The 288,358-nt window shown below is 37.9% G+C and overlaps 3 protein-coding genes across 3 annotated transcripts; all 3 read right to left on the bottom strand.

The window, feature by feature from the left end:
• Positions 1-54,668: 54,668 nt before the first annotated feature.
• LOC309588022 (potassium channel subfamily K member 17-like) lies at positions 54,669-80,811 on the bottom strand (the record flags this gene model as incomplete). The annotated part of the gene is made up of 5 exons (XM_082306732.1): positions 54,669-55,352; positions 58,348-58,516; positions 59,086-59,252; positions 68,569-68,683; positions 80,599-80,811. The coding sequence occupies 5 exons, from the start codon at positions 80,809-80,811 to the stop codon at positions 55,057-55,059; spliced, it is 960 nt and encodes a 319-aa protein (XP_082162858.1). The 3' UTR covers positions 54,669-55,056.
• A 4,763-nt stretch (positions 80,812-85,574) lies between these two features.
• On the bottom strand, positions 85,575-94,737 carry LOC309587340 (potassium channel, subfamily K, member 16-like; the record flags this gene model as incomplete). Its single annotated transcript, XM_082305458.1, has 5 exons — positions 85,575-85,798; positions 87,133-87,298; positions 89,715-89,881; positions 90,420-90,534; positions 94,525-94,737. 5 exons carry the CDS (start codon positions 94,735-94,737, stop codon positions 85,575-85,577), a joined length of 885 nt encoding a protein of 294 aa, XP_082161584.1.
• An 8,237-nt stretch (positions 94,738-102,974) lies between these two features.
• KIF6 (kinesin family member 6) lies at positions 102,975-273,093 on the bottom strand (the record flags this gene model as incomplete). The annotated part of the gene is made up of 22 exons (XM_082306226.1): positions 102,975-103,047; positions 106,188-106,294; positions 108,223-108,339; positions 115,952-116,040; positions 117,660-117,795; positions 118,786-118,870; positions 133,305-133,355; positions 153,121-153,176; positions 158,823-158,952; positions 195,526-195,738; positions 197,866-198,007; positions 198,878-198,983; positions 215,653-215,756; positions 219,775-219,861; positions 223,137-223,280; positions 228,989-229,195; positions 238,722-238,851; positions 248,297-248,406; positions 253,075-253,222; positions 269,223-269,297; positions 271,977-272,086; positions 273,028-273,093. 22 exons carry the CDS (start codon positions 273,091-273,093, stop codon positions 103,031-103,033), a joined length of 2,430 nt encoding a protein of 809 aa, XP_082162352.1. The 3' UTR covers positions 102,975-103,030.
• Positions 273,094-288,358: the final 15,265 nt, after the last annotated feature.

The raw sequence follows: 288,358 nt of genomic DNA, 5'->3' as shown, positions 1-288,358 counted from the left end.
TGCTCTCCAGTTATCTGCTGATGCACTTCCACTTTGGATAAACATTTGCAGCTCCAGCCTTCCAGGGAGTTTATCACACATCAGGTGGAGGCGCATTCCTGGACACTTCTCTGTGGTCTTTCTTTTGTAATAGATAAATGTTTTATGCAGAGTGGAGTTGTGGTGCTAACCCATGGTTTCTCACAGCCCAGGTAAGCACTCTACTCCCAGGCTGTCAGGTAAATCCAGTATCTGTCACATCCTCCGTTATCTTTGTGGTAAAAGAGGAGGAGGAACAGGTTCTAGCCAAAGCTATCTGTTGGATTCAAACTGAATTTTTAAATAACATCGGGATAAATAATCCAAATACACTTTGCTAAAAGTTTGTCTAGAGGATCAGAGATGGACTGTGGTCAAAAAGTTTTAGTTCTAACTGCATTGAATGTATACAGTATATAATAGTCTGCATGACTATATGAGAGTTACATGAATGAGATATAAAATACAGTCCTGGGCTGGGCTGGGCAAGACAAATTGAATGTAAAATTAAACATCTTTACATTTCAGTTGTAGAGAGTCATATCTCCTGAAAAATATATTCATGCAAATTCATTGGGAATATAGTGATCCTAGCCTCTAAAATATGACATCTCTGTACTCCTTAGCAAAATGGTTGTCAGTTAGCTACATTTACATTCAAGAAGCTGCGTAGAGAAGACAAATAGAGGACATTTTTAAGGAGTCACTTGAAAGAGATCTAAGAAGGCATGCTGTCTCATGTGTTGCTGCTGATGCACAAAAAAACTGCCTGGAAGAAGCCAAGACAGCGTCAAGAATGCTGGCATAAGTAGATGAATGACCAGTGCCTTTGGGGCACTGATGTTTCATTACATAGACAAAAATAGACAAGACCATCACATGCATTCACATGTAGTGGGAATGAGGAAAAATTCTAATACTTTCCTAATGTCAAGAATCTAAGCCAGGAGACTTTTTGAAATATGCTGATAGATCACAAGATGAGGAGGAAAAAGGAGGGCACACAGTGGCTTTCATCTTCTTTTTCACTCTTGCAAAAATCAATCAGTCAGTAAAAATAAGTCATATTTTAGACTACACCAGAAATGACTGCAGTCTACTGCCACCATCCTTAGACAAGGCTGAAACACAAACTCTAGTCAAAAGTGATATCAACACCTTTCTACGACTTGCAACAACTTTATAACCGGAGCACAACTTAGTGCTGTATATTCCAGGTGATTTGTGGTGGCAGGAAGAAAAAAAAAAACAAACAACCAAACCAGCTTCTGCTTTGTGTAAAATTCCAGGCTGCTAACATTGTACTTAGGACAAAACACCAGTGGCCAAGTTTCCAGCAAATGGTAACAACCCAGTCCATTTGCCAGCCAAAATACCTGCTCAGCTACAAGCAGGGACGCCAAGGAAGTTGGCCGGTTCCCTAAGAAGCTAGCCAGATTGTGAGCCCATCAGGCAGTCACACCTTTAGCCAGGCAGCCAACTTGCCTGACTTCTGCCAAAAGCTTTCAAAGTGCCATTATGTCTCCAGGAAAAAAAAAAAAAAAAAAGTTAAAAAGGTACCAGTGAAAAAGAGTTATTTTCTGGAAAATGTGTTTTGGTGGAAAAATTGTGACCAGGTCAAGAGGCAATTCTGTCTGTGGTGCTTAAACAGTCTCTGTTGCCTGAGGCCTGGAATCATTACAAAATATTGCTGATGCCAAAAGGGAGGTACACACTGGAAATACGGTACGTGATGTTGAGGGACTAACTGGTGAGGTAGAGGGTAGTAGGACTCAAAAGGCTTGCCACAGACAATGCACAGAAGCCTACCCTGCTAACGGCACTCCACTGAATAAGGAATTACTGTTCTTCATATTCTCATTACTAGCTGTTTTACCCATGAGACTAGAGCACTTGAGAAATTTTGCCTCGAAATTTGCATTCTTGCAAATACAGGGAAAGAAAAGCATTTGCTAATATTTACAAACTTCATACAGGGTATGTTTAATATGTAACAGGAATACACCAAGAATCACATATGTCTGAGGTATAGCTGACTCCAGCCACAGTCCAAAAGTTGGACATTTTATTTTTGTAAAACAACCCCTTTATTATTACTTACACTTGGCTTGTGCACTTCTGTATCCTAGGTTGACCCTCTACTTGGAGTGAGTATTGAGTAGAAATCTCTTCTCATTTGCTTCACTGGGTCTCTTCCTAAATGTTCCTTTTATGATGCTTCCATAGCATAAAGACTTAATGGCTTTCACTAGAACTTTATGGGACTCGACAGTCAGAAATAAAAGGGGCCATTGAACTGTGATGGACCACTTACAGGCCCTTGAGTACCTTGGTGTACTTTCCACTGACAGAAGCCAGCAGCAGTAGATAGCAGAGATGAGGCACATTCTTTTCAGCGCAAAACACACAACCGTGACAAGTTAGACAGTAAAGTGCTCCATGTCACCAAGAAACACCAACTTTACCTTTAAAGAAAATCTTCACTAGTGCTAAATATTATTCCTGCCCTTATCAGAATTCACAAATACTGCCACATATCCAAAGACCAGACAGTTTTCAGTCTCAGAGGGACCGCAGCTGGTATTGGAGCCTTTGATTTAGCCAGGGCAGACCTTGACATTATCCCCATTTTCGTATTTATGTAATAGAAATACTTTGCATTCCTCTAGCACCTTTTATCAGAGGATTGATCTCCTTTACAGACAGTAATGAATTAATGCTCACAGTGCCAATGTAAATTGGGATTTGTTTTCCTTGTTCTGCAGATGGGAAAGAATGAAGCACAAAGATGATGCAACTCATTTAAGGAAGGCTCGGCAGAGCCAGGCACAGAATCCAGATGTCCTGATACTTGAGCCAGTGCCTTCACCTCACTATCATTGTCCTTTCACCTGCACGCTGTGCAACAGGCATTCAAGCTGGACATAAGTACAAAGAAAAGCTTCACCTGCTTTTAAAAATGGATGCCTAAACTCATGGGTTCATAGCTAGTGGTTTAAATGTCCAGGACATCTGCAGGCATGAGATTTCACTAGCTCTGCAAAGCAGAACTTAGTGACTAAATAAATATTAAGAACCCCAATTGCATCCATGCACTTTTTAAGAAAAATCTTTCCCTTTTTCTAATAAGCGCTTCTAAGTGGCTGTGCTGAGTGTGAAAGTATCACAGAAAAGAAAAAGATATTGTAAAAAGAACATAAATCTGCTTTTGTTTCCCTGGTGTCTGTATGTCTATCTGAGATGTCATTATAACCAAAGGTGATTTTATTTGTAAACATTTGGCAAAGTTTTCAGGAAATACGTGATTTTGAACATAGGAGCCCAATTTTTTTCATAGGTTGACTAACTATCAATAGAGCATCCTGTACCATGTGATCACCTTTTTTACCCTGCCTAATGACAATATCTCATTTCCCACTTATATCAACTTATATTCACATATCAGCCATAACTGACATCATGTAACGCTCAAAAGACTGGGACTTGGGTATATTCCTGATGCAAGGAACACGTGCAAAGCACTATTCCAGTGGAAATAAACAAAAGCAGGTATAACCTCAAATGCGTCCCCATGCCTGCCCCTCCAGTAATTCTGTGTTCCTGAGCACTCTCTTTTCTTTCATAACATGTTTGCGGGTGTTTCTGTTGCAGTCTGCCTGTTCTTGTTTCTCCTCACAAACAGGGAGATGACACCTGCATGAATCCACTGATTTGAGGGGTATCCGTTCAGATCGAACCTATAATGTGAACCACTTTTGGGCTGAAAGTTATTGCTTTTCAGCTCCTGTTGTTTCCTAAAATCATGCTCAGAAGAGTTCTTGAAACTCCTACTAGTTTCATCCAGAGCCACAACTGTCTACAGTTTAAAAAAAAAAAAAAATGGCAAGGATTTAAAACTTTCTAGCTTAAAAACAAGATAACTGGGAATAATAGACCATCTTACAACACAGGGAGCTTTCTTTTGCTCTTATAGACATCATTTGAGAGGTTAGCATGGGTTCCCCCATGACAACACTAAAGAAAAAAGTCTGAATGCCACTATTGAGCCCTTCTTTTTTTAAAAAACACTGTTTGCTTCATCTTTGTCATAGCTACTGCTCTGTTCTGCAGTAACTTCAAGCCATGTGAAGAGTACCTACAGAACAAATCCACCCCCTGTCAGGTATGGCTGTTTACTGAGACCTGAGGGAGAGAAAAAACCCTAACTGTATTAAAATACACTATGAAGGCAATTCACTCTAGATTGAAGGTCTTGTCCTTATTCTATAGAATCTGCTGTTTTTACATTAACAATTCCTTTACTTTCCTTTCTGAATGGGCTTTTTGAAATTAATATTACATTGTATTTCTAGTAAAAATCCAGTCTCTCCAAGAACCGTTTTTTTCTGATGTTATCTCTGACAAAAATTGTTGTCAGTCAATACACCAATAGATTACCATCCCTAACGTAACTCTACTGTGAGATTCAGGTGTTGGGGTTGGTGGGTGCACCGCTGTGCTATACATGCATACATGCACACAGTCCAGTCTGAAAGCTGTTCAGGCATCCAGACCAAATTCACAAATTCAGAGCTTCCAGGACCAAGAAAGCAAGTTGTCTGCAGTTAGGTGTTTGACTTTGATGCACGAATACTTGATTTATATCTGTACTGGTGTTTATTAGTTGCACTAAGTAGGCACGAAATTGTATATAGCCATTGATTCCTTGTCTTATTTTGGAAATCACTCTGCTCCTAACATGTGCTCTGATCCTGGCTCTTCCTGCCTTGGTCTTCATGTTTTCATTAATAAGAACAGTATTGCACCATGTATTGTACAGCGCATGACCACCACAGCCACTCTATTCTTTACAGTCTGTTTCCAAGTCAGATTTCTGCTTTAGCCCACCCTGGACCCCTCAGTTCATTTTGCACAAAGGATCTGAGATTTTTCAAGCTATAACTGTTGCTCAGGCCACAGACATCCCCCACTACCCTCAGTTTTGTACTTGGTCCTTTTCCACAGATATTCTTGCCACTTGTTTCCCCATTCCTCTCCTCTCTCACTCATAAAAGCAGTCCATTAACCTTTGCAACAACCGGCCTCAAAACCACCCCCAGGAACAAGGCAGAAGTGAAAGCCTCACAGCACGCTTCTCCAGAAAGAGGTAATAACCAGCAATCACAACACAGTTTTTCCATGGACCCAGACTCAGGCTGGCTACCACATTACATTGCATGAAGAACCTCTATTATAACATGGATTTAGACTAGGCGGCGCAAAGCCCTTCCTTCAAGCAGAGATGTTTTTCCAGTCTTTTGATTGTCCTAACCTGCCACTGATCCCTGTTTTCCTCCTATTCACGGTGTCACCAGCTTTCAAGCAAACCTAAAATGAGACAAAACCTGGACTAAACCCTGGACTTAATTCAGTAGCTTTAATTTACACAAAGCCAAGGATGCCTCAGCTACTCTTTGCCATGGAGAGCTTTCTGAAAGGCACGCCTCCCACAGAAATGTCTCTCTACAGAGAGCACCTGTGTACGTAGCAGAGCTCAGGCAGCAAAAAAAGCCCATCTTTGGGACAGTGAGGTCAGGAAGGCAGGTCAACATTAGCTTGTGTAACCTAGGGCAGGGACAGAGGCGTCTCTTTTTGGCTTGCAGAGCACCACACACACTATTGATGCAGTTCCTGGGCAGAAGAAAGCAACAGGGAAAAATAAGCACATATTTTTCTTTGGATGCTTGAGTTTATGGAGTACTCCAGTTCAGAATTTGGTTTTCCATCTTTCCTCATCTCTGTTCTTTCTTACAGGTCTCGCTGTTTAGCGTTGAGGAAAATATTTCCTAAATAGTCACTATTCAGCTCATTCTTATTAATCAGTACTTTCAGGTGCTTTTGATTTTAAATCCTGAAGTATCTCCCCTAATAGTATGTTTAAAGTTCATAGTCATAACATAGAAATATTTTCAGACACTGATGAAGACAATATATATGCCTGGTTTTAACCCTGTTACAGTGCAGCCATTTTTCTTCCATGCTAACAGTCTGAAATGCAGTTGCCGTTAAAGGCCCAGAAAAATATAGGTGCATTTTGGAAGACGAACTCCAGAACAGGACATTCAGTGCAGCTGGGCAATGAGGGTGCGTAATTAGTTAATGCCATTCCAGCCTCACCATTCCTAATGTCCAAAGGGGCAAGTAGAAATTTATCATCCCATTAGTCAATTGTGTTAGCTAATCACGATCCTGGGTTATGTATATAGCAAAGGTATTTTCTTACCTCATACAGAGGGTTTGAGGCTTGATGTTTTGAGTTCTTTTTGTGGAAAGTCACTGATGCATTAATTCAGTGTGGTGGCTAAAGATCCCTAGCCGTTGAAAATCAATGAGTGGAGGGTGGTGATAGTGACAAAATATATTGTTTCTATCTTGCAAGGCAAGGTTGTGGGGTTTCTCAGGGACTTAAGCAGTATAGATAGTACTGATCAGGAATATGCCATTTCTAATATGCAATTAGGAGCTACAACTGTTATCAGTCTTTATACAAATCTGGACCTGTGCAGAATACCTCCAGATTTTCCACTTCCCATTTTTGCATTTCTCAGTGAAATGCACTTCATAAAGACTGGATTTCTTCTAGCCAAAGTATACGGTAATACTGAGCAAAGACATTCTCAGATAGATACCTGTGAATACACTTGTCTCATCAGAATGACTATGATGTCTGGGCTTTTGGTTCTGCAAGACATATTTTAATTTCACTTATCCTAGGGCACGTGTACACTAAATAATGGAAAGCAGCACAGAGATTCCTAATTTAGCATCTCCAGATGGCTCTGTGTGGAGGATAAATGCTCAAGACACTTGCTGAGGTCCAGAAGCAATATAGGCGCATGACATACAGGCTGGTAAGCTCTGCCACTCCACAAGGTTTACTACCACCTTTTGGGATAGTCTGGATTTTAATAACCCTGTCAAGAGTGCATCAGACATTGCTTGTGAACAATGATATGTTTGCAGATAACATCCCTGGGAGCTGGGCCCTGACCTGGAATGAAGCAAGATGCCACAAATCAGCTGTCCCACGCTGCTGAGCACTGTGCAGTCAGGCAGCCGCTCCCGGGATTGCTCCACTGCAATCAGTGCAGCTGCAGGAGCAAGGCAGCAGCAGAGCCGGGCTGGGAGGCTGGGGCGACTGGACTGAGGAGCTGAAATTGGGAAGGTGGAGGAGTTGGAGCCTGGCTGTGGAAGCGGAAGAACCGTAGGCATATCAGAGACACATGGTGATATGGTGGAAGAGGTTGCTGAGGACTCAGACTGAGGTCTGAGGTAAACACAGTGTAAGGAGGGATAATTCCCTGTGTGTCCAGACTTTCAGCAGCTGCAAGTGCCTGTCTTGGCTGAATGAATTCCAGCAACAGCCTGGAGCAACAACAGCTCTGGTCCCTTTCACAGCTTCTGCCGTGTGCCACAGACACCATACCAGGATAACGGCACTAAAACCAGTGGTCTTAACTTCAGACACCTGAGGCAAAATTTAATCCTGTGTGTTCAATTCACAGCCCATGTTTTTCATTTGTCCGCAGCCCTTCTGCACGCAGGTGGGTATGTCCTGGGTACATGCTGTTTACCTACAAAGAATCCGAAGCATTTAGTGGCATGCCAGCATCAGGGCAATTACTGCTGTGCTGGAGCTGCTCCCTGGCTCTGATGTGATATCCTGTCTGAACAGTTGCCAGTGCTCTGGTCTTCCCATCCTCTTTGATCCATCTGAATTCGTAATATTTATTTGAGGGTGAGTTGAGGCCACATCATTTTGTGTCTATTTGAAAAGGCTGTGTGCATCCTATGCACTATGGGATTCTCTTAGCTTCATCCACCAAATAGCAATGGCTTTTATGTGACAGCAAAAGGATGGCCTGAGAAAGTCATCCTAATTTAACTTGAGAAGTGAATTTATATCAATATGGGGAAACTGATATGGACACTGCCATCACAGCTTTGACAGATGGCCACCAACAAAACTCAGTGCTGTAGTTCAAGACCATGATGGGGGATTATTTTACTCCCCCCCCCAAAAAAAAGGGATATAATCCCCATTCAGGCAGTTATTTTGATGTATAATTTTTTTCTCTCCAGTTTAGCTTTGGGTGCTTTGAATAATTCAACTTACTCTAAACTGAAGAGACACTTTTCTTCTATAAAGTAAGGTGTATGGGCGGTATATACTCTAGTTTAAGTATGGCTCCCTTTTTTCTTTATGGGAGTTCCCTAACAGAAATGTTTGTGTCATGAAGTGCATGAGCATCCAATGCAGTAAAGCTCACGGGACTAACTACACAAACCCTGGAGATTTGATCTATACAAAACTGGTAGAAACGTCTTTGGCTTTTCTTCTTGTCAGACAGTCCAGGCAGAGCTGTACTACTGCAGTAACTGGGCATCTGGATACAACCTCTGGGCAGAAAGAAAGGACATACCTGGGAAGACGTGGAAATATGGAACTCCTAAAACACAGATATCTAAGTCAGATGTATACACACGTGTTGTTAGGAAGCCTCCAGAGCATATTTGAGTGTGCCAATATTACTTCCCCGCATTGGTTGCATAATTGCCTACCTCTGTACTCCCTCTGGGTGCCTACGTGAGGGAACTGTACCAAGTTTTTCATTAGCTAACTATATGAAGATAATGAGAAAAATATCTACAATGTAGGCAAGCACTTCGGCAAATCCTAATCTACACTTAAATTAGCCACTAATATTCTGAAATAGGAGTATCTACATGACCTTTTATGTTGGTTTAAAATCTCTTCAAGTTACACGAGAGTAGCCTTCCCTTGCAGAGAAACCATGAGTTTCATGTTGCAGTGTAGATGAGTTGCTTTGCGCAACCTTTATTGTCCCTGGTTTGACATTTTTTCCTTTTCCAGGCCCTGAAAGCTGCTTGTATTTCCTGATTTAGCTTTTAAGCTCTTTGGGGCAGAAATCATTTTTGTGTGTGTTTGTACAGCAGAAGCAGGTCTTGCTGTATGACTGTGGTTTGTAAACATTACCACAATATAAATAGTACATTAATCATTAATTGTATTGTCGATACATTGTGATGTCTTAAGCAGTGGCACTGTCTATGACTCTTTGGTTCCTCACAGAGACAAGGTCAAGACATTTCCATAATCAAAATAGTTGTCTGAAGTCATGGTTGGCCCAGATCTTCCTGGAAGAGATTCAGAAATGGAGATCGACATTGTATTGTGAACTTTAGTTGCCTAAGGTAGCATCCATATCACAGGTTGGCAGATTTTGTGAAAGTTCAGAAGATTAAAAATTATTAGCTAAGGTATGTGCATTGTCATGTGCATCTATACACAATTTGATGCATCTGAGAATCTCAAACTGCTTTGCAAACATTATTTGGCTTTCTATAATGTACAAAAATGTTATAATCTCAATTTAACTCCAGGATAAACTAGCATGTTTGGTCAGCACATTCACGAAATGTAAGAAAGTGGGTATACTTGTTTGCTTGTGCTGGACTCCACAAATTAGGTGCAGATATATTCCAATTTCTTGTGATAGTCAATGTCTAAAACATTGAGTTCACTGTTATTTGACCTGAACTGATTTGATTGCCAAGGTCACGCTGGAAATCTGTAGCAAAGCAAAAAAAAAGAAACCAGATTCCTAACTCTCACTAAATTACAGTTTCTGAATTACAGCAACTGATGGTGCGATCCATAACAGCATTTAACTACATAAAGAGCAATTTAAAACAATTTCCCAACTGCTTGAGGCAAATAACTCAAATGTCATCTAAACTGCCTAGGGACACATAGCTCGGACCGAGAAGCAGAGTTTCACTCTTCTACCCGTAGAACAGATCAGCAATACAAAATACCCAACCAGCCATGGCCCAGGAGACACAGGTCCTCCCCTCCTTCCTGAGTCCCCAGACACTGTGGTGCACACTGTGAGTCCCTCTTGCCCTGTCGCTCCTTGCCACGTGAGTTTTGTAGACCTGGCCCCTTATCCTCAAAAGGAGAGTAGGAGGTGTCCACCAGGAATGGCCAATGCCTGATGACTGGCTGTCCTGCAGAAAGGGAGCCCTGGGTTCAACGCCCCTGAGGCTGAGGAGGGACAGAAAGTGACCTGGAATGGGCTGTTCTTCCACCTCATTTCTCTGCGTTCAAGTGCATGACTGAGATGTCAAAGCTCAAGAGCTGGTTTGGGGTTCTGCCTCGCAAAAGCACCTAACTCCATAACGGAGTTAAACTACTAAACGGGGGCAAGAGAGGGAACTTCAGACACATCCCTTTCTTCAGCATTTCCTGCTGCCTGGCTCAGTGCTCTAAATACCGGGATGCCTGTTGTCAACCTCAACGTTAAACATCTGCCCCTGCTTGCTTGTTGTGTGGGACACCTCATGCAGCACCAGGGGTGCCCTTCCTGGAGGCAGGCACACACAATTTAGGTACTGAGTATCACAGCTCTCTAAACCTTTTTAGGGAGGGTCTTCTGAGATTCCTCAGTAACTAGGCACTGTATTTCAGGTGCCCACAATCCTGCTTTGATATAAGCCATCTAGGAAGGACTTTAATACACAGACAAGATGCAGCACTTACTTAATCATCAGGGGAAGCAGGAAGTCACTGTGGAAGAAATGGCTGGACTAGTGATCAGGGACTTAGAAAACCTTGATTCATGTTATTACTTCTTGCACAGTAAAGCTATGTGCAAATGACGTCTCAGTGCCTCAGTTCATCCTCTGCAAAAGTAAGAAGAGTTCTGGTGTGTCCTACACGAGTGCTGTGAGGATAAACTGAAGTGTGGAGACAGGATGGGAACAAAGGTCAAAGGCAGAAGTAATAGTCTGAGTGATTATAAGTCAAGTTACAAGAACTACTCACATGCATAGGGAGAAATTACTGTGAACAAGCCCCACCTTGGATGAGGCTTTTTAATTTGTCCAGGCGTTGCCACGTTGCAGCAGATTATCTGCTTCTGGGGACACACTTAGCAAAATCATGAGTAAATAATTTAAGCTTTACAGGGAATAAGAATCCCCGCTCTCGAGCTGTGGCTGCCTGAGCCTTTCCTTTCTGACTGTCATGATCATCTGCTAGTATTTGAGTCCCAGTAATCCTACATGTCTTCATATGTAAACTATGGTTCTGACCCACATCACCCTCAGGTTGCCTCTATGTCAGGTGTCTCTAGAGCAGAGAGGTCCAGGCTTTGTCAGGTATAGCCATTTCGCAGGCAATGTCAAAATGCTGATCAGCAGAACATTAGGATCTGTATGAGCGCTTATTTTCTTTTCCACCCTTATCAGGCGCATGTTACCAAGTCTCTTGAAATCAAGGTGTAAGAGCAATTTCATTGTTTGCTCATTATTAGAAATAACACTCATTCAGTAGATGTGTTGATGTTTCTCAGAAGAGATCAAGTGCGGCCATGTGTCTGGAAGGGATATGCCTAAATGTTAGACATCAGATAACCAGTGAAAGCAACAAAGTAAATGGAGGGAAGGGAAAGGTAGGACAAAGGTGACATTTTTCAGCTGGACAGCTAGAGAAAGTGAATACCAAAGTACTTTTCCACCACTTTAAAAGTTTGCATTTGGTAGATAATGTTACAGAAACAAGGTTCTGGGAGAGGTCTGGAAGGAGAGACAACAGTCTTAGTAAGCAGAGAGAAGGGGAGGTGTTTCATGGTGGAAAAGAAAACAGAAAGGTGAGATCAGCAGAGACTTTTCACCAGGGAGACTTCATTCACAGCATGCAGACTACTGGCCTGCTCTTGCTGTTCATTTAAAGGAAACCACTGAACTTTTCTTTAATAGCAGTCATACATTTTATAGGGGTGTCTTAAATTCACATGCTTATCATATTCTACAAATGTACTAGAAGATAATTAACCAACTCTAATGAACCTTGGCACAGTCAAGTATTTTCTTTCAAGATTCAGCTGGGTAAAGGTCACCAATTCTGAAAAATTAACAGCTTGATTTCATAAGTCCCTGCATCACCTCTCATTCTGAAGTTGAACTTAAGTGATCCTCGGATATTTTTTACCCGTCATTTATGTAAGATCAATTCTATCCTGTTGTTTCTAGTGCCCTACTTCAGTTAAGCTATTTTGCAGCATAATTTTCTACACAGTATTCACCTTATTCCTCCACATAAGTCTTAAAAATATTCTCTCTTTCTGCCACCATAAAATTGGAACATTTAAGATGATTGAAGTTCTGGAAGAATAAGAAGGTGCTCATTCTTGTTATTATTGGAAATCACAGTGACATTACAGTAGCAGTAGAGCAGCAGCAGCATGCTGGGTGCCCAAGAGAAAATTCCTATTGCTGTGGAGGCTGGAATACACCCAAAAGCAGTGTGCTACACTGTGCAATCCGATTTCACATGCAGTCTAACTCTCTAGCCAGTACAGAGAGATAGGATCAAAAGGGAAAAGTCTATGGTCTTAGGGCACTTGAAAGAAAGAGAGGATTTAAGCATAGTTGGGATGAAGGGGATGAAGCATGTGATTAGTACATTAATTGGAAGAAACTGGAAGACCAGAATAGCACAAGCACAAATGAAGTGCATGAAGAGAGAGAAGACTAGGATTAGGTGTATCAGAATATCGTGGGTTAGCCTGTTTTAAAGATGTTCAAATTTTAATTCTTCATCTGAGCTACTGGTGTACAGTCCAGGGTTGTTTGATACGTACCCAGATGGAAACCCTGATTAGTTCTGCCTGTCCCTGACAGGAGCCCTGAAACCCAGACATACACAGCAGATCTGGGAGGCCCACAATCACTGGTGTAATCCTATTTGAACTAGAGGCGCACCTGCATGAGCTGTTGCAGGGTGTAGCTCAAAGTTTTCAACTGATACTATAGTTATCGCAGCTAGCGCATATCACTGTCCCTTTAAGGGAGCCAACATCAGCAACCCCAAATATTTCAGCCCCCACTCCTATAAATAACAGACGAATCACTTGGAGATCACATAGCTTCCTTTATATTTAACTAGTTGCCATAGCGTCTCTACTGTAAAACCGTGCTAGCTATGGCTACCTAAAGAATGTCTAACCTTTGTCAATTGTGTTTCTCTCTCTGCTTAGAGAAAAGAAATAAGGATAGCAAATAAAGCTTCAAATCATTTTCTTGAAGCATAGCTAAGACTATCTGATGAGGTCCTGTGCCTTTTTAGAAAGTATCAAGTCAGGAAAATTCAAGTTTATGAACACTAGGAATGAAGAATTAAAGTACGTGTTCAGGCAACATTTACCCTGCCTCGCTTGTGCAGCCCCTGCTCCGGGAATAGCTCCCATACCGGAGGGTGTCTTTGAACTGTGCGGGGGGGGGGGGGGGGGGGGGGGGGTGGTGGTGGTGGCTACACTCGCCCTGCAGCCAAATTCCTGGCGCACCTCACCCCCAGAACACCAGATCTCTCACATTTGATAAGCCCTTTGCTTCTTTGTTATAGTGCCTTCGCCTTCCTGCACTTGGCGCAATCTAACCCTACACTCACCTGTCATTAAACTTGTCATGCACATACAGCTACATGCCAGCTGCTGACATCCTTATTTATAGGACCAATTCAATGCAGTGCTTAAGTGAGGTGTGTAGGACCTCTTGAAGATACAGGAAGCCCTCCTTTGTTCAAATGAGGGTCCTGTCAGCGAATTTGCTCTCCTATTCACAGATGGGAATGGTCCATCCAGATCACCTTTTAATGCGAATCACAGCTCTGTTGAACTGCTGTGACTAATCCTTCTGGCTAATCACACCTAGTACAGGCAAGGTAGATAGACAGATAGATGATTTGCACATAATTCCAGTGCTATTGACAGGGAAGGGCGACTGTCAATGTTTCGCAGATATGTCCTTTAATCTTTTATTTCCCTTTTTTGTCAGATGTGGGAGTTAGTTAGACCGCAAAAATGCTTGAAGTGCATGACATGCCAGCGGACAGCTTTAACTCTGCATTAATGATACTTTCTCCTAGTGAATATAAGATCTGTCAATGAATTTATGAACCTCCCTGATGTGGGAGCTGGCCAAGGATCATGTCTCCCACTCTAAAAGTACTAAAATGAAGCAGAAAGCTCAGCTGGGAGATGCTAAATCATCAAAGCTTCATCCTTGTGATGCAAGGATTAGAAGACCAGGGAAACTCAGAACGCCCTTTGGACTAGATGTATACAGGAATTCGAAATAACATGGTCTGAGGTCAGAAAGATTCTTTTTCTGCCATTTTTTTTTAATGAAAAGATTTAATCCCCAATAAGTCTATGGCAAACCATTTCTCAGCACTATTGTCTGGAAAGGAGTGTTCAACCATTTGTCTCTTAAAAGTATGCATAAGTTTTTATCTAAAAATGAACCTTTGGATGTGTTTAATGATTTAAAAGAGGATGAAATACAAAAGAGGATGAAATGTTCCTCTGCTTATGACAGTCCTTCACTATTTTAGAGTTCACTCTGCTTTATAAGAAATTGCTTTTAAACCATATGAATGGTAGTTTGGGTTTCCTCTGTAGTACATCAGCGAGCACTTTGGAAGCTCTGTGGGCTAAAGAAATTATAAGTGAAACCAACTGTTCAGAACAATAAAAATAGCCTCTTGCTCTGCTGTGTTTCCATCACCTGGCTGCTTGCTGTAGGCCTCTTTCTTATGAGTCACTGTGAGCAGGACAGTTTGCTTCGCTGAATTACCTGCCAGAGCTCAGGCTGTGTTGTGAGCAACATCTGTTACAAATGTGTGTTACAGGCAAGGTGATGCAACCAAATATTTGCATACCACTGAGGTATGTGATCTATAAATACATAAAAGCAAACAGACATGATGTTTTTCCTGTGGTCACATTCGTTATTTACTATAGCAGGTGTCAGCCTCTTGAACAATTAAGATACCAGCTAAGTTTAGAAATGGCTTGTATTTATTTATGTCTGTCAGGTATGTATGTGGGTAATATTGAGAAGTACCTACCATTAAAGGGCATTAACCAGCATCATCTTTTCCAAGCTAAGTCTGCTATATGGCAGCAATACCCCTCCTGAGCTGTTTTCCTGATATTTTGGTTTTTTCATTAGCATATAAGAGAACATTCAGGTGCTGTTATTTGTTTCCCAGCTTTTGTGGGCATATAACGAAAAGCGAGAGGAAAACTAAGATTATCATGTGGAAATTGCTAGTGAAGTAATATGAACACCTTCTCAGTAAATATATAAGTTCAAGGGTAGAGCAAAAAAACCAAGAGCCAGGCCTCCTGGGCTTTGTTCTCAAGTCTGCTGCTAATGCCGAGCATCCTTGGACAAACGCCTTGCCAAGCTCCTAGGGTGAGCTCCTGAAAGCACAGTCCTGCATTTACATCCTCCTCTCTTCTGCCACTGAGGGTGCATCTCAGAGACACGGAATAGATTAGTCTTGGTATAGTACTATGAGAGTATCTGAAGAAAAGGACCGCACAAATGCAGTGTAGTGTTAGAAAAGACATATGCGCATATGCTCACGACTTTGCTTCTTTGCCCACTCCCCCTCCAACACAATACAGAAGCAACAAACACAATAGAACGCTACAGACACTAAAATCACCCGAGGCAACTCTGAACACACTACAGGGTTATCAGCATTCACAGTTTCTTTCCTATTTATCACCGTTCAAAGTAGAATCACATTTTAAAGCACTGCATGGAGTTGGTCAATGGCTGAAGTACTTCAAATGATTAAGTTCTAATTGCATATTAACTATCTAAAACACATTTTAATATCATAAAGGCTGATTATGGACTTCATTTTAAGGACCCTCCAGCTAGTATCAGAACAGAAAGTACAGCTGTTTTCCCAGCTCTCTCCCATGGTAAGTCGAGGACAGTAAGAGCCCGTTTAACTGCTGTAAACTGTTCATCTGAGACTTTGGAGTGTATCTGGATGCCAGGCAATCCAAAACTTTTTTCAAAGCTGGATTGGTCCAACTTCTGTTCAGTCAAACTGGGAAAAAAAAAAAAAAAAGGAAGAAAGTGAAAAAAAAAAATCGGTTGGTTTGGCTGTTTTGAATTATAATAAATACCTGTTTTCCTCTTCGCTCCCCAGCTAAGCTGCAGAGTTAATGTCCTGCAGAAATAATTCACTACCTGGTAAAGATTTAAACTTCTCTTTTCAGAAGGATGTGTGCCAGCACCTTGTATTATTACAGTATAGAAAGAGCTCCATAGGCTTAAGCAGGAGATAAATTGGTTGCGCTAAGATGAAATTCTTCAGCTGGATTTTACAGAAATTGAGCAAGGGAATTGTTACAATCTCTTCTGCCATCATTATCTATTTCTTTATAAATGTGGATTCCTCAAAACATTTTATCTAACACTTTCCAGCAGCAAATGTTTAAATCCAAGGGAAGATGAAGCCTTTTGTGAGAAAAGTGGGCAAAGAGAAATTCAGGCAGCAAAAGGTCCACAGAAATAACTTTGCAATGCATTAGCTGGACCACAAAACCTTCATGAGTGAGTCAAAAGGGAATAAATGTGGGCTTTCTAACATCTCACGGTCGCACCCCTTCACAAGCTCTGCTGTGGCCGACATCTGTCCCTCTTCCCTCAGGTTTCCTCCTGTACTACTTCAGTAGGCCATACACTGATTTCCAAGCTATGATCTACCACTCATGGTGCTATGATCTACCACTCATGGTACTTTGATCAACACTTGGATTATCAGATGTAACTTCAATGATATATAAATTAATTATATCTATTTTGTGTGTTCAGTAAAGGGGCATACCTGAAACAAGAAAGACCATCAGTGCCCTTTCCATTAATAGCACATGTTTGATCAAAGATCACAAAGCCTACAGGACAGAGTAAGTTTGGTCTCTATTCATTCCCAGTGAGCTGAAGTTCAGTCCATCGAGAGCAATAAAGTTTGCAAGGTTGCTTTGGGTTCTGAGTCAGTGGCTTCACCTCTGACTATGGCTTCACTTGCAAACAAATTTTAACTTTTCTCACAAAGCACAGTGGTTTCCTAATCACAGTGTAAATTGCATGTGGCAGTTTTAGAAAGCTTTACGGAGTAGGTTTCACTTTTAGATATCTTTCAGATCCTCCTTGCCTTCCAAAACAGAGGAAAGGGGACAATTATCTTCTTTCATTAGCAGCAAGACAGAGCCTGTGATTAAACTAGGCATGCTCTGGTAGATGGAAAGAGTTAACAAAGCGGGTCCTCATTTCCTACCAAGGTTAACGATGATACCTGGATGTGCAGTTTCCAGATGTGAATGCCATCCATATCTGAATGTCAGTATATTGCCTGCATTTCTGTTTCAAAAGATTTTAAAAGTTTTTTTCCTTCCGTTTCAAAAATACCTATAAAACTTCCCTCAGCTCCTCTATGTCTGGGTTGGGCTGGAGCAATATGCTCCTATCCCCGCAGCCCAGAGCTGTGGCTCTGCCCGAGATAGGGCTGGAGCTGCCAGACCTACTTCAGAGCTCCGGGATCGGGAGCCAGCAGAGAAGTGTCTGGCAGTGACAGCGCAGCATTCAGCTGTGCAACACTCCTATCCTCCTAATGCATTTCACACTCAGCAGATTGAATTGCTTCGGTCTTCTCGTTTATTTTTCTTCCAGCAAACAAAACAACTTTTTCCCTCCTTTTCCTTGACAAAGAGTTTTGCCATATGCTCCAAATCAATTGCAACCTTTTTGATGCTTTGTTACCGCCCACATCTTGGGCCGCATTCAAAAAAAATGGCAGCTTAAGCATTTCTGTTTCTGCTCCAACCAAACCCAAATTGAAACATTCTGTTCATTAATTCAAGGGTTAATGCGTCTTATCACTCCTCTCTTACTCAGTGTATGAGCAACTTCTTAACTAGAACTGAAGCAATTCCTCACTGTAACTAATGTATCTATCATCTGACACATTTTTGTCTTTCTGCATGGATAGTTGTCATGAATAGAAAGGAATTTGCTCATATTCATTCACCGATCAACATTATTTATTGACTTAAGATACACTTCACCAATTATCTTGATTTGATTTAATGCTGCATTTCATGCAGTTCTGTCCCTCCCTATGTGCTGCCATTAGTCCTTTTGCACCCACACAGTCACCTGGGCCAGGGGGCTGATCTAGAAAGAAACAAAACTCTTTCTTTTATTGGTAAAACTCATGTGGAGCAGGGGGAGCTGCCCTGTCTGCCTAGTGAGCATTGCTGTGGCCCAAAGGATGGGCAGAGGTAGGGGTGCCCTCTGCTTTCAGCGGCAGTGGGCTCTTAGATGAGCTTCAGCTTCTGCCTGATTCTGGTGGGCTATGTTATTCTAGAAGTTACCTAGGGCATAAGGCATCTATATACCATACTAACTCCTAGCGAGGACATATTTATAGCAGTAGAACGGTCCTACATTCAGATGTGGTGAACTACCTATTAACTAACTGCACTGACAAAAGCACTTCTTTTGGGGAATAACTGGGTCAACTCTAGGGTATCTGCTGGCACAGCACATACTGGTGAGGAATCATGCCCCTTTCATCCCCCCAGCTGATAAAAGTAAACCCATAGAAGTCTGTTGAGTACTTCAGGATGTGATTTATTTAGAGGGATAGGAATAAGGCGGCAAATATTGAGAGCATGAAAACTTCATTGCTTAGGTTTGACCCAAGATTTGTATCATCTCCACTACCCTGCTTCATTCCTTCCCCCTCTTCTTCCAAGGATACAGGCCACTGGGGAGGTCACTCTGTACCCAGGATGGGAAGAAGTGATGCCAGTGCAGTCGCCCACGCTGTGTGTCCAGCCTCGGTGTACCATACGTATTGCTTTGTGTTGCCTGGCTGAAATGTGTTTTACAGGTACCTGGCTACTACTTTTCAAACTGATTTCATTGAAACCTTCCACTTAAATTTGATATGTTTGGGTTTTTTCAGTCCCTGTGTCCCAGTCATTGTTCTGGGAATGGAGAGTTGCATTTTCAAGTTCTATATTAATTTTTTATTTACCTGATATTTGCTGAAAATTGACTTTATTTCTATTAAACCACTTGAATTTGCTGGTGAGAATTTTCATGGAAAGCAAAAGAGAAGGGATGCAAGCCCAGAAGAAAGAATGAGAGATAAAATCACACCTCTACTGATCTAGATGCAGTTAAAACAAAATTAAAAAAACCAAACAAACAAGGGGAAAAAAAAGAAAATTAATCCTTTAGGTCATCTAGTTTATTTAATTCAGCTAATCAGTTTACACCCGTAAGGTATGTCTCCATTACGAAGATTGTCAGTATAGCTATCCTGGTATAATTATACTCATGGACAAAATCAATTTAAATGTTGAAATGAAAAGCCAAAGAACATTTTTCCTCTACTATTCCAGGTCTGCTTTTGTGTTATAAGAGCATAAGCAGCCAAAGTAACTTAGTTCAATTTACATCATGTGATAGAAAAGTGTTTCTGTCACCTTTTAAATCATCGAAGTTTTTTAATAGCCTTAGTAGTTGCCTTAGGTAAAGTACATTAAATACTTTCCTTATGTTAGTCCTCGAAGACACCATAGGAATGTTATACGACTGCAAATAGAAGAAAGCAGTTCTTCTGAAAGGAAGGAAAAAGTGAGCCGTTCACTGGAAAATTTGAGAACAGCTGAATATGATAACACTTCAGGAGGAGATGCGAATTCTCCCCACCTCTTCTCTTCAGCTCAACACTCATCTTAGCCCAGTTGATCCCGTGGAGCTAAAGCTTACGAAACAGACTCTGATTATCTTTCCCTTGCTATCTGGAGTGTTAGGAGTTAAGTTATTGATGTTTGTATAGGAAGTTGGCTTCTGGAGACACAGGCCCCATAGAAGTATTACCACTTCAAAGAGATCAGCAGCTCAAAAAAGGATGAGCTGAAATGACACGAGGCAGTGGGGTGAATCTGCACTCATCTGCATGAGCAAAGGCAGAGATTATTTGGATTCACTTCAGATTTTTACATTTATAAGGAAGCATTTATAAGGAAGGAAAGCCTTGAGTAGCCATACTCATTCATTTCAGTTCAGTGCTTGTTTCCAATGGGTGTTTCCATAAATTTGCAATTTACAGAAGGTAAGGACTAAATATTCAACCCGATTACGTGGCTTGAGGTTTAAACTCAGTCCTGGAGCTCAGTCTCCTAAGGGCTTTGTTCCACAAATGGCTTGAGAATTCACTATGTCCTTAAGGCAATTTGCACATTGTAACTACAGATGCACTGCACAAGTGTAAAGAGGGAGCTACACCAGTGTCGATCATGCTAGCAACTTTCTAGATTCAAATTTAAAAATTTTGGTCTACCCTAGACAGGTTATAAATACATTGATCAGAGGTGCAAGATCTTGGTTTTTACCAGACAAATGCTTATGCCATTAGAAGCCCTAGATAAAGTTGCCTGACACTAACATAAACTATCATCTTGCTGCTTAAGCCAAAATTAACTGTGCAGCACTTTCAGTTGATATCTTTATATTTGTGATAAAGTGTGGGGAAAGGTTCCTTGCTTTGACTACACAAATACAGTAAAAGCTGCGAAACATCCTAGCACTAAGAAGCCTTTGCTCATTGAACCTCCTTTTCCTCAATGCAATGCTTGTTATTCTACTGAGAGTTTTTTTCTTCAGCATAGATAGCCTTTTATCATCCTTCTCTTGAGTGCCAAATGGAGGGGCAATTGCAATTAACCCTTTGTTGGCTGAAGGCAGCTGCAGGGTGCGTCCCTACAATTTCCAATTTTTCATGAGCATCAAAGCTGGAGAAGGAAATGGGTCTCTGCCTGCTCTGTAAGCAATAACAAACATGGAAGAGGAATGCTGTTTATTTGGTGCAGCTGGAAAGAATGAAGATGATCTTCTTCCTTTATCCCTTTCAGGAATTCAGACCGCTGTTAGATAACACGAATACTATGCTAATAATTTTCCACCTAAGTAAGCAAGCATTTCACCACTGATGCTACAACTGACTTCTCTACTGCTGCCAAGTTGCACAGGTAATGGATGAAGCTCCTATAGTGATCCCAGATCCACAGAGAAACTTTTCTGCCTAACTTCACTATAGAGAGTACAGCATTTGAAGATGCCGAGTAGAGGAATAGTCAATTCTCTTTTTTTTTCTTTTTTTTAACAGGGCTAACATAATTTAAGTGTCTAGCTTTAGGACAAGAGCCATTGATGGACTGTATTCCTTCCCTTGCTTAGACTACATTCCTTTTTACACCATTAGATGTAAAACTTGGGTTTCTCCTCTTCAGGATGTGATTCTCAGAAGTAATGTTTTTAGGTTCTTTACACAATTCTCCGGTTGCATTGGACTTGGGGACTTGGGGCTGGCTGTTGCTCTCAGTGTCAGGACAGCTGGACGTTAGAGTCTGCAGTATGAAGTAGCATTCTGCTTTGTAGATTTAGCCCTTGCCTGCTAGTAATGATGAAGGTGTCTCTAGACAGATGGGTGCAGATGGTCCCAGGGCTGGTCTGCTTGCTCCCCAAGCTGCCTGGACATGAGCCAGTTCTGATACAGAAGGAATGGCCTTAGCATGGCACTTCCATCTGAGCTCAGATCCTCTGCCTCTCAGCAAGGCTCAGGGGCAGGACCATGGTAACATGACTGCATGGTTTTTGGTTTGGATCTGGCAGCCAGGAGAAACCATGGGGATAGCAGATGTGTGGATGTGTGGACTGAAGCTGTGCTGCAGTTTCATCACTAATATTGAAGGATTCTGTTTCAGAGAGACCTGGGAAGACTGACAGAGATATTTTCGTTTTGGGCAGATAGAGAGTGTTTTACTGCAAACCACAATGTGAAGACCATGACTATGAAAAGCGGTGGTGTGGGGTAATGCACTCAGTAGACCAACCCACGAGCTAGTCATGTGGGCACCACTATCAGAAGACTGAGGCATGGAAGGGAGAGTCTAATAGTGAGTTATGTGAGTGCCAGTGGAATTTCCAAGGGGATTTTAATGGAGGTCCTGAAGGAAAGGTTCATTGTAGGCAGGAAAGCTTCTTTGTCACTCCAGAAGATAAAACAGCAATAAAGTTTCAGGAACCTGAGATATTCCTTATAGCTGTGTTGTGAAAGGTTAAGGATGGAAGAGAGAAGCTGCAAAGGGAAATGTTGAAGGGCTCTGTCATTCCCTTTAACATGCAAAAAAAGCCGGTTAGTTAGTGCAACACAATTCTGTATCACAGTACAGCCCTTAAAACACAAGTCATGTTTTCCCCTCGGGACCTTTGCCTGATAGACGGTCTCACTATCACAGGAGTAGCCCACATCTTTTCCTTTTCTCTCCTGAGTCAGCATGGCCAGACAGTAATTCAGCACTGACCCGCCAGACCTCACCTTCAGCTGAGACTGGGTGTTGGTTCACTGGCACTGTCTGCCCGGGCTGCACTGCCACGATATGGGGATTTCAGCAATGAACCCATTTTGGGAGCTCCTGCCCCCATCCATCCCATCCACCTCCAGGTGCTCATTCATACCAGCCTCACCACTGCCTCAACACAACCCTTCGTGCGGCTGTGCTGGGAACCACAGCACTGAAATGAACCTCAGTAAAAACAGCTCTTTGGCGGAAGGGAGAGATGCACCTATTTGCAACTCATCTCCATTCAGTGGTCTAGCTGATGGCATGGCCCCGTGAATAGTTATGTCAGCACACATAACTCTGAGGAGGTGTGAGGATGGTGCTCCCCAAACCACGACAGGACAGGGCCACCTTCACCTGGCACTCTTGCCACAGTGCTTACACTGCTGTACGATGGCCTCTGTGCTCCCGTTTCTTCCAAATACTAGAGGAAGAAGAGGAAGGAAATTGCTAATGGTCATCTTGTCAGCATGTGCAAATTTGTAAGAAAGAGGCAAAGACTTACCAAGGAACTCTTACGTACTGTTAATTACTTCTTTTTGACTGACTATAAATAGCCTAAACTCCCATTACCAGGTTGAGAATAATCTTGCATTTTGTTATAAGAGGAACGACTTTGCTCATATTTTTATGTGGAGGGTTTCATTAAACATGGGCTGAAGTAGAATGCAAGAAAAATTAATTAAGAATATCTGGGTGAGAGTGGGAAGGGAATAGCAAGCTCTAAACAGGAAGGTGTATCAGTTTAACAAAACGTATGATGCTGCACAGATTTAGTGAAACAGTGCGATTCTGCATAAGGACATTCTGATATTGGCTGATATCTTGTTTTCACTGGATGTATGCCACAGAAGACAGATATAAACTAAAACTACGTGTGCCAGTACTGGGGGCTGGAATGATCTAAGACACAAAACCATCATAACTTCAATTTAAATATAGCAAAGCCTTTGAAAGATACATGCTTTAATTCTCATGCATATCATGGAACTGTATCTTCTTGTGGGATCTGATTAGTTCTTCATATGGCTAGGACATAGCTTGATCTTGCACTAAATACTTTTAAAGTAGTACATTTTAAGCAGGTACTTGTATCTTAGTGCAGCCATTGTATAATCTACATCTATAGAAGTTTGGGAACTTAACTAAAATAAATCTGCAATCTGATTTGTGCTATAACCATGTTTGGTGCAGTGTGTGTGAACTGAAGTGCATGCCTGTCAGCTGAAAAATGCCAAAAAATAGACCTACAGTATGGTAGATTTCTTGGTCTGTAATTCACAGGGAGAATGGGCAAGGCAAAGCAAGACCGAAAGTCACAGCATGCTATTCAGTGCTCAATTAACAAACAAAATCGTTTTGTTTGGTTGATGGCTGCTGACAAGTGTGTGGTTGCAGTAGCTGGGTGGTCCTTTTACAGCTTATATAAATAAACACTGCAAATTCTGATATGGCTGGACCAGAGTGTCTGTGAATATAAATCCCATCCTCACAAGAGAAAATACAGGACGCTTGCTTTGCTGGCAGACATTTCTGGGCTTCCCTGAGACAGTAATTCCACTTTCAGGGTAGATAGTCATGGATCAAAATCATTGTAGTCTCAGGATGTGAGGCGCTGAACTAATACTCTCTTTGCTGGCTCAGAGATGTTCACAATGTTTTGAAGGAGTAGCTCAGCAGGTAAGATCTGCTCTCCTGCTACTAATATGCCCAAAATAGCATCCTGACCTCGTGACTTGTCCATATCAAATGTGCACTGCCACATGATCCCATAGAGCACAGAAACTGGTATTGATGGACAGGGAACTGCAGCCTCCTTGTTCCAGCTCAGCTAGAAGATGGTATAGTGCAGAGTTTCCCCTCCTTTTTAGCCCAGACCCCATTTAAATTAATGAAGGAGCATTTTGCAGCACAATTCAGGGCAGAGTGGGAGCTGAGTAAGCGACCTATTGCTTGTAGCACCTCGGAGATAAATGTGGCTCACAGACTAAGAAAAGCTTACAGAAAGGAAGAAAAATAAAAGTCAATGCAGACTTTAAAAGACTGCCTGCAGTAGGTAGGTATGGGGATAGGCCCCTATCTTAAACATTGTATGATTTCTGAAAATAAAAAAACACCTGGAGATGAGGACTGTCAGGGCTGGTGGTTGTAGTTAGGATTCAGATTCCTAATGTTGGCTGATCAGAATTACAAAATAGTTTTACACTCAGAAGCATGGCTCTGCTATTTTGGCAGGCTCTTGGCACAAGAATGAAAGTTATTTCCTTAATATGAAGACAGCATGAGGACAAATGCCTGAGACGGTGGAGGTTTGGCTTCACTGCTTGATTTTGGCGTTATTTGTATCATGTAACATTAAGCACTTCACTGTCTGGGGTCCCTCTATAATCAATGAAGAGAGATAAGGACTCCTGCTCTCCATCACTCTGAAAGAGCTTATCTCTCCCTAGTGACCACAGAGAAAGCCCAAGAAGATGAGCTAACTGGCTTCGGCTGTAGTTTTACATGACAAAGGGTTTCACAGCTATTCTGGTTTAAAGTATCGTCTCCTTCCTCTCCTTACAGACCCCTCCCCAGAGATGCCTGCTCTCATTTACACCCCATCCAGTGGCACGCTATCCCTTGCTTGTGCAGCTGTGCTGTAAACAGCCTTGCGCAACTACTCCAGTGAGAAAATAACAAAAAGGAAATTATTTTTCGGATGGAGTCTTCCAATCTGGTTCAGACAGTGACCACACAAGCAGCTCTATCAGCACAACTGGTGCACCCTTGTCAGGGGCAGGATAAAGCAGCGGAGGGAAGAAGAAACAGTGCTGGTTTAGGGTAGTCATAATCTCCCAGAGCACCCTAATCTGCCTCTGCGCTTCTGGAAAACACATTCATATTCCTGGGGCTGGGACATGTCCCAGCTATGTCTAAAGCCCTTAACAGGGTAAAGCTTGAGCACGCACCAGGCTCTCTCCTCTGTCTTTCTCTTCCCGTTGTCCCTGTGTTCATGGGAAAGAAACCCAGAAGCACGGGTGAGACCGGAGCAGGGGTGTGCTCCTGCGCAATGGTGCCGGAGCAAGATCCTCTGGCACCAGTTGTTGAATCTACAGGTATCCACTGTGAGCCAAGTCAAGTGCCTAAAAATTAAGTTGAGCAATTTCAGTCCCTGCACTGGTCTGTCACCTTGGGTAGGCATTTGTTTGAGAACCTTCTTTTCCCATATCAAATTGGAACAATACCACTTTTCCAACTTTCCAGCTCATAGCAAGAGCTGCTATGAGGACAGAGGCCACCAGATCAGTGAGGTTCAGGCAAGCTCAGAAAATCTAGAATTCTGTAGTTCCTTTGATGCCAAATTTGTTAAGAGAATTCAGTGTAAGTGGGAGCCAAATTCTGCTGGCTGCCTATTAAAGTTGGCCTCATGACAGAGCTTTCTTGTGATGTGACTTTACTCTGTAACTGCTGATTGTCAGCCTCTATTGTAACATCATTCTGCCATAAGGCATCCACGCCTTGCGGGCAAAAGAAAATGGATGCTTTATACCAGTAATGCAAGTGCCATCGATTTTGCTGAGAGTTGGTATTACAATTATAAAAAGGTCCTTTCAGACTTGCATGCTGACACATGAGGCAGCGAAAATCAAAATCACCCTCTCAACTGCAAACAAGCAGTGTGTTGGAAAGAGGAGCAGAGTAGTGGGAGTCAACTAAAACAACGATGCAGTCATATTCTGAGATATTGCCAGAAGCAAAGTTTACAGGGGCTTTCAGAGAAAGAAAGGGAGTGATGGCCTGAGTTTGATGGTAGGCTGAAAATGTATCAAAACAATAGCATCAACTTATACCAGAATTTTTAACTCCCTCAATGGAAAGGAGCACGAAGAGTATGCAGAGACAAAGTTTTAAATAACAACAACAACGAAGCCCCTTGCCTTCAAATCAGCCTGCAATTCAACAGCCAGCAAATGCGGATGTGGAGTTCTACGATGGGTGGGAAAATCTGGCAGCAGATCTTCAGAATGGACGCTATAATGTGCACCTTCTCTGCTGCTTAAAACAGTCACAGGATAAACAGGCATGTAGCAGGTGCCAGTTCTCACCTCACGACAGCTTATGAAGATGTGATAAAAAGCATGTGGAGAGCGGGGGAAAAGGGTGAGTGAGCTGCAGTTACCTTTGTGTCTCTGTGTCACTTGACTGGGAACTTGCACACCAGACTGGACTATGCTTGTGGAGAGAGTACGCATCTGCACCCTGCTACAGCTGAACAACTCCTCTCCACCAGCGGACATAAAAGAAGAGCAAACCACTTAAAGTGGTCTCTATTCAATAGCTGGATTTCTATTTTCTCAGGCTGAAGGGTGAGCTAGCACAAATGCATCAAGCACCACTGGTATGGCAAACAATTTGACAGAGAGCATATCCTCTGTGAACATTGGTTTAGACTCAGAAGAAGCCATTCACAATTTGCAGGAATCCTTGGTGCAGCAATGCAGAATTGTCCCCTGGCATTGGTTAGTCTTTTTTTTTTTTTTTTTGTATGAGTGGGAAGCAAAAGGCAGATCTAGTCATAGAAGCATCAGCATTTAAACAACTCCCACGGATTGCTTCTTTTTATTTAGTTCAGAAATGCACCCAGATTTACCCCAGGAAGGCAAGTCATTGCCACACTGCTGTGCAGAGCTGTGCAGACATGCGTTGCCTACCTGGAATTGACCACCTGAGTGTAGAGGACTGGAAAAGTTATTACATCCCCGCTGATTTATCTTTTTTTCCAACTGAACTTCTACTTGTGATGTCCAGCTGCCATTTTAACCTTATTTAATCTTAACTAATATATTGGATCTTTTGCCTTAATTTCTTATGATGCCATTTTCTCTTATAGACCTGTAATCTGGACATCATATTCAATTTGATTGTTTATCTCCTTAGGCTGGTTGAGTCTACATCTTGCAGCTTCTCACAAATATCTCCGCTTATACAGCTGAAGTTCTCTAGTAGGCTATTGTCCTCTCACGCCTTGATCACTATCATTTCCTCTTTTCCTTCCTCCTTTACTCTAAAAGCAATTTTTATTGAGCCTGCTTAATTCCACACCACTGGCTTTATCCCTATGTAACGCTATAAGGGTTTCCTGGCTTCCTACAGCATGATGCCTCATCAGGAATATATCTTAGGGTGGAAGTCCTCAAAGGACCCATCTCTTACTAGCACTCCAATCCCGAGAGATGAGTTTTGCATATTATGTTTGCATCCATCCAAGCCTTTGGACTCTACCTGATTAGAGGGCTTGCTGCCAGTGTTAAGAGTGCAGAATCAGTGCTTGAGAAGAGACTGTTACAAAGAGTATCCACAGCGGTATCAAGGACTGAAAATAATGATAAGAAAATAGGGGAGTTTGGAAGGATGATGCGTAAGATCTGATGCTTTTGCTTCTTTCAGGATATAAAAGCTCACTGTGAGCTCACAGGTTTACACAAGGAATACAGGCACATGCTGTCCAGCACAGCTCCCTTTGCTTATGGCCTTGTTACAGCACAAGAATCTCCACACAGAACACTAGCAGAGTTACTGCAGTTGTGTAAGTACGTTGATAAGCAAATAGCAGTATATTTTTGCATAGACAGCTCCTACAGTAATCAAATAACAAATGTTCAATCTGGAAAGAACCCCAGAGTGTGAATGTCATTGAACACAAGAAATTGCCGCATATATTGTTGCTTCAGCTTCTTGAAACATGTATGTTTGGCTTTAATATTGCTTTCTACATCTGTGTCCTCGACTATGTAAGCTGATGTTTTACCTTTTTTTATTGAACTCTGTACAGCAGTGTAGAAGAGAGAATCAGTCAGTCCTTTGGTCAAGAAAGAAGTGCAAGGCTGGAGAGGCTGTCCATGTGTAATGCACAGCAGGCTGGCAGCTGGAACACTAACAGGGGTGGGACCTGCACTCACACTCATGAGTAACGAAGCTGTTATCTAGTTATGCAGAGGCTGATAAGGGTTTGAAATTGGTAAATGCCAAGAAGTAGCATGAGGCGTTAAAGGTATGTGGGGGAGGAGGAAGAAGAAGAGGTAAGACATTATATTTTCTATAAATCAGAGGCCGAAAAAAAAAAAAAAAGCTTGCAAACAATCGGAACTTTTAAGCTACAGAACATGCAGTATCAAGGCAACCATCAGAGATGCTGAGGATATTGCAAGTGAACAGATAGCTCTTGTTTGTAGCATAAAGTTAATTACAGGAGGGACCCTCTGCCCTAAAACTGATGAAACTGTCCTGTTGGGAGATGCACCCATATGCAAGTATCCCCCTTGAACAGCTTTCTTTTCAGTGCCGCAGGGCATCCCCAGATGAGGTGCATGGCAATGATGTCACTAAAACTTTGATGACCCAATCGGAGCCAAAGCAGAGATCTTGCTGCCATGTGGGAACTTGCACGTTCAAGGGTCTCTGTAATCGAAGCTGTGCTGCAGCCAGGAGGGGAGGAAACTGGGCTCCGCTCTAGCATTGCTCTGCCAGCCAGCTAAGGACAAAGTCCTAAGCAGCTGCTCTTGTGTAAGACGTCTGGGTTTTGGCAGCTTTATATGCAAAAAAATGTTTGTAGCTCATTTCTGGGCCAAGAGATAAGATGAACAAGAAAATACAGAGTTAACCTTTTATTAGAGAGACGAATCATTACTAGTCCGTGAGGCTGCTAAAGGGGCCTTTCTGGAGTCAAAGTCTGGGTACTAATATAAGGTGGAGTACATAGCATCATATCATCAGGCATGCTAGCTAAGCAGGATGAATTGAAGCACGAGTTAGGGTGTTTGTAAGGCTCTCAAGGGAGGCGCATGGGAGTGGCTCCTTACATGACAGAAAAGAATGCCAACATTTTGGGAGCAGATTTTTTCATGGGAAGACGTGGGAGCTGAGGCTGCTCAGTGAGGACCGCATTTGGATTCAACCAACAGGAGGAAGTGTGGAGTTGGGAAAAATCAGCCTTGCAAGCAGGACGGTGTTCAGACACCATGGAGGAACTGAGGTGAGCTGGCTGCTGCAAGGACTCTGTGTGTGGCACTGCTCCACAGGAGGTGCAGAAGACAGACCTGGCCTGGGACATCACACAGATCTGCCCAGTCATACACGAGTGTCCTAAGGCCCTTATTGTGCTGTGCAGAACACTAGCTGGGAGTGACACAGGGCATTCAAAACCCTCAGGAATATGCCTGTTGCACATTCAGTTCACTATTTCCTCCAAGTCTGGAAGATGAGCCGAAACACAGGCAAAACTCGCTGAGACACATGAAGGAGTTTGGCCCCATTTCACATTCAGAAGAAAACGGATAGTTAGCTTTACCCTCAGATACTCAGGCTGTTTCTAGAGAGGTGACTTCTCACTTTCGCACTAGCACTGGTACAAATGTCAGCTGAGGGAATACCTGTGTGGCAACACTTGTGCTGCCACTGTGTTAACCAGGGTGGTCATCTTAGCTGGAAAACCTGCGACTGTAAGTATGAGACCAAACAGCATATGGATAACAACCATTAATGGACTATTTTACACTGCGCATGTGTATGCATGTGTTTGTGTGGGTGGTGAATGCATACAAGATGTTCCTACAGATTCTTGTAGAACGGAAATTTGAAAGTGGAATTGAAAGTGGTGAAATTACTGTGTGCTGCATGAAAGTAATAGAAAAGTTGTGCAACCAGATGGTTTTTCCATAAGTCTTTGCTATAGACTGGTATTTGCCTCACTATATTAGTAAGAGTATGCTTGCTGGTAAATGTCCATACCAAACTGATGATGCATTAAGGAGCAGTGTTTTTAATCAATAAGTGTTTGTCTGTCTATCATGTTGATATTATACTCCCTGGCATATTCACTTTCATAGTGGGAAGATCCTAAGATGAATGAGCTCCAGCATCAAAAGATGTCAGAAGAATCTTCAGAGGTTAGCATCTTTTATGTGGATTTGGAGTTTTAGACACTTGTTAAATTTAGGAGTTAAAAGAGAACAGTTTTGACTGATGATGCAATGCAATGTTGGGATTGCAGGAAAAGACGATCCCAGCAGAAGGCCAGCGCACAGATGTGTCAGATGATACTGCATTCCACACACTAGAAGTCACGATCTCCTCACTGAGCCATCAGCAGCATCGCTTCAGACTTCCTTACATTTGAAAGCATTCAGACACACTGGAAGAAATTCCAGTCATTGCAAATAAATTTAGCCTACTGCTAAAAAAGCCAGAAAGTGCCTTGCAAAACATTCTCACTTTTATAGTAAGTGATAGTACCTATGTTCTTCACCTGGAATCATAACCCTCCAAGCAACAGTAAGCTACAAACAGAGTTAACTGGTCCATTTAAGTATTTTACTTTCCTTGTTTGTTCTAATGGGGTAAGGGAATTATTTTGTGACTTAACAGTTACGTATACTTTCCTGACTGTCTTGTTCTCTTTTGCTCTTTGGGAATACACACAGGAAAGAGAGCCCATGAAAGACTCTCCAGCCCCAACACTTAAGAGTCGCAGAGCCACAGACTAATTCAGGCTGGAAGGCAGCCCTGAGGCCATCTGACCAGACTACCTGCTTATCGCAGGGCTAACTTCAAAGCTAGGTGAGATTGCTCAAGGCCTTGACCAGCTGAGTTTTGAAAATCTCCCAGGACTGACACTCCACAGCCTCTCTGGGCACCTGTTCCAGTGCATAGTCACTTTCAGGATGAAATTTTCTTTCCTTATATTCAGTCAGAGTTTGCCTTAGTGCAAACTGCATACATTGCCTTCCGGGCAATACTGACATGCATACTGACCTTTCCTGGTCATCTCTGAGAAGAATCTGGCTCTGTCTCCTCTGTAGCCCCCGCTCTGGGTAGTGTAAGATGGCAATTAGCTTTCCATTCCCCTTCTCTTTTTGAGGCTGAACAAACTTCGTTGTCTCAGTGTCTCCTCCCATGTCATGTGCCCCCAGTCATCCTTGTGGTCCTCTCCTGGACTCCCTCCTATAGGCTGGACACAAAATGCAGCCTCATGAATACCAAATTGAGGTAACTATCCTGCTGGCAAGGTTCTTGCTAAGAAGGATCCTCCTTCTTGCCTTTCTTGGAGGTCGGTGTGACATTTGCCTTTCTTCTTGACATCAGGGACCTCATCCAATTACCATAATCTTTCAAATATGATAGAGCGTGGCCTTGCAATGACACCAGCCAGCTCCCTCGTAACCCTTGGATCCATGCCATCCCATCCCAAGGACTTGTACATGTCCCCATGCTTACGCTGTTGCATTTGTTTACGCAGTCTCTGACTTAATCTTCCCCTACCATTAGCAATATTTGTCTCCTTCAAAGTCTGCCACAAGGCACGCAGCCCTGGGAGGCTTAAGGCAGACTTTGACAGCGAAGAATGAGGAAAAGAAGGAAAGGAGATCTTCAGCCTTTTCTAGCTCCCCCATTACCAGGTGTCCTGTTCTATTAGGGATTGTTCTGAGCTGGCAATGCTTTCTCCAGTGGAGGTTTGGATGTCCAAGTTCTATAAAAAAATTTCACTTTTGAAAATCTGTTTCTGGCATAATTTCAATAAAAAAGTTTTGTGAGAGAAAAGAAAGCAGAAAGCTGTGAATGTGAACGTTTGCAGAAAAAGAGAGCTATGGACCCAAGCAGACAGTCTCTTGCTGGGCTGTTACTGGTCAGATTATTCCTCACATAATGGCAAATATTTCCCATTTTTTAAATTCAGTTCATAAAAAAAATCATTATACAGGGGGAAAAAAATACAAACGCAACAACTCTTAATTCATTCCCCAGACTGTAGCTCAACACAAAAAGAAAACACAGATGTTTCATAACACAGCTGTAGAATGAGCTTTTCCAGGTTTGTGAATTTGGCACCCTCCTGCCTCTTTGGAACCCAAATTAATGGCTCAAGGCAGATGGCCCCACTCTGGATGTGACAAGCAGGTTTCTCAGTGCAGCCCTGACTGTGCTGCTGCAATAGGGAAATAGGGATCAGGAGGTAAGCACAAGCTCCACCAACACAAGCTCTTAGGATTCAATGGAGATTGAACCTGAGATAATTTGTGCCACAGGTTTCAATGTTTAGGTTATCCCACAAAATCATAAGCCATTTGCAACTACATAAGCAATAGACCCTGGCTTCACAGCCCTATGCAGACTACCAGATTAGAAATACGACACAGGGGAATTTGTAGGGTTTTTCACCAGTTTAAGCCATTTCTAGAATATATATGGTAGAGAATGGGTGTAGCTTTTCCTCAATCCTTTGTGCATTAGTTGGAGTTGTAATCCAGTTGCCTGAGGGCTGCAGTGACTGTTGTTGGTATAGCTGTAAATTATTACTTGCTTCAAGTGAAGAGAGGGCAGAAAGGCTGCTATTGTCCAAAAGGGTGTTCCTGAGGGGAACTGCCTTGAGTGTTCCCGTTAACAGTGATGATAACAGTGCTGTAAACATATATTCCTTGCTGGAGGCAGGTATACCTAGTCACAGCGTGGCTACCCAACACAGGGTTGCTTCCTACACGCATTCAGTGACTAGACTGAGAATCTCACTGCTTTATAAAGCATTACTTTCCAATTCTCTGCCATTCCACAACTGCATCATGTAACCTCCTTCATTTCCCTGTTCCTGCAGCCAGTTCCTTCTGGACGCAAAGCCCGCAGTCCCCCTTCCCACCTCTCCCAAACCACATACAGAATCAAACACCTCACTTCAAATTCACCTGCATTTCAATACACTTTTTTCATAGCTAAAAAGACTAGAATTCTATGGCTAATAAAAACAAAACAAAACAAACAAAAACTTGACGCTGAGGGGACAAATTGTAATTGTTGGAATGAATTCTCTGCAGTCTGATCCTGCAAAGTAATCAGGACTATCAGTTCCCATTGCCCCCAGTGAGAGTGAAGGATCATCAGTGTTTCATGGGTTCAGCTGTACTACATTACAGAACTGAAGTACTAACAGGATTGCTTGCTTGCTGGACTACCGAACAAAGATTTCCTCTGTGAAGAATTAAGATGAATAAGATTAATAATTTGTAGAAAGGGAGAAACTCTGGGTACCAGGCAGATCCCCTGTTCTGTTGTCACTACAGTTTATGCAATGCACTAAGCTTTCTCCCTTTGGGACCACGGAAATGGATCAGTCTTATCTTTTTGATGTGCTTTATCCAGATTTGTTTGGCACAGCAGCAAGCGGACACTTATTGATTTCTTCTGAGCTTACAGTTCTGTCATAATAGGGTCAGATTTTTCACAAGGGATTACTTAGCCTCGAGGGACAGAAGGGGACAGGAAAACAACACAACACAATTTTTAGAATTAGACATTGCTTTTCTGCTAACAGAGTGCACAATGAAAGCATGTTTGATTTGCTTCTAGAAAACAGATGAAGAAAAAAAGATTTGGATCAAGCAGAAAAGTATGGGATTTGTTGGTAGCAAATAGACAGTGTTTTTCACCTCCTGAAATACCTAGCATGCTGTTTGAAGTAGATATGATAATTATGAGCACTATGTCAGTGCTTATAGAGATAGGAGAAAGGAGTCATACTGTCTCTCACTGGATAATTAAACTTCCATTACCATCCAAGAGGGTGGGATGACGTAAGCTGTGTATGTGGCAGGTGGGAGGAGCAGAGCAAAGCAAAGAGGATGAGAGATGTGTGAAGGCAAGAAGCTAACCAGTACGCACAAATGAGAAAGAAGGCTCCAGTAAAAAGAAATGCTTCAACTCACTGCCTCCTCTTTTCCCTAAGGCAAGAGACACAACATCAGAAACTAGGATGTTGTCAGCTCCCTCAGCTCTACTTAACCTTTTTCAGCAATGCTCATGCTTCAGACCTCTTTATTTCCTAGCAAAATCTTATCATCGTCCCCAAAGAAATGGGCAGTTACAGGGTAACAGAGGCCAAAGATGTAAATGTATTCAGCTACAGAAATCTACCTTCTAGGATTTTGCAAAGCATTAAGTCACCTGACTGTTGTTTGATTCAATAGAAGTTAGGTATGAAAGGACTCCTGAAACATCCACTAACCACTTACCTGCCTTTTTAGGCACATATGTACCTTTAGAAATGAGACACAAGTGATTCCTTTCTAAAAGTGATATAGAAGCTTAAGGCTATGCCTTATGGTAGGTCTCCAGGGAGAAAGGTCAGAGGAGTTAGGCTTTAAGCATCCCTAGGTATCCAGGTCTTTGCAAACCCTTTGTGGGTCCTGACTTTCAGCTTGCCTGGTAGGTCAAGCTAGTTGCTCAGCAAGAAACCTGAACTTGACTGTTCATAGATGGAAAGAAAAAATGTCTGGCTGGTATAAAGATGACTGCATAACATCCTCAACTCAGGGCGCCTGCTTTGTCTAGAGAACAGCTATGCCACCTCTGACATGGGATGTGCTACCTTCTCAAACTCCTTAAAGGTTTGCTAAGTGAAGGACCAAATGTCGTTACAAGGCCCGGTTTATAAATAGGAGATGCTACACGCAGGAGGGCTGATTCATTTTGTCTGGCCAACTCTGTGGACCAAGGAGGGAGGCCTTTCACAAGGACTCACTTGGCTTGGCCTCGTGTCTTCAGTTTCCCAAGTCTGCTTCATAACAATAAATTCAGGGTCTATAAAATAACTCTGGTGCATTCAATATATTAATCTTGTTGAAAGCACAGATGTCCATTTCTTCAATGGAATAATAATAATAATAATAGCTTGTCTTCCTTAGAGACTGGAGTGGTGTGAATAAAAGAGCTCTGCTAGACAGCAAAGTATGCCAAATGGGCATATTTCACTAGATGAGAAAAACAGCTTGTCACTTCTAATTGTTCAAATTATGTGTGATTCAGTTCTTCCTGCAGTTATTTTTAAAATGCTGTTAAAAGGGTATAATGTGCAGCTAAGAATAAAAAGGGTGTGAAATTGTTAGCTCCCCTGGTAGGTAGGTGGTAATAATGAACATTTCATAAAGTTCTTGTTAACAGGCAAATCTCTCTAGTGCTCAGGAAGTCTCTCATAGCGTTAACAGTCTCTCACTAAAGTAATGGTTCTTAAGGAATATACATGGCTTTTGATCTGCTGCTTCTCTTTTTTTTCCTCTTCTTTTCTTAATTATGACTTGCAGAAATGAGCTAAAATCAGAGTGAGGGGTCAGAACTCCAGGAGAGCAAGCATTATGTTGGTGTCCCAAAATGGCATCCGAAACTGCTGACTGGGACCCCAGTGCATGGTCTGCAGCTGGCTCACAAGTCGTGTAGCGTGCTCGGCACTGTGCCCGTCTCTCTCCTCGAGCACAGCTGCAGCAGACACTTCTCTGCTTGCATCGCAGACCTTGTAACAGGTCTCACTTTCACAGCATGGCCCACAAGTCTGGCATTTGGGAACTACTGGCTTAAGACTTTTTCTGGCCTGTTAACTACTCTTGTCCTTATGTGGGTATATCAAAGGCCTACCAAAGTAGCTAGATTTCTCTAGAATATCAGAGGAACTCAGCTCACACTGGTAATGAAGACACTGGGCAAGATTATTTAGGTTACTGAACCACTACAGTTAACAGCCAGATCTCAGCCCTACACCTCTGCCTAGTGTGGCAGGGCTGGGAGAGCAGTGGTCCCTGAACCAGATGGCCATGCCAGCAGAAGTCTCTTGTGCTGATGCAGTTTTAGCAGCAGAGCTGTGCTTCACCAGTAGAGCTTGGCTCGTCCCTGTGACTTCACCTGCTGCTGTTTCGCCAAGCCATGGCTGTGCTTACAACACCTGCAAACCTATGGGCAGCAACCTCCGCGCATGCCTGAGCTGTAGTCACTGAAACTCATGCAGCAGTGCTTGAACTAACTTCAGACTTGTTAACGTGGGTGCAGGCAGATGTTGACTTGGATGCCGGCAGTGTAGTTGTGGCATGAGAGAGCTCAGCAGGAGCTAGCTGCCCTAGCACCTCTCTAGCCTCACAACAAGTGTTACAGCCATTGATGTCTGCAGGGCTATGGTGACTACAAATGCAGGCTTTCTGTTCTCCAGGGAGAAAGTCCAGGAGCCTCCTTTCAGATAAAATATTTGCTACTCATCTGTTCCTTCTGGGATGCAGAAATCACTTTACGGAGCAGAGAATGAAACCTGGGATATGGAGGGGATGGAAAGATGGAAATGGCAGTCTGGAGTGCAAGAATCAATGGGAACGTCAAATCCCATTCAGGCTGTCCCAGTGCCCTTGGAATAAGACTAACTCATAGTGCGGACAGGGAGCAAAAACCGCCACTGCTATGAGGAACATCACATCTTCGCACATGCAAGTGCTCACAGGGCTTTCCTGCCTGCACCTCTGACATGGAGGCATTTACAGGCTGGGTGTATCAGTCTTGTAAACATGCCCTAGTCTGACTGACTAAAGGGCTTTTTTTGCTAGGCTCCTGCATGGCCTTATCCTGCTGACCTTTGTTCTTGTTCAGTTAACCAACCTGGTGGATAACCAGAGCCCCTTCAGCCTATGCCATACCTTGCTTTTGTGGCAAGGATCTTGCAAATCTTGTTATTGGCATTTTAAGTGCAAGCTTCCTGCAGGCACTACAGCTTCTGACTGTGGGTCTTGCAAGTGGCAACTTCTCCAGAATCCTGCAAACGTAATTTCTTTACTGACTGTGGGCTCTGGCACTACAGAGTTCACTTCCCAAGGTGACCTCCGCATTTGTACTCACCTTTTGTGTGGGATCTCATCCTCTGGGGGAGCTTATCTCATCAACTTTAGATGTTTATAATGTGAATGTCTACTTGAGGTAGTCATGCTAAGCTCACTTTATAGCTAATGGAAATAGATACTTTCATAGTGAGATTTATCTGCTGCCTTTTCACCAGCAACTTAGGAATGAAATGAATCATGTCCTAGCCATATCTTTTGTGTCTCCATTACTTATCAGAGGCACTTAGTACCTCATTCAGGTGTGACTGTCTACATTGGGTGAATCTCACCCCATGCGAGTCCCTCTGCCAGGTGTTGGTAACATCACCTGATTGTAATTTAGTTTTCATTGACATAACTGTAACTAAAAATCACATCAGTTAGGTCTAGTTTGAGGTTAATGAGTGATTTCTGTTCCCACAACCAACTTGTCTGGGTACTGGAACTGATCTGACCTACAAAGCAGAATGAAAAGGGTTCTCAAGGCATGGCAGCAGGCTAATGTTTTTTAAAAAGATGTCATGACATATCTCTTCAAAGAGATCTGGATCACATGTATTTGAAAAACACATTGCTGAGTAAGCAGTATTTTAAGACTGGAAGAAGCATCATAGAGACAGGACTTCTGAGTCTTACTCCTACCCATAACATTGACTTGGTGGCCTTCAGGTCACTTACAGCCAGCCAGTATCCTAGGAGATAATGTGGACTTGCAGCAGAGACAATAAAGAAATAAAATGAATTCTCAGTATCTTGAAAATTAGTTTAACAAAAGTCTCGGACTCAGTGCATAATTGTGATGAAAAACAATTCAGAGAACTGATCTGAGGCTTAATTATCACAGCCATAAAAGGCTCTGTGACCTAGAAAAAGAAAAGAAATAGCAACCTTAGTCCTAATCCCACTGATGTCAACAGAATTACAGCTAGTATGATCTGAGTTTCCAGACTTTGTTTTTAACCACTAGTTATTCCAAGCACCCACAAAATGCAAGGCACCTGATATACAGCTCAATAGATATGTTCCTTTCTTGGAAGAACTTAGCGGCCCAATCCATGTGGAATTTGCCATGCTCTGCCAATGCACCATTCAGGAGCCACTTACCTCTAAGGTAAAGGATTTTGGTTCTCCACCCTTTTCTGTAGAAGCAGTCCATCTTGGATGCTCTAATTTTTAATGATGTTAGTAGTACCACACAAACTCTGGTTGGGAGCAGGAAAGGGAGAGGGGTTTATGAGAACACAAGCTGAACAAAAGCGACAATACCAATTTTCTGCACAACAGTTTGGGAGGAATGAGGAAACAACACTTAATTTCCTTGACTGTCTGGTCATTGTTCAGGTTCCTGGTTCACATTCCAGATAAGGGTTAAATTATAATCCAATGGGCAAATAACTTTGAAAAGAGTGATTTATTTACTATGGTGAATAACAGATATTTGTTTTATGGACAGAACACATCACTGGTCAGATTTGTATCTTGAATTATTGAGGCCCCTACTTAGCGGTGTCAGGAAACAGCAACATTTGTGGACAGATAAATGGATTGAGGTGGGTATTCCTACACTTCAACTCATCAGCAAAATTGTCATCAACAATCACAGCTCTGGAGCAGGCAAAGTGAGTAACCTCACACACTGGCTGAGAAATTAGGGACAGCAAAAATATTAATTTTCAGACATGAAATACTTGATATTTGCCAGCAATAATTATCGACAAAAACTGCATAGTAGTGAGAGCGATGAATCTTAATCTCTTAAATATTATTGGAGTGTTATGAAATTTATGGAAGAACAGCAACTCCTGTCCTGCCTTGCCAAGAAAAGAGACTCAAACCAGGACTAGTCATGGATTAGACAGGGTGTGAAACACTTAACTTTCGCAACACTCGGCTATCCCAAAGTTTGAGAGATAAAAGGCCTTTTCGAACCAGTAGATTTCTTTGCTAATGGTTGAAGCAATTCATATTACATAATGATAATACCCTGGCGCAGCACCTCCACTGTTCCTGCAAGTGAGAGAGGGCAGGAGAAAGGGAGACAGCTTGGAAATTCCCGGAGCCAGTCACACCGGGACTCCACTTTGGTACATGAGTGAGGTACACTGGCCAATAACTGGATGACGAAGGTTGTATGGCTTGCAGGGAAATGGGAGATTGCTATGTATTTTACATATAATTTTGGTGCCTGCTGTGCTTACCTGGCTCCTGCTTGAAAGCAAACAGCAGCGACTGTGTTCTCCTGCGTGGCAGGGATGGTGGTGGTGGTGGGATACAGCTCTGGGATACAAATGGTTTTAGTCAACAGTCCTTGTCAACCCAAGAACACGTAAGAAAAGGCATTCTCAGGAATCCACTGATTAGCAGCTGGGAATAGCTTGAGCTTTATCACTTAATCCAAGCCACACAAGCAAGATTTTTGTGCAGACACAGTAGTGGGTTTAGGCAAATGCACAGGCAGGAGCACAGTTTAAGACTACAACGCAGACATACCCTGAAACCCTGATTCCCTTGACTTAAGTACTTACGTCCAGTACAGACTATGAGTGAAACCTATCAATCTGAATAGACAAGATGAACAAAGAGAGGTCCCAGGGTCAAGCAGCAGGTCAAAATGAAAACAGAGAACAGAACCCAGACCTCTAAACTACCAGCTAACCACCCAGTTCACTGGTTTGCACTCATCTTCCTACAGCTCACCTCTGACGTTAACATGAGACATGTTCTGCCTCGAGTAATGCAGGCAAAGAAAAAGCTGAGATTTAGTGTATGAATGCAGATCTTTCTGGAGTAGGTTTACATATAGGCATGCATGGTTTTATAACAGAAAGTATGATCCAAATTGATATCTGGCTTGCCTGTGCGAGTGTGCATAAAACTAACCCATGCATAATTTGGTGTTTGCAAACAACAGTACAATACAAAATGTCACACAGGCCAGTTCTTGTGGGCGGCTCTGCAATAAAGAAAGAGCAGGCATAGCCCAGCATTCACAAATCACCTTATGGTAATAAACCCAAATACCTAGTACATATGACTTTCCTAACAACAGCAAGCCAGCTTGTACAGCTCCTGACTCTCAGAAGTGCCCCTCTCAGCCCAGAGTATCAAGAAATTCCCACCAGAGACGGGGAAAAGCCCAGATCAGGAAACCTTTCTGGTGCAAGGCTGAGAAAGATTATATATGAGAGGTGAAAGTGATATTGGAGGTAATGGAAAATGCTTTCCCAGATGCCTGCTCGAATGATTGTCCTTGTTTCAGAGCTGCTGTGACCAGTAACAATAAGCAGTGGGATAACAGCAGGCCTGAGCCTGGCAGCAATAAACGGAGTAGTGGGGAAAGAGAGGCATGTTTATGGTTGTTGTACGGAAGCCATTCAAAGGAAAATGAAGGATTTTACAGCCTGGATAACCTACATCATTTAAAGCTGGACAACGCTGCTGCACACCCTCACTTCATACCACTTGTAAACTCTGCCAGAAGACAGGGTGAATTACATGTCACCACTGCCTCATCAACTTCAATGCAGTTTGCCACTGGTGTTACTTTGCCTTGCCTCTGACTAGCTGCTCTGCCATTACCAGACTCCCGTTGCAGAAAGCATCCTTGGCATGGCCTTTAGGACGTCAACTGCTGTATGGCTCTGTAGCACCTGGGCTGCCCTGAGGAAAAGGTCTTCCCCCGCAAAGCAGAGCATGTGTCAAGTGAGGGAGCTCTCAGCATTTCCCATAGCTGAAATCTCAGGAGAGGGACAGGGACCTATCTCAGGCCCCAGGGACATCTCTTATCTTTCGGTGGGCTGATCAAGAGAAGAGGGATGGCTCTAAAAACACCACTGCCCATTGTGGTTTAACTGGCATCCCGGCATCCAGCAGCTTGCTCCTTTCGTGCTCTCTTCTGTTCAGGTAACCACGACTTCTGCGCTATGCTCACGTCTCACCTGCTAACCTGCTCATTCATCTAGCTGTCTGCTTCCCAATCTATCCACCTTAAAAATCACTTAGAAACTGGCACAACAGCATCCACTCAGACACTGATGTTAATTTAAATGAATCAATCTGGATCATCCCCTTGGGTCTGATTCTCATTTATATTTAAAATCACATTTCACAGATCCAGGAAATGGAAAATTAGATATTTCCAATTAAATTGGCAGTTTCCATTAATGCCAGAGGTCTGCTGTTTGGTGCGGCGGTGATCAAACCAGCCCAACGTGTTGATTTCTACATTCTCCAACACCGTGAAGAAAATGATCTTTAAAGAAAAAGACTGAAAACATTTTAGCTGAAGAAATAGAAGAGGCTAAACCATTTAATGCATCTATTTTAAAAAAATTAGTTCCCACAGATGACATTATTTGCTTTTGGTGTCTGATGGTGTTATCTTTGAGCTGATTCTTTCTTACCTGCTTTCTTCATCTCCGGTGGCACTAGAATTGCTATGTCTTTCTCATCTGGAGACATCCAGCAGGCCTTATTCTCCTCAGTCTTGATTATCCTATGCAGGAGAAGTCCATGCTCAAAAGATAAGGGGTAGTAAAACCTTTCAACAGTCTCTATATGGAACACAGAAAACTAAGAAAGAATCAGAACAGATATATTCCTGTAACGCGTATCTCTGCCCTCAGAGAGACTGGAGAAACAACATTACAAGTCAGGTTTGTCCAGCTTCTTAACAGCTGGGTACTGAATTATATCGTCAGATAAATACATAATTTAAAACAATTTGATTAAAAAAGAGAAAGTGCTGAGGGCACAGATGGACTCATCAATGGGCTGGAAGTAGCTCCTGGGCTGCCTACAAGCACCCCTATATTTAGGTTATACTGTGCAAATAAGAATGTGCACATCCCACATGAAACATTCCTTGAACAACAGCAGCATAGACTGACCAAACTATTTCAAACAGGTAAGTGGTCTTGTCCAGATCCAGTGCTTACTTTGTGTCACAGGGAGCCTCTTTTCCTTCAAGGGATGTACCAGCTGCTATGTCCACAAAGGAGAAGGAAAAGCGGGAGTGGAAGTCAGAGGTGTCTCTCCTGCACCAGGAACGTGTTAAGACGCCACTATTCTTGACTTGGGGCTTAGTGGAAGGAGCCCAGAGCTCCTACCTGGCCTCCAGTACGAGAAAGACTGGACAACCCTGACTGACCTGCTATCTAAATCTCTTACATTTATCAGTTAACTTTCAATTCCAGCTGAAAATGTGACTGTGGGTCTACATTCTTGGCTGAGATAAGTTTGTACAAATCTATATTGTCTGAAGATATGATCCACTGCCTTTAATCACAGTATGCTCATTTATCCCATCAAGTATCTGGCGTATATTTAGTGTTCTTCCATTATCTTGATCTCTAGACTTTTATGAGGGGGAGGAAGCATGCAGATTGGATATGCAGTTTAAGTGAGAACTTCTCAGTGGGAAAATGGCTGAAGTGAGCTTGGCTTTTATAAACAATTTACAGTCAGTGCTGGCTTTAAACACTCCCTATGATTCCTCTTTGGAGGCTCCTAAGAACATATTAAGGCTCCCAAGAACAGCACTCTCCATTGCATGGTAATGAAGCGGGGGTGACAGCAGTGTTAAGTAATGGCTGCTGCTGTGTCTACATCACACAGCAGAGCATGGCCGCAGAGACACCTAGTCCCACAGCATTGCAGCCAGCAGCACAAGCATGATAGACGCAGGGTAGCACAGCACTTGAGAGGTAAAGTCTTTCCAAGGAGCCTACTGCTTTTAAACCAAAGCTAGTTTCTCCAAAGACAGCTGCTGTGCATCATTCAGGTGTACCAGCTTCGGCAGGAATAGGTCAGCGTTACTCCATGTGCCTGTGTTGCATGGGGTAGACATGTCCATGCCTTTTCCAGCTCCCCAAATGACTGGGCTGTTAAAGAAGAGTTTTGGAAAAACTTCTGCCTCCATCAAAACCAAGCACAGAACCACACAAAAATCCTGTGAATCCACACCTTGTGTGGTGAAGTGTGGAAAGAGGAAATCTTTAAACATATGAAGGTTATAGGAATAAGTAGTTTGAGCCTGGAGCTTACATTTTGGTATAGAAAACCAGAAAACTGTTTTACAAAATGTGAGAGTAAAGAAAAATGTTTGAGTTTTTATCTCTTTGTAAAGAAAATAATTGGCTTGGATTAAGCCCTTCCCCGGGAGTGTTTGCAAACCAAACATTACACAGCTGCCAAGTGCCTGAAAACCAAAATGTGAAACTGACCTAAAAAAAAAGCAAAAGTGATTGCTTTATTTCCATCAACACAGAAGACGACTGATCAGAGGCCTAGAGGCAGGGCAAGTAAAGACCTCTAGGACGTGATTCATCCGACATCTTCATGTGCACAGTGCCAAGGCCTCCCATACAAGCAACCGAAAGACATACACACTGTTCAGGGTAAATCCATCTTATCCTAAAAGTGGGTCAGAGAAATCATATCCTTGAAGTGCCTTTGATATTATTCTTTGCCTAATCTTTAACAGAAATCAATCTGCAACATTACAGTGCCCTTGTCAGTCAAACTAAGCATTTTAAAGAACAGTAGAAGCAGAAACAAGAACAAGATTGTAGAGATGGATGAGTTAAGGGAAGGCTAGAACTGCCCTGTGATATCTGGGCAGTGCCAGCAATTCGCCAGGTTTCTTGCACACCAAAAGATTTTACCAAAGCTGCCTTTCACTTGCCATTTGGGACTGCACACCTACAGCCGCATGCCCCAGCTACAGCGTAGCATGATGTGCCTCATGAAGCTTCAGGTACGCTCAGACATTTTTTTCCCACAGAAATGGGAACTAGATTACCTCGGAGAAACGGGCAGCCATGCAGACCACATCTCATATTCCTCAACAGCTGTGTGGATGCTGCCGCCAGCTAGAGATGACAGCTAGTTTAAGGGGCTGTGTGGGTGCTCACAGCATGCTAACGGCACTCTGCTGCATTACTGGAGTGCATTAGAGATCTTAGTTTTGAAAATATTGTACAAATCTTAAGTAGTGACTTCTCTCAGTATTTCTGGGAGCTACAGAGTAAGGAACATTAATTCCATTTTATGACTGGCAAAGTTGAATTACATAGAAGTGAAAGGCTAAAGAGAGGTCTTATTCCTCCTTCCAAGATTTGCCAGCCTAACTGTGCTGGTCCAGAGAGTGAATGCAGAAGTTATTCAACAAGATAAGCCTTTATTTCCTTGGGGAAAGTAATATGAGCTTTATGCTTATTAGGAGGGTTTCCTGGTATAGCAATACCAATTGAAGTTAACTGGCAAATACTTCCTTGGCCGGATAAGGTTTGAATTACTCCAGAAACACACGCTTCTACAACATGATCCTGTATTTCCCTGCTACTATACTTCACCATTTCTCATATATATAACCAATTGCATTCATCCTACCTTATTGTGTACCACTGTGCGTGTCTGTGCATGTTTCAGCATCACTTATGTCTCAGGTTCGAAATGCCCTGACCCACAGCAACTTGCTGAACTGTACAGTGAGTTAACAGACATCTAAACCAAGACCTAAAGTAACCCTCCTGTGCCCGTCTGAGTGAAGGTATCTAGGGCTGCAAACTTGAAAGTTAGTACCTGTGTTTGTTCGTAAGAGTGAATCAACAGTTTGCTGTGCAGGTCTCAAACCAGATGTAAGGTCAGTCACACCAGACCCTGCTTAATCAGCTGGCTTTGCTTGGAAATACGATAAGGGAGGGCAAGGCTGGGAGACGTAGCTCCTATTGGCAGTCTCTGACAGCTCCCTTTTATTGCAAAGCAAATGGTGTGGAAGATTATAGGTGAGAAACTTGCTCACCCTCCCACAGTTTGACTTTCTTTCTGCAAGTCATTTATTTGTGTAACGGCATTGCACAGTTGTTCCAGCTGTACGTACAGCTACATCCTTTAAAACAGATCATTTGGGTCTGATGTAACTTAACTGAGTTCAGCAGAGCTTAACCATGCTCTGCAGTTCTGCATCATAGCTGCCATCCTCAGGGCTCTCCAGTGGCAATTGCTCTGTAGGTGCTTCAGCCCCCCTATTTAGGGGCTGGTGACCTTCTCAAAATTGCTACTAGCTACTCAGCAGGTGCTCACTTGGGATTTGGGGCCAGGATTTGAAGCCTCTGCCCCTCCTGAACTGGAGCTGCTAGGTACCTTGGGTTGAGTCTTTTTCAGTCTCTGCAGGTACACTTCTGCCACTCAATGTAACTACTTAACATTCACGGGAATGGGTGCTAAATGTCACATTTTCACCCCCCCCCCCATACCTTCACAAGTGAGCTATAGAGTCAACCACCATCCCTCTCCTTTCTATTCCTGCAACAAATATTTAGCTCAGGAGGCTGAGAAAGACTAACTTTTGTTTGGCCTCGAGCCTTTGCTGTGATACAGATTTAAATCCCTTGATTTTAATCACACAGAAATATGAACCTGCATTGCTTTGACCTAAATGACTTCCCTAACCATTTGGCTGCTGGGTGTTTTGAGGTGTCTCTGTTGAGTTTCCACAAGCAGAAAAGTTACGTATAGGTGCCTGTCTCTGATGAAGGAATCGCGGCCAAGTGCTGTGTGGAAACATGTGCCTGTCTGAGTCAGTCAGACATTCCTGCATCTATCCTTTCCTCTTTTCATTTCTGTTTGTTTTTGCATGGACAATTCCTTGCTAAAGAACAAGGGAGGTCTCCCAGTTATGTATCTAAGCATTCCCATACATTATATGGGGAACATGCTTATCTTTCTTAGGGCTAAGGGCTCCGCTATGGGCTAAGTCCATCTAATATCAAGATGTTACAGTGCCTGAGAACCACCAAGCATCTAGACCCATGAGAGCTAATTTGATGACATCTGTGACAGCAATTCTTCACACTGCTGGCTACTGGTATCCAAGCACTGGACTATTCTTTCTCTTCCTATTATAGTCATTGCTTAAAGACTAAATCCACATAAAGATTTACACAGGTAGTGATTCATCAAGCAATAGAGAGGGTAGTTAATAGTTCCTCACCTCACACAAAAGTTAGTAATTTATGAAGAGTGAAACAGCTTCAAGAGTGGCTGAGATGAAGGCCCATGAACCTTAGGTAGATGGCATTCTTGTCATACTGCTGGCCTGCCCTACCCGAGTCAGAGTGGAGACTTGAAAACGGGTCCCTCCTTCCCAGATATGAGCCCCAAGCACTTTATTTAATTTTTTCAAGACAAAGCACTAGCTTTATATCTAACATCTGGACATAGTCCAGACAAAGGCACTTCACTATGCTTGAGTAAGACTGGGGTCCTGTCCACCTGTTTGGCTTTTTTTTTTTTTACTGGCTTAGTTAGCTCCTTTCATTATTTTCTGGATTCAATGAATCCCACTGTTAGCTACTCCATGCACGGCAGGGAATATTGTACTGTTACCCTGAGAATTAGAGGTTATATAGGGGGTCATGCAGATAAAGTGGTAAAAATCCTTATTTGTGAAGTCATGCAGAAATTCTGTGACTGGTCCCAAACTTTCCAAAGTTTTAGTCCAGTATCGTAACAAGAACACTATACAATACATTCTTTTGTGGCTACTAGTTGTCAACATTATATTTTATGTCACATCAAAAGATATCCTCATATTCAATCCTTATGCCTTCAACTCATTGCCCAGCTGAAACATTCTGTTCTGAGCTCAAAAGGTGACAGTATCATGGAACAAATAGCAATAGCATCCAGGGTTGCTGGATCTCAAGAGAGATCCCTGGGGAATACTATTCCCTGCTCAGTTCCCTAGGTCACGCATTGCAGCCTGGTGCTTCCTGGATTACTGCAGCTAATGCTGTCTCAAAAGGAAGACAAACTTGTGTGAAGCTATCACCACCTTCCTTCAGGCTTTTCCTGAAGATCTTAAGTGTTGCCAATTCCTTCAAATTCTCCACAAGCCAAATGAGTTTGGAGCATGGCTGAGGCTAACACCAAAAGCTTCAGCTTTCCAGTGAATTACAACCAACCTGAAAGCAAGCCATCTGAGACTGTCTGGACCCTCTTGCTCCCCTCATGGAGAAGACCAGCAGATCAGAACTGGTACAAATATTGGGGAGATCTCAACCCTCTCCAAAGTTGGGATCTTGAAGTTGACATCATTAAGAGAAGAGAGTGGGAGTAGGAAAAGCAGTCCCTACAAATCCTCTGCTCCTCCCCCTTCTCTTTGCTCTCTATACAATGCTGGCTCCAGCACAGCAGAGGACTCTGCTGTACACACTTCTTCCTAGCACAGCAGAAGGGTTTGAGCACACAGAGGAAACGCAAGAGGAGCAGAGCTGATTTTGACCTGGGAGTGGTGAGGGAAATCATGCGGCAGCAAGACTGATTAGGCAGAAGCAAGACCAGAAGAAAGGATGAGAAAGAAATGTTTTATGAAGAAGAAATCATGAGAGGTTGTTTTATTTGCTGGGAAAGGGGTTGGATCCATGTGGGGAATGTGCTGTAGGAATTAACGTGACCTTAATATACTTGGGAACACTGGCAGCCACTATTTCTTTCTCTTTCTGTCACACAAACACAGAGACACAATCTGTTGCTGCGCATGAAATAACAGTTCAAAATTCAAAGGGCAGACATTGAAAATATGACTCAGGCTTTTTGGATCTCTGGGCTTGATAGTGCTGTAAGACTTCAAAAGTCCTCTCATCCAAATGGTGACAATGCTTGAGGAAGATCTTAGATGAGGCATTATTTTGGGTGCACCCAAAGTAGTTATATTCCATTACAGTCTTGACTTACATTCATTGCTTATTAAGGAGCAATTCTCCCTTATTTTGAAGCCCATAACTAATTAAGCTCCTCACTGTGCTTTGTTGACAGCAAAACCACGTAGACCAAGCTGCCAGGCACCGTCTATGATAGTTCCAGTACATCAAGCAGTCATTCATCCCATTTGCCTTCTAGGACTATATTTTTCTGTGCTATACCTCACAGAATTAGCGTTTTAACATTTTAAGCCAAATCTTACTGATTTAAACTTGTATTTAGAAGGCACCATGTTTATCTATTTGAGGTGCAGGGGATCTTCAATACCAGTTCTAACTGGGAGGATCCAAGAGAGTAGTGGGAAAAGGGATTAACCACAGCATTATCTGGAGGAGAACTGAAATGCTTTAAAAACATTATCTTGCAACTCCAACCTGTAATAGAATTACATCTACAGTAACAGCAATTATGGTACAATCATGCCCTTTTGATCAGTAGTTATCCAAATGAGGATAATCCTAATTCTTCATTATTATATTGAAAGCTCCCTCAATTATCCATTCTTTATTTATCATAGCCAGCTGGGCAAATGTTGCCTCACTGGATTTCTGCTTGCTTCAACTCATCCTTTCTTTTTCACCTTGTCTTTACTGTGTGCCTCCCTGTTCCATTTCTGCATCTGTCTTCTTCAGTTTTGGCTCTGGTGGCAGATTTGTACAACCCTGACTTTATGCACTGGTCCTGAGTGAATACACTCAGATACATGGCTGGCTGAAGCCTTTCCATAATCACTGACTAAATACAGACCGATTCATTTATTTAACAGATGGTTTTTAAAGGCATTACAAAAAAAATTGTATGAACCTAATCAAGTTTGATAAGCAGGTTCACTAGGAATGAGTAACAAACTCCACAGGCTTCTCTCCTTCTCCACATTTTCTTCCCTATTGGTTCCCCTCCCTTTCTGTTTTCATCTGTTATAGCATGCTTTGGTAAGCATACTCGTGTTTTCATTTAGAGATTTTGCAAACTTGTGTTAATCAAGAACTAAATCTTATGTTCCAGTGAGCTTAAGTCAGTAGCGGGGAACATGGAAGAAACAGGTTACATATTACCATAAAAATTAAAACAGTTTCAAAGCCTCTCTGACTTACACTGCATTGCTTCTGCCCCAAGAGGTATCTCCAGCACCAAGACTCAAGCACTATGGATCTATCAATTTTTTACTGGGAATGTCTTCTTGTACAACTTCCCTTAGAAATAAAGGTACCTTAGCTCAAAACTTGAAAAGGAATAAAAAGTTTTAGAGACCATATCTGCACGTATATTAACAGCAACAGCTTTAGAATACAGTAATCCTTTGAAACCTTGTTCAGCATTAAAAATCTTAAAATAGTTTTCATGTGTTTTCTTGAAGTTCATTTTGTCCTATCCCAGTATGCATAGTTTCTGGATGCCACATTGCTGATCTCCTCCAACAACAGTGACAGCTTTTCAGCAGCTCTTGCTGCAACATGCATTGACCTCAGAGGCACCAGAGATCCTCTCTACCTGCTTAGTGCTAGCTTAAAACGTGTATCAGTTTATCTCTGTTCTGGTTTAACCCGGCAGGCAGCTAAACACCACACAGCCGTTTGCTCACCCTCTCCCTGACCCCAGTGGGATGGAGGAATCAGAAAAAGAAAAGAGAGAAAAAAAAGTAGAATTCGTGGGTTGAGATAAAGACAGCTTAATAGGACAGAAAAGGAAGGGAAATAATAATAATAATAATAATAATAACAACAACAACAACAACAACATCATCATCATCAACAACAACAACGACGATGACGATGATGATAAAAGAATATACAAAATAAGCGATGCACAATGCAATTGCTCACCACCCGCTGACTGATGCCCAACCATCTCCCGAGCAGCAATTGTTGCCCCCTGGCCAACTCCCCCCAGTTATATACTGAGCACGACGTCGCATGGCATGGCATAGCCCTTTGGCCAGTCTGGGTCAGCTGTCCTGGCTGTGCCCCCTCCCAGCTTCTTGTGCACCTGGCAGAGCACGGGAGGGTGAAAAGTCCTTGACCAGTGTAAGCACTACTTAGCAACAACTAAAACATCAGTGTGTTATCAACATTATTCTCATCCTAAATCCAAAAGACAGCACTATACCAGCTACTAGGAAGAAAATTAACTCTATCCAGGCCGAAAACAGAACAATCTTTGAAAAAAACCCAAAACAGCTGTTTGAGTCTCCGTCCTGAGAGATGAGAACTTTTAAGGCACAGATATAGTTCCATTGTAATCAATCATCTTTCTGAGAAACCTTTGAATCTTTGCCCAGAACTGCACAGCATGACAGATAGCTCCTAGATGTTCAGACTCAACTCCATTTCAACTGTAAGTTTCCGCATACTTATATGAGAGATAAAAAAAAAAAAAGAAAAAAGAAATCTTCTAAAACCAAGAAGGTACTCAACAGCAATCGTAAAAATGATCTGCCCTGATGCTACCTTGCACGCAGCCAGGACTACTGGGAGGGGAGACTCTACCAAGCACATGGTTCCCTGAGCCATAGCATAACAGCACTGAAAAATACCAGGTTTTTTATTGCATCCTCCTCTTCCATTAGCCAGAATATTTATTTACAGAGATACCAAGTACCAGCCTCATATTATAAGACCTAATTACATTAAAATTTTTCCCTGATTCAACTGGTAAGTAGCCACTTAATACCAATGTAAGCCTCTAATTTAGAAAGGGTAAACTAAAGTGAGGTATGATTTGCCTTACCTGAAGTGTGTCAGCGACGAAGCGTTGAATTCTTTTGCTGGAACTTGTAGGCACCTATATAATAATGACAAGAGGCTACATCAAGCTGAACATTATTGCACATTTTTTGGAACAGCACAATGCACTCTAAACATCTGGAGGAGACACCCCACCCCGCAACTAACTGTATCTCGCTGTACCATCCTATGTATAAAGCTGTTCTCTGCAAGATCTCTGAAAAAGAGTTAGTGTCTACAAATTACCCAGTGCAATGGGACCTAAATCTTGGTTGATATCGGCATAGACAAAGGAAAATTCTGTATTTTTTTTATTAAAAACATACATAAATAGACCACATCATTGAACTCACTCAGACTGGAAAGATCCATTTCTTCTCTGGGAAGAATCATGGCTACCAGGCCTGCTGTGAGTACAACCTGAACGTTTATGGAGATAGTTTGGAGACAGTGGCAGACTGTGGACTATGGACCACGAAGAAGAGGATGGCTTGACCTTGAAATGCAGAATCACAGAACAGTTGAGGTTGGGAGGGACCTCTGGAGGTTATCTGCTCAAGCAGGGTCACCTAGAGATGACCCTGGATCTAGAGCCTAGGGCCATGTCCAGATGGCTCTTGAATATCTCCAAGGATAGAGGCTCCACCACCTCTCTGGGCAACCCATGCCAGTGCTTGGTCATCCTCATAGTGAAAAAGCATTTCCTGGTGTTTAGGAGGACCCTCCTGTGTTTCAGTTTGTGCCCAGTGCCTCTTGTCCTGTCACAGGGCACCACTGAAAAGAGACTGGCTCTGCCCTCTTTACACCGTCCCTGCAGGTATTTATATACATTGATGAGATCCCCCTGAGCTTTCTCTTCTCCAGGCTAAACAGTCCCAGCTCTAAACTGAGCTGGGATATCAGTTGTAAGATAAGATCTCATCAGCCCACCACTTCGAGAAAAATGACATCCTGGATTTTTTTGACTCGGAGACCATTACAGAAAAAGGGCTTTTTTGTTCTAGTCTAGGGATCTTAAAATGCTGTAGTCAACTAGACTATTAAAAACTGTGCAGTTCTGAGCAGTCTGTACTGTGTTGCTGTAACATCGTATTACATATTTCTGGACATCTCTCTCCCCAAGGGGTAAACATCTCTTTTGGAGTAGCTGAAAGAGCCAGCCTGAGAAACACTGAGGCTGAAGCCAGGACTTGTCCTTGGAGTAGGGGAGCTAGAGAGAGGCCTATTTTCTTGCTTTAAGGGATTGATTTCCTGGGAAACTGTATAAAGGTCAGAAGCACATTATGCTCTATGCGATTGTGAAAAAGCCTCTGGACACTGATGTTACATAAATATTTACAATTACCGTTACTAACCAAACCTGCTCCCAGCCCCTGCTCCTCCCAAGGAAGAAAACAGGGTGATAGGGAAGAATTGACTTCTGAGGAATAATAGCAGTGACAGTCTAACCCAAAATCACTAATGGAAACTGCACACTTATCTGAACAGGAAGAGACACTATTAAAAAAAGAAAAAATCAAGAAGCATCTGTAATTTTCCAATGCAGATTACAGAAGAGTGCAAGTCAGCTGTGACAAGAACGATAACAGCACGATGCTTTTGTTTTCTTTATTTTACCCTTGAGCAGATAACCTTTCATATTTTGGTAGAGTAGACACATCGGTGATGATGTTTTTGTGATGTTGCAAAACTCCACTTTCTTCTCATCCCTCTGGGAACAAATTCATTCATGTCATTTAACCACAGCACAGCTTTATAAAGAACAGAAAAACTAGAGGCACAGCAGTTTGTGGGGAGATGACAATATCTATTGTCCATATCAAAAGCTAGCTGAGGAACTGTCAATAAAAGGATATTCATAAGTGACAACATGCTAATTTGGTGTCAGAGAACCCAGGCAAAGATGGTATTTGACTCACTTATTTCATATTTTTTCAGGTGATCCAGGACACAAGCAGGCAACTTGCAGCTCTGGAGTTACGTGTGGCTTGCAAGCAGTTCAGATGTGCCTCCTGTAAGTATGCTGTATCAGTTAGTAGCAGGACTACGCTGGTGGTGAGCAGCTGGGTAATACAAGAGCACAGCTGCAGAAGGAAGTGAATAAGCAAGGATTCCTGGGGCAGAGATTGAGTCACCTTGAGACTCAGCCACATGCTTAGGTTTGTGGCTGAACCCCGGCCTACAGTGGAAGCACTGAGATCTATAAAGAATTACTGTTTTTTCCTTTTTTCAGGACTACTCCTAGAGTTCCTCTTCCTTTCAGCTCTCAGAAGTGCATATTAGCTGTCCCAAGGCATGCAACTCTGTTTTCACTTCAGTGGGACCAGGATGCTCCAACCTCTAAGGCACTTTTGAAAACCTCATCCACAAACTACAAATACATGGGAATATGAACTAGATGTAATTGATATCATAGACATTCAAACTGAAAAGAAGAAACTCTTCTCAAGCTAAGACTTCTCATCGAAGAGCAGAGCTGGTAGAAATCCCCAGAGCCTGTGACATTTCAAGTTAACATTGAAGTAGATTTAGCATAGTCATTCCTATCCTTTGACAGTAGAAACTCCTACTACCTTCTGGGCATCCAGATTTTACGATACAGTTATATTTACTAAGTTTTGCACCTGAAAGAAGGTGCAACGGGTATGCATAAAATGGTATAACTTTTTATGCTGTGGAATTGTGATTCGCTTAGGTTTAAAGAAATACGCTTTGGTCTTATGGTAGGCAAGCCCATTATGAACATCAGTAAAACCTACATTGTGTATCCATCAGTGAAAATAAGTAAGACGAAACATAGAAGAAACAGAAAAGTTTACGCTAAAGGCTGTTAAAGAAATTACCCAATGTTCAAAAAAATTTAAATGTATTTATTTTGCATCAGTTTCTCAACTGTGATCTGAAATTTCTACTACCTCCCTTTCTTATCTCTGCTGCCCATTGAAACAGTATTTGAGAGAACATTTATTACTATGGAATCAGCAAAAGGCCCATGAAAAAAAGGCTGACAAAAAGTTGACAGACTAAATTTCATCCAGCAGATTCCTTTCCTGCATTTTCTCCTGTAATCAGTTCCAGTACATATCAACACTCAGAGTGGTCTACTCTGGAAATACTTTTTTCATGATACATGTTCCAGAACTTGTGTTCCTGGAGACTGTAAACTTTTAACTCCCTGCATTTCTGTGAATCCAGCTCTGGATATTTCTAATTCCTGAGCCCTGTACTCCCACAGACTGTGTTTTCAGTCTTTTCTCCATTGTCCATGTGGAATCTTGGTCCAATGCAGAAGCTGAAGGCTCACCCAAATGCTTCATTCTGGTTTACTGCTATGGTCAAGTTTTCAAAGTTAATGCTCTAGGATGCAAGTAGCACAACAGGAATAAGAAAATGAGAAGATTAGATATGGGTGTATAAATGGCAGCAGGAGTTAGACTCCGTTTGGCCTTTATAAATAGCATAATTTATCAAAAGATTTCTGAGAATTTAATGGAATGAAAAAAACCCACAGTTCTGTTTCATGATTGACACAAAGGCCAAATAAGCAGGTCTGCCGTTCCACAGATCAAAAGATAGTTGTGCTTATATAAAAGGTGTTAGCTAGAACAGATACACTATTCATTTATGACATGAGAAGTGAATCAGAATAGCACCTCTTAATCACAGTTTAAGATACTTCAGTCTGTTTCTAGATTAAAGTAGCCCTTGTTAACATCGGCCATGAGATAATATTGGAACCACTGGCACTTAAAATCGCCTTTAGTCTTCCTTTTCTGGCTTCTAAGATGTGGCAAAATAAAAATCTGTCTAAATGAACTGTCACATTTAGCTGATGACCTTTGGTCTACATAGTACTTTACAAAAGCTGATCCTACTTAAGTTCTGGAGTAAGGAATAGCCTACCTACCTAGTCTCTTTTTAATATTAGTGGACCTCTGATGTAGAAATTTCTTTTAAAAAATTGAATGATCTGTTTCCATTAGGCACCTCTACAAGCTCTGCCTCATTGCCATCCATGTACTAATAATCAGAGAGCAAAAGCACGTTACCATCTTTGGCAAGCACAAGCATACAGGTGATGAAGCACACTTGGAGTGACTGCCAAGTGGCTTTAAACAGTGCTTTTCATTATGTCTTTTAGCAACATGCAATTTGTTTCCTGCATTAAATGGCACTTGCTTTTCTAGTTGTCGTGTTTGCAAAACGCCATACGTACAATTAGAGGCTACAAGAACTTCGCACACAAAGAAAAGGACAACAGCTAGTGTTGCGTACGGATGTCAAAGTTTACCTCATATATTGAGGTGGGAGGGTAGGTAATATCTCTGTAAATCTACTTTTGGCTAAGAGTCCCGTCGGTAATTCTTCATGGTGCTGCAAATGAAACATTTTGTTGTCATTGCTCAATTCAGAATAGAAGCATTTCAAGCTCAATAAGCAAGATTTCACCCCATGTGAACGTCAGTGCAGCTCCATTACCACATTTCTAAGTGGTGCATCTCTGGTGACCTAAAACCTAAGAGACACCAAGGGTGTGTTTCTTCCCTAGAGTGCTTCTGTAGGAGCTGTGTAGGTGTGAGATTCATCCGGTCCTTTTGGTTTTGTGTCTTTGTCATTGCAGATCTCCACATCGTGAAGTCCCGTCATACTATTTTTGTTGTCATCCATTAAGTCTTCTGCCATCTCTGTACTGCTCTTGTTGCACTGACAGAAGTCACTGGAGCTCTCTAGAAAGTTGATGCAAAATTTGATAACCAGTGCTAGCCAGGCCATCCCAAAGAGGATCCACAGAGAGATTACATTCTTGTACCAGCCTGGATAGGTGCGGTCTGGGTTCATCCCTACAAGAGAATCACCCAAAACATTTCTAGATTGGATCAAGAGTGCCTCGAAGGAGACATGACATGTAAAGCAAAGACAGTGGAAATATGACCTAATGTTAGTGATTTCTATATAAAACAGGAGTATGCCATCTACTTAGCATGTGAACAGATGTTTCTGCAAGTATGTTTCATGATGCGTCAGCAACAGCCTAGAACTCCCTGGGAATTATAAAGATTACCCATAAGAAAGAAAAATAAATCCCAAATTACATCTCTGTCAAAGTGGAATTATTCACATTTAAGCACACACTTTCATTTCTCTACTTATCACTCAACATCACAATATTGTATTTAGTATGTAACAGGGGTCCCCTGCAGGCAGAGAGGTAAGTGGGTTTTATGTACCGGTGTATGTATCTTGTTAAGCCAGATATAAGTGAGCAAGTGAGTCTCTAAGAGCGGGAGGCAAGGCGCCTGAGCAGTCCTAAAATCTCTAAAAACAACCAGGCCTTGGAAGACAGCTTGAAATTATGCTACTTCTGCCTGGTTGCTCAGCTAGGTGATTTGTGATCCCTTTGGAGCAAAGTCATATTTTTGGTCATGTTGCCACAATGTTTAGTTCAAAGAGGCGTTAGTAGTAATATTAATAACAACACAGGCAAAGCGAAGGAATGAGCTTACCCCTATGAATGAAGTGACTGGACTGTACCTGTAAAGCAGGCTGGGGTACCCTTACAAACACAAAGGATACAAATCAGTGGCAGCAAAGTCTTTGCATGAGCCTTTTCTCTACTGCTTCTCAAGTCTCATTATTTAGTTTCCTTACCCTAGGAAGGTTTGTCACTTTATAACTGAATGTCTACAGCGCAGCAGATGCTTTTGGGACAAAGTGTGAGGAGTTAACATGTATGAGGTGGTACCTCCATGAACCTGGAGGCCACTCTCCATACCATATTCCAGTGAAAAGTACACATAGGGCTGGGCTGAAATGGGACATCCGCAAAGGCAGCTGTTTAGGTATTTATCATCTGTGACTGGTTGTACATAGGAATACTGTCCTGTCTGTACCTACACAGACTAGCAGTTCCCAAATCGTGGTGCATGAACTGTTACTGTCTACAAGATTGTGATTAGTAGTAACTGGTCAATGGAGACATATTAAACAGCCGATCCTTTACATCCATTTACTTGGTATTATTATACATTATATAATACACATTGTATGTGTTTTCAATATAATAGGACCACAAGACATTTTGAGGTTGTCACTAAGCCACTGGTAAATGTTTGGGAGATACCAACCACTTCTGTGGTAACTACTCTTTGGGCTGGCTTTCTACATCAAGGTGAACTTCAACTAGGAAGAGTATTATATTCATCCTTTAGACAGGCACCTTTCACTGATGCCAAATTCAAAGGTTTAAAAATTGTTTGTTTCTTAATAATAAATGAAAACAAGAGAGAAGAGCTATTTGAGGTTTCCAAGGAGAATGCTTTATCCACAGAGACCATCTGATAGGTGCAGTCTTGGGGATGAGAAGATCAGAAGCGGTTTAGGACCTACACGGCACCCCGTGGCTAATAGAAGGGCTTACCAAGTGTGTACCTTAACAGATTTCAGGGCCAGTAAGAGAAGCTACATCAATATTAATAAACAAAACAGGCTAGGGACCACTCTATGACTTCAAATCCAAGTGCCATAGCCTGGCTTATATTTCCCCCAAAACAGAGCAGCTATGTCCACAGTGAACATCGGACATCAGTCCTGGCATGTGATAACCCCCAGAATTTACCTGGTCCAGGACAGTGCCAGAGATCACACTAGTGGGGAAATAGCATGACAGTCACAAAATAGTGACAGTCACTTGAACCCATGCCCTGGCCCTCCTTATTTTTAAGTTGAGACATAAACCACAAACACAGGATTGTATGGCCAAAAAGGTTTGGCATCTACATACTACAGATCACTGACATATACAGTTATTCCCATAATGAACCTAGAGTATCTATGCTGGTATGCCAGTTACAAAGGTACCACACAGGTGAAGTTACACCTGGAAGTGGGAGGTATACTAGTGAAGAGCTTCAAAGTTAGTTATCAGGAACCAAGAGAAGTAAAGCTGCTGCAGCACAGAGTTCAGCACCATCCATAAAATCAGCGTCGGAATATGCTGAACTGGCTAGCTTTTGTTAAGTTCCATCTGGCTACCCTTACCCAAGATAACTTGATTCCAGCTCATTTAAGTGTGCCCACACAAGCTCTAGTCATAACTTTGATGCATTATAGACAAGTCCTAAGGTAACTGCCACTGAGTTGTCTAAGCATCAAGCAAGCGCTACGAAGAAAAGAAAATAATCCATAATAAGATGTTTTAGCCTTTCTGTCTCCCAGGGATTCAAGGGTGCATATGTTTCCATAATCAATTTGTTTTTATGAGAAAGTCTTTATCAAAAAGGTGTGTCCTGTGTTTCAGCAAATGCATTGGGCATGGGTCCAAACCCATTTCCTCTGGCAAAGGGTTTTGGCATCCAAAACTAGGCTGTGCCTGGTGCCTGACAGTCTCCACCTAAGTGACTTAAGCTGCCTTTTAGAAAGCAGTTATCTGGGGTTTTGACAGAGGAAATGGTCACTGCCTGTTAATGGTGATGCAGAGTAGCATCTGCTTAAAACTAATTGCTGCCAACGCACTGGAGAGCACCAAGTGCACCATCAGTGACTGCTGTCATTGAAAATGTGGCACCCCAGTCTGGTGGTATAGTCATTCAAGGGACATATCACCTGAATGCTGGAAGATCACTCATTGACTGGAAACGATTTCTTTGTTCTTCCACAGGTAGCATTGCTATCTCAGAAATCATGTCTTCTCCAACCCATCAAATGCCTACCACAACATATTTATCATCAGGTCTGTGGATTGCTGGTGGAGTAAAACTGCCAAGTTGGGAGCTTCATAGGCCACACGTTTGGCTTTGATGTTTAGTAGGTGAAAGCAAAGAAATGTGAACTACTCACCAATCACATAATCTCCAAACCCTATAGTGCTGAGGGTAATGAAGGAATAGTAGAAGCCTTCTTCATAAGACCAGCCTTCCTTGTCAGAAAACAAAAAGGGAGGTAGCAGGAGGAACAATAACAAGCCAGTTACCAGCGCACAGGTCTTAATCAGGAGAGAAGCTTTTTTCTAGTAAAACAGAAAAAAAAAAAAGAAGAGACTGTCACAAGAAGGGTAGCAGGGAAAGTGAAGCTCAGTTTCTGGTTGAAGTTGATGCTGGACTCCATAAAACCAAACAAACATTCAGGACATTCCACTAGAATAAATGGTGTGGCTCTCCCAGTCAACACAAACTGGGCATCACCTTCATGAGTCCTAACTTCACACCAGTTTAAAGCCTATTGCACAAATGTTCCCATGTAACTTACATGTGCAATTCTAACTATGACTGATGATAAACAGATCGGATATTCTAGGACTGTGCATGGCTCTGAGGCTCCGGCACTTCTGTTGCTGTAGTGGAAGCCATTCATCACAGAAGTTCCCTCAATTAATAAACAACCTTATCTGACACCTCATAGGGCTGTCATAAACTAAATTTATTTGCTTCCAGTTATTCCTGAGTATTATTGCCTTTTTGGCCAAATAGGTAGGCAGGCTGTCCTTGTTAGTCAGAGGATCCCAAATACCAGACAATGCCCTTTCTGTCTTTTCTTTCCTGAACTTGAGGGTGAGGCATACCTGTCCACATTGCTTACCTGCCAGTGAAACACCTCCTCTAGGTGATGGGCGCAATGCTGAACCCCCAACAGCATCAGCTGCCCAATTTCATTCAGGAGTACAAGGTTCAAGGGGATCCCAAAGAGTGCAAACAAGATGCAGAAGATTCGACCAGCTGCAGTGCTGGGGCTCAGGTTCCCATAGCCTAGGCAGGGAAGGAATGAGGTGTTAAATCTAAAATATTCTCTGCTTGCCCTCCTCCCCTGGAGGGGTGAACCTCCATCTTCTACAAAAGTTAGATGAGAAGGTCACTGCTCCAAAAGGACCTTTTTTATAAATAACTGTAAATTACATCCATTGTTTGTCATATCCTATTGTAGGCTGAAAAACAACATTTCTTTCCCTGCCAATTTTGTTTAGTTCATTTTCCATTTACCAGTGAATTTCCTCTCCCCTACCCACTGTCCTGGCTGGGATCTGACGTAAATGCAAAACTTCCGTTTAGTTCAGTTTTTGTAAGCATTGTTGGCATGAGGTTTGCTGGTAAATGATCCTGCATGGCTGTCAGATGGTCTCTGAATCACAACAATAGTGTTTTAATTATAACAACAACCTTTTTCTACCTTTGTCCCACAGGACTAGTGAACTTAACACTGCCTCCTTGCTTATACTCCTCTTTTGCGCCACAAGTACCAAATACATCTTAAGCTTAAATTGTCAAAATGTTTGCCTAGAGTCAGTAAACCCAGAGAAATTATATTTAACCCGAGTAAAATACTTCAATTTCAGACCCAAGAAAAGTGTTTGAAATTTTGTCTTTTTCTTCTAATCATTTGAACTGGTCTAATAAAAGGTACTGCCCCGCAAGCACAGACTTGCTCATATCCTTAGACCATCATGGCTTCAACATCACTGCTGCAATATTTATTTCCCACATTTTCTTTTTAAAATACACTGTAAATTTGCAGGCTTCTACTTCTGTAACTTCAAATGTTTTATGCCACAGGAAAGTCAGATTTAACTTTGGTTTATTTCACAGGATGCTTTTTAAGACAGGGGAAGGACTAGCACATGACAAACATTTCAACAGTGACTTAGCCAGTCAGAGACCTGTGGCCTTGACTACATTTCAAAATCACCTCCACTCATTAGAGATTTGTGTACGTCCACGTACAAGATTGGCATAACCCAGCAAAGCTTATCTTTTCACCACAAATAATGCTATCGCCTCCCAGCGACACCCAGCTGTTGGCACAGTGCTAGCACAGAGGTGCTCCCACCACTGATGCCTTGCTACCATACTTGTAGGTGGTGTAGCCCCAGGGCAACTGAGCAGCCCCCAGGAGAGAGGTCCAAAGGCTGGGCTCAGTACATGAGATAGTGAGAGCACAAACATTGGGTGAGGGATGGTATTTAGTACATTGTCACAGATGATTCCTGCTGGGAAAAAAACAACAGCCAGTTCAGGGCTATGAAGTCCTGGCAGTGTAGAGCTTTGGGCCAGCAAACGTTTCTGTAAGACTTTGACCCTCTGTAGTGCTGCCCAGCATGTGGTGGAGCTCCTGAGAAATGGCCAAGCTTCTGCCCATTGCTGGCTGAAGATCCATTGGGAAATCAAGTTAAAGCAACTTGATGTCTGAAAGCAGCTAAAACATGGAAAACCAGCCTACAGCCACTTTCACATTTGAATCCTCTGTGAACCTCAGGTTTGTGTAGGGGACTTCTCTGCTGAAGAGCCCCACGCCTTTGATACGTTGACCTTTCCCCTGCCCCGTGGCAGCTGGCAGAGCTGCTAAACAGGCTTGGCCAAGTGGGACGTTGCACAAGGGTCTGTGGGAGGTCACTGGTGGATGTGGGGTTAGCAGTCACAGCAACATCCTCTGCACTGTCTCCTGAGCACTGGCAAATTTGGTCTGCTTTCCTGACTGCGTGCCATCTCATCCTGTTGAGACTAAGCCCACTATACAGCTTCCAGTATATACACAGTACAAATATAACAAAGAGAAGACGACTGCAGTACTCATCCCAAGCATTTTTCTGGCCTTTCACTCACTGAAGGAGCGTGCAACAAAATTCTGCTGGCGCCTAGACCTTCATAGGGCTAAAACTGTTGAATAACTCTCTTCAAATGTGTTTTTCAGCCTACCAGCCTTAGTTATTGGTCTCTACTTCATCACAGAACCAGCTAAAATGAATAGTAGATAGGCACCTCCCACATGCACCCTGGTTCAACCTGCCAGGGCCCCAATGAACCTCTCCATATAAGACAGTTCCTGAGATTCTGCCACCAAATTGTTTGATTTGTTCTGTTCATAAAACTGAGGTGCCAATGCAAGTACTAGGGCTGCTAGTCCTGGTTCTGTCTCTACCACAATTGGGAGGCCTTAGCAAAGCCATCCTCCATGGACAGATAAATTGGACATAACTGTGACTTCCCATGTCAGGTGCTCTGAGCTCAGTGGCTGTGTCCAGCTGACAAGCATTCCTGCACTTAGAGCAGACTTGGTGGGTATAATGTGAAATATCACAAGAACAAACATATCTTAAGGCTGTGTGAGTAATTGATACATTGGTTTGGTTTTTGTTGTTTGGTGTTTTTTTTTTTCCACTCTGTCTGCTGACTTATAAAGACAACATGTTTTCCATCTAAACTGAATTAGAATATTTTTGTTTTTTCTCAATGTAACATTTATCATGAACAAAACCTTTCATTTAGCCCAGATTAAAACATTCAGGTTACTTCTAAGGAGCGCAAGGGAAAGAAAAGTTTAGATCTTCTGAAAAGTGAGGGGAGGAGCTGGTGGTGGGAGCAGCTCAGTGGTTTGAGCACTCCCTGAGATGTAGGAGACCAGTGTGCAATTTCCTTCTCTGCCTGGGAGAACAGGCTTGTGGCTCACTGGAGATCACCCCAACTGCCAAGTGGAGCCCCTTTCTCCGAGTATTTAAATGTGTAAAATAAAGTAATTCTAGCACTGGCACCCCTCACTGAACTGCCCAGTGGCCCTATGGATCAGACACTCGTGTTGGGCAAGACCTCCAGCTCCTAAGCTTTGCTGACTGTCTGGGTGTTCAAAACAAATACTGTCAACAAGAACATTCTGTAAATTTGGGATTAGGTCATTTCTGTGGAAAGTGATGGCTTATACCCACTCAGGTAGGAGAAAGAATTAAACCAAATCTCCCCCCAAAAAATGTGTTTGAATGCTCAAGCCACTGATAAAGTTACTCATTAGAGAAGCAACTCTTCCTCCAGCTTTTTTTTTTTTAAATCTAATTCTGTTTTCCCACAGCTGAAATTATTTGGTGAATTTGCAGATTTTTTTTCAGCCTACGAAAGACATTTTTTCATTCTAAGCACTTTTTGCTTAAAATACTTTTACGCCCAGGCAGTGAGAACAGGAGCCAAACAAACCTCCCATTGTGGGCAGCAGGAAGTTGCAGTTGCCTCACCTGAACCAGGGGCGCTGCAAGTAGGACACCATCTTGCACATGAAGAGATCTCTTACTAATAATCTGTTAATCACACATCATTCTCCTCCTCTTAGCAAGTCTGCAGAGCCTCTGAATCCCTTATGTACAGGAATGTAACGGACAAGCAGGAAAACAAAACTGAATTTACTTAATATATGTAGCAGAAGCACATGAGTTAAAGCACGTGGATATGAACATTTAGAAATAAAACCACTCTTATTTTGCTTCTTAATATTCTGAATATTAAGTTACATTGCACTTTATTTCAAAACAAGAGAAGCTATACAAGCATTTAATCCAGCTGCTTCAGTGAAAACACTTACACTTTGAACTCTGTGCAATTTTTCATGAGCATCCCTTGGTGTCTCTTGGCACAGGCATGCCCCAGGTGACATCCCAGTAGCAGGCTCATGAGGGATGTGACACAGCTGCCAGTGTAGTTTTAGTCTTTGAACTTGGTTCAGATCTTCTAATGTATAGCCCACAATGGTATAAGATGCCAATTACCCTCATTCCATTTACTGAAGAGGGTAAGTCCCATTTACTGATTCCTGCTTGAGTTTTATAACAATTGAGGTTTATATACAACTAGGCTGGCATCTATTTGTCTAGTCTAAAGACAAGGATGGGTCATCAGCCAGGCGTAAATTGCTAGATTATGCAAAATGGCCAAAGTCTCCTATGCTGTTTGATCAAACTTTGTATCCTGTATAAAAAGCTAATAGGACATGGCTTTTTGGCACATTTACAGCAACTGCTCACCAAGTCTTCAGGAAATTGTCTTGAGCTGCTGAGCCCAAGGGAAAAGGAAGCCAGATAAGTCATATGCAAAGCAGATCTGGTGTTGGGTATCCTGGGCTTACTGTACACATTGGTCCTTCTTACATCATTGAATTTGCTGCTCAAAATTAAATGTAATGTACAGCTTAACCTTAGATGCTCTCCAGTCAGCGCTATGTAGGGTCCTCAAAATCCTGAAGGCTGCTGTGCTTCACACAGTGACCTGAGATCATGGACCTTTCTCTCTTATCTGATGTTTTTCTCCAGAGACTGGATAACCTGGAAAGCTACAGTAAAAAGAACTGCCCAAGCCATTACACAGTCTTTTTAAACTTGATATAGAAGGGGAAGAAGGAAAAATCCCCAAAAGACCTTGGGAATGGCTGGCCATAAATGTATGTGACTCATGTTCAGACTCCAGCCTTACAGTAAATGCCCTCCAGTTTCTCCTGGGTCCAGACCAGCCTGCAAAACACCCTAATTCCATAAAAGGGAAAACCTGAAACCAATCCACTGAAATGTGGCACAGCCAGCGTGAAACAGATCACACCAGGCATATACCCCTTAAATTCACTTAGATGGGATCATCTACCAGATGTACTTGCCTGCACATCTCATTTATCACACCTGTTAGTCTAGGAATGGTGAAAGCTGGCAGAAGTCAGCAATTACACATGGGGGAAAAGTGCATAAACATTGCAGATCTGCTTGTAAACAAAGAACATAGCACTGGAATTAAGGCTGCTGTAGTCTTAATTCAGCCCCTTTGTTTGACTGTATTTCAAAACCACCTCTAGCTACATAACAGCAGCCCATTCTTTCTGGGGGATGCTCTGCCCCCTCCCAGGGACAGGCTGCTGGGGCCATCGCTTTGGAGGGATAGTCTGTATTACCACATATATTAAACCGAGGGACTCACAAATCATTCAAGCCTAAAATTATTGGAGGGAAAGTCCTCCAGATAGTAAAATTTTGAATTTGTGGGGGTAGGAATGAGGGGAAAAGACAGCCTGTATGCATACTCTGAAATAGTTTGCTGCCAGACCTGTTTCTGGGGGTAGTTTGCGGGCGCATGTGCACAATTAACTGTTTGCAGAGTTGTCCACAGAGAGATTTTGTCAGCACAAAACATGTAGATATCCCAAGCCTGCTCCTTGCCTCTTTGCTACCACCAGTCCTTTGGGGGATTGTTGTTAGGAGCTATCATACTGTGTTAACCAGAGAAGGTAAGGACAGGAGGAAGGTCTTCCTTTCCTTTCTTCACTGTGAGATGGTTTAGTTGCCCTATTTTATGTTTAAAAAGGGCCTTTGAAATTCATACAAATGAGTACTTAGCTTTGCCACCAGCAAATGGTAAGGCAGCACTAGGTAATGGTATCCACCCACCACAGACAAAGGGGGATGTTTAGGCTAGAGAGGACAATACTCTTCCTTCTACTCTTATGCTAGCAGACAACCTCAGTCTCATCACAAATCCTTTCCCTAGCACCTTCTCTGAAATTACACCACCCTGTGATCGTTTGACTTTAGGTACTTTCATCTTGCACCCCACTCTGAGCTTGCTTTGACCTCTGCCCTGTTAGTCCAAACTAACTAGGAGGAGAGTAAACACAGAAAGGAGAGACTTTGTGTCAGCAAAGGATAAAGATGTCAGAGAGAAAACCAGCAGCAAGTTACCTTCTCTCTCTTTAATCACATTTAGTACTACAGCTCTAAAGAAACTCTGAAGATGATTCTTCAAGGCATTGAAGAGAGAGGGTTCCTATGGAAACATCTGCAGAAAATGAGGTAACATACAAGATCTGGGATGACATGACATGTAAAAGACAAAGAATAAAGCACAGGGCTGCCCATCCCACATAAAAGTTATAAATGCAGTTCCATTCAAATTATGAGATTGGGCAAAAACTACATAGGCTTTGGGGCACTTCTTTAAACAACAGATTTTTGGTTCATACACATCTGTTCTTTAAACCTTTGGGATTAGGGTACCAAGTTTGTCCAGCCTGCAGGTTAGAACTTTGCTTTTTAAGCAAAATTTGCATACTGCTTTTAGTCACTAGTGGAAATAGATGAGACTGATTTAAATGGAAGAAGGATACAGCACAGAAGATGCTGCAAGAAGAGACATGGGGATCCAGACTCTGCCAGTGGGGAAAGAAGCTAATGTCCCTTCCCGTATCCCAGTGAGAGTGTTCTGGTAAGGACTTGAGAAACACACTAAGCCTTCTGAAGGGGGTTAAAGCACCTAAAGCAGAAAACAGAAGCTAACAGAGTAGAAAGAGCATCTCAAAGGAAAGTAATGAATGTAAGTGATAATGGCTTTGGCAGTGCTGTTTGAGAAGACCAAGGGAAAAATAGCTGATGCAAAAGCCACAAAGACATTACGTCACGTAAGAGGCCAGCAAGGCATGAACAGCATTAGTTTCAAAGAAAGGACATGAAAGAGACTTAGAGGACAAAGAAGGACTTGCAGCAGCCTGAACACATGGAGTAGAGTCCACCCAGATTCTTCATCAAAACCTTTATGTAGTACTCCTAAATTCCTGAGAATCTCTCTTCTCCATTACCATTTTAACTCTATGCTTTCTGAGCTCATTTTGCCAGAATACCTTGGTTTTTAACTCCTATACGTTAATCTTGTGAAGCTGGACCTGCCTTCAATGGTTCCACACTCACAGCCTGGGATAAGCTCTTCCTTCCCACATAAGGACACAAACCTCAAACCTTCTCAAAAAAACCTTCTCAATTGTGTCATTTACCCCATAGCCATGCCTTGTACATGAAGCTTCCTAATGTAAATCACTCCTCTGAACTTCATTGAGTTCTTTGGCAAGGACCTTGTCTCTTTACTTAACATCAATTATCCTTCTCAGTCATGCAATGATGTCTAGGTCAACAAGGCTGCACCAGCCACTATCTCAAGAACTTGCATAAAGAAAGAGGATGGGTAACAGACTGAAGGTGAGGCCATCTGTTTTCCCCTTCTATAACATACTGTTATCAACAGGGCATTACGACACTAACCTGTATGCAATTAACAATTTAACTTGAAAAAGGAAAATCAAGGGCCCATTTGTCTGGAGTTCTCTTAGATGTGACTTGTACAGCATTCTCAACTCTGCAATTGAAAAATCATGAAAAAGTCCCTAGAGTCACAGCATCAGCTTTAAAACAATGAGAGAGAGAGGTATAATATTTGGTTCTTTTTATTTGCCCCCCTGCTATCAGGTCATGTGCCCCCCGCCTCTCCCCAGCCATCAGGACAAGGAGTTTACTTAAAGAAAAAAGGAGAAAGAGTAGCTTAGGCTTTCATAGAGTAACAGCCAGAAATGTTTAGTCTACATCTCTGCCAACATCACAAAACCCCCTTATATTTTAACATGACAAATGTGATTCTTCCTGAATGTCATTAACTTAAATTGGTTGTGGTAAAACAGAGTCACTCTGACAGCTTAGAGACTGATCAGGATTAACTACTGAGGCAAGCAAAGCAGCTCTGAGCAGATGCTGCTTTGTACCAAAGGCTGGAAGGAACCGCCCAGGCTCTACAATGGAAACCCACGGCCTGTGTAGCCCTGTCTCATGAGCCTCCACTGCCATCATCTGGTACAACCCGCACCTGGTAGTACAACACACCAAACGCCGTTCCCAACCACAATTCCCGCGCAAAAGAGCAAGGCAGAAAGACGTACGGAGTCACAGGAAGGCGAGATCACCCCCCTCAAAGCAAAACACCCCCCCCACCCCGAGCTCTTGTTTTGGGGCTTAATGTTCTGAAGTCAATGTATCTTCAATAACCATCAGAGAATGCTCTACCTGGGTGCACAAAGTAAAATCTCAATCTAAAAACAAACTTGAAATTAAGGACAGCTGACAGATTCAACACAAATCAGGAAGCCTGTGAGGGTTTTTGATATTCAACAACCATCTCTCCACATACTCTCCCCCCATGATTTTTATAATACTGGGTCACACAGTGAGAATAAGATATCAGAGCAGTTATTAATAGGTTTGGGAACAGGGGACATGCACTGGCAGTAATTAATAGCATCTACCTTAAGTAACACTGTACCTAAATACATTTTATTGTTTCCATTCTTCCCCTGCTGCTTATTTCCATCATTCCTTTATGGCTTTTGTGCTGGTTTTGGCTGGGATAATTTTCTTCATGGGAGCTAGTACGGGGCTATGTTTTGGATTTGTGCTAGAAACAGTGTTGATAACACAAAGATGTTTTCATTACTGCTGAGCAGTGCCTACACAGAGTCAAGGCCTTTTCTGCTTCTCACCCTACCAGCAAGCAGGCTGGGGATGCACAAGAAGCTGGGAGGGGACACAGCTGGGACAGCTGACCCCAACTGACCAAAGGGCTATTCCACACCATATGACATCATGCTCAGTATATAAAGCTGTGGGAAGAAAAAGGAAGCGGGGACATTCAGAGTTATGGCATTTTGTCTTCCCAAGTAACCAGTACACATGATGGAGCCCTGCTTTCCTGGATATGGCTGAACACCTGCCTGCCGATGGGAAGCAGTGAAGGAATTCTTGTTTTGCTTTGCTTGCGTGCATGTCTTTTGCTTTACCTATTAAATGGTCTTTATCTCAACCCACAAGTTTTCTCATTTTTACCCTTCTGATTCTCTCCTCCATCCCACCCGGGTGGAGGGCAATGAGCAAGCGAGCAAGCTGCGTGGTGCTCGGTTGCTGGCTGGGGTTAAACCACAACAGCTTTGCATTACTCATTTGCTGAACCCTGACTCAACTGAAGTGTTTCATTTATCCAGCTATTTGACTTTCACCTAAACAAGCAGGTCCTCATCCAATACAGGCAGTAATAAGAAGGAATAATTCATAAATATAGCCTCCGAAGCTTCAGTCGCCAATATTAAGAGTTTTTCAAAATCATTCCCTCTCCTCGTGACAGGAAAAGCTCATTTCAAGGCACAATTCACCTCAGACTTCTCAGAGCAGTAGACTTGGGAAAGTACAGGTATTGCAGCACTATGAAGTTCAGGCTCCAAAAGCTGTGTGACTTAGTAGGGATATGTACTGAGCTAACTATCCCTGTATCTAACTAGAGATCATTACTGTGCTGCCACCAACAAAGCATTTCTAGGGCTAGGTTCATGGGTGCTTACCTATGGCATGATATAGACAAGCTACACGAAGCCCCCTAGGCCTGGAGAAGCATCTGATACAGTACAGGTCCTCACTCCCGCTCCTTTCCCCCCTATAAGGCAGACCTACGAGCAGGTAACTCTTACCAATGGTTGTTATTGCAGAGATGGAGAAGAAGAAAGACCCACTGAAGTCCCACCTGCCCAGGCTAGTGGTGTTTCCCTGGAGGGTTATGCCACTCTTGTAGGCTTGGATGATACCCTGCAAAGAGACAACAACGTGAGATCCCACAAACCCCCTTATGGCAAGTTCATGTGACTGGCATTTCCAATGCTAGCTAGTAAAGTCACAAATTACAACTACTTCCGACTCTGCTGTTTCCCTTTGAATAGAGGATATCCTGTGCCTTAGGGACCAAAGAGCTGAGAGGTCAGAAAAAGCCAAAAGCCAGCATACTGGTTCTACAGAAAGGGCATCTACAGAGTAAAAGAAAATTGCACATGCACATAGTAGATAATACAGGCAAACGTGGAAGACACTGGAGGGCAAGAACTACCTAGAAAAAGCCTAGCCAGATAGTTATTAAGACTGCATTATGACATATTCATAAGGAAAAGAAAGTGTTTCCAGATGGGATGTTCTGATGGCAGAGGTCCCAGAGCAGCAAATATACATGCACATGTAAATGATACAGATCCCTTGCCTATACTAGGGAGGAATGTATACACTGTGATGTAGGAGATGGAGACTACACAGGATGGCCAGTTTTGGGCAATATGTCCCTACATCCAGACTATAAATATGAACAAATGGATTAGATTAGCATGATGCCCAATACTGTTCAATCCACCTGGGAAAGACTCAGAGGTCACTATACTGAAGTGTGCAGAGTTACAGCAAAATAAGATATCAGATGTCTTAGCACTGCCCACATCTGACTGTACCTTCTCATGCCAATAAAGTTAATGACATTGAACCGAGTTGTGTCCAAAACAACATTAATCACAGAATGTACACTAAACATTTCACACCCGCTGACCAAGAATCCTTGAATGCAAAGTGTAGCCAAGAATACACAAAATTCATTACCTCTGAGAAAGACACGCAGATACCAAATAATACTATTCCTATCCTAACAATAAGGCTGCTGACAAAGCTTTCACCATTGATAATAAAAGCAATCACTCTCCAGTTAGATTTGCAGCAGTTGTGGGTTTTACAAAGAGATTGTAATTTATACATCCATCAAGCAAAACCAACACTTCAAGCCTGCAAAGCAAGGAAGCTTTGTCCCATTTTACTGACGGAACATGCTGTAAGCAATTTATATAATACTGTACAGGGCTGTGAATTAAAAACTGTTTCCAGAGACCCAAGCAGCAGCTTAACTACAAGGACCATTATCTCTTTTCTCTAGAGCTACTAGTTCTCACACTAAGAACAAGGAGCAGCTCAGAGATCAACACATTTTTCCAAGTAAGAAACACTGATAGTCACATTCCCAGAAATATCTTCGTTTACTCATAACTCAAGGCAATTTAAAGCACTCAGGGTCACATTCTAATCTATTAGAAGTCTGACAGCATACTCTTCTCTGCACAAGACAGAGCAGAGCACTCTTGCTCTGAAAAGGGCTAAGGACCAGATGCTATATTACATTATGCTTCCTTCTGTGAATTGTTGCCATAACTTGAGTGGGGCAGCTCACAAAAATAATTAGTATGCAGCATAAGTGACATGAAAGAATTGAGCCCCTCCTTCCCCCCCCCAAAAAAAAAAAAGAGAAAGAAAAGGTTGTATCAGGAAGCCTGTTGCAGGATTTGTTTCGAATTGTGTGTAATTTCCCCCCCACTCTTCTTCCAGGGCTAGTAGCTACACTGGGGTTTGTCAGGTTGTACAAGATGCACGCTCTGACCTTTCTCTGTTCTCCTTGATCTCTGACAATACTTGATCTCAGGTTTAAGAAGTGTAAGAAGTTCTGCGGACAATGCCCTAGTCAGGAATCACTGTCCCCATGAACATAAAATAACTCCCAAACTAAACCATATGGCAAGGGAGACGTTGGAAATTTATACAGATAACCTGTATTTTTTCCCCTCCAGAAACTAGTGGTTAAATTTGAAAATAAAAAGCTTGTTATTCTCTCAGACTTTCCTTCAATAGCCTGCAATCTCTGCAGTTCTAAGTAGGTAGTCTTGAACACACATACACCTGCTGGAATGGCAGCAATCCAGCTCTCAGATGAATTTATTATCAGCTTGATCAGATAGACTAAGAAAACATACACATGCAGCACATTTGTTGTCCGTTCTCCTGCCCGATGTCCTGCTGATGCAAGCTCAGCAGTTGACAACATTACACAGGACATCAAGGTTTTAAAGCCAGAAACACTTAAGAACCAGACAGGATTGTAAGAAACTGTGGCTGAATTGGCCCAAAGAAATGGAAATTTCTTCATGCAGAAAGGGGAATATAAGCAGCCTGCACAAGACACCATGTGAGAAGCAAGCAGCAGTAACCAAGTCATTAAATGTTTAATTTCACATCATTGCACCACTTCTGTTCTGCATGGTTTAGGACCAAGAGACTGAGCAGTTGTGAGCACCCATGCTAGCTTTGCAGTGATTCACAACAGTGCAGCATCTCAGAGTCGTCATCTTAACCTTCCCTGAGGTGCTGCTACTGCCAGGAAATACAGTGTTTGTCTTAAGAGTCTGCAGATAAGCTAAAGTATTTGCACTAAACAGCATGATGATCCTGCACTCAACAGGAAGGAAGATACCACGTAACTATTACTCATTGGCAAAAAGCAAGCACTGAGCTTGCAACGTGCCAGCTGTTTTCTGTTTCTGGGATCGAGCATATTTGTGGTAGGTCTTCAAGAGCCTTCAGCAGTAAGCCTCTGACTAAGCATTTCCTTGTTAAATCTTATTATCAAACATCCAGATAACATCATTAACCATTAGACCCACTGTGACTGTCACAGCCTGATATGGGGACCACTGAATACTCACGCAAATCAAAGCCACTTGAATAAATGGACACTCCCAGGGGAAATGTCAAGTTCATTACTGTTAGGAAGAAAGAGATACTGATGCCATCCTTAAAGGGGAGTATTTGCAGAGGGTGGAGGTAATGATACCAGCTTTTTTTTTTTTTTTTAAGTAAAAATGTTTTATTATAATATCTAGAATCAACCTTTGACACACAGCAACAATAATGACAGAAAATTAAAGATCGATTCTTCTGAGAACCGTAGAACTAATGGAGCTTGCCTTCCTACAGATGCACCCATAGAGGCAGATTCATGAAAGAGAAATCCATAGCTAGCTATTAATACACAGAAATTACTTCTGGCACAGGAAGTCATTGGATTGCAAACTGCTTCAAACAGAGAGCGTTCAGGAAGATAGCAGTGTATACTTGCCCCAATTTAATATGTTCCTCTGAAGTTCTGCTTTTGGCTAGTGCTGTTTTTCATAGAAAAATTATAAAGGGGTTTATAATTTTTGTTAGAACACAGGAAAAACCAAGCTAATAAATACTCTAATAGAACAGCTGAATTCTCCCTGCTTTTCCCATTGAAGATGCAGTGATATGTCTCTGCTGCTGATTTTCAAAAAAAACCTGAAGTATATTTTGGCCTGTGGGTTTAAGATTTAATAAAGAGGAACTGAATCATACATGTTGGGTCATATCTGCTTGGTTCCCTTTCTGAGAACCAGAGACATTTTTTGTTTTGCTTTGCACTAATTTTGAGGTAAAATCCTAGGGGTTTTCCTTCTTCTCTTAATTAGCTAGCAATTTCTATGGCATCTGCTCCCAAACCCGATACATTAAAAAGGCACCTGGTAGAAGTAGCATCTCAAATCCAGTGTGCAAAAGCAGGTTATCTACCTGATCCAAGACCCCAGTCAATACCACCAACTGCTCAAACACAACAGATCTTGAAATTGCAGAGCTTGGGCTTGATATTTTGGGAACATGAAAGGTCATGTGTGCAACTCAAAGAAGAATAGGAAGGAAACAGGTGGGTGGTTAAAACAATCAGAAAGAAACAGAACTCAGTTCCACTTTGGTTTCTACTGACAGACAAGCTACACAACATAATTTCACTTCTCTGCACTTCTCCTAAAATGATAGTAATTTGCAGTTCACAGCAACTACCAAGTCTTTAGGTGACAATGCTTATAGCATTTTAACTGCAGATGAAAGTTTCTATGGAAACTACTGTAACTGCTATAGGATTTATAAATTAAGATTCTTTTAGATTCTTAGGCCTTCATGAGTGAATGAAACTTCATTTGCAGGCTGCCACACTTCCTCATCAAGTAGGCTGTTCTGTTTCTTGATAGCACCATGCAAAGCTTCCTTGCGTGGTCAAATATTGTCATAGCTAGTGATTAAAAAAAACAGCATGACTTCTATTCAAAGTACTCTGTTGAAATGTAGATGTTTGTCCCATCACCTTTGTGAAAAAACATGCCTCAGAACAGCCAAATTTGGCCTCCAGCTCCATTTTGCTCAACCATAAACTCTGAAGTTTCAGTTAGGACCATCATCAACTAATGCTTGCAAATGCACACTGTATGTTAGATCATTATATCCCAGTACAAATCAAAGCCTAGTTTTGTGCATCCTTCTGCAGGGAATTCTCTCCTTTAATTCAAGCTCACTGGTAACTCCATGAGGAAGCTGTGGATTTCTGCTGACTCCCTTATCTAAAATATCTCTGATAGCTAAGATATCAAACTTATTTTAGGGCAGCAATACCCCTTCTTTCTTTCTTTTCTACTACAATTAGCATAATCATCAAGGGTTCTTCCCACAGGAGCATCCAAACACAACATTGTCCCAGTCTCCTTATTGGAATAAAAAAAATAAAATCACTGCTTCAGTCTGACTGCCTTAGTCTTTCACAGCTCTGGGGCTGTACTTCAACAAATGACTGATAATGAGTGCCTCATCTATCCTGGAAAAGTCTCACCAATCTACACAGCTCTGCACCAACAAACCCAATGTAGTTACAGTCATACTACCAAAAAATAAATCACACTCAAAATATCTCTTTTGTTGATATTGTCTAGCTTAAAAAAACCACACAGCATAAGGAAAAAAAAAAAAAGAGTGAGGTTACTGGTTCTAACAGACACCCACTTAAGTATCCAGAAGCTTAATGCAAACTCAGCCTACAGAGTTCAGTTCCCTCTTGACATTTGAGAGTTACATCCTTCTCTTCCCTGCAAAATGTAGGTTTATTCTTTCCTGTTTGCTGTGGAGTTGCTCTATCCTTCAGCCTTACCAGTAAGCCTTTCTCATTTACCATGTGTGCTGTGTTATCAGTTCTGGGCAACTCTCGGCTTCCTCACTTCCTCCCTTCCAAGACCTTCTTATCATATTTGGGCCCTTCCACCACCAGCTTGTGGCTGCAGGACAGCTGCTCATCACTGAGTGCTGCAAAAGGTGACTGTTTACTCTGACCTCCTTAACACCAACTAAAAATTTAGTCTTTCACCTCTGTGCTGAGTCACAACTGCATGTGACTAGGGTACAGCTTTCAAAAAATGGCATTTAAGATCAGCAATAAGGAACAAAGACATGTATATGTAAACTGAGACACTACTTTCCTTGCAATCTCTACTATCTTCAGAACATTGTGCTTTTCTTTCCTTCTATAATCGTTACAACAAAACCCCAAAGCTTTATATAAATGATTAATCAGACCAATTCTAATCTATCTGCCCCTCCCACAACAACAGCAAGATATAAAGTAAAGAGGGGAAAGTGAAGCCCTGGAAGATTATGACCCTACCAAGGATCTCCATAAGAATTCCTGACTCTCAAGCTCAAAATTTCTTATTCCTGTGGGGGGAGAGATGAACCACTTTTTTCTGAAGGAAAGTATCATGCAAGGAGTCATACAAATGACCCTTTTATAAACCACAGCTCCAGTCGCTGCCATTGCCCTGTGCTTCTGAACTATGGCATTTTGGCCAGAGTTCACAGTAATCTTGAGATACGTTCGCAGGCAAAAGCAGTATTTCCTAACTGTATTTGAAAACGGTTGTCAAGGAAGGCTAAAAAGCATGTGAATGGACTGGGGTAAGAAACTTCATTCCCAAGTTTAGTGAAGTTTACATGTTAATACACACACACACACAAAAAAATCAACTCTTCTGGGAAGTACATGCCCTCCTGAAAACTGTTTGCCTCATCTCAGACACTTCCTCTCTTCACCTTCTCAATCTATCAATGAGGGAAAGGAGGTGTTCCCAAGGCACCAAATTACCATTTAGAGTAATGAGAAAATATAAACTCACATAAACTTTGTGCTCTGGAAAGTGTGCAATGTTGGTATATAAACATTCATTTACGTCTCACAGAATACCAGCTGTAAATCAGAAGTAAACAGTTAACATTAACCTTGGTCTCAGACTGCAAGGACAAAAGTCAATTAACTTGAAAATAATTAAAAAATAGATTATGAATCACACCTTTCCCAGCCATGAGCTCTCACTCCCTGTCCTTGCCTGGACTGGAAACTTATCTGAATTGTGACCAAAAGAAGAGCAGGCACAAGGTGCATTACAAATTCAATTGAATCCATCTGTTTTCTTAACTTCACATCACTTGAATAACCTGAGCCCTGATCAAATAACTGCCCCCCCCTTCCCCAACCATGTTTGCCAATATAATTGGTACTAGTTCCTCTAAACTAAATGAGCCCTACCAGCAAAAGCACTTTTACTTTGCAGCTAGGTCTGCACTACAGTTTCTAGAATTCATCTAGACTTACTCTGCAACAGAAAAGGAGCAAGAGATGTAGTACAGTAATGATGCAACCAATGCTATCCTAAGCCACTAGTACTTTTTCTGAAAATTAAGCTTTCATATCAAGGAAGAATCTGTGGCATGATTCATGGGACAAAGCACTGCTGAATTCCAATCACTTCCCAAATCCCAATGATACAAGTAACTCGAGAGCTGGGCTGCAACAGAAATAAGTAGGGCTTGTTGAAAGGAACTGTCTATATAACCTACAGAACAGAGCACAGAAGGTTGCATTGCATCATCCTTGTGAAATCGAGAAGTTCTTTCTCTAGTAGTTATTTTTCTTTTAGTTCCATTTAAACAGGGCACAGTATGATGAACAAGTACCTCTAAGAGTAACCCACATCTTCAAACAACTGACAAGAATTATCATTTCTCTTTTTAGAAGGTACCCCCTGCCAAGTCTTAGATATCCACTGCTAGTAGTATGTCTCAAGCCTGCCTGGTTGGACAGGTTATTGAGACAGTTATTGGTTAATTCCAGCTTACTACACTTCCTTACTCATTACTTCCCACTAAGCCTGACCAGCTGTAACTACAAATTTGGTAATATCAAAGAACATCTCTCTTTAGGCAGAGACATAGAATAGGTTCCTGTGCTTTTTTCTCCCCCTTCTCTTTTTAAACACAGATACTAGACACTACATCATTGACCAGAAGACCCAGGAGTGAGTTAACTAACCAGGTTCATCAGTAGGTCTTCTCCTCGCCTTCCAAAAAGTCCAACAATATAGTGCTAGCCTATTGCCTTACAGAATACTATATGCCTACTGCCTTACAGAATAAAGATTTTTCTCTTTAACAACTTCTGTCAAAGGTATATTATAATAGGATATTATAAGCACCAAATGCACACTCTTGGTAAGGTACCCATAGTTCTTTTTAATTAATAGGTCCAGATAAGAATGAACTGGCTATAACTTAACCAAAGTAGTACTACATTTTGATAAGAAGGAAACTGGAAAGAACAATTACAGGGGACCAACCCTATTTCATCTGTGACAAGCCAACGGATATTTGACTGAAGTGGGTTCTATACAGATGTCACTGCTCCACAATACCAAGAGCCAATGCTGTTCCTTAAATTCTGTTATCACCAACAGGTGATCTCTGATGCTCACTCCTTAATAGTCACTCACTGCTGCATCATCTGTGGGCAAGATGATTTTAATAAACTGTGTTTGCAGGGTTGTATTTCCTGACAGCTGGCACAAATCTCTGCTGGTTCAATGTCAGTGCAAGCCAAGGTATTGATGAGGATCTTTCAGTCACATGGGATCTCATTGCTCTTGTAAACATGAGCTCTAGCTGTTGACTCTGGAGATAACAGTATCTAGATCCACCTGCAGGCTTTTAGTTTATGGCCTGCCTTTTAGAGTCAGGTCTTTTCCACTACACCTTAAATATTTTTTTTTTTTTTTGTCTAACAAGATTTATTTCATTTAGCTCAGCTTTCATTTTCTCCTTCCCATTTTATGCAAGTAACTGGGTTTAAGTAGCATTATGCATCTACAATAAAGTGGGTAGAACAATATAATAAATACAGAAAACAGCTGTATTAGGGAAAGATGTATATAACAACAAAGTTTATAGCAAATAAGGAAGGGTAGCATGAAAAGGATGTCACAGTAACAGTCTAACACAGAAAATGCACTGTCCCAAGTCTGGCCATAAAAACAATCATGTGACACTGAAAAGTACAGCAGCTATAGCTATGCTGGTGTCTGTAGCCACTAAAATGGTGGAGGAAGAGGAGTGAGTTTGGAAGACAGCTCAGCTGGAGCAGAGCTATATATACTCACCCTAGGCAGTAAAACTGAGATACGTGCTACAAGTGCATCACACTGGGTAGTGTGTCTAGGCATCCCCTGCCCCCAAAAGGTCAGAGAGGGTCTTGGCTCTAAGAGATACACCAGTACAGAAAGTGCCCTCTGTGTGCAGCCTCACTCCCTGGACACTTCTCAAATCTGGAAGCAAGATAATTTTTGCCTGGACAGAGACTCTTACATACTTTTGTCCCCCAGCTCAGTCCAGCTGCTGTTCTTCACTGTACTAAGGGTATATCACCCCAAACCTGCCTTATCATCACATCTGTTTCCATCTTCTGTGAGCCTTAACATTGAGAGCTTCCTTTGATGTGACCTCATGGCAAGTTATTCTGGCATGTGAAGACCACCACCATATTTATAATAAAAAGCCAGATATTGACCTCTTATGTTGCCTAGTGGCTCTTGAGGAACTGTTTGCTCTTGATCTTGTTCCTCGTGAGCACATGCTCATGTCACAGACCGGATGCAATGTCAGAAAAATAGCCTAGGGTTAGATGGGTCAACAAAACCAAACTCATTTTTTCCTTGAGTAGATATTACTGGATGCACAGTAGAGGGACATGTGGCCAGAGTCCCTGTGTTGTCCCCCACGCCGTCCTTGTTCTAAGCATAAGTAACAAAAGCCAAGAATGCAAATCAGTCTTCTCCATATACATACACACATGTATGTATGTGTAATACACAAGTATGCATTTTTTTGTTTGTTTGCTTATATATAAAGCATTTGCACATGCTACCCTCAACTATTTAGGAAATGTGGAACTGTTCTGCATCCCACAGGGGAAAAGCCAGCCAGTCCCTCCAGGCAAAAAAACAGCTGTGGGAAGCAGGGACCCACCACTACAGATGTCACACACCTTCTCCTCTGCCATTCAGTTTTTGTTGTTGGTCTGCTATTTCCACCTCTTTCTGTCTTTTTGTTTGTTAACTAGAAAATTACTTTTTCCCAGGAAAGGATCTGAGCCATCGAAATTACTGAATGAGAATTCACTGGTCTAGCTACCACAGCACAGTCCGTTTGCATTTCCTCCTGCCCATCCTCGTGCCATGCTCTCCTGCCAGCTCCTCAAAGCAGGAGCTCTATTGCGCTCCATCTGTGCAAGGCCTGCAACAAGGATTTCCACTCCCAGTTGGTAACCAGGAACTAAGCAACAAACAGGTTGTAAAATGATGTTTGTACATTGCTTAGCAAATGGGGATTTTATTCCATATTGGCCCCTATACACTTAAAATAAACAGAGTTTAAATTTATCTAGGATGAAAGAGCTGTAAGAAAACAATGAGGAATTGCCAGTAGTGTCAAAGCAATTAAAATTCACACACTGCTTTATGTTTTCACAAACACTTTTTATAGGTCTTTCTTAATTAGCAAATAATCAGCTGTGTATCTAGAATACAAGTTTGTTATCTAAAGAGGGCCAGTGATGACACTGCCTGGTAAACTGTGTGCAATTTACTTCACAGAAAAACATCTCATTTTTTGAGAATGCTTCCAGTATCCAAGCAATTGCCCCACAGGAAATTAGAAAAGAGTGTAGGAAAGAAGCAATCCTGTGGATTATCTGTTCAAGATTAATTTCTCACTGTGAAAGTTATTAAAAATAACACACAAAGCCATTCAAACTCAGATTATGGTTTCTCAAAGCATGAAGGCATGCACAGACACCCCGTAAAATGAAACGAAACTTCTTTGTACCTTCCTCATCTAGGGCTTGCTCAGGTCACAACTAAGTACTTGCACGGCACATTATCAGAGTGTCAGGTCTAAAGGGATTTGGGTGGCTGTCCTATTCCCTTGACTACCAGACAGTAGCAAGAATTAGTAGAGATCACCCTACAGTAAAAAAAAAAAAAAAAAAACAAAACACCAAACAAAAACCCAAAACAAACAACAAAAAAACCCCAAACCACTGTCAGAACAACATTAGAAAAACCTTCCTACCTACTCAGTTGCGACCATCTTCTTTCCGCTGCCATCACCTCGCTACCGTCATTCATGAAGTGAAGCCCTTCCAGCCCCAGGGCAAGAGCCATGCCTAGCGCTCACTGCTCAATGGACCAGTGCTGAACGAAGCTCAGCTCAGACCTGCCTTTATGAAGAGCCAGACTGCTCTTCTCTGATGTATCTCACTTCTCTCTATTCCTATTCCACAGCTAGCGCAGCACACAGTATAAATAATAAGAGCAGATACCACAATAGCTTTCAAGGGACCAAATTTATATCATATCTTCAATGTACTACCGACTGCCACAGAGAATTTACCATCTAGAAAGTCAAGGGATGAGAGCCTGACATAGGTTATCAGCATAATTTTGTCTGCCAGGGCCTTGCTGAAACTCCTGAGAAGATTGTCTATTTGATGGTTCCTGTGTTTTTCTCTCTGCCAGGAAAAAAAGAAAAACCAAAACTGGAAACAGTTTGCCAAGTCCCTTTTAGGTCCTTTGAAATCTGGTGGCCAGCTACCACGGTTTCAGCCACCACCAAGCACTCATTTTACAAAAAAACAAAAACAAAAAAACCCAAACCAACAAGGTTTTGTTTGTTTGTTTGGCAACACCTATTTGAGGCAGACAGACAAAAGCAAGCAGTAGATATTCAACTACCAGCACCTACTGAACTAGAATGGTTTGAGTAAATATTCAAGTCACTTCAATATTGCAGGTTTTTCTTTTTCAGACAAAAATTGAGCAAGGACAGAGCACATTTATCCCACTTTGCTCGTATCTGTATCATAAAATGCATCCACTTCTGCTTTAATAAGATTGCATGTGGTCCTGCTTTACATTTTGCAGCCATCGTGCAAATATCCTCAGAAACATTTTTCAGGATACATCCAAGTTGCGTTACCAGGATTTTTTCCATTTCCCTTTAAATAACAAGTAGAAAGCTGAAAAAGTTGACGCTAATATAAAAGCCAATTAAACTTACTAAGACAAAGCCTTTTTGTTCGAATTTACCACTTGTAAGATGCCACAGGCTCGAACTCCCTCTTGGCAAGCTCGACAGCGAAGCAAAGCCACCCGCAGCGACCCGCAGGCGGTTACCGCCCAGCGGGGCCCGCCGCCCCCGCCGCCCCCCGGGCGGGACGCGCCGCTCGCGACCTCGCCGAACGCCGCAGCCCGGGGGAGGACAGCGGGGAACCAGAGAAACTCTTTACCAGCAGAAAGAAATCAAGGCCCGAAATAGCCGGCGATAAGCTCAGGAAAGCCCAGCTTGCCCGGAGGCAGAGAGCAACGCGGCGCTACACGCTCCTGCTCCGAGGAACCTGCCCACGGAGCGGAAAACTTTTTCCACGCCGTGAGCAGCTTCTTGGGGCAGGACGATGTGTGCGCATAGATCCAGAGAGCGAAAGAGTTGGTTGGTTTTCTTTCTTTCTTTTTTAAGTTACTGGCATGCAGGAGGCCAGGTTGCTGCTGTTACCGCCCGCCCCGGGACGAAGGCAGCTCGCAGCCGGGCGGGAGCTTCGCCCCGGCGCTGCCGTGCCGGCGGAGGGGCCGGCAGACCCGCGGGCTCACCTCGATGAGCCGCTGCAGGGCGGGCCCCTGCAGGCAGGTGTGGTTGGCGAGCAGCTCCCAGTGCTGCTGGAGGAGGTGTTGAGCCGCCTGCACCTCGGCCGGCCGCTCCAGCGCCTGCAGCACGCCGGCGCCCAGCCCCACATAGCCCACGTAAGCCACCAGCAGCACCGGCACCCCCCAGCGCCGCCGCTGCTGCCGCCGCGCCGCCACCATCGGCCCCGCTGCCGCCGCCGCCGCCCCCGGGGCTGAGGAAGCTGCCGCGCCGGGGGCGGGAGCGGGGCCGCCCGCGGGAGGAGGGCTGCGCTGGGCCGGGCCGGGCCGGGCCGCGCCAGGCAAGGTAGGGCGCCAGGCAGGGTAGGGCGCCCGGCCGGCCCCCGGCACCTCCCCCGGGCCTGCCCCCGCCGCTGGCCCCTTCCCACCCCCCGCGGCGCCGAGGGAAGCCCAGCGGCGCGCTGTGCCGGGCCGGGCAGCCGGTTCTGCCCCTTCCCCCGCGGCGGCTCAGCCGCCTCGCCGCCCTCGCCTTCCTCCCCCGCTCCCCACCTGTCTTCTCCGGAGCGCAAAACTGCCCTAGGGCTCCCTTCTCCGTGCAAGGACGGGCACCGAGTCACGCTGGCCCCTCGGAGGGATGCTACCCAACTCCCTTCCCAGCAAACCGAGTTGCTTACCTAACCAGCTGGTACCAGTTACAGATCATTATAGCAGCAGCTTGTGCAAATCTAGTTTCCTCCTTCACTCAGCTGCTAAGCTAATTTAAAAGGCAGTAAACAGGTGTTTCTGATAATGACTCTTCCATATACACAGTTGTAAAGGTAGCAAAAAGGTGAGACTCTTTTATCATTTGTGGTTTTCCTACGAAAGATGGGAGTGCTTTCTCCACATAAGTAGTTCCTCAGACTGATTAATGATTTTCTTGTATAGCACTGCATCAAATGTTCCCTGCTGTTCTCTCACCAGTTAGAAAAAGCAAGCAAATCACTTTCGGTGTATAAAAAGTTTGTAATTTACCTATTTTGTTGTGGAATGTAAGATAAAGGGGAATAAACCCACTAAATTTATGAACAGGATGCCTTCGTACACTCTCAGATGGTAATGTCTTCTTGCACTGCCCTGTGATTTTTTTTGCCAGGGGAGTGTTTGTACTATTCCAGATAAGGCAGCCTTCAAACAGGTATTGCGCCCCTGGAACAGTTCTGGTAATGTGCTAATTTATGTTTTTCTGGGAGGTGCTTTAAACTGACTAGCATAAACTCATGGTTTTACTGGCAAGCTGCAAAACTTAATATGCAAAGGACAGATCAATTCCAGTTTAAAGATATCATCCTGAACACAATCTTAAAAAAACCCTTATACTGCTTATTGCTCAGTCTTAACTCTGCCGTTTCAATGTATTCATTACTGAATGATGTTTAAAATGGAAAAGAAAAAAGCCTTCTATAAAAATATATACGAGAAAGAAAAGATACAAAGCTGCTAAGAAGTATATATACGCAAGTTTCCCCTTTCATTTAAGATCAGGAAATAGACACATCTGAGCTACATTTTGACATTTTAACTGCATTAAATCAGATAGTTTATACAAAGCACCCTAAGTATAACCATGCTAAACATTACAGACTAAACATATAGCCTTTAATGTTTATACTAAAGATATACTACAGAAAACAAATTACAGGTGAGACTCAGGGTTTGTAACTACAAGCAACATTGTGAAAACTCAGGACATCAAGCACGTGCTTGCTAGACGAAATTTGGGAGGAAGAGAGGAGATCAAGATTTGTAACAAATCTTTACAGAACCATATCATATTTTAATGGCTGATTTTCTTGAGTATTCTCAGAAATGTCACTTGTGTGTCAGCCTTCTCTTCGTATTTCCAGGGAGAACGGCTCAGAGATTTGCAGATGATATTTTGGTGTTGTCTGGAAGGTACCAATATATCTGAGGGTGAGGAAAGGTTTGCTGAGTAGACTTAAAAGGTGAGTGTAAGCCTGGAAGGATGTTTGCTTCTTGTCCTGCGCTGGACTGCAAGTGGTAGCTGCTCAGGACAACGTGCTACTTTTCCACATGACAGACGAACACTGCCTGGGCCATCGCTTCTGCCATGGGCTGCAGAGCTACCTTCAGAGGCTTCAGAAGTGCTGTTTTCCATGCGTCTGAGCTGAGCATCTGGTAGCAGGTTGTGTGACCTCCATTCTGTGCAGGACTGCACCACTAGTAAAATGGGTTATTAAAAGCGCAGAAGAGTCCCTTTTGTGCACTCTTCCGCCTCCTAGTAAGCCCTTGTCACTGCACAGTTGTTCCACATTATTTTTCTTAGCTGGTCAGCTGATACTTGTTGATTACTTTTTTGTTAGAGGAAGGGTATTAGAAAGCATTTGCTCCATTCATGCTCAAGAACTGGGCCAGTGTTCCCAGTATGTACCTCAAAGTAATTCTGTTTACAGATGTGCATGACCTTTAGGATCTTTACAGGATCTTGAAAAATTGACAAAGTGAGCACGAAATTTCTATCGCTTGTGTAACACAGGAGAGGTCATCAGTATCTTTCTCTTTTCCGTTCCAACATGGCCATATGCTTGATTTAAGGTATCTTTTTGAGTCTTCTGGCAGGCAGCTTGAGAACTGCTACAGCTACTTTCAGCCTTACTAACAGCAGCAGTAGCAAAATAATTCAGAAGATAGTCTCACCATGCTGCTACTTTGCAAAATCAAATACAGGAGCAATATTCTGGACTGCAGTAAAAGCAATCCAAGCTCCCTGCTGTCGTATGTCAAGTAAGAATGATTTTAACAAACACTTTGCCAGTAAGTGGTGCATGCGTGCTTTCTATCCCTGATAAACCTCATTATAATTTTTTATGGCATGCAGCATGGTGTAAAACACTGTACAGGATCACCTTTAGACTAGTGCATGTTTTGTGGCTGGCTGTGGCTAGATAAAGTAAGGAAGGCATGGAAAAAGGCAACATGAAGGGAACGGGTCAGATAGAGAAGTCAGTAAAACTTTAGTTTTGTCTTTCACACAAATAGGCCTAAAATGTCTTGTAGCATTGGCACAAGGCAGGTAGAGAGTACAGTGATGGTGATCATGTTAAGAAGTGCATATGCAAACGTTATGTCTGAAGAACAGCGAATACTGAGAGAGAAAGTTTCCTGTGAGATCTGCAAAGATACAAAAAGCCAGACAGGAGAGAGTTGGCTGCTCTCAGTGAAAGAGGCTACAAAGAAAGCCGTTGCACAAATTTATAGGAATAGCTGAGGGCGTAGAGAAAGATCAGTACAAAAACAGGAGATAAAATCTGTGAGGTAGGTAGTGGTAAGACATGAGGGAAATCTTAGATGGGATAAGCATTTGAAAACTCAGTTTTGAAATGAGTTGAATAAAGCCTAGCTGGCATTCTTACATGCCAGCATTTCAGATTTGAGCAGCCATACTGCGCTATGCAGGAGTCAGCAACTGGCAAAGAAAACAAGCACCAAGTCAGATGTAAGAACAAGCGTCTGTTGTGACCCTCCTCAGAAGTAAAAATCTAGCACAGAAAGTATGCGGGAAGAGATTTGTGACCTACGCACGTCTCTACATGTTTTATGGACACTTCCCCCAAATGAAATATCAAAGCAGCTGCTGACAGGCTGACATTTGATGTTGCTGTAGCCTGTCAGCCATAGGCTAGCTTGAGGCTAGTCTACATGCCCAGTCATATTTCACTCACACTTTACATTAAAGTTCCATTTATAAATGAGTTTAAAAGGATTAATTGGTGGTTAGTATGAGTTATAAACATACTGAATAAATAGCAGTATGTACATAATTACAAGCATACCCATGCAATGTGTTAGTGATTGTTATAAACAATCTAGTATGGTACTTAATGAATGGATAATTGTTTTATCAAGTTTCTATAGTTTATAATAGAGTATCACTACAGTTTTATACCTCAGTGACTAGCCTGTTATAAGGTGCTTATATGTCCTTCTTTGGCTTTTCTGTTTCTTTGGAGGTGGCTGCTGCTATTTTTGACTTAGAATAACTGTGATAAAATCAAACTCCCTGTTTCTCACGGGTGACCCTATGCGCTTGACTGAGGATCAGATTTAACACAAGAGCCTATCATCAGCCTTATTTAGAGGCAAATGGACAGCATCAGCTCTGTATGGAGAATGATAGTTCTTCAATGAACAGGCCCAAAGCAAATGCCAGACTTTAATAATATTTGTGATCTGGCTGGAAATACGGAAGTCTGCTTGCATTTAGATTTAGTTTAAAGTGCTGTTTTCAAGTGGCTGTGAAATGAACTGCGATAAGGATAAGGACCTGCTTTGAGCCGTCAGTTTGCTCTGAAATGAATTGTAACAGTCCAGGCAGTGCTGGATAGACACATAATTTCTGCACAATTTGAGAGACAAGCATTTTAGCCCAGGAACTAAAGAAATGGTATCATGTTATATGAAAGCTGTTAATTTCAGACAATATCAAATGAATCTTAATTGGATGGATGTCATTAAGGGGGTGGTCATTACTGTTGATATTCCTTTGTGGTTTTGTTTGTTTTCTGATTGGATATGAAGAAAGATTTCTGTACCTGACTTTTTCCAATTGAGACTCTTGGTGACATGACTTCTCATTGGAGGTGGGAGGCAGCCACTCTGGATTTTTTGAAAACGAGTGACCATAAGAACTGAATTCCACTGGAGAAAGAGAAAGGATAATAATTGATTACTTTAAGGGAAGTTGCCTTTGTTGAGTGAGAAGTGTAAAATGAATCCTGGGACAGTTGTTTTACCATGCGTGCTACTTCTTTGGAGGTTTAATTGGCTGATGCCTACACCGTGTGTGGAAATTTCAATGCATCTGAAACATTTCCTCCTTAGGAAACAGTCCACAACCTGTGGTTTAGTCCTTTAACCACAGAGCTTGCTTAGTGTGAGGTATAGATGAAAGATGTGCTTTCAAGACCGCTTTCTGTGTACCTTGCTCAGCTAGGGATGTGGATTCTAGGCTGCTCAGGTTCATCTTCCAATTTGGTGGTGGCTCCTTCTGCCAAGCTTAAGTCAGGCTTGTGCCACTTTAGCTGAAGGAATTTTTCCATCAAGTCAGCTCCCACGTTGAAGACCAGAGCCAGCCAGGCCAAGCCAAAAACAATCCAAATCGCAGTTAGGCTCCTGTACACTGGGATATAGTGCTTGTTGGGGTTTGTGCCTGAAAAATCCAGGAAACTCTGCATATTAATCTTGACAGCTTCGGTCTGCCAGGCAGCATACATACTCATACACCCTCTCCACCCCCGCAAAAGTGTATGTTTAACAAGTTTGTGTGATCTATGAACATTCTTTTTTTTTTTTTTTTTTTCCCCCTTTTTTCTTTTTGTGTTCCAACTCTCAGGTTAAGCTTAGCACAGCTGGTATCAAATCTCTGAAGCTGAGGCTATATCATAAAAATAGCCATATCTAATGTTAATTAGGGATGCACAAAATCAAGTGTTCCTAGTCACTGACAAAGAGAAAAATCATCTTGGAAACCGAGTGTTGAATCCATATTAGCCATATTTTAATCAAGAGACACACGGGATCTCAGATGATTTAGAAAGATACAGTTTACTACCTCAGTGATATAGTGATTGCTTTTTGTAGGGTGATATACCTCAGTAACCAGGATTCAAAATCACCTGGAGAATATTATATGGGAAATGCAGCTATTTTAAGTAAGTGGTTATGGGAATCTTAATGCCTAGTTTGATATTTCCACAGCATGGACAATCGGTGCAGCTGATACGGGCACAGGACAGCACTGCAGCCATCCACCTCGTCTCTGTTACCCAGATCATCATGAAACTCCACAGTGCCCAGATTCAGCATGGGATGGGTTTTCATCTCCTTTGGGAACACAGTTACGACCTCTAGGAGAGGAGAGCTACTACTCGTGAGGTAACAGACCCTAGTGTTTTTAACAAATAAACACACTATACATAATCTGTTAAGAGCATTTCTTCAAATAAGTGGGTGGAAAAATAGCCCCTCACGTGTCTCTATTGCTATGTCTCAGCCTAGATCTCTAGACTCTGTAATCTCACTGGGTTTGTTTTCTTTCACAGGCATCCTGGGGTTGTCAGTAATATTCTCCCCACTGTAAGTACTGATGATTTCATATTTGACATGATTTCTTATTGGGAATGGTAGGCACTTGCTAAAACAAATCACTGTTAGGATAGTATGGTTCACAGGCTTAATATTGCCAAAGAGATTTCATTTATATTCCACCTGTCACTCATGGATCACATTTGTACCAGCTTGGACATAGTCACTGTTGAATGGGTGTTCAGTGGCATATGTGAAATGAGTTTGGTGACTCTCAGCTTAGCTGTCAAGAGAAAAATGCCCATGTCGTATAATACATTAGCTCATTATTACCAGTCTGGCTCAGCTTGCTCTTGTACCAGATTTATATTGGAATGGATATCTATGCTCTCTGTATTTAGCTTTATACTAGAGTAACTAATCTCAACAAAGCTCAATCCAGTTCACCTTCTTTATTACCTACTACATAGTCCCCAAATCCAATGGTGCTCAGGGTGATGAAGGTGAAGTAAAAGCCTTCTCCGTAGCTCCAGCCTTCTACGTAACTGAAGACCAGTGGTGGGAACACTAGAAAAAGCAAGGTCCCAGTGGTCAGGAAGATGGCCACTGCCAGTGTTTGAACCACCTGAAAGATAAAAGGAAAATGGCAGCTAAACAGCACTTAGCAGTTGCCTACTGGAAACTGCTGGGTCTGTTTTGCTCTTGAATCACAAACCCACTCCAGCTGTAAGCAATGTTCAAAAAAAAGGATAAACCAATGCTTCCATGCACTGCAGGCTGACCTTGCTGTTTACCCTGCACATAGATATTGTACCTAATCATGAATCCAAAAAATCTTAAAATTAGGAAAAAAAGGAGGATATTTTTAAAGTTTTTTGCAATGAGTTTTTAAGTATGCTCAAGTCATTTTCAAACTTATTATGGCAACCATAGGAAAGAAATACTCACTTTACAGTTTCAACTCAAGTGGAGATGCTCTCGTAATCAATTGGCTCCTGTCTTTGAGGAAAATCACCAAGTATTGCATAACTCATGATACAAAGATTGGCAAGAACAAATTAGGGTTCTCTACACCATGACTGCTTCCAAAGATTTATAAAGTGGCTTGCAAGAGCTCAGCCAAAAATATGTTTGGATGAAATCTAAGTGAAGTCAGTTTGCCTGCTTTTATTTTTAACTTAGAAGCATTCAGAGCCGAACTGTTTTCTGTCAGCACAGAGCAGATCTGTGTCTCAGTACAAACATCTGCCTTCTGGGAGATAAGTTACAGCGTATGTAGCTGCAATAGATAGGTACACAGAATGGTCAGTGGATGGGTCATGACAGGGGATTTTAGGAGTTTGGGACTGAGGATCAGGAACTCATGGGTTTCCAGGGAACACACTCTGGTGAACTTTTGACTAGGGATGTGTAGGCTGATGCAAACTCATTACAATTGTTTAAAAATGCCCTCAAGGACATTCAAACCAGAGTACGATTTTCAATGCATGTGCCTATTGTGACTGGATAAAAAGCCAAATCACTGTTTATAAAGTAGAAGGTCCAGGTATCATGTTTTTCTTTCTCTCTCTGTATTATCTCACATATAAAATAGTCCACTGAGCTTGACAAACTTGGTCTGAGCCTACTGGGTGACTTTGACAAATCATTTCTATATTATGTACCATGTCTCTCCAGCTGTATAATAATACTTACCTCATTTGCAAAGCACTTTGAGAATTATTGACCAACAGGGTGATAGTTGATATCTGTTCTCATTTAGTTCATTCCAGAAGTGTAATAGCATTTAATTAGATAATAAAGTTTGCATAAAATTTTATACTGAAATGCACAATATTACTTTTACCCTGGATTTTAAGAACTTTCTGGTACAAACTTATAACATAGGGGACAGTAAGTCAGGAATGAAGAAGAACTGATTGTAATTAATTTCCCAAAGCATGACTAAATTGTGTTTAAAAGGAGATGAACCAACTCCCTGGAAGAGGCTTTTCAGAGTGAACGAGCAGATACAGCTCCAAAGCTTTGTCTGATCATAGGAGTTCTGCCAAAAATGAGGTGTTAATTCAGGAGTGAAAAGAAAAAAAAAAATCACATCCCTCAGGTGCTATTAGAAATCTGAGGAAAGATGCAGCTATACTAGCATGAAAATCCTTCTGGTGGTAGAGCTGCATGTATTTGGGGAACAGCCATAGGTTATGCAGCTAAAGAACTTCTTGTTCATATAAAGCAATTCTACATTTGACAGTACCTTTATAGCTTTCCCAGTGTAGGTAAAGAATGCAGTGACTCAGAGATTTTACAAATGAAAAAGAGCAAAAAACTTGTGCCAGAACTCTGAAATGTTTCAACATACCTAACATATCTAATCTCCCTTTTCCCTAACGAAAGGGGTCAATTCATTGAACCTTTACTCAGAAACATGCACTAATTTTGTTATAAATGACCTTCATGTATTTTCTATTATCAGTGCTTCCTTTATTCCAATACATCTGGACAAGTTCAATGACTCCCCAATAAACTATAACTAAGAAGAAGAAGTATTTATTTACATTTCAAGAAAATAAAAGGAAGTGCTAAATTGGTGGCACAATCAGGGAAGGTAATTGAAGCTGATTGGCAGACCAATAAAAATAAGTTGTCTTTGCACAGTGTAGAGCTACATTCTGAATAGATGCTAGCATAGGCTAGATAATAAGAGCTTGCTTCAGCAATGTGTGTATGTGCATGTATTCTGCTAAGGTCACTAGAGCTTAAGCACCCTGCTCAAAACTGAGGCCATGCTTGCTTAGCAGTTTTGCTGAGTCAGGTTTTAAAAAGGCAAATCTAGAGTCCGTCAAGCAAAAGCAAATTGCTTTAAAGCTATCGTAGATAAATACAGTATATCAATTTTCTGATACAGAGGGCCACGTAATTGCTGTAGTTCAGAAAAATGTAGGCACACACAAGGAAACCCAATCTAGCAGCAGCTGTACCTATCTGAGAAGAGAGCTTTAATTAGTTTTAAAATAGTGGAAATAAATGATAGATTGACACTGTACCTGGGCACGGCCTGGCTTTTGCACCCATCTTTCCAGGGTAATCAGATGAGCATTGAGGCCTTTCCCCAACTGATTAAGGAAGGCCAGGTTGAGGGGCACTCCGAATAAGGCATAAAACACACAGAAGATCTGCCCTGCCACTGTGCTGGGGGACAGGTTACCATAACCTGGAAAAAAGAAAAAAGCAGCTGCATTAAAAGGCTTTACAGTCAGGCTGCAGGCCATCATGAGAAGTTCCTAGGCCTGGAAACTCAGCTACGTTAAGCTTCAGGAACCTGTGGACCTATGATTTTCTGCAATTAAATCTGCCTACAAATTGCTATAGCTTATGAAGGAGCACTGTGCATTTACTGCTACTAACAGAATATCTAACACAAAAAATATTACTCTTAAAGAGTATTGTAATTTTCTATAGGTCTCTGATTTTGTGGTGAGTGCAACCGAGTGCTTCAAAGCAACCTCGAGATGTGCTGTGCATGCACAAAATGATATTGCACGTACCAAGTAGGCACTCAGCTGTTTTTGCAGGTGTAATATGCTGGATACACAAGAATAACAGGTATCTTTGGAAACCAATAGAAAACTGTAACCCACAGTAGTCAAGATTGTCTCGCAGGTGTATTCATTCCACCAGTTGCACATTTCTGGGGGCTTTACAGGACAGCTGGAGGAAACCCCAATTTATAAGGAAAGAGAGTACCTCACCTATAGTGGTGACAACAGTTCCTGCAAAAAAGAAGGAGTTGCTGAAGTCCCAGTTACTGGGATTTGTAGAGTTTCCTTCTGGGTTGACCCCTTTTTCCCATGCTTCCATGAGGACCTGAGGCAGAAGAGGTCAAAGGAGCAAAGATGAGCAACCCATTAGACCAAATCAGGAAGAATTTCAGAAAAAAAGAGAGAAGTAAATATTGTATTCCATCTTGAGCAAGCAGAGCAATAAACAGTGTTGATAATAAGGTAGAGTTTGACTAAAATGGCCTTGTGCTGACATGGCAAAACTTGGAAATAGAGCTGGCCAGGAACTTGAACTCTTGTCACTGGAGAACTGACCATTGAAGTAGGATAGGTTTCATAACTAGTTGAAAGCTAAGGGGAAGGGAGTGGAGGGATTCCCCAAAATGATCAAACTGGAAAAAGAAAGTGAAGTTAGGCCATAAAAAATAAAGGCAGTTCCTCTTCTCTCCTTCCCTAGTCTAGTCATCTCATTCCAGTTTTTAATTTGGGCCTGTGTAAATGTATGGTTGTGTCTGTGGGGAGGGGCATGGGGAACATGCTCATTTCTGTTTCCTCCACGTAATTACTAGTGAGGATGAATTTCCATTTTTGGCTAGGTCTTCCCAATAATTTTCAATGAATATTAGGCTTCTCCTAGTCTGAAAAATTAGCTAATGAAATATTCTCTTCTATTCCAGATAGCTCTTACCAGATGACCAAAACTACTATGTGCAAAAGAAATGCTGCTCCTATTTATGCATCAAGTATCTTGTTAGCTGCCTTAGTGAAGATTGTGTTCCTTTGCTCTCCCTGAGGATTTCTCTGAAGGAGACTGGTTACCCTCTGCTCAGTGGCTGGGGTTTCAAGAATCCCCTTGTTTGTTACATACCAATTTTGAGGTCTAGCTCACAGCCTTCATCATTTTGCCAAATGCCTGAAGGAATTACTTGTTCATCTCTTCTAGAGACTTTTGTATGATGCAAGACATGAGCAGGATAGAACAGCAACCCCAGCTTTAGTTGGTTCCAGGAGTATGAGACCAAAGAAGGTACTCTTTCTTGATTCAAATGTTGATCATTGCCAGAAGGATTGCTTATCTGGTGAACATACCCACTACAAGGTATCTGATTTTGCATAGGTTCTGCAATATTAGCTGATCTGTGCTAGTGGATTAAGTATCCTAAGTTTAATAGCTAATGTTATTCCTTTGGTAAAAAATCCTACAGCATTGGTCAAGTCCATCAGATAGGGCTGCTAGGCATAGTCACATGTGATCTCCTGACTGAAGTGTCAACAGAGTTTCTTTTCACTATGACAAAGAACTTCACATTATCCATTAAAAGCCTGTTCTTAGAATGAGAAGAATTTGACATGTCAAATTATCTAGAGTTGACTATTTTATTTGCTGGTTAGAAGGAACACACAGAAGCTACTGAGGTGTGAGTCTTTTGAAATGTCTAAAATAATCACAGGTTTAATTCATCCCTGTAAGGAATACTTGTCAGTTCTATCCATTTCAATGCACAAGAGTTCAGAGGAGCTATATTCACAGCATGAAAACCAACATGGAAGAGTAAGGCAATGTTGAATGTTGAACACTTGGATGTAGTCTGACAAGGCCAGATTTCTTGGTATGATTGTTGCTTTTAAGTACAACCCCATGAAAGAAATGGCATCCTTGTGCCCAGGGAAATCGTTCCTAAACAAACAGGTTCATGTGGGACAGTTATAATGACTCCTAGCTCCTTGCCCTCTACAGCTCAGGTAATGGTTATGGCTGGAGTGCCAACAGAGCAGCTGTTGAATGGTTGGTGAACATGAGCTTTTGCCTTTGGGAGCAGAAGTAGCCAGTAAGTAAAAGCAATGTGCTATAATTTACAGTAAGAGTATAAAGCCTACATAAAGCTATAGAAGGATGTGGAGAGAACAAAAACTGCCTGCCATTTCTGTTTCTGTCCCCCTGCCAATGCACATTGCAGCCAGTTGTGGTCATAGACCAGGATTTGGTCCTCTTGGTCTATATTTATATCCGTTCCTTTGAGGCTGAAAAAGTATGGACATAATCAAAACAGGGACTTAAAAAGGTACCTCTTTACTCAATGAATCTGCTTCTCAGTTATGCTGTCAGAATGCCATAATTTCCTGACCAAAGCATGTTTACCAGAGATACATTAGATCGCAGAGTTTGGATCTGCACTTTTCCAAAGCTCCAGGCTGTTCAGCTCAGGAGCTGCAGCTGGGGGCCACCTCTCAGCTAGGCAGTTTTAGCCAAGCAGAGCCAATGCAGTTTATGAGCATGGAATCCCAAGAATTTGCTTCATGTACAATCAAGCCAAAGTGGTAACTCTATTATTAGTGATAATGTATATGCAAAAAGAAACCTGGGTTGATTCTCAGATTCCAGGATTAAGGTTTAAAGAACTGGCCATAAGACAAGACACCTTATACTTGTCAGCTGAGCAGACTGAATCTAGCGGCTGTGTCTCACCACAGCCTGAATACTGTGACTTTTCAGACTGGAACTTCTGACAGAATGAACAGGCCTCCTTAACCATACAGTTAAAACGTACAGAGAGATGATTGCTTCCCTGCAGTAGTTTTAGACTTAGAGATTTAATATGGAAAGACTTCTATTCTCTACTCTTAGCAAGAGTTAGACAAATTTCTTAAGAGGTTTTATAAATGACAGGTGAGTCAGAGGACACCTGCACTTAATCAAGTCTAAGTACTTTGAAGCTTGGTGCATTGTAGGTGATAATTTGGTGCCCTCAGCCGGTTTTGTCTGGAATAGCTTACAAGTGAAATGTATCTAATTCGGCAGAGATGCGGCAAAATGTGATTCTCCGAGTGGCACAGCAGTGCTAAGGAGGCTCCACTGGAGCCAGAGAGAGGAGAATCTGGACATGTGTGAACCCTCCCTAAGATTTCTAGGGTACCAGAGATTTAACTAAAACTTTCAATCCTATGAAGTATCCCAACTTGGATTAAAATGAGAATCAGGGTTTTCTCCTCTACAATCGTTATCACAGAGATAAGGGAAAGACAGGTAATATCACCAACAGGTGAAACTGAAAAAAACAGACATGTTTTTAGGCATGTAAGTTCTTGAAAACTCTAGTCATTTTCTGGCCAATGCCAAATGTTCCACAAGAAATATATCACAGTATTAGTAATCAGAACATTGTCCTTGTAGACAGAGGTTCAGGCACCTTCCCTTCCCTTTCTAATCTGGACTTCACTGTTTGCTTAAATCCATTCACAGAATCTGGGCCTTTTGTTGCTACCTTCATGGAAGTCCTCTGACTCGGACAGTGCAAACTTGCAGCATGTTTAGAGTTTCTATCAGGTTTAATGACGTGGTAGAAAGAGTTCAACCTGTTTAAGCACCCAGCTCTGCAACTGGATAAATTTTGAGCACAAAGAAAGTGGTAGTTCAAGGATTTCTATCCAGTTCTTGCAATACTAGAGTGAGAATATGTCTATAATAATACCAAGAAAGGTCTAGTAATTTATCTCCAGCCAGTTTTGAGGAATAGATTAAAATGTAATTGAAGATGTCATTAATTGACAACCCATATTGACCAAGAGCCCTTTATCTCTTATTATAAGTGACAGATAACAGTTCATGATGGTTGACTTATCTTTTCTTTAGAGGCCTGGAAGTGCAGGACCACCTTCAAAGGCAGTAGACAATTTCTAGTACAAAAGAAGGGCAGAATTTGCACAGGTGTGGAAACCTTGGAAGGGAAACCTACTACTTCTGGGTTTGATTCTTGTTTTTTGTCCCCATGCATAATTCCCATGTAACAACTAATGAGAGAGCTGAAAACCATGAAGTTGAAATTATTGCAAGGTAGCACGAAGGTGCATCAGCAGATTTGCATATTTTGGGAGTTCATGACTGGGAAAATAAAGAAGTGCAATAGATCAAGAGGTAAGTGAATGGGCTTGAGAAACCTCTGCCTTTCTCTTGTACAGTTAGTCCTTTAATGTCATGGACAGCAGATCAATTTATGACATGCTTGGCCACAACAGTATAATTTCTTCTAACCAAAATAATGCTTGAGCCAAAATAATGGGAGCCTGTTCCTCTTACCTGTACAAACTGCTCCAGGGCTTGCCTGTCCAAGCATGTGTAGTTCTGCAGGAACTTGAGCTTCTCCAGCTGGAACTGGTCCCGAAAGTGGGTCTCTGCCTGTTTCTCCAGCAGCTGGAACACCATAGCGCCCAGGAGGAGGTAAAAGAGATACCCCAGTACCAGCAGCGGAGTCCAGCTGATCTGCCGGTTGTGTATGGTGAGGAGGGGCATGCTGCTGCTCTGCTGCTGCCAGTCCCTGCTCAGTACTTAAGAGGTTACTGTCCCAAGATGTGTGCTACCCAGAACACCCAGGAATCACACACCCATGTTCCCAGCTACTCCCCTGGAGAATTTTTTAACAGAACATACAGGTATCAGGCCTACACAAAATGAGACTAAAACAGGCAAATTTTCTCCTTCCACATCTTTTCTCTGTCCAAAATAAAGGGAGAGCATTTATGGCTTAATAAGAATGTGAATCATAGTGTTTTTCTCCTATTAAAACAACTTTTATCCAAAGATCTCAATCAAATGAATGAAGCCTGACACAAGCCCTCTGAGATTGGTATTGTTTTCCAGGCTGGAAGCTCAAGTAAAACTGTGGTTGAATGACTTACCCAGGGTCATACGAATATAGAGTTACAAATAGACTCTTAAAGTCTTGACAAGTAAAGTCTTACTCTAAACACTAGACTTCTGTACAAAAAAACACTATAAACTCTCTAATTACAGCAGACTTCCCAGAACAAAGAAGAGTATGGAGCTGAATAAATGGAAAAGTCAATAGCTGCCTTCTGTACCATACAAACATTGCTGGCACCAGTGAAAGCAGCATGATGAAGCTCATGAACATCCTGAATTCGGCCTGGTCACAAGACAGACCTTCCCTTTCTTTTCTAACCCTAATAATATCGGTCCCCTCACTGCCTGGCCTGCTGCTCCTGAATTCTTTGTCAGATGACTCCACCCTTTAGTCCATAGAGTTAGAGAATGAACCACTCATGCCTACTGCTTTCAGTCTCCGTATTGCCCTTTTAATCCAAATGCATAAAGGGGAAGGAGGGCTTAAGGTTAATCGTTAGCTAAAAAAGTATCAGAGGTTCACCCATGGGAGCCTTAATGATTATCATGCACTGGAAATGAGCTGGGCTTGCATATTATTCTGTAGTAAGAGCTTTATGGCTAGTGTCATCTATGCCACACTGCTTCTGAAAGAAAACACGCAGAGCAAGAAGGTCATGTGGCCAGGGCTGCAATTTTGTTATTAAGCTCCCTTCCCACTAAAATGTTCTGGGTACAGATATTGCTCCTTCACTTAGTATTCAGATTGGTTTTCACCTACCTTCAAACAAGAGGTAGTGCTCAGAGAAAAAGACGGAAAAAATGGTTTCATTCATATCCATGTCTGGGAAAAGCCCTGTGCTGGCCATTTGAACTGCACTCCTAGCCTAGGGCCAGCCATCTCCACCCAGAAGAGGAACACTGACTGGCAGCAGAAGGCCACTTGTCACTCTGAAAAGTGAAAAGTATTGTGGAGAACTCCCAGAAGAACATCCTGGTCTTTGTCTGGGACCACTTTGTTGCTGTGGCCGGGGGACAGAAAGATTTCAGTAGAGAAGTGCAACGTGCAAGGACTCAGAGCCTTGGTGCTCTGGTGTTTCTTTTCAGCTGAAGTGAAACATTTGGGAGATGACAGAAGCTATAGCAGCAGTGATATTACCGAGCACTGCAATAACATTATGAAGCAAACTGATCTGAAGCAACTGAGATGTCCAACTTATCATTGATGGAAGGCCTTCTCTTGGTCTGTGCTAAGGATGACAATTACTTTCAGAGTATTTAACAAGAACTTCTCTCTTGCGCCTGTTTTCCATAATTAAAAGGTACAGCTTGTTGTTCCATACCTTGTGAAATGTTACGGGTAGACAAGCCTGGGATGTTGCACAACTGCCTGTTACACTAGCAGGGCTGTCTCTGGTGACAGATCCAGATGTTTGTCATGTTGTAGTTTATAGGACCTATGTCTACCAGTTCAAGAGAATGCTAGCCTACTGGTTTTCTGGAATGGATGCAAACACGTGCATAGCTGGGCTGACGCAAATTCCCACAGTTGAAGTAGGTTTCACAATTAAGGGTATGAAACTATTAATTAAGTAATAAATGAATAAATATGGCACTGAACCTCTTTTATGTGCCCTTCTGTTCTGTTCAGTTCAACAAAGCATTCCAGCTGCCAAACTTGGCAGTCTAAATTATGCCTTAAGAAAAAATGTCTGCTTAGGCTTACTTTTAGGGTCTTAATTTTTTGAGGGGTTTGTGAATTGAGTCACTAAAATTGTCAAGGTGTGTTTACTTCTATACTTTAGATATTCCTGCTTAAAGTACTTCAACATTAATGGTGTATCCTATTTGGTTGGCCAAGTGAAATGATTTCTAATCAACTTTCAGAGGAGGTGTTATCATCTTTACCATGACTATTATTTGAAAAGCATTTAAAAAAAAGGAAAAAAAAAATCAATTAATGGCTAATACAACAAACAGCTGGAGAGAACTTCGAGAGACACATGGGATATGTGATAAGATGTGTCCTGGGGCTGATGTAGAAAGCAGTGTTTCTGCAGAAAGATGCAAAAATAAAAAAAATCGATTGTATGTGCACAAGAAACTGCAGAGTAGCTATGCAGTTAGAGCTGAACCACTTTATAGCTGAATGACCTTACAGATAAATGCAAGGGCAAACCAATGAAGCACACGTTTAAGCAAGTATTTTCATAAACATGCACAGTTGCATACAGATGAGCAGAGCAGTGTGCTCTGAAAATGTGAAAGACAACAGTCAGTAAGTAGCTGATGCTGCCATATTTACTCGCATGGAAAAGCTACAGAAATATGTACCTATAGATTTCAAGTTATAGAAATCATCAATATTCTGTTTGCAAAGGTTTTTTTTTTTTTCCCTAGTGTCGGGTTGCAACATAGGAATAAACCAAAACAAGATTCTGTGCGGTAGCCCAGAAGTTATGTCTTGCCACAGGAAAAAAGAAACTCGAATATATACATTTGGAAGTAAACTGAAGAATTCTGATTTCTGAGCAGGTTCTGAATCTGGAAGAGTGAGCTCAGCATGGCTTACCCCATTGGAAATGAAATTTGGCTTCCAGGTAAAAAGGTGTAATATACAATATGCCGACATAACAATACTAGCAGATCCCTTTTGATGATGGGATGAGAAAGCACGCTGTCTAACTTCTTTTGTTGCTCTTTTAATGTTCTTCTGATTAAAAAATAAACAAAACCTGAGTTCACAAACATTAGAAATAAAAAATGCTGAAAGCAAAAACTTCTTGAGAGTAGCTGAACTTGGAAGTTGACTGTTAGTTAGAGGTCCTTCTGTTCCAGTGCTCCCTGCCAATGTTAAACATAAGAGTGCATTTGGTCTCAAAGCTAAGGAATGAATTCTCACAAAACATATTTTGAATCCAGAACTGAACATGACCTCCTTGATTACTTCTTCACTTATCATATCTTCCTCCCTCAATGCTGTTGTAATATGTGACTGACCCAGCAGGATCCAGCTTTTCCCAGAGAAAATCTGAGCTGTTCTGGAAAGGACAGATACCAAAATGACATCCTGGTCTACAATCAAGATAATTAATCACTTTACATGTATTACCTGGAGCAAATCAAAGGATTCAGGGTTCTCCAATTGTTTACAGTCCCTAACAATTCCTAAACATGGACAGATGCTAAATAAAAGATAGGCCAAAAATAACTGACATGGTTTCCTCACTCTGTATTTCAAAAGCCAGAAAAAATACCATTGTGATCAGCAGGAGTATAATTTACACAAACACAAATAAGCTGTTTCTAAAATAAGTAATTAAATGGTTAGATACCTTGGCTGATCCTGTCATCCTCAAACTTCTGATGAAGAGTGGATTTTTGGACTAGTTTTTCTGGAAGAAATGTCTCTGTACAGAACCAGATGACAAACTGGATGCAAAGATCCAGGAACCCATTCTTTCACAGGGTATGCATTTCAGCCTGAACAGTTTGTACACAGAAATACTGAATTGTTTTGAATTTGCTTTGCTCCTTGGATGACTTTTAAACCCTGCACTTCAGAGAAGAGTTAAGGAAATTATTTTAGAATCATGTTAAATATAAATAACAGTAACATTGCATTTGTTCAGGCACGACACTGCCATCTGGCAATTTTCTACTTCTGATTTTGTTCTCACTCCAAATTTAAACCCATCATTCTGACTTCCTGATTTACACTCACAAAGGTGAAAACATGAAGCATTTTCGGATAAAAGTTATAAAGAGTTCCAAGATTTCAATAGTATTTTTCTCAGACAGATTCCATGAAAATAAAAAAGTTTCCTTGAATTCTGTAGTTATTGTATTGGAAGTAGACCTTGTTGTTTCTGTTCTTTATCTGTATAAATGCATTTGGGTAAACCCACTGTTGACCCACAAATACAAGTATTTATTTAGTTCACTGTTTGTGTCAAATGAAGCACCTCAGCTGCCCCAAAAAAATGAACAGAAGATAATCTTTAGAAAATCTCAGGTGCAGCCCCTGAGATTTCCCTCAAGGGAAAGGGAAAACAAAGTTTTAGTCAAAAGTCTTCAATTTCATTGTGGTGGTGTCAAATCAAGGTATGGATAGTAACTATTAGAAATAACGAGTTTACATTGCTTGCCTTATTGGTGAGGTTTCAAAGCAAACATTGTAGGAAGTGAGACAGAAAAGAATATTAGAAAAAGATCATTTAACATTGATTTAAACAACAATAAAAGTGATTCATATGAAATAATCTAAAACCAGAAGTTTGATTCTTGTGGTTATTAAAAATGGACTTTGAAAAGACAAACAAATTCTATATAGAGCTACCAAACATGCTATATGTAACTAGGCATTTCCAGATTTTCATCTTGTTGGCATCCATATTCACCAGCTAGATATCTGGTACAGGCAACATTTACAAGATCTTAACATTTTATTATGTTGAAGTGCTCTCAGTTTATATTATTGACATAAAACACTTGCATCCTATGATTGATTAAACCAGGTAAGAACAATAAAATCTTTTGTTGGGAAGATATTACAATAAATACTTACACTGTTACATGTGTGAACCTCATTAGTGCAATTCAAAGCCTCTTTCATAAAAAACGCAGGAGTGAAAAAGGGAGATTGAATTAGGCATTGTCCATCTTCCAGGCAATGGAAACTCAACATAAGGTTATGTCATTTTCTCCTTGGAGCTCTCTGGAAAGCTGCAGTGGCCAGGAAGTGATGAAAACGGAGACAAATGCCCAAGCCAAAAGCTGGTGAGCTCAAGGGTTTCACTAGGGTGGTTCCAGACTGTGTGTAGATCCCTGGCAGATTCAGCATAAATGAGAACAGACCCTTTGGCCTTTATTGTAAGTCTGGGTCATATCCTGACCCTCCCAGAAGCTGTGTTGCTGTAGGAGACCAGCGAATGTCTATCTCCTCCTGAAATAAACTATATAGAAGGATTGGAAATGCCTTGAAATAAGAGATGAGTTGATCCACAATGTCTGGCATAAATTAATCCTGGAAATATCTGTATGATATCTAGCACTGTAGAGCTACTTCCTCAAGAAATCTCCACAAAAAAAGATATTTTAATTTATTCTGGGTGGAGATAATAAATAAATTGTATTTACCATAAAAACATTTAACCAATCAGCAGCCAGATATCACAGTGAATAGATAGGAGTCAGGTATGCATGAGAATATGCTTAGCTATACTGTTTTACAGGTGGCTTAGGCAGGAATCAAATGTGGGCCTCTGATTGATTGTTTCTTCACTGCAGTAAATGCTTGGGTTATTTCAAATTAATCTAGAAATTACATGAAGATAAATTATTAAAACAAGTAACTTTGTTCATCTGTGGCCAACCAAACTTTCTTGAAGCAATAAATGATTTCATGAAGACAAGAGAGGAAACCCAGTAACCTTCCAACACCTGTGAGAAGGCCATCAAGAAGATGGAGCCAGGCTTTTGACAGTGTGGCTTGGGAGAGGAAGGGAGACAACGGACAAAAAAGAAAAGTTCAGGCTGGACATAAGGAAAAACTTTTTCATGATGAGGGACAGTCAAGCATTGGAACAGATGATTGCTTAGAAAGGTTATGCAGTTTCCATCTTTGGAGGTTTTCAAGACCAGACTAAACAAAGCCCTCAGCAGCTTGGTTTGATCTCATAGCTGATGCTGTTTTGAGCAAGAGGTGGGATTAAAGACCTGTTGAGGTCCTTTCCACCCTGAATTTTCGTATGAACCCAAGAGGCAATCTTTGAAGAGCAGAGGCAGTTTTTAAAAAAGTGTATGCTTTACTTCTTAAGACTACTATGTACTGAATGAGCAATCTTTTCTGTCCACGTTATTATGAAAATTTCCAAAAGAAGCAAGAAAGGCTTTATATTTATTTATATGGTTTTATATATTTATATGGTTTTCTATTATTGGATGCACTTTTGTCCAAGCTCTTCTTTTGTGTTTGGTATAATCTTAATCTCAGACCATTCTGCCAATCAGATATTACTTTGCTGATAGTGATTGAATTTCACATCAATTTTACAACATTGTAAAAAAAACCTAGAGAATTTTGAAACAGGAGAGCAAGCAATCTTTTCTCTCTGTGAGTTAGATGTGTGGCAAACTGAGAACAAAACACTGAATATGTAGTCATCAAGTAGTAGCAGTGTCACATAGATCATACCAGGGTAATGCTGAGATCCTCTCTTAACCAGTTACTGAAAGCTATTGGAAGTGCTTCAATGTCAAAAGAAATGAGCTGTTGTACCAGTAATTCTCTTTTGGCCACCTTCAAATAAATTCATCCTAATGGGGATTTTACTGAAAACTGAAAAAGACAGCTGCTTCTCCCAGCAACGGTTTGGAACCTCTGGTTCTTCTTCAGCTAGCTGGGTTGGATGGAGGCAGGATGGTGGCCCTGTTCTCCTCAATGAAGCTGTATGAACATTAATTCAGTGTATATTTAATGCAGTGTTCATATATATGAGAGTAAGAAGAAGAAAAATAAAGACAGACAGATAAAGATTCTGGCAGAAGGAGGATATTTTAATATAATCGCCATCAAAGCAGACATACGAAAGGGGGAAGACTTGTGGATTTTCCCACCACTGACCAAATCCTTGAACTCTCTCTTCCCAAAGCGACAGTAGATCTGACTTTTATCTCACCTTATACATCCTAAATTCTGCATGAAGCTTACCAATTTATGTGGTAGCTGTGCTGACTTTTATAGAAAATTAAAATGCAGAAAAATGTATAACTTTAATATTTCTTGATTGATTGCATCTTAGTTGTTAATTTGATAAACATCTATCTTCTGTAGGTTTGAAAATACCAATTCACCATGTACTTCTGAATAATTATTTGCCACAGAATTAAGTATCAACAACTTAAGGAGATATACATCCTTGAAAATGATATGTGGCTTCTGCCAATATATTGCTGTATTTTTATGTGAACAACCCAAACCCTTCCAAATGCATGACTATAAGCTTATCACTAGCATGAAAAATGATGGCTTCAATCTGGAAGTATGTATATCTCAGAGAAACAGACTGTATTTTGTATTGCATTTTTTTATTTGTTTTAGTCTGATGTGTAAAATAAGTTGTTGCATAACCAGATATTATGCAATAAAGTAGTACTAAGTCAATAATGAACTTACATTGTATATAAGATACAACTGCATTTAAATTTTCACATCTCATTTGTGTTTTACAAGTATTTTCCTTGTTTTACTTTAAGCCTATTAAGTGTCATTGTTTCTTTTGAAAGTATATTCGGGGAGGGTGTATATTTTGCACAACATTTAATGTGTTCAAATGAAAAAAAACAGTTGAGAAATTTTGAACTCTAGAATTAGTTTCTGATAAAAAATTATGTTCATATTGCAATGCAATCTCAGTATTCTAATCATCTGATATGAAAACTACTATTCCTTGGGGAAAAAAATAAAAATCAGCAATATGTCTCAAATGAAATTTTATAGAATTTTGTAACCCAGGTAACTACTAGTTTTGCACAGACATCTCTGGATGCCAACTAGATTAATAAAGCCTTACGCAAATCAAAGCAAACAAAACTACCATCAGTAGTAATAAGTGTTTCCTAGATTAAAGATGCGGAAGAGCATTAATACATTAGATAATTTTAACATTTAGAAAACATACAATGAATTCTCAATAAACAAACATATTTGGCAAACTCCTGACTGGTTGTTTTAGTTTTGCTTAATCTTAATGCAAGCTGAAGATACTGAGAGCAAATATTCAAATATCATTCCCCAGAGAAATGGATTTTGCTGTCAAAGACAAACCATTTCTATACCTTTACCAATTAAACCTGTACATCTAAAGTACTTATTCGTACCTGTTTCTAAACAGAAGAGGAAGGGAAAGAATAAAGGTCTTTAACTGTTTCTGAAAGGAAATAGTGGACTGCAACAAGATTTTCATTTGTTCCCCAAGCCTGAAAGAAGATAAACAATACATGTCAGTTTTAAAACGAACTTCAGAAACACAAAACAAAAGAAAGGAAAAAAAATCTTTTAATTGAAAGATTTTAAGACAATAAGTCATTCATCTACTCTTCTGCATTTTCATTTCTCTACCTCAAGACTGAACAAGGTAACCAAAGCACGTCTGCAGAGTAGTCCTTTTTACAAAGCTTTCCAATGTAGTTATTACAATGCTTTAACAATCCCAGCAAGCCCCTGTGAATGTACCTGCTTTAATTCCACTCTGTTTAGAAAGCTAAGCAGGTAAGGACCTACAAACCCTGAGGTAATCTTCACTGAGACCTCTCATTCCCTCCCCTGCTTTACTGTCACTAAGGATACTGAGCATTCCCATGCTTTCTGTTTATGAAACTTATTTTCCACTCCACTGGCTTCTGCACACATTTATCCTTCCCCTTTGCCCCAGCTAATGTAAAGTGGGGCCCTCAGTTTGCTTCTAAGATACTGATATAACAGTTTGAAAGGGTCAGGATCAATAAAGGAAAGAGCAGTATGTATGTTGACATTTTTTAGGCCTAGCAGACTTGGTTTGGCTGAACCTGTGCTTTCTCATGTTGTTTCCTGCAGGGCACTCTGTGTGTAATGATCATGCAGGGAGTGAGTACATTTGTGTGCAGATGCAGAAATGCTTATTGAACATCTCAGTTGAAGAGAGTTTGGGAAGGAGACAACAGAGCACTGGTCTGGGACTCAGCACGCTTAGCTTCTCTATGAAGCTGTCTGACCCAGCTTAGTGGCCCTGGGCAAATAATTTCTCTCTGGTTTATTTTGTATACGTTTGAAATTTATTGAGGAAAAGTTCTGTGTGAGACTGATAACATATAACTTTTTCCCCAAAAGTATTCCGTCAGAATACATTCCTTCTTCTTCTACTCTTCCTCTCTGCTTAACTCGACTTTACTTCTGATAGTTTTTCTTTATAAACAAAACCAAGTCTCCATCCACACCCTCAGAAAGAAAACCCTCCAGTTCTTTGCTTTGGATGCAACTGTTATCAGAAACTCCATATAGCCCACGATGCTCAAACACTACAGCAGTTACTGTGCTTCTCATCTCCTTTTAGTCTAGAAACAAGTCAGGTAAGAGTGAAGTGATGTCTCACAGGAAAAGGGAACACATAATGCTATCACAGATATGGGAATAGTGGAGTCTCTCAGCCCATTTTCTTCTCCCAGTTAGAAAGGCTGCCACTGCACCTCATAAATGTCCTCAGGTTTCACTATGGTGCTGAAGCACGAAGTACTTCCTTAGTAGTACTAACCTGTAGATTTTACCCTCCTTCATCTTGCTAAATTAGAATTTACAAACTTCTTTTCATCAATGGTTCCTGCTATCAGTGACTCCATCCTTCAAATCTGGGAGGTTTTCCCTTTCCTCACAAGCAGTCAAGGAAGAAAAGCCACCTTTTATCTGCCAGGTTGACTCCAAATCCTTCTCAGAACTTGCTGCTGAGCTGTCTCTTATTTATCTATCTTATCCATGGCACATCAGGTCCCTACATGTTTGTAATATGCCGGTTGTACTTACGAAGCCTCTTTTCTTTTTGTTCCCCTGCCTATGCTTAGTGGTTGGTTGAGTCATCCAGTGCTGCACTGCCAGGATGACCAAATGCTACTCCATTCCTTTTCAGCTGCCTAGGGCAACACGGAGCTCATCTTGTCTAACTGAAATTCAGAACAATTTTAAAAGTGTTGACTGTCCTTTGTTCTGCAAGAATACCTTTTATAACTTGGGGTCTAATAGTTGTCAATGCTGATAATGCCTAGTCCCTTCTGAAACTGATGGACAATGCTAGGTAATAGCCTGTGGCTGGAAACCAATCAGGCTGGAAAAGGCATTTGAGAGAGACATTCCTGATATGGTATGATTTAGGAGATGATCACAGGACAAGCTGTGCTCTTGTTAGTTAGATTACCATACTTCACAGAATGAGTCAGATTTGGACCTTCTAAAGGCCTGAAAGGTTTGTTGTAAGACACTTTTATCTCTAACCTTCTTCTGGTGAGCTGCCTATAAATTCAACTTAATTTCATTTGCAGAAGAAACCTGACAACAGCTTTTCTAAATAAAGACAAAAGGGATCCCAAAGCCTAAGTGTGTTAAGTGTTTGCTTTGGATGAGTGTAGGGAAGCATTTTTTTCAGCCACTGTGTGTTTACCTGACAGTTTTCTGATAAGCAGTGTGATACTGAAACCCCACTTTGTGACAGTGCTAACACCATCTGCCAGGTGCTGATAGCTTGCTGAATAATGCTGTCATCAGCACTCAAGTGCTGATGGAAAGTTATTGCTTCAGTAACCACTACCGCTTTCATCTTCCATCTGGTTGCTGCCACTAAAAACTATTATTAAAAAAAAAAACCCAAGAAAATCATGGGTCATTTTTCTTTATCATGATGAATTACTTTTAGGCTACCTTGCAGTGCCACCATTGTGTATTTATTGCTTTCTGCTTCCTGCCAATTATCTACTTATCTACACTGTAAAGTGAACTTTATTGCCTACCTGTGATTGCTCTCAGTACCTGATTTGGTGACAAATACCCATAGAAAGTTTCACTAGACCTTGATATAGTGAAATACCTGTTAAAGGCATACTCTGCTAGACACAGTGGGCCAGTCTGCCTCATGAGACAGGGTACAGTGCAATCATTTGTGTAATCTTTATTTGATGTCAATTGTTACAGCTAAATTTGTACCAGCTGAAAACCAGGCCAGATAGTTTAAAGAAAATCTATACAGAAAATTTTGGAAATATTTTAATCATCAAGAAACCACATTCAAATGCATATACTTAAGTGTAAAGAAATACACTGTGCAGGCTGCACAGACATGCATGCCCCAGAAAGTTCACCAATGGTGGCTGAGAAAAACAGACAGCCTTCATAGTTTTACACTGCAGCGTTGAGCTACTAAAATAAATACATGTGAAGAACCTCAAGTGTTTAGAATGGCTGAGAACATAATGTAATATAACTTAAGCCAGAATCAGTTCTCACTTGCGTCAGTATAAATGTGGACTAAAGCTATTTTGGCTTTAAAATGCTGTACTGGAGATTTTGGTTTGGCTTCCTATTTTTTGGCAGGATTTACCTTTCTTTTGCAGGATGTTCTGTCTTGCTTTAATGAAAGCTAGGATGTCAGCATCAGCCTGGCTGTCTCCAGTCAGAGGAATGGATGTACTTGAAGTTGGTGGGGCCCTGGAATAAGAAAGTATACTTGTGGACCCAACTGAGTAAGAAGGTTATTTTTCTATTGCATTATCTCCTCTCTTTTTTCAGCACAGAGGACTTTGTTCTCCAGATACATTGTTAGAGATGGCACAGTTGAGAGGAGAATCAAGCTCAGGACTTCTTAATGCTCTTATGTAGATTCTTAAGATTAGCCAATATCTTTTTAGTTTGGTAGGGCAACATGCTTATCAGCTATAAAACCTCTCACAAAGGGTTAAAAATATTTTACTGCTGAGTCAAAGACTTATTGCCAAGCAGAAAAGCCTAATGTAGTGAGTTTACCAAAGAAATGAAGGATGTGACTATGCCATGTGTTTGTTTGCTTCAGGAAAAAATGTTGTTATTTATTTGAACAGTATTTTTGCCTACTGTAAGGGAATGAAGTTTTCATACATACATAGAAGTAAACAATCACATGACATTCACGACATTTGCTGACAGATGCAACTCCTTTGTGCTGCTGAGTCTCCAGTCCCAGCTGAGACCTTGTATCTATGCAGTTAAATCATTGACTTACTTACCTCTGCTTTTGATAGACCCTCTGGTGGTACAAGATGATGTAGTACAATGAAGCTATTCTAATCAGCTAAGAAAGCTAAGAATTTGGCCCTGTGTCTTTAGCCTTGTTTAACGATTAAGCACTAAAGGTGAAATGAGAAATAAGTGATAAAAATTACAATATGGAAGGATAAGTGGAACTGAAGGGAGAAACTTTTTTTTTATATATACTACCTTTGTAATTATAGTTATTTCCACTGTTCCTTACTGACTATTGCAGTAGAATGTAATTGTGCCTGACATATAAACAGAAATCTGATATCCTTGTCTTTGTGCTACTAATTAAGTCCTCAGTTGCTGAATTAGTGAACCAAAATAGAAAAAAATACAGAAATGGCTATGAACTTAATAAAATATCTCTTTTTATGTAATTTACAAGGTGATCTCAGAACACCAGTAAAGGACTATTCTCTTATTGATTTCCATTTGATTAGCAGTAATACAAAAAATAAAAAATACACAATATATTTGAGAAGGTACTGTCTAAATTCCATTTAAGCTTCTCTTTTTCTTCTGTTTTTCTTAAACACAAATGCAATTTAAAACATTAGGTTTTGGGGGATGAAATTTTCCATGATTTTTTGCTGTTCTAGAAATGGACTGTTTTGGAAGATGAAAGAAAAAAAAAACTCTTGTGATTTGTTCTTACTAATGCATTAGGAAAAATAGTAACTTAACCATATTTTCCTAAGGACCTTAATAGCCAGAACTGTTGAGCACAATAAGAATGTAACTTCTGGAAGTATACTGACTTGGCATGATGTTTTGGTGGGAGAAAAGAACATGGAAATGAGCATGCTGAAAAAAATAGAGAAGCTGTCAAAAAAAAAAAAAAAGTAGTTTCTGTTAACCTCCTAAGCTAGTTTTCACAAAGCAGTACCTCTTTTGAGACAACATGACACGTAACCTTTGCCAAGCCTGATACACCCAGGCTGCTGGTGTCATTTTATTTTACTAGAATAATTTGTAGGAGGGAGATTCAAATCATTTTAAGGACAAAAGCACAAGAATGAAAAAATCTCTGTGTAGTTCCTGCATTCTGCGATACTTATGTACTCTGATCTCTCTTCCTTTCAAATGTTTTTATTTACTCTTTCAGAGTCCCTTTCTCACCGTCATGAGGATTCATAATCTCATGGGGAAAAAAGTCTCAAGCCAAACAAGAAACCACCTCTTTAATGCTGGTAATGCAGCTGCTTGGTGTAAAGCTATGGGACAGCTTCGGTGGTGTTTTGGAAGTTGGAGGAAAATCTGCAATTTCAGTTTTATTTGTGTTTTTCAAGGAGACTGTTGTTGAAGAGACTGATAATGGGTTATCTAGGCATTATATTACTTACTGGTTTGCTTTTTCCTCTGAACAGCCCAAGTACGTTTCTTCCCTTGTTTTTGAAGTGATTGAATTGGTTTTCCCAGCTGGATCTTCATTAGGGCTAACTCTTGTGGTCTCTGAAAAACTGGAATAGGAACAGAAATGAAGGAAAGAATATAGCCCTTGTGGAGGGAATATTAATACATGCTAAGTAACTACAAAGAAGCTGTTTTTCAGGACTTTTTTATCTATATAAAGCGCTTGTTGTTTACTGGAAGAGGATTTTCAGTTGAATCCATGTGATGATTAGGTTTATGTCGAGAACATGGCTATGAAAGAATGACAAATAAGCTCATAAAGATTATACTTTTAGTATTTGCCTTCTAAGCAGGGCTTGTAAAGCACTTTGATGTATCTGATGTACAGTTTGTAACGGTATATTTAGTTCCCAAACTGACTATTAGCCAAGTGAGGCCTTAGCTCATTTTCCGTTCTTTCTTTAGTCAGGCAAAATTATTACCGAAATCAGTGGGAGACTGGATAAAAACTCAGTGAGGGCTTTGGGATGTGGTTTGTTGATGATAGCTAAATATATCGCAAACAGCTGTTGTGCATTCCTGTCCCTGCAGATATCGTTATCAAGGAACCTCTCCACTAGGAAGGCAGATTTCTGCCTCGGGATATCAAGGGACTCCCTCCTTTCCCCGGGGGTTGCGTATGCTGCCGGATCTGGTGCCAATCTTAGAGACAGTGGAAACACTGAATTACTCAGTTTTAGGATTTTTCCAGTAGATGGCAGGATTGGCAAGTTCTTGCTTTTCTAACTCTGCAGTAGTTTGTTCATTGTTGGCTGACGAATTGATATTTCTGGCAGAGAACTTGAAAAAGGAAAGAAATTTATTACTAAAATTTTACTGTATTACACTGTGCCAGGTTCAGTTTTGCAGAAGATATTGTGCCCAAGAGTATAAGTCATTTTCAAATGAACAGCTCCAGTTTACTGAATGTTTCTCTTTAACTCCTTGAGTCCCATACCATTCGCACCTGCCTAAATGGATTAAAATAACCTCAAGACTCAGCCTAATTCAACTAAAGCAATATCATATTTAACGTTAATAATATTCCATACTTTATTACGCATACATATTACAAGAGCTAGAAAGGATGTGTGATGTTATTACCTACTATGTGGTTTAACAATATCTGGGAACCTCACATCATAGTTCTGCTTTAGGATTTCCTGAACATTTTTTCCATTGATTTGGCAGTTCTTAAAAATTAAGTGATTTAGGGTCTAAATTCAATTTTCTAAAAGGACTCCGTGTCTGTGCCCTGAGATACCTAGGCATCCCAGTCATACAGCCATGGTTTAATAAATCACTACACAGCAACTGAACCATAGCAACCGTCCATGACTCTGTTCTTAACCTGCAACACATGTAAGGTAATGTGACTTAATGTGATCCTTTTTCATTGCTTTCTTTTAATTGAAATAAGCTTCTTTGCTTTTTATTTGCCATGAACAGAATGTATAATTTTATAAATACTGTGAGTCAGCTGAAGTAATTTATTTTTAAGCTGCAGTAGTTTATATGTTTGAACTAATTTTTTCCATTGAATTTAAATGAAAATTATTCTCCAGGATTGTTAAATCCACATTTTAAAGGGGACTTAGATCCAGATCTATTAAAAAAACTAGACACGACAGGTGTGGCAGGGTTTGGCCTCTAGAGATCTCACTTTCAAGTGGATTCCTGGACCCAGGACAATATGCCAAAACTTGCCTTAGAGTGCTCTGGGAGAACTGGGCACCTGAGGAAGGTGATATTAAAAAAAACCCTTATACTGAGTGAGGTGATGCCCCGAATCAGGAAATCAACATTACTGTGCTCAGAGATGGACCTTAAACTCCTACCCTCTGCCTGTGCGGTTACAGCCAGCCATTTTTGTCTGTGGGATGCAAACTCTTCTGCAAGTTAAGGGAATTTGTAAGGAAGCTTATAACTATTTTTTGTAATGACTTAAAGTGTTGCTTCCATACAAAAGGTTAACAATTAAAGTACTAATCTAACAAATGAGTCCCTCAGCTTGGCAGAACTCAAATCCATGATTTATGTATCCCAGTGATTTCTCTAATCCGTAGGCTAGAGGGATGACCTGTATGGGGATAATCTATATCCTTCATACTGAAGCTCTGATAATGTTTCTATGGCATTGCAAGATACATTGAATCATAAGGGGACGAAAGAGTGTAATTTTGCTGTGCAGGGGTTTGTATGCTCAGATGCAACTTGCTCCTAGCCTGTTCTCAGAAGCCAGGACTCTCCACCTTCATCTGAGTGTTAGATGCTGTTCCAGTGATCAGAATTTTTGCTAATACTGCTCTAAATGTAATGGAAAGTCATTATGACAGCATGGGGTGGGGGTAACGATACCCCTCTCTGTGTGTTAAGCCTGAAGGACTGGACATTTCAGGATGCCTGACAAAGCCAGACAAAACCATAGCTGACCTGATTTAGTGTGATGATAGTTCTTCTTCAAGCAAGAGGTTGGTCTAGAGATCTCTAGAGGTGCCTTCCAACCAACATTTCTGTAATGTGTAAATAGGCACTCCTGGATCACAGTTTTGGATCTGGATGGACAAACAAGGTGTACAAGTCCTGTCTCTTTGTCTGGCTCCTGAGCTCTAACATTATTCAGGTTCTTTTGACAATGTATAATTCCCATTTTTATTCCGAAAATCTGAATCTATCTGATTTTTCCTTGAGTTGAATTTAAGAAATCTTAAAGTACTGTTTCCTGACAGCTTCAGTAAAATTCCTGCTTTTTCTGGAGATTAAAGATGGTCTGTCAGCTTCATATGTCTCCGTTCTTTTTTCAACCTAGTACTTGAAGTTTCACCCAGTGGGCAACTTGCTTTTTTGGGGGTGTCATCTGTTGGGGCTATATGTCTCAGTCAGGCATGGGGCAGCAGCTAGAGAGATGTGCACAGTGTTGTGGCAGTATCTCCCTTGCTGCGGGAACCCAAGGGCCGGAGACAACTGTCCCATGGACTGACCAGCTCCATCAAGCACATAGGGTAGAGGAGCTGGAGAGATGATGGGTGTCACAGTATGAATGCTTGATTCACCAGATGAAAAAAAGTGGAAAATCAGGTAGATTAAAAAGGAAAGTGTAAAATTTGAAGGTGTGCAACCTCTGCAATGTTAAAAAAACCTCAGCTGCAGTTCTCCAGTCATCTGAGCCTTGGACATGAGGGGAACAAATGTTCTATGTAAAGGCAGGCAAGATTTAAGCTGCTTAAAATCTGATCATTTTAGTATTTGGTTACAAAATCAAATTTGGCCTAACTAACTTGTAAATTCATAGATAAATTGTTCAAGTTAAATTGTTACCAACAGAATGTGAAAACCTTTGAAATGTCATTAATCAATGATGTTATTCACAGATTATATTTTATCATCATGTAACACTGCAGAAAATTCACAGGAATGAAAAATGATTACACAGAAAATGCTGCAAAATATGTAAACATTTCCCTTGTTTTGCATAGCATTAATATAGGGAGTAAATTTTGCAATCCAGGACAATACATGTTAAAAAATCTGATGCTCCAAGTCATCAGAGAACATGAAGAGTTATCTCAAAATATCTCCAAGGGAATCTAAAATGACAGGGAGATTTTGAAGAAGACGATGGAGAGCCAAGGAGTCTGAGATTGAACATACTGTGGGGCTTGCTGGAATAGGACAAAGGAGATTCAGTAAAAGAGAATGAGTGAGGTTAAGAAAGATCTGACTGAATTAAAAAGGAATGCATTCCTTCTGAGAGAAGGAAAAAAATCCAAAATTTTTTAGAAGATTTGAATACCTATCCAACATTTGCTTGGTTCAAGGGGAATACAAGAACATTTCAACACTAGTGAAATTAAATATTCAGTGAGAGAAGTAACTTAAACAGACAAGGATCTGATAAATTTCTTAAATGAAAGCCAATGTGGGAGAAGACTACATGAGGATGAACACCACATTGTGCTTGAATTCTGAAGTGGAGCAGACAGGGAGTGCTGAGCCCGACATGCATTTTAAAACTTTTTGCAGACTTGACAGGAACTCATTATGAGACATAAATGTACATGCAGTGCAAGTTGCAGTTAGTACCACAGCTTTACGGTAGAGACAATATGGGCAAGTAGGGTATTCTCTTTCAAGTTTGAGGGATTTTATTAGGTATTCCTTTTGAATAAAATAACTTCTTGATGATTATTTTAAGTTCCTCTTCCTTTCTCTTTGTACTGTGACTCTGGGATTGCTGATTAGACCCTTTTCTGTCTGAAATATATAGATGAGTCATTCTTTCTCCACTTTGCACAGTTGTTCTTCATTTTAAGTAATATGTTCAGATCAGATGAGATTTAATATTTCTGCAACCTTCATATGAAAGACACATGCAAAGATAAATATAGTCTGGAAACCTTCTGTATCTACTCAACAGGTTAATGAGCATGAGTCTGTAAGCCTCTACAATATACAGACTACTGGTTTCAGCTATTTTAAGTATATCAGGTTTGGTAATGTGATTAACCTGCTCAAGAAATTACCTTTCTTATGCAGAAATGTTTTTTCTCATGCCAAACCCACTGATAACCCTTATGTCACCATTTTCCCCACTTCAGCTCTGTAGTCACTGAAATCAATGTTTTGCTTCTTACTCTAGTGGGAGTAAGATCAAGCCAATGGCTTTCAAACCTTACTGACTAAGGCAGAAATGCTCACTGTTCAACTCTTTTATTAACACAGACTCATTTTGACACTTAACGCTTCAGCCATTTTTTTGAGTTGAAAAACAGACATATTTGGCCATGCATCAAGTGCCTTTACATGTGTGTAGCCGTCTTAAGCCTCAAAAGGATTACCAGCTTCCCTTCTCTGTTGTTTTAGTTATAAATTGATTTAATATAAAATACAATTTGAGGCTATCACATTCCCTTCCCAAGGCTTAATTTTCTCCAGTAACATGACTAAGGTGTGTCAAACAATAACAACCCACATGAATCATGCACTAGAAGGTCATCAAAAGCTTTGTTCAAACACATATATAAATCTCAACAAAGATTACAGAATATACCTGTATCCTTTATCCACTGAGATAGATAATTTATTACTTCTAATCCTGAAGATCGTATTTATATCCGTTCACACTCAGGAGTTTGTCTGAATGGTTTTACTGCATACTTACTCTGTCAACAGCAGTCTTAGATTTCTGACATGCGGCCCACTAAGTTTTAGATCTTATGTCTATTGAACATACCTGTGAACTGAATTCCATCTTGGAAATAGGTTTTATTTGCACCACATTATATCAAATATAATTTGTGTCAGTTTCTGCTTTTGTGACCGGTTATTCTGCTGGGTGAAGATAGCAATATCATTTCAGAGAAAGAGACTGTTGATTTCTAGGTGAGTTAGAAACAAAGAGCCATTTGTGTCTCAGGACTATGTAACTGAGAGGTGCAATTGTAGCCTGGACTCATCCTACACAATCATGGGAACTGGTAAGTAAAGTACCTGTGTCAACTGGGGTCAAGGAAATCCTTGGGAAATAAATATTCTACCGTTTTATACTCTTAAAGCCTGTGAAATTGGAAACATTTACTCTAAAATGTTATTGCCTCAAGTAGGGGGAAAAGTAAATTTTCATGCACAGTGGGATGTTAAGCCTGCAGCTCCCACCTCACATAAAGCAGAAATAGTGTTTCTACTTCCATATACATCACACTGGAAATGTACCTATGTAAAATGCATTTAAACAGCCTAACACAAAATAAGATCAACTTTCTGGAACTATAAGGAGGAAAGAGTAGTTAACTTCAAAAGATCATTGCAAGAATATTGATAGAGACGGGAAAACAAAACTATATTCATCCTGACTCACTCTACAATTTAAGTTCAAGAAGATGAATGTTCTGGGTCTGTGATATGTATGCAAGGATCATTCAGTCAATCTCAGTCAACGTGTCCATTACTTAGACACAGAGAAACTGTTCATTATAAAGAACAGGTGGGGCAGTACAGGACTCTGAAGTAAGCTTGGCAGCTGAAAGCAGCCAGGCACCTTCCCCCGTTCTAGTCAAAATGCTAGACACACTTTTCTGAGACCTGTCCTCCAGTAATAAACACAAACAGTAAAGGCATTTGAAAGAAAAGTTTAAAAGAAAATTATAAAGAAATCAGTTACGCAATTTTGCTTCTGAGCTAGGGTGGGGGAGGGAGAAATCACCACTCCTGGAGGCCAGTCTCCCATTGCACTGGAAAGTGCCTGGGCATTATCATATGTTATTTTTAATTCTAGCTTAGACTGCAAAAGATATCACTCTCCTGAGCAGTGCATCAGCACACCAACTGGAAATTGTTGTTCCCAAGAACAATGGGGCAGAGAGGTTGTGCAAGAGGTCCTTAGTTCAGTTCAGTACAAAGTGAAAGAGAGTGACAGTCATGGATTGCTTGAGCTAATTTGGCTGACTGTGTGCTAAGCTACACCAAAAATGCTCTGACGTTCTGTTCCATCAGCTTTTCTGTGGGACAAGTAACCTTCAACCTAAAACCAGAAAAGAACAGCTCAAATTAGGCCTAAAACCTGCCAGCCATTTGCAAAGCAAATAGTGCCTAAGTCTTGAGAGAACACAGAACAAGAATTGAAGCAAAGTAGAGAAGACTAGAGTCGGTTTTCATCAGTTTGAGACATCTGAAAATGCCTTCTCAGACAACTTTAGAGGATCATGTGTTTCATTCTCTGTACTGATTATGGAGCATTTACTATAGATACACAAAAGTCTACAATAAAAATTAGAATATATTTTACAGTTTTAAGAAAATCCAGTATTCATTATTTAATGGTATGTAGGATATATTATGTTTGCTGCAAAGCAGGAAACATCATTTATGCAGAGTATTGTTATAAAATTGTAGGTAAAGACACTCATCAGAGAAAGATTAACTGTATAATGAGAAGGAGCGGGGGAGAGAGAGAGGGGGAGAAAATGAGAGCAAGAGAGAGGTGGGGAGGGAGAGAGGAAGAGGGAAGGAGAGAGAACACCTCCATTTATTGTCTATGAATATGGAAACCTGCACATTCAGGTATGTGTTTTCCTGCACTCTACTTTGCTTGAAGCCTATGAAAGATGTATTACTGCAAATTTAAATTAGAGGTTTTGAAATCAGAAGTGACTGATGATGAAACAACCAAGATGATTACATTTTTCTACTTCAGAGGATGCACCAGTGTTTTACAATATCAAATGCAATATCATTGTGGAATAATATGCTGCATAAATGTAGCACCAGAGCATTTTTCAACAGCAAATCTATCTAGGCTATATATTAAATCATTTTTTAATCTTTTTTTGGTTTGCAGCCCCCTGAATACATTCCAAAGGAGATATAGTTTCCTCATATAGCAAAATTGGCTGATAACAGGCTTGCTTTTCTTAGCTATCTATCATGAGGTCTCTAGTGACAGGTTTCCAGGGTCCCAAGACCAACAAGTTACAATACAGAACTGAGTTACAATAAGCTACTTTCAATATTATTGCAAAATAACTGAATGATAAAAATGCATTTTCTACATAGTCATTTCTCTTGTAACTGGAAATGCAGTGTTTGAGTGTGATATTTGCAAAAGCATTCTGGTGAACTGCACTTCTACGAAAACTGCATTTTCTTACAAGTAAGGAAGGAAGAGAAAAATGACCAATTTACCTGTTACTTGATAGATGTTGCGAGGATTTGACAAACTGGGGATAAACAGTCGCAGTATTTGGTGAGCTAACCATCTCTGGCTTTTCCTTCTGGGTTCAGATTGAAAAACAAAGTTATATAGGATAGGATTTTTTTAAGAGTGCTTAATATTGGCCTACAGGTCTCAGCAATAACAAGGTAGGCAATGACTCATTCAGAAAACACAAGAGTCTGAATCACACAGTATTTTCTTCACTTGGACAAACACTTCTGAACAAAGAGAAAAGCGTTTAGGATTGGTTCAAGTATTTTTAAGCTCAAGTTACAGGTTTTTAATATGTAACAGCATGTGTTTGCCAATTTGAGTTTCTTAAGGAGCTCAGATGTATAGGTAGGTCAAGATCCAAGAAATCAATCCCAATTATTTTTTCCAGTTTTCTAATCTTCTACTGGTGAACCATGAGAGGCTGAATCCCTGACCTCTCCTGTTAAGGGACAGAGAAAAATGTGCTCCAGTAGATTAAAGAATATTACTTGCATTGCTTTGAAAAGCCTAAATATTTAGATAGGAGAGTGACTAAAACATTATCCTCCTTCACTAATATGATTAGGGATTTTAACCTGAGAAGTATTTTGCAACGATAACTTGCAGTTAAGCTAGTTAGGTGGCACTTTATGGATAATGAATTTCCTGATGTTAAGCTCTGTATTTACTTTAGGCTGTTTTCTTAAAAATACAGTTTAAATTCATACTCATAAGAATTAAACAAAATACTGGCTAAACAATTATTTGTTTATAACAACTTTTTCCCAAGGAGTAAATCTTCTCTTCCAGTTAATAATAAATGATATGGGATGGACTGCATTCAGCACTCTTTTTCATTAGGCTGATGTGAATTTCATGGCAGTGCTTTGCTGTGAGATGCCATGTGACTACTTGGAAGACACTAAAAAAGTGTCAGAAGGGGAGCATAAGAAAGCTATGTTGTTGCTTCAGTTGATCACCCTCCGGACCCTCTTGTACTGCGTTTGTGAAACTGTATAGCTTTCAGACTGACTCTGTTATGAACTTCTAATACACTGTTTAAAATGACATCTCTTTAGTTCGTTTTTATACAAGTCATCAAATTAGAGCACTCTGTTTCTGATGGGTTCTTAAGCAAGCAATGATGGCAGTGGTGGGCCTCAGCTAGAGAGTGAAGGGACACAAGCTCTGTGTGGAGAGCTGCTGACCCTCTGGGAGTTTAGGAAAGCTGAAAGGTTACTGGAGTCTTTGCAAACAAAGGAAGCTAAAAGCCAATTATGTTTGCTGGGATTTGTCCATATTACAGCCGTGACTGCCATCTTCTAATACACACGTCATAAACGTGATGAAATCATAGTTTTGCTACCAGTAAAAAAGATTATTTTTTCCAATCATCTCCTCTATTTGTTTTATGTTCCTTCAGAGTTTTCAGCATTTTAGGACCATTCTTGGCTTTCAATCAAGTTATTTGGGGAATGTCAAAACAGAAAATAGAGGAGAAAGCAAAGGGTTTGCTTCGCTTGTGTTAGCTTCATACAAGCGTAATTCACATTAGCTTTGCCTGATTTACACTGGCATAAGCACAGGTGAATCAGGCCCCAAATCCCATCCTTCGTACTCTTTTCTATCTAGTCAACTAACTACTTTAAAAATGATTGAAGATGGTACATTTACATGAAAAGGGAAGAAATACTAAGTTCATACCTGTAGATGTATTGCCTTTTCAGACCACCAGACTTCAAAGTCTTTTTGCAGCTTCATCTTGACTTTTTCCATAAGAAGCTGCAGGTGCTCAATCTCTACCTTCAGCCCTTTCAAGCGATTGAACATTGTCTTATAACTAATATGAGAAGAAGAAAGTGTATTACAGATCTTTCAACACATATCTGAACAAAACTTTATCCTACCTAGAACAGTAACAGATTTAAACTACAAAAGAATATATAATAATCAGAGATGCGGGGGTGGGGTGGTGGTAGGGACATCTCATATTTTATAAGAGCTTCACTGGACAGTACGCACAAGAAACTTATCCCACAAAGCTTTTATTTCACTAGAGAAGTTAGTGAAATTCAAATGGGATCAATATTGATTAACAATCAAAATACAGGTTCAATCAAATATGTCAATTATTTCTTTTGATTTCTCAGCATGTTACCATTAATGAATAACCGGTCATCGGAGCCTGGATTCAGGTAGGAGCTGAGACTGATTCCCCTTTCAGATGGAAGCTTCATTAATGAGGCCTCGTGGCTAACATATAGTTGGAGATTTACCAGTAGTATGAAATAGCCAGAAGTTTCCTCACAGATTGCACATAACGTAAATGCTAGCAAATTACTTAGAACTGATATCCTTGCATCTATTTTCTTTTATCCTCCTGGCTACAGTGACATTAGAGCAAGGATTGGTTAACCAATGTGTATTCTGCATATTATTCACACTTAGTCAATCCTGTATAGCTTAAAGGTTTTCCTTAGGTCAAGGAAGGCAGGGTATTTCTGAATCCACCAAAAAGGTTCACAATACATTTGGATTCAAACAGCAAGTTTCTAACACTAATCCTCAGGGAGAACATTAAGCTATTTTTATTTATTTTTAGCCATTAGCCCAAGCATAAATTTTCCCCAGTCATGTACTGTGGCATCTTACAGACAAACCAACAGCATATACACAAATTCAAAAACTATTAGTGAACCACAAAGCTGACATTTTTAAAATGTCAGAGAAAACCCTGAGGGTAGCTGTGTGTGCAGAATTGTAATTGGAATATACTATCAGCATAATTTATCTTCTGAAGGATGGCAGAAGTTTGAGGCAGAAGTAATACCTTTTTTTTTCTTCTTCAATTTGTGTTCGAAGTTTCTCTTCTACTGGATCAAGTGTATTTAGGTTTTCAGAAGGACTGGAAACAGCTATAAGAGAAATGATCATATGTAAGCAATGACTATATGATGTCAAAAGAAGCAACTTTTAATTAGAATACAAACTATTTTTAAAGAGGTAGGTAATGAAATGGAACCATTTCTCTCTTCTGGAAATGTTTCTTCGAATTCCTTATTTAGGCCTTAGTATAAGAGACAATTGATAACTAGTGATTTGCATTAAGTTGCTTTTAATTTTTTTTTTTCAGTAAAGACTGGAATATTCATTTTATATATGAATAAAAGTGAGTTTGCCACTCCATTTTGAAAGTTCATCTTTGGCATAAAACCCTACCAAATGCATGCAACCTGACAGTTTTGACTACAAAAAAAAGACCAGAACAGCAAAGTTGCTGTGAAGATACAACAGTAGCTGTGCTGGTGCCTGCAAATAGAGTAACAGAAAGAAGAGTAAAAGACAAATCCTGAAGGAGAAATTTATTTTGGTAAGCAATAAATTCAGCCAATTAGTATAAATAAGGAAAATGTCCTGAAACTATGGGAGAAATTTTTCAAGGTAAAGAAGAACTGAGGAAATACCTAAAGAGTAGCCTGAGTTAACCTAAGAAAGCAGCTTAGGATTTCCCTATCCTATAACAGAGCTAGTTAGCATGCAATATGCTTATTCTGAGAGATGGCAAAACAGTCTTTCCATCATGGGTTATATGTTCGGCAGTGAAACGAAATGTGAAGTTACCTACGAGTATTACAACAGTTTCTACTTCTAGGATGAATGAGAATAGTTTAAGGTTCCCAGGAAAACATGTTTAACCATTTTAACTGAAGAAAAATGAAAGAAATGAAAGATTTGCTGTACAATACGTGCAAGTTTCCATCTTGACTATTATTTCTGCCAAGAAAATAAATTCTATGTCAACCTGTCATGAGGCCTGAGGAGTGCACCCACTCTTCAAGGCGAGGAATTCTGTCTGGAACAAGAGGGCAGTAATGACCCCTCTTCGCCTGTCAGCGCGCCAGCTGACCATTAATCTTTTGTTGTAGCACCCTTTATCTTAATACAGATGAAGCTGAAAAGCATTTTATTTCATTTAGAGTACTTGAGTCCAGATTTATCTGGACACCTAGTACTTGGAAAAATATTTTTGCACGAGCTCTGAAACGGAAGCCAAACTTAGGGAGAATTTTGTCACTCATCTATAAAAACACCAAAAAAAATGTTTTTCTGCTGCTGATTACATGCTGTAGAAGGGATTATTTGGTTGCAAGTTACCTTCAGAAATAATAATAAAGCCTTTTATATGAGACGAATACCTCTATCACACACAGGCTGCAGCATCCTCAACCCTGAATACAGCTACTCCCATTATCTGTAGTAATATGCTGGTGATGAAAGCAAGAAACACAGCTGTGGGCAAGGTGAGCAGCACAAAGTTTTGTATATGTACAGAATGGAAAGAGATGAGTACACTGCAAGTGGATGGGGCCCCAGCAACAAAAATAGCATTGGATATTTCATAAAGTAAATGGCTAAAACTTAAGACATCCATCACTGTGTTCCAGTCAGTAAAGCAGAAGAGATCTGATCACAGTGTCAGGTGAAGTCCAGTGGTAAGTCAAGCCCAGGAGAAGCCTACTTGGACACTGCTTTGTAAGTTCTCTGGTGTCTTTTCCCATGCTGTTGCAGTCTCCATTTCAGCTTTTTGTCATGCCTGCTCATTGCAATAACCTGCTTGTGAACTGAATAGCATTCTGCTCTAAAGACTAGACCTTTTTGAATCTGCCTACTGTAATATATACAGATGAACACATGGCTTTTTCCTGATGTTCCAAGCAAAAGAGATCTATGGTCTGGTGAAGTGTATTTCAACCCTATTGTTTGCTGCTGCTTCTCCCTTCTCTTCATTCCCTGCTACTTCTTTTCTCCCTTCTCCCCTTTACCTTTCCTGAATCCCTGCAATGGCCTCTTTCTGCCCCGGGGCCCCTGCTGCTGCTGCCTCACACCCCTCTCCTCCCACCAGCCCAGGCAATTTCAGCTACAGCTGAAGCTAAGAAGCTAAGGCAGAGGTTACTGTCTCGTATCTCATGTCGCATGATAGCATTCTTCAGTATGCAGGATCAGTTATTTTAAAACATGAGGGGGACAACTGAGTGAATAGACAGTAAAACATAGAAAGTATATTTACTCAAAAATTTAAGATAGATACCTAAGAAGAAATACTTTCTTTTTGCTATAGGTTTTTATTGCTCTAAAGAGTTTCTTTTTATTGTATATATCTGCCTGCCCATGCAGAGACAGAAAATGTTTATTAAAGCATCAAATCTATGTATTAACCGCATATATACATGTAAACTACAAAAACCTGAAAATTCACGAGACCAACTCTTGCCCATATACATTAAAAAATTTGCAATACGTTAAAAAGTGCAGAGGTGCTACTGCTGAAATATTAACTACCAGATAGCACTTCTGCAACTGCACAGAACACGAAGTGGTATCTGCTTTGTTCACTCAGGGCTGACTTTTAATTCATTGATTGACAGTTTGTCATATGAAACTTGATTGTACAGTCTAGCTCTATGCTTTTAGTGCATCAACTGAGATGAGCCATTCAGCTGATGTGCAATATCACGTGCACTTTTAGTGCCCCAGTGACTTCTCCTGGGAAACAAATGCAGTTGGTGCAATTTGATCCTGGATAATGCAGACCCAGGTTTCAGGGGTGCAGGGGACGTATGACGTACATGTTTAGGAAAACATTGCCTCTCTGTATACTAGGAGTTTCCATTGGCATACCTCCATCCAATTCTATACAACAGAGTTTTAGCAGAAGTCAGCAATGTGCTCATAAGGAGTATTAGTTCCTTTACATTAGCGTAACATACAGCCAAGCGGCAAAACTTATGAATCCTACGTTGTGAAGTCTTTTGTTAAGAGTACTGAGTCACATGATGTAAAGAAGAGATTTTGACAGAGCTACATTGGGTAGTGAAATAGCTAGCGACTTTTATGTTTATCTTCAGCCTAGATGTTTTTTTGTCATCTTCAGATACAACCCATTTGGTGAAGTGAGGCACAGGATACAATTAATACCAGCTGCCTGCTTAGAGAGGAAGGTGAGCTCTGCATGAGTTGATACTCAGTTCATATCATAAGGTTTGGTTGGTTGGTTTTTTTTCATAAAGAAGCTTGTAAGAGGCATTTTAAGATACAATGATTTTATTCTAATGAAAGGGCCAATTTTGGAGCACAGGAAGCAGTAAATTTTGCAACACATCACCAAATCACAAAGTACCAGGAAGGAATGACAGCACCTGCTAACTGGATCACTATTTCAAAGCAATATGGCAAGCATGGATGAAAAACACTATTTCCAGCATGAGACACCAAGTGTTATCACCATAGTTTACTGCAAGCTGGCAACAACTTGAAATACTCTGGCAGATTCTTGTCTACAGTCAGAAAATTTTGCAAGAAACTCTCTGTGACCCTGAACTTTATACTCTCTGGGGTGCTCATATATTTCTCGACCTGAGTGTATCCTAGAAGTCAAACTCCTAGGGATTTATTGTCTTCTGCCTCAAATAACACTGTGCCCTGCCCTCCAGCTGTACTTTTGCAGTCAAAGATTTTCATTTTTTCACTGGATAGTCTTGTGTTTATCTGCTTAAATTTATAGTCACTTGAAGTAACCAAATTTAGAATTGACTTCAGTATCCAGTTAATATTTTTGCTGCTTTATTTATCAGCTTTGCAGCTCTTGCAAACTCAGGCTTTAGTGCTTTCAAACTGGAGCATATGCTGTCATTTGGGTTTTTTAAAAAGAACTACCCATCCATTGTTATTCAGGATCAGCTTACAAGTAATTCTCCCCTTCTTCTTTCTTATTCCTCCCCTGGGCCATGTAAACTTATGTTTGTCATCAGGCACCACGTGTGTACCTTATACAAAAGCAAAGATGGGTATGCACAATGAAACTCAGGAGAAGATGAAAATACCCTAATGTCTGGAAGAGTTTATATTGTGGATTTTAGAGCAATTTAGCACTTATCCTAATGTAATAGATTTTTTAGAATTTCAGCCAGCTGTTCATGAGCATACATTGAAACAAACTGTGCTATTTTCAGCACTTTACAAGTTTGTGCATGTGTGTGGGATTAAGGGCATGTGTATTTTGTTGATTTTTATTTTTATTTTAATCACTGAATTTAGTAAAAGGGTCCATTGGTATGCTGCTTTTTGTTGTATCATTGCATTGTTTATTGTTTTACTGGTTTAATATTGGCTCAAACCAACTGACTTCCAATGCACACCTGGAAAGTGGAGCTATTTTTTCCAGTCTCTGTGAGCTGTTTTGGCTAAATACAGACTCACACTTCAATTCCCTCAAGTTTCTTCTCTGAAACTAGTAATCTATATATTTGCTCCTGAAAATACATGGCATATGAAACAGAAGGCGTTGCCTTCACGTCAGCCACACTCAAGCCATGAAAGTTTCTGAAACCATTGTGGCTAAAAGTTCTCTGTTGGTTTCCAAATATACAATATACTGAAGAAAAAAAAAAAAAGGCAGCTCAAGTTTAATATGTTCCATACACGCCAGTAGATCTAGTGGAATAGTAACATAGCTGGGTCTTAGTCAGGAAACCCCTACTGACTCAGATTCTTGCCTACATTTAATAAATGCATTTCAACATTTGATTACATGAGATTATTGTTGCATCATTTATCTTCATAATATTAGATAAAACCATACCTGATATTTGAATGATCTTTCTGCCTCCCAAGAATGGGTGTGGTTTGTCATCCATAAGTGTTGAGGCTTCGTTAGCATTCATTTCTACAACATCCAAGAGCTTGCATGGAAAAAAAAAAGTCTCTTTGCTAAGTTTTGTCATGCTCTTCTTGAAAGAAAAGGATGGAAAATACTTCTGAAGTTGGTTGCTTATCATGAAGCTCAGACATTAGGAATACTCTGCCACCAATGTGCAGACTGCAGTTGCAATAAGATAGCACCGTAACTTTTGTAAAGCAATGCCTGGTCAAGATAAGAACTTGACTGAGAATAATATAGCACAACTTTACTGAGAATAAGAAATATTTAAGGGTGCTAAAGGTGCAGTCACACTGTGTCACAGAGCATAGAAGAGATACTGAAGCTTAGTGCATCCATATTTCTTGCTGGGGATTTTCAGATAAGCAGATGTACCGTTCTCAGTTCTGAGAAGGGCCAGCCTTACTGTGCATGAGCAATATACATAGGCATGCACAGTAAATCCTGTGCTTGCACGTCACATTTAGGAATGCAACGCACACAGCACCTGTGGGATCAATTCAGTAGGTCTAATGTTTTCTAAAAATAATGGGTGTTTTACCTGCATTCTGTGTGGAACTCTGGCTGTGGTTGTCAGTACAAACACTTGTGACAATGCACAAAAGCATTTATTTTGGACTGTACACTGAATTTATAGCAATGTCATTTGAAAGAATATTAAGGAAAAGTAAGCATACATGTTTTATACTTAACTGCTTCTGTTTCAGCTGTGTGTAGGTATAGATGGGTCATGCAACTGACATGTCACTTGAAGTTAGACAATAAAAGAGGTTTTGATTCAAGAAGTGAATACTAACCAAACAAATGTATATGGTTGTATCAGCCGGAACAATTTTGATCTTTCTGCTACAAGGTGTTAGTAAAAGAAAGACATTTCATCTGCAAGAGAGAAGTAGAGGAGATAGAAAACAGAAAGGAAAAATAGACCATTGTTGGTGAAATCAATATACTATGGGCATGGAGTTGCACTGTACAGTGTTTAGTTTAACCCCTGCCCCAAATAAGACAAAAAATGTTGGGCCTGAAGCACCTCTGTCACAAATATGATTTTTTTTCTGTGCATATAGCAGAGAATATGTGCTAAGACCCCACCTCAGTTGAGTGTACAATAAAGACCAAAGTACTACAGAAGTTTTGTTTCCACTCTCCCACCTGGCTACTCCATTAGCCCTCTACAAGAGTTTCCTGAATGCTTTTCTAAATGTTGGTATGATGTACGGGTTTTCCAGGAAATTTCTGAGGCCACAACCATAGGATTTAATGTCAGCAGGAATGTTATTCTTTAAGAAGATTCTTTTTGACGTTGTTCAGTGTTCTGGCACATGTGCTAGATCAGGGCCATATACCACTTGGGCAGTTGTGGGGACCATATTATGTTTTTGGGACCCTCTGTCCCTGCTGGCCACACTCATATCCCACATTGAGTGCCACACTTTTGCTGGTCCTCCCATGCACATACCCGTCAGCTGCAGCTGAAGAACAGCTAGGCTGTCTGTGCTGGGCTAACAACTCAAGAAGGTGCAAGAAGTATACAGGCATTTAGGCACTTCTCATATAACTCAGACAGCTCTTTCCTATGACCTATGAAGGAAAGGACATTGAGCTCAATGTTCTGGTAGCTGCTGGCTGAATTACACTGTACTGTATACTGAGAAGAGACAAACCTGACATATCCAGCAACAATTACAACTTGTTCACGAGATTCTTATCTGGAGAAGTGTATCCAACATCTGCACATTTGTGGGACATTATTAGTAATTACTTGGTCCAAGTCATTATTTTCTTTGATCTTAAACATGTAAAAATTTTTGAGCAAAGAAGTAGTGAATTAATTTCTTTTAGCCATTTCAGCGAAACATAAAATGGAAGAAGTTTTTCAGCTGATTTGCAGCTTGTTCTGCAACACTGGATATCACATTTGCCATGCTATTTCTCATTCACTCCTCATCCTGTGCTTTACATGATCAGATGGAAATTGCTATTCTAGGTCTGACCTGTACCTTGAAAAAATCAAAGCAAATACATATGTGAAAGAGCTCCATTTGTTGTTTATGGTTCATTAGGTTACAGAATTTTAGTTTGTTACAAAGAGCTCTCACGGAGGAAACCTTGACTGATACAGAACCAGTCAAGCTGCCCAACACACCCACTGGATATGGCCAGAAGAAAGAAGTTTGCAGCACCTTAAACTGTAAGTTACTCTTAGTTATCCTAACAGCTTTTTAGAGCCAATAGAGAGAGGCTACTCTAAGATATACTGAAGCTAAAGCAAACAAGCTTAGGCCTAGAATCAGTAGACTGCATGCATAAAACCAAATTTATTTTTTGCTCACTCCACCTCAAGTCCTGTCTTAGAATTACAGAATCACTGTGGTTGGAAGGGACCTTAGAAGGCTGTGTGGTTCAACCTACTGCTCAAAGCTGGGTGAAAACTGAATCAAACTAGGTTGTCCAGACATTTCGTGAAAAACTCCAAAAACAGAGATTCTGTAAACTTCTCTGAGGGCCTCTTTCAATGCGTAACTCGTCATAGCACCTTTTTCCTAATATCTTAATTTTAGTAGACCAAATTAGAGAATTGAGAGCTTCATCTCCAGATTCTGTCTTGCTTACTTACTAGTCACCAGAAGGCTTCTCTGAATAATAATGCAATTCACACTGAACTTTTAAGTATTTCAGAAGAAATACTTATTGCAAGAAAGCTTACAGAGTCTGCAAGCTGTTCCAACAACAGTGAAATGCTAAAGTCGATGTCAATAAAACTGAGAACTGGATAGCTGTGCTACAAGTTCATGACTCCTAATAAAAATATCACTTGATCCAAAGATGTCTTTGCTCTTCTTTGAGATCTGATAAGCTGAAGTGGAGTGGGTCACATGGGAAGCTTAATAGGAACACATGAGTAATCTCAGAGTTTTCTGGCAGTTCACGAGAACATTTTTGCAAAGACTTCCAGTAAAGATGCAGTTCTTGAAGACACAATGAAAGAGAAAACTCATGGCTGCCTCTATAATTTAGCCTTGCACCTAGTAAAACCTGCTAAGAAGAGTAACAGGAAAAAATACAGCAACAAATAAAACTACAAAACACCCTAGAAAGACTGAAAAGAAACTTATGGAAAGAAAGGTCTGTGTGGACTTGAGGCCTGAAGGGACAGGTTTAAGAAGTGTCTTCTTATTAGAATATACTCCTACAGTTTTAAACTTCATTCCTACATAATACTGGAAAAAAACCAAAACATACTACCTAAGAAGAAACCTCAAGTACTGCTGCGAGGGAATCATTGCTGCTTGTCGAGCTGCTGCTTCGCATCCGTGGTTCTTTTCCCTGATTGTGATCATTTTTAGAGAACAACTTGGTACATACAAAAATACAAAAAGCTCTTCAAGAGCTCAGAGTTTTAGCCATATCCTGTGCTGACTTGAAGCACAAAATAGCATGTGAAACCAAGAGAGTAACTCTGTTATGGTGGGTAACTTCACTGTTACTACAGGCTAAAGTCTAAGCTTTTTTCCTCCAAGACAAATCTGGAGTAAGTACAATGACTTAAATACACTGCAGTAACAAGAAGCTATAAAGATCCTCTAATCTACTTATAATATCAAAATTAATTGTCCATCAGTACTTCAAGCATTTGCTTAAAAACTGATTTGGTAAATATTTCTAAAAGCACTTCATATGTTACACTAATTGCACAAAGCAAATCCAAAAGTATCTTTATATTTGTCAGAGTAAAACTCTTATTTTAAAAAAGGCAAAGAGGCACTGGTTTCTGAATTTTCAGCCTGTTTTGCTGTTGGTATCTTTGTCTTAGCAATAGTGAAAAATCATCATCCTTTTTAAGAAGCACAATCTTACCAGCTTTCTGTCACTCTCAGAATTCCAAAAATAAACCTTAATGCAAAGCATTTCTGATTTTTTTCCTTTGAAATAGAAAGACTGAAGAAATGAAACCGACCACTGAAAAGAGTGGCCTTGATACCACTAGAGGTCACCCCAGGAATAAAATCAGTGCCCTGCATGCACAAGAGCAGCGAACTTCTACAAAAACACCGCGGTTGCTTTAGATTTCAAGCACAAATATATGGAAGAACATAACACACAGAAACACTGTGCATATCAAAATTGTGAATTTCTAAGAGAAATCTTTCCCTTAGTCTGAGGCCATTGCAAACTGACTACACTGCTCTTTTTTTTGGCTAAAAATAGCATATTTTACAGACTGGAAATACATGAACCCACCTACACTGTTTTAGAGGAAGCATCTTTGGATGCCTAGAAGCACTGGGGACATGTTATTTTATCTCTTGTAAAAAAAAAATAAATCTTTAAATTCTGGACTTCAAACAGATTATTTCTATCAAGTACTTTATTTAGCCCATACATAAGATGTAATATTTCAGCACCAGGAATGATGGTCTTAAAACAGGCCATCTATTATTCTCCATGGACTGCGTTGGATTTGTGTGGGAAAACACAGACTGCCACTTTCCTCAGCTTCTGTCATTTTGTAATTGAAAACACTTGTGTCTCTTCATTTTATGGTATTAGTACAGATCAAGACTCTCCTACTTCATATGAACAAAGTTAAAAGGCATCTGAATTACAAAATGTAAAGCAGTGAAAGAAACTGAGCTCATTTTATTTAAATATGGATTTATTTAAATAAGAGATTAACTCTGATGTAAACCAGCAGTTTTGAAGTGCGATTTGCTTTCCGGTCACACAGATCACAGCAGATGAATTCAAGACAGTTATTAATTATTACCCTAATTAATGTTAGATATGTCTGTAGGATGCTGCTATGGTTGCAGAGAGAACTACCATATACTTCCTAAACATACCTGATATCCTCACCAAATAAAAACCATGGTGGCCCAGCCTTTCTAGTGGCATGGCCTATATTGGAAGCATTCAAGGTGAGGTTGGACGGGGCTTTCAGCAACCTGATCTAGTGAAAGATGTCCCTACCCATGGCAGGGGGGTTGGACTAAATGTTCTTTAAAGGGCCTTTCCAACCCACACCATTCTGTGATTCTGTGATATCTCACTCTGGACAAGTGGGAGCAGCACTTCCCAATTCTACCTCTCCAGATATGCAGAAACGTGTCAGACGACATATTTGCATCCCATCAGGTACAGAATATACAGTAGTGGCATCTTCTTGGAGCACCACAAACTAGTGCATTGGAGGAATAGTTTCTTTGAAATTCTTTCCTAACACTGACTGGATTATTCCTGCAGTAGCCCCCTGATGCATTATACAGCACTGTCTGTCCCTGCTTTATTCTGGTACTGATCACGCTGCTCTTTCCCTTCTAATCAAGGAAAAGTGAGGAAGCAGAATGAAACACACTATAAAGAAACACATAGCAGGGCAGGAACAAGGAGATAAACTGATACTAATATCTTTAGAACAGGCATGTAACTTTGAAAATGTAGGAAAAGATGATGTAGACAAAGCTATACAGGGAACAAAGATAAGGAGAAAGCTCTCTATTTTTGCTTAAAACAAATCTGTGTTACAAATCCAAATATAGAAATAACAGATGCCAAAACCCTTGCTCTCAGGCATTTGCCACTCCAAATCAAATGCTGGTATGCATTTTCAGGGATTCAAATATAACTGTTATTTCTGACTCACCTAGTCATTTTATTTTTCATGAGGAATGAGCTTTTTCAAAGGAAGTTTGCTCAAAAAAGAACTTGGGAACAGCTCTTTGGACAACAGCAGAAATATAAAATATTATTTCTAAAAGCCAAGTTACAAAACCTGGGAAAACAAGGTTTTTTTTTTTTAATAAAATCTGTACAAAGGATGTGGATTCATTACAAAGACCCATATTTGCCATCTTTACCCATGTTAGATGTACTCTTTTTTTTTAATTTCAAATAGCTCTACAGAGACAACGGAGTTGGACAGAAAGCGAGAGATTAATTTGGTCCCAACAAACCTCCCCAGAAGCAGAAAGGTTTTGCCATCACTTGATGTTTTCAGGAGAATCCCAAAAGAACTGATAGGTTGCTACTAGCCCAGATTTCAAAACTTACATAAAAAGAGAAGAGAGGCTCGTGGAGAACAAGATGAATGAGAAAAATATTTGAAATGGAAAGCTGCAAAACTGCATTTCAACTAAACTGATAAAGTGTAACTGCAATTACTGATAATGAGGGGCATGCTGTGCTGAAGATGCTGCATTACTGGCTACAGACTCTACCATTCACGTTAATTTAGAAAATACACTTCATACTGCACATAATGAATGACCCTTCTGTGTATGAAGCTTTGTCAGGATCTGTTTGAAGCTGACTGAACAGCCGTGGGGACTTGTAGATTTACTAAACGTATTTGCTGATATGGACAGATCAGCCAGGAGTATGTTCAAGGGTCCTCCCTAACTTCCAGAGCTGACCCAACAGAGGCCTCTACTTAAGATATAGTTGAATAGGCAAAACTGTGCCAGTCAGTTCAGTTGCTTCTGTTATGGAAAGTTATTGTACAAAACATGCCTTTGACTGCACCCCCATAGAAGTATCTTCCCATTAGAATATATCATAGGATTTCCTATATCATCAGGCAGGTCCAACTTAGGACTCAGTCTTCCCCCAGTGCTGGTGAATATTATTACATTAGCCTGATTGTCTGTTTGTAATCATGTTCTACCAATGCAAAACTGGAATAAGATAACAAAGAATCAGGTCCTGTATTTTACCAAAATGCTAGTTTAAAGCATCTTAAGATAATGCTTCATTGGAATCATATAAAATAGGTATTTTCCTTCTACAGCATTGCAAACCCCAGGGAAACCTTTTGTTTCCACTCTTTTCTTCCACCTTTTCCACCCAGAAGCATGCTGGTGACCCAATGTTTTTGCTCTGTCAGTATTTCAATAATGTGCACATTATCTCATTTTAAATACTGCCTAAAATACAGTTAAGCATGTTACTCTGAAAGATCTTACTGAATAAAAGAAGTTATTTGCATAATAAGGTATTCTTACAATTAATGAGGATGAAAGTCACACTGAGATTGAATCCTTGCAATTTTACACAAATTATTCGATGTTTCTGGTTGTGTACTGAAAAACACGGAGCACTCCCTTGCCTCCAATGAAACCTCCCATCTATTTGTGCCCTTTGTTAACTCCCAGCATATGGTGTTTTAAAAGAGATAGCTAAGAACAATGGGCTAAGTAGTGGAGTTTTCCTTCATTAAGAAATCCACATCTGAAGCATAGCCATGAGGGAAACAGATCTACACTGTTTAAAATCCAACTAGAATAGCTTATTAAGAGTTTTAACCATAAAATGCTTTAAGTTAAGGAAAAAAAAAAAAGGCAGCTGGAAGATGTTAACTTGGTTTCTAATTGAAACAATGGTATGTTTTATTTCATGTTGGGATTTCAACAGAATCTTAATTAGACTTTTTACCATGCAGTTTTCATTTAAAAATATCTTGATGACATTCTGGTCATCAAGCAGATCCTGGGAGACTTGACACCTGTTACTCCTTGGAAGAACATTCATCCAAAAAGTCAGGCAGGCAAATAATACTCCCCAACTCATAGAATAAATATTAAGTCAAAATATCCAGAGTATTTAAAAGAATAACGAAGGGGGAAAAAAAAGTCTGGAAAATACTTTGTGTGATCCAGACTTAGTGATGGTAAGCAGATAGCAATGCTTAAAACAAAAGCCAAACACACATGGGTTGTCTGCTATGTTGTGGAATACTAATAGAATATTTACAATGTGAATGTATAGCTGGTAAAGTCACTACTATGTCATTTCCTAAGGACGTGAAAAAATTATGCTTACCTATTTCATGAAAAGCAGCTTAGAAAGTTATTGAAAACAGCATTTGCAAAACAATTTTCTATATAGTAAGGAATCAGTATACAAGACCAGATGTTATCATGCAGATTGAAACACACAGTCAGAATACATCACTTCATTTTTTGGAACACTGAATAAGGAATTCTCATAAATGGCATTGCTATGATTCATCTTGATGTAACTTCTTAAAGTGGCATAAAATTAGTAAATAGACAGTGTTAAAACCTGGACTGAATTAAAGAAAGAATTCCATGTTATACTGAAGATATCACCTTTAGATTGAACTTCAGATACTGGAATAGGATAGGATAGGATAGGATAGGATAGGATAGGATAGAACACAACACAACACAACACAACACAACACAACACAACACAACACAACACAACACAACACCACAGTTGGACAGGACCTACAATGATCAGCTAGCCCAACTGCCTGACCACTTCAAGGCTGACGAAGTTAAAGCATGTTATTAAGGGCATTGTCCAAATGCTTCTTAATGGCATTGACCACCTCTCTAGTAAGCCTGTTCCAGTGTTTGACCAGCTTCTTGGTAAAGAAACATTTCCTAATATCAAGTCTGAACCTCCCCTGATGCAGCTTTGAACCATTCCCATGTGTGCAGTCACTGGATACCAGGGAGAAGAGTCCAGCACCTCCTTCACTTCCCGTTCTCATACTGATCAAAATAAACTGAGTTTGACTCCTGGCCTTTACTGACATGGACAGCATTAATTTTCAGTGCTGATCTTTAAATAAAAATAAAAAAGGATAAAGGTATAAAATAATATCATCATCAGAGCTTGAGATGCATGGCTAAACTACAAAGAGAAAGAGGAAACTATTTTGCTACTCTGCAGTAACTTGTTTTCCTGACTTTTGGGAGAAAAGAAAACTCCCATATTTTCTGTCTCTTATTAAGAGACAAATACTGTTTGCTGTGTTATGTATACATAGAAATAAAACCATCAGCTGCAATCTGGTCTGAGTTAGCTCCATCTTTTGTGTGAAGAAGGTCCATGACGGCACATTTTGGGATTCTTTTGAGTATCTAAGTGAGGGGGGCTTAAACTGTTATTGCCCCAGCAGTTTTTCTGTCACATTTTAGCTGAAGTTTACTGTCCCAGAAGTGGAATTCTCATATGAACACTCCTAGGTTGTTTCAGTACAAAGTCAGTGGAGTCAGTTTAAAGCATCCTAAACCAAAGTTGGATGACTTTACACTTATGTGAACAACTTACATAGACACTTTTAGCTTCACAGCTGTGTCAACAGAAACTGCAAGAAATAACTTCTCAACTTCTATGACTAGATGCGAAAGAAATGACCTGTATATGCCTTCAGTCCCTCTTGGAATGAGGAAAATTAGAAAGGATGTTAGATAGATTGTGGCAAAATGGCTAGAAGCTCACTCTCAGGACAAATCGATGTCTGCTAATGGGAATTCAAATTAGAGTAATCAGAAGGAAAAAAAAAACTAAATATGAGGAGAGCTTAGATGTCTCTGTTCTTGTTTTGGTCACCCTGAAAAGAAAGAAAACCAATACCAACCCCCCAAACCTATAAGACTTTCGCATTGTTTTTCTCACCACCCATAAAACCAGATGCCTTTTGAGCCAAATCTCTGGCAAAGTTCACAGAGTACATGTTTTTTATGGCACAGACTATTGTAGAAATATTGTGCCAAAAACTGTCATAGAAAATATAACCTGCCCCACAAGCAGATTCAGCCCTGAGAGAGAGCTTGTTGCCCCTAATGTATCCTATTGTATCTGAAATGTTTTACTCTTACCTAGAGCTGCCCTCTGAATGTGCCTCTGGGTTATTTCTCCTTTCAGGTGGTCTGTAAAAGACACAAAATCTGAATAGTTAGAATACAAAGTGTCAAAAATCAATAAAGTCATTGCTTATTCCCCACCATTTGAAAACCCCTGTGCTGCTGGCCAATTTAAGGGGATTTTTTGTGATCCACAGGACAAGTAGTTTTCTGAGCTCTCTCCTTCTTGCTACTGTGAGTAAACAAGTAGGCACAACTTGGCTCTACATATCCTCAGATTTAACTTTGTCCAGTAAGAAAGACTGAAAATGAAGCTATTTACTGTCAAGCACTTTCACAGGATAATGATCTCCTGCTGCTAAATACAAAAGAAGTCCAAGCGAGGCTAGAAGACATACAGAATTCCAAGTATTTGTTCAAACAGACTTATAGGCGCTAGCAGTGGAAATGAGATGTTAGGTCATCCAGTCCACCTCTTTGCCAGCGAAGAATTGGTTCCTTACAGTCTATTTTTCCCTGTTCATCCAGCTCAGTTTTAAATATCCCACATGCTAGAGCTTCTACAAGTTCTACTACTCAACAGAACTCACTGTGTAGGTGTCATTGGTCTTCAATTGAAATTCTTCTTTAATTTCATTATCTCATTATTCCTAGTTAGGGTCCCATGCTCCATATAATTCACCTTTACCCTTCTTTTATTAATTTCCTCCTTGATCTATGACACTGTTCCAGTTCACCAATTATTTCAAACAATAATTAGATTACCACATGGGAAGCTATTATTCATAGATATTAATGGAACCAATAAAGGAAAAACATAACTCTAAATGTGCAATTTCAGCAGCATATGTGTTCTGAGGGAGGATGGGATTATGTCTTTCAAGTTTTCAAATTAAAACAATTTCTAAGCAGGGACTTGTTCATAATCTTTACTAAGCTACACATCTGGATACCAGGGAAAGAAAAAAAAATTCCACGCTGGATTCATTTTTTTTCCCCAGACCTGTGATTATGTATATTATACTAGCATGCATTCTGAATTAAAAATATCCTCTTGCTTACAAGTAAAGACTTACAGAGTAAGCTAATCAGAGAAAATTAAGTCATTAATTAAAAGCTGCCAAGTGCTTAACTGGAGAATGTGAAAAACCATTTAAATTCACAGGTCATGAGAATTAGACTCATAGTTCTATGTGCACCAAAGAACCATGAAAAATTAAACTTCTTTGGGAATTCTGAGAATAATTCTTAAGTATTTAGTAGCATTGTAGAATAGGTATTACATGCAATACCTTGCAGTATAACAGCCAAGTTATGCTTTGAATGTTTTTAGAAAACAAAACAAAACAAAACAAAACAAAAAAACCCTAGTTACTCCTTGTCCATAAAACAGATATTGCAGATTCCTATTTTTCTGCACAGGAAGTTTTATTCTTTTCAATTATTTCTATTAAAACAAATGAATTCTTCTGTACTTGAAATTATCTGTAAAGTGTAAGAAAAGCCTTCAGCTACTAAGAAACAGGTTAATTGAAAGAACTAACCTCACCTACCTCAGCTATAACAAATAAATCCTCCATCTCAGCTGTACTAACACTCAACCAAAAAAAACATTCAGTTAAATAAGCTCCTGATTTCTGTAACTATGGACAAACCCACCTTGATTAATAATTTTTACCAATAAAAGCCCAGTTTAACGATCAACACTTATGCTATTCATGCTTTGAAAGCTTTAAATAGCAACTCAGTTGATGTCAATACTCAGTGAAATGTGATTAAACATGCTAGTTTTTTTGCTCAAATTGCTTTTTTGCTATTCTGGATATTTATATCCTTGTATTCTACCATACTGTGTCACACAGGGTGATGTTACTCACTCAATATTAAGCCATGAGACAGTTATGAAACATTTTGTAGTTATCTTGAGATTCATCTCAATGGATTACCATTAACGTAGGTGCCTCAGAAAGCCACCTATACATGTATCTTCACGTAAGGGCTCCGAAACTCCCTTTCTTAAGCACTGTGAGCTGCAACAGGCAACGCCACTGTCATTTGAAAAAATGGTTCTAGTAGTGAGACTATGCTGTTCATGAAGAATCAACTGAAGATAAAGGTGACATACGAGTTCTCTATCCTGTCAATATGTTTTTAGTAGCATTATTTCTCTTTCTTTAACCTTGCTAGAAACAGATCAGCAGCAATCAAAACTATTTTGCATGAATTTCTATCAAGTGGCAATGAGGTCAACAGAAAAACAGCAAGCCAAACAAGTCAATGAAAGTAAGATCTAACAGATAGGTAACAGCTTGCAGTCAATACAAATATGTGGAAACAGAAGAATACGGGGACTGTTTTTTACATGATTATAGCCAAGAGGCTTGACTTCCAGTTACCTAGAATTTACTCTCAGTGCAGCTGCGGCAGAGAGCACAGTGGCTGCAGAAGCCCTACTTTTATTGCAAGCTTTGTTAGGCCAGCCAGCAACGTGGAACTGTCTCAAATGCTCCTCCCTCCTGTCATTCTAGCCTTCGTACACTTCTGCTCCATCCATGACATGGATCATGATGTTGCAAGAAATCTCATCCTTCTTCTATTTGGCAGCTTTATGAAAGAATGAGAAGTTGGAACCAGACCACCTGTAATCAGAGGGGAACCAAAGAAAACTTCTATTTCTGCTGGAAAAATAAAAATTCAGTCGTACCATTCTTATAGCAAAAGACTTTTTCTTCTATGAATAGAAATAGAAAGGTGACATTTATCCAATTCTCACAGTCCAAACTGCCTTTTCAGGGCAGCAAAAACTGAACTTCATTACTCAGAAAACTTCCTGAGGAGAAACTGTAATTGTATTATGGGAAAAGTAGCCCAAACAGGAATTCTGGTTCAGAGGACATGACGGTATCATGAGGCACCTGACTATAATTCCATACCAAGACTTAGCCAGATGTGATTTAATCTTTCAATTTCTTTTAATCCAATTTGAAATTTGACAGTTTATTTAGATTTCCTTTGGAAAAAAAAATGGTTTTCATGTAGAAACTCTTATTTTTGACAAAACCTTAATATTTTCTGTACATGGTTTTGATTAAAGTAATCGTGTTCTGTTTTCACTACAAATACTTGTGGGGAAGAATGAATGTTTCTGACCTGCTCTACTTTTCTGCCCCTGAGAACACCATTATCCCAATGCAAGGCTTGAAGTAGGAGATGGTTCCAGTATTGTTGCCTGCACAGACCTTTCCATATAAACAAATAGAAGACTTCAGTCTTTAGTACTGCCAGTTCTACAACCTTCATAAACACAAATATTTACTGAAAGAAATATGAAGAATTACATTCTCATAAAACCCCCCATGTCTTCTGATTCAAACAGTGTAAAGTTGTAGACAAGGTAGTGTTTAAATGTGGTTTGCAAAAATTGAATTTAAGGCTTGGCAAACATCTCTCAACATATGGCTAATTATGTTTTCTGAAGTTTCACCAAACAAGAAGCTAAAAATAGGTCTGCAGCTGATACCAAATAATTTTTTCCAGTGGAGTCATTCTTCATTTGGAGATAACAGTCCCAATAAAATGTTGAATGCTGCAACTCCACATGTTTTGGCAAAAAAGTAGTTTTGGGGAATTTAAGAATTCACTCAGCATGCAGCCAGCTGTCATTAAAGCTGTGATAAATCTGTTGGGTTTGGCTTGTGTTTCTGGACACATGTACCATCCTGAGGTATGCAAAAGAGATGAACTGGCAACACAGAACTTCAGCTTTATGACAGGAGACAAAAGCAAGGAGGGAAATGGAGAAGACAAAATGGAATAGAGAAGTCTAATTAAGACTGATCTAAAGCAGTGGAAAGTATCCTATATGTTGACTAAATATAACAGAATCCATGACTTGAATAGTATGGCTTTCATTTAACTTCTTGTCTTTGTGTTCTTCCAGACTGTTTCAAGGAGCTGAAATTATTTTCCAATTTATTACAGATGATGAACACCTTGACAATACTGCATATGCTTCAGGGCAATACAAAAATGAGTATGCTACAATTAAAAAAATATTTATTTTAAAAAGTAAGTGTTTTGGTTTTGCTTGAGTCTACATTACAGGTTTTAAAACTTCCCTTATGTTTTATCAGATCTGCCATATAACACTATTATAAGGTTTCAAACACTGCTAACTTAAGGGATAAAAATACTGGACAAGCTAAGAGTACACATTCAACCTTAACTCCCTCCCCTTGAAAATATTTGTTGTTATTGATGTGGATACACATTTAACTTGATGCAGGGTCTCTTCTGACTTAATAATTGACAGGCTGGAGCCTTCGTCAATAACCTCTCATCTCTTGTTATTTTTTAACACTTTGCTCTTATTTTACATTTTCCAAGCCTGTGTTTATCTTAAGAAGTCATTCCATCCAGGAGATCCTGAAACCTTCACACCTCAACTAGGATGCTGTATCTTTTTCCTTCTCCATCTTTAAATAATTTTTGGTGTTACACAAAATATCTAGCAGAACATCTTCTTATGCATCCAGGGAACCTCCAATTCCTGGAACTCACCCTCCAGGACATTTTGGGTCCCTAATAATGCTATATGGTCTAAGTGTTACATCTATCTTTTTTTTCTGCTTCTCACCCCACCCCACCAGCGAGCAGGCTGGGGGGGGCACACGAAGCTGGGAGGGGACACAGCTGGGACAGCTGACCCCAACTGACCAAAGGGATATTCCACACCATATAACGTCATGCTCAGCATATAAAGCTGGGGGAAGAAGAAGGAAGAAGGGGCTTTGGAAGTGATGGTATTTATCTTCCCAAGTCACCATTAGGTGTGACGGAGCCCTGCTTTCCTGGATATGGCTGAACACCTGCCTGCCGATGGGAAGGAGTAAAGGAATTCCTGGTTTTGCTTTGCTTGCACACGCAGCTTTTGCTTTACCTATTAAACTGCCTTTATCTCAACCCATGAGTTTTCTTTTTTACCCTTTTGATTCTCTCCCCCACCCCACTGGGGGGGAGTGAGCAAGTGGCTGTGTGGTGCTTAGTTGCTGGCTGGGGTTAAACCATGACAGGAAATATGCAGCGTTGTTGTTTGTAATGCAATGCCCCTACACATGCAGTTGGATCCAGCTGTCACCCAATCATGAGGACCTACTCAAGACTCTGGATCTATTAAATCTGATTCATAAAGTTCTGTGCATCCACTTGAGTCAGATAAGGATGCTGAATGAGCACAAATTAAAGCTGTATACTCAGCAAATAATCACTGAGATAGATAGGCTTTTAGGGACAGAGAGGAGAGTAATCACATAACTTCCATGAGCCTTGCAGAGATATAGTTTTAACTGAGCTTGAGATCAGAGTTGTAACAGCTCAAAAAGGATTTCTGAAAGTAGGAGACAAATGACAAATGAAGATATTTGAATGGATTAATTTCTCAAATGGAGACTATTCAAACAGAGATAGTTATTGGAAATCTTACCAGATGTGTTATGTACTTTTGAAAATCTCGTGCTCAAATTGTATGAAAACACAACCTATGATAAAAAGTATCTGACAAGAAAAGTCATGGAATAAAAAAAAAAGATTGTGTTCTAAGTCAAAATCCTATAGCACTAAAAGAAGGCAAACTGTTCAGCCCTTCTCTGACCCAGAGAAATATTTGGGGAAAATTCTGACTCTTCTTTGCAACCTCTGTCCTTCTCCAATGGCAAAAACATGTAAATCGGCTCTATTAGGACAACATGCAGGGTCAAAGTAGTCTGCACTAGTAACCTGGCTCAAAGTTATTTCTGATGCAAATGCTTTATTTTGGGATACATGGTTGACCAAATCCCCATGTAATCTGACAAGTCCTAACTTTGAGAAAGTCCTCGGAGGCATTAGGAAAGAAAATCCACTATTGCAGCACTCAGAGCCTCCTGACTATAGCATACACATTTTTCAAGGTATGAAATACAGCCCTCATCAGCATTAAAAATATATTAATGACAATACTTGAGGTAACATACTGTAAAGTATAACCTGCTGCAGCAGATTTCTGCCTTTGTTCACTGAAGAAACATCTGCAGTGGTTTAAGATTTTACTGGCTCTCCTTTCTCCTTTTCCCTCTCCCTTCCCTCCTTTCCCAAGGTTTGCTGTCAAAGGTTACTGCCCCCACAGCAGAGCGGGTAGAAGCAAACGTCTGCCTGTGTTCTGGCCATTCCAGCACAGCTTGGCATCTCAGCACAAGCATACTGGCAATATAAGCTGTGACACTATGATCGAGTCAACCAGAATGTCTGAAATATTAGTAAACACTTTTTGCCAGCTGTGCTGGGAAGAAAGGATTGGAGATGGTAACTGTCAGCAAAGAGACAGGACAGACCATTGGGAGCAAGGTAGCTGACAATGTTTAGCAGAACTCATCAGTCAGAGACCCCAGGAAAGACGACAGGTTCAGAATTGGAAGGACAATCCTGACGTTCACACCAAATCCATAACTGCAAACCACAGCCTAAACTCAACACATGAACAAACACACTTGGAAATACACAATTTTCCCAACATACTCTCATTTTTTGAAGTTTAAATATCAGAGATTCAAATGCATCCACTTTACTATGATGTAAGATACTGCACATTTTGAGATTACTATTTAAAATATCTGACTGGGGCATGTTCCCTTCCTTGCCATACTCAGCCGAGACAATCACAGTTTTTATCAACACATTTAATACCTTCAAGCATGATCAAATTTACAGACAGAAAGCTTATGAGACAGCAGTGTCTGTCACTCATTGCTATAGGATGACACTGTATTTGACTTCACTAATTATTCCTTGAGCTACTCAAAATATAGTCCTCTAAACTGTCCCCATTTCTATACATTTATTTCTAACCTCCATATTAAGTCTCCTCCCCATTTCCTACATGTTCTTGTTAGTTCTGGCCAGATTACATCATATTTTTTTTTCTCACAAGATGATTACTTATACTTTCTGATTGATGGGCATTCCTCTAACTGTTCATTGTTTGGCCTTCATTTCCACAGCACTCTTTATTCCACATTTTTTTTCTAATAGCCTTTCATACCTTCTGGCTGGTACAGAAAAAAATGCTTTGGTAGGGCTGTACAGCAAAACTGTACAGAAACTGAATTAATTTTTCTGATGACAGCATTCTCGATCTCTCTCTAAGTACAGACTGCCTTTGGCTGCATAGACCTTAATTGTTGAGATGTTCACCAAGGTCCCATTTATCTAAATGAGGGAAATGCTAGCATGTACCACAGCTCCCATTCACCCAAAGGCAGAGGACTCCTTTCCATAGAAAGCAGAGTATGGGAAGTGGCTAGTGCACATAACTTCCTAATAGCCCACATACACAATACTGGGATATCTAGGATAACCAACAGAAAGCACTAAGAGCTCTGGACTGCAGTTCAACATCTCTTTGAAACTGGAACTCAGAACCTGGATGCTTTCTGACTTTAGAAACAAATGCTCAGACCTTTATTCTATCATCCCAAGGTTGGCTGTCACTACCCAGCTGGGTTTTTTTTTTAATTTGAACTCAACACTGCCCAGGAAGTTTTAGCCAAGCATGTATGTTTAACAGCAAGCACACTCCAAGAGATTTCAGCCGAATGACACATCATTTCTGGATTCTCAGTGGGTCGGAGACAGGCAGATCAGTGAATAAAGTAGTGCTTCTGCATGCACTAGCGAAGGCAGTTTGTTGTACTTCCAGAATTAAAGTGAATAGTTTTTTTTTCCTAGATAGCTAGAGTTTAGATGCCCAAATTTCATGTAAGCTATACCTTAGATGCCAGAGTGTTATTTTAGGTGTTGTCCAAAGTTAACAAATATTCTGTGTATCTATCTTCTTTTCATATGCTGGAAAAGAGACAGAAATGATGCACATCTGGAAACTGTTGCTCTGTTGTTTATCACATCTATTTGTTCATGAATTAAATATTGAGCTGGCCCAAAAAGCATGGCTGAAAAGCAATGCCATATGGATAAGGAATCATAATATGTGAATTTAGTACTTTGGATGCTCATATGACTAAATGCAGCGTATCTCTTGATTATTTCTGAGGAATTAATGTGAAGAGAACGAATAGGGAAAATAAAGTCAGAGGAACAGCTTTGTATACAGGTCCTCTCTCTTTTTTTTTTAAATGTCCAAATTTAAGAAGCTTAAAAATAAAGGGTCTTAAAGCACAAATAGACAAAGTCAAACAATTTTACCCCCAAGAAGTTTTCTGGCAATAATACATTGGTCTCAATTAATATTTTGAACAGAGAGTGAACATATCGAAGTATAAGACGGACATGGTTATTTTCTGTTATAATACTGCCTTCATGTTTCTATGCAACAATTTGATGTCTAGTTTCATTTTGTGATTTTTTTTCTGGCCAGGGCTGCCCAACACAAAATTAAGTATAGAGTTCCAGGCCTCACTATATACTTCAGTTTCACAACTTTTTAAAATTTTGCTGTCTTACCCAAGAAATTGCCCTGGAATTGAGCTCATATTGCTGTGTGACTTCTGGTCGGATGAGACATACTTAGACTGACGTTAGGAATCTGACAGATATGACACAAAATTAAAAATCAAATAAATTAAAAAATTATGGTGCTGGAGCTGCTTAGATATGCTATTATGTTTTGAGGGCATGTCAAGGTTTCAGGGTGATGGAAACAAGGTCAGAGTGAGAATAAGTATGACTTATTTTTTTAATGCTCTTTTACTTGTAATATATATACCAAGCCTTTGAGAAATGGCTTTTTGACTGTTAGACACATATTAGCATCTGAGTAAAATAAAAAATAGCTTCCAGTAAAGATACAGTATATATTTAAGGTATAAGTATAAGCTAAGGTCTACTTCTCTAGATTTTGAAGGTTTGATTCTTCCCTCATAAGATCTCAGGCCATCCAGTACTAAAGACAGACAAGATCAAGGAAAACATTTTGTACAAAAGACTGTAGGATTTAAAAACCCCCTATAATATAGCATTAACTATCACCTAGCATCTTTTCTTTAAAAGAGCAAATTTAATAGACTGACTGAAGAACTTATTAGTGTAATGAAACTGCAAAATGCAGTGTAGAAATCCAGCAATGACTACCCATTCTCAGTGTGTAGACAGCCTACAAGCAGAAAATCTGTTACTGAGAGGTACTTTTCCAAGTTTACAGTCATGGCAGTTCATAGCTTGATTAAATCCAATGAGCTTGGTCCATTTGCTTTTAGTCATTCTAGTGAAAACCTTAAGTAAAAAGTGTTTACTTGGTTTCTTCCTGAGCATAACTTTTTCCCCTGAAAATACTTCTGTTTCTAAAGAACATAACATCATTTGTAATAATTAGAAAATGAAAATGTTTCCTACATATGTAGATTCCAACACAGATCCAAAGAAAACATTAATGTCTTAGGCCTGGAGTGACTGTTACACTAATAAGGTTCCTCTGTTTAAAGAATAGCACATCAGGGGAGCATAATAGAGCTCTTCAAATGAATTCATTCAGTTTGGTATTTTCTGAATAAGTCATTTGACAAATCGTGTTGTCTCATTCTAAGGACCCATTCAGCCTATGCACTGTCACCCAGGGGCACTGCCTATTGTTTGAAAGTAAAAATAAACATATGTAAGCTACTCTGAAACAATGGACAATATTTAGCATTGGCATAAACATATGCATTGCCCCATGAAGCCAAAAGACTTGTACCTTCCAAAATAAGTTTCCTGAGTGCTGCTGCAAAGAGGATTTTATATTACCGAAGATGGTATCCTCTTCTTATAGGGAGGAGCAGAAAAAGGAGAGAGGCTGCCAGAAAGCTGCTAGGGGTCTCTGGTTCTCTTGTGAGTCTCAGCTCTAACAAAGCAGGGAAGACAAATCCTACGCCAGCTAAGGACTGACAGAGACATGGCAATGACATCTTTCCTTCCATCTTCTCTGACAATTGCCCAGGCCACGACCCCATGCTGGAGCAGTAGCAGAACAGACAGCTCTGTTACAGCTGCCATCAATCTAGGTGTACCTCTGAAGTGAGACAAGAGTTAGGCCTATAATGTTTACATTGCCTACAGTAAGTATAGCAAAGATGGATTGTCTCTCCTGATTTCAGAAAGGCACAGTAATGCTTTACAGTCTATTACAGTAGAGTTTATGTTCTTGTCTGTTTTTTCTCCTGGTTTGCACATCTTACTATCAGTTTTCTGGGGACTCTCATTCAGCTAAAAATATTACTTTATTATTCATTGCTTAATCATAGGGTGTTAAGCATTACAGTAAACAAATGTAACTGCACTACTCCAACACAACATGAGCCCTGCTCACATTGCAAGGACTTCTGAGATTCTAAGAACAAATTCTGATGTAAATCAAAAATACAATTTGTTTATTACAAACAAGGCGGTTAATTGATTACTCTGACTGACTATGAACACTGTGAAGAAACAAAAAATTCATTAACATGAACCTTTCACTGAACTGCTAGCAAGAAAGAAAAATATATTCCTGTCACTCTCTGCTTTATATTACAAGCCAACTGGCTGCTCCTAGAACAAGAAAATAGGTTGTGGAAACTTTCGTCACAGCACTGAGTCTGCCCCAAGATGGTAGCAACCAGTTACCATTTTGTAGCTATCATCTGCCAGGCCTGTGGGAAATGCATGACATCTATTCTGCATTACAGCACCTTGAGAGAGATCTTATGAAAGATGCTGTGAGAGATCATAGCATTTTTATATTGTGCTCTACAGATCCCTGGCTAAACTAAGCCATAGAAATCATGCATGAAGTGAGCTGGGCATCAACAGAAAAAGAACCTTAACAGAATCAGGGTGAAAGTAAGTTATATTTCAGCATGGAAAGAAGGAAATAAGTTAAAAGGGAAGGAGTTGTAACCAAACAGAAAAATTAGATGTAGCATCCTGCAAAGTAAAACACATTTCTAACAGAGAACAAACCGCAGATGGTGACAAGGTAGTTAAGAAAATAAAATCTGCAGAAACTCAGCTGGTTTTCTGTGTTTTCAATTCCACGCTTCCAAAAATCAAAATGTAACATTTAAAAAATAGATTCCAAAACTGCAGTCATAACGGCACAATGATTAGATATTTCTCCAAAATAAACACACATAGGAAGTATGTTTTTTCAGCATTAGGTTGCAAAACAATTGGGCCAAGAAATTAAGGAGAAAGATCTGAAGACTGTCAGCCATGCTGAATGGCTTCAGCTTTAACAGCTACTGCTATTTTTGGTGGACACATAAACATGCCTCCTTTATTACAAAACTGCTTTGAAACTGACCTGGAGATCAGAAACAGACCGGGGCTTCTAGGCACTGGGCCACACTGAATAACATCCCAGCTGGGAAATTACATCTGGGGGACTGTTTGTCCCCATGGCCTGTTTTCTCTTCTGTTTTTCGCACAGATGGCTGCAGGTTTTGCCGGGCTAATGTGCTTTGTTATGTTAGTCAGAAGTAACATCCCTCAGGAGTAAACAGCATAGTTACACACCCGAGATTAAATATGGTAGAAATACTACTTGTGTTCCTTTTTCTGACACAACTGTTGTGTCCTGAGACCAAGACTGGCTCTCTGTTAAGTGGCAGAGGACATCTGCAACATGCAGGCGGCTTCCCAGGAGAGAAGAAATCAGTTGTGGCTAAGTCTATCGAGACTTTATTTTTGTATATATCCCAGCGCTGGAACAGAAGTGGTGAAGCAGCAGGCAGGCAATCTCTTTTTTTCAGAGAGCTTCCAGTCTACACTGATGTGTACTTGCCAAATCTCCTACTTCTCATGGTAAACTACTGTTTCAGCTTGTTCTAGATCACTGATTTGGCTGTTCATCTGGAATTTCCCAGGTACTGAGCAGGCCAGCTGGGGTAGCAGCTGCCAGGCAGCCAGAAATCCTGGACCCATAAATCATTGTACATGCAGAATGCACGCAGAGTGACACTGAGCAGGCTCTGTAGAAGTCAGCTGGGCACACACAGGACGTTTGACACCTACAGAACGTGCTGGATGTGTTGCACAGCACGTGCTGCGCCAGTGCCCAGTTGCACATACTCAGCATTATCCTGAGCGCGTTAGATTCACCACACTGCTCAGATTTCTGTCTGTGAAGGAAATCTGGGACCCTGAGGTTTTTAATGTCAAGTATTGATGGATATGTTAATGCTTGGTTCTCAGGGAGCTTTCCACATCAAGAATGGACTCTGATCAAAGAACAAGATAAATAACAGATAGCAAATTCTCTTGCTGTTTTTACAAGTTCTGTCTCTTGTGACACAGAACTCAGTGTAATGTTTAAGGGCAGTATACAACACTTCCATAGGGTGAAACACTTGCTTGTAAAATAAGAAAAAGCACTTGAAAGACCACGTCATATCTGTTGTATCATTCCTGAAGACCAGGAACAAGAAAATTTAAAGGTAGCCACCTTTTAAATAGAGGAGAGTCCTAAAGTGACTGGCTGAGCGCACAACAATGGATTGCTCTCAAGAGCAGAAGGCAGCTGAGCAGCCTCAGTGGTATAAAGTTTGGTGAAATTGTGAATGCAGTTCAAGGAGGCAGCTTTGGAGACCTCAAAGGTGGACTATATTGCAATATATTTCACGGTATAAGCGATATTAATTTTCTGTTTAAAACAATTACTACTATATCTAATGCTTGTTGCCCTTTATCAACTAAAACAATAAAGCCAAATGTGGAAATCTTTTCAGAATTTTCTTTTCAATTCTTACACAAGTAGAACTCAAACTGACCTCAGCTAGAGTTTTTCTTGAGTGAGGATTTCAAGATTTCAAGTTCCAGTGACTTTAAACGTCTCTGCTGAGAATAGCAGTTCATACTAAACTACCTGAAAAATGAAATGCTGTGGAATGATATTATTGAGTTATCTGTTCATTAAATCTGCATACTGAATTCATTTATTTATGAGTTTTTTGCATGTCATTTGAACCAGATTTGCCTGTGGAATGTAACCTTTCTTCTTAGAGTTTCTCAATCCCTTTTTAAACCCAGTCTTCACATTTTTCTTCTGCGCTAGTAATTTCCAGTAAAATTCACTGAGCATGTATATCAGATATAAGTCTGCGTAAGGACTTGATACTTTCTGGAATTAAACTAGAACAGTGAATTACACTAATCAGCAGCTATGAAGTCTCAATGTTTATTTCCATAAAAGAACAACTATCTCAGAATATTACACTGAAGAATGGAATGCATGTCAAAGCACAGTAATTTCTCCCTTATTTTAGCCTCACTTCATTCATGGCTGAAACAATGTCCAGTAAGCTAATGTCTCTGACTCAAAATATTTACATTAATTTAAAATCAACAGATAATACGACCAACAGTATTGAGCTTTAAGAAAGCAACACATTGATTTTGATTAATTTTCTTTTCATATAGAAAATCATCACAGCATTTTAATTTCATTTGCATTCCATGTAAAGCATGGAATTTTTCTTCAACAGAAAAATTCTATCCTTCCTAAGTACATATACTTCAGCAAAATTTTTAAAAATGTTTTTTTGTTCATGCATGACTTTCCTCAATTCTTTCAGTCTATATAATCATGGCCTAAAATATGCATAACATTCCTAATATCATCTTTGGGATTCTAGTTCTTAACTAACTGATTCTCCTTTCTCAAAGTAATTTATTGCCTGCATATGAAGCTAAAACAATGTAGATATACAACACAGCCAGGAGAGTGCTCTCAGACCACCTCTTCCTGAAAAACATCGCTTCATCTTATTTCATTTCTTATCTATGCAAAAAGGTTGCTATCAGTTCCCTTCATAAAGTTGTGCAGGTATAAAGAAGGACCTTGCACAAAATATTCTTACTTTGGAGTTTAAAAGTAGGTCTACTTGGCTGATCTCCATGGGGAGGTAGAGTCACCATAACAAAATATTTTTTTATGTATACGTACATAGAGTCTTGTACTCTAGGTGATTATAAATTCAGGTTTTACATTATTTAGGTTCTGATTAGGTTTTACATCTAACTTTGCATTCACAGAAATAACAGTGTGAGGTACAAGGCAGTGAGTCAGAGTCAACATTACCCTTGAGCACTCCTATGTCTTGTCCTCACTCTCCTCCAGTCCTCATCATTTCACTGTAGCACTCCATTAACTGTGATACATAAGGTGAATTATTTGAATAATGTGCATGCAAATTAAATGAAGACTCTTCAAAAATCTTGCTTTGCAATACTAGGACATGCCCTCACTAAAGATTAGAATTGGCCTTGGTACCCTATGATCTTGTGCGCTAAAATCAAAGCTTGAAATGAGGCAGAGCAGTGCAACATCTCAGCATTCCTGTGGGTATAGCTGCATCATCAACATCATGTGTACATAATCCACCCACCTACCCTTTTTCATTCCGAGAGTGCCTGTTTCCTCACACAGTTATTACTCCCACATGAGTTTGCCCTTCCCCTCCCAGCTTCAATCATAACGTTAGCTGATTTCTGGACAGACTAAAAACAACAGCTGCTTCCCTTTGGGCATTAAATACCATTTAATATGCTTTTTTTCCTTTAGGAAAAAACTAAATGTAATAGTGGTATAAATACCCCCAAATAGACAGACATTTATAGGGATGAACTGGAAATCTTTACTAATCTTAAAGGCATCTAACATGTAGCACATTCTTGTATATAGGCAACTTTTTTAGTTACTAAATTCTGAATGAATACATCAATTGAATTTACACTGAAAACGGTATTTTTATTTCCCTCAACTCTAATTTGCTTTGGGATCAATGTAGTAGCAGTTGGGCCTTTTTGTTGTTATTTAATGCTTTGCTGTTTGTGGAGATGTAGACTTCTCCTTACTGTCAGAATCCTTCCACACAGAATGTTCTTGGTAATGGTGTAAAACCACCATGTTGATAACAGTGTCCTAGAAATAAAACTCCTGCTAACCCTGATAGGGAGAGAAGTTTTGACTTCAGAGGTTTTGTCTTTGTTTCTCACCATCCAACTCTATTTTCATTGGCAATAAAATAAATTAATTTCTCCAACTTGAGTCTGTTGTGCTTGTGATGGTAATTGGTAAGCGATCTCTCCATCCTTATCTCAAACCCACAAGCTTTTTCTTCTTACTTTCTCCACCTGTTCTGCTGAGGAAAGGGAGTGAGAGAGTGGCTGGATAGGTGCCTGGCAGCCATCCAAGGCTGACCCATCACAATGTGCTAGGCACAATCACTCGATTTATTTGCAAGAAGAAATTCTATACCTTCACTATTCTGAAATCAAATCCTTGGCTTCAGCATCTAGTTTTCTTCAGTAAGTCTGTTTCAGTAATACCAAAAGGATCTATAGATCTTGGTAGAGACCCTAACTCTTTGAAAATGATACAATACAAAAACACTTGCAGTGGCACAGCATGTTTTTTCAGAAGAAAATAACGCTTTCCAGTTCTCCTATGCTGGTTACAGAGTTCTCATTAGTTCCCCGACCTCTCAGTTATTTCTTTCCAGTTTTACTTATATTGGTTTTCTCTATTTGTCTTTTAAAGTCTAGTCTTTGGGTACATTCTCCAGTCATATGTAAACAATTCTGAATAGTTCACTCAAACCAGTCCGGACGTATCTAGATGTTCGAAACCCATACTTCGTTCTTCTGCCTTTTGATGGTGTATTTATGCTGTATATTGACTTTCAAACAGAAATGCTCCTCAATGCTTGCACCAAAGCCCTCTGTTCCTTTATTTGTGCCTATACAGAAGTTTGTGTGATAATGCAGTAAACAGGACCACTAAAATGACCCAGCTTAGAAACACTTCCCCCTTTTTCTTCTTTTTTTTTTTTTTTTAAGTATCAGAAAAAGACAATTTTCATCCTACAATAAAATTCACCTTCTTATTTCTAGGAGATCATTGTCAAAAGTAAACATTATGAAAAATCTAAGACATACATAGTATTTTCCATCAAAATAATTTAAAAATCTCTGTATTCTCTGCAGTGCTATTAAACGTAAAAGGAGATAGAATCCAGGAATATGTGGTATCATAGCAAAGAGGCATGCTAGCCACAATGTCTCATTTCGGATGTTATAGTCACTCTACACTTAAACTCCAGCTTACATCTAGATATTGTTTTCCTTAATCTTTTTATGCAAGCAATACACCAGCAAAAGCCTACCATGAAAATCTTACTGCAAATTTCTTTTTCCAGCCCTAACTTCCTGATGTTTTTGAAATGCTAGTGTAATTGAGAAGTGGTTGGAGAATTTTGTGTACTTTTTACTGCAAAACACTAATATTTCCAAAGACAGAATGAAAGGGTATTTATGACACAAAAGTTACAGCCAGCTGCTGTCACTATCTCAAAATATAATCAGACTGCATGAAATAGGCTCCGCGGCCTCTGTGGTGCATAGTTTTACAGTATTAAGTGTAGCTTAGAAGTAACAGAAACTGATATTGATGGGATCTGTTCTTGATTGTTCACAACAAGGCAGCCAAGAATGCTTAAGAAAACCAAAACAACAATAAAAGTAAATTAAAGATGTAGTTGCAGGCCGCAGATGACTCTTATTTCTCCTACCACATTTTCAGTAAAAGTTTGGCAGGTTAGTAACCTTACTTAGCATCTTTAATGGTCTTCTGAGTATGTATGCTATGATGAGATAGACTTAACCGAAAAATTCTTTCAGGCTGCTAAACTATATAAACGGGTGTAACTGCATGGGTTAAGCTGAATAAGCCAAAAAGTGTCATACTGGATGCAAAGATTTAATAATTGTTAGAGAGGTGCTAATAGGTAGTTTTATTAACAAAAAGAAGCCTTCAAAAGAAGGCTGGATAGGAGAAAAGGACAGATGAATAAACCATTTTATTTATATCAACCACAGTGCTCATTTTCACATGCTGCGTAAAGTTACACAGAAAGAATTGAAGGAAGGACTATACAATATGATCACTCTCAAGCCTCAGCATCAGTGTTTAAAAACCATCCACAAAGTAGTGTACATCTGCATAATCTGCATAGATTAGCATGGATAGCTATAAAAGGATACAACACAGATGGAATCTCTTGCTTATACAGTAGAATTACAGTATAAACTAAATGAAAATAATATGTTTCCATTTTACTACCAAAATAAAAAAAAATGGAGAGTAATGAAATTCATTTTCAATTTGAAAACACTTTACTTGTAACTGCACTTTGTATATCAAAACAAATCCAAAATGTGTAATTTTGTGCAATATTTCTTGGAACTATGGAGACATTTCTAGTTTGATTCTTAAAGGAGCTTTTCAATATTCATGTGGACCACAAGATATTACAATTTCCTATAGGAGGCATATAAGCATTGTCAAGTTCAGCACAATACCACTGATTTATTATCCAGCTTCTTGTTTTGTTCAAGGGATCAGTTCGGTTTTTTAGGTTACATATATATATGAAGATGCACTGAGATTTTTGTATTGTTCATGTTCCCCAAATATACTTCACTATTTCACTTCTAACACTGAAGAACTTAACCAAAAACAAATTTGAAAACAGATGCTTTTAATTGCAGCAAAATCCATACTTTACTGCACTATAGCTATCAGAAGTTTTGCCTAACTTACTGGGGAAAAACCCACAGCGACTCGGTCCAAACCAAGGATTTCTTTTAGATTTTGCTGGGACCATGGAAACAGAGGCTTGAGAGGCGACAACTACATTGCTTTGTTACATTACTTCTGAGAGCTGCCACAGTAGAGTCCTGCAAATCTCAAGGGACTTACAGACCACACAGGTCTTGTCCCAGCATGACACTACAAGTGTTACCTTCAGGACTGGCATGTGTCCTACCACTTCTTGTACTGTCTCCCACACCCTCCAAACATTTGTTCTGCCCCTAAGACATTTGCAACAGATATAAGGTGTATGTAAGGCGGCTGCTAGGCTCCTGTCTTCAAGGAGCACAGTCGCAGTCCCAGGCACTGAGAAAGATGTGCTTGTGTGTGGCTGCTTATTGCTAGTGTTCACTATGCCTGCTCCAAAATGGATTTCAACTTCAGCAAGAGAAAGAAGTTTGACACTCAGTGCTGACTTTGGCTCTACCTCATTTAGGCCCAGAAATCTCTTGGGCTTATCACAGACGAGTAAATCTGGGAGACAGAAATAAATCAGGAGAATGTGGACTTGAAGATGACAGCAGAGAAAAAGAGGTTGTATCCTGATGTGATGGCTCATGTTCACACCTGTGCACACCACTGCCCAAAAGCTGCAGGCACTATTCACCTTGGAGATGCTTCCTGTTACTTGGAGAATAACATGTATTGTCCTCCACAGTAGGTTTAACCTACTTTTCCAAGTTTACCAGGGGAAAAAGCCTACTTGGCAGGATTTAAGTGAGCTAATATACAGACACTGGAAAGACCCATAGTTGCAAGGTGGATATTGAAATTCTCTTTCCATAGGCCAATCTGTGGATATCCATGCACAAGTTCTGTACTGACATTTATGTTCTGGCCAGTCTGAAGGAGACAAATGAGCCTACTGAGAGAGGGCAGGTTGATTCAAGTGTCGTCTTAGAGAAACAACCCAGTGTTCAGAACACTGCTGCAGCAGGGCTTAGCACCTGACATCTCTGGTTCTGGATCTCTTCCACGCATCCTTTGCGCTGTGGTTTGAAAACACAGTGCCAACATGGCTGAGGCTTTCCTCATAGCTGACATAACTTTAAATATACTGCATAATATCTCTGAGGGACTTGTGGTGTACCCGAAGGTGACTGGGAGGGGAATCTGGCAGTAGCTACCATTCGTGACCACAGAGAATATAATCATAGCTACAGTGAAAGTACAGAGCACTTGTGAGAAGTGCCATGAGATTTTTGTCCTTTCCCAGAAGTCAGCTGCTGTTACAAGACAAAAAGTGATGATAATGACTTCATTGTCCATGTCTGTGCTGGTGCCACCCAAAGAGGAAGGAGACAGAAACCGAGAACAAGGTCTACACCAGTGGACCTGGATGCCAGATTACCTTTAAATCTAGTTCCTCACAGCCTGTGTCTAGAAGCTTGAAGAGACTTGGTTCACATGAATGTGTGCAAACAGGAGGACATGGATCTGATCTCCAAGGACTTCAGGGATAGAGGACAAAACTGTGTTTCACATCTGACAGAGAGCCTGGATAGCCCATTTTTAGGAAAGAAGCTACAGGCTTGGAATCAACAGAACTCAGAAATCAACTAGGAACATATCAATGGCTGTTAGGAGGATCAGATAAGACCTAGCTTGGGGTTCAATGTATCTGTAGGTGATTTTTCGCTTTGAACAATCTGAAACTGGAAGCCAAGCATATGCTGCTGGGGCACTAAAGCAAAAAATGATGAAACCCCCCACCAAGCTGAGGCACTCCTCAGAATTGCTCTAATTAATCTGTACAAAGGAAGTGCAGAGGGGTAATTCAACAATGAAATCTTCTTTTATCAGAAACTATATAAATTTATAGGTAAAGACAATCCTTAATCCACAGATAAAACAATTTGAAACTATGTTTTTTAATCCTTTTATCCCAAAATAAAATTCAGAAAATCCAATGTTAATACCTTAACTTCTCCTTTTGATAAATTTCAGATATCCTGTCAAGTAAAGAAGGGAGTTGTTTTTTCACATTATGGTATTTGAAATAATCAAAACTGGTACATAAAATTATTACTGCTATCATCAGCTAACAATTTACCTTATTGAAAATCTTAGTAATGCATTGACTCTTTTCTTTTAGAAACTAGAATCTCTTCCCATATCCTCTGAATGCTGTGATTTCATCAGCTAAAAGGTAAAATGAAGCTAAAATGTACTCACTTATTTTATTTCTCACTCGATTTAATTTTTCTCCAAGGCATTTAGCTTCGGTAAACCTGTGAATGCAAGCATAATGATACAGAATTATTCTAAAGAATGACTAGTTAAACTAGTTGTTCACAACAAAATACAGAATTACTCAGGAGTACGTTTTCATTTGTAAGTAGAACGAATTGGACACAATTTCCCATCAGAAAAGATTGTCTGGTCTAAAAGAAACCATTTCTGAAAGAAGCCATGCAACAAAGAGGTTACTAGACAGACGAAACAAATTTATTTGACTTTCTAAGTTTTAAAAATTATGTTACTTCAATTTTAATGACCTGATTCTATTAAATATTCGTATTACACTACAATATTAATTTTAATATGCTACATCACTTGCAATGTTTTAACATACAGCTATATAAAAGTAAAGGAAAAAAAATCCAAGCAAAGTCAAAACAAAATGTTTGAAAGTATTACAACTTCTGCTCACCAGGGATTTTCAAATTTCAGCCTGTAATTTGCATATTGCTCACAATCACTGTTTGTGTTGTGTGAAAATGTACATCCCAGTCACTAAGAAACCCCTCAAACAGAAATAGAAGAAAGTGTGACAAAACTAAATTATTCTGTTCTTCTATAGATAGTTCTTATGTGAATGCAGACTTTCAGCTACTGCTCAAACACCGATAAAAGCCAAAGCTAGCCACACGAAGATATGGAAATAGCAAGCAAGAAGCAGGCCGAGAAGGATGGAAACAAATCAACGAATCAGGCTTTGGAAACTCCCTTTTTGTGGTATGCAAATAGCTTGACCTCATATCAAGAATGGAAATGAGTTTTTTTAAAATGTGAATTTCCCACCAGGTCTGTTCCAAATTAATTCACCGACCATTTCCTCATTATATTCAAATAATCAAATCTTCACGTGGTATGTAAAATATTCTAATGATCAGAAGTTTCTTTTTTAGCTTGCAACATGGTGTTGCAGTGATGCTCACTTCAGTGTTATTAAGCATCCTGCTCACTGTATGCCTTGCTCCTTAGGAAATGTGTCTTATCTAAGTATATCCTTAAAAAACAGCTGCCTACAGAGCCTTACAAATTCACTTATATTCTCTGCATTCCCTACAGTCTGCTAGAGCTTGATGCCTTCTCCTTTTGTGCTATTTTCTGTTGGGTTTCTGATCTTTTACAGCAGTTGCTGTCATAATTATTCTCTTACACTTCTTTAACTCAGTCCTATATAAAACTGTTTAGGACAAATGGCATACATATCAGGCTTTCAAATGCCAAGTATATTCTGCTGTAAAAATAATGACAGTCAATTCAATGTACAATGGCAAAGCCTGAAGAGTCTCTGAGAGAACTGAGGCTTGTTCAAGGAAATATCCATTGTAATATTCTAAATAGTAATAGTTTAAAATGTAGAAGGATGATTTGTTGCATTATGACATTTTTTGTAGGACATTAGGCTTGACATGAAATTCTAAATTGTTACTTGGATGTGTACAAGTTGAACCTTGCTGAATGTGGAGGCAGAACTGTAATACTTAATTGTTAAGCAACAATTCATCTGATCTGGAAGAGTCTTGGTCTAGCCAAAGTAACCGAAGACATCCAAAAACTGTATTTCTGTCTAACTCAAATAATGGCAAAACAGAGTCAAGAAATATGACTTTCCCCTGGGGAGGCAGGGTTTGAAAAATTGCCTCCTCTCAATTAGTCCATTTCCCTGTAAAACTGGAATGTGTTAGAATTTCAGGTGCCAGCATTCATATCTGCTCATGAACATTTGCTTTCAGGGCTGAATTCAACATGGCTAAACGGCTGAAGCTGCAGGGTTCCTCAGCGCTTACTGTTTCTTACATAAAGAAGGCAGAAGCCTTTGAAGCATCTGTGAGACGTTTATATAAGCTTTGTCCACTAGTGTTGACTTAGAGCACCCAAGCCGGCCTTGAAGATTGTGTAAAGGTCAAAGGGAAACACTGCAAAGTACCTCTCTCTTTCTTTCCCTCAGCTCCCATGAGCCAAATACTAAGTTCATCAATTACTTTCCTGAGGCAAATCTCCAGTTGACTATTGACTCTGATTCGTGTTCACAAAGAGATTTAGCTAGACAAGTTGAAGCCAGCTATCTATCTGGCCCTTATTCACAGGTTACTGCCAATAGTTGAATGGGCCATGCATCTGTTTCTCAAACACCACAGTTTATAAACTGGCACAATAACATAAACTGAAATTTGGCATTAATTTATGACAGTCCAACAAATTCCATCTGTGACTATGAATCATAGTCAAACAAAATAAACCAGATAAAGACATAAGATTTGACTCTAATATTGAAAGGGAAAGGGCTGTTTCTGATACTCCTCTAATAAAAAGGTGATATCTAGCATAAAGGTGATATTGCTAAGAATAGTGATGAGTGAACAATTATACTGTTAGCTGAAAAGAGTTCATGTGTATCCTACATGGAGACCACTCCACAGAAAGGCTGAAGTTGCCAAATCATGGCTTCTATTACCTACAAGATAAATGTTCCATCATGAAACCTCAAAGAGAATTTAGCCACTAATTTTAGTGGAACAAGAGTTTTTGCAAAGATTTCACTCTTTGAATGCAAATGCCACTAATTAAAAAGTAAACATTTTGAAAAACAAATCTCTAACTCATAACGTAAACCAAGACAAACGCAGAGGCTGCCTAATGAGAGAACAGAGACATTTAGTGAATTAAATGAACATTCACTCATTTTTAATTATTAGAAATTACAACAGAAGTGACCTAAGTGAAACTCATCCTTTCTGTGAAACTCATCCATAGGTACTGAAAAAACAAGTCAGCTGCTAACCAGCTGAAACACAGAAAGCGAGGAAAGAAGAAAGTGGAAAAAATTAATGGAGAACAACAAAATGGAAACTAGTTTTACATCGCATCTGTAAGCTCAGTAGAATTTTACTACTGGAAACAGTGACTAGGATGGGATTTAAAAGCTTCATGCAGTAGGCAATATTACATTGGAGTGGCTCAGCAGGGAAGATTTCTTGGTAGTATATTTCACCAGAAAATGAGATGCATTTTTCTCCTCCTCAGAGAAACAATGCTAAGAGAACATGGTTGAATTGAGAAACAGGATATTATTAAGTTCTCTGGAAGTCAAGTATAGGAAGTCCAAATTGCAGAAATCTGATTCTGTCTGGGCATAAACACAGATTTTTTTAAGCAGGGCAGCAGTTACTAATATACAGAAGAAATATGGAAAAGAATTCCTTTGAATTAACTGCAAACTAAGCTGTAGAAGATCACTTTTTCTATCTTACACACCCACTTCCCATAGGCAACGGTCCTAATAGGATAGCTTGAATCGATTGTCTTTGACTTGAACAGTAAGTCAGTAAATGAGTTTCAGAGAGAAATTATCCTTAACTATATAAGTTTCCCCACTTCTTAAATCCAGAGATGGTACTGAGTTACAGTACTGAGCTATTGCCCCTGTAAAGAGCTCTGAAGTAGTAGGTGAAAAGTCTTTTGTTAAAAACAGTATTTTTATACATGTTTTTTTTAAAAAGATGACAAATGCTTTTCAGTATTTGATTTAATCAACTGATTACATTTGGTTGTTTACAGACAGGTCGTTACAGAAAAAATATACATATATAGTATGACTATGTATATTCACATCTATACGAATAATTTCACAGCCCAAGCAACAGTTGCGACCTTCACAGTCAAACTTCCAACTAGGCTCACTGACAGTTCACCATTCAATTAATACAAGAATGATGTAATTAGCAAGCCAAGAAAATCTACCCAAAATACCCCAAGGAAAAAATAAGACAGCTAAAAATAAGTAATTTGTGAACAAAATACTTTTTGTGGTATGACAGAAGTGGTTACACAACTATAAACAAAATTATTAACATGAGAGGCCTACATATAAAGGGAAGTTATGGTAACCTTTAAACATGTGGTGTCCACACTCTTCTTCCTGTGCAATTTGAACACTGGCTGGGTAACAGAGCTTTTGTGTAACTGGTAGTTCAGAGGCTGCATTCCAAATTACAGACTGGACTTGATATAAATCCATTTTAATGAACTCAGTAAACTTGGAGCTATAGGCATCTTTGCTAAAAATGACTGCAAATGGCAGGGGAAAACTGTCTTGCTCCAGGGTATCAACATTCACATTAGCACTGATTTCAGCAATCAGCTGATGCATATTAGAGAGGGGTTACCCAATGCATTAGTCTGAATCTCTTTGTTCTTTAGGGAAAGCAAATCTGGTGTTAAACTTTGTGGGTTCTGCCCATCTCTATTACATGTTCTGAAACCAGAAGGAAATACTGGTTTGCTTCATAGTAATAACAAACAGAGAAAATATGGAAGAATTGTGATTAACTAGAGGAAATTCAGGGCATGGCTCAGAACTGTATTGCTCCCATTATCAGGCTGTGACCATGAATTGTTCTGCTTAATAGACACCAATGCCAGAAATGATTGCAGTGTAATCATTTATGCAGTGATGATGCAGTGATGTGGCATCATCTGATATATTGATCAGAAGAAAGGCATTACTAAACATCCAATTTACATGGATAAATTCTTACATACATCTAATACCTTGGCAATTTGTGTCCCTGTGGCTAAGTTATAGACCCAGGTAGAAAGTTAACCAGTTCAGAAAAGTGATAAATAGCAAGATCTTCAGTAAGTCACAGAGATGTGGAGATCATTTCTTACCTCAATTTCACTGAAGTAAATGAGTGTAAGACTCAGTGACCCTGAAAACAATGTCTTTCATGCCTATTAAGTGGAAAATTGTGTTATTAAGAAAGCAGAAGAAAGCAGGTGAAACCTGGAGAAGGAGAAAACCCCAGGACAAAAAAAAAAAAAAGGAAAAAGTGAAAAAAAAAAGCTGTTAGGGGAAATGTTAGTTACAAGGGTAGACTGAGAGATCTGCTTTTGGCATCTCTAATCTCAAAACCTTGTATTTCTCTTGCAGTACAAGGAGGGTTAACACTTGAAAAACTGACACTGAAACAGTACTGTTGTCCAATCAACATGGACAAGTGTTGGTGGCTTAATTTCTGAGATGTTTAACATCTGCTTTATGAAAATTCATGTTTTCAATGTTTTGCCATTCTCACCATCTTCACCAGATGATTTTGAAGTGTTTTGCAAGCATTAACAACAAATGTGAGGGATGAAAGTATTATTTCTGTTTTTGAGTGCAAAACTGGCAGAGAGAAACTAAAATCACTTGGCAAACAAGTTAGGAACAACAGACAAAAGCATATGTTAAACATCTCCTAGCTTACTGTCCAACTCAGTGCCAAAGCCAGTAAAGCATTTTTGACAATGGAAATTGCAGTAATTGATTCAGTCACATGGATCTTACTTCCTGTAGATAATTCATGATCATGAATGCCATTTACCACATTGCTTTAACATGGCTATGAAGATAAGATGAATAAAACCAGAGTAAAGATGCACTAAGATTCCTCATGCCACTTTCATACTCTATCCAGACTTTTATTCTGTCACTACTCAATGCCTTCTGTATACGAAATATCCCCAGTAAGAAACGGTGAAGTTTCTGTACCAAGTTCTCAATAGAAGCCTGGGATGTCTGGTGTAAAATTACACATTCCTACCCAGACTCATAATGAACTCTCAGATGTCTGCCTCCAGCTGTATCTTGCTGTGACACTCACCTCTGTTTTAGAAGCTGCTTGCTGTCCTCAATGGTTATACTGTCAGCATGGTCCTGCTTGAAAACTTCAAAAGCTTCCTGACATCCAAGTGACATCTTTCCTCCTGCCCCAAGAAAAAAAAAACAAGGAACTACTTCAGAGTCATCAAAAGACAGATATTTTGTATTTATTTAACTCCTATTTAGACAAATATAGCAAGTCAGCCCAGGCGTCTTAAAGCACCCAGAAGACTAAGTTCAGTGTTCCACCAATGGGAAAGCATTTTTGACAAAAGATTTCTCTTATCCCACAAATTAATTTCATTTAACTTTACTTCTCTGAAGTCTGAATGCTTGGGCTGCATAATTTCTCACGACAACGTAAAATGTTCATAAGTAAAACCAAACTTTGAAAATTTAAAATATGTGAAATATTCTTAAGTGTGAGCCAGAGGTATTTTCACAATAGCAAACTCCAATTTGCTTCTGTATTTCTTTCATCGCTGTTTCATATTGGCCCCTAAACACACCTTAAATATTTTCAGTATTCTTGGAAGAAAAAAATTCAGGCTTCTTTTAATGATGTATAAGTTTCATCCTCCTTAGTGAATGTTTTTCATCTCCTTTTAAGTGAAGCAGGTATTGTACCTACAAAAATGGTTGGTTCCTGCCTTTTACATTTTTAACACGGTGTTTGTTTCCTTTTGTGCGCCAGAAGGTCAAGACCTATTTGGCCTTCAAATCTTTTTAAAAATCACTACAGAAAAGTATTACAGTCTGTATTATTTATCAGTTCTCATTGCTAGATGATCTACAGATCCAGGTAAGAAATCATGCATCTGTTTTGTCATTAACAAAAAAATTTAAAGGCTTAAGGAGAATGAAAGATTACACCAGCATCTGTGTTATCACGAGGACATATACTTCAATAAATAAGCAAGGAGAAAGGATGAGGCTTGCACTTAAATAAATTACGGTAATGAAGATAGTTCAGGAGCAGAAAGGGGGAGGAATCTCACACTCAAACTGTGTGAAAAATGCAAAATAGCTCCACCTCTAATTCAACCTCATGGTTGCAACTTAAACCTCAAAATGATATTCCTTAAATTGGAATTTGATTCTCCTTAGTTTTTTTTTTGACTCTAGAGTCTTTCTTCTACCCTACTTACAGGCCTTCCTTCCTGCTTCAGAGCTATCAAGACCCCCAAATCCATTGTGCACAAGAGCTATAAAGTTTCCTGGGAGTTCTGCTGTGCAAGAGTTTTCTATACGTTTTGTGCCAATGGACCAGCATTACCAATAACATATGTATGCCAATTATTTTCTGGGCTACCTGCTTTGCAAGTTTGGTGTAAGTGGGGATGAAACATTAACAAAACATACCTAAACAGGTTGGGATATGCAATACTGGGATGCTACACCTTATTGGGTTCTAGCTCTGTAAGCTGCATTTTATAGCCACTCCAAATATGTTCTGCTGCTCCTCATCATACTTATAAGATCAGGATTACTCCCCACCGACTTCAGTGAGATTTCTGTGGTGTAAGATATTGTTTGGAGTGAAGGCTGGTAACAAAAACTAGCATTCAGGGTTCAATAATCAGTAAAGCTTAAAAAAACTTTATTCAAAATATAGTAGAAAAATTTGCCCTCTGTTTCAGTCAAAATAATCAGCACATCTGTTACTAATTTAAAAATTTTGAGTTGAAAATAGAACCACCAGGAATGTTTGAATGGCAAAGCACACAGAAATGCTCCACCCTTTTTGAATAAGAAAATCGAAGAAAGATACAGCGCAGTCTTTACTGCTGTGTGATCCAAAGGAGGGAGAGGATTTAGGAAAATATATTTTTCTGTGATGATGGCCTGAGAATATAACGTTCATGTTTCATGCTTGCCTTGAAGAAAAACAAACAGCTTTGCAAGCAGAATTTTATAGCACATTCATCCCATCACTAGCACTAATTTTAATATGCAACCTGAATTGACCCTCTAGAATTGCTTTTGTTGCAGAAAAAGTTTCTATTAACTGCAGTAACCCTGGATGAAATTCATGGCCGAGCCTAAAATAAACAACAAAACACCCTTACTCATATGTAACACTGCAATGTAAAATATTTAACTCTTCTGGCAATGTGCTGCCTTTGACAGTAGAAGTAAAAACAGTAGAAGTAAGTTTGGAAAACAAAACTATTACACTGATTATTGCTTCTGCCTGGCAGAAATGCATCAACCAAAATTAAAGGTAATCTTATAATCATTTTCCAGTGCTACATTAGGAGGCAGCAGATTTGTACAGCCAAACAAAGCACACGAAAATAGATCCCCAGAACTCTTGGGAAGGGGAAATTTTCTGTTTTATACAGTCCATTTTAAGAAAATACAGAAATATATGAAGTAGTAAACAATCACATTCTGAAGAAGGTATCTAAGGCAAGGAGCTTAAAAAGGACCATTAAGATTGTACCTCAGCATAACATGAGCATGAAATAGCTACAGAAGAACGTTGCAGCCTGTGGGTAATGACAGACATTTAGGATGATAACAAGGGAATATAGCAACGTTAATACTAGTAAAAGACTGCAAGAAGCATTGGAAGCTTGATGGAGTGGTTGTGTTTTCATTCTGCACGGTAATGAAGATTATTCCTTCTCCATAGTTGATGTTGTATCTTCAATCATGCTGTTCACCTTTCCTTCAATAATCTATAATCTCATAAAGTAGCTTCACCTTCTTTCAAATGGCCTCCAAGTGCAAAGGTGCACTAACATTATTGGCATGCTGTTTCTCCTGGGCCTAATTCAAACAAATAAGCTATATGTTCTTTTAAAACAAGGTGCTATTGAATTTCTATTTTTCTTTAGCTGTAAATTGAAACCTAGGTATAGCAATATATGCCTGATATGAATAAAAGCAGAATTGAGAGAAGAAACCATTGATGATAACACGATTTTGGCAAGGTAGTTGAACAGTTCAGCTAAAACTGTTAGACTTGCAGAAAACAATTTCTTTTACTCTTACAGGCCAAGCAATTTCTCCTCTCCCTCTTTAATACTGTGGCATAGTGTTACAAAATAAATATTTGCAAATTCTTATCTAAGGAAGAATCATCATATCCTACAGGATGAGAACCAGGAAACACATGTCATCAAGTCATTACAACGTGAACTGGAATAATCATTACCATAAAAATAACTCGGATCATCGGAAAAAGCATAAAATTTTCCTGCAATCACGTTCATGAAACGCCAGGTGACAGGGTTGCATTAAAAAGTGATAAATTTTGTATCAACTTATTTTAATTATACCTTTCCTGATAGGTTGTGTAAATTGGCTTTAATTTTAAAACACTCACAAAAACGTCCAACTCAGAATGTGAAATTTACAGCAAACTCATCAATATTTACAGCAAATTCAAACAGCTGAAATTTTGGGAAAATTCAGGTTTGATCCACATTCTAAATTTGAATGCTTAAGAATGTTCTCATTGAAGGTCTGATTTCAGTCTGTAATCCTATCCAGTGCACTCCACCAACTTTCACATTAAACAAAAAGTTTCGGTTCAATAGGTTCCTCTCTTAAAATGTGAAAATTACTGCTGTCCCACTGAACTTGGGTAAGTCAGAACACAGAATGACAATGATGACTCACAAGCTCTGAACTAGAGCAACAAGATCTGAAATGACCAAGAAATAGAAAGCTTGCTGTAGTATTGATAATGGGCTAAACTCTTGAAATCAGTAATAACTCAAAATGCACTGAGCGAAAATGTGATAAGGGTTTTGGATGTGGCTGATTACTTTTTGAGGTGACATGAAAAGATCAAAGCAATTTCAAGACTCAGTTGTACGCCTACAGCATGTGGAAGCCTGCATATCAGCAAAGCTCCTGGCAGATATTATGCACCCTATTCTATCACTAACTAGTTTAGAGATCATTTATTCTATGCCATTATATATACAAACGCTATTTACAGCCATCCCAAACAACAACTGTTTAGTGCCTCACAAACTTTAACTAGGAAAATAAGTTAAAGTAATGTGTAGGGTATAGTGCGGCACTGGAGGCTCAACTGCCAGCAGAGAAATTATAGGGCTGAATACTATTTTTAAGTTAAATGGTATCCACTGTGATTACTCAAGGACTATATCTGAGTAGGTAAGAGCATGCAAGTGTATAAACTTAGACCTTATTTTCTTGCCACAAGCGATCAAACATGGTTGTACATATTTAAATAACCATGCTGATTTTTAAATGTATCCAATACCCACAAATCCTATTGCAGCTTGCTTTAGTGATCCCAGTATATAAATACTGGACAATTTTTAAGGACTTTATTTTAGTGTTTTTTCATGAAGATTTCAAGACTGGAAATGGCACTTCCAGAGTGCTGAGTCTGGCCACCTACTATTTTTTGGTTTGTTTGTTGAAAAAGGGTTTATTGCTCAGAGGGAAAAGACCTTCGTAAAGTTTAATGCATGAAACCCACAGAAAACATTTACATTGCTCTTCAGTTAAGTCTGGTAAAATTTATCAAACAATAGCACAAAATCGGTATCTTCTCTGTCAGAAAGCAGAATCACAGTGTCTCCTCACAACCCCACCTTGTAACGAGATTTTGGTCCTGGTATGAGAACTCCAGGGGGGTTCTAACAGCCCTCATGCTGGAGGCAGCCAGTTTAACCTGCAAAAGGAACTGGAAACAACTCTCCAGGAGAGAAGAATTAAGATTGCAAGCTGAGCTGTTCTGAGGGAGGAACATTAAGACTGTTAACAAAAGCAAACTCTTGGGAATAGCTGTTCAGACCATGTATTCTGATGAGAAAGGCATCTGTCCACATATCTGCCCACATATCTGTTTTGCAGAAACTACATTTTCACAGTAGAAGACTTTGACTTTCCATTCCTACTAAGTGCTCTATTGGACAAGAATTGCCAACGCTTCCACTGAAATCAATAGGAGCAGAAAGTCCCCTTGGCTCAAGGAAAGCTCTCAAGCAAGTGAGGGTTGTCTGAACAATTTCAGGAGGGCAGCTGGTATGAATTGTGAGTCTTCATGCTTATGAAGACTGTCAACATGTTCGTGCTATTATGTATTTCCACTTATTATCAAATAATAAAAAGGGAACTGTGGACACTTCCAAACTAAACTAAAGACAAATTATTTGGTAAGATTTTGTAATACAACTAAGGTATTAGAAGTGTTTGCATGTAAGCATAATTCATTACATCTTTACCAGGATGCCTCAAGATATCAGAGCCATCTGTTCAGAATAGAAAAATGTAGATGTAACAGAGCTTGGGAATAATGAATCAACAAAGAATAAATACTTAAAAATAGGAAAACAAACCCAAGACCAATATACAACAAATACTTTCCCACTGTAAAGCTCAGCTAAATTCTTCACGGAAAGCATATGTATTACATATGGCTACCTTCATTAGACTGCAATTCGAAAATGGGAAGGACATAAAACAAGGTTGCTCACTGTCATTGTTTAACCCCAGCCAGCAGCTAAGCACCACACAGCCACTCACTCACTCCCCCTTGGTGAGATGGGGGAGAGAATCAGAAGGGTAAAAATGAGAAAACTTGTGGGTTGAGATAAAGACCATTTAATAGGTAAAGCAAAAGCCATGCATGCAAGCAAAGCAAAACAAGAATTCCTTCACTGCTTCCCATCGGCAGGCAGGTGTTCAGCCATATCCAGGAAAGCAGGGCTCCATCATGCATAATGGTTACCTGGGAAGACAAAATGCCATAACTCTGAATGTCCCTGCTTCCTTTTTCTTCCCCCAGCTTTATATGCTGAGCATGACGTGATATGGTGTGGAATAGCCCTTTAGTCAGTTGGGGTCAGCTGTCCCAGCTGTGTCCCCTCCCAGCTTCTTGTGCACCCCCAGCCTGCTCGCTGGTGGGGTGGGGTGAGAAGCAGGAAAGGCCTTGACGCTGTGTAAGCACTGCTCAGCAGTAATGAAAACATCTTTGTGTTATCAACACTGTTTCTAGCACAAATCCAAAACATAGCCCCGTACTAGCTCCTATGAAGAAAATTAACTCTATCCCAGCCAAAACCAGCACACTCATGATACCCCTGCAGTGTTGAACTGCAAAACATTTGGGAAAGTTCAAAGCCTCGAAGGAAAACCAGAATATTCAGACTCAATGAACTAACTAAAACATTGGCATAATTTAATTTCTCTGGCTCTGGACTTTCTTTGCTAATTCACAGGGGAGGAAGAGGGTAAAATGAATAGTTTCTTGAGATTATGAGCATGTTTATTGTGGTACTGAACATTGATCTGGGCAGGTCAGACTGCACTCCACAAGTGAAAATTTCTACTGTGCAAGCCCTTGAGTTAATTGGTGCATGGGTTATTTACCTAGACATAATTTTATCCACATAAAATTAATTGATTGACAAGACAAACTGTTCCATATATGTTGAAATAATTTATAAACAGAAGAGGAATCACCACTAAATTAAACACTGCAAATGCCTAACAGCAAAGAACAAACTTTTACAGGAGATGTCGGACACAAATCAAAGACAAGTACCATTTCTACTGCAATGAATATTGATAGAGGATATGTGATCACTAAAACTCGGATTGCTTTAAGATTACTAAAATAAAAGAACAAATATGAAATTTTATATACAATGTCAACTTTTTAAAAGTCAATTTTTATAAAGTTCAACTGGAATGTTTAAAAAAACAAAAACAAAAAACAAAACCAAAAAACCCCAACCACTTACAAGAATGCCATTAGGAGTAGGTTTTTACATTAATTAATATTCCTCTGCAGGAGTAGTAAGGCAAATATTGAACTGTATTTCAAAAACAAAGGTTAAATGAAGTATAAACTTCATTTAAAAACAGATGAAATTGACCATTTTAAGACTGTCCAAGACCACAGAACAACAACAAAACTCCAAATGGGATATGACAGCTGAATTTAATCACGTTGACTTTCTCCAGTTTCCTTGTTTTAAGAAATCTCAGGTAACAGTACAGGTAAGAAAAATATTTTTCATATTGACCCAGCTCTGTTTTTACTAGCTCTACTTTTCCAACAAAAGCCACTTGAACTTTAGTGCCTAATGATAGCCAGAAATGAAATTTTAGGTTCCTTACTGACATGTGGTAAGTCTGATACTAGATTGAACCTTAGAGTGATCTCAATGTGACAAGATTGAAACTATTGAAATCTCTTTCTCTCATTTTCCTCTTCTGGAAAATTAGTATACTAGTTTGTCTACCTGTCAAACATTGCAAAGCACAATGCCAGTGAGAATTACAGGACAAAAGGAAACTGCTAATAGCAACTTAATATACCATCATCACCTTCAGAGTTCGTATTTTCCTAGGATGTGCTAGACTCAGTTAACAGGACTGTTTTGGTCTGACTCCGTTTCTGTCAGTTATGGATTCTAATAATTTCTCAGATTACATTACATGGCTTCAAGATGCTGTAGAATATCTGCACTAGCGTTAATGATTTACAGTGTGCCTACTTTTATGTTACCTAGTTATGCTTTTACATTTTCTTTAAAAAGCCCTATAGACAGCAGTGTTATTAAATTCAAAACGGGAGCAGAGGAGCTGAGGGCACAGTTAGAGGCTACTTAGCATGAATGTTTGCAAATACCAGCAGTAAGGAATGAAGTAGTGTATCTATTGATACAACCAAGTTTTTCTCATGTTCTGATACCAACATTATTGCAGAAATGTTTTACAGTTTTACATTTCATGAACGACAGCTTGTATGTCTCAAAAGAGAAAAAAATAATTTTCAGCTACTATTTGCAACCATTGACTTCTTTAAAGCTGCCTGTGAGATCATATTTGATTGTATAATACATACACACATTGAAAGACCTTAATTAGTAGGTACAAAGAGCCTGAAATGAAGCACGCTAGGCTTGGCAGAAGCTCAGGGGGTGAATACGAAGGAAAATATGAAGTCAAACCCACAAGAACTTTAGGAGACCCACCCAACGGTGATGCCACTTCTAAACAAATAAGATTCACTTTTGCCTATGCCAGAATCACACATTTCAGATAACTTCTCATAAAAGAGGACATATATCTTTTACACTCCATTTTGCAGTTTACATTAAACGCTGGATGTTAGAAATAGACTGTGCATTTCCCTCTCTTTGTAGGAGTCTAAATCTATTCCCTTCAGCAGTTGATGCAGTTGTAAAAATCTTACTAAATATAAGGTCCAATACATTAGGCACTTGAGTCACCTATCAACTTTAAATTAGACTACAGTACTTAAGATGAAGACCTCAGTTAAGACTGAGTAATTGCAAATTAGATGTATGTGTTTTGACATCCTTCATGTATTTGCCATGTTGCCTGTTGTTTTAGACCTGAAAAAGGGCTTTTATGTTCAAAAACTTGTCTGCCTTTTTCAACTAGACCAACATGTTTAAAAAGAGATAGAATACTATAAACAAAATTTGCCTTATTTACATGTTCTACGCCTTTTTGAGTGATAGATACAGTATTTAAATTCTCCTTTTCCATAGATCTTTCTCAATTTTAGAAAAATGGCCCTGAATGGTGGGATAAGAATATTTTAGGAGCTCTACCAAATGACAGCCTACATCAATGGCGTCATGACAGCTTGGACCAAATGCAAGTGAAGTTTTTTGTTAGGGACATCTGTAAAGATCTGCATGTATTTTTGGTGCCCGGAGAATTGTCTCCACCACCAATCTTGCCGGTAACAACATAAACCACAAAAGAGGCATATTTCATTTTCAGAGCAGTTTAGCAGAGGAAAAATGACTTGTTATAAACATCAATCTGGTTTTGGAAACTTACTGTACTTTTAATTTCATATTACATTTTAGCTTTATTCTTTATTAAGATACTGAGGTTTTCTGAAGGAGAAGTCTGTATGCACTATATCTTAGGTAGACAAGAAAAAAATGTCTGTGGTGGGTACACCATCAATTAGTACCAGCTTAGGGCTATCTTAATATTTCAGGCTATAACTACAGGAGTGCAGGAGCCACTTCATGAGAAACTGGTCTTTTTTTTTTTTTTCAGCAGGAACTCCAGCATCAAAAGAATGAGGTATGCTAAGGTAGAGAGTTGAGAGAAGAAACCATGAGATACACTCCATGGTAAGCTATCTCTTCTCACCAGTCAACAACCTAGCTTAGCTAATTTTAAAATTTGCTGTCTAAATGAATGTATCTATTTACATTCAAGATGAATGAGCTTTACCAATACCGTTGCTTATTCCTTTTGGCAGCTGAAAATTAACAATTAAGAAATGAGTGAAACTTTATTGTAAAAAAATGAACTTTGATTCTTGCTATGTTGAATCTTTATTGGAGTTTGCCTCTGAGAATGAACAGGGTAGTCTATTGCGTGCTAATGTCCAGATTTTTAAAAGTAATTAGACATGTTATTCCTCAGCAATGACCACGCTAAATTTCAAGCACTCAGCTACTGAAGAAGCATTTTCTCCCTTCCTGAACAAGTCCTGTAACTGCTACATTACAGACAGCATCCCCTCTTTCTCATGTCATTGCTGATGTTTTAAATAACAGTGGTCAAAGTGGTCAATGTATACTACCTGTACTCTAAATATACACACAAAATTGAGCCTTCAGGAGTTTTAACTAATCTTCTCAGAACTGAGGGCTTCTAGGCATGTCACAAGCTCCAGGAGTTCAACATAGTCAAAATGGGAGTCCTGTGCACATACAGCAGCAGAAGTTTAGAGAACACCTGTGTAACTTTGCTCAGGTGCCTGCATGCTCTTGAACACCTACCATGACCATAAGTTGTTGGATTCTCTATGGAATTAAGCACATTGTGCCTCTTGTGTTACACGATGAGTGCATTGTAGTATGCCTAAGTAGCTGGTAGTGCATGCAGAAAGAGAACAGTTATTACCAGTACCTGTAATATATATATATATATATATTTCCCATTTTTATCTGTAATGGTTTTGAAATAGGAGCCAAAGTAAAAAAGGAGATAACAATGGGACCCGGACTCATACATAAAAACAAACTGGCTAACTTCTTTCCTGAATTTTCACTTCAGCTTTTCAAAACTTTATCAAACTGCTCTTACAAAACTCTTAGCTACCTTTAGCTAAAACTTGGACTTTCCTCAGCTGTTAAAGGCTTTTTACTTCTTTTCAAAACACTTTTGACTATGTCTATTTTATTTTGAATGCAAAAAACAAACAAACAAACAACCCTATCTTGAAGGACTGAATTGTAAAGGAAACACTAGACCTTTGTACACTGTAAAAAAAAAAAAAAAAAAAAATTCTGAATGCTAGATACATCCTTTTTTTAAACCAGTTTTGCCAAACAAAAGTATAAGTGTACTTGCCTTCTGAATCAGTGTTAGCATAGTCTAGAAGACTGAGGAGGTTTAAATAAAACTCTAATTTGCATTTTTAATAAAACATTTTTAATACAGGCATTCATCAAAATGCTTTATTAAAAATGCAAATTATAGCTTTATTTCAGTTAGTTTTACCAAAATCCTACTACTCACTAAAAATAGGATAAAGTAAAACAAATAGCTGAGGATTCAAATCCATTTTTGCTGACAATAATGACAGATAGCATGCACATTACATTTTTAAAAATGAAATTACGTAACACATTAATACTATTTACTTTTAATATTCTAAGAATAAAACCCTCAGAAACAGATTTCTTCAGCAGAAAGACAAATTTTAACTTGAACATTCTTAATATACCATAGAAAGTTTACTTAAGTTCACATGGTTTTGAGTTATAGCCATGAGCAATCATTGTTTGCAACAGGAGAAATCCTGGCTCTATGGAAATACTGATAAATTCGTCAAAATGGAAAAGATTTTAAGCAGTAACAGTCCTTGTAACAAAAAATATAGAAACAGCTGATCAAATTTCTAGGATACCAAAATGCACCTATATCAAGACCTTTTGCAATAGTAATAGATAATTTCCATCCCCAGTAATTTGATTTTGTAGGGAGAAGCAAAGAATAAGGTATCTTCCCTTTGTTTTTATTAAAATTCTTTTGCCTGCCAAGACTGAAGCCATTGGTTGTTTACAGTGGCACTGGATATTCACGTTGATTTTATGTGAGCTGTATATTAGACATATGTACTGATCTTATGTTGATGTTTAACTGTTGCATTCTTGTACTGGGTTACATAAAGTGCAACATGGAAAAAATGGCTTAATGTCAAAGACAACAAGAAGGGCTTCTATACGTACTTAGGTGACAAAATGAAGGCTAGGGAAAACGTGGGTCCCCTGCTGAAAGAGGCGGGGGACCTAATTACACAGGACATGGAAAAGGCTGCAGTACTTAATGCTTTCTTTGCCTCAGTCTTTACTAGCAAGACCAGCCTTCAGTTATCCCAGGCCCCAGAGACCAAGGGGAAAGTCTGTATTAAGGAAGATATACCCTTCATGGAAGAGGATCAGGTCAAGGAATACTTAAGCAAATGGGACACACATAAGTCGGTGGGTCCTGATGGGATGCATCTGCGAGTGCTGAGGAAGCTGGATGATATTATTGTGAGGCCATTCTTGATAATCTTTGATCAATCAAGGTGACTGGGAGAAGTGTCCAAAGACTAAAGTAAGTATCACACCTGTCTTTAAGAAGGGCAAGAAGGACCCAGGGAACTACAGGACAGTCAGTGTCACCTCAATCTCTGGGAAGGTGATGGAGCAACTAATCCTGGAAACCATTTCCAGGCACATGAAGGACAAGAAAATCATCAGAAGTAGTCAGCATGTCTTCACCAAGGGGAAGTGGCACTCTGCTAAGCAAATCAAGAAACAGTAATCAGATCTTCAACATCCTCTCAGAGACAACAGCAAGTTGAGCCCTAAAATTTTCATACCCCCAGCCTAATTTCTAACTGCAAGATCATTTCTTTCCTACCTTACAATTCTTTTTACAATTTGATAACACAACAAATTTTAATTTCTCACTTCCATTATCCTGCTTGGAAAGCTGCTTCCAAATTTTTCACCTGTGATGGTTACAAACCTTCTAATTTATTGTCTCATAGTATTCATTGCCACTTCACATCAATTTGATATTTTGTAATCATTGCTATCATTTACCACATATAATTTCTCTCTGCTTGATCTTTACTCCAAATAGTTTCATAATTCATAATTACATTTCCCTGCAACTTTCATTAAAAAAAGTAAAGGTTTCATAAAGGTCCTGTTTTAAAACAACTTCCATTTTCTTAAAAAGGCTCTTTTCAGCTATTGACTCAGTTTCTTTATTTAATCCAAAGTGGTTAGATGTAAACACGACATTCTAAATGAGATCTTTCCCATGACTTGTTAATTGAGCTAATAAGCAACAGCTCTTTCATTAGATCCTAAGCTCATGACTTTGCAGTTAGTGCTATTTGATTTCATCTCATTTTGCCTACTGTAATCCACAAAATCATGTATTCCTTCCTGCAGAATGATCCTTTTGGAGGTCTGTACCACCAAAAAAAAACCAAAACCAAACCAAAAAACCCGAAACTCCTGTATTTTTTGTCATAACTTTTTAATGCATAAAAATATCCTTGCTACATGGGAACTCCAACCATGGACATATATCACACTTTCATTTTGAGCTTGCTGAAGAATTTTGCTTTTGTGATTTCACAGAAGAAAAGGTTCTGATAAAACTTTCCAGCCATTCATCTCCACTCCTCTTCCACACTGGCTAGCAAAATTGTTCATGTGACTACTCCCTAACTTGTTTCAGTCAAAATTTATCAATTTATTTCAAATAGCAAGTCTTTGCTTATCTAGTAAAAAGCCCAGATAGGTGGATAGGACAGGAAGTCTGGCAATTATGAACAGCCAGGGACAGTAACCTCAGTTGGAAAAGGAGCTGTATGTATAATAACCTCAAGGAAGGCTGGTGAGAAGGAGCCATGTGTTAGACGTAAGTGCGACTGCATGGTAGAGACATAAACTCCAGCTGTATGCTTCTTTTGCCATTCTTTTAATACAGCTCAGGCTCAAGAAATTCTAAAATAGATCTGTGGCTTTCTTTACATATTAGCTTACAGAAAACTTTGAAAAGTTGCATTTTAATAAAAATGCAATCAGACTCTACTAATATATCAACCTATGCAGAGAAACAACCATGTATACTGAATGGAAATACTGCTTTTATCACCAAAAATAGAATGGACAACACACTCTATGACAGCTAAGCGCTTGTGAGTGATTTTTCTTTCTGGTTATAAATTAATAAGACATTAATTATTCTAACTGAATATCTACTTACATGCTTCTAAGTTCCTAATGTGACAGCAGAGTTCCTATCATCTGATTATATTCACTGATATCCCTCTTTAATTACTTTAGGTATGACAGTACTTTTGCTCTGGCAATTTCACAACAACAGCAATTAAATTGTCATTATAAAGCCACAGGACAACTGCAAAAAGTTAACTATGTGGATGTATTCTTTTCTTAGTGTTATATAACAAATTGAATACTAAAAATGTGTAACTTCCTGTTTCAGTGCAGTTCAAAAAACTGAGTTAATAAAAAAAAATCCAAACCAAACCAACACCTAAGTGTTTGTGCATGTTTGAGTGAAGGAGGATGGAAGGAAGTTGGGCTAAAGTGTTATCAGGATCAATGAAAATTAGTATTGCACCACCCAATCCTATGTATCGGCTAAAGGCCTCTAAAAACTTGTGTGTGATAAATTTGGGACTTCCTATGTATAAGGACAAATGTATAAACACAAAATTATACAAGCAAAAACCTCATTGCTTATCTCAACAATAAAAGTCATATGTGGTAACAATTATGTTTTTGTGGTGTCTCTAGATTAGATTGCTTGAAGGAAATAAAAAATGCTTGAGAAATTTCATTAATATTCCAGAAATATTTCTGGAATTCAAGCAAATATCTTTGTTTATTCCTCTTGGCACAGGCACTTCTCACAGAAGACTGAGAAACATTTGGAAAAAAACAACCAATATGATTCTAACAACCCATCTGATTTAGAAGCAATACTTAAAACTCTCTCTGTTTTAAATTGAAGATGTAATTTAAAACAGGAATGTTAAGTTCCCCAACTAGTACTATCACCTGATGAGCCTGGAAACTTAGTTTTAATTTAGCATTGGTGCAATTTCTGTCTGTCATTTTCCCAAACTTCACTGCTATGCATTTTGAAGTGCATCACTACAAAAAAAGATAAAAGAATTTGCATTACACAAAACAAACAAACAAAAAACCTCACCTGAAATACAATCTTTGATTTCCAATATTATTGTGAAAATATCCACTCAAATATAGAGATATCTCTAGGTTTTAAATTAATAAGACTGAATGTGAGAGCTCCCCACTGCCAGTCATGTCATCTTCAAATAGTTAAAAATGGATTATTCTTTACTACATAGTATGTCTAACCCTTTGCAGTCAGACCTCAAAGTCTCTTCCCTTCAATCCAAGGATTCACCTGGACCTTTACCTCTTTGCACATCCAATTTTGGGGCATGGTACATCCATGCCAGGATGATGAATGAGGAACACCTTTTATGTCTAACTACAGTACTGCTCCCAGAATCGAGAAGGAACATAAAGGGGAACAAAAGAGGAACATATCCATTAAAAATCAATTCTCCACCTGACAACTTTAATGCATTTTAATAAGGAACTACTACATAATGATAAGAAACTTTTCTATTTTGAGCTTAGAGTCAAAAAGATATGAGCACTGTAAAATGACTGGACAATTAATTCCCACTCTCCCATACTCTGCAGGTGAAATCCCACCATGGATATTGGGCCACTGAAACGATTAAGATACCTTCTTTGAGGGCAGGTCTGCTGCAGTGAATGAATTTCTCTGTCTTACCAAAGGGAGAATGAATAGGCAGAGACAGCTAAGACCTCATAATTGCTGCTAAGTTGACCAAAAGATCTGTGCTATTCACATTATTTTCTGTCCTCAGAGAAAACATTAGAAATAATCATCATCATGTCAGGGTTTACAAGTATCATTTTGAAACAAAAGTGTACATATTAAGTCCAAATTTAATCCCTGAAACCTCACCATGGTAAAATTAATTCAACGTTTTGATCCATCTTTAAGTTTCCAACTTAAATTGTCCCTAGAGGCAGGAAGTGCCTTCTACCCTGCAGTTATGGGTTGGTGTAGTCTATCCCATTAACAGTAAGTCCTGCTGCCATAACAATAAATATCCACATTTAGCAAAACAATCATTCCTTGTCTTTATGTGCAGCAACCATTCCCCATGAAATAAAAGTCAGAGAGCAATTTGATACTGCAGTGTGGTAAAATAAAGCCCAGGATTTGGCAACATCTATTCGCTTATAATAATTCACAGAACGTTTGTCTTCCAGAAACCTATCAGTGCATCTTTAGCAATTTCTTGACCATTTCTCTTTTTGTCTTATTGGAGGATGACTATTTATAGAAATATATACTATTTTTTAAATTCCATGAACTACGAAAGATTATAGTGGTTACAGATCACTTACTATTAGATGGATACCTACACTACATGATTATACATTTTTTTGCCATCCTCAACACGGATGATAGAAAGTAAATTAATTTAGAACCTAAATTCCTGATCTTGCAAATAAACATGTGCTGGCATTTCCCCCCCCCCCCAGTACATTCATAGAAATCAGAGAGACAGCAAACGTACGTACATGCCTGCATGGATAAGCATGGCGATGCAAAATCTTTCTCCTTCCTGACAGTGAACAAGTAAAAAAAAAAAAAAAATCTCTAATATTAGAAGGCAACCTTCATTATTTAAAATACAAATTATTTTTCTTTTATAAAACGTGCATGCAACTGCACAATAACATGCCACACATTTCACATCACTTAAAAATGTTCTCTACGGAGTCCGCTCCTACTAATTTATTGTCAGCTTTAGTTATTCTGACTATAGTCTCCACAGAACATAAAAAAAGGAAAACTGTAATTATTCTTATGATGTCTAATACATGTCTATTGTATTAAAATTGAGAACTAAAAAAAAAGCCAAATGATCTGCATTCTTCTGCATCTTAATTATTGTCTTTTGTTTCTGTGATTCGAAAAACTCTCGGTTTAATCAAAACTGATGACATTCTTGTCCCAGTGATATTAATGGCAAACCTGATTGCTCACAGGGGCAAGTCTCCCCTGTTGTCTCTCTGACTCGTCATACAACAGAGGTTTTCTGGTGAAAATTCAATGGTCTCAGTAGCTATATTAGGGAACTTCACTTAAAAAGAAAAATCATGTCATATAAAGTATTTGAGCGAAATTCCATTTTGTATTGGCATAATTCCCACTGTGAAAAGCTACTTCTTTCAATTCCATTTCAGCCAAAATTTGTAACCAACCATATGATTAATATGCAGCAAAGGATCAAAAGATAATTTTTTGCACCAATAACCTCTTTAGCTCTAAATCTGCTTATGTCAAGACATAGAATTAAGAGTGTTTTTGCCCCTTGGAAATCTGTTGAAATAAGTGACTACCAGTAGAAAAATAGCATAATTCTTCCTGAATGCCAAGTACACTATGTTTATTTGATGGCTTTAAACTGCTTGTTTTCCTTAAGATCAAAATGGGACAATATATTATGGAAATTCCTTATCATACAAGCTTACTTCAATATTAAATGTGCTGTATCTTATTGCTATGAGCTCTTGTATTAGGCTTTAGTTAATTAAATAAACCTGCTGAAAATCAAAAGGATGTCTGGCCGGAACTCTGACTTTTTCTTCTAGAATTCCCTTATGTAAAGTTGTTTTAACACTCCTGATACAAAACCGAGACATTCTCCTTCTGTTTCCAAACCCTGGCCATTATTCAAACTGATGTCACTATCTCTCTGTACACTTAGGGATTAAAGGAGATTTCTGAAATATTTAGAATTACTTCTCCCCATACCTAAAGCTGGATGTAAATGGCATAAAGAGAGGTGATCAAAGTGGGGAGGTGTTACGGAAGAAAGGATTCAAATAAAAAATACAATCATTTTAACACTCAGAATTTTCCCAGCTCAGTCTGAGTGCTTTACTCCGCTTTCTTTTACTGAGCAAGTAGAGATGGCTTTGCATGAAATACATTTGTATGCAGCTTACGCTTAGAGTTTACAATAAATATCAAACATACTATAAATAGAAATGTTCACCCATGCTTGCTTAGAATTTTAAAGTAGTAAACATAACCTAGATTTTCAACAAAGCTTCCCAGACAAATTAGCTATCAATAAAGAGAAGTAATTTCAAGAGCTGTGTTGCAACAGTTACACTGACTGAAAATGAAGAGTCAAGACTTCCAAGATTTTATATTGGTTTCTGCTTCTAATTCACTGTCTTACTTTCACAAATCATTTCATCTGCTCCTCAATGTTAGAAAAACAAGATTTTGCACTTACAGATGGCCTTTGAACATGAAATCTCAAAGTGATCAAGAAAGATAAGCCACTCTAATTTATTTTACAGTTGAGGAAACTGGTTCAGAGAGATGAGGTCACTTGTATAAGTTCACAAACTTAGTAAATAATACAAAGGGAAATACAAAACAGATGCCCTGCATCCCAGTCTGAGATCTTATTCAATGCAACGTATTGCCTCTATAATGCAATGGAAAGCTGAATTGTTTTATTTATAATTTAAACCCACACAGCAGTAGAAGCATGCAAACAATAGTGAACATGAAGGAAAAATATGACAAACAACAAAAATAAGATTCCAAGTCAGCTAACAACCTCAGCCAGACAATATACTTTATCACAAGTATTCAGTGAAAAATCAGAAATGCACAAAGGCAAAAATTAACAGAAGCTCATACATTATTCAGAAAATATTCTTACTAAGAAGTTTCATTTCTTTAGGAATAACAAGACTGGCACAAGTAGTCAGTTGGCACAACTGCAAACAAGACAACTGTCTGAAGTTTCTCTGAGTACGTAATGAAAAAGTGAACATTACAAAACCAAAAAATAGATGATTACATGAAGAATAAAATAGTGAAAGAAGTACTAAAAATGAAAAGGGAAAGGCAAAGCTTCCACCCCAAAACAAATTTACTGCAGCTGCCATTTATGATATAGCAAGCACAACCCATTTGGGAAAGGCATACAAAATGTTTGCTTATCTCTACTCGTGCTTTAATTATTGCATCGAACTGCTTCCGAAGCATTTTTTCTTGTCTCTTCATCCACTAAAAGAACCTTCAATGACTTGACAAAACTTCTACATAAATCAACATCTATACTAAGTTGTTTCATATATTGTCTTTCTATTAGTACCCAACTAAATCTATTATTAAAAGGTATATTCTGATTTCTACATTATCTGTGAACTTTGTAGCATTTTTTCTGACACTAAGATTTCTTCTGTCATAAGTATTTCCTTTTTTTTTTCTTTTCCCCCTCTTTAACTTTAACTTTAGGATTTTACAATATTATTTATAAAAAAATGGTATTTTTTTTCAAGATTCCCATCTGATGCATCACAGTATGACTCATTGCTACTACATTTTTTAATGTACTGTTTTCCCTATTAGCAATTATGAAATAGCCCCTCATTTGCAATAACCCTTTAAAAAACCATTTGATACAAACCAGCTTTTGAACTGCTGCTTTTCAAGCATCTGAAAAAGATCTATGATTTGACCCTAAGATTAAGAGCACAGGAAGATGAAGGCTGTGCTTATATTATAGGCAGCTATCCAGCACTGTGAGGAAGGTTGCAGGCACTGTTATTGAAATAGTCAGGATAACAACTTTAAGAACGTAGGAAAAAAAGCAAAGGGAAAAAATAAAGCGTGATTCAAAACCAGCAAGTTAGGATAGAAAAAGATGAATTTGCAATAGCATAAAAAATAGCACCTAACCAGCCAGATAAAGTTTTCATAGTTTTAGCAGAATATGTTTAATGTTACATCAACTCATGTCTCCTTTTTAACTGAAAATTACACCTGACAACATCTATTCCCTTCCCATTTTTTCGTTTCTTGTGGCAGTAAATAGAAGCTTTACTAAACCTCAGGTTGCTAATAGGCCTCTATAACCTGTGTGGTCATACGACACATTCTCTTGTATCATCTCAACTACTTTATGCCTTGCCAATAAACACTAAACGCTGCCTCCTTTTTTCCAGACATAAAATGGACCACTGTGAAATGGACCCTAGTAAAGATAATAGTTTCAGTAATTATGTACAGTTAGGCTCAACAGATTTTTAAGATTCTTTTTATTATACAAAGAAACTATCAATTTGAAAAAATAAATTCTATGACGCCATTGTGACTGTATCTAGAAAAAATGGAGTTTGACAATTTGGGCAAACTTTTTTTTAGAGGCTTTTAGGGGTGATCTTTCCTCTACCCCTTAACATCCCTCTTTACACTTTCTTTCCTAAAGTCCACATTTGCAAAAAAGCAGATTCCAGGAAATGAAGTTACTTGTTTGGATACAACTGCCAAAGCCACTTCCTGTACGCACTTGGCAGAAATGCTTGGGTAAAAAAAGCCTTATGACATTTTTCAATCCAACCAAGATGGGCATTCCATTCAGCCACACAAAAACTCAATTTAGCCCCAGAACTGTATGCCAGTGTTATATATTTGACTGCTCAAAGTATTACAGTCCAGTAATAATAAATTCAATTTTACATTTGTCAGGAAAAACAGCATCAAACAGGTTCCGAACAAAAAACACACCGACTACTTCATCCATGACCTGATATTATTCCATTTTCGGTATTTTGCTGTTTTTCCTCGCTTCTCTCTGTACTGCCTAGCACGTGAATGCACTGTAAAGAGTAACTTATGAGAAGTCTGCAAAGAGAACGTTGATTGGAACACGGCATAACATAGTCATTGTTATATTTGGCATTGACACTATTTACGCCTCAATTCGGTAGCAGATAGAAAAGGGAAATTTTATGAGAAAGCATCTATAACAAACACCTGGGCTGCTATAACAGAAAAGCATCAAATACATTATAGTCATCAGATGAACTGAACAGGCTGTCAATGATCGAATCTTATTTTGTTGGACTTTTTGAACAGGTGTTTCACCAGGCCTTGCCCTGCACAATCTCTATTATGACAAAGTTAGGTCTTTGTAACAACATAATTGTTCTAAACAAAGTGATTAAAACTATATATAAAGGAAAAAGTAATCCGCAAACAGTAAATCTGTTTGGTTTGACTCCAGACCAACATGTTTACCTTAAAGACTAAAAAATTTGCCTAAGGGATAGCAATTAGACATGCATCAGTGTAAAACTGTAACTCTTCTTTTTACAGCCCCCCTAATTTAATGAAGCTCCAGTTTAGGCCCCTGTCTTTGAGCCTGCAGTTTTTTGGGGTTAACAGCTAAATCAAGGGAGACAAGCAGTCACTTCCCAACTACTGTTTTTGTTTTATTGTACATGTCGTTTCAAAACACATATTACTGTATTTTCTCTCTAGCCATTTTCCAGACCTACGGTCTCTCTCGTTCCTCATCTCATTCCCAGCTTCATCACGAATACATCCTAAGCCACACATCTCTGCCTTTTTCCACCCTATTAATCAAAAATAACTCCAATCCATCCCTGCCCTTCCCTTTTTACCCCTTCCACATCAATTTTCTCCTCCCACTCTTTAGGTAGGCAAGTGTGAGGCACCAAAACTACTGTAGTATCAGTATTTTCACAAGAAAGACAAAAGATAGTATTCAGAAACACATTTTCTATTTGTAACCAGCACATGGTCTCTTAATGTATTCCACCAGATTCCTGACATTTGAGTGAAAAAAGCCCAGAAACAGAGTGTGAGAGAGAAAATAAAAGGCCTATCATCTTTTTCACTTTTTCCTTTTGCTGAGTCCCCCTCCACTGCTTTAGACATTATCACAGAAATTTAAAACACAGCATTAAAATTAATTTACTCAAAAGACCAAGACAAGTTTTTTTTTTTTTCACCTAAATATAAATTCAATGATTTAATATTAAAAACTACAGCTAACAAGTTCACTCATAGGAATATAGAAACTTGTAACCCCTCTTATAGTTAGCATCCTTCAATCTATTTCTTCCTTCTAAAATCTGGAGAAAAGCAGACTTGGAACAGTGTGGAAAGCTAGTACTAGAAAGCTCTGGGGCACCTCATGAGGAGGCCAACAGAGAAGACACTTCCGAAACACTGGCCTGACCACAGATCTTTCCTTTTGTAATAGATGCAACTTCTAGCAGTGTTTCTTAAGGAGGCAGGTCCCAAATGTCTGGCATTTCTAGGCCAAGGGCTTCACTTCAGAAATATCTGCAAAGAAGGAATACTGTAGAACTGTGCCATCACATATATGCAGAGACCACTTCTATTTAACAGACAAGCGGTGACTTTTTACACCAGATTCAGTTTCTAAATGGTTTAAAGTTGTAGCTCTATACAGAGTACACTGCAGGAATCAAATCTAAGGCAACACACACATGGAATAGTGTAGCAAAATCCCTTATTTGAAAAAAGCCCTATTCATTCAGTGCTTGTCAGTCATAGATTAAAACATGCTTATTTATAGTATGTACTCAAATGAGCTTGGAGTCTCAAAACCTACAAAGCTGTATTATAAACTACAGGCAAACTTCCTCTTCAAGAGTGGTACTCTAAGCTCTGAGTTGTTCTTCCCATTGTTCCCATAATGCTGCATAATAATTATCTGGATTGAAGTGGGTATGTTAATTGTCATTTAAACCCCAATCTCAAAGAAGCATATGTTCAAAATTTTTAATCAAAACCAAACAGGCCATATTCCAATACACAGTCCTAATTGAAATCCATTCTATAAATATTCAGAAAGTTCAGAAACTGATATCAGGGCTTTTTTACTCTGAAAACAACCTTAAGGTTTTATATCCAGCTTTATTTAACCTTACATTCACTCAGACATACCTAAGAACAACACTTGAAGGCAACCTGCAATGATTCATGAGGGAAGTTAGGCATGGGAAAGAGATCCTTCTGACTTGACCTTGCTTCTTAAAACAGTAAGGATAAATGCATGAAAGTTCTAATTCACAAAGTATTAAAACTTTAAATGAATGTTCAGTATGTGATTAGGTCCAACTGACATCATAGGGAAATAACACCATGCTTACACGTACTTCCTCAGAGACTAAAACAGCATTCGTGGTTTACAGAAGCCCTAACAAGAAATCCTGCTTTGCTATGCAATGTTACAATGAATCTTGTGATTGCCTTGGACCTATTCACTTTCTAAGTGCTTATCGTTTTTCTGATTAACCTTCTTAGTTTTACAGGCTATGCCCCAAACTCTAGAACCCCCACAAGAGTGGGAGATAAGATACATTGTGCTATCCTCTTTAAGACATGTGGATGTTTTGATCATTAGGCCTTGACGAGGCGAAAGTCATTGTGCCCAGAAAACAAGCATGTAAAAAATTTAGCTATAAATGTCAAAGTATATGCACATGTACTTACATATAAACATGCACGTGGACCTTCAGAAACCATAAGGGGATTGGCCACACATATATAGAATTATCATAGCAACTAAAACATGGAGGAAATATTAAATCTTGTGCTTTAGCACTTCAGCTAAACACTAAGTAATAGACATCACCAAGAAAACAAACTGAACCAGAAGTTATCAAACACCAGTCTGTGGTGGGATTTTATACCTTCCTGTGAAGTATCTGACACTGGAACTGATGCAGGTATTTCCAGCACTTTTATGCCCAGGACGGGGTGCTGCTGTCTGTTTTGGCAGTGGCACAGGAACGTGGTCCTTACAACATCCGTGTCTAGGTACTATTTTGATGTACTGCTATGCTTTTTTTTTTTTTTTTTTTTTAAATTTATTCCAGGAATACAAGCCTCACAGGAAAAATGAGCTATTTCAGCAGTTTAGCAGTCAGAAGTGACAAGGACTTCATAAGAAAAACAAAACAAAACAATTCTCTAGCACAGCACAGGTTTCTCTGTGCTGTGTTTTCTATAAGAGAAGGTTTAGAAATTCTTAAGAAAAAAAAAGTATAAAAAAGTTACACAAGCAGTTAAGGCAACTTAAATATAAAGGGCTCCAGTGAGATCTCCTGAAAACAGACATACAAATTTCCAGAATACATGAGAAAACTCACCAATCACTATTAACACAAAGCTACAAATAACATCTTAGTGTATCTTGCTGCCTGTCCTCTGGAAGCAAATACATCGCAAACAAGGACTGGAAAATACACTTACTTTTATTCTTGGGGAAAACAGATACACAGACACTTTCAAAAAGAAAAATCTTTTCAAGAAAAAACTTTAATGACTTTTTCACTTTATCACTTGGAGACATTCTAGATAATATCTTCTGTATTATAAAAGGTTAGTTGCACATTGACTTAAGTGTTTTAAAGACAGTGATTTTGAGAGAGAATTAAAATTACCACTTCAAACTTAATTTTTATATCCCTTTCATTGACATTATAGATGCAACTAGTTGTATATGCATTTCATATGATATAGCTTGCAAGCATTTTCTTTTTGAAATGACCACTGGATCCTCATAAATGCAAAAGGAAAAAGCAAGCCTGAAAATATGAACTAAACATAATGTTAGAAAGTATAAACCAATGCAAAGAGAAGACAGCACTACAGTTGAAATGGTCCAGCTCTTCATTAAAAAATCCTGTGTGAGTCTGCCTTTACTTAAAGGAGAGCATATATCAGATATATACATACTCTAAAGGATGCCAAGATATCAGTCTCACTTCTACAGTGAAGATTTTTGAAGGCAAAGATTTAATAATCTTGAACTACTGATGTGATAAACCAGGCTCTTTATCTTTGTATTCTTTATATTGAGACATAAATATGGAAAAACTGGATTGATTCCTGTTTAGGAATAAGCAAAAGAGAGACAGTGTCTTCCTAAAATAGTGTGCAAATATATATTATAAATATTAAAGAAGTTAATCTCTCCATTCAGATCTCTGAGAAAGTTTATTGTTAGTTCCAGCATGACAAACTAATGTTCTTAAAGGCTTTTATCTCCAGGAAACAGCAAGCCTAAAATGGTAGCAGAAAGCAATTTTACATTGTAATAGGCACAATGAAATAAATTGCAGAAGGTCTCAAACATGGCATCCAATATTAACAGCATCAGATTTTCAGATTACTTTTCTACATTAGTTTTGCCTAGAGCTGAACTTCACAATATAGTTTTTGAGCTGATCATTATTTGAAGGAATTACAGAATTACAATAAACATTAAAAACACTAAGATAGCAACAGTAAGCAAGTTCAACAACACGAAGAGGCAGCAGCAGTTCAAGGGCTGGGAGATGACCAGATGGAAAAGGCTTGAGATTATTACATTCAAGACACAATGAAGTAAAAGAGTGAGAATACTGATTGTAGAAAATGATTGGAAACTAGATGGATGATTAGGAAACTAGAAAAGACAGTAAAAGGTGAAATTTAGTTTTATTTGAATGTGGGTCCAGTAAAAGTATGCTGAAAATCAGGTAGGGGGCTCACATTAGGAGCAGGACTATTTGTAGAAGTATTTGGCATAGCATCATTAACAACAACAAAATCTTTCAGCAAATGTTTTGCTCAACAGTCACCAGATGACTCACTTATAGAAATCATATTATCAGGAAAAACTGAAAATCAGGAAACCAGAAAAATTACTAAGGGGAAGATTAATCATAAGCACTGTAATGCAACACGAAAGTAGATAGTTAGAAGTTTGTCATGACTAGCTTCCATCATTCACTGTATCAGAGTCATATATCAGTGGTTTGAAGAACTGGAATTCCTGCTAAATGCTTACCAACGTTAAATGATTTCTTTAGCCACAACACTTCTGCTACAGGAAAGTGGCCATAATTACCTACATCTCAGGGTTCTTTGACTGCACGCAAGTTTACAAAGAATCACTTCAGCTCTTTGTATAACTCTGTGTAATCAGTCCAACTTTCAAATTTGCCTTAACTTATGAAAGTGTTAGACCAGCTCTGTTTTCAATGTAGCTCAGTAGGTGGTTACAGCAGAGCAGCTCAGCCATAGATCTGTAAGAGCAGCCCCACAATGAAAATCACTGAGAGCTTTTACCTGACCTAGAAGTAAAAGCTACCAAACTTACTTTATAATATCATGGAAAACCAAATATCACCTCAGCTATAATTGTATAGCTCATCTCCAATAATTTGTTAACTCTTTTCTTTCACACAAAAGTCAATAACAGTCCAAATTTTCTCAAATTAACCTAAACACTACATAACCCTCTGCTAACATAACATTATTCTTTTAAAAGTATATTTCTGAATTTACAACAGTGTCCGAAAACGAACAAAACAAAGGCACAGTTACTAAACAGATATTCCAGAGTTAAGACTGTAAGAGACAAAAGGATAATGTATCAGAGATAAGTGAAATGTACAATGTTTGATTTTTTCAGCAGAAGCATCCAAAACTTGAGACCACATTCTCACTGAGGAAAAAAGTCATAGCTCCACCAACTTCAATGGAAAAATTGTACAATAACAGAAGCACAAAATTGGCCTGAAACATTTGTATAAAACTTATCTTAACCTGTTAAATGTACTGCAAGTATCAGGATAAAGAAGGGGTTTGTGGGATAGTTCCAATCATTTCTAGTTTGGTTTTATATTGAAATACGCTGAGACTAGTCTCTCAAGAAAATACCTGTTTCTGTTAGGAACAGGATGTGAAAAGGCATTTTTTAGGTTAAATACACAAACAAAAGCGAAACAGAACTCTCGACTATTCTGTCATTTAGCAGAATCAGCAGTATCTGCACAGAAATATCTAAAGATTAAGCTAATAGGAAGAGCTTCTAGTCTTTTGTGTTATCCATGTGCGTAGATAATGTGCATGTAGTGGCTCTATTAAAAGGCACTGTAGTCTCTGGGGACTGATATTCCTAACAATAACAATATGGAAGAAGTTTCACAGATGCATTTGCCAAACCTGACAGTCTATATATAAAGGAATTCAATCACCCTTCAAGTACGCAGAAACTTTCAGAAGCATATTTTACTTCTAAAAGACTCAAGAGTTGAAGAGCTTCAGTTACAAAAAACAAAAATATCTTTAAGGAGTTAGTCTGAAGGATCCAATAGCATTTTTGGACAGCCAAAATATGGCTAATGAATGAGGAAGCCAAAAAGATTTGAAATAATAGAGAACTTTCAGGGAACACTAGGTTACATTTCAGCAGACTAATCTGGATACGAGAACAGTAAACTAGCATAAAAATACTGGAAAGTTTCCCCATCTAAACAGACTCAAGAGGAAGGCAGTATAAACTGCCAAAAGCATCTCTAACAAGCTTCCAAACATACGTTCCACATCAGAAGAGATTCCCAGCTGAGAAGTGGAAAGAAAGACATGATGGGCATCTTAGAAAAACCAGAAATCTTTTCTAAAACTAAATAAATGTGGAGAAAGAAAAAGCTGTTGATGGTCATATAAGCAGTGAGTGGTTTTACATAACAGTATTTTCAATATATAAGATAATTAAGTTTCAACATCTCTGAAAAATTAATTAAGTATTGTAATGATCCACTCTCCACTCTCATTAAATCCTTACAACTTATAAAATCTGCCTTTGATGTTGCAAATGGAGACCTAGCTCCAAAAAGCAAAATCTGGGCTTCATCTCCTAAAAATAACTCTATGTTCATATTTATAAACAGTTAGTTAAGATGACAAAAACCCTAACACACAGGGCTTTATCATGGAATACCAATTGCAAGAGCTCACTTAAATATAAATACATGTTGTAAGATTTAAACTTCTTCGTAACAAAGAATAGTCATCTGTTGTTGCTTACATAGATGTTTCTACAGAGCCTCAAACTTCTTAATGTATTTGTTTTTTACTCTTCACTAATCTCAGTGAGTTCAGTTCAAAGTCCTCACTCAAAAAAAATTAAAGTGAACTCACTGTGAATTCTGACAAAATAAAGCTCTTGGAAGTGGTACAGATAGAAGAATAGATTTTGAAAAAACCCAAACAAACAAAAAAACCCAAACCCCAGACGTTAGTCGAGTTTCCTATAAATTCACAGTTAGTTGTCTTGGTATTTATTGCAATCAATGTACTTTTAAAGACTGTAATTTTGTTCTAGAAACTACTTTGAATTTTAATTTTTACTTTTTGTTCATTTCACGAGATTAAAAAGGGAAATAAAACTGTGATCTTTAAGACAGAGATACCAAAATGTATAAAAGCACATGACAAATTCAAAAATTCCCACAATTACATGCTACAAAACATTTGCCTGAAGATAGACATGTGTTCATATTTATGACACAAATTGGAGCCTTACCAATACGTGTTTTGTCTGGTGACTTGAAATACCAGAAAATAACTTTGTTAAACTTATCAGAAGTAAAGCCCCATAAAGTTGTTCAAAAGCATATGCTGACTGTTAACATTTGCTGAATTTATTTTGAAGGCTTTTTAAACTATCTAAATCTTAAGCAGTGAAGTCTGATACTTCCTGCTTGGTCCTTAAACTTGGCAATAATGAAAAATTTATCGTAGCAAATAATCACTCTACACTATAGGAAATATTCAATGCTTAAGAAATTAGCAAAACAACACATTTTAAATATTAGTTACAAAAGTTTAACAGTAGCAATGAAATATTCACTACATCTTACTAAGAGCTGGTAGAAGTTTGGCTGAAGAGCAAACGGAATATATATTTTTTTCTGGACCTGTAACAGAAAATGTAGCACATACCTTCTTTTCTGACTAATGAGAAAGATCAACAGTAAGTCTGAACAATGCCCTAAATGCATCAGTGAGCTCTTTTGCTGACCAAATAGCAATAAAATGGGTACATCTGTGTGTTGACAAAAGATCTGTCACACGCACAGTGCCATGCGTCTATCCCCAGATATCCCAAAGTACTACCGGACACAGAAAAGACTCCAAGAAACATCTAGGTTTGCTAAGCACTTACTTTTTCTGGAGGGTTGAGACCTGCCTTTTTCTGAACTGAAGGACATAGAAGAGATTCTGATGGAAAACCTCAGTTAATCCCGTCCATTAGGGAACTTTCTGTGGGTTTTCCAACAATAGAAGGAAGCTTTTCCCCCGAACTATTACATAAATATATAAAATAGCCAAGATAAATATTTTGAGAAGTCTTAATACAAGATGAAAATATTTAGCTTTCAGAATTGAGCAGTTGGTGTGTTATCACCACTACTTTCCCGCTATTCATAATCACTATCTGTTTATAGAAACCATTTCTCACCTTTCATTTTAAGGTCAGATTGTCAGCCCTATGGTAGGAATGCTCTTTTTAGTACATGCTTGCATAGTGCCTAGCAAAAAGTGATCTTAAACTCTGAATGGAATACATAGCAGGTAAATTCTTCATCAAACTCTCAAATAACCTCACAACTTCTCAGTGAAAGATAAAGGAAATGGCTACAAATGGTCAAAACACGACCCTAATAAAATCTTTTGTGAGAGCAAAATAATCCCTCTCAAGCCCATCAGTATATACAACTATTTGAAGCTATTATTACTGAGATTTATTGTGTTCTTTGAATGTCACAATATTCACACTGTTTTCTGGTAATGAAAGTGTTTATATTTCAGGAGAAAAACAAATCCCGCAGGAGGAAAAATGGTATCATACATCTCTTACACTGACAGAATTATGCTAGAAGCAAGCAGCAGTCTGAGACCTATTCCAAAATAACACTTACTTATCTGTACAGAAGAAGTGATATGGTAAAAGTAAAATACAACAAAATGTTTATCACTCCAGTGAAATGTATGATGAAGTCTGATTGGTTTTTTTTGTTTTGCCAGATTCATTCATACTTTGATTTATCCTAAAACTACTGATTTGTAATAATTGACACCATCTCCTGAGAAAGATTATATGCAGTTCTACATTTGAATTTTGACTTCACATACAATGTCTCTACCAGATATGAATTATGAATAAAACTAAAGCTGCAGTAGAGACTCTATGATGAACTAAATTATTGTATTAAAAATCATTGAAGCATTTGTAAAGCTCAGGTTATTATGCCAATAACTTATCTTTGCATTTTCTGGAATGCTCATCTAAAACATAAATTAAATTAATAGCCAGAGAGTTATGCCTGTTTCAGATTTATGGAAGATATTATGATGCAATAAATAACAGCAGCTACTGAGTACGTTAGAGTGTTTTGCTCACTCTTACTCACGTAGTTACGGATTTATAAATTGCAGAGTTCTGTGATTAAGATGGGTATTGAAAAGTAAGTTCTCCTCTTTCATGGTATAACACTTGGACTAAGATAAAAAGTCCTGGTCTGGTCACTCTAAGCTAACTGTCTTATGCAATCTGTAAAAGCTCCTCAGTGATGGGAGCTGGCTTGCCAAAATGTCAGCAGCAGGCAGCCTTCCACTGCTTCCAGGCAGCCTACCTACGACTCCCTCCTAAAAGAAGTCTTTTGGGATCCAAGAAAAACAAATCTGTCAGCATGTACACTGGTACAATGTTCAGCTGAAGAATTCAATGCTATGTAACCCAATGTCATCAGCGAAACCTAGGGCATTACTAGGATGCTGTACTTGTGTATTCCTCTGCTCTCATCATCAAGGAGAACACCCTACTACAGGCTGTAATATATACTGAAAAAAGCACAATACAAAACAGAGCAACAATCCACATGTCCAATTTCCGTTGTTCTTATTAGGTTTTCCACTGGTATCAAACCTTGTGGTTGACAATATTTTACTAACGACCTTACTTTGAATATGAGCTCTGATATTTAAACAAGCAGTTAAAGACATACCTGTTCAGAAAAAATACCATTTAACATTAAACCAACTCTTTACAACTTGGTATTTATTAATAGTTGGAAAATATAATACAATGGTGCCCAAATATCTAGTTGGAAACCAAATCTGGGGTGTGAGGCTTTGTTTCTCTTTGTGTTTGTACAGTTATTACCATTAAAGGCTGCTATTTGGAGTTTCAGGCATACAGGAGGTGGGCAAAAGATACAATGTCTAGGAAGGTAAATATTACCTTATGTCAAGTCTTTGAAGATGTATTATATTCACCCAGTTTCTTCTGAAAAAGCATGCACATTCACTACAGCATGGAATAAAATAAAAAAATCATCACAGGCATGCCTATATAGATATGTATAGTTGTAGAAGTCACTCATTCACCTTCCATGCGACAAATTTGGTCCAGGAGTCATTTTAGTGCTGTAATGAGCTCAAGATAATTTTCCTCTTAACACAGATTATTACCTTAAGCTCAGCAGTGAAACAGTATGGCTACATTTCTCCTGCTTAAATCAATGCCTGGATAGGAAAGAACAGGAATGTGATTACCTGTATCTTTCCACACAGAAATGGCCCTAGATCATACGGGAAAAATGGTAAAAATAAGTTTCACCATACAGAGATAGCAGTTCTATGAGACAATACATTTTTTACCATACAGAGAAATATACTTTGCCAGAATGTCGACAAGGCTGCCTGTACTATTATTATAAGCCTTCTTTTCATAAATTTAGCAGCAGAAATGATTTCTTCTGATGGGCTGGGTAACAGGTGAGTAAATCTGGACATTTTAGGAAGCAAAAGCACCAGTAAATCTAGCGTGAAAGTAACAGAAAGAAATTATTCTATTTTCTATCAAACAATAGTAAAGATCTGTTTCTGGGCAAACTAATGTTAAAGCTACAGAACTTAACTGCAAAACAAATAAGAGGTTCTAAGTTAAGTAATTTGTCTTCTAAGAAACTAAATATTAGCTAGACTCTCCCACAACTATTTCACTAAACTAAATATTTTGTTCCTTACTTTCTGCTGATTTCCTAGTTTAATTGTTTTCAGGATAAGGAAATGAGGTAGAAAAATGGAAAACACATTAGAGACATGATTAGAGACATTAGAGACACTAGAAATACCACTTTGTATCACATTAAAACAGGCTGGTTGTAGAGTTGAGACAACAGAATTAAAAAAAGAAAGCTTGCAAGCTAACTAAAGTCTTAAAATAGTTAACATATGCGTAGCCTACATGCTGTAAATTGAAATCTTCATAAATAATGTAAGGTATGGGAAGTGTTCAAATGATGAAGAATAGCTTTAATATTTCACTAAAGGTTCTACTTGGGAGTTCTACCCTGGCTCAGGCCCAAGCCCTTTCACACATCTTTAGCAAATTCTTAATGCCTATAGACAAGAAGACATATGTATATAGTTCAGATGGACTTTGAAAGGAATGGATAACTTTATAATTATGAATATTATTTGCACGTTTGCAATATGTGGAAAATGAGGCTCTGTGCTCAAGAGAGAATGATGCTTCACTTCCACTTTTCTTCTGTTTGATGAAATGTCAGGACAGAATTCAGTCAGGTCATCATCCAAACTTTTTCTGAAATATCAGTCTGTGCCAACGCAGAGTGCAGGAGATAAGGTTCAACAATCCAGTCATTTGAGCTGACATGCTGGTTCCTACTTTATGTTCAAAGAAAACTCACGTGTACATACACACACAACTGCTCACAAAAAGAGAGCACATAGTATTGAAGAAGAGAATTCGCTAATGCTTCTGAGATTCTTATTTAAAGACTAAAGCATAAGTGGCATTACATAAAAGATGTAATTATACTAGTCGTTTGTTGATAAAATATAGCTACTATTTGCTAACATATTTCTGAGGTTATCAAAAGCTTTGTGTTATGAGGACATAATTACATTTAGTTAATACTATTGTGACATCAAATCAAGCAAATTCTTCCTATACAATGAGAAGGAGCACGATAAATAGGAAAAGCAGGAGGCAAAGGGATTTCCTCAGCAGCTGAGTAACTTGGAATGGACAGAAGCAGTATGGAAGAGTATTCTAAACAGAAACAGGAAGGGGTATAAGAAAGGAATCACCAAACAAATTCTCAATCTCTCCTTTGTTTTAGGAGATAAATTAAGAACAAACACACATAGGCATTGCCATAAGGGAACAGATGCAAGATCAATCTAGCCTAGTATCCTGTACGGTCAGTGGTAGCATGGCGGTATTAGATAATTCTGAAGAATATGCGAAGCACCCACTGTAAAAATCCATTATATAAACTTCTGTAGGAATCATCTGATTTTTTTAACACTGTACTGGTATAAAACATGAAGGAGTTCTAATATTCTCTTTTTTGATAGTATTTAATATTTTTTTAAAGCAGTATTTTATGCCCGATTCCTGACTACTCAGTTTTATCAATAGCCTCTCATGTGGGATCTCATCACGCCTTTTGATAGTGCCATTATGTTAATGCCTTCTTAATTCCCTTCCTGAATCACACATTTAAACAACTGCAGAGCTTAAGAAGGGATATGTCCTTTGCAGAAACCAGGATAACTAGAACCTCTAAAATTTCAATTTCTCCTTTTTTCAGCATTCTGTTCTTAGACATAGTTCTGGTTCTTTCACATATATGCAGCTCATGATATAAAACTCTTGTACATTCATCTGTTCCTTCTAACTTCTCTCCTGGTTACTGTCTATGATAATTTCTTTCCCATTCCTGCATGCAATCTCCTCTACAATAATTAGTAGAGTCACAATGCTACTAAAGTTTTAGAGCACTCAAGGAAAACAACTGTGACAACTGACTGCTAGTTCAATTACTAAGCATTTTTAGGGGATAATTGGCAACCTTAAACACTTTAAGAAATCTATTCACATTAGGACACTAGCAAAATCTAAGCTTCTACTTGCCAGCTGTCCTGTTTGAATTTCAAGTTCAAGATTCTCTCTCCTTTCTGTCACAAAAATTCTCACAAATTGCATAAAAAACCAGTATATAGAAATGTAAGTCATGAATATGTAAAAAGTTATACATGATAATCTAGAATGAGCCATGTTCTTCTTTACTAAGGAAAACATAAGCACTTCTAGAACATACTGACACCAATGAATCTTTCTATTTGAACAATTCAATTAGGAAAAAAGAAAACATGCAACAAAAATCTGTCTACAGTTATTGGAAGTTGTTTTATGTGGGTTTTGAAACTAATAATTCTCAAGAATATTGTTATTTATTGTCATAAATAACCAGCTCAGATGATCTAAGGAAAGGTAACTGCAATGCTTAACAGTTAACCCTTTTCAATTAACCACTATAAAAACGCCCTTACTTACATAGTCCATGCTAACTGGTCAATATAACTTGCATCGTTTGAGTTGCTGTTTCTATACAGATTTAAGCACATACTTAAATCCTGTGGTATTACTTATAAAGTGAAACATATCCTTAAAATCTTGTAAAATCAGGTTCTAGGAATGGTTTCAGATAGTTCTGAAAATTTAGTATGCAGAAGAATACGTTTTCCAAAATATTAACAGTAAATATTACTTGTATGCCTGTATCTTTTAGAACTCACTCTTCTGGAATCTAATGATTCGAATATTTAATCTCATCTTTTAAGGTGCATGATTCAGTATTTATAACTTTTGGGATTGACAATATAAGTTTCTGGAATTTCTTTAATAGCCGTATTAATTGAAGAGTGTAAGACAATATTAGAAATAGTTATGAGTCCTGACGAGGTCTATGGTAATTCCTAACTCTTGAGAAGAGCACTTCATACTTTTGTAATGGTCCTTATCAAACTTCTTTCCCATTATTGCACAAGCCTCCCCAGTCAGTTGACAATTTCATCACTGCAGTAAGCCTGTAGCTGTCAAAAACTTACCATGATGAGAAAGCTTTTCAAATTCATACAGAAATGTGAAGGTTCAAGGGAAAACCTTAAGTCAGAATATGTATTCAGTGGATATTAGAGTACTAAAATTACATATTTGCAAATAACATATTTTACTGTGTGAGTTGACCACTACGCTTTTCACCAGATGGTGTTCTTTCAAGATATTTTCCTTCATTCTTAGACAGAACAAATGGGATCAATAAAGTCTGAAGTATACAAATATGTCCAGGTCTTAGTCCAACAGGAAAGAGAGCTATATCCTAGCCATTAGCAGACAGAGCTAAGAGTTTTTGGCTGCCAAGGAATGTACCAATGTATCCTTGTACTGTCATAGCTTTATAACAAAATAGAAAAATAGTAATAACCACTTGAGGTTTTATGGTACTTTGCAGCTAAGGATCTCAAAACAGTAACTTGCCTACAAAGAAAGTGGAATGCTTCAGATGGATATACAGTCTTTTCTTCATGCAATATTGATCTGTAATTTATAGTTTGATTATTTATTTATTTTTTATCATGGCATAGACTGCTTGTTCTAGTACTGGCTTTCTTTTTACTGACTTTGACTGTCAGAACTTTTATCTTTTTTTTTTTCTTGAGCCCTCTGGCCTGATTCTAATTATTACTGCATGTTCTTAAATACTTGTTTTATTTTGCCTAAGCTTTGGGTCATTATCCATTCTGGTATTTTATATATTATTTTAAAATCTCAAATGTAATTTTAAAGACTACAGAAAAGCTCTAATACTTCTAAAAAAATTATTTAAGTTTCATTAAAATTCTCCTCCTGTAGCAGAACTTTACATCTGGTATGACGGCTTTATGTGTACTGTGTATAAGTACACAGCGAGACCTTTTTCAACATTTTCTGATGAGCTGTCTGCATATTTTTACAAGTGTTATATACTGAATTTTTCTCAAACATGTCCCTTGGTACCACGGAGAATCAAACTGTGAAAACCCTACAAGCTGATTTGAAAAATATATCATCTCCAGTCTACAAGAATTTTTTAATATAAATGTTAGTTACAATATGAAGATAAATATTGAAGCTTGTTACTTTCAGAACTTTAAGAAATAAAACAAAATAAAGAGAAAAATAAAGTTATTAATATATTAGGGAGAAAATACAGACATTTTCAGAGACACAAAGGCACGAAAGAGCCTGGACGCTCAGTTATATTCTTGCAAAGAAAACTGGTCTCCTGAGGTTGGGTTTAAGGAATACTGGCAAGGCTGTACATGTTGTATTATCAATGGTATTCCTACCACCTTTTTATGTCTGCCATTCTAAGTATTCCCTGAGCACAATAATGCAAGCATTTTAAGAAATAATGTTTTAAGACGTTATCATTATAACAGCTATACATTACAGAAGACTGTAAGTCCAAATGCCACCAACATTACTGGACTAGACTTGTAGCAGAATGTCAGGCCACTCTAAAGGAATGCAGACTTATAGGGCCACCTAAAATAGTCCAAAAATAATATTTTATTTATCTGTAGCCCTCAAGCAATACGACTGAAAAGTTTAAAAATAAATTAACTACAAGTGAACCTAAGGGAGGACTTTCATGTTCACACTTAGCATCTTGGTTATTGAGGCCTTAATTGTTTTCATGTCCACATGGAAAGACACAGAATACCAGAACCTGACCCAAAACTGATTGAAAAGAGGACTGGAAAGAAGGGAGTAGGTTTCCAGCTACTTTCAGAATGAGAAAATCATACAATGTGCAATCCAATCATATAAAGACAGTCTCATCTCAAAACACACTACCTTCTCATCGCAGACAGACGGCCATTTAAAACTCATTATCCAAACAGGATGGGAATCAATTACATTTACTTTTACTTATTGATTAACCAAAGCCAACACTTCATCTTTGTGGCAGATTCCCTGTGCTAACCATCTGTCCCAAATAATTCTTTTTTCAATGAACAGTATTTGATATGCTCACCTATAAATTCTACAAAACAAACAGCTCAATTAGAATAAAGCACAACTAACAATACACTGGCTTTACTATAAGATATAACAACCTTTTATCGGTTACCTACAGACAAACAGTACTCATCTGCTGACAAAGGCACGGCACATGGTAAAACAGTGTTGAGTGTGTTAGCTATCCTAAATGAATGCATTATTTATGAATTCAGCTCTAACTTTTTTGCAAACTGTATGAATTATTAAACCACTTCAGAAACAAAATACCTATTTTAAAAATACATCAGCATAAAAATTTTTACTTTGTTCACACTTAACTGAAGTCTTGCTCCAGAAAGGTACCATTTCACTAAAGCTACGCGCATGCACAAAAATGGAGCTATTTGTCATTTCTGGAAGTAAGGTCTCAGTTCACTTAATCACATTATTTTTTTTAACAATAGAAATAATCACCATGGTTTATTAAAAATGCTAAATAAAGCTCAGATATCTAAAGTTTATAATGTAAAAAAATATTAAATCTAATCACAAAAAGAAAAAAAAAATTGTGTCTATTGGTGTTTAGGGATACTGTGCAATTAATAATGCCTGCACAAAAATTCTCTCAGTATCTGCAGTTCTGGTTTAGATTTCTTTTTTGTTAAAAGTCAGTATTTTCAAATCTTCCAGGGGAAAAACATTATTTCCTAGTATTTGTTAATGAATTATGCTCAAAAAATCCTTTTCTGAGAATTCACTCAAAGATTCAAGGGCCTGCAACTGAATTTATACTCTCGTTTTGTAGGACTGTTCAACAGAGTATTCACATCAATTTGTAAAAGCCATCAGCACCTCGAGAGGGCTATAAATTTAAATCCCTGCATTTGTGGATACAGAATTAGCACAATAAGGTTGATATTGAAAATAAAACTTTCCTGTTCTGGTACACATTTGAATGATATGCCGTAAATCATATTGTAATAATCCAGTAACTGCTCACTTAATTTATTACACTAACCTGTTTGTCCGGAAAGAAAAGGTAGCCTGTGAACTGAAGAGCTGAAATCTTTTGCCTCTTTCAGACTGAAATAGCTAGATGGGCTCCAACTTTCTTCCAAGTTTATAGAAAGAGACTGCTCCAAGACTGTAGAACCAGCAGAGGCAGCATTAAGCTGAAAAAGAACATCTTGTGCTTTCTTTTTTTCTTTTTTTAGCATGTTTACCAGAATATCTGCAATATAAATTAAGGAAATCATTAAGGACCTCTTTTTTATAAAGCAACAATCATCTTTGTTTATCCCTAAGTCTTTTTTTTTTTTTTTTTTTTTTTTCTAAGTGAAACAACTCACATTATGGAAGCCTATATGTGAATATGAATTTGGAGTTGGGCATATTCTTTGTAATTACAGTCATCCACCTTAGTTTTTCCAAACAGCAGTTTTATTTTTACTAAACAGTAACAAATTCACATATTGACCAGAATTGTTGATCCCATTCAATCAACGCCTGATAAAAGCGTTTACAGACAAACAGGAATGAAAACTCTAGTATCTTATTGCCATTGTGTGACACTCCCTTTTTTATTTTTTAAATTCTGTAATAAACAAAATTTCCAAACAAAAGAAAAAACTCCTTAACTTACAGGTAGCCTGGCAAGTGCATCACATCTGTAAGCTTTTCACAATAAGAAGGTTTACTAAAATGCAAAACAGGACTTTAGAAAATTTCTTCCAATAACACTATGTATTTACTGAAAGTATATTTGGTATAAATACATTTTGCCTAAAAGCTTATAGAGGGGGCTTACAATGAAAATCCTATGTGCACTCAGCCAAAAATACAGGAGTCCCTGTGATATGTTTTTTGATATACTATTCATTTTAATCCTAATTAATCTTCTAAATGAACAGCAGAAAATCTAAGTAGTCTTTGGGGAATTTTATCAACTGGACTAGGTAGTAAAACACTTGACAATTCAGTTGTTATGATAGCTCCTAGCTACCATAGGCAGAAGGACTTCATAGTTTATTGACTAAACAGTTTCCATACTTACCACCACTTCATCACATTAGATATATCATTAATTTTCTAATGATGATGTAAAGTCACTTAGCGGCTGCAGACTCTGTAAATCAGTTTTATGTTCAAAGTCTTAATTTTTATATTCTTGCTATAGAACTCTAACATGGATTTATACAAGTTTCTTCCTTGTACTTCTGCAAAGCTGTATATATCTATCAAGCACAGATGCATTTCATAGAGATGTTTTGCTTTTTTCATTAGCAATGTCATACTAATGAAATAATTTATTTCAGGAAGAAATGTTTCTGGGAATCCAGATCTTAAAATTGACATGAAAATTGAAGAATTTTTTAAAAGGAACGATAAGTCAGTGTTATAGTTAAATTTATTCGAAAGTGCACCTTGGAAAATGAACATCTTGTCTTCTATGACAGAGTAGAAATAGAGAAGCTTTCCTGCCACCTCAATTCAGGCTGGTAGCATGCTACACCCTGATGTAAAATGCCATTCTTATTTGATATATAAAATTGATCTGGAATTGTTGAGCACAAAGAATGCAAGTGAGTTTGCTTTTTACTAATAACTGTGAAAGAATCTGTTACCTATAAAGTCAAAACCAGAACAAAACCATTTTTTCAGTTTTCTGCCATATTCAAATTTTACCCACCAAGTAGCCACAAAGTTAGGGTCACAGTGATGCTGCGATCTGCCCACAGTTCTGTCAACCTGCTAAAAATAACTCCCACCCATCATGCAACAGTGCAGCTACTCACGTGTTTCCTCTGAGGCAGTGAAATGGACAAAGCATGTCTGAGCAGTTTAGTACTTTTATATGCAAAAAAGCTTTAGCTTTAATTTAAATTTTAAAGTTGCATGTAAAGAGTAAAAGTTTTATATTTATTCTAAAGGCAAATATCCCAATAGTCCCCAAAGTAGCACTTCATTTGGCTAAATATAACACTTACAGGAAATTCTATTCTTTGTAAGGTAATAAATTGGTCTTTATATAGCATCAGAGTTTCCTATTCTAAAAAATAGTTCAAGTTGCTTGAGGAGAGTGTTTTAGGCATGGCCTGATCTACAGTATTTGGATATTGGCTGGACCGTTCTAAAGCTAAGTGGTGCTTGGATCCAGGATTTCTGTTCAGGTCACAACTGAAATAGAAGCAGGTGCAAAGCAGGAGTCCTGCCACATAAAAGTTGGGAACTGAGTAATTGCTTTAACACAGTGGGGTTAGTAGAGAGAATTTCTTTCCATACAGCTAATGCCTATCTTGCACACACAAAAACCATTGTAGCCAGATCAGCTCATTGTTTTTTTCCTCATAAAGGATACTGATTTCATTGTCTCTTTGCTGCAGAAGTTCTTTCAGTTTTTTCAATTCTTCTTCTCTTGCTTCTTTGTTAGTGTCTTTTTCTTCAGAGATGTGTTGAGAGAGCAGTTTTTTATCAGAAATCTTTGAATGATTCATTAGTTGCTATTAGGAGAAACAAAAAAAACCCACACTCCTTTAACTTTACCTCCAGCTATGTATATATTCTACTCTGAGACTGTCTAGCTATGGTAGAAAAGGTAAGGCCTTTCTAGACTCTTGACAGAACAAAATCATGCCACCAGTTGACTGTCAAGTTATATGTGTTGTGTCAAGTATGGGACAAGTTGTATTTGTTGATCTTCACTACCAAGCACACAATTTACTCTATTCTTTCTACACAAATTCCAGTGTTCTCTAGTATTACAGAGCTTTCAGTATTAACAGTATAACTAAAACCTAATTATTTAAAGACAATAAACTAAGATCAGGGATGTATACATTATTATACTGGAAAACTATTTCCCAAAATACAGAAAAGTATATATTATCTTCCATTGCTTTCCCTGTTAATTTCACTTGTTCTTCCTAATTTAAGACTATCTTATTTGCTTGATGATTTAGAAGGGCTTACAACACCATCAGGAAAGTTAGTGCAACAGATTCAGGGATATAGTGTTTTTACTCTTTATTTTTCTCTCTTTCAACATAGTTTGTCCAAAATAAAGCCTCTGTAGTGCTGGGAATACAGATGGATACATCTATCCATATACAAATAACTTGTCTGTGTTGATTCCAATAACTTCCAGTGCTCTCTTACAATTTACTGCATGCGGAGATCCTTGTTGGGGTTTCCACAAAATGCTGCTGAATTTTTCCAACTAAATTTCAAATTTCTATCCGTCCTCCACACACTCCAGAGTTTAATTGTTTTACCCTTTTCCAGTGCCTCTCAACTGTATTGCATTTCTTTTGATGCAAAAGAATGCAGAATTCAGTGCCAGCTGCACTTCCATCTATGTTTAAAAGAAATACCTTTACATGAATGAAGCAATACTTGATCTTGCGCATGTCAGCACCAACATCCAGAGTGCTATCAGGATCATTATCTTCCAGAAATGTTTCAATTAACTCATCCAACCTGAAAATACATAGCATTTTTAAGGAAAAAAAAAAAAAAAAGAAAATCACAAACAAGCAGAAAACTCTGTAATGTGTCAAATACAAGATTTACCAAACTGACTGATATTGGTAGGCTATTTTCCTTAAGGGTCCATGCAATTGCAATGTACTTTTGTTCCTGATACTAAAACCTGAATTTGATACTGGAGATTCTACAACTCCATATCAGAACATACTTGCACGTGCTAAGGAATAGTTCTAGAACTAAAAGCACCTGAGAAGTAATCTTTTCTTTCTGCCATTTATTTTATAACCTTCTGTTCTTCTACCATCTCATAACTGAAAAGATCTAAAGCCTGCCCTCTCAGAAGACTAGATTTTTAGAGGCTTTGGGCATAAGATTTTTTAACATATATGATTATTTGTGCAAAAAAAAAATCTACTTCCTTTTCTATGACAAGAGTCATCAGATAGCATAGCTTTCATACATAAAATTACCTGCTCCAATCACCAAGCAAAGCAACCTATCTTTTGATGCAAATATTTATACATCTCTCAAAGACGTACTGCTCTTCTGATTAATGAAATATAGTTAGTATTTTATTCTCTTGCAATTTGCTCTTATCTAACAAACATCTGACAAGGTCTTCCTTAGAGAGAAGCAATTCTGATTTCAGTAATTCAGTCTTCAGAAGGAAATCTGGCACACAGAAGCATGCTTTTACTTTTTTAAAACCAAGTTACAATATTCAGACTGGAAACCTACACAGGCATAATATACCATGCCTCTGGGTTGGATGTCACAGCTATATGGATACAGTCAGATATCCTCTTGATGTTCTCAACAGCTCTCCAGGTCTTGCATTCCAGGATGCATGGCAGATCATCCTCAAGAAAAAGGGCAGAAGATTTCTAAACCAAAACTAGCCCTTAGCCCACTTACTAAGGTATGTTTCTGGAAAATAGCAACTGCAAGTTCGAACTCCATCAACTGGTTTTACATTAAAGGCTTCCTGGTTCCTGACAAATGCTATTACCATTAACTTAGTAGGCAAATGGTGCGCAACAATGACAGCCATATGCCCTGTAAAGAGTAATTCTATGATTTTAAATGTTTATTTAGGTTATTCTCCTCAGAAGATGAACCTAGGTTCTGAACCTGAGTGAGCCAAGGTATCTAAGCTACCGGCATCAAGTGCCCAACTGCCAAAGAAGGGCAGAAGTTCAGAACCATCTCTGTGCCTAGTGTTTCTTTTGGACTAGTTTTGTTCAGCTCCTCACTTCTTGTGTAAATCCATCAGAAGCAAGCCTTCTGAATGTCACTTAACAGCCATTTATCCTCTTCAGCTACAGGATTGGAAATCTTGTTGGCATTTGATTATCTGAATCATTTTGTTGTAGCCACATACCAAAATTTTAGGCATTATCACAGTATCTAAAGTTGACCCTAAAGTAGGTGGTTGGGATATTGCCCTGCTTTTGAAGACTTTCTTACTGAGATTCCTCACATTGCTGTACTGTAATACCAATTCCCTGCTAGAGGGTGAAACAATGAGATGCACAACAAACAGAAAAAAAAAAAATCATTATTTTCAGGAGATAAATATCTGAAAATCAGGAGCTGTAAGACCAGGATGAAAATTGGAAAACATTACAGATAGTTTTGGTTATTTATCTTCTCCAGAGTACACCATGGCAAAGTGTCAATTCTCAAAACAGGAGAAAAAGGAGAGAAAAGAAGAGAGCAACCCTTGGTTAGTTTCAGATAAACTGTGCTTCCCCATTTTCATTATTTCAGTTAAAGAATAAGAGACAAATATGTTGTCTATACCATTCATTGTATGTGCAAAATTCACAACTTCTGAATTTATAGAACACTCCCTCAAGTTAATATAAGCTGTACATGTGGAAGGCTTAAAGGAGAGGATATTTAAAGAGGAATATTAGTTACAGAAGCATTACTGGCATTGACTTGCTTCTTAAGTTAAGAGACTACAAAAAATACTGGGTAAGAGAGACCAAAATTTTACTTATTGCTACATGATTTTTTCTGCATGAAGAGTCCAACAGAACAGAGGCCAGTAATACAAGAGGTTGTTCATACTGTCTGCAGACACACTAAGCACAATGAGCAGGAGAATTAATTCTTCATACATGGAGACAGGCATTTGTGTAAGCACTAGGAAAAGAGAGGCATTTATACTATTAATGAGAATGCTATAGTGATTACACAGACACAGAAAAAATCAGTATTTGTCACTATCTTAAGCACCTTATTGATTTCAGTGAGTAAGAGTAAACAAGTAAAAAATATTTTTTATAACTAGACTGTCTTGACTGACTGTATGAAGTCATCTGTAAAAATGGGCCTTTGATCTTGAACTAGAAATTAGAAAGGTGATATTTTAACCTCACTAAGATGACCTGTTTTCCAGGGATTTACCATACTCCGATTACCACAGATTTAGGCTATAGGAATCAGTCAAAAAAATTACACTAACTTGCACCATTACCAGAATAACACCAGAGAAAGTTAAAATATTTCAAGAGAAAGAAAAAGAATACATAATTCTTGTAAAATAATGCTCTAGTTTTGAAAATTATTATTATTTGCCAGTCAAGAGTCAAGGTTAATTTGTCACGAGTAGCAAATTAGACAACCTGTAGTTATGAGCTGCTATTTCCTCTCACATTACTTTTAATGTGTCTGGCATTCTTGAAAAAACACAACAGCCCAATTCATGTTTTGTGTCCCAAGGACTACATGGAAGCCAAAGCAGATTTGAGCACCAGAAGACTGAGTCAGGGCTGAAATAGCAGAACGTAAATCAGAAGTTATAAACCAATTCAGCCTTTTTGCCAATTCTGGGAAACAGCAGAATCTTCAGCGTATTTTTAGATACATTTTTAAAATTTCATCTTTAAGAATTATAGCAAGAACAGACCAACCTACTTTAAACACTACGGACAAAACCAAGAAAAATCAAAAAAGAAAACCAACAATGAAAACCTCCATGAATACCAGCAGAAGAAATCACTGCATCCCTCACATTTTTTTTTGTTTCCACGTAAAAATTACCAGAACTCTTTCTAAAGTAAACACACAGTCTGACAACGCTCTGGATATTCTGGGAGTTCTTCCAGTATATGGAAGTATTAAACAAAGGTAAAAAATAAACTGACAATGTGATACAGATACAGCTTGAAGTTTCTCTTCTTAATGAATAGATCTTAGTTGATGGAAACCCTTTTTTTCTTTTCCAAGTGATTTATTGGCTCAAGGATTGTGAAAACAGTCGAAACATTCTCCTATGAATTTATACAATGCCAAGATTTGCAGTTTTACAAATGAAAAAAAACCAATGTTACTTCCAATTAATTTCCAGAGGTGTTCACAGAATAAATCAAGGAGACAATAAAGAACCACAGGAGGAGGATAAAAAAAGACACAGAATAAGAGAAAAAAAAGAAATACTGACTGTACATTTTCTTTTTCCTAACATATATTAGACAAGGTAGATCTGCTTGCTAGGTGACTCAGAAACAAAGGACAATATAATTCTACACGATGAATATTCTTTTCCTTCTCATATTCCTGACTCAAACAGTTTTTTATATTTACCTCTATAAATATCCATAAAAATAAAATTAAATATATAGAATATATGAAAACTAGAGCACAGAATTATATAAAGTAGGGCTGTAAAAGATTTCAAAAATTCATATAGGGCATCTACCGTTACAACTCCGACACATTCTTTCTAGTCAAAACATCATGCACAGGCTGTAGTTGTCCTATTAAAAGAAGCAGAGCGAGAAAACCCTTTTTGTAAGTAAAGGAGAGTCAAAATGGCATTTGGTTTTCATTCAGGTACCTTCAAGAGATGGATAATATCTTTCTCCTTAGCAATATAATATCTTCTGAGATAGTCACCTAATCTCAGATCCTTATTTCTCTGCCAGAGGAATGCATATTAAACAGTTTTCCTCTGACCAAAGACTGTTGCAAAAATATATGTCAGCAAGAATCAAACCAGAAAAACACATAAAATGGCCCAGCACTGAACAAAGTTGGGCCTAGATGTTCAAGAGGAACAATAAACCCATAGAGAACAAGAAATCCAGAGAACTCCCTAGCAAATCTTGCTTTAGTTGCCTACTCAGAGGCATGCATATGTGGCAGAGCAAAGGTAATATGAAATCATGAGGTAAAATAACAATGTCCTTTTTATTAAGGACTTTTTTCACCTCAGTGGTAGTGGATTAACTAAAAAAGCATAGGAAACAAAGTCTTTTTGCTCAGTTGTTGTGGCTCAGCCCTGAGACCATATACCTAGACCTCTCTTAGATAGTGAGTACATTCTATTTCCTGGGAAAGTTGCTAACTATAGTTTCTTTTCAAAAAGTTCCAGGCAATAAATCCTTACATTTACTGATGATCAGCTTCTGCTACTATGCCAAGCATAATGGTTAATATTTGCATGCCCTGTCAAAACAGAAATTAGGAAATAAAGCTGTCCAAAGAAGGGAGTTTTGAAAACGAACTTGCAAAAGGAGTGAGCATGCTTGGTGCAGAATACATAACATATTCAAAAAACTTCTAAATTTGTGACTGAGCTTTTCTTCTCCCAAAACATCCCAGGCTGAACGTTAATTTCCCCACTACATCCATTGCCAAAAGTCAATGGAAAAATTATTTAGAAAAATCAAATATGTTCATGTACGTAGGTTCTATGGCATGGCTGAGTGTGCCAAGGTAACTCAAACTAGAGGGGAGAAAAAGGCCCAACACACTTTTGATAAAGCTTACGATGAAAAACAGATAGATCAAGCAGAAAAAAATAAATCAACGAAAAACATACAGAAAACCCCTTCCATAGTATTTATGAACACTGTTGCATGCAGTACAAGATTTTTTTTTTCTTTCTTGATTTATTTATGAAGACTAGCACTACAACAGTGCTGGACTTTATTTTTCTTATATGAGAGATGGACTGCAAAAGAAATAAGTTCCTATTTTGGTATTCTATTTCTTTATTATCAACTTACAAAATGAGCTTATTACAAGCCCTTTGTAAGACACCCATCAGTAGCAAACAGAATAATCCCCCAACTAAAATTAAAATTAATCAACCCAAAGACCTAGTAATGAAATAACAACAAAAAGCCTAGTAACAGATACCTCTCACTCACTGGAGCTGAAACCTGAATAAAGAGATCGTCTCTATAGTATCATCTGAAGATCAACACCAGGAATTCTATTTCACACTGGAGAGACCTTTATAAAAAATACTTAGCCCCCTGTCTTCTCACTGCTCAGCTTAGAAAGTCAAAGTGCACTCAGCTTGATGGGAAAAATCAATGATGGAAACTGTTTAATTAACTCAAATTCAATGGAAACCTAATTATGGGGTTAGCTACAAACACAGAATTGAAAATTACTGAATTGCTTACAAGTCACACTTAATTGCTTCAGTGGAAATATGAAGCATGTATCTTTATTTCAGAATTTGATACTCTTTTAATGTAAGATGGTCAATTTAAGTTATTTAAATTTGAGATGTTTTTGTTTTCTGGTGAGTTACATCAGAAAAGGCTACATTAATCTGAAATAGAAGTACCTAGCCACAAGATAGTTGCACCGAAAGTACTAAACTAACATAAAAAAACATCTAAAAGTATATTTTAGAAATGTTAAAATCTCTGTCTATGTGGAAATAAATATTAAACTAATAGTCTTTTATTTGTTGTAGTTAATAACATTAGCAAGCCAGCTGCTGCATTCTTCATTAGTTTTAGCTTACTAGGGCTCTCAATAATGTTTCCATGCAGAATTTGTGCTAATCAAATCTGGAGAATGGATAATCATAGCTAATTTCACATGACAGGAAAAAATGTTTAAGATCAGTGTCAGATGAAGATGTTTCTTCTAACTTCTGGAGATCCAAAATGGTTCCCTTTTTTTCCTTTTCTCTCATATGTTGTTAGGTAAAGGAAGTTACAGACCATTAAATATTTATTATTTAATATTATTACAGTAGATGAAGCCTAAAAAGAGGATTTTTCATGTCTCCATTCTTCCTTTTAGGACTGCGAGGTTCTGCCCTAAGAACAGCAGGCCTAACTTATACTAATAAGAGCACGGGTGTGCTGAAGCCTATTGCCAGAACCCTGCTGTATCAGGAAGAATAGTTTTCCCAACAGAAATTCCCCGAAGGAGGAAGAATATGAAAGTATCAAAGACCCATTTTCTGTGAAAAACAGCAGTAAACAAAGAATGGGGTTTTCTTTCTCAGTGCTCATCAGAAAAAAAAATAAAAACAAAACATGAGTAAAAAATTCCACACACACACACAAAAAAAATCATTTTCTCTGTCAATGCCAAGGGAACAGTATCACATCATTTATGAGCTTAATTTAAAACTCATTTTGATAGTGGTCTTATACATATTAACACAGTACAAAAAGAAAGGTATTACAGTACTGATCCAGGTGAGTTTGAATCACAATACCAGACTCTGAATGAAAACACAAGCTGTGTCACACACAAGTCTGTTCTTATGCTGATGCTGGGAAGATAACTCACAGAAAAGCAATCATAAACAGTTGGGATGGAAACGTGTTAAACTAACAGTGCTCTCTGGTTAGTGACTGTGAATCAGTCCTGAATTCTTGGTCTAGCATTTCCCTCTTTATAGCTTTTTTTTTTGCAAATAGTATGAACACAGACTGTACTGCAGCTCACAGGCAGCTTTTACTTTATCAACTTTATTTCTTTTCTGTTACTTTCCACCCTTCAGGAATTCTTTTTTAATGAAGCCTGCTTACCATTTAGACCACACATAAATCACAAAGCTTTCTATCCACATTACTTTAGATTCCATGCAATTTTTCTGATAGCCTGACTCCAGAATTAGATGAGCAGTGTGCTACTTCAGTTTTACCCGTTTATTAAATAACAGACTTCCATCTTTTTTAAAAAAAATCACTTCTGAATCAGTCATATGTTGCATGAACCAGAATGCAAATTACACAGCTGAAATGCATCAGAAAAGCACTCCTAGCCAACTGAGAGTATGTTTTTAAAGTTTAGAGCTCTCAATAGCATGCAGGATGCATGGTCTCAAAACACAGATTTGGAAGGACTCATTTTGACCTTGCTTTATGTGCCATGATTCATTTCTGGGAGATCTTGCCTTTTAACCCCTGAACACTGACACTGTGTATTATGTATCAAAATTAAGTTTGCTTAAAGAACAATTAATTCTGTGTGTCAACTGTGAACTCTGTAATAAGCAAAATGGAAATCCAAGGTTATGAAAAATAGGCTGCAAACAAAGCAGCTACTGAAACACTTGAGGTAATCAGAGAGGTGGCTTCAATTAACGAAGTTTGCTTACCTGGACTTTTGCAATAGCTTTCCTATTGGTAACATACTCCATATCAGTTTTTTTCTTTATATATTAATTTTGAAAGTTATCATAAAGTTTAATAATTATGTCTATGTTATTAAAAAAAGTAACTCCACATATTTTATGCATCTTTTTATCTCAAAATGCATGATAGCTGAAGCAGAATTGCCATTATGTTTAATAAGAGCTAACCACATAAGTTAGCTTCAAGTGTGCATCAGTATGGGAAGACCATGGATATTCTAAAGCAGCAAATTTTATCAATAATGCCACGGAAGAGAGGAGAGAAAAGGGAAGGTATTTCCAGGCATTGTTGCTAATGGCATGACAAAGAAGATAAAGTACACACAATGCATCCCAGCTTGCCCTGAAAAAAGTTGTAATACATTACTGATGGGTAGTGGACATGACAGGAATTGCCTAACACGTAATTGGCATATATAGAGGATAATGCTGTATTCTGTATCCAGAAATAACTGCTTAACCTCTAATTTAACAAAAGTGGGTTAAGTCCTGGGTGAAAAAATAATAATTAAGGTAACTAAATAGCGGAACTGGTTACCTAAGCCTTTGTACAATTCCCTCAGTAGATATTTGTAAGAATACTGCTATTAACATAGCCCTGGAATAGGCTGCATTGATTTGGTGCAGTCTTATAGCAGGGAAATAAGAGCAATAAGCCCTTGAGTGTCTTCTGTTTCTACAGCCTGGAAGATTTTTACACTTTTTTTCAATTTAAATATCCATAACAGTGCTCTAACAACTGAAAAAAATCTATTACAGGACAATAAAGACACAGATCCCCTGCAACGGAATGAAAAGTCTAAACGTAACAACTTCATACTGGAGTGCATATGTGTGTGTATGAGGAAGTCGAGCGATAATAAAGACATACGACAAATTCACTGGGAGGTTCAGTTTCATCCCATAACTGAAAATGCATTCTAAGCCAGTCTGTAAATAATGGTATTGAATTATACTAGCAACTGTTTTGTAAGAAACGAAATTACGGGTGAAACTAAATTAATTGCTGCAAGTGGCAGAACTTCAACTTTTTTTTTTTTTTTTTTTATTTTTAGGAAATCTTCTGAAACTAAAGGCTAGGTTCTGAGGCACCACTTGCTTCTCAGGATTCATTCTCAATTGCATAATCAGTCAGACAGATGGAAACTGAACTGACACTTCTGTCAGACATTCCTCCAGCTAGCCACTACAAAATAACTGTGAGAAAAAAAAAAAGAAAAAGAAAAAACCCCAAACACAATATTCTTGATAAGGTAAGGTGAAACAAAAGTAGGTGTGCACAAACTTTGATAAAATACACAAACGTTTATTTTATTGCAGCCCTCCTCCCAAATTATGTGTTCAAAAAAACCCAACAAACAACTTTGGGGGTAATTTTCTAGTATTTTCAATTTCTTGTTTTCATAGCACATTGTTCAAAGACAAAAAATAGTCCAGAAATGATCACACTGTTTCATATAGCCAGGCAACAGAAAGCTGAATGAGAATAAGGAAATGTAAACTCTAATACTGATTTTTTTTAAATCCATGGACATTTCACTTCCTTTGTTTGTACCTCAATTTGTGCACCTGTGAAATAGGCAATTATATAGCTAAGAGAGTCACAGAATATTCGATTATGTGAGCTATGTAGATACTCTAGAAATCATGCACAAGTCCAGAATTTTTAATCCAATGTCATTATATATATATTGGGACTGATCCTGCAAGATGTTAACTTAAACTCCTTAAAAGCCTAAGATAATGAGTTGGGAAGCCTCAGAAATACCATTGGAAATCAGCTGAAAGCAAAGTACTACAAACCTAAATTATTCTTGAAAACAAATGCTTCAGGTTTTCAAAATTTTACTGCTGCTGTAATTTGAAAGCTCTTAAAGATGATTTTTGAGCCTGCTATTATATATTAAAGTTTGGAAAACTTCTGGCCTTTGAGTCAGTATAATGAAGTGAATCACATGATACTTCCACAAGCGAATATTATGACCTTTAAACTTTCAAGTATCTCTTAAGCCTGCATAGATAGCAATTCTCTTAGTGGTGAAAATAAAGCTTGTGAGTAAGATTTGAATAATGTTATCAATACAGTAATGTTCCTGAAGAGGAAAAAACAGCCCAAAACCAAAGCGCCACAGACATAGTAAAAATTTTAAGTTCTCATATTTAGAAATGTAAAAAGAACAGATGAAAATAGGGAACACAGCAATACCACCAATGATTTACATGTATGGAGATAAACTAATTTTCATAAATACTGAACGTTGGCTGGTATTTATTGGTCTAATATGAACATGTTTGTTAGACCAAATGGTCTTTCCTAACTTTCTATTCCTAATTATCTAATATTATCAGCAGGGGCCAAGTGCTTATAAAACAACTGACAACAGAGCTAAAGCACACCCTTCCCTATCGATAATGAGTAGAAATAAATAGATTTTTGAATACCATGTGCATTTTGTTAATACTATAGGCAACAATTAGGATTTATATGCTGCCTCTTTACATAGCCAATAGGCTGGCATCCAAAGAGATTACCTCAGTTCAAGCTGGCATGGAACATTTGGATTTTTTTTTTCAGTTGTACCAAGTTCAGTTATTTGAGGGTAAAAATTTTTAAAATAGGGCTTCTAATTTCTAAAGCAATCAAACAAACATTATCATACACACAGATGAATGATTACCATTAAACACTTGCACTGCACAGTAGAGAAGCATACACCTCCTGTTACAGATAGATATAATCCATGGTGGGTTTTTTATTAGATATATGGCCACAGCCATTTTTGCTACTTCCTTATGTGAGGAGATTCTTCTGAATTAGATGGCTACAATGTGGCAAACAGATGTATAGAGTTGCTACACAGTTGAAAATCATTCATTCCAATGATGAAATGCACACAGATCTAAATCTTTGTATCAGTAAGTCAAGGGGAGTTTTCTCATGTACTATAAAAAGATGAAGACTAGCATATAGAGGGGAAAAAAATGCCTACACTAATACTACACATGCAAAGTTTTTGCAGAGAAGAAACATGTCAAGTAGCTTGCAGAGCAGATTATTTCCTTCTTTAACAGAACTTTATATTTACAAACTAAAAGCATATACATAAAGAAGGGCTGCTCACTGCCAGCTAATATTTGTGGCCATAACAGTAGTCATATTCTGATCAGTAGAGTATATCTAAAAGTAGCAAGAGAAAACTAAGCTTCAGTTTACCAAAATTTGAAAAATATGAATATCTCTAAAGAGAAGTTAGCAAGAACTTGAAATAAAAAGAAAGAACATAGGACAAGCATAAAAACTACTCAAGGAAGTCAAAAGGGCTCTTACAGATGAACACTGAGACATTCCTACAACACAGAAGAGAGAGTTTTGAAAAAATTTTGTAAAGTGTCCCTCACACGTTATTAATTAGATGTAAAAGCTCAGAAAAAAAGGGTTTTCAAAAAGTATTTAAAGTGCCAAAAGATGCAAACAGGTATTTATTGGTACTTTCAGAAGCAACTCAGATGACCAAGCCTTCAACAAATTTCAGTGAGATTCAAAAAGCTGCCATGATCAGACACTTTTGAACATATATATTTGGAAATTGGCTCCAAGATTTTTTTTAAACATCTAAATAATAAAATTCAGCTATGCTATCTTTTCTCCATACACCTCACTTATATAAGTTATACTATATTCCATTGTCTTTCTTGAAACCATGTGACATTAGATGACTGGTATACTTTTGAACATTAGAAAACAGGACATAGTACGTAGTCTCCTTTTTTTTTTTCCCCCATGGTAAAAGAAACTTGCTAATCTTTGAAAAGAACTTTAGATTACCTCTCAATAGTTTCAATGCAAAAGGTGACCGGTTTAAATTATATAACAATTTTTTTTCTACTTCTTAGGTCAGTGACCTCGCAATAAAATAGCAAGATCAAAGAAAAGTATTTACACTTACTTTAAGCATCCAGCTTAGGTACCTGCACTAGGAGTCGGAACTTCCTGTGCTGTCACTAAAGGTTTTATAGCGTGTAAGAGAAAAAACGCCCTCTAGAGAAATACATTGATTTAACAGCATTCTAAATCAGGCATCTAAGCTAGATGTTAATGTGAGACATTTGAAGACTACTTTATAGTTAAGGTACCTTCTCTTCTCTTGACTATTGCCTACACAGCTTGTGTCAGTCAGTCTTCTACACAAATCCACTGTCTGCAAAGCTGTGTTGACATAAGGCAAGGTAATATGCTTCTATTTCTTCCACCTCGCAAGTGAAATTGAACACTGACATCAGCAAATAAGAACATTTGCTCTGCTTTGTAAATGAAACCATTTGTTCAACAGCTTAAGTATGAGTAACTGTTAAAGCTCTATATTGTACAACAGTGCAATATTGTTAATACCATGATAGCATACAGATGTCACAATGTTGAAACAGAAAAATGAAAGACAGAAAGAAGTAATGAGAAATCCAGGACTTGAGTAAGATGAACAACGTATGACTGTGGAAGTAAAAAATAGAAGTGTCTGTAATAACATATGTATCTACAAGAAATAAGGTAAAGTTATTAATAAATTAAAGTGCTAAGCCAGTACTTCCGGTCCTGTTCCTAGAGAATTCCAACTGGCAAAGGCTCTGGAAGCGTGGGTGCTCTGGAACACAGGACCTTGATTTGAAATCCTGACTTTCTGGGCACACATTGTAAATTGCTAGTGATCTCATTTATAACAAAAAAAAAAATCCCAAATGATTCAAACAAAAAGGACTCTCCCTTTTACTTTTGGCATGCTTCTCACAAAAAAAAAAAAAAAAAAAGCCATTTATTTCTATTCTAAAGCATAATACAGAAGTCTGTGAGAGTACAATTTCCTTCTATTTGGGCTGTATGTTGTTATTTTCTATATTTTTTAAAAATAATCCAAAGTATTCCTTTTTTTTTCCCCCCTAAACAAGAAACTAATTCTCCAGCTCAAAGAAATATTTAGAGATCAGCCCTTTACAGCTGAGGAAGTAGATGGTAAGATCCAAAGCAAGCAATTCAGATTTTGGAAGCATTTTATGAACTACGTTCTGAACCACTTATGTAGTCTAGCTGAATTTTTTATGCTGTGCTTTTTAAATAAACAAAATGAGAGCAGCAGAATTCATGAATGTTTAACATTTATGAGAATAAAATAATAAAATAAAAAATATGTCATAGTAATGTATATGCTTACCATTTAACACAGAATTCTGAGTAAGAATTCGAGACAGCTGTAGCTTTATTCACAGGACTGATAAGTTGTGTTCTATTATAATTTAACATTCACAAGAAAAGTCAAGAGCATTTGTTTTCCATTTTGTTTTAAACTTAGTGAATGACAATGTGACATTGTAGTGGTTATGAGGAAAGCCCATTTGACAGATGTTTTTTCCTTCCATTAAATGAATAATAATAATAAAAAAAAAAATCCCTGAAGACACTTATTTGATTTAAGTGAGGAAAAAAACCAATGAAGAATGAACTACAGCTTATTCACATACTAACTTCAAACATCTAGCAATTTTAACTGCATTGAGTAGCCCACTGATTTCATTTGGAATGCCCTGAAAGTAAACAAGTGGAATGAAGCTCATTATTGTACAAAATGTTTGGCATTTCTTGACTTAGTAAGTCAAGAAACATAAAAAATATCATTTTAACATAGTATTAATACTTATTTCTAGGGCAATCACTAACACTTATTTCCTGCAACATATGTAGAAAGCAAAAAACCTACGCGGTACCATAACCATTTTATTAGACTAAAAAATATTATTGGATCTACACATATACCACTGGACCCAGTTTCATGTTGGCATCCATCTTCTACTGAAAAGTGCCCGAGATAAAGACTTGTGCAGAGGCAACAAAATAAATATGTACTTAGTGCATGGAGTTTTTCATTGACATGTTTTGCACCTTTGATCATCTGTGTTCAGAATCAAAGAATAAATAAAAAAAATTGGCACAGAATGTTTTCAGAAGACTGATTTTGCTCTGACCTCCCTTGAAATATGTATGATGAATCAGAATAAGAATTAAAACAAATCCTTTTTTGATGAGACTATATTTAGTAACACTTCTCCTTACTAGTTAATTACCTTCTTTGTAATAAAATGAACCACAGTAAGACTTTTGTTAAAGTTTAAGAATTTTGAGAAGAACTACGTAAATTTGGATTATTTTTATACATATATACACATACATATACACACTGAGATACAGTTTATTTAAGTTTAAACAGAAGATACCCTAACTAAGCAGAAATGTCTAAATACTATTTGAAATCCATAATGACCGTAATTATAATTTCCTCTCTGGGCATATTAAAAAAGCATCAATTAAAAAAAAAAAAAATAGAAAAAAAAGATTATTCTGTCTGGAATCCCCTACAGTACCATTACTCTAAGAGCCATTCTTGGGTGGCGACTCCAAATAAAGTGCAAAACAGTATGTTGCATTCTCAACCATGTCTCTTTTCCTATTCTGTCATAACAATCTGATCCATATGTCTCCTGATAAGTAATATTATTTACGTTTCATTATAGATGCAAAACTAGATGCAAACCGCAACAGACTTTTTCCAGTAATAGTAAATCACGATTTTATCAGCCCTCATCCAGGTCAATACTTCTGTTTGGACTACTCACTTGTATATTTACTCTTTAATGTGAACAAACTCTCCAGATAATGAGTAGCTCCAAACTCAGATGGCCAGTCTCAATAAACAGAACTGTCATAAAGATTTGCTGTGTTATGCATTGATAGACTCTAACTGGAGACAGAACACTTAGATGCTATCTGTTGATTTTCATAAATGCTCAGGATATTTATGGACAGGAGGCTCAGACAGATGTAAACCAGCACGGTCACAAATATTATCACCATAAAAAAGCAAGCTCAAAATGCCTAAGTGTTCGAAACCACAGAAAGATATTTTCATTGAAGTAGTGGCTTTTTATACTATCATTTCATTATACTTTCATTTGGGTGTTTAGTCCACATCAGTCGTTTACCTGTGAACACTCTGCTTGCAAGAACACACACAAATGCAACACTCAAAAACTGACATTTGATATTTTCCCCCACTTGAACTGTTTAAAAAAAGACTGACTTATCTTTCAACATTCAATTTAACTACAGCATGTAGTATTAATAAGCCAGTCTGACTCATGAATATGAGTTATTCTCCAGTAGTATCTTCTGCTCTGTCCTTCAAACTATGCTACCCATAAACAACTCTGTATATCCAATTCTTTTTTCCGTTTTAATTCTGTATTAAAAATAATGGTCTTTGAACAAGGCCATTATATGGCATTTATGACTGACAAGGTTAATTGTTTGAGGTACTCCTTCTTTATTATTGATCCTCACAAAAAGTATTGTATCTCAGTCACCAGTACTTAAGTTTTGTTCTGTATTTTAATTGCTGAGCATTTGTTCCAAGAAAGAACTTATTTCTGAAACAATGAACACACGTGCTACATGAGCCTGAGGAAACATAAATAAATTATAAATTTAAAAAACTTAAAATTTTGTGTTGTCCTAATATAGTTGAGTTCCTTGAAAGTTATTTCTCCTTCTGTGTCTTATTATGGGTAGAAACTCATTAAAGTCTCCTCCCTGCTCTTTCTGGAGGAACAAGATGCAAAATTCCTTGCTATAATCTCAGAAGCAACCTTTTCTGGCAATGTAATGCACTATGTATTGTGCTATAGAGATAAAAAGGAAAAACATACAACTGATACACTTTCTAGTCACACATTTCTGAAACAAGGCCTCCCAGATGTACGCTATAGTGCCACTGTATGCAGATGGTACGTTCCTAGTTTTGCTTTGCATATTCATATTAAAAACTTTCATCAGCTGTGAACCCATTCCCATTTGTAATTTTCATGGCAAAAAGTCAGGTAAAAAGTCTTAGGAAGTAAGATTCATGAGTGTGGCCTAAAAAACCCAAATGATTTCCAAAACCCCAGTTTTCTTATACAAACTAAACAGCAAACACGACCACAGTGGAAAATCTGTGTGACAGTTTTTACAATAATGTTAGGAAAGTACATCTTTAAATGAATATATAGATTATTTAAGTATATCTGAATAAAGTCACTGAGAGTCACTCATCTTCTGAAGCCCTAGTTCTGTCAGGTTAAAAAGACCCTACTACATACCATACTTCTGGGCAGAAGGATATATAAATATTAATGTATGTTGAAAATGACTCAGATTAACGGTGTAAAGGAAATATATACATAATGCTATTTAGCTCCTCATCCTTGATATGGATGTTATTTAGTTTCTGAATTAAAACAAAACAATCAAACCCAAGAATTAAGAATGACAACAATGTACATGAGAAACTCAGGGTTCAAGGTAGCAGCTTGTCCTCATGTCTACAGAATCTTCTGGATGTCATGGGAAATTGTTAGCACTGGTAGTTTCCTTCTGGACCGGTTCCAAGAGAAATTAAAACAAGACTAAAAATTCTCACAGCTTCAACTCAGTTACCATTAATATACTAACCAAATAAAATCTCTAGGCAGTTACTACTTTCTTTATACAGATGAGGCACAGAGATTAAATAGGTCCATCCTACAGAATCAATTAACTTTTCACAACTGGGAATGGAATTTAGTTATTGTGAACATTTAGACCTAAGTAAATATTTGTATGTAATACACAGAAAGTTCTTACATGCTGTACTGATCCATTACAAAAAGCTGTAAGATGTTACAACACCTATGTGAATTAATCATGCATTTTCAATAGCATGCTCAGTAAAAATTTGACTATTTGGCTTTTAAGACTTTGATTAATTGTGTATCAGAAATGCAAGATTTCTCTTGGCCTGCGTAAAACTAATACTGCAGCAGGATACTTCTCAGCACAAAGAATATTTCTTGAATTCTACTCAGATCGTATATCCAGTTTTGAGAGAGACTGGTTTTTTTTATTCTGCACTCTTATACAACACTCCTTTTTGCCTGGCATCTGACAGGCATTCCCATCCTTTGCGTTTACTTTACTTCACTTCCTCAAAGCTGAGGCTGCAAAAACACAGCCAGCAGCCTCATACAGCTTTTCATGGAAAACTGCCATTCTAACCTGGCACCCAACTTCACTTTATTATTCACTCAGAGAAGTTTAAAGCTCTGAGATAAATTTAAATATTTATGCCAACAAAGAAACTAATTAAAAGTATCACCACAAAAGAAGAAAATGAAAACAATGTAAGCCATTACTCAAGTAGCTCTTCTTGTGAAAGCTCTGACGTTCTTTGCTTGCCAGTCACCAGCGCCAGCTCATCCTTCAGCTCCTGGATCTCCTTTTTCAGCTGGACAATCATCTACAAATAGCAAGGCATAAACCACGCATCACCTACAAATTAATAGCTAGTTTATGATTTTTGCAGTAGAAGGCTGAATTTAGGGAAATATTATACTTTGGTTTTCTCTTTTTTTTAAGCAACATCTCTTTCTTTTTTTAAAAACAGTCCAAATGCCCTAAATACACCAAGCACTTTTTTTCCTTTTCCATTTATAAAAACAAGAAAAGTCTTCCACACTCAGTAAACTCTATGTGTTAGAAGACATGGCTGTACAGAAAGAGTTCAAAAGATTATTTGCAAAAGAGAAAAATAATTTGCCATAAGAATAAAAAGAGCTTTCTGACTCATTAGTTTTGCCTGTTAGTGATGAAAACACATTTAAAATAGAACTGATGTCTTTGCTAGGGACAGGACAACTACACAGCAAAAGTGATTTTTTTTTTTTTTCCTTCCCTTTAAAAACAGAAATTCCAAAACAATATCTTAGTATTTTAATCTTAACTTTTCTTTTTTTACATGTAACATTCCACTCTTATTAGAATTATAGCATACTATAATTGTAGGATGTATCAGTTGCTAACAACAAGTGAATAGTACAAATCAACATAATGAAATTAAATTTCATTAATGAATAGTAATGATTGAGAAAGTGACTTGGAGAACTGTACTAGGTTTTTAAATTCCAATAGCTCATTATTGGAGCCTGTACTTTTGGAAAAAATGTCTGTATAAAACCATATTTTACAAATCACTAGCCTCCCAAGGCCAAATTCTACAAAGCAAGGACAATATGCAAATCCCTAAGTCTAAAACATGAATGAGCAAGTTCTTCGATACTTTATGATTGATCATTTTAATGATGCATTGCCTTATAATGGCTCAAATGCATCAGGAGTCCAATGATATTTTTAGATGGATATGAGTACACTGATTCCATGTGCAAAATAAGTTTCCAAGAGAAGAATGTTTTCAAGGAAAAATAAATCACTCTTGATTGCACGCACTTTCTAGAAAGAAGATTGTTGAAATTGATGACACATTTTCACTGGATGTTAAAATTCCTACAAACATTTGTATTTCTTTTAATGTTTAAATTTAACCATGACTTTAAAAATCAAAATATTCTAAACAGACGAATGATTATTTCTTTTAACTCTAAACTTACCAGTAACACATTTGTTACTATAAAGTATGAAAGGCTAACTTACAATATTTTATTTAAGAATCTATTAAGGTGGTGAACTGTCAATTACAGATGTTGCAAGAGTGCCATAAGAATATTGCAGGCCAGACATTTTAACCTGATTTTAGGCTGCCTCGCTCTGGTGCCACACTCTGATGTAGTCTGTGCCAATTACTGAATCACTAAAATAAAATTTGGGGCTGGACTATAAAAAGGCAGAAAGCTGAACTGATAGTACCATCCCTGTTCAATGTTCAAATTTGTTAGCATGATTAACCTCAATCTGATAACAACAGAAATACCATTTTCAGGATATGGATAAAAAGATTGATTTTTCAAGTATTATTAAGACAAACAAAAATCTACAGAAGCATAATATTTTCTTTTTTTTTTTTAAATGAATGCCAGAGGAGATTAGATTTAATTCAGGTTCAACAGTTACATTTTCAGTTTAAACCAGATGCTTTGGTCGTGAGTGAGAGAGGTTCAAAGCTAAGTTGCTTAAGAAGTACAATGGGTACAAGTTCATCTTAGTAAGATACACAGTCAGGAAGTCTCCATTATGAAGAATAAAGTTTACGCAACAGTCACACTTAACTCGGTTCTATCAAGAGGTATTACGCACTCCCTTTATAAAGCATGCTTTCAACTTACAGATGATAAATACTGCAAATAAATGGCATTTGATTTTATGAAAAAAAATCGTAAGTCCAGCACTTTACTGAATAATCAAGTTGCACCCTGGGAATATACTTCAGGTATTTAAGATGGGCAACAAATTCCACAATGAGTACTGAGCCATATAAAGTCTAGGTACCTGTGTTCCCCTGCCTTTTCCACAAGAGGGGATGGTTTTCTAACTCTCACGAGTCCACTTTTGTTTTACTTGCTAAATGATCCTGCAGAGCGAGACATACCAAACTCATGGAGTATAGCTCCACAGGATGTAGTAAATGTTCAGGAGCCTGCATGTGTTCCACCTCAACCAAAGGCTTCTGTGGCCATGGAAGAAATGTTTTGCATGATTTGCTACTATAAAGCCTACATAGGAAACAAAAAAAAGGACAGACAGACAGAAATGAAGAAGTTGTTCAGTGTCTACTGGGTTTTTTTGTTTGTTTATTTTTTGGCCACTCTTTTTTTTTGGATGCTGTTATTGGCAGAAATTGTTTGGAAAGAAAAATATATAAAATAATAATTAAAAAAAGAAAACCAGCAGAAACCCTGACAAGAACCTCCTATTCCCTTTGAACTTCAAGGACAAGAAAAAATAAAAGCACAATCATTAACGGTAACTGAAATATGTTAATTACCATCAAGTAACAATGAATGAAATAATTGACCATCTAATCCCTCAATTTTTAGACAACAAATGCTTCTTATGTTGCATAATCTAGCATTCTGCAGTCTAGCTTTCAAGAGGAAAGCATTTCCTAGCCAGTTCAGAAGGTCATATGAGAACAAAATACATAAAACTTGTAATTACAAATTAGTCATGAGAAATTTAGAAATACAGTAATAATTTTGCCCATTAGAAAGAACGATGATGCGATTAGTATATCAAAAAAACATACAGGACCACTGAAATTAGAATATTTCATTCAGATTTTATATTCTTTAGAGGTGCAAAGTTGTTAAAAACTATGTTGTATATAAACAGACAGTATTTAAAAACAGGATAATATAATAGCTTAACCTGAACTTATTTTTCATCTGATGTCTCTGTCACAGAGACAGAGGGTATGCTGAAATGCACCCATAGTTCTTTCTTCATTATGTCCATATATGCAGCCTTGGCATGACCAGTGTAACGTCAGTCAAATATTTCCCATAACAGAAAACATCTTTGATACACAGCATGCAACCCAGCTGATTCAGTAGCTATCATTATGTGAAATACTACGTTGAATTAATCAATCCTTAATAGGTGTACTTAATATTTACAAAGGAAATAAATTTTCCAGGTAGTGCATAAAATTATATTAAATAAACAAAAAGGCCTCTTAATATAGTAGAACATATATTACAGAGCATACCTTCAAACAAATCCGGTATGTAACAAGCTAGAGGTATATAAAATCTTTCAAAGGAAAGACTAACCAAATACTAAAAAGAAAAAATAAAGTACATTTTTGTTATGCACATGAAAAGAAGAAACTTGTTTTCTTTATGCGGCAATGCTTTGTGCTTTACCAATGTGGATTACCACCCCTGTCCTTCTCTGTACTTCCTAAATCCCCCATCCATTCTGCAGAGCTCCTCTGCTGGTCTTTGGGATGTGAACATCAGCCTAACGCTTTAGTGTGGGAGTCCTATTTCTACATCTCATTTACTTGTCTTCCTTTTTTCCTAATGGTAACTTCATGGGGTTCTTTCTTCCTAGCTAAAATGTTCCTTGGACCAATCTCAAGGAAGGACTGCATCTGTATGTTTCTTATCTTTTTAATAGACGAACTGTTTCAGTGCAGCAGTGTGCCTTCATCAAGTGACTAGTAATCTTAGTAGATTTTTTTAAGAGTTTTAGGGACATCCAATTGTCTGTGACTATGATTTAGAAACTAACACCCTAAAAGAAGCAACACAAAGATAATAATGATAGTGACCATTGCTCCTCAGATGCCTTAAGAGCTGAGAAAGCCTTTAGGGGTTTTATAACAGTCCATTTAATTGTAATTATGTCCAAAAGAAAAAATAAAAATAGTAGTTATTTTATAGAAAAAATTGGAACTTGCATCTAAAAAACAATTTAATGGGATTATTCAGTGTAAAATACTCAACATCCATTTGACTGCTATTGATTATTAAAACTTAAAACAAGCTATCTCCTTCCCTCTGCCCCCGGTCAACTCTCACCAATCTGGGGTCAATTTCTTCATTAAGAACTGCTTCATTCTTAATAAGAGCAACTCGCTGTGCAAATCTGCAGGTTGATATAGATTCCTGGAAGAAAAAAAAACAGAAAGAGACAAAAAAGAAAAATTTCAGTTAGCTTTGCACCAGGTAAGTAGAACAGACTGCTAATGAAGTCATAGCACTAAGTTTCTGGGTTTTTGTATATTTTATAGAACTAAACTACCATTTCATATTCCAAAACAACAATATTCAAGGGAAATTAGGTTAACACATTAATGACAGCGACATATAAAACTGTCAAATCATAGTACATATTTTATTGACCTAGTCAATCCCCTGATCTGCTGTGTTTCCAATGAGTCCCCAGCTGGCACTAAAGGATAAGAAAGCCATGCTATTCAGAAGGTAAAAACTTTTGAATAATGAGAAAAAGAGAAAATTAACTAAAACCAATTTTTTTGGTGAAAATGAGACTAGAGAAGCATATGTAAAAGAAGCTGGGAAAAGAGATGAAGGGAAGAAGAGTGGAAGTCCAGGACAAATGAGAAACAAGCTGGGAGACTTGGAACTAGGAGGCATACAGAAGAAATATGATACCAGATAAAAAAAACTGTCAGATGAGCTAAGATGAGGTGCAGGAGGACAGGAAGGTGGGGGGGAAAGATGATACAAGACTGAGGTTGTTGAGAAAACTGTAACAACCAATGCGTACTCCCATCTAGGGCACAGAATGAAATCTAGGATTCCTAAGTATTGTTCTGTCCTTTGAGATTAGATGATGCTTACATGCCAGACCCTGCTAGAGAACCTACCTACCTAATGAATAAAAAGCCAGCATCATGCAGTAGTCTTAGATAAACAGCTTGGTAAACCATATGATAAAATTTTCTGAGATGTGCCAGTCTGCATTTAAAAAATGTAAGGATTTACACATAACCCCTACATTAAGAGAAATTTACTACTGCTACGGACCTGTATTTCAGAATCAAAGTAATTCTGCAGTTTTCAGTCCTCCAACACATGAAAACACCAATTTAAATATATGATCATATCCTCCTTTTTCCACAGGACTTCTGTCTCTTTTCACTGCTTGGAGGGGTGCTATCTGAATTAGGGTACCATGATGAAAGATACTAGTGTTTATTGCCAAAGACATAATATATACACACAGAATCAAAGAAGAGTTTTCAAGGAAAGGAAAAGAGGGCCTTACAATTAAGAGAGTTGCACATAGTCTTAGCTGGACTCTCTGTTTGCCTCTGCCATACAGTTCCTGTGCTATGATGATCAGCTAATGTGACTTTAATTAGGTTCTATACATATATTAAGTACAATTATATGTACAGTACACATATATACATTTCCACCAGACCTCTTTGCCCTGTTCAGTGTGACACATATGTTAAATTAATAAGTAGCTAATCAATTCAATCTTCAACGTTCAATATGTAAGCTTACAATCTATTTATTCAATGACATCAAAATGGTAATCAAAGGTGACAACTACTAATTTCCTAATCTTTTTTTCTGCCATGCTTGTCATTACAGTATCTGAGGGCTTCACAAAAATTAAGCAATTAACCCTCTAGGTATTGCTTTGTTGCAAGGAGGTGGAATGACTACACTTCACAGAAGGGAAAATGAAGTCAAAAGTACCAAGAAAAATGATATTTGATTATTATATGTTCTTTTGTTCAAAACAGTTTCCATTCAACTTCAGTTACAACTATAATAATTTATGTATCTACAATTCAGAATCAACATCTTCTTTCAAGCACTCCACAAAACTAGCACAGAAAATATGATGTAGGTAATGTGAGAAGCTGTATACAAACTCTTCAGTACAAGTAGGAATATAATTTAGTTCTCTAGGATAATATTCTATTTGTCCTCTTCATGACAGTGCCCTTTCTTTGAATTCTCTGCTTCATTGCTTTCATTGCAAGAAACAGAGCTAGGTCTTTAAGAAAGTTGCTTTTATTATACAGCTTCAATTCATACCGGGGGGGCAATTCTCTCTTGTGCTTCCTTTCTGAATGAAATGTATAACCAATGGAAAAAAACAAACAAAAAAGCAAATCAAACATAACTATGCAGAATGACTCATATAATTCCAAATTAAAATTATGCAGCTATCCTAATTCTGACATTTTCTTATGTTTAGCAATTGACTTAACATCTGTCCTAATATTACTCGCATACACCCGACTTTGAGAAGCAGGGTAGGGACTTTTTTTATCTATTTTTGGAGGAGAAGGTCTGTTGCGTAGATGGTATATGTTAAAGCAAGAACAAGAAAACTGTCAGTGGTCTACTCTGGATAATTGCTTGGACTAAATATTCCCAAAATAGAAAACCAGATCGCAATGTCAGATACGTACACCTGATGAACTGATAGACAAAAGGGTCCCTATTCCACACTGCTAAAAAAAAAAAATTCATTAACAAACTTATCCAGTTGCATTTGTAACCAGACATCATGCTTGCATAATTACATGTTCACAAGTCTGAACAATCTGTTTTCATTTAACAGCAAAGCCCATTTTCTAAAGAAAAACAAGTCTTCAACTAGATGAAGTACGGTTTTAGTACAATGCTCTCCACTGTACTTCAGAAAACAGTCTTAGGTTTAATAGGTTTTTTTCTTGTTCATTCACATTAGAACACTTTGATGTTATGGAAAATCAGGAAATAAATCAAATGTAAATGGCTTTGAGCAAGGTTCTATGTATTCACATCGCAACACATTTTAGTAAAAGAAGAAAACATTGCTACATATAATTCCAGTGCAGGAAATGGGTGAAGGGAGATAAAAGTATTTGAAAAATTTTCCAAAAATCCCACATCACCCCACCCAATTCCCTCTTCCCCCCAATGAACTCTCCAGCTGTCTATCATACTCAAAAAAATCTTGACTCCAAATAAGTCTACAAAAGTTCTGCAAAGGCTTTCAGTGTGATCCATAATCTACTCATAGATCTTACCAATATGCCCTGTGGAAAATTCCTTGGAAATGCCTTTTCATAACTTAAAGATTTATTCATCGGGAAAAAAGTACATTTGGGGAAAAAAAAAGAAAAAAAAAAAAAAGGTTCATTAGTAGGTACAAGTTGTTTCCCAACTGCTCCTTGACTTGAGATTACTTCAAGAAAAGCACATTTCCTAAAGGATTTGCCTACATCTTACATCTACATAATTTCCACTGATAAAATTATCTCCTGGAAACAAAGTTTAAATGTTTTTTTGTAAGGATAAGAATAAAAGCATACACAGTTGAATTGCAAACTGTAATAAAAGCCAAAAGATCAGGATCTTTAGAGAAGTGAAAATATTCTTGTGGAAAATAGATGGAAATAACATACATCTATATTTCTTTTGTCTATAGAGAGCGTTGCTATCATGGTAGTCACACAGTTTCCTCCCAGGCTGTCTCTTAGTACTGAGGTCATCATAGAGTTTCGGTAAGGAATGTGGGACCGGTTTTTCTCTGCAAGTGCAATTATTACCTGAAACAATAGTAAAAATGGAAAAGATTTTCAAATTTACATGTCTATTACTGATTGACACAGAAAGAGAACAAAACCAATATGCTCAGGAGTCTAAACTTCTGATACAACAAAACTATGCTCATGCACCAAGTTAGCTGCAAACCAACTGATTTTATTGAAATAATTTTAACTTAAATTTCAGAGTGTTCATATGTCTTTGTAGGATCTGGACCCAAAAGACCAAATAAATTTAATTTTATCATACCCTAGTTTTACAGCGTCTCAGCAACATGGAAACTGAACACAATAAACTAAAAAACACAGACTTTCCTAAGACACAGGAACTTACTGAAAATCTTCCTTGTATTTTTTCTGTCATAATAATGAAGTATGGATAGTATTCAAGTAAAAAATTCCTTGAAAAGTAAAACACAAATAAAAGGTTGCATGATTACAATGTACTGCTGGAAAGAAATAATTCAGTTTAGAATATATATGCCTTGGGCAAAAAGTTCTCAGTTTGCCTTCTCAGCTGTTTACATTATGGGACTTAATTATTATTAAATAAAAAGCTAGATTACCCCATGACCTGTTGTGATATCAAAGATTTGAACTGTTAACTGGCCTAGCACTGTACTGAAAAACTGTAGCTACATGAGTTGTACAAGCTACCGCAAATGAGGAGGAGTTGGTTTTGCTTTAACAAATGTTACGCACCAGCATATATTTTGCCACACTTAAGAAAATTGTCATTTTAGAAAATTTAGTAGCAACTTTTTTGTTGGCACTAGTTTCTCTTAATGGTCTTCAGAAAGTTAAAATTTCTTATTGCTATAAACCTTACACTGGCAGCCCTGAGAGGAACGAATGCATAATATGAAAATTACTGTCTTTAAAGGAATCTGGAAACCCATTCCTGGATCAAGGTTTTCAAATCTCTTATATTACAACTTGTGAGATGGAAATATCTTATATCTCTGTTAGTTTATAATATTGCAAAGAAACCTCATAGTAGTCTAGTGTATACATTAATAAGCAGAATTCCAGTCTCTGCCACACAGAGACTGCAATTTGAATAGACAAGGTGGGAAAAGAGCCAGAGGGAAGATATGTTATTTCCATTAGAAATGGGAACTGTGTTACAGAAAAGTTCATTTTTTCTGAAGTTCATGCAGGAAGTCTGTAGCCCAGGTAGGCTTTGAACCCTCCCACGCTGGCACTGAAAAAGCCATGTGACCAGCTCTCATGATGCAGAAGCCACTGTACTGTCATGTGAGAGAGTCACATAACACAGAAGATGATGGCTTTAAGTCCCTTCAGTAAAACCTCACCTAAATCACTAAATCAATCTTTACAATCCAATCAAGGAATCTGAAATAGAAAGAGGAGAAATCTGAAGGAGAGGGAAACAAAGTGACAGAGACCACCTGTACAGATCTGAACCTGGGTCTTCTAACAGCCAACAAATGTGATAATCAGAAAATTGTCTCATTTTTACATGGTCCAAAAAAAGGTGTAATTATCCTTTTGATATAAAAAAAGGTTGGTTTGTTTGTTTGGTTTCTAAATACTGGTAGGTCTAAGCTTAAAACGCCTTTATAATATTACTGAACCAAGACTGTAGCAACATAATTTTAAGGCAGAAAGCTTCATTTTGAGTGGGTCAAACAAACCACTTTAAGACCTAATTAATTTTTTAAACGTAGAAGCTGTCACAAATATTGTCACTTTCTGTAAAATTGCATCCTACAAGAAACGTAATAGCATACAGCAGGTACAATCACTCATAAATAACTCCACTGAAAGGTCTGCAAATATTGTTAAGCATAAAGGAAGGCCTGAGACCCACAAGTGGTTATGATATGATCTGACGTGTGCCCAAGAGTCCCTGTTCCTGTCCACATCTTGTGCAACCAGTAACTTCATATTTGCATCAGTACCTCATGCCAACAGACAGGCAGGACATATTCTCAGAGCATCCTCAGATGAGGATTTTGGGGTGCATCATTTGCAGGTACAGAGCCATCAGCTACATCTCTATCTTGCAGTTTAGTGTATCACATGCTCTGAAGCCATATTCCTGCTCCAGAGGTCTCCTTTGTTTCTCCTCTCCGTCTGCAGCCACAAGACCTCCGACATTGCCTTTGATCCATATCCAGAATCCTTTAGATTCCTGCCCACACCTCCCCACTCTTCAGATTTCTGTCAGTTAAGTCTCCCATCCCACCTCCCATTTCTAGTAGAGTTTATCACAGCTTAAGCTCTGGTCCTTACAGCAAAAAATCCATACTCTACTGCTGGTGTCTTGTAGTTAATTACAAGCATTCTTACTTTTTGGGCAACATATGCTTGTCTCCAGTATATACTACAGGTCTTGCTGGAAGTAATTCACCCAAAAAATCATGATTTGCTAATCAGAAACAAATGCATGTATTTCACTTTAAATTATTAAAATGTTCCTGTTTTTTCTTTTACTCTAATGTCTATATATGCTAATTAGGAAACAACAAAAATAGAAAATTACCTTTTCTATGGGATGTGAATAAATCTAGCATTTGATGTCTGGCAGTGATTTCAAACTTTATTAGCAAAAACTTCGGTAGATGTGGGTAATAATCATTCACTAACCAATAAAATCTTTTGGCATTCCCTACATGGAGCACATGTTAAGTGACAGTCAACAGGCATATCTATCAAAGCAGCGGGAACATTGTATTCTATTGTTTTGGGGAAATACATGTAGTGCTAATTCCACTATAGTGTCAAATCATGTGGCTGTAGCACTGTTAATTTGTAGCTCTAAATTTGGTCTGGGATACCTTATGTTGTGTATTAGAAGGGAATATCTACACACACAAAAAAAATGCAGTTGTAATTCCACAACATGCTACTACATCTTATAGACAACAAAGGCTACCTGGATATGGTAGTAGGGACTTTTAAGGGCACCTATGCATCAAATGGCTGTGGACACTAAAATTGAATTGTCCCTACTGCCATTGTAGATCAGCTGCATGACACTATCTCATCTTCATTTTGCTCTAGACATATAGGACATTTGGAAAAAAAGTGCAGTTGATTTATTTGAAAATTTTTTAACACATTATGGATATTTAATGAGTAGACCGAGTGTGATAACACAGAACTGTGTTCCCATTGCCATCTTGACACAAATAATTTTACATTACTATTTTATTATGCAAGGTGTTTAGAAATGGCATAACTCAACACTAAAACACCAGTAGATCACTAAATAGTTGAGCATGTAAATAAGCTGAATTGAGGAATCCTTGTACTTTAATATTAGTCACTGCAAGGTCAGGATTGAATGGCCCAATTCCCACTGAACAAAAAAATATTTTTTACTGTCCTCAGTCGTCTTTTATTCAGTATTAGAAAACATTTGTATTAACAATATGCAATCCCCGACAGAATCCAACATGCTTATCTCCAACTGTATTTATTCTAAAATAGGAGTTAAAAGTTGCATGACAAAACATTAATATTTTACGCTTCTACAGCACTTCAAACCTGAGTATCTCAAAACACACTACACAGATTATTAAATTCAACCTCACAGAAGCTCATGCAATGTTGCATTATAAATACATAAAAATCATGCAGTAAATAAGAAGGATCCTGAGTACAATTTGTATGATTCTGAAGAGGTCCATTTTAGCATCATTCACCCTTATCACTTCCCATGAGTACAACTGAAATACAGACATTTTTCTTCAAGGTAAAATTTAAACAAATGGGAGGTATGAAAAAAATCCAGTGTAATAGTAAATGACTGACTGCCACCTGCTGTGCCTTAAGCTGCTTCTTTTGACAGATGAAATATCTCTGATATTGTAGATTAAATGAAATCCAAGAGATTTGTTCTTGTTAACAGAAAAACACACAACGTAACAATGAAAAATATTCTTCCCAGTCAGTGGAACAATCAGTTATATTTCCTAATGGTAATTTTAAAGAATTTTCACATAGACACCCACAAAATTTTCTGTTTTAATGGATTTTCTCAACTGTAAAATTTACTAAGTAGCACATATACTGGAGTATAAATTAAAAGGGACAAATCTGAATTTTGGAGTTAAGCGTGTTTTCTTCTTCCCCTTTTACCCCCCCTTTATTTCTCCCACTAAATGACAGCCTCACAGACCTGCTATTGTTGTATATAAAAATTTTTAAAGAATTCCAAAAAATAACAAATTTCTGGCAACAGGAACAGTGTTTACCGTACTGTGAAAACAATATTACGTATTCAGTCTTAGAAAGAACTTAATTTCTCTTACAGGTGTGACGTCTGAAATCCACACTTGAAAATCTTCAATCATTGCAACTTAATAGCACAGCATCCAAATAGATTTCATTGATTGCTAAGTGTTTCTTACCCTTGCTTGGTGTTTTACAGCATTAGAATACAAAACATCACAGCAGATCAGGGAGACATAAATGTACTGTGCATTAAGTTTTTATAAGTAAGCGTAAATGTCTTTTAGCAGCGCCACAAATACTAAGCCGAAAAGAAACACCTGAAAGGAAGGAATGCTATGGAATACAAACAATGCCTATAAACCTCATGGAAAGAAAAGAAGAGATACTAGAAAAGAAGATATTAGTGAGTGTGAACAGCCTTCACTGTCACACTTACCACATTCATAAAAATTACGAGGATCCTAAGATGCAACATCTTATTTTTCTAGTCATGAAGGAAAAATTATTATATCAGATCAGTGGAGGAAAAATAATACCCCCCCAGTAATAATAATATCAAGAATTATTATCATTATTATGAACAATAATGATATTATTATATTATTTTATATTATATTATTATTATTATGATATTATTGTATTATTATTGTTCATAATAATAAGAATAATAATCTGTTAACTAAACCTTTCTACTGGAATGATTCATCTTCAAAGTTGCCATTTACCGCTGCTATCTTAACTCATTCTTTGTTTCTTTAAAAAAAAAAAATTAGTAAGATTAGTCAGGATTAAACTACTTTCTCAATATTTGCCTTTTCCAAAGAGGAAAAATAAAAAGCAACAGTGAAAGGAGGATAGGGATTTTAGTATACCTTAAATCAACAGGCTAAAGCTTTTTCAGTAACCACTACTGAATGAGAAAGATTTGCAGAGATTATTATTATTGCAGTTGCATCTATGAGTCCTATTAGTATAAACCCAATTATGGTAATTACTCCATAAATACATTAACAAAGGTAAACTCCTGTCTCGAAGAGATCGAAGATTCACATTGGTAAAGGAATAAAACAACACATGAGAAAAGAGCCTAATATTTTACCACATTACAATGCTTGAGCCAAATAAAAAGCAACCACTTTAGTTCAATGATTCTTAAGTAGAAAAATGCTGATCCCAGCTGTGGAAGGGGGAGAAGATCACAAGAACATTTTTAGCAGAAATATAGCTGCAATCTTGTAAACATCTTTAGTATTACAAATAAAACAAGAAAACTGTTTTTTAAATACTACCCTGTATACCTACTATAACCTTACTGTTTGATTGTTAAGCTTTTCCTAAATTAAAATGTTATTTCAAATGAAGAGCTATCAACTCAAACATTATAAAAAACTGCAATAAATATCCTAAGAGTAATTGAATATTGCAACCAAGATTTCCAAAACATTGCATATTGCTAAACAGGAATCTAGTAAAGGGAGAAATGTTTCACTCTATCCCAATTTTACCTGTTCCAAATAATGTAATGACAGGTTGATATATTTGGCTTCTGTCAACAAGTGACCTCCAACTCCAGTCTTTGCAACACGCTCTGATCCAGCAAGGTCTACTAAGTGTAACTTGGAGCATCGGAGAGTTGCAGATCCAGGTTCCTTGCTGGAGATGTGAATAGTGAAAATGCAGTGAGATCGGGTTGAGGCTTGATTCATTGGTGTCTACAATGAAAAGAAAGAAAGGATCCTCAATGTTCATTTAATAAATAAATTTAGCTTTTTATAACACAATAATCTGTCTCATTGAAATAACCTATCCAATTTTTTAGCTCTTGCACCTGTCATAAATACTCATGAACCCAAAAGGATTTACCTGGAACTCACATTCTGGCCAAATACTTGGATAACTTTGATCTAGACAAATTGCACTGCAAGCAATCAAGCAACTACCCTTGTTCCAAGATACTCTAACAGTGAGTACATCAGCAAAGCAGCTGGCCTTACTATGCTGAGGAATACAGGAAAAGGGCCCTTGATCAAAGGGAAAGTTACTAATTCCTGATCTCCAAGAGGTTATCAATTGCCCCATTGGTAAGCCTTTTTTTTTTTTTGTTTGCTAGATAGAAAAGATAGAAAAGAGTCGGACTTTCTATAATACTTTAGAGTTTCACATTTTCATTACTTTTATGAAAAAATTTAACTTGGAAAAATCAGTTTCAGAATTGTATGTGGCATGACAGAGTTTTCATAAAAAGTTTGGCTTTAAATATATTCATTTGGAATAGCTACTGCCATACTTTCTTAACTAGACACACAGAAATTCTTGGTCAATTTTTAGAGATGCTCAGCTTTAGTATGACTTTAGTGGTGTTCCCAATATATTTGAAATGCAGAATAGAGAATTTTAAACAGCTCTCAGATATTTAATTTTAGATTTCAAATGACCACATGCACCTTTCTCTTCTTAAAAAACATATAAAGAAATCTTTAAGCATCTAAAGCCTCTTTTGTTTAGTTATATCAAGCTGTTGTTGGAAACTTAAAGCTAAAAGAACTCCTTATTATCCTTATTTTATAAATAGCTAAAGCTTTAGAATATATATGGAGATTATAGGTTTACCATACAAACTGTATTTTTATTTATAAACTATAAAAACTATGACTACATCGTTATCAGGGCATAAATACTTGACTTGCAGAAAAATAGGGTAGTGACATAAATTAATAAATAAATATTATTGAGTTAGCAACTAAATCTCTACTTATTTATAGCTGTTTAAAAAGATGATAAAAAAAATCCCGGTTAAATTGTATACATTCATCTCTTGTCTATACTTTTTTCCTCTGTTATTCTAGAGTAATTATTTATCTAGGCATACCCTGTGATTCAGACTAGATATACCAACATATTGCTTTTTTTTTTTCCATAGTTTGCTTTGGTATGAAACATTCTAGATGTTAAAATACCCTGCCCATTGCAGGTGTTGAAAGTGTTGTCTTGTTAATCCAGAAAGGACAGCTCTTAATAGAAAGACTGCAAGTTGAATATTCCTTTACCAGGAATAATATGAACACCTATACCTCTTGGCTGAATTGTCTCCCCTTCAATTTCCCAATATTTTTCTCTAGCCTTAATAGCGCCAGCACAACCAAACCGTTTTTGGGAACTGATGCAGCTTAAAGGAAAAAAAAAAAAAAAAGTTTGCAAACCATAGCTATTTAACCTGGATCAGTTTCCCGATTCGGTCAGTGCGCAGCTGTAGAAAGCAGTTCTGCTAGAATAATGAAAAATGGCAGCATACAGCATGTGAACAAGTAGGTGGTGTGCAGGAATAGCGTACGCTTGTAGTTGTTGGGGAAAATTCTGTAATGAAATTACAGCCTTAACACTATTTTATTTTGGGCTGCTTTACCTAATAAAGCCAAGCTCAGAGGGGGAGGGAGAAGAGTTTTGATCGTTAGTTTATACAGATGAGGAATCTTGGAATAACATAGGCAAGCCACTGGCTCTGCTTAACTGCCTGGTTTCTAAGGATCATTTCACAATCCTGTGAAGTGAGCATCAGAGTGCAGTCATATGCTATGCTGTCTTCAGAGGTGAAGCTGCACAAATGAAGGAGCAGTCAGTTGTAGCATGGGAATGAAAATACACAGGCTCAGGGAAAGGTGTCAAGAAAGAAAAATACTCCCAAACATATTTAAAATGCAGTTATACTAAGAAAAATTTATATGCTGTTAAAATGTACTTTATTCAGCAATTCTGATCCCATGAATAATCAGAGCCAGCTTCACTTATTTTACTAGGAGAGCTATGATTTTACTACTTGTAGCTCTGTGAAGCGGGACTGGATATTTTATTTTTCCAGCTCAAAACACACAACATAATTAATATTTAAGGACATTCTCAACAGAATTGATATTTGAGGACATTTTGCACTACAGTCATGGCATCAGTCACACTATACTGCAGACAAGTCTAAGCCAGATCAAATATTCATACAGGTCTAGCTGTGGAATCACAAAGGAAAGGTTGCTATGAAAAAGGCAGAAGAAATCATCATACTTCAGAATAAACATTCTTAAGCAAACTTAAGTTTCACTATACAGCAAAACCTCACGTATTTCAAAATGTGCCTTTAGGCACACCTGTTTAACCCCAACAGAGGCAAAAAAAAATGAAGCATAAAAGAAAATAATTTCAGGACTCGGAGCTCCAAAAGCTCAGGGCAATATTTGGCCTATTAGGTCTTTACGATCTATAGCAATACACTGGCCCCAACTTGTTTTTACATGTTCCAAGCAGATTCTGCTGGACTAGTCACTAGAAATTCCATTGCTTTTCTCTCCACAACTTCTTTTTTCTTGTAAAATGAGTGAAACTGATTTGGAAGTCATTGGCTAGAATCCCAAACTGCTATTTTTATAAAGTCCTTCTTCAGAGTAGACCATGCTTTAATCAATACACCAATACTCCTTTTGACAATATGAATCTCTCTCTACTTTGCAGTTCCCATATATAGAAAGCTTTATTAGAGCTCTTGTAGGAAACATAAAGCAATAAAAATTTAAACTGTTAAATGGGATGTGATCATGAAATGTTAATTGCAGTCATAATCCCCCACACTTTGCTACTTTTACCACACAAGTAGATGCAAAACACGCAGCAACAGAAATGACAACTTGTTAGTATCTTCAGTCCAAAAATAAGCCTTTTTTGTTTGGTTGTTTTTTTGCTGCCTTACATATGCAACTTCTGAGTATCACCATTTAGCTGTTCAGAAAGTTTGAAAACAAACAAACAAAATTTTCTGGACAGTATCTCAGAGCCTACTAAAAGGTTCCTTTAGTGGCTTTCAGAGTTCATATTGGCTTTGTTAGCAGTATTCAAACCATATGTATATGAAATCACCCTCACACTAATTTCATGTGATGAAGGAAAAAAAAGAAAGGGGAGTGGCCTGGCTCTCAGCAGATGGTTGCTATTGTGGAAGTTATATATAGAACAACTGATGAGCTGCAGTTACTTACAAAGAAATAATTTTTTCCAGGAATTCTGTGACATCATAAACCACATAAGCAGACTTCAGATGCTTTGTGATATCACATGAACACTACAAAAGAATTAATGACAGGTCATCTGTTGCTGCCCGTTTGTGGCATGGTAAAAGAGGAATTCAATAACATTTCTTTCAAGATCTTGGTTTCCGTGTTTTGTTTGATCTTGGAAAATATGTACAAGAGATGTTTCAAGCCACACAACCCAGTCTCCTTTTTCTCCAGGACCGGGATATACATGTGTTTTTGCTGAAATTAAATAAACTGTATAGAAGCTTTGTGACTTAAACCATTACATCTATTCATACAACAGTTGCAAGAAGGTGGTTTCTGCTTAAATGAGAACCTGCAGTACAGCCATATTGCAAAAAGCGTCCGAGTTGGATGTTTCTGTCAAGGAATACAAGGTCATGAAAGGTCCAAAAACTTGCTGGAGCCTATGTTATCCATCTTAATCTAACTGTTACCTATCTTAAAGCACTGCAGGAGTTCCTCCCTATACAAGAATTTATGCATTTCCCAAATCCTTTATTTGTTGCAGCTGCTATTATAAATGTTGTTTTCACTAAGAAGAATAGTCAGAGATAGGATGCTACTGGTCTTAATAGAGTTCTTAATAATTGAGGACCTAAGAAAGAGAAAGTTTCTTAAAAAGGAGAAAAACATATGAAAAGCTGTTTGAAAATCACCATTAGAGTAACAGAAGCTGCTACTATCTGGAAGAATAATGTGTTGATTATGGTTGCCAAATACACTCAGACAGAGAAAACACAGAAAAGAGTTCAGGACAGCTGGGACAAAAAGATTTCACAGGTGATAAATGCAGTCGTTCAGCCCATATTGCAAACCATCTCCACTTGGCAGTTTATACAGTTCCAGTGGAATCTTTTCTCCTTTGAATCAAAATATTTAGACATCAGAAGAACATGATTTTCCTGTATGAGTGAATTAGTAGCTAGCCAAGGCATAAATGAAGAAAGGCTGATTCTGAATGCTCCTATTTTGGCTTTTTTTGAGAGAATGTCTCAGTGAGAAGGTACAAAATTCTGTTTTAAGGAGGGTTATGTTTTCCTCTTAAGTTTTTTTTTCCGCTTTTGTACTTTTTGAAGAAAGGCAAGGGAAAAGAGAAAAGCACTGAGAGCATCCAAGCCTGGTATCAAATTGATTTTCTCCAATCTCAAGCTACAATCAGATGGATACCTGTAGGAAGAAGTTCCTACAGTTTCAGTCATTTCACAGTTCAGATGGTAAGAAAAGAGCCATTATGTCCTACAAGAATGATAATAAAGCAATATAACACTGTTTCTCTGAAACTCATTTTTAGAATATTCTGTTGTTTTCACATTGTTGGTTTATAGCACAGAACATCATAAGTCTTTGCAAGGCTGAAGGACAGAGATTCCTTGTTGAAAAACAGTGAATATATCTGTCTAATTAATATAAACTCCACCAGTTTCAACAGAACCATGCTAATATAGAAGGGTATGTAAATTGAAGAATAGAAGGTTCCTGCCTTTATATCTGGTAGATGAGTGAGACCTTAATATATCTTTAGTTTCCTTTCTGATTAATATGGTACAAGTGAAGGGGCTCTTCAACTGTACTTAAGTACACTTGACACAGATGAAATCGCAAATTTATTACTATGAAAATATAAGGATCAGAATAGGTGCAATCAGACACTTCCCTGATTTCTAAAAGCAATACTTTACCTTTCCGTATTTACTACAAGTACAGTTTCACAGTTAGACCATGGCAACTGAGGTAACTTTTAAAGTAATTAATATTCCCTGGTGAGGACATTATTAAACTTTACATTATACAGTACCTTTTATCCGTATAAATCCCAAAGCACTTTAAGGACTATTCAAAGTAGTACGTATGACCAGTGATTGTTTTACCACACATGGAAATGAAAGCACCTGTGCTGAAATGATGATGTCATTTGGTGCTAGTGATACTATAGAACAGGTTTGTCAGGGTGACACCAATGAGGAACCTAGGAAAGCAGAAAGTTGTAATTCATTCTGGAATGCAGCTCTAACATTGATAACGTGCCTTCTTGGCAAAAGTGTCATTTAATCTCTTTTGTTCACACATTCAAATCCTATTTTTCGTATTTCACCCAAGAAAAAACGCATTCAAACACTACCAGTGGCTTTCTAAATATACCCAAGAGAATACTAATGGACAATAACCATAAATACAAAGGGAATGAGTCCAATTCAGAGGTCACAAGTCAGTCCCCACAACTATCTTTAAATGTCTAAAAGTTTCATTCTTTCTTGAAATAAACATGTTTAAACATTGCCAAAAGCTTACTGCTTGCCCCATGTGTACTTCAAACTTTGTAAATGATGGAACAAATACTGTGTAGTATGCACTGTCTTCCAAATTTAAACAATGGAGTATTATAGGTATAAAACCATGCACTAAAACATTTCCTTCCTCATTAAAATGAAATAATTTTTCATTAGAGGAAAACCAAATGCTAACTGTACATGCAACTGCAGTGTTCAGACGTATCTATCACATACATAGATTTTACAGTTTTGAAATTGATGCATGTCCTTGGGAGGCTACCGGGTCTACCTGACTTTTCTATTTTAAGAGAAATACTAAACAAGTACTAAGAATTCTCTAAATCACAGAGGTTCCGGCATATTATTTCAAAGGACAGCAATCACAAGAGATTCCCATCACAAGAATTTAGAGGAGACCACTTCGGCTGAAGACATATTAATAGTATATCTACCAAAATAAAATGGTTTGTGAACACTACCTAAATGGCCAAACTCTTTATTTTGTACATGAGCTTTTTTAGATGCTGCTGCTACCACCTGTGTCATATGTGCAAACTGGATCTCTGAATCCTTTGTTTGCATGTATTTGAGATACCAAAATCATAAGGTTGGCTTAAAAAAATATAATATAAAAAATAAATTCAGATTTTTTTTAATAACCTGTTGCTGAGATTCTTATGCATTCAAATGTAACAAGAAACTGTATTTTATGGGAAAAACAAACAAACAAAAATATAGCCCTTACAGCTGGAAGAGCTGCCAACAAAAGAATCATTTTTTGGGGTTTGTTCTCTGCCTATCTCTCCCTGGCAAAATATAAGAGACAAAAACTTCCTATTTGGATTTTTATATTATGAAGTGTTTGTGCACAGATGTCTCCCATCTTACCATTTCCAAAACCTGTAGTACATGTCAAAACTAGAGCAAAGGATTGGTCCTATGCTGACCTATAAACCAATTCTGCACTAATTAGACTAGCTTCCTCTTTTTTCCTTTTCAGGAGCTATACAGTTATGTGTGGGAAAGAATTATTCGGTTATAAATGTTCCCTTAGGTTCTGAACATTTAATGAACAAAGTAATGTAGCCTATAGAATACTTTTAATATTATGATCACTTTCTTTTTAACACAGTCAGTGGTGAGGGCCAAATGCAGCCCTCAAATCACAAGTTAGACTCCAATAGCAGAGGCATTGCAGAAATTAAATTGTCACTCTTATTTTCAAAATGGTCCTGCAACTCTTCAAAGAAGTGTTATCTCAGGGGTAAAGCATTAGATTTCAGTTTGAGAGGCCACAGATTTCATATGTGATCCATGACAGTCATGTTAGTTTTTCCATAGCCAAACTCCTCCTCATTAAAACAGATGAATCAAGCATTTCTTTTACTTTCTTTTCTATTTAGGTTTATTCACCTTGTGTCTTTTTCTTTAAAGTTTACTTAAATAGGGTCCTAATCTTTTTTGAGGTCAGGAAGTATTATCATAATTCAATTAAGGTTTAAAAATATGGATGTCTGCAGAAGTTATGGTTGATGTCATAAGTCCTCTTCCCTAGACCTCTACATGAATCCCTCATTTCTGCAAACACTACTTTCTCATTCTGACAAGTCATCATATAAAGTACCACGGTCACCTAAAACCAAAAATGCCAAATGATAATGGGTGATAAATTCTGTAACACCTAAGAAGAACCAGCACTCAGTAAGCTCACTGAACTGTACTGCAACGTATCTGCTGCAATTGCAAAGGAACAATGTATGAGAAAACTACATAAATAAAACTTCTACAATCAAATCCACCTCATTTGAAGTTCTTGGAATCATATTAGCATTCAGACTAAGCAAAGTAAATATTGCTGCAATGGGTGGCAGTTATTCCAAGCAAGTATTCTCTGCACTTTTTTTCTTTTAAGAACTCTTCATTAAAGACCAATGAAACAATAACTTTATAGCATTTTCATAACAAAAAACTCTTGCTGCAGCAAGAGCAGCAAAAGTGACAATGGCATAGCATTTGCTAACCCAAGCCATTCAGATTAATGAATTCTCTCCTATTGGGGTCCCGTACATTCTCAGGTCTATTTTTATGTTTTTTAGCAAGTACTAGCATGCCCCAAATAAAACTACCAAGTTGTAGATTAAAAAACAAGCTAAAGGAGATTTTTCTTCACACAACGCAGTTAAGTCATGGAACTTTGTGTCACATGAGATTTCATGATAAAAATCTGCTGAGGTTAAAAAAAGCACCTGGGCAAATTCATGTAAAGAAAAAATACAACAGAAGTTATTAGCTCTAAATTGTCTGAAACACAAACTAACGAAGATTAGGATTTTTTTTTTTTTTTTTTTTAGGTATCATTATTTACTTGGTTTATCTTTTACTCTTCTCTATATATATATATGCTTTTGGCCATTGTTCAAAACAGGAAACTGGAACAGACACCTTTGGTCTGATCCATTAAAAATATTCTTTGAGTTTTACTGAGCATTACTTCATCTGGACCTTTAATGACTTACCATCTTCATTAGTCCTGCTATTTGTTCATGACTTTTAGTGTTTGGGATATATTTTCTCTTTAGGCAACATTTTCCAAATATGTAACACAATTGTCCTTTACAATTGCTGATTTACAGCCCTGTCAGCCAGCAGCACATCATTCTTTAAATAGTCTGTCTCATTTTCATACACAGCTCCTCTAAACTGATCAGAGATTTCCTGAAGATCTTTCTCCATGAAATGTACTTTCTTTTTCTGTTTTCATTACTAACCATCGTGATAGGTTTTTAGGCTTCTGAATGTCATCTTTTTGTCTCCTCTATTACACTTTTTCAAGTTCCTCTCCTCTAAATTGTATCAATTTTTCCATTTCAATATCAAACTGTACCTTGCCTCAATATTCATATTTACTAACAGCCCTTAAGTACAGCTTGATTATCTCTTGTCTTAACATCTTTATGCCTCTCAAAATGTCACTGCTGAAATAGTCTCCCCTGAGAAAGAGAGAACAAATCCGTTTTTTGCCTATTTACATTTTGTAATCAAATGCTTCTTCCCCTGTGCCAGGTATACATGGTCATCCAGCAGGAACAGAGAGCTTGACTATTTCATATACTTTAAATGTCTTTCTCATCATTGACTTATTATATATCTTTTTGGTCAGAAAGAGAAAGAAACCCCACAGATTTCTAAAATAGAATTAGCTGTGTTGTACGAGACACACTGACAGTGCTCACATTATACAATACACTTTGTATATTTACATTCCATTTCCAAGTATAAAGATAAGGAACTCCCCCCTGCTACAGATTTTGGATATTGAAACATTTAATTTGAATTTTCCAGAATCAGTAAAAACACCCTTGTCTTTGCATACTGGCAAATATTTATTTTGAATGGGCTTCGCACTACCATTTGTTTTTTTATGCATAACACCACATGTTTAAGCCATAACAAGAAGAAAGAGGGGACTGCTAACTCTTAACATAACCACTTCAAAGGCAGTTTAGTACTTTTGTGGGAATGGTTGACAATGCTTTATAAGGCCATGTTTTCTAATCTTTAAATGTGTATGTATGTTGATACATGCCACATTCAAAAGTCAGTCTATGCTTTATGAGAAAAATTTTTTTCTCACTTATTTTAATTGCAGTAAGTTATGACATCAACTACCACCAATCAGATTCACTGAGGAAAAACAGAAAGCTCTTTGCAAAATGCAAGCTATCATCAGGGAAATGCTTATTTAATTTCACTGTGGAAATACACTCAAGAAAGAAAGATACTTATTCTTTTATCTCCAATGATTTCCAAAATACACATCTTATGTGGAGAACTTTACGACCATTTTAACTCTGGTGGTGTTAAGTAAGATTCGTAGCAGCAATTCTTACCTCAGCAATCATTCGGTTGGTGTCTCCCAAGAAGAGTAGGTTTAAGGCTTCCTCTTCATTGTTTGCTTGCTGAAGAGACAAGTTTTTCAGATGAATGTTCTGATCAGGGTCTTCCATTATTGTCACTTTTCTACATGAAAAAAAAAAAAAAAAAAACAAAACCAAAATGAAAACTAGAATAATTGTAAGGCGATCTTTGTTCCATATTTTCATTTTGATTGTGCCTAAAACGTAACATCTAAAACCCAAAACTAATCATAATAAAAGAACTAAAAACATGAAGAGTAAATGATGCACATTAAAGGAAGTGCTGATTTCTTTTTAACTCTCTGTCATCTCCTTTTCATTCCTTTATTATAAACCTCCAAATAAAAAAGGAATATATACAATCTATAACTATTAGAGAAGGCTTTGGGATTTTTTTTTTCAATGAAATATAGTAAAATCTCAAAAGGAAGAGGTTAGATGAATCATCACAAACAAATAATAAGTAGGGGGTTGTTGCCATTACCACAGCTTTTTAAGCACAAATGATACATAAAGTGTACCATAATCTTGATGAACAAATAGGCATGGAATATTTCAGAATTCACATACCGGTAGCCAACATGTTTCTAACAACTTTGCATTTGTCAAGATTATTTCTCTTTTCATTCTTCTCAAATGGTGATAATTACAAATGTAGATGATCCCTTTCTTAAATTAAAAGCAAGCAAAAAGAATGATTTTTTCTTTCCACTGAGGCTAGAAATGCTCTCAGTTGTACTTCTTTAAGCCTTAAAGTTCAGAAAACGGAAGTTAGATGGAAGTAGCAAAGGTATGGCAAAAGCTCCAGGAGAGCTACTAAATATTACTGAAACTCCTTTTCACTTCTTTAACTAGCCCTTTTACATAAGAATTTTTTCTTTTTATCAGGTTACTGAGAGTTAAACTTTATTGGCTTTACTGAGTAGCCATTAGGGTCTCCTCAGTTAGGACATTTTATGGTATCCAACATGGAAACCAAGTAGTTGCATCACTGTATTTGGAAAACTCCCTGAGTGAAGACTGTTAAAACTGAAGTACACTAATTCTGAGGATGAATGACATGTCCTTCAGGGTGAATTACAGGTTCTGAGACAACTTACAACAAGCAAATCAGAACTTTTTTAAAAGTTAGAAGGTTCTTTAAAAAAAAACCAAACATTTTTTTTTCCCTGTAAGCATAGATAATACTTTATATATATACATATATATATATGTATATGTATGTGTGTATATATATTTTTTCATATTCTTCAAGGTTAGCCACAAGAGGGAGTATGGGGCTTGAGTTTTTATCTCTAGTTCATTCTTGCATGTTAAGTACTCCAAGCTGCTTCAAAACCACACAGGTTGGGTTTTGTTCTGCTTTGCTTGTCTTTTTTTCCCCCAAACTGTCAGAATCAAATAGAGCAGCTAAGCAGCATTCCATAATACTACTCTTAAGTATTAGAGAAGTAGTTCACTCTCTGATGGTCAAAACATTGGAATGGATATACAGAAAAAATTTGAACACATTGCGATACACTCACTATTTTCAAGAAAAAAATACATGTAAAAGTACATACAATGCTTCTTTAGTAGTCATAACAATTGTTTTTCCAAGGATGATTGCCTCCCACTTACAGCCTTATTTTTGTGCAGCAGGGTAAGACAGCACTAGTACAGCCACGAAACTCTGCTTCCCCCATTCAGGGCAAAAGCATAATTCTCTCTCTCACAACAATGTTTTGATAATGTCAAGTTGTATTCTGTCCGCAATTCCATCTGTGTGTGCATCACATGCCAAAGCCCAGAGTGGTTCTCATTACAGTATGATGCTTTGACTAATTTTAATATTTTGAAATTGCACACTTGGCATAGTATTTAAACTTTTAAGAATCTTTTCAGACTACATTTTGACCAATGGTTATAAGCTATTTCCAGACAACAAAGATATTAGTTTGGATTAAAAGCTCTGGAGGATTATTATATAAAAAAGGAGACAGTGGGGACATCACAAACCAGTGACAGCCTCCTATACAGTTGCCTTGCAGCTGTTACGAGGTTTTCAAGATGGAAGTCTATTTGCACATCTTGAGAGGCATCTGTCAAAACTTCCTCAGAAAGATATCTTCCAAAACAACAACAAAATGATTTATTTTATAGTGCTATAAAGTTATTGTATAATAGGATAATAGATTTCTATAGATGATTCTCTATATTAGCAAAATCTTTAAATTTCATAGCCCAAACTTGGATTTTTGGAGTGGAAAAGCTCTCTTAAGTTATCCATAATGACTGAAAGAAGGCAGAGACAAGGTTTTGTTTTCTTTATAAACAAAGAATCTTTTCCATTTGACTTAATGGATGGAATTTGTAGCTGACTAGGAAACCTGTAGGATGGGATCAACCTTTTTTATACTGTTATTAACTCAGGCTCTTTCCTGCATCAGCTGAGCTGCCAGTAATGCAAGAGAGCCTTACACATTGAATGTTTTCATTTATGAAATTCCTGTTACTGGCAAACAATTAAGTTAAAGCTTCCTTTGATTAATTAATACCATCTCATTAACTTGTGTAATATAAATAAATAAATAAAAACCCTTAAAAGACTTTGGAAAAGAAATGACAATTTTAAAGATCAAGTTTCCTATGACTATATCTGTCTCTAGGGCTTAGAATTGAAGATATCTAAAATAAGGTAAAAAAACTTTATAAGCATTTAAAAATTACTCATAATGATGTAAACAAATAATATATGAGGATACATATGTTCTATGGCAATACATTAGCAGAATATAGTGATACTACTTCAGCATGAGGAGGAGACTATGCAGCCAATAATAAATTGAGGAAAAGGATAAAAGAGAAAAGCAGCAAAAGCATGCATCTTGGAGTCTGTCCAGAAGAACAAAATAAACTAATGGGTAACTATACCTAATCTTTGTGTAAAGTTGCAAGGAGCTTTAGGTTTTAAGAAAGAATGACCAAGATCATCATTTTATATATCATCCAAAAAAAAAAAATTATCTTTCAGAAGTATAGCTCCCTGAATACCACATCAGAGGGCAAAGTCAACACTGATTCAAGAGGCAAGGTTACAAAGTTATTCCGCCACCAGCACAGCTTTCAATAGCACAGAGATTTGACTTTCCATTCAAGTGTAGACCTAGAGCATAATCTCTTATCTTGTGAGACATGACAGAACTATGAGATGAGTAAGTACTGGTGCAGACTGTTCTCCTGACACATCATAATGTGATAGGAAATCCTTCCTACTGTCTCCAATGAATTCTACATGTGAGACAAGAAAACAGAGTTTGCTTGTTCTACACTTCATGGACATAGGAGTGTATTGATACTGACTGAGAGACCGTTGCACATTTAGGAGTTAGTGATCCACATAACAGTTGACCTGAGCAGGTGCAGCCTGTGCTGTGCTGCACGCACAGTGTGGCATTCGGGTCTGTGTCATGCTGCACAGACCCCTCGGCTGCAGGATAAATTCAACCAGGCCATTGTAACAGAAGAGCCTGCAGGCAGGTTCCACCTGGTCATCGCACCACCTGTGTGGCCTTGCCTTTACCAAAACATGCCGCAAGAAGTTCTCATTAGAACACCATTTAGAAATGGAGCTCTTTTCTTGTAAGGAAATTCTAGAATAGCTAGAATGACCAAAAGTCTGTGGAGAGAAGCCCTCCCAAGATCTGTGCTGCTCTGTGCAGTGTGCTGTGGGGAAATCCATTCAGGCTCCGTCTGATGCTGCATGAAGACGGGGTGCCCAGCATCTGATGGGATGTAAGATTTACTTGCCCTCTATATTCCTCCTCTTATTCTGTCTTATTAAAGCAGTTACCTTGCTAAGCCATTTATTGTCAGGCCTTTCTTACTGAGACCTGGAAAGAGCCCCGCACCGGCTCTCTCTCCTCCCTCACCCCACTGAGGAGAACAAGGAGTCAGAACTGAAACAATGAGACTGGTCGTTCATGTACATATAAGATCTGTTAGAATTTGCAGGCAACTGCAATAATCTCACTTAAAAAAAATGTTTGTTAAATAATACTTTGATATTCAAAAGTAAAGTTGCCTTGAAAATCACAGCAATAATCTGAATTAATTTAGTCATCCAATGCCTTTAGAAAAGTCACCTTAGAAGTTTCACTCACTTCTTCCTACTAGTTTTCAGGAAACAAATCAACATAAAATCTGGATGGGAATAAACAATACACAATGTATGCTGAAATTGTTTTACACATTTAAAGTGTAATTTGTTTGAACTGTAATGAACAAAACATAGTCTTTGAAGAAATGACTCAGAAGAGTTTTCAGCTGTCTCCTCATGTACAAACAGGAAAGCTTCAGTTTACAAACCTTTGTATTCTCCTAATGTTTAGTATTCAGTAGTAACACTTACACTAAACACTCTTCATTTTGAAAGAATGTATTTCATATTAAAAGACTGAGCTAATATTATTATTAGCCTTAGAAATTTTAAAACACTGGTAATTCTCAGAACACTGAAAATACAGTTCTTGAAGATCTATGGATGGTGGCCAGTTTCTACATTACATAGTTGGTCAGCCATTGAAAATGGGAAGCGCTGACATTAATCCTGTTAATCCTGGGGATAGGCAACAGGTTTATCTGCATCAAAAAAATCAGATTGAATAAAATATATTTCCTATATGTTGAAAATTATTCCTTTAGCCTTTTTTTTTTTTTTTTTTCTTTTTTTTTTTTTTTTTTTTCTTTCTCTTTCTTCTTCTTTGTTAAGCAGCACAGGAATTATTATACTAGTTGGTTTAGCTTTGCCTGTCAGCAGTTTGGTAACTGTTAAAGCCCTTGGAGGGCTGTGGAGAAACAGAAGAGTACAAACTCATTTGAGATAGTTAACCAATATTCAGTTAAAGATATATATATATATATTTTTTTTTAAGTGAAAATGGTTTACACTGACCCCATGGAACATAACAGTTCTGCATGTTACTAATATATATTGATATAGGTATTGTTGATGTTTAAAATTAATTGGCTCTTAGCTTAAAGTGTCTTCCTTTTTATGGAATTGTGTTCACTTAATCTATAGTTCAAGTAAACTTTATCTTTCTGGAGCATAAGCTCAGAATGAATTCTCAGCGGACTCAATATGAATTAGCTGTTTGGTTGGTTTTTTGGGTGTTTTTTTTTTGTTTTGTTTTGGGTTTTTTTTGTTTGTTTGTTTGTTTTAAGTCCAACAACATCACACTAAATCTTATACGTTTCCCTGTGCTATGAAATAGGACTTTAAAGAATCTTCATACAAAAATGTGGAATCACTTATGCTGGCTGGAAGTTTAGATTACATTTTCCCCTGGCCACATCACTCCTGATTAATGGTTGTCTGACCTCCCTGTGAAGTAGCTCCTCAACTACTGCAGTTTAAAGATTGACATTTTAAGGTAAAATAGCATTAATTTTAGTTTGCCTTCACATGTAAGATTGTCACCTGCTGTAGTTTGGACAGGTAAAGAGGTAAATTATTGGTTGTCCTGACTTAATCTACGACTAATGGTTCTATAATCTCAGTCTTTACTTTTGTGTTATTGTTCATCGCCAAGAAAATTCTTACTTCTTAATAAATAATACAAACTAGTTAGGAAGAGTTTGTACTGGTAGGTTATAACTAAAGTGAAATTGGTTTGATTCAGTATCATGGAGTTATACAAATTACAAATACACTGCAGAACAGAGAACCTGGTAGAGAAGAAAGACTCTTGCACAACCTCAGAGCAAATGGAGAGCTTCAGAAAAATTTTCCTAATTTGAACAGTCCTGCAAATCTTTTATGAAAACAAGAGATGGCAGTAAGAATTCAAATAGTCTTCTACCAGCTATATTTTATAGCAATAGTTTTATACTTTTTACATGTTTGAAAACAATCATAATTTCCTTGTATAAACATGGAACTCTCTACAGCTACAATCAGAATTAAATTCAATTTTTGCATTCTAATAATTGATTCTTCAAATGTATTTGCATCTGCATACGCTGTGTTTCAGCTACAGTGTCACGAAGTTAAAACACTGTTAGCTTTGCATAAGCAAAAAAAGTTACAATTGTAAACTAAGGTGTATTGTATATGAAGCATTAAGGTGTATCAAATGATATCTTCTATGGGCTACATGTAATATCATAACAACTAAACATCACGAATACTGGGTTTTTTTTTTCTGTGAAAATAAAAGTTCAATGGGATTTCAAAACCAAACTTAGTAGATGTATAAATATCTGTACCTGTTAGAAGCGTGGTACATATTTAGGTACACATATATAAATATGTATATGTATACATATCTCTACATATGCATACATACATATCTCTACATATGCAGAACTATGTAATTCTCTATATGAATCTATCTATGTATACATATAGACAGACATATAGATATATGAACTACATTCACACATTTGTCAGGAATTTATTTCCAGAAAAGTAGTGATTTTTTGTGAGAGCCTCTTCCCTTCTTATCTGGCAGACTCTAACAAAATGATTAAGCAGTATTAAGATGAAAATTTAATAGTCTACAGAATATACATAGGATGTCTACACACAAAACCTTGACCTCAGGAGCTGATATTTCAAATCTAACCATGCAATGATTAGGTGCAATGGGCAATTTTTAAAATTTTTATTATTCACTTTTCCTTAAACATCAAACACAATTTTAATGTCTCCTTGTTTCAAGTACTATCAACAAGTCTGTTGTGCAATTTTCATAACTTCTATTACCTGAATGGCATCACTCTGTGTTTATTCCTTCCGTTGAACTGATAATGTAGTCATTAACATAGAGCTTGCTAGGCAGAAGTACATATCTTTGATTCAAATTGCACCCCCTTCTTTTGCAGGAATATGGATAACAATACTGTTCCAAAACAATCTGCATACTTTACAAGGCTAACTAATCTTTTGCTTACTCTTCTAAAATGACACATTTCTTCAACACTTTTCTTGTCCATCTTATATACTTGGGAGAATATCAGCACAGACTGCTAATATTTCCCTAAGCATAGAAAAACCTGTATTTGACTTTGTATGGTGCTTAAAACCTTGATAATCCACTGTGGAGTTCAACAGGAAATTGTGCATAATATGACCCTTTTAAAGTACAAAAACCATAAGTTCTTTTTAGTATTCTCATTAAATACATGCTTTCAAACAAACTTGAAGTTAGATTATTCTGTATTTTGCTTACTACCACTAAAATCTTAAAAGGTCTTAAGCACATAAAATTCTCAGAAAAATGAAATATATATTATGTAATAAACACCTGATAGGTTTTAAAATGTGATTCCTATTTACTTAAGTGTAACTACTACTTACTTTGTCATTTACAAAAATTAACCAACTAAAATATAGTTAATCATGCAACTACTCTTTCCTGCAATTTGTACTCCCTTTTTAGCTCAGAATGACACTATATATTTTTAAATTTTCAATCCCTAAATTACTATCTTAAAAAATAAACAAAAACATTTATTAATTAAACATTTTTATACAATGCTAAATATGAGTGGTGAAGGTATAGTTTTAGTGTACAGTACATATTTTTTTGCCAAATAATGTACTGGAAATAATAATGACCATGTACAGCAAAACCATGAAGCACTTATTAAGATTACTTTGTACAGAAAAACTTATTATCTCACTAAAACCCATCCTGCAATAGTATACACTACATAAGTTTACAGGTAATTATGATTATCCCAGTGTGCTTCATTCACAACCAAACTGTCTGTCATCTTTTACTTTTTAAAAATAGACTAATACATAACAAGGAGTTATTCTTTAGCATAATTGAATCACCATACACAAACCAATTTAGAATTCATTATTATTAGTAAACATTCAGAATATAGTTTTAAAAAGTGACAAGTTTTCCAGGGCATATGACCCCCAAATAAGTGTTTCAAATAAAGCTGCAATTAAACTAATCAAATTCAATTTAGTTAAATTGAATAACTTCAATTTAATATAATGAATAAATTGAATGAGTTCAAATAAAATATTGCAAATAACTTAATAAATGAAATTAATAATTCAATAAACAAATAAATAGCATTAACTTTAATAAGCTGAATAAAAGTGTAACAGACTACTTTTTACACACAACTGTGAAAAAAACTGCACCTGTAAAAATGGGCACCAAAATTAAATTATTATCCAAATTAGTCTCTGTTTTAGAATTTTTCTCTGCATAGCACAGGGAGCAGATAATAAAACAAATTAAATCCTAAACTTTACCATGAAAGACATCAGTAAATACATCCAGTCCTTATAGCACCTATGTGTCATAAAGTGATAAAATTTAGTTCTATTTTACAGATGAAGAAAGCAAAGCAATAAGACCAGCTTACAGCCCAGTCTCATACTTTGAATTTGTCTGCTGCCTTCCTTATCTCTAGATTACCTTGTTTTATAAGGATCAGTCTTGAAAGGTTTTGTAGATATATGTCTTAGGTACAACATATCTTGTAGAAAACTAAAGCTGTATTTTAACAAAGCTTGGAATATTTTTTTAAAATAAACTAAATGGGTTTAATATGTTAATAACATAACTAGCTATTCTGATACAAAATTCTACTGATTTTCTGTTACTGCTCCATTGGCAGTTTTCAGTATGTTTCCTGCTCTTGTATCAGCAGTGATCTAATTGCTATTTACATGTTTCAGTCACCATCATGTTGAGCGAGAAAGTTTGATTCCCAGCATTATTTCAAGGCATTTGCAAATCCAAGCAATCAACAAGTCACTCATTTATACATATTTAATGTTTGATGAGTTATTTTAAGAATAAAACAGACGATAAACTATTTTTTCAGAAGAAACTTAAAAACTAGGATTTGGATTTCCTATAAATTATAAGATCTTTAACTTCACCAGGCTTATGTGTTCATGACCTACAAACCTTTATTTACTACCCTTCTCCAAGTATTAGTAGGTGCTAGTGTTTTATCAATGAAAACTATCATAACAATCATCCATTCTAAAGTAAATATATTGTCCTTTGGAGTTCCTTGTGGTCTTTTCTATCTGTCACCTCATTTCATAATTCATACCTCATTTCACAGTTCCTTATTCTAGAAAAATAATTATCCTTGATGGAAAAGGTCCAAGTAGAAGCAGGGAGTTTTTCTCCCTACTGTTATAAGGAAATACTGCCTGGTACACGTGTCTCTGCCACCCACACACACGTGCATACCATATAAAGAGACAGGCTGTCATGAGAAAAACAAGTATACCTTCTCCTTCGTTTTCAGTGGCTGCTATAGATCTCTTCTGCACAATATCAACATACATTTTTAATACTTTCACCTTCAGTTACTCCCATCTAGTTTCCCTAGCTTCTATACATATAAAATAGGAGAAAATTTAGACAGTGTTGATAAAATTGAGAAAACAAAAGTATTTTGAGTTAACACTGAGATCGGTAGCACAGTTTCAAAAAAGTCCCCAAACGATGCAACAGGGCATACGAAAATGATTTCTGTTGTTGTTTTTGATGATTCTCTGTAGTTTTATTACTTACGGCAAATCTTCCAATCTGGAGGCCTCGTGTCTTGGGTTCAACAGATCATAACCACATTCATTGTAGATTTCCAAGTAGGAAACATGAGTTGTATACACTTTACTGCTATCCTGGATAAGGCAAAAAAAAAAAAAATAGAAAGAAGGAAGAGCTATAAAGAGAAGTCAGAGATAGATCAGAGGACAAATTTTTCACTACTGATTTTAAGTTGCTTCCTCACTGTCTCTTTTTCTTTTCTGGGTATGGTTTACATTTTCAATTCGTGATACTTTTATGTTTTCTGTTACCATATGTATAAAGGCCCAAGAAGAAAAAAGAAAAAACAACAAAAAATCCCAACGAAAACACACACACACAAACCAAAACAAAAATTCCCCCAAAACTCCATCATGCCCATGAGTTTAGTCTGGGTTTTTTTATTGGTTCCTTATATCTGGAAAAGTCTGTATACACTTAGAACATGGCAGCCTGCTTACAGAACCATGCAACATACCATTTTTCACTTCTAGGACAAAAAAAGAATGTTATTATGGAGAGATAAACCCTCATATTATGGATAGAAAGACTATGCTTAAAAAAAAAAAAAAAAGGAACAACAATGACAAAAATAAATCAAAAGATTTACTTCATTTAGAAACATCAGTGACATACTGCTTTCCACTGTCTTTATCATAACATTTAAGCACTGTATATGATGTCGGCTGTTCTCTGTAATCCTCATTTTTTTGTATAATACATTGCCAAAATGTAACTTAACACAACTGGGTTTTGCAGACAGAATTTTCTCCTGCCCCAAAGCCAAATCCAAACAACATAAACCTCAAAATAATGGGCTATGATTTCCAAAATAAAAGAAAATTAGTCACTTCTTTTCAGCAGATGAAGCCACTGTGAAAGTACTCATATCACCCTCACAGTAGCAGTTTAATAATCCAATCCACTACAGTTGTTTTGCAAAATACTTTGAGATATGAACTTTTCATTTTCATTGAATAGTTATTTCCCATGTTTTTTTTATTGATAATGACAGTTCACTATTTCAAGGGACATCATTTAAAAAGATACACTACAGATGGATGGAAAAAATGTAGTAAGGAACTGTTGGCAAACAGGAAGCTGTGGAAATAGGAGAATTTCTGACCAGTAAATTAAAAGGAGATGTTATTAAAAACAAAGGGTTTGATTTGCTTCTCATTTGGGGTAAAGTTTTGTTTCCTTGGTTTCAAATTGTACTGTTTCAGTAAGACTTCAAAAGTCTTGTATCTTATGTCCCTGAATTCACTTTCTCCTGTTCCATCCTACTTAGGGTTAGGAAGCAGATGAGTCTTCTCCACTATGTCAGCAATTTTCAAAGGATAGTTGCAGATAAAAAGAAGTGAAACAAGGGAAAGGTATGAAAAGAAAGTCAGGTGGAAAGATAAAACACCAAGAAGAGATGCTTTAAGATGCACCAAGAAAGAAAATGTATGAAACAAACATAAAGATTTGGAAGCACGCAGACAGAAATATCCTTATAAGCATAATTAAGTAGAGCTTTTGATCCAAAACCCAGCCTGAAAATGGAAACACAAATATTTTTATTTTTATAGAAACTATGTGCTGAGAAGACGGCAAATAAACTAGTTATTTTCATCCTATTTTGTTTTTATTACATAATTAGCACTAGAGAAGAATGCTGGTATGTTGACACTGTATGTTGCTGGCAATTACAAGGTCAACCTGCTTACTTTCCATGACAAAAGTCCTCCATGGGGTCGTGTGGGTGCAGCAGGCAACATGATCACGTGGGTTTTTTTTTTCATTTCCACTCCCACAACAGCAAGCTTTTGTGCACCTGCAATATGCTGTGTACATTTACCTGCCAAAGCCATGCTTTGAAAGAGCCATGGTAATTACTTAATATTGTTATCCTTTACCCAGACAGGGCATGTTCATGTGACTGAGACATATACCCTTATGAGTAAGAATTGGTACCCCGTATTAGATGTATGACAGAGTATAAAAAGCACAACGTAACAACTGATGTTAATGTCAAATAATATTTAAATTTGTTTAATTAAGTAACTTTGTTAAAATGTGAAGATTAATCTTAAATGAGTCATACGTCTGGTGGAATAAATGAAGAGACAAAACATATATTACACCAGACTCCTCCTCTCTTCACTTTTCCCTCCTACAGTTACGAAAGCACCAGAAGGATTGACTGTGTTCACTCATATCGGTATTACTAAAAGTATACTAGAAGAAAATGAAATTTCTCATAAACATAATGAACAATCATCAGTGTGCTTACTCTGGCACATCCTTTCACTTATTCACTCATTTCATTGCACACAAATGTCAAACTGAAATCATTCTACACTATTTTGGTTATAGCCTAATACATATACACACATCCCCCTGCATCCTCCTTTAGAAAAAAGTTCTTGTACCTGGAAATCCAATCACCATCAGCTAGTTCTTGTTGTTTCTCACAGTGCCCTTATATGTGGCAAAAAATAGGACATGTTACTTAAGCTTTCTTTCCAACTTGTAGGCTGCAGGTCAGCCAGAAGACTTATGATTCGGAATGACTAAGTTAATTTTAACTTCTCTATTCAATGATAAATTTTGTTGCTGACATCTTATTTAAGTTTTTGAAGCACTTCAGTTGACAATTATCATTTACTTATTAGAAAAATTAATGTAAGGAGATAATAAGAAATATTTCAGGTGTGGTAAGACTTTTAAAGTTGGAGTTTTTTTAATAATTTTATTTATTCTGGTTCTATCATTGCTCTGAGATGTTGAGACATTACAATGTACTTGTATGTGAAATGTCACTATTAGCTTCTGTAAAACTGAACTGATGCCATGTTTTCTGTACATAAAATAAATAAGTTAGCGGCCAAATTAAGTTTCGGGTGTCTTTTTTTGGGGGAGCAGTAGATCCAGAAGAATCATACAATTAAATTGCAGTCAGTTTTCTCCTTCTCCCAAATTCTGCCAATTCTCTTTCTGCCAGGCATGATGGCTTTTTTTTTGCAGAGGAAGCAACATCGCTTTTTTTTTTTATTCAAAGTAAAAGAGTAAAAGACTTCAAATTCAGCGGGGTACAATGATCTATAAATCAGCTTGATTAATTTGTAAATGCAACAATTACACTTTTTTTTCTGCAAGGTATTTTTCTTTTTGTAATCACAAAACTATTTTAAGACTTAAGTATTGTTTCCCTCCCTACTTCTACAGGGCACAGCTAGAGTTGCTGAAATATATCATTCATTTTTACATGACTGGATTCACCTAAAAAGTAAGTTTATAGCTCTTTGGTTTAGGTCAGTTACCACACTGAAGTGATGTGTTTTGCCCTATAAGCTATGTAAAAATTCAGTATTCAAACAGCAGTTGCATTGAGCTGTCAGTGGCAGGAAAATCTGTGCAGTATTTAAAAAATGAACAGAAAAGCATTAAGAAATAACTGGGACAGAACTGTAAGACTCAGAAATACTATAAGATGAGGAAAAAAGGAAGAGACAGAGAAATCATATTGGGCAGTATTTACTACTGCCCAAATTTTTGGTGAAGCCAAATCTATATTTATATGGGCATAGCGACTATTTCTCCACTAGAAGTTTCAGATATAAAGAACATGCAAAACTGGTTTTCAGAATACAGTTTACTACATTTGAAAGTGTTTTTCTAGTCAGTGTTAACTAGTGTTTAGGTACTGATACTGTTTTAAAAACAGACCAAAGGATTTTTTTCTTTTTTCTTCATTTTGAAAAGAAAGAAATAGGAATAATTAATAACAGCAATAATAATAATAATAATAATAATAAAGAACATTTGTGACATTTTACTATTTACATCTTTACCTGTTCATGCGTTATTGTGGTGGTGCATCCCTCCCCCCTTCCTGGACTGCTTTACAATCTCAGTAACTCCCGTCAAAACTTGGCCTTACACATGTAATTATGTTAAGAAATGTGCCTAACAATGTTTCTACCCAACTACATTCAGTGAATCAGATTTTCATTACTAATACAATGTACACATAAAAACATTCCATACAAGTGCATAATTGGAAAAGTAAAGAAGGAAAATTAGTATGGATATCTATTTTCTCTCAAATACTTAAAGGTTTTGCATTACTGACTTTAAAAATTGCTTTTCATCATAATTAGGTATATTTAATATTATCATTCCATAATATATTCTAGCTAATAAGTAACATCAGGTAAAATAAAGGCATTAGGAAACATAAATAGCTGAATATTTAGAAATGTTTAATATTTGTTTTACTATTTTATGGGTTGGGATTTTTTTTTTAAGCATCAGTCAAGCACAAAGAAATTAGGTAACTTAGGAAGAGTGAAAGTTATGCTCCATCTTTTATACAACATTGTTGGTTTACATAGGAATCAGAGCAATTTTTGCATGAGATGTGTGTGATGCAATGCATATAATACAAAACCAGAGCGGAGCTAATATAAGTGTTAAGACAAAGAGATCCAATTATGTGATCTGAATGTACATTTCACCAACTAAAAATAGTATGGTTTTTAAAACTACGAACAAACTCTCCAGTGATGTGCATTATTTTCAGTCTACTGCAACAAACCAGGTAAGCAAAACTATTACCAATGTATTCTTGCATAACGTATCATGTCAAGTTAGGTATTTTCTTCAGCATTAATTTTAGGGCTTCCTCTAACACTACTATAAAAACGGCCTTTTGCAATATAGTTAAGTATTTGTAAACCAGACATGAAAAATAAACAGAAAACAATGTCCCGTACCTTCTGCAATTGGTCAAAAATGTACGATAGAGTCCTGGGAATGATGCCTCGATCACTGTAACATTCTGCTCCTCCTGTGATGGTAAAAGTTTTGCCACTGCCTGTCTGACCATATGCAAAGATAGTACCATTATATCCCGCCAAAGCACTATAGGAAAAAAAAATGGGGACATAATTAATATATAAGGCATAACATATTTTCCATGATCAACTTTGTATAGAACCAAAATATAATTAACAGTAATTCTTAATTACATAGCAGCTGTCTTCAGTAATACAAGAATACACTTCAAGATATGTATTCTAGATTCAATGGAATTTACCTAGAACTGAAGGACATTTTGATGCCTTGACTTACCCCATTATTCAATATCATCATTAGTTGATCATAATCATTCCTATATACATTACTTTTGTATACCTTTGTCTTTGGCTGATGATTTTTTGCAAGGATGATATTTAGTCTCTTAAAAGACTGCAGATATCAGGAATTGTGACCACTGATACATTACAGCTAAAGAATCTAGAAATATTTCACATGTGACTTCATTAATTGCAAACAGAGAAGACTACATCATGGTTAGAAACTCATGTAAGGATACAGGTTATACCAGGGGTCTTTTTTTATTCTGAGAATACTACTATACTAAACTATCAGACTACTCCTAGCTTGGATAAGGGTATGCAGGAGAACCTGTGCTTATATCAGTGTAGTAAAATCTTCATTTACTATGAAAGCACACAAAATCACATTGGTAAAAGCAAAATTTTTCTGTTAGAACTGTCTCTGTACAAGAAGCTTCTGTGGAACAGCAATAGTAGCTATGCAATGGCATAGCTTGAAATGCCATTCAGACTCAATCATCTTTTTTCACACCTTTACTTCTACTTGCAGAAGTGCTGAACAAAAGTCTAGTTCAAATATCTTTCTCTAATTCACCACACTGTCACAATTAACTTCCGCCGGATTTCCACCAAACAGTAGATACGCTTAATGACAGTGGTATAGCTGCACACCATGGAGAAAACGTGGGACTTGGCTGCAGCTGAGATACAGCTCACGAGCCATGGCTGACTAAATGGAATTTTCAAGTTGTGACTAAATATATTTTGAGATTTTTACTCCTGATTTTATTCTAAAGGAGAGGGCTTTTAATGCAATGAACAAAAAGCAGTTCCCTAAATGATGGTGATCTAGACTCCACTACTGATAAGTCAGTACAATTTGAAAGAACTATTTTTCTATGTGAATATAGCATTTTTTTCCTTATTAATATATGGCAAAATTTCTTGCACTATTTATGAAGACAGAGTCATATTTTTCTCAAGTGAGACCCCTTTGATGGGCTGATGTTTGAAATATAAATACAACATTTCATTTTTTCCTTGATATTAAAAGTAAAATTTCAGATATCCAATGTTTAAAATTTCTATTGATACTCACAGTTGACTATTATGCATTTCCCTTGTATGGCTCTGTCTCAAAAGACAAAAATACTAAAAAAAATCTATTTCCACATTTCTAATTCCATTTCTTTTTAATTATTGTGAACTGCCCTAAACTTGAAAAATATTTTAAAGTGCTCTAAGATTTTATGCTTCACACCGACCGGCTATAAACAATGAGGTAAAAATGATGAAGAACATAATTATTTTGAATTTTCCCTTGTCTCTAAAAGCAAACAAAAACTTAATAAAATTATCAAAAATTACTAGAAACACAAATTAAATAGTGATGAAATCTGTTACTGACTGTAATATTCAGATGGCCAAGCAAACCAGAACTCATGAGAGTCTATAGTTGACAGGATATATGATAAAAAAATCAGATTAGACTGTCAAGCTTTTTCCTATTCCTTTCAGCAGCTGTCCGTTACAAAATGTTTCCTGGATTCATCCATTTCAGAACTGTTCTACCACAATTCCAGCATCAACCAACAAAATACATGAAAGGAGAATTTGAAAACAAATAAAGTAATCAAGAAAGAATTATTTTCTTAATAAAACTTATCAGAAGCAAAATCTCCTTGGGATTTGATTCACTATGCTTAAGGACCTACTAATTTTGCTAAAGAAAAAGAAAAGCTAAAATTATTCTTGTGCATTTTGTTTATTGAAAAAGTGATAAATACGCTAAGATTTTAAAAAATAAAAAGGGCCAAACAACCCTTGCATAAGAGGAAAAGAACCATGTATAGATAGCTGCTGGTCTGGCGCCACAAGAGATGCAATGGTTCTCCAACTTATTAAAGTTTATTTAAAGGCCTGAGTAGGTGCCAAATTGCTTATTTTAATCCATTACAGTAGGATGTCAGAGACAAAAACAGAAACATGTTGAAAGGAACTACAGTGAACATCTGCTCCCAAAGACCAAAACACCCAAAGACAGAGTATATATACATTTTAGATTCCAGATGTTAAAAATCAAAACAGTTATTATTATAAAACACCTCATTCATCTATCTTAAGAATTTCTAGTGCCCACTGTCACAGTATCTGAATGCTGAAGACAGTAATGAGTTGTCAGAAGGCAGGGGGTATCAAAAGAAGCTCAGAGATGGCAGATGCAGAACAAGCAAGGGGAAATGATTCTTCATGCAAAATGTAGTTAAGCTGTGAAACTTAACCTCATTTTGGATGTTTTGGATGCTAAAAGTTCACACAAGCTTCAGTAGAGACTGGACTAATTAGCAAAAAAAAATTATCTCCGGGCTACTATTCACAGAGATCACCACACGTAAACATAGGATAAAACATCACATACCATACTCTGTCAAAACAGCTGCAAAAGTCAGTGAGTTTTCTTTGTGTTATTTGATTCATATATTTCTTATACTTATTGCAGTGCATCAGCACAGCTCTGAACAGTTTTCCAGAAAACACTGAAAGTTCAGATAATGTGAACATATCAATGTCAATAATGTATTCTCCAATGTAATTGTAGGTAATATTAATATTGCATTGCATAGATGCACTATGAAAGTGCTGGTTATGATTCCACAGTTGAGTTCCACTTTAAAATCCAAGATGAAAGTCAATCTTCTTTTTTCATAGATGTGTGTATAGTTATGTATATAATTGTATCCTGTCCATATTTACAGCACTCATTTCTTTCATTCAGAGTGTATTAAAACTAACAACCAAGTCAATTTAAGAAAAGCCTGCTTGAGATGCTAAGGAAGCCTGTAAGGAAAGAGGACTACCAATAATATCAGTGAAACTGCTGGCAAAGCCTTCTAAGAGTGAAGTGCAACCCCATGAAGACAGGATGAAGAATAAATTCCCTTTCTAAATCTAAGAAGAAAACCACCCTTATAAAAGACAAAGGACTAGGAGATCAAGCAGGACTGACGGAGCTCCTTTGGCTTAGAAGAAAGCTGAAGACTATGATCTCACCTCCTGAAAAGAGTAGATGGCAAGACACACTGAAAAGGAGAAGTCTCTACTGTATCAGCTTGTTCATAATGAATTAAACTTATGAACCTAATAGAACTAAAGCTTATGTGTACACACATATGTTTATGAAAGAACAAATTTCAAAACTGAAGATGTGTGACCACCAATCCGAGTATAATAATATTAATCAACATCAATTTTCAAGGTCTGTATGTCATAAAGTCTACATGGATCAAGTCATAAAAAATCCATACCTGGTGTTACTAATTCAGACTTCTTTTAAGGAACTTCTCTTAGAATCAATGGGAATACAGTGTGTTTTAGCAATGAGGCTTATGGAGAAACTATTATCATAGCAGATACTTGCTAAAGATATACTTTGCTCTTTTTCCACTTCTAAGAACTTCCAGTCAAAAATAAATACCAAACTTTATTACTCTAATTTTAGTTCATTGTCCCAAGGAGTTTTACACTGAAATGGTAACAATACGTGTAGGCGGACCAATACCTGATCAATCAATAGATCAATTAAACCAATATCTATTTATTAAATACTCAGGAATTTTAAGATAGGTACTTAGTGTTTTCAACCTAAGATGCACAATCCCTTTAGGAAAATAAAAACATAGAAAGCTTCATAACCGTTTAGCCACCCATAAAATGTTACTTCAACAACAACAACAAACTACACTGCAGAATTATCCTTGGCAAAGTGAAGGGTCTCTCAGGTAAGAGTTAGTATAGTGAGCAGAAAATATACACATTCTCCCTTTCATCACAAAATGTAATTGCAACAGGTACCTAAAGAAGTTGGCAACATCAATTATGAGATGACAAGAAGAGAGTGTATTTTCTAAACAGCGTCCACCAAAAGGATCCTTGAAGATTCTCATCTGCAAATTAAAGCTGTCCCTAACAGTACTGGAACTGATTCTCTACTGGGAAAGGCGGCAGAGAATCAGAAGCTCTTTTCTGCCTATTCTGCAAAATCTACTTTGTAAGATGCCAGTTCACCCAGGGAAAGTCTGCATCTTTGCTCTCCAAATTCTCTGAAAAAAAATCCCAAACCTTTGTTAAAGTTAGTATTTGAAAGTACACAGGTTGACATGGTTATTGACAGCAGTCTTGTGTAAACTTCAAAATATGCATACATAAGGATCATACACTAGAAGGATATTTTCAGTCATGCCCCTCAGTGTTATCACAATATCCAGAACTTTGCATTTTTTTTCCTCCCAGGAAGCTGAGTTTTGTCATGGTTAAGGAGACAATTTGTTGAATAAATTGTCTCTTTACTACTTCAAACAAAACACACCAAAGACACATAATCCAAGGAGAGGCTTTGCTGAAAAGATCTTTCATGAAGTTATGCGATGTTGTATAGCTCCCTGTTCAGAAGTTCATGGACTAGTTCCAGACAGATTAGCTAGAATGTTGCTAGAGAAATCTGTCTCCAGTATATTTTAGCAAAGTTACTCCTGTTATGATTGTCAGAGTTCCTGAAGGGCCTTCTTTCTTTAATAGTACCAAGTTCAGAACTATAAAGCCTACTATAGAGAAAAATAAGTTTTTAAAATACAATGACTAAAACTTGCCCAAATTTGTACATTTGTTTCACTGTGTTAGGAAATTTGGAGAATTCATTTTCCTTACATGCTAAAACATGAAGGCATATATGTGTAAGACTTGGTGATAGACTTAGCTTTTATAAAAGGAAGAGAAAGTGATATTCATCATAAGCCACATAACAATCTTTACATAGTAAAACATGTATCAATTTTACCTACAAAAATATTAATAGTTAAATCAAACAAATACAGAAAAATAAAAAAGTCAGTTTCTAACAATTTTTTGTTTCAGCTTTGCTTTTACTGCTTTACAACCAGGTGTGCCATGTTCCTATCTGGAAAATAAGGACCAACTTAAATGTGTAAAGGAAAAACCTAAGCTGTTGTGTGCGTGAGCAGTAAGTCCAACATGTTGGACTTCGTACTTGTGAACGACAAAATCCATCGAATATGGACAAGTGTCATTGGCCTGAATTTCTACATGTGAAGAAGTCTCAAAAATTTTACGCAAGATCACAAATTCTGTGAAGACAAGCTTTCCAGAAAAAGATGAAATTTCAGGGAAAACACAGGCATATAGTAGGTTCTGCAAACAATCATATTTCAATCTCATTTAATATACTGAGCTGTCTTCATATCTTGTTATTAACGTGTAGATCTTGGTTACATGACTGCCAAGAAAGGCCCCAAAAGGTCACACTCTGCAAATTCAAATGGATCAGAAGAAGTAAACAAATTGAATCTTAGTATTTTAGATTTAACTCATGATGCCAGAATATTAGGATTTCCCAGATGTTGTAGCATAATTAATAATTGTGTCAGTACTTGGTAAATATATATTTTTAAATTGTGTATCTATTTTTGTGTTTCAGTGAAGATACCTCTGGTCAAACCATATGAAGACTCACATATTACAAAGCTGTATACAATGATAAAATTGTAATGTTTGCTGGATATAGTAATTTGAAATTGAAACATGTAAGTCTACGTGACAACACATTTACATATGTATGCTGTATGTAAAGGTGTGTTGACTGACAAATTTTAGTCTTGTTGTTTTTAATCGCTGTAAGAAAAGTCAATTTAAAGCAAAATATTGGTGAGGAAACATCATGATTACCTGCTAAGTATTCTGAATTCATCAACAAGTATTCATGTAATAAGCAGCTCTGGTTAGTAAAGTTGGTATCATTAAACAACCAAAAATTATACAACAAAGGTTTCCCTTGGTGGAAATCAGAATAAGATAGGAAAAAAAAACAACAACAAAAAAAAAAACAAAAAAGGAAATATTCATAAACCAACAAGAAAATGGTAACAGCAACTAATATCAATTTTAATGAAATAATAACATTAATTGCAGGCAAACAACTCCTAATCTATGAATAAGTATTGTTTTATTACAGACCTAAATCTTCTTTATCCTTTTATTCCGCAGTATAATTTCTAATCTAATTATATGCCCACTTCAAGACCATTTTAACATAGAAAAAGGCTAGATATGTTCTTATATTTTACTCAAGGAACTGAATGCTTCTTTTCTGGTTAAGCACTGAAAAAATATTGCTGGTTTTTAGAAACACAACAGCTTGTGCTTGACCTTACAAAGCTTATCAGCAGCATTTTTTAAACACAAAGAAAGTATTGAATATGTCCTCTATATTGCATACTATTGAAAGCACACCTTTTCCAAGCGAGAGAGAGTTTGTGCACACAACTGACTAAGGACATAGATTTGATCACACTGCTATATGAACCTAACCATATATTATGACAGCAACATAATTTAGCATGATGTGATAGGACAAACCAAAAATTTTCAAGTTTTACCTCCAAGCTATGACACAGACTACCAAGAAATCTCCTACAATGACAATCTTTGAGACAGAAATCACAATACTTTCAGTGTTTTTCTGACCAGAATATTGAAATAACCAGCAGAGGTTTAGAAAACACACTGAAAGAGTTCTCCACCTGCAAAATATCATTAAGTAAGACCATGACCCAAAGCTTATTCAAGTCAATGACCACCTTTCCAATCATCTCACTGAGTTTTAGGCAGGATCCAAAGCATGGGACAATTTGATGCAGATTTTTTGCTAGTGTAAATGCTTAAACACACTACAGTATTTAAACATATCTGCATGTATAAAAAATACTTCTAATACTTTATGAACTCCTAACATACGTTCTACAAACTATTTTTTCCAATTCATGTGGAATACTCTCAATTCTAATACTCTTGTTTCTGAGAAGAGACATTAAAAAAAAGCAGCAAGCTGAAGTAAATGTTCCTTAATTAGCCCACTTTCAGCACAACCTTAAAACTGCTTCATAATCCAAGTACTGTGATACAAAAGCTTACATAATGATGCTTGCTCAAGAAAATAAGTTTTGGCTTTATGAGAAATGAATTATAACATGCTTTCTCTTCTGCCCTTTGGACTTTGAGAAACTGATGAATAAAAAAAAATAAAAATCAATCATGATTAAAATAGTAAGGGTTCAATATTTTAAAAGTTCCCTTATCAGTGGTAAAGACAGTCATGAAAAAATCCTCAGAGTCCAGAGAAAAAAAAAATTGTTAATAAGAAATGGTCATTACATGTAAGGACTTAGCCAGTGACACTGAGGAAGAATAAACTAATGCTGTAACACTGTAGCTGCAACTATGATGGTCTAAAAGTTTAAGAAAAAACAGTTATTTAGAGAGAGGTAGCATCTTTTATTAGACTCACTAATATAATTGGGGGAAAACAAGACTAGGCTCAGGGCTTCAGTGGATTATTGGTTTTTTGGTTACGTTAGAAAGACCCTGTCTCTTCCCTCATGATCTTGCTAAGCAAAAGCTGTCAGTACAATGTTGTATCAATTATCAGGCATAGGACAATTCTTTCTAGTATGGACTCATATATGAATGTAGTTAAAGGAAAGCAAGGCCGTGTGGTGTTTTTTCCCCTCAAATTTTCTTACTTGGTTATCAGTTAACTTGCACTTTCCAACTTACTCATAATTAGTGGAGATTTAAAAACATGCACAGTGAGAAACTAACTTTTAATTTAAAACTTAATTTTAGATCTGTTTTTAAATAAATGGCTGTTATAGAGTCGTGTACTGGTATTTTCAGCCACCCAACTGACTTGCCTCATGCCTGAAAGATGTCTAATTCCTAAATAAAGGATGTGATACAGAAGTCTAACTCATGCAAGCAATTCCACTTAAATTGATAGATAAGTTATACTTACAACTGCTTAACATTCCTTAAGTGAGAAATTCCTGAAGTGAGACCTAGACAATTTATGGTTAGTTACTACAGTTCAAAATATCATTCAGTACTTTGTCCTTGAATATCTGAAACAATATAAATAGTGGTATAAAGCCCACCGACAGTAGACAGATGTTGAAAGCAGACTGAGGTTGTTTTATTGTGGTTGTTTTTTCTGACTACATTTTATTTTAATTTTCAGTGAATATCATTTGTTCTATTTAAAGTTTATGGATACAAAACTTTTCATTTGTTTCTGTGCTCATTGTTAATGAGACTTCAGGCAGGCTTGTGCCTAAGTATAACGAAGAGTTCTGCCTCCTCTGCTGCTACACCAGTTTTGCTGAATCAAACAGAACAGTTACTGTCAAAATTTGAAAACAAACAAACAAACAAAAAAACCCCCCAAGCCCCACAAACTCTCCCCCTTGAGTTCTGTATCCAGTTTTGGACTTCCCAGTAGAAGAAGGATGCTATAAAGAAACTGGAGTGAGCCTGACAGAACCAAGTTATTTCGAGCTGGAGCACACCACACAGAAGGGGAAGCCAAGCGAGCTGTTTTCTATCAACCTGGAGAAGAGAAAGCTATACATGTACCTAATTACCACCTTCCATTATGCAATGGATCATTACAGAGGTGGACTCAGACTCTTCTCAGAGGCTTACAGTGGTAGGACAAGAGGCAGTGGTCACAAGTTGCAAGAGGGGAAATTCCAAGAAGGTATAAGGAAAATGTTCTTCATAGTGAGAGTAGTTAAACCCTGGAACAGGTGCCTAGATGGGTTGTGGGATCCCCATCTTTGGATATTTTCAAAGCTCTACTGGACAATGACTTGAGCAACCTGATCTAACCTTGAAGCTAGACCTGCTTTTCTCAGGAGGTTGGATCAGATGACCTACAGAGATCCCTTCTGACCTAATTAATCCATTAGCAGTAGGCATTATTCACACAGAATCATCAGCAGAAGGAAAAAGTAAACAGTCCTTACCAGTCCCTGAAAACATGCTACAAACTCTGTTCTATTTCAGACTAGTCTCAATGCATCAGTTTTATAGCCACCAATATGCCAGTATTCCTCAGGGGAGTAAGAGAGCTCTGATTCCTTTTGTGTTACGCCAAATTTCATAATGAAAAAGACAAAGAAATAGTAACAACTTTATTCTCAAATTTTTAACATTGGCAGATATTACAGTAAATGAAGCCTATTCAGAACACCAAAAACCATCACAGCAACGATGAATATGAAGTCTAAGCAAAAAGATTTGCTTACTCTGACACTTAATTCCTATTGCAAGACATACTTCTCAGTCTTCAAGAGGATTAAAAAAATCATTTAAGTGAATGCATTTAAGCCATCTGTAATTTTTATTATTGTTTTGTTTTAAAATAAAAAAGTTCAAAGTGAAAGGTTTTTACTTAGTTTATAAAAATAAAAAAAAAAGGCCTTATTAAGTAAGGACTGAATTCTGTGTTTATATGTAGATAAGAGAAAATCCTGGAAACAAGAAACAAATTTCATCTTTAAAAATTGATTACTTTGATCTTGTTAGTTTATTTCAGCTTCATATTATTATTTTAACCTGAGTTCTGACATCTTCATTTTAAATGACTGGTAACATAAAGGCTTGTGGTTGGAACAAATATTAAGTAACTATTAAAATACTAGACTAATGAAAAAAGCAGAAAACACCAATATCTTTGATCTTGGGATACTGTCAGCCCACTCCTCACCTCAGTTCCTGCTGACCTGAAATTTTTTACCAATGTCCCTCACTTTCCTTCTTTCTACCTCAGAAATTCTCAATTCATAGTTATTTTATTAAAAAAAAAAAAAAAAATCAACACAGTCCTGGCAAAACCAGCCCCCAAATATGATATTTAAGATAAAAAGAAGGAAGAACTTCATTTGCAGGATCTACAAAACAAGTTTTCAGGGAAGATTTGTCTTTAAAGGTACTCAGTATTTAGGTATCCTCCGTCACTTGGAGCTCAGATTAAAGTTTCTTTTAATTAAAATAAACAAAGTATCTCAGTATGACATTTTTCCTTTATGCCTTTGCCAGATTTATGGAACAAATCTAATTTGGTAATGCCTCATCTTTCAAAACCAACACTAATTTCCAAATGTGCACGTAACTGTGTTTTTGAGAGCTTAGAGCCAGCAAGTTTCCTTAGCAATTTGAAAAGGGTTTTCCTAAAAAAAAAATAAGGTGTAATGCAATTTCTTATTTTAACTAAAATATCTAAATATGTTTAGAATTCCACCATAAGCACTGCAGAAGATAAGTGACACAAAGATACTCCGAATCAAAGCTATCAAACTGTAACCTATAATAAGCAGCCTTCTTGAACAATTGTAAACTGTGCAATTTAAGTCAAAATAAACATGAGCAACTAATAATCATTTGACATGAAACATTAATGAAGCTTTTCACTTTTTATTGCCTCATAATTGTACACACTTTCAGGAAGAACTGCTAACATTACTGCTCCAATTTCTCAATTTAGGGGAAAGTTTAAGCTACATTTGCTTCAAGCTGACATCCAAAAAAATAAGTGTCCTTTACTATATATAGATTCTACAGTTCTTTTGTACCTAAATCACCCACATTAGCAGTAATACAGCTGTGATGCAAGGTTGCTTGCAGGTGAGCCAAGCCACTACTTCCCACACTGTGTCACAAATACATCCAGGTCAGAACGGTTAGTTAACAAGGACTATCTGCTAGAAAATCCACGTGCTTACAGACCTGATGCTTATACCTTAACAAAATTCCAGAAAAAAAAAAAAAAAAACCCTCCACTACTACAGCATAGTTGTTTTACTAGGCATTCTTCATTTTAATCATATTAGCATGAAGATTCAACAAGTCTTTATAGAAAGGCCAGCTTTGATCGTGGTAGCAGATACTGTATCATGTTGATGGTATCATGAGATTTTAACCCGGTTGGGGAGTCACTGTGCCAGGACTATAAAAAGCAAGTAATTGACTTGTATCACAAGGGTCTTACAGCATTTTAATCATTCAATCCTTCTGTCTTACAACTTAAGTGAGTTGACATTTATATTGACATCGCAATACCAAAACTGTACAAGTCTTCATTGAGCTCACTGCGTTGGAAACAACCCTTCCTATTAGGGCACGCAGCAACCTGCTGTACCAGCCAACAGTATCTACAAATACAGAGGGAACATGCTGCAGTTCCACTGAAGAAGCCTAAAAAGAAAGGAGGGGCAGAGGGGAAGGGAACGTGGGTAACAAGGGTGGAGAAACAGCTTCCTGTACATGACACAGGTATAGACAGATGCATAAATATAAGCAAGATTTTTGGAATGCCCATATAAGATGAGTCCAAATAAGAATGAAAGGTTAGTGCATCTTCTAAGGAACTTAATTCAGATTATTTCCTCACTGAAGCAGAAAGATACAAGTAAGGAACCTGTGCCTGTTTCAGGTCTCCTCATTAAAAAAAATGCTTTATTTGACCCGTCAAAAGTATGAGTTCTATACACTTCTTTTGAGGTGTAATTTCTTTAGAGTGGTAAATAGCTCTTAATAAGTTTTTCTGAGATGCAAAATAACAAGTAACCAATTTAATGGTGGGTTCTCGCTCTTATATAATGAATAAATAATCATGACTGAACTTTACCTTTCTGTTCTCCTGTCACATATTTTTCCTGCTGTTGTAGTTTGAAATTTTCCTGAAGACAGTTTGTACTCTTACAACTAACATTATTAAAACTATTTTAAATATCTAATGTTGCACATGTATAATTATACTGTTAAATACTCAAAAAAAGACCTTGTATTTCAAATTATACAAAAGCGAACTAAAAAAAAATAATCTGGAATTCCAGTTGCACAATAATGAACTTTTCCCCAAAAGCCAAACATTTGCATGAAGCCAAAGTCTGTGTAATAACTTCATACAAGAACTGAAATTAAGGAGGGTCTGAAAGACCCATGACAAAGCTAAAAGAGATAGGTATTTACCTATGTAGAATCAAATTATTGTAAGATTTCAGATATGTGGATTTTATTTTTCTTTTTTCACTATTTAAGGTCTACATCACAAGGAAAATAGAAATTGCATCACATTTCGAAGCATGACAAAACCTGCAGATTAAATACTATCAAAGCCTTATTACAAAACCTTGTAAACTAAGTCAGATTTCATGTTTCAAGCAATTTCTTACCTAATGGTTCAAATTTCAGAGTGATTATTAATCCACAATCCTATCACAGTCAATGAAAGTAAAGCACATTCATCATTACTCTAGCTTAGATGTCCAAAAGAAGAGCACAATTTGAGAGAAAACTAGCATCCTTTTACAAACTACTGAAATTTCATTAGTTTGAAGAAACTTGTAGCTATTTTATTTTCCTTGAATACATAGTAAAACACAAATTCCTGAGTTGTTAGTGACAGAGAAAAAAAAACCCCAAAACCCAAACAAACCACAAAACAGCAGATCCAAATACTTTTATTAGATCATCTTATTCACAGACTTAAACAGGAAGAAAAAAAAAATAATCACAGAAAAGCAAAGGATGGTTGCTGGATTTCTATGAGCATATTCAGTAAAGCTAGAAATGTCCTATTAGGATGTTTAGTCTACATCCAGTGGCTTTGTATTACAAGGCAATCTAATGATGTAAATATGTTTTGCAAACATTTTCAATTACTGGTGAAATATTTTCTAAAACTGGAAAAAGGGACATTACAAAATATAGTCAACATTATAATGATGCTGTTCTGCAAAATATTTTGACTACATTTTCTGCAAGAATAAGCAGCAGAAAAAAAAACAGAAAAGAGTAAAGTGAAGTAGTTTGTATATTACAGATGCTAATTCTTAGGATAAACACAGCACACTAGAAGAAACTAATATCTGTGGCAATGGGAGGCTATCAGATCTTTCAAAAAAACATAGGTGATTGCCACCAGGTTTATGAACAGCTGAGCTGTTTCTTATTTGCATGATACATCTGAAGAGAAAATATTTTCAATGTTATTCTTTAATAAATCAAGACAAAACATTGGCCATATTAGAACTGAAACCAAAACTAATTCCAAAGCACTAAGATTTTCTACTTAATTTCTGATTGCATTCATCATCATAACACTAACATTTGAAGCATTATAAGAGTAACCTTGTTCTGCTGTTAGACTAAAGCAATGCTTAATTGTTAGCAAACTGTAAAATTAGGATGTTATTTATTTTCTCTGTTTTTTGGTAGAGTAATAGTGCTGCTTCTTAAAGATCAAGTTGGCTCTGCACAAAAAAAGTATCAATACTATATATTTAAAATGAAAAGGAAAAGAGGAAAGCACAAACAAATAATAAAAAGAAACCAAGTAAGAGATGACTCAAGCATTAGCAAAATAATAAGGAAAAAAAAAAATCAAGCAAATCACATGCTTATAATGGTTTGCAGAGGCTGGCACTTTTGACTGAAGAAGCAAATTAAATGAACTAATGTCTGGTGCCTCTGAAACCACAGGCAAGATGACAATGTAACTGGACTTCAACAGAGAAAAGTGGTGGCCCAACATCAAAGAAAGCACACTTAAAAAGAAAAAAAAAAAAAAAAAAAGTTGCATCCAATTTCCATCCAAGTACAAACTAGAAAAATTTTAGAATTCCGAACACTGCATTGCTGTTTTTAGTTTAAACAATGCCCAAGATTTGTTTTCTGAGCATTCAAGTGTAACTGCATTTTCTCATGACTGTAAGCATACATGGCCAAAAGCCTCAAAATGTTACTGAAGTATTTCATTGATACCTTCCTTTCTTTTCCCTGGCAATATACAGACAAAAACTGTTCCCTTAGTAAAGTGACTCCAGCAACAGAAATGAGGGCATTTTCAACAGTTTTTCCTTGCAAGAGAACGCTGACTTAGAAAGAAACAAATAGTGAAGAACATTTTGCTATGAAAGACTGTGGTCTTTCAGAGTAACAGGGCAATTCTTATTATCCCACAATGGAAAGGAAAATTGAGTCATTAACTATAGGGTGAAATAAATTTCAGGCACAGTTAAGGATTCCATTACCCAAGGAACTTCATGACTATGAAGACATTTTGAAATACATATTTTTGCCTAAGAAAAGGTAAAAATGAAGGAAGAGGACGAGAAACTGCAACATACTTCAGGTATTGCGTACTCTACTGTAAAAACACAAGCAAAATTATCCTTCAGTATTATCAGTAACAATAAAAACATCAATTAGAATACAAGCTTTAACACGTGATAACACTCAGAGTGTTATTTAGCGTCAATTTTAGCGTTAAAGACAGCTATTTGAGGATAATTGTATGCCTAAACACCACTGATTTTAATAGCATTTAAGTACTTAAAAATCTCTAAAAATCAAAACTAAACTCTACATAATGGAGGAAATAATGTATAAAAATCTTGTATCAGCCAACATTGAAACAACGGAAAACAATACCACTTCCTGTTTATTAGAGTACTGTATAGGTGAATTATTCAACTGGAAAACATTTCCATATTCTTGCAAAACACTCCAAAGGAAAAAAAAAAAAAAAATCAGTCAGTCTGTTGCTAGTTAGCTTTGATACTCCGAGTTTTTGTTGAGGATAATTCAATCCATAGCATGTAACAACGAAAATTGTAACCCTTCTTTTTCCAAGCACAGTCAAATAAGATACAGAAGTTTTTGTCTGCAGTCACCATTAAACTCAAAAATATTTAAAGTAAATAAATTAACCTGAAGGTATATGTTATAAAGTCAGATAAGCAAAGAAATCCCTTTTGGGTGAAAGAAGAATATAACAAAATTTTTTAAAGCATAAACTTATTCTAGTGAAGTTTCAAATTCACTAGCTCTTCATTTTCACTGTCAATTACCCTCCTGCTTCATGCAGGACTTTTAAGAAGAAAATAGAGGGGAAAATCAAGAAAATGATTGTAAAGAGCTAAGTATATTTTTACTTCCAAGTAACAATTTGAGAAAGACTAAGCATCCAACTGAGGATGTCTGTTTTCCTACGGTGTAAAACACATGGCAGTGCAATATGCTGAAGAATAACTTGCAGAATCATATCTTAAACCAATGGACGGGTCAGAAAATGAGTGAGAAAACTTGGTAGCTAAACTAATACTTCCCACTCACTACAAGTTTGGATTCTGAGAAATAAGTTTGATAAAAAAACAAACAAACAAACATTATGCAGAAATTCTTCTTCCTCCAGCGTGCGATTTTCTCCCCCACTAAAACCAGTACTAACTTCAGCAATGTGGGCATAAACTGAGCAAAGAGAATGACATATTGGAAAATCCACCTGGTTCAGAGTGGCATTCAATCCGCGCAATGAATGAAGAGGGCTTCTACATCAGACTTAAATGCTTGCCTTTGCAAACTCTAAAATATGAGCATTGTTTGATTGTTATATGGAGGAGAAAAACAAAAACAGTGCCAAAATCACTGCCCTACACATTAAGACAAAAATTCTCAAAATTTGAGAATATCTCCACAGGTATTAATTCACGAGTGTCTGTAACTTAATGGAAACTAAACAGGGGGATAAGATTTTCATTAGGTTTAGCCCTTCATGGAACTATATAGGGAATACTTTTCTAATGCAATGAAGTGACCTTATATTATAGACAAAAAACTAATTAGACATGGATTTCTATGCCTATGCAACAAAAGGGGCAACAGTAGCAGTGCTATTTTAGGAGTTAATAATGGAACCTTACCATACATAAAATTCTCAGGGGATTGTTGCATATCTCCTCAGTTGAGAGATGTCAGTATTTAGAAAATTAAAACATCAATCCACTTTTACAACAGCGAGACAAACACTTGCCAGCTCTCCTCCAAGCAATACAATGAAAGCTATTTTTGACCCTGTGTTACCCCGATTACTCACAAGATCAACAACGTACCATTCTGCTACTGGTTTGGCAATGTTGTCAAAAACCACATCTTGTTTTGCCTCTTGATCAAAAATTTTCTGAAATCTGAAAATATTAAGTAAATAATAATTGCTCAGAATCTTAAAACACTACTTGATTCATACATTTTTGTTTGTGTTTGTAATAGTCAATGTTTACATCATTAGGCTTACATAACTTAGTACAATGTTTTCCCTGTAGTCTTAACCACAGCGTGCTGTTGTGCTATTGTACATAAATAGGCTGTACACAGTGCTGCTTTGACAAGATCTGTACAATAAAATCCTCTGATAAAATGATGTGGCTTAGAAAAAAATAAACCGTATTTTAAATCTATCAAGAGAATCAGTGTTTGTAACTGGCACCACACTGAAACCTGGATAAATAGATTACACTATAACCAAATACAGCATCCCACCAGTATAGCCAGGCTAACATTTTCTTTGTAACTACTTCCTTCATTCTGCTGCACAGTTACTGTAAGTCACAAGGAGATATTTATTTCAATCTAAGTTTTGTCACTTCCTATATAAAATATCTGCAGTTGTCTTACATAATCAAAGAACACTTCAGGTTCGAAGGGACCACCTGCTCCAATCCCCCTGCTCAAAGGAGGGTCAGCTAGAGCAGGGGTCTGTACGTCAGGTTTTGAGTATCTCCATGTCTGGAGGCTCCACAACCTCTCTGGGCAACTTGTTCCACTATTTGATCACCCCACAGTAAAAAAGGGTTTTTGCTATTTCCTGTATTTCAATTTGTGCCCATTAACTCTTGTCCTGTTACTGGGCACCACTGAGAAGCATCTAGCTCCATCTTTATTCCCCACCTCCCCATCAGGTGTTTATACACATTGATAAGATCCCCTTGAGCCTTCTCTTCTCCAGGATAAACAGTCCCAGGTTGCTCAGCCTCTCCTCACGTGTCAGATCCTCCAGTCCCTTAATCATCTTTGTGTCCCTTTGCTAGAGCGCAGAACTGGACACAAAGTTCTGTAACTCCAGATGTGATCTCACTGGTGGTGACTAGAAGGGAAGGATCAACTTCCTTGAGCTGCTGGCAACACTCTGCCTAATGCAGCCCAGAGGCTGTTGGCCTTCTTTGCTGCAAATGGTGTATTGCTGACTCATGTTCAACTTTTTGTCTACCAGGACTCCAGGTCCTTTTCTGCAAACCTGCTTTCAGTCAGCCCTGAGCTTGTCCTAGTTATTCCTCACCAGGAGCAGGACTTGGCATTTCACTCTGTTGAACTTCATAAGATTCCTATGGGCCCATTTTTCCAGCCTCTTGAGGTCACTCTGAAGGGCAGCACAACTATCTGGTGTGCCAATCATCCCTCCCAGTTTCACATTGTCTGTGAACTTGCTGAAGCTTCACTCGGTCCCATCACCCAGGTCATTAAAGCTAAACAGTATTGGATCGCAGTATTGATTACACCACTGGTGACTGATCTCCAGCTGGACTTTCTACCCCTGATGACAACCCTCTGAGCCCAGCAGCTCAGCTCATTTTCAACACCCCTCACTGTGCACTTATCTAGGCTTTTCTGATCCCATTCCTCGTACAACTGAGGAAAAGTATACACAAAGTATAGAGGCATATATTCTATCGTGCTAACCCTTAATAAGTCAAGTCATTCAAATAATTGTGTTTGATTCCCATATAAGAAAGTAAGAACAATGGAGAAGAATGTTTGAGGTGACCAGGATAGACAGACTGCATGAAAGTATGAGTTTTATGGAGGAAGAAGAAATGCTTGCTCCATAGCATTATTTTTGCATTGTCTTAAGAATAATAAGGCATAGTGTTTCTCAAAATCCATCTCTACAGACTTTCTAATAAATGATAAAGTCAGGAAAAAAAAAAAAAATCAGCATTCATTTTGGCTGGCTTGGGCATCTGCAACCTAAGCTAGTTTTGCATATTAATCTAGTTGGAGAGGGCAGCTCCTCTCTTCCCAAGCAGAACAGATTTCCTTAGCTGATGTAAAACGACATCAGTCTGAGCTGCAGATGTTTATCTGTGGCTCTTTTTTTAATAGCATAGAGCAACAAATTTACTTGATTTGATATTATAAAAAATAAAGATTATTCAACTTGGAAAAAGACAATCTCAACCTAGTCATTAGAGGTGGTTATACACCTAGCTTTCTTCATCACAAAAATTTTAAAATGTTGCCTCCAAGTTTTCTGTTGAAAAGATAAAAATATTTGATTGCTATTGCTGGTACTTATTTTTAGTTTCTAAAAACTATTTACATTCTACAAGCACGGTTTTGTTTCTTTCAACAATCTGTTTTTCTTTACTGTGTTTTCGTTATGTCTGAAACACAGTTTCTAAACAGTGTTTTACATCAAGACATCTTTAGCCAGCCTATGCCAACTCATTAGATCACAAGAGAACACGCAGTCTTGCATTCAATTTTCATATGCAAATTCAAAACAAGCTGTAAAAATGGAAGAACTGCTAAATGAAGACGCAATCTTTGAGATGAGACTTAGAAATGTATAATGACTTGCAACAGATAGACAAAAAAAACCCCACTTTATCAAATGCTATCAAACTTGTTCAGGTGCAGAGCACATGCTGGAGTATTCCTCTTGTGAATGGAGTTGCATAAAAAGAAATCTGTCTATACCAAAACTTGATTTTAAGAATAGGCTTTTTCCAGGTTCTATAGATCTGTATCACTACACAGTGATATCCATCACTAAAGGCAGAAGATATAAAGATAAGGATTTTACTTACTTGAACACGTAGCGCTCTCGTTTATTATTGACGAACCCATCTGCTAAATCACGTGGCACAATAATCTCCAGACTGGACAGAGATTTCTCATCTTCATCAACTGAGTAAATCTAATAAGCATGGATATGAATTAACAAAATGTTTTTACCAATAGAACAGCATAGTCCTTAGGTATAACACTTACATAAGCTTAGCACCTGTAACCGCCTGAAGAAAAACTTTCAGAATTGCATCGTGTACCATGGCTAATCAGTATGTCAAAACAACATAGCAAACCAGAATAGTTCTGCCTACTTCAAAAGCCCTTAGTACATGAGCAGATGCTCCTTCAGCTATTATATAACAAAACAAGCACATACTAACACTGTCTTGTTTGTTACCATGTAAACACTACAATAAGATTTGAAACAGAAACATAGCCTCTTTGACATAATTTGTTTACTAAACCACTTTAATATCTGAGCTGTTACAAAAAACAAAGCACAGCCCCCATTGCAATCCCCTCCAAAAAAACGGGAAGAATGTATTAGGAAAGACTACAACAGAATGAGTAGAGCTGGTTTAAAAAGGCAACAAAGAGACCTAAATGCACAATTTCTGCGGAATACTTTCATTATCTTTATTATCCCTAAATACTGGGAGTCACACGTTCCCCTCCAATGTTCAGAACAGTGTTGAACTGCATAAACCCAGCGACCAGCATCAAATGTTTTTCCTGTGGAGCCTTTCTCTAACAACTAGGCAGGAAAGAAGTTCCTCGCGCCCTCCCCCAATAGTTATAGCCTAAACTCCTGTACTTCGTGATTTTATTAACTTCTCAGCGCTTCGGAGAACAGTACAGGGCTGTGGCTTTCTGCTCCGCACCCGACCACGTACAAACTCCTCAGCTCCCACAAGCCGGCAGGGCCTCATGAGGCGGGGGAGGGGGGGGGAGGGCACGCTCACTGCCCGCTCCCTCCCGCCTTCAGGCAGGCCCACGGGACGCCCTTCGGCTCGCCCCAGCCGCCCCACTCCACCCCCCGGCAGCACAGCAGCTGGCTCCCCGTCCTACCCCCGCCTGCTGCCGCCTGCCCAGCGGCTTCACCCGCGCGTAAACCCGGATGGTTTCCTTCACCATCGCTGCCCGCCGAGCGCCTAGTAACGGTAACCACGGCACGCTACCCAGCGTGCACCGCGGCGGGCGGGAAGCGGCGGCCGTCGCGAGCCCCTGTGAGGCGGGTCCGGCTCCCGCCGAGTCACCTCACGCTCTCGGGTGGCTTTGACTGGGCGCCTGTTTGCTCCCTGACGAGGCTTGGAGGAGCAGGAGGGAGCAACCGGGCTCCATATGCGAGGGGTGGCTGCCTGCGTGGACTTTAATGGTAATTCCCGCCAGCTGTTTTCCCTGAGGCTGAAGTGTCGTGGGTGTGAGAAAGGGAGCTTGTAAGCATTGCCGGGCTGAGAGGCGTGGTGTTTATGTCGCGTGTGGATCACGCTGTTGGCGCACCAGAAATTCCCTGTCAGATTTGTGGTGTTGTGTGTTACCTGCACGTCCATGCCTTCCTCTGGCTGAAACCACCCCTCTAAGGCCACTTGGTTCAAGAGAAGTGTTTGTTGTTAACCAGTTGCAAGATCTGGAAGGCAAATTGGGGGAAAATACCTAGATTACATGCAATGAAGACATCAATTTTTTTCATTCTAATGTAAAACATGTTCTGAAAAAAATGGTAGTGGGAAATAGCGGGTGTTGTCTTGTTACGAGAGCTAAACTACACAGAAATAACAGTAGGGCCCCATTATTCTGTGAAGTGGTTACCAAAGAGTCACACAAACAACATGGTAGTATTTTGGCCTTAGTTTTGGTGAGACATAGTGGTAAAGATCAGATAACAGCAGTTACAAGTCCACTAATTTAAATTAAGTGGAAAATCAGGGACTTGATTATGGAGGAGGATAGAAATTTCTTTAACTCAGATATGGTAAAAGTATGTTGAACTTGTATTCCAAATAAGAAAAACAGTAGGGGAAAGGTTTCCTGTCCCAACTGAAGAAATAACTGTCTCAGAAAGCATATGAGGCATAAGTAGTGAGCCTTCAGGAAATGACATGGAAAAGGGCTAATCACCAACTAAAATCTAGTGCAAAAGTCAAAAGGGTAAAAATGAAAACAAATGGAAAATATTACTTGGTGATTAAATAGAGAGTGAAGGAAAAACAGGACATTGGAATGGGATAATGGAATAAATACTGAGTATCATCTCAGCATTGCTCCAAAAATACAAAAAAAAAAATCATCCCTTGTCAATAGGGATGGGGATGCTGAAGGTGATGTTAGAGGCAGAAGTGACTAACAGGAAGGAGGTGTGAGAGGCAAATAACTGCAGCCAAGAGGGAAGCAGAACCCACAGAGTTTAATGAATGTAGACTGCGAGACAGGGATTTGGGAGGGAAGAGTAGATAATTTCGGTCCCAGAATTCTGAAAGAACTGGGACGTTTAATTGAAGGTCCAGGAGCTGTGTTTGTTTGTTGGTTTGGTTGGTTTTGTATTGAAACAGATGCAGGAGAGTACAGTATTCTTGGAAAACAGCAAATGTAATAGTCAACTGTGTTATTTAGCAGTTTAGCTGGATTGTGAATTAACTGGGCAGTGGACATTGAAACACTGCATTTAACTGTGTGGAAAGCCATTTTATGTCTGCTGGTGTTCAGTAGCTGGAATATGGAGTTGGGTGAATGAGACTATTGCTTTTGGGACAAACTCTGATCCACAAAGTGTTTAGCTGCCCTTCTTTGACACAAAGTCTGAGCTTTAAACTCTGAACCAGTGTCACGGTGGAGAGACACCCAACTGGGTTTGCATAGGACTAGTCTGAATATGATATGGCCTGCACAGAGAAGCCAGTGAACCATCTCAGAGTCAAGCTGGTTCCAGCATAAAAACACAGCCTGAATTGCTGAAAGGGGAGAAGGAATCCTGGGCCATGTGCAGAATGGTCACTTGTGCGGCAAGAGAAGAGCAAAGGTAACAGAAAGGACTCACGATTATCTTCTAAAATATCCCTGTTATTATTACACAGCTGTCCTTGCAGACATGCTAGAGAGCTTCTGTGTTGTGCTCCACAATATATTGCCTTCAAGAACAGCTTGTTAGCCCAGTGGCACCCAGCTCAGAATTAGCACTCTCTAGGCTTACTGGTCCTTCCGCAAAACATAAGCTGCATCATTAATTTGACCATCAAAATTATCCAGTTTTTCTTCTTGCGTCGAGTATGTGGTATGTTGACTGCAGAAGACTGGAGATCAGTGGCAGAATTATAAGATGGGTGAGAACCTAGTTAAAGGTGATCTGTTATAGTTTGTTAAGAAAAAGGGTATTCTTGGCCTGTAGGGAAATTATTAGTAGACTTTTGTGAGGAGACAGATCTTATGTAATGTTTTAATTAATAACTTTGTGCCAAAAATGGGAGTTTATATTAATTAAGCTCTGATGACACGGCTGAGAGTCATATGTGCTGAAGAAGATCAAGACATCTAGGAGAAGAAGAATGACCGTGAGGATTAGAGGAATAGATATGGATAACCATTAAATGTAGTCTAAGTTGCAAAATCAGGCAGGCGTGTAGGACTGAGGAATAATGACAACACATTTTGCTACAATCTGGAATCCATTCAGCCAGAAGCGTTGGAAGATTTTCTGATTGGGGAAGTCCAGATGACAGCTGCCAATGAAAAAAGGCAGCTGTGGTTCTCTAGTGAATTGGGAGTGTGTCCTACAAAGGAAACAAGGTATTCACACTACTGTACAGGGTCCTGGTGAGACCTTCAGCATACTCACTGTGTGTGTTTATGGTCAGTTCTTTTTATTTCTTCAAGTTTTTGAATACAAGGGCTACTAGAATGATTAGGTTGATGGAGATTTTGCTGTAAGAGAACAGACCAGTAGGACTTGATTTATTTAGCAAAGGCTAAATATGAGAGGCTATATGCACGTGTATGAATACACTATGGGGAACTGATGTGGAAGCAAAAGAATCTTCTAAAATAGACATGAGAAAAAATGGAAATAATTTAATGTGAGTAAATGCACACTGGAAATGGGAAGAAAATTAAAAGCATTAGGTCCTTGATTGGTCCCTTTGGATACTGGAGAAAACATGATAAAAGTTCTGAAAGAGTACTACATGATCACTTATGTTAGCAGAGGTTTGACCCAGAAGGTGAAAACAAGAACCTCTATTCCAAAAAGTCTTTTTTAAGAACAGTGAAACGTCTTTCTAGAACCATACGAGGAATGAGAAGGCGAAGACAGTGTGAGTACTTTCTTTTCCCCCCAGCCACTTGGTGGAACTCAACTTCACCTTATTTTGTTACCTTAACCGTGCTAATATCTCCATGCCTGGGTGTAGTGCATATCTGTCTTCTGTATAAGGTCACTGTGAATGGATAATGTGGAGTTTGTTAAAAAAGCCCATGCTCTCAGTTGTAACTTTTAGGCTGTAGGGAACCTTCAGTCAGCTTCATAATTTGAAGAGCTACAAGGCATGCGATGCTCCTAATTAGATCAGTCAAGAGTTGCACATTTCCCAGAAAATATAAAAATCTCCAAGTCAAAAAACTTCCACAGCTTGATTATTTACCTTATTGTGCATCTTTAGGTCTTCATTTCATCTGTAGGAAATCAACCTCTTATTTTACTGACTGTCATTTTCCTAGTCTTTAAGGTATTTGTCTACTTCAGTTTGTCCAGTACAGAAAACAGTAAGAAACTGAACATGGTTCTTCTAAATCTCATCACCGTGGTTTCCATTTTCACGTGGAGCTCCTGAGGTATTTAAATCCAAAGTTCAAAATTATGTAGCAGTGGCAGCAAAGAAAGTTGTTTGCTGCTTCAAAGAGAACAGTAGTGCTACTGCTCACCAGAAGGCTGAGATACTTTCAGGTTAAGAGTTGGTAGAACATTTTATGTCACTCTTTTAAGGCAAACCCATATACTCAAGTATGGTCAAGAAAGAAAACAAATGACAAAAATGTTCCTCACTTCGTTGAATCATTCCAGCATGTGAAGAACAAAGTCCAGTGTTGTCTGCACTTATTTCAGTAGGTTGAATGCAGCTTCTTTTGTGCTTAGGAGCAAGAAGTGCTGATAAGCACTGTATGGGATTCAAAGCAGTTTCAGAAGAGTTCATTTTGTCCTTGAGAGAGATTCTAGTTCAATAAGAAATTATTGATTTGCTTTAGGAATTAATGGACAAAGGTTTATGTTGTGTGTTATACAAAAGGTCAGATTTCATAGCTTTAAAGATACTTCCAATTTCAAGCTAGATAACCTCTAGTTTTTTGTATCCTTGAGTTATAAATAGCTTATATGAGAGTATTTTTGTATAGGATTTGAAAAGAGTCAAGTAAGGGAAAATTTGTGCCGTTGTGGAAGATAAAGGTGTAGCAGGCTCCCATTTTTGTAACTGTTGAGAGATACGCATTTAAGAATGAAGACATATGGAGACCTATTAAAATACTTAATCTCCTAATATCTTATAATACTTACGATCTCCTAGTACTTTATTTGCTGAAGTAATGTGGGTATTAATATGACTGCTACATTTTCACAGGCATTAGGAAATTTTCTCTAAACTAGCATTCTTTTTCCAGAGAAGTTATATAAATTAACAAAGTAGTATGTGCAGGTGTATATGAGGACAGAAACTATTCTGTACCTTTAAAAGCTAATTAAAGGATTAATTAAACTCATTCTTTTGTTTGAAGCTGTAAAAATAACACAAGTAACAAAATAATAACAAAACTCCCCAAAATAACACAAAACTTTCATTAGCCAAGAGATTAAGACATCTGTCTCAGTCTCTTCACTATTCCATGATATAACTTAATTTTCATATGAACAGGGATTTGATTAGAGTCCCCACTGTGATGAGTATATACGCCATGTCCAGTGCTTGCTAGAAGCAAGAATCTTCACACTTAAAAAAAAAAAAAAGGAAAAAAAAAAAAAAGAAAAAAAGGAACAGCAGATTTCCAACCTCTTAAGAGAAAATAAGGTAGAAAGATACAAAAGGAATATGATGAACAAAAGCCATTTTTTTTTTAATCCACAATTACAGGGTTGCTGATTAACAGCAATCTTCTCTTGAGGCCTAGCTAAAGAACTAAATTGGCTTTTAAAATTTTCCTAGGATTTGGAAAAGAGGCCTGTTATTAGATATAAAGAGCTGATTACAAAGATGCAGGATTTGTAGGACATCTTTCTGTTACTACCAAACAAAAAGAACTGTGTTCAGCATTTGTGTTTCCTAGAGCTTTGAAGAAGGTCTTGAAAAATGGAGCCTGAAGGTGACAGCTAACTGTTTCAGATAATGTCCTGGTCTAGAGATTGCATCTTATGCTGGAGGCCTGGAAAGTTTTGGTTTGCTTTGAATTTACTGTATTTAAGATCTTCTTTCTGTTTTCCCTGGGAAATTACCTTGTATTTGAAGAATTTTCAGCATTTGCATTTATGCTAAACCTCAGAAATAAGTGTCAAACTTACTTCAGCTCCAGTATTTGAGAAAGGGCACCACAGAACACGAGCAACCTATAGGCTTGAAACAATTATGTGACTGTATGAGTTACAGGATCTGGCAATTACATGTCTTAGAAAGGTCAGCCATTACATTCTGAATTAATAGTTGCAACATCACAACTAATCATCTGCCTTTACTCTTGTAGTTTTCTTCCGATTAAAAAAAGAATACAGGTCATATTATATACTGGAGCTGGCAGTTCAAGGACTTGAGCTCCATTATGTCACCTAGCAACTTAATATGCTTCCAAATAAACAGCCCTGTAAGTTTTATAATAGCCCAAACTTTCAAGTCCTTTCTTTTTTTTTTCCAAAGTTTTACTTTTCATAGACTTTACTTATTCTTGGCAACTATCATGCCATTTGGCTGAGATAATGATTAGAAGCTAGAACATTAAAATCTTTCCATAGATCAACTGGGCACGATGAAGGGTCAAAACTCTTGCCAAAGTCTGAGTTTGTCTCATCATCCAACTCCTGGAAACATTAGTGCCAAATGTGTATCTTCTACATGACCAGAACCCCTTCTTAAATGACCAGAACTTAAGATCTGAAACTTGGCCTGAATTTATGTATAATATCTGTTGAGTATGTTATATGAGCTCTGCCAGAAAGAGTACAACCCTTATTTGTAAAAGGTGTGGTAATAGAGAAACTTATGTTTCTATATTTGAATGGAAAGTGAAAAAGTTGTGGCAATATTTTTTAATATTTCAGGTATCATCCTAAAGCCCTGTAACCTTTGTTTTTTCTGCTGAAGTATTCACTATTAAAATGTAAATTCATGTAAACTGCCTTGTTCAGCTTTTAAGAGTCCAGCCCTGTGAGAAAAGCAGGGATGTTTCTGTCTTTTAGGCTACTGTTACAATCTGTTTCTTAGAAAACAGTGCTGCATCTTCACGTATGTTAGAGTCACATTTGGAAAGTACCTTAAAATTTCACTGCTGTTCTGACATTCTTACCAAACACATTTATATGTTTCCTAAAAATGTATATCTTGGTAGACTCAGCCAAGACAAAAAATCTTAAAATATCCTCCTGAAGGCTTATGTATATGCATACATGTATACATATATGTATTTGTTTGTTTGTTTGTTTGTTTTAGAGTAAACCAAATTCTGTGGAGAAATTTAGGGATCCTTAGGACTCTTGAGTGCAACAGGCAACAAATCTTTTTTCCAGGTTGGGTTTGGTTGTTTTTTTTCATCTTCGAAATGGTAAACTGCATCCTTTGTTGCAAGCTACAATGTAAGAAGTGTTAGCAGGAGACATTAACATACTTTTAATGCAGTGCTAATGTTATCTGCACAATTTTCTCTACCTCCCTCCCACATTTATCTTTAGCATTATAGTTTTTCTTATTTGTTATTTTGTCATGAAACCTTGCAAAGACCATTATTGATTTGTCTCTGACCAAGGGACAGATGAAATGCTAGGTGACCATGAGTAGAAAAGGCTGTGGGGTTTTGGGGTTTTTGATCTGAAAACTGGTGAGAAATTTAGATTCTTGTGTTCAGTTCTTCTCAAAAAATAATTCCTTTTATAGTCATTGTATAACTAGTTTGTGTATGCTGTTGTTTGAAGAGGATTACAATCCCATCAGCTTCGACTGAGCATTATGAAACATAATTATTAGTCATCATTGATTTATGATAAATCTTAGAAATTGAAGCTGTAGATTAGAAGTTTTCTTGGGCACTGTGTAAGTTTAGAGTCGAAAAAAAAGGGGGAGAATTATCCCTGTACCAAACAGCTCTCGCTATGCAAGTTTAGGACAGGAGGCAATAGAGGAAAAGAGGAAAATAAAAGGAAATAACATGGATAATATTAGCACAATAGTCAGAGGCTAGGATTATCCTATCAAGCTGTTGTACAGACATTACCATAAAGAGGATTTAAAGAAAGGCAGTTATGTAATTTTACAGATTTTTGTGAAGACCTCTTTTTGGGAATGAAAACTAGCATAGCAGAAAGCAGGGAAGGATTTATTTGAAAGTGTAACATGAAGATGATACCATCGATTGATCGTAGATGGAAAGCTACCTATCTGCAACTTGGTCATGAATAAGGTATTACAGAATGGGCAAGGACCTTAAGGATAAAGAAAGTAACGTAATAAAGAAGAGAGAGTTACTGGAGGAGGCACAATTACCTGCAGCATAATCATAGTGATAACTGAAAGGATGATATTACCAACAGCATTCTGAGAGTCTGTATGTGGGGTGGGGAAGGACAGAGGTTTTCATTCATTGGGGCTAGGTAGGAGGAAAATACAACAACATGATAGAAGGTCGTTACAGCCATGGAGTAAAATTAAATTTTGTAGTTCAAAAGGGTAAGGATAAAGGCCTGGATCTCAGTTTCACAATTATCACTGGGTGAAAATAGAGGGCATGACGCAGGGAGGTATATTGAAGGAAGCTCTAGAATATAAGTATAAAGGAGAACTCCAGCCAATAAAAATAAGCTGCATGTTTTAGGTAATGTAAAAATGAAAAGGAGAGAGGAAAATGAAGTATTACTTTGGAGGCAAAGGGAAACAAAGGTAGCAGACCACTTGAGGGCTCTTTGTTCTGCCTGTTTATTTGGATGGAAAAGACTGAAGTATGGTGTTAGTGTGGGGAGAGTGAAGAGACACAGGAGAGTGAGTAATTAAGAAAAATACAGAAGGATAATAGTTGATCTCACCAGAAGGTGGATTAGGATGGGGTGAGTAGTACTTGAGTAGGTGATGAGAAACTTTTGTATCTACAGTGAGATGGAGTTGTACAAGAAGAGAAGGCCATCTATAAGGAAGCAAAAGTTTTCATCATAATCTAAGTAACATAGCATAGCTAAAACTAAGGGAAATTATACTTCCCAGGTACACTGATTTCAAGAAGCTGCCATAATGAGCGTACATAAGTACTTACACAGGCTCACTAGTGCTTCAACGTGGATATAATAATATGCTCCAGCCAGGCGTGCCAGACATTAACACGTTTAGCTGCAGAGTTGGTACATGCCTTTTTCTTAGAGGAGAAAATTAAGACATGGAGAAGTTGAGCAATGTGTCAAATTGTGCAAGCACTGCGTGCAGTGAAGCCAGAGAAAATGGTGTCTTCAGTACAAAGCCACTAAATACCTTAAAAGACTAAGACCAACCTTCCCACTAAACTTTCCATGTATTTGCTTACTGTTGTAAACAAGGGACAAACAGGACAACACACAAATCCGTGCAGCTGTGTTCATGTGCTGTCATTCGCAAAGTAGCTAGTTTTCCCAGTGTTTGGTTTTGAATACTGTTTTCCCCCCATGTAATTCTGTGAATAGCTACAATATATGCATGCTGTTACTGAAGCATACAGCATCCCAATGACTACGGAAAGTAGTATTTCCAAACTAACAAAAAAAAAGACTTGTGGAAGACTAATATCAAAGCAATGTAAAATTAAGAAGTGCTCTTGAACTGTTTGAAACCAAATAGAATAGCCGTTATTTAAGCACATTGCAACAGTATTTGCAGTCTTTTTTTTTTTTTTTTTTTCTTTTTACAAGGCTACTTATTTTCAAGTAATGAAGGAAAAAATGAGTTTTAGTTTGTTTTGGTTTGGTTTTTTTTTCCAACGTCCAGTTTTTTAGTTTAAAATAAGCCAACTACTATTGCTCATTCAAGTCTCAAATGCCAGATGCGTTTAAGGCTGGGTGATTTTGTCACATGCTGATGTTGTGCGTCTACAGTTGAGAAATCTTATAAATGGGTTAGGGTTGATATCCAGGGACTGCAGACATCAGTTATTTACCAATGTGAAGAGGCAGACTTCCTGTGTGAGTCACTGCATTAAAATACAAAATGTTCATTTACCCAATATTGATCTTATATCTCTATCTTGGCCATGGGTTATGTATTTAGTTGTTGTTTAGACTTTCCTAGCAACTTTCACTTAAAAATCCCCAAGCACGTAATGAGTTAGTGAGTTTCAATTCTCTTGCATTTGGAATTAAATCCTCTTCAAATTGAGACTGAATCTAGGACTCTAAGACTACAAGCTCAAGCAACAATATGTATTTTACCTGGTTTTCATGTATGACTGAAGAACACAGAGGTAAATTGGCCAAAGTTGAAAATAGAATAAACCCTCTTTTCTAAGTTAGTAACTGTACTGTACTTTATCTCCATCATTTCTTCACTGAATCAAAGTCTTATTGAAAGCACTGTCAAGAATTTTGATCTTTCACATGTAGTTTATAACCAAGATGGTGAATTATAAATTCGACAACACTGTATACACTGTGGATCCTTGTTTCAGAAAGTGAGGTTCCTAAAGACCTTGGAGGTAATTTGATAGACAAATATATACCAGCAGCATTTGTTCATGTTAAGTTATTATTAATCTCTTAGTATATCTTTTACTGGAGATACTGTGACAAAAACAGGAGCTTTGTAGTTTTTGCTCAAGTTTGCATTGTTCTGTGACCCCCAGGAGAGGGCAGTGGTTTGTACACACTCCAGGGAGATTTTTCCAAAGCTAATAAACATCAAGTACTAGATATGATATTTGAAAACACAGATCAATACATATATCAGATTGCCTCCATGAATAACGAGTTTCAGCTGTACATAAACTAATTTTTGAGATTTTCTTCAGAACCTAATTTTTCTTGCAAATGCCTGGCACGCAGATAGTCACTTTTAACACAACAGATAAGATTGTTAACAGTTACTGTCATTGAAGAAGCTATAATTTTGTGAACTAAGAAAAAAAACACTTTTCCAATTGTATAAGTCTAGTAAGATGTGTAAGGACTCACTATAAAAGTTTTTGTATTTACAGAGGTCAAGTCTGATCCACTGAGATGCATGAACAAGAAACACTACTTGAAAAAGAAAAGAGACAAAACCAAATCCCTGTCTACTGCCTATTTTCACGTAAATAATACCATTTTCACTAAAGAACAGAAATCCGGATATATGGAGTAGGATCAGTCATTGTCAAATGGGATACTCCAATAGTCTCACTTGAGAGCATGATTTTAGTGATCTAAAGAGAAAGAAACTGTCCTTCTAGTTGAGTTACACAGCTAGTTTAACAAACTAAATTTTTACTAGGAATATAGCATTTACCATTCAATGGACCTCATATTATTTGCAGTTTCTATTGAATGATTTATCAGAAAAGTTGCGTAAGTAAAACATACAGTTTGGTGCAAATCACAAGCCACAAAGGAATTAACTATCTTGGAAGGTTAACTTGGAAGGGGGTAGTGTTATTTTGGCTCAGTTTAAATAGTTGAAGAATAGGCATGAATTTAATCCAGAAGGGCAGTTTAAGTACACTGTTTTTTAACTGCTTTTATTATTAGTTATTGAACATTTTAAATTATTTTACACTTGTGATATTTTTGCATGCCCTCATAAGCCTTACCTAGGCCTTAGTGTATGCTAAAGCACCTCCAGAAGCTTAATTCCACATTGTTGAAGTGAATATGATTTGGATGTAGTCCAAATGATGGCTGCAAGAGGAAAAAATGGCAGGAAGGATTGTATAACATCTCAGAAAACAGCTAGACTGTCTGATAAGCAATTCTTTAGATTACTTATTGGAGTTTCAGAACAACACCGAGTAAAACTGAATCATGTTGGCATGAGGCGCCTTAGAAATAATTGTTTTGTATCACAATTGTTAAACAATTTCTACAGTTATTGAAATATTTTTCATAACATTTTAAAGTTTCCAGGTGCCAAGTGTGTATCATAATTTTCTTCCACTGCACATAAAATTACTTAATGAATATTGGCTTGCAGGATTATTATCCTTCCAGCTAATTCCCAATCCAACTCAGCTTGTCTTTTCCTGGGCTTCTTGCCACATTCCATTTTTCCCTATGCTGTTGATGTTATGTAGGACTGAAATGTGGAATTATCTACAGTTCATAAAAGAATCAAGTACCTTAGGCTGCTGTGTTCATTAATTATTAATGGACAGTAAATGCAAACACGAGCTAACAAAAGGCAAAGGATAAACACATTTAAGGCAGACCAGTTCCCAGAGAAATAATTTAAAAACTTGTCAAACAATTCTTGAAACATAGAAGAATGATGATTTCCCATAGATTCATTGTATATATTCTGGCACTGTAACTTTTGCTTTATATAATGTTTTTTTAAAACTTGAATAGTAATTTCCATTGGAAGATCTCAAAGAGATTTACAGATATTAACAAAATCAGACTTGTAACACCAGTGTGAAGAAAAGAAGCTGGTCAAGCTATTTGTTGCCAAAAACATATCTTAGCCCCGGGTAGCTGCTTTGTGCTCTTCTGCCAGCACAAAGTTTCACAAAATACTTCATTCACCAATTCCTAATTTTTCTCCTGCATTTGGATTGCTTTTACATTCCCTAGCTTCTTAGGATGCTCATGACTAGTCTCTCAGATAAATTAATTATCCTCAGAGGGCTTGATTCTACATGAAGGAAGCCACTCACTTGCGATCCCCTCTACTGCTTACAAACATTACTGCACTCCAGTGGTCCTGCACTTCTGGAATAGTTTCAGAGGGCTACTGTGGCGGGGTGTAATATAGAGCAGTTTTCATCAGATTTCAGAGTTGGGTAAGAAGCAAAAATGTCTTCATCCTTTTTTTTCAAGTAAGCCAGGCATCCATGCCGGTACTTAGTTGGTAATTTGTTAGTTGTGAGTCACTGTTCAGCAGTCCCCACACAATGAATCCAGTCTCTTCCTGCAGGATCACGGGCCCTGTCCTACCTTTCAGCCCTCAGTGTATTTTTCAAATCATTTAAGCTGGTATTATTTTTATCTTATCATATGTTTAAGGCTTTAGAAAATGCCTTTTGCCTCCAACTATATACTATTGTTATTATAATTTTATAATATTATAATTCTTATAATGTAACATTATATTGCATTATCGCATATGTCAACTATAGACCATTGAGTATTCAGGTGCTTTGAGCATTTCACTTATGAGCAACTTGTGTTTTCATAACAAAATGAACAAAATACAGAGCAAATACAGAGCAATACCCCAAAAGAAGTTCTCTTGAGAATATATCAGTTTGCCATTTGATTACTACTAAGCCCTGCTTATGCCTAAGTAAGGTATAACCAGTTCCACAGATGGCCATAATCAATTTCCTTGAGAGTGAAGACTTTATAGTTCACACTTGCTGAAGACTCCCACACAAACTTTATCTGTGGAGTGCCCTACCAATTACATGTATAAGGGAACCCAGGCAGTCCCTTTTTGCTTCATAACTGTGTACCAGAACCTTCCTCCTGAATTGTTTTTCTGCCTGCTCAGACAGGGCCCTTTTTACCCACCACCTGAGCTGTTTCTAGCCCTACCTTTTTCTTTCTCCCAACTCCAACTTATACTTTGGAGTCCCTGACATTAGCCAGTGAAGCCTCTAACCTTAATCCTCTTAACCCAGAATGTGGTACCCTTACAGCACTATCTATATCTGTCCTTTACTCAAGCCTGGCCCTGATCACTGGTGGTACTGCTTATGTCTCAGCCTCTGGCATCCTTCCATTTTGGCATCTTAATTCTTCAATAAAATATTAATCAAACAAGATATATCTATCTATACAGTTTGCGAATTCTAAGGTATTAATGTTTGATGATGAAACATTTGCTTTTTTGTTGTTAATAATATCTGGTAGCATCAGGTAACTTGCTTGCTGTTAAAAACAGTCCTGAGCCAGACAGTGCTCCTTCAACTATGAAAGCAAAGTTCTTATCCATAAAACTCTCTGTGTTGACATAAAAATATTTCTGAGAATGGAAATAAGTAATTTTTTTCAGAAGTAAGACTAAATTCAATGTTCTGTGTCATCTTTTTTGAGAAGAGTAGTACGGGGTATCTGCTGCAGGGTCAGCTTGTCTATCTGCATGTGAATTTGTACCAGTAGATCTAGAAATTTCCATATTCAGTGGCCCTGCACCAGCATTTCATTCTCACTCTATAGAAGTCCTGCAGGAAGAACTTCATAACAGCTGTTGTGAAATGTGCTGAGAAGCGTATAGAGCTTGACTAAGCTGTTCACAACCTGGTAGCCCTTTCCTCCTCAAAGCAAGAATCAGGACTTACTTCTGAATTTTGGAAATTGTATGAAGAGAGATGAGTGGGATTCACTGTTAGCATCTTCCCCACTTGTATATTTGAGAACTGTTTAAATAAGTATAGTCTCTGGAAAGCAACATCTTATATTTTGTGCGTCTGATTGACTGTTTTGGCCTTTCTGACACTTGCCTTGAGTATGCACCTTTCCTGTCCTAAGAAACAATACACTTAGCATCTCAAATCAGAAAAGTGTACAAAGACTTATGTAGTTATGTCTATACCAGTGATTTTCTCTCTGCTGTAAGCTAATTCCATGTAATTTATGTTAGTTTAACATGACATGCACACAGAAAAGTATTAGCCATTTCCTTGTATTACTTGAAAGAATTTTCCTGCTATCAAAGTATTTGGGAAGACAAGCACAATCATCAGAAATAATTGCTTGGTTGTTGTCTTTAGCCCGTATGAAACAAATTATCTGAAACCATGTCAAATCAGGTACTCCAAGAACAGAAAAGGCTAAAGCAAGGCGCGTCTTCATATAAGATTATTCATCAACATGTCATACGCACTTGTGTATCAGAGACACAAGCACTGAATAAATTCATTGTTCTTCAGTTTTTCCAGTCTGAGGAGCTCACAGATCTTTACAAAGAGGAATGAGATTAATCTCACAGCATCCATGTCAAACACTCAGTTCTGTAATTCCCATTTTGCAGATGAAGAAACAGGCCCAGAGAACTGAAGAATTCTGTCAAAGAGACTAAAACATATGTGTTTTACACAGACTGCCACTTTCATGTCTTGACTAAGTTGATCCAAATGTAATTAAATTGTTACACCTTCCTGGATCTGCCAAATTAATTTGAGGGAAAAAAAAAAGTGCAGGAACAAAACTTCTAGTTTTTAGATAATTCCTGTGCCTAGTCAGGACAAGAATCTTCTAGTAATAATTTTTATGACATAAATTTTATGAAATTACACAAAAAGTTATATAATTATTTGTTTAAGCCTGTCACCTTTCTGTCTATGCTTGAAATAATCAAAGGAAATGACAAATCAAAGATACATAACCTTTTCTTGTGACACTGGTTAACAAAGTTGTATCTGAACTGGTTCACCACTGCTAATTTTCATCAGTGGTCCATCTTCTATAAATAGGTATATCAGAACAAAATGGACTAATTTAAAGCACATTTGACAATATGTTGTATCTTGGTCTTAGAATATGCTGAGCATCCTAGCTTTGTTTATTTCAAACTGCTTTGGGATCCTAAGGAACACATTTGGGGATTCAGGAGATCAGTGGGTTTAAACATATGAGAATTGTTATTCTAGTTAATTTTTTAGAATTTTCAGCACATCCGGTTTTAGTGAAGTTTTGGATGTTTTTTTACTGTGTGAAACAAAATAGCCATCCCATTACATAATATAACTCTACACTTACCCTGGTGAGGTACCTCTTTTCCTTGTGCTCCAGGGACAATTTTAAGCCCGCCCTGGTTTATTCTGTACAGTTAAAGTTCTTTTAAGCTTCCTCTGCTCAGTTCTGGTCTCTGCATCTGCTGCTCTTTAAAAATGATGAGACAAAAGAGTCCAAACTCAGATCAGTCTACTCAGCTGCGGGCCCATTCCTTTGACACACTCCCACTCTCAGCATCTTCAGCAAAGTCAGTATTTGTAGCTGCCGGCAAGATACTTCTTCACAGCTGTCCCCTCTCTTAAAGAGGCTGCAAAACTCATTTGCCAGTCTTTGTATTCATGG

The sequence above is a fragment of the Platalea leucorodia genome (genome assembly GCF_965183815.1).
Source record: "Platalea leucorodia genome assembly, chromosome: 3".
NCBI lineage: Eukaryota > Metazoa > Chordata > Aves > Pelecaniformes > Threskiornithidae > Platalea > Platalea leucorodia.
The sequence above is the reverse complement of the archived record's forward strand: the minus strand, read 5'-3'. Positions and strand labels throughout refer to the sequence as shown.